The 233,439-nt window shown below is 39.6% G+C and overlaps 1 protein-coding gene and 1 non-coding gene across 3 annotated transcripts; one reads left to right on the top strand and one right to left on the bottom strand.

Annotated features, from left to right (window-relative positions):
* Nucleotides 1–2,798: 2,798 nt before the first annotated feature.
* Nucleotides 2,799–170,581, bottom strand: VPS41 (VPS41 subunit of HOPS complex). Of its 2 annotated transcripts, XM_038562670.1 has the most exons (29): nt 170,519–170,581; nt 159,823–159,861; nt 134,561–134,668; nt 128,313–128,390; nt 99,619–99,693; nt 92,255–92,317; nt 88,776–88,841; nt 70,598–70,717; nt 69,265–69,411; nt 64,767–64,833; nt 53,099–53,196; nt 49,195–49,324; nt 47,649–47,764; nt 46,029–46,085; nt 42,900–42,961; nt 41,417–41,498; nt 36,453–36,545; nt 31,296–31,423; nt 29,571–29,715; nt 27,672–27,713; nt 27,483–27,533; nt 25,235–25,372; nt 17,704–17,758; nt 15,268–15,408; nt 13,804–13,940; nt 5,874–5,973; nt 5,724–5,768; nt 4,222–4,301; nt 2,799–3,512 (listed from the first exon to the last, which is right to left on the bottom strand). In XM_038562670.1, exons 1-29 carry the CDS (start codon nt 170,537–170,539, stop codon nt 3,432–3,434), a joined length of 2,565 nt encoding a protein of 854 aa, XP_038418598.1. In that variant the 5' UTR covers nt 170,540–170,581; the 3' UTR covers nt 2,799–3,431. The 2 variants fall into 2 exon arrangements, with proteins under 2 accessions (XP_038418598.1, XP_038418599.1); XM_038562671.1 differs by lacking the exon at nt 27,672–27,713 and having other exon boundaries at nt 3,361–3,512.
* Nucleotides 170,582–180,750: 10,169 nt separating this feature from the next.
* LOC119864317 lies at nt 180,751–180,941 on the top strand. Its single transcript, XR_005373712.1, has one exon. It is a non-coding gene; the product is annotated as a U2 spliceosomal RNA (small nuclear RNA).
* Nucleotides 180,942–233,439: the final 52,498 nt, after the last annotated feature.

Raw genomic sequence — 233,439 nt, 5'->3', positions numbered from 1 at the left:
TCCGGGAACAGAGGCACCCCACTTTGTTTTCTTTGAGAGGCAGCAAGCCTTAGAAAGCAAATGCCTACCTGCTCCAACACCCCACCCCCCACCGTGACACACACACCACACACACTCTTGGGAATGGCAAGGAAGCTATGGAGAAAGACCAACTCGGTTGGCAAGACTGACTTTCCCAGGCAGCAGAGCCAGGAGGCTGACAGGTGCGGGGAACTGGCTGGGATGGGAGGGGGCGCTGCAGAGGCCTGGCGGTCAGGAGCAGCAGGGGCAGTCGGGGAGCCGAGGACCAGAGACTGGGAGGACTGCAGGCTCTAGGGGATGCCAGGGGAGAGGCAGGGCTGGAAGGCTGTGGGGGTGACAGCATTCTGGCCGATGCCAGCCGGTATGGACGGAGGTAGACTGACAGCACGATGCATCTCATAGACACTGGATGCAGTGAGGCCACCCCAGCTGCTACCCCAAAACTTAGAGGCAACCAGGAAAGAAGGGGTCCCTGAACTAACTCAGAAAAAGCCTGATTTCTCTGAGTCTGCCGGGAACTAAGATGAAATCTATGCCACTAGGAAGACTTACATGGTGTCCTGCCGCGGACCTGGGTCTGGGTGTAGACATGGCAGCTGTGCCATGTGGCAAAGGCAGACGGAGCCCCAGGCGCCCTCCTAGGACGGGTGGGTGGTCCGAGGCGGCCAGGGAAGCGAGGACTCACGAGCACAGTACCGTGGGCTGGGAGAGCAGAGTAAGGTAAAGGGAACCACGAGTTACTTGGTGATGGCCGGAGCCAGCCTGAAGTCCGGGGTGAAGGGCCGCAGAGGCCCATCTGAAAAGGCAAAGCCCCTCCCCCTGCAGGGCACTGGGAATCCTGAGGGTTCAAAGAGGAGGGACGGACGTGACCATGCGCACATTGAGAACCACCGTTCTGGGTGTAAAGGCAGGCCTGGCCTTGGCTAACTGGCTTCTGGGCTCCTGAGGCCGAGTCCTCCACTCTCTCTACTAACCACCCCCACCTGCGCTGCGGGAGCAAAGGCCTTTCTTTCCAGCTACCGGTCCAGGTCCAGGACGGAGAGGTGTCTGGGAAGTCAAAGTTCCTGTTTAGCATCCAAAGTGGTGGAGCTTCAGGAGCCCAAGACTTGGTCAGAGAAGCCAGAAGCAGCTGGTCTGAGGTTGAGCCCATAGCCATGTCTCCTACACACACAATAACACCGAATTTCCTTCGGTGTTACTGAGCAAACTTTGAGAGAAACTGAGACTGTATTTTTATTTACAGTTTCCTTACAAGTAGTGGTCTGCATGCTCTGTGCAGCCCGTCCTCTGACGAAGGTGGGCTGCGGGTGCCCCTGGCAGCCCGGTCCTGGGGGGCTTTGTGAGGTGTTCCTGGAAGCTCTTCCTGTTGACGGTCACCTCGGTCCTCTCAATGATTCTGTAAGCCATTGGCCAGTTTATAAGAAATCCCCTTCTGTGACGAGACTGGATTTTACTTTCTATATACTGACCACAACAGGTCAAATACATACTTAGCCACTATATATGTAATTTTTTTTTTTTTTTTTTTTAAGATCACCGATGCTGCAGGCCTCTTGCCTGCTACCTGACCTCAGACGGATGGCTTGGCCTTTACGTGCTCCAGCCTTTTCACCTGTAAAATGAGGAGAGTCAGGGCTCCAATCTCACAGGGTGGGGTAAGGACAAGTTCTTTATAATAGCGTCCGACACATAGGAACTACTCGAATGTTTGTTTTTAGAATGTGAAATATGTGGTTTAACACTGTAACAGCCAGATGAAAAATCTGTTAAGAACTTCTTCTTAAACTGGTATAAAACCCTTTTGGCTAAAAGCAAAAGAAAGCCACTCTCACAAAATAACTTTGAACTTGGCTATTTTGCACTCAAAGGCTTCCTGTAAGGAGGCGAGATGAAACATGCGCTTTACAACCGCCGCCTCTTCTCCAACCTAAGTGCAGTAGCTCGGCTTCTTACCTGTGTTTCAAACGGGCTTGTGAGGTTTCTTGGGAAGGAAGGATTTCTCTGGCTAGAACGAAAGGGAAAGAGAGCAGAAAGAGCACTAGTCTTGGAAGGAGGGGAGAAGATGCTGAGGGGGCGGAGAACTTTCCAGGACACTGAAGACCAGCGGGAAAAGCCTGTGGTCTGCCAGAGAGTATTCTTTGGGACTCCACTGGGGAGATGTGTCATGAATTTCTTCTGAATTCCCTCCTCCCACCCCGATTTCCTGAATAGAGCCCTGCTCTGGAGCTCACCCCCACCCCTGACTGTGATAGCATCTCTATGTTTCAGCGCTTGTCAGGAACCGAGGGGCATGGTATGCTCCCGGGGGTGCTGGGAGCACGAGAGGAGACGCTGCTCATGGGAGTGGCAGGGCCAGCATCAGTGGTCAGTATGTGCTCAGGACCTGCTGGCATCCCACCTTCTCCTCCCCCCCCCCCCAAAAAAAAAAAGCACAAAGTTGCATTTATTCCCATTTGTGGGGCTGAGAGTGGTGACAGCCCGGGGCCTTCCATACTTATACGCCCCTGGCAAGAGGATGGCAACATATCCCAAGGCGGATGAAGCCGGTAACTGTGTGCATCTGATGTTCTCTATGTTCCACGGGGGCCGACACGGCTCCAGAGAAGGCTCCAAGAAACTCTTGCCCACCCTCCATCACAGGACAGCCCCATTTCTCCTGAGAATCCCTCGGACTCTACGGTGTCCCTCCCTCCCTGCTGGCAAAACCAAACCACGACCCGTCACACCCCTCCACGCAGTATGCCAGGATTCCAGACTGAAGTTCAACCCACTAGCAGTGAGTGTTTCGTCACGGGAAAGAGCTAACATTTATTCAATCGACAGACGCTGCAAGTCGTCAGAACGCACAGAACACATGATCAGTCTCCGTAAGACAGCATGACGGCAGCCTGCTCCTGTCATTCCCAGATGCCTTTGAATAAGTGACAATTTACACAATGTTTCATTCAACACCTATTAAGAAAATAACTACATAATGTTGATGACATTAAAAAAATAGCCAAACCCAGAAGGTGAGGCCTAATGCCAGCAGAGCCTCTGGAAGCAGGTCCAAGTGGCAGCAAGCGCTGGCTGGGCAGCTACCCTGGCGATGCGCTTAGGCAGCGGGGACCCCTTGCAGTGGGCTGCTCAGTGGACAGTTTTACTAGGATCTAGAAATTCATTTCCAACTCCCAGACTGACTTTTCCATTCCCAAATAAAGATGGAGCCAGACATATGATGAAATACGGACTGTGAGCCCAACTTCATCAGCTGCACAGAGAAAGCTCGACAGGCGAAGATGGTGAAACTTTTTTTTGAGCGGAACATAAACATGTACAAATCTCTTAACAGCACTGGTGTCAACAGCTGCTGCTGGGGCTGCGACAACAGTCTTCAAGGGTGGTGAGGAAGATGAGGACAAACGAAGCGGCTACTTCTTCATCTCCAAAATGGCACTTCCTGGTCCGCGGTGCTTGGCACTGCAGATGCCGCAGAACTGCGCAGGGGAGCTCTAAAGGTGTAATTTGAAAGACACAGAATTTAAAAAAGCTCTTTCTACTCTCATATTCAGAAATATTTTACGGGAGCAGTAGTGGGGGTGAGGGGCTATGAAACAGCACTCCTTTCCCTGGAGATGCTGCTGGTTCACATAGGGTTCTGTCTATACCAGCTGTTACTGTGACTCAAAGGATACCCCGAAGCAAAACGACAGCAATGTGACCGGGGTGGGGGGGGGGGGGGACGGGAAGCAGGACACTAAAAACAGTAGTGTCGTGATACAGGAATCAGGCTGAGAAAGTTCTACAAACTGTAAAATTGTTCTGTGTGTCGTTTCGCCCTAGCTTGACAGTCCTCAATTTTCCCTAAAGGAATTCCCCCCGGTGAGTACGCCTGTGTGATGTTTTGCACAGTAATCCCCCTTTAACCTTGGGAGTATGCTCCAACCCCTCTGGTGGATGCCCGATGCCACAGACAGTACTCAGCCCTGAACGTACTGTTTTTTCTGTGTATACCTACCCACCGTGGTAACTGACACCACGGGTGAGGGGGGGCTACTGGATAGTACAGGATGCACTTGAGAAATCATTTTTCTTATGTGATAGAAAACAAATTCGGAGAAGCCACAAAGCTGCGGGCTAACGGGTATACTGCTGAGCGCACCCTCCCGCCTGCATCCGTTTTTGTTTTTTTAGTTGGTGGCTGCCAGGCAGCCAACTCACCATGCTGGGCACGGGCAGGCACTCCTTGTGGAACATGTGGCGGCAGTGGAAGACCACCACGCTGAAGGGCTTAGCTGCATCTAGGGGGCAGAGGGCAGCAAAGACATGGGAGAACTCAGTACACGAGCAGACCAGGAACTTGAACCCATCCTGAATGAAAGTCCAGCTGCAGTTTTAATTTTCCAGCCAGCAGTTGCCTTGGGAGGATTACATATTCACAGACACATCCCTGAGGGGTGGTCTCTGCGTCACAGCTCACCGGCCTGGACGCTGCATCAGTGAGGACTACGATCCAGGGACCAACGCACAGCAAATGGAACCACGCCTATTTTGAAAGTTAGGATCAGTGTGTATGTACATGCCATGCCCTCCTCCCCAGGAGCTGCACACCATCGACTGAAGTCCATTTGGGGCCTTAGGAAAATCCTGCTAGTTCACCTCCTGCCTTTGCCAAAGCCATTCAGTGCCGTCAGGGCATCATGGGCTTAGTTTCCCAGGCAGGGACCTCGCAGAGCTGCGTGTGCTCCAGCAGGACCTTGATCCTACGATGCGGTGTGCTCGTCTGCATTTCTGTTAAAACACTACCTGAAACCACCACATGAGCTCCCAGCTTTTCCTGTGCTCATTGCTGTCTTCACCATGGACACTATTTCCTCTAGGAAAGACCCCAATAGAACGAATTCTCATGTTTCTGTCCTATTACATAATCCCTTAAAGCAAAGTAAATCCTACAGGATTATAAATCCTATAAATAATCCTATTTATCCTACAGTAGGATAAATCCTACTTATCCTAAGTAAATCCTTAAATCCTAGCTCTTTAAGCACCTATGCTGAATTTATATTAAAAAAAAAAACACTTCTTGCACCCTGATAACTATGTTTTAATTTCTTTCAAATTACAGAATTTTCTCTTCTGTCCTCTCCTTCTGTGAGGTGCTCTGATTACATGTGACCTTATATAGATAGATAGATCTACCAACTATAAATACACACGTATATTCCAATTAGATGGCAAGTAGTAGGTTTCTCTCGAAACGTGGGAAAACTTAGAGGCCTAGGATCATACAGCAGAGAAAAAGTTTAAAGAAAACAGGAGGACTCTTATCTCATCTTTTCCCCAGATACGCGATTCTTCTACCTTGGAATTTAAATGTTGTTGATGGTAGTTTCCATTCTGTCTTACTCCAAAGCCCTGGTATCTCAAACAGTGCCCCCTGAAGCAGCATCCACATCACCTGGGAACGGGTCGGAACTGCCAATTCTGGGGACCGCACCTGTTGGGGTGGGGCTGGCAATCTGGGGTTTAACGAGCCTCCCGGGGAATGCAGACCCTGCTCCCCCCACTCCAGCATGAGCATCTCCGCGCTCAAGGGGTGGCGCTGGTGTACAACTGAGTAGGGCTGTGGGCTGAAGTTCTTCTCTAAACTGGATTCTCCCAAAAGTTATATAATTTAGTAATGAATTAACACCTGGGGATGTCCCCCCTCCCAACCGCCTTACCTGATGGGAGAATAGGAGAAAGGCACGATTCACAGATGTTCTCCTCTGCAAGGAAACACACACACTTGGATCATACAGTACTTCTACTTGCCCAGTCTCTTCTGAAAGCAAGGTATAGGGTTCTGATATGATCACTTCCATCTTACCCACCATCAACCAGAACGCCTTTCATTTGAGTTCGGTGCATTTTCTTCAGTAAGGACAAAGAGTCCGCTACGAGAATCTTCTTGCAACCTTCACGAAGTAGAATCTAATGCATACATTGTAAGAAAAAAAGGCATTTTTAAAAGACTCAAGTATGGGGGTGAACCCTCTCACTGCGGATTCAAAAATTGGTGTTTGAAATTGTCCAATGAGGCACTTACTGCTTGCCTGCCTTTGCTACGCTTTTCTCTCCAAACTGCTCAGACCAACCTTTCTAAGCCCCCATTCGGCCACAACTGCACATATGAATACACAGTAGTTTCTGTGGCACTTGTAAAATTAAATATAAGTTGCAGAGTCTGGCAAAGAAGGCTGCATTAACCAACCCTAACGTCATCTTACAGGGCTTCCTAATGTGGACTCTCTCCGGCAGTTTGGCCCCTATGTGACCTGCTCACTGCAACCTCCAGATCTTTGCCCAGAATGGATAACCTGCTATTCCTAAATCCTCTATTTGATAAATCCATCTATCGCACTCATCCATAACTGGGTCCCTGTCATATGAGAACAGGGCACACGGAAACTAAACAGATGTCATTTCTGTCCTAAATCCCGGCCCGGCTCCAATCCCTCTTTCTTTCCGATCCAAATTGTTGAGCGCAGTCCCAAGGATGTAATGTGTCCCTGTTAACCCTCAAATTTGGTGGCTCACAACTGAAAAATGACCACAGATATTAACACCCTGGTACAAAATTCATTTTCTTCATCCCAGCACTGTACTTTTTGTTTCTTTATGCATTTTTCCTGTTACTTGGTAGGCTTCATTACGTATTTTCTCCATCCCTGCCTGGAGGATTAGGAGCGGTAGGAACACTGTAGCAGTCTCAAGTTGGGACGCAGAGGGCAGGCTGCCGTTTCTGGCTGGCCCCACACTTTGTGTTTCAGACCCAGTAGGGATGGACACAAAGTCTCTCCACCTGCTTTTAGCAAGAGACCTAGAGGCAACCCACTCTACCTTCCACCCCACTCTGCTGGCCCCAGTGTTTCCAGGCTGCCTTGGGTTTTCCTAGGTGTCTTATTAGAAATTAGGAGAGGCTGTGTGAGGTGTGCTTAAGCCAGGTGCCTTTTTTTTTTTTTTTTTTTTTTAAACCAGAACTTGTTGCTTTTCTAAGAGGGAGGCATTCAAGGCCCGAAGGGCAGAGAGGCTCTGTATTGCACTGTCTGAGGCCCACCTTTCTGGCCTGATGGCTCTTCCTGCAGGATTTCCATGCAGTCAGCTATAACTGCCATGAGATTCACATGACAGCATCACCATGCCACTGCGGTCCAGCTCTGGGTCACAGTGAATGCTGCTCTCAGAGATGCATACTGCCTTTCTTCATACTGAGGTCACTCTCACCTCTAGAACTGTGGGTGTCCTGATGTCAAGTTTTTGATTCATGCCACTGAGAAGGGGAGTCAGGGAATACACCTGGAATGTGCTATTCCCAGGCATCTACACTAACACATGCTCTTCTCAAATCCCAGAAAGCATGGGTTGTGGGTGAATGTAGCCCAGGGGCCTTTTCCCCAGTCAAGGTGAATATTAAAAACAAAACAAAAACCCAGAGCTGACATCCAGATTCTGGAGATACTTTTATTGTAGCTTTATGTTCTGACTACTGATTTAATGACTATAGGTCTACTTGCTCTTTAAAGTTGGTAATTTGTATTTTCTTTGACAACTATTTGAGTGTTCAAATATGCCAAAATTGTAGCATTTACTTATTTTTTAAATCTTGTCTGCATCTCTAGTTATGTCCCCCTTGTTTGTTCCTGATATATATATTACATATATATATCTTCTATTTTCTTGATCAACTTTGTTTTCCTGTTAATCTTCTGATTCTCTTCTCCACAAGAAGTGGTTGAGGACATGTGCAGTCTAACCTCCATGTCTCTGTGAGCCACTCTTGTATCTTCTATCTCTTAATTACTCTGTGCTGCCTACTGAACAATTTCATCAGATCTTCCAGTTAATTCTTCCCTTCTGCTGCGTCCAATCTGCTACTGACCTTGCACTGAATTGACAGTTTAAGTGAATACACACATAGTTTCAAAGAGTTCTATTGGGTTACTTTTCGAATATTCTTATTTTCTGTTCATATTGTTCTACTTTTCCTTACAGGACCTATTTTTTTTCTTTCATGTCTGTGTTTTAAATGGACTTGTTAATAATGCCTTTGAGATTGATCTAGTGTTTTCCAGTTCTTGGAAATATTAAGATTGTCATATCATTTTTCATTCTTCTGTGTAATCTAAATCTCAAATTAGAATTTCTATCTCCTATTAGAATTTCACCAAGGTAAGTAAACCACTGGTCTTGTCTTTCCTCAACTTCATAATGGCATCAAGCCTTCATCTTAAAAAGTACTTGTGGGCATTGCAAGGCAAGTACAATATTATCTTTCAGAGGTTCATTTTTCTTATGGGACTTTTTAAAATTTTTTTCTTCTCACACATTCTTCTCAGCAACTCTTGTTTTCTTGTTATTACACTGTTTTCTCCATAGTTCAAGGCTTTTCAGCATTACCTTTATCCTCATTATTTTCAAGACAGCCACTAGGAGGGTCTATAAGCAATCTGTTATAAGCATACCTTGTTGTATCATAAATTTAAGTATCTATTTATAAAATAGCTGTTGAAAACCAACATGAGACTTTAGATTCTCCGTCTTTTTCCTTATTTCTTTGTAGTTCATCATCATTGATAATCATCCCAATGAAAAGGAAAAAGCACTGGACTCAGATATTCTATAGCGCAATAAAAGAACTGTACATCAGTGAAGTTACTATGGCTTATTAGAAACAGCTGCTGTGGGAAAAATGCCATAAAAATTACAGAGTTTTTGAATTTTTTATTTTAAAAGATTCTTTGAATGTTGAACTTCTTGCTGACATTGCCTTGTTCATACTGCAGTGCTTCTCATTAGAATTGCAAAATGACACATAGTTACCTGGGTTTACAAGCCCCAGTATGATACAAGAGGTAGCCTGGGAAACCATTTACCTCATTCCTCACCCAGCATATAGGCTATGATGCTATGGGATCTGAATTCTAATTGGAAAAACTTTTCTTTTTGTTGGGATTATCATCAAACATGATGAACTGCAGAGAAATAAGGAAAAGATAGGAAGGCTCAAAGGTCTCATGTTGAAGTTCAAAACCAATATTACAAATACAATCCTATCTGCAGATAACAACAGCACAAAGTATACATATGCCAGACTGATTAAAGAAGCCAGAGCTGGTTGTCACGGGCCACTTAGGTCACCTAAAAGCTGTTATGAGGCCAAATAAAAACAATCTGAAAGGAAAAAGTCCATTTTAAAAGTTTATCTCAGGGATCTATATACATTTAAAAATATCTCTTAGAAGAAATTAAGAGCTTATGTACTGTGAATGAAAAGAAACCCATGTGAGTCCCAAAATAGGTAGGTAAGAAAAAAGTCACTATTCCTCTTAATTTATCTCTGGATCTCAAAGTAGAGAGAGATGAGGAATAATACAAAACTGTGGCACAGCAGAAAGGCATAAGAACGTGAGACACAGAAGATACTTTAGAGATTACCAAATCTTGAGGTTCCTCAAGGTTGAATGTCAATGCACATACGTGTGCCAGGCTGAGCCTAAGAAATCTCAAGATGGTTGAAGGACATGACCCCCTAGTCCTCCCTCAGAGATTCTAATCCAGCAGATCTGGGGTGGCACCTGAAACTAAGTAATTTTTTAAAGAATTTAGATAATTCTGATGTGGAGCCACGCTTGACAAACACTCATTTAATCTAATGGGAAAACTGAGATCCAGGAAGATGAGGTGCCCTCCCAAAGGTCACCAGTCTTGTTGCTGGGAAAGCCAGGACTGGACTCCAGCTCTGCAAACACCGTGCCCACTGCTCTTCAAATAGACTGCTTGTTCAACCCCGTGTACTCGTCTGTTGTCATAACATGCCAGGACCATGAATGCATCTCCAGAGTGCCACGGAACAACTGGTGGTCTACCCAAGATGTAGTCAGAGGATGTGGGGTCAAGCCCAATTCATCACCATCCCACACTGGCAAAGTGTAAATAAAACCACTTTGAGACAGTCTTCCCATCTGGCAAACAGAGATGACAGGTCCTAGTGACTGCTCTGTGATGAAATGACAGTCAAAAAAGGCAGTGAGAACATAGATGTTGGAATTCCTGAGGAACATTAAAAAAAAAAAAAAAAAAAAAAGACATGAATGCTAACTTTATAAATAAAAATATTTTAAAAATATAAAGTATAAAAATAAGTTTACAGCATAAAAATAATTTGGAAACTGTTGTTAGCTTAATGTCAACATTGAAATATCATTTATGCCATACTGTTTTGCAAATAATTTCATATCAAAATAAAAGCTATTCTGTCCTTGAAATCCGGCCTAGAAACATTTCAAGTTTATAAAGGACAATAAGGGCTACTTTTATCTCACTGACTTCATGAAGCGTCTAACAGTTGCTGAGTAATTACACTAACAGTGTAACAAGGTATAAACACATATGACATATATCTATGACGAAGTAAACTGTAGAACTTCAACACTGCAATCGCGGCTGAGGATGTGTCTTCCTTCTTTTTAACGACATCACAGACCTCTAACACACCTCATACTGAACTTCAGTTGAAGAAAGTTGTTGCATTTTAGAAAACAAGATTTTAAAACAAGGAGTGATACTCATTTTAAAGTTTTTTCCCATTTTTCTTGCCTTCTGTTTCCAATTAGCTAGTGAGCGAGCTCCCGGACACATTCTCAGTGGCCCAAATAGGTTTCCCAGGGCAGAATGCTTCATTGTAAATCTGCTGAGATATCCCCAAGGCAGATGAGCAAGAGGTCCCAAGAAGCCCTTTCTTTCCCTGACACCTGACCTCAGATCCTCAGGTTTGCTGAAAGGTTTACAAGAGGCCCCGGGGCCCTTCCCCACTGCCCCATCCCAGCAGAGGAGGCTCCAGGTTCTTACAAATTCGTGAATCTCGAACGCCTGGGTGGCTCAACGTTGGGCACCTGCCTTTGGCTCAGGTCGTGATCCGGGGATCTGGGATTAAGTCCCGCATTAGCCTCCCTGCATGGAGCCTGCTTCTCCCTCTGCCTGTCTCTGCCTCTCCCTCTGTGTCTCTCATGAATAAATAAGTAAAATCTTAAACAAAACAAAACAAACAAAAAACTGTGAATCTCTAAAATTCCCCTCCCCCCAATTTTTGGGATTAACAGGGCTAGCCATTTTTATTCTGTGAGAATGTGTGCAAATAAACTATACTTTTATGGAACAAACAAAAGAAACTAGAGAGTCAAAAACAGGTATGTAAAACTTTTCTAGACACTTCAAAATGCTCTATAAATTATTTTTATGGCGATCTCTTAACAAGTGGCCCAGAGAAAGAAAATAAATGGTCATTAATGGGGATGCCTGGGTAGCTAGCGGTTGAGCAGTCCTGGAGTCCTGGGATCGAGTCCCACATCAGGCTTCCTGCATGGAGCCTGCTTCTCCCTCTGCCTCTTTCTCTGTGTCTTTTATGAATAAATAAATAAAATCTTAAAAAAAAAAAAAGTCATTAATGCAATAGTAGCCTTTTCCATAGAAAAAACTTCCAAACTCTTTCTTCATATGTAAGAAAGAAGCAGGAGCCCTTCCAACTTGATGTCTGAGCCACAGCGGAGATGGTGGTGCAGTTCTTACAGATTCAGCCACCTTCCCCAAGGGTCCCTCTCCTCGTCCCAGAAGCCATTCCCTGGTCAGTTATTGGGATCCACTGGCTAAGTCACTCCTAGTTCCTCCACACATCATACTTACTGCATACTTACACCTCCTAAGGAAAAGCTCTCAGTACATTTAAAAATATAACAAAGAGGATAAAATACTGGCTTAACAACTGTTTTGGTAGATGATTTTTTATACGGAATTCATTTTGCATCTAATAGTTTATTTTTATTCCCGGTTGACTCGGAACTATGCAAATTTATTCATGAAAAATGAATGAGCAGTAAAACCCAATGGTGCCCATGAGCTTGGTTCTCTGGATTAAGAGCCTCGTAAGAGGGATTTATTAGGTGTTTCTGAAGGCCTTGTAGAGGCTGGGGTAAAAATAAGGCATATTTTCAACCTCTAAGCTTGAGGCTAAGCTTCATGCACTGCTAAGCAGGAGGACAGAGGAGTGATCATTTTGTCACCTCCCCTGGTGAAGAGATGCTCAGAGACACTACCCCTAAATGACTTCTCAATACATCTGGATTTGAAACTCCATGCAAGTCCTGGCATACCCAGAGACAGGGCTTTAGGTCCAACATGGAAACCACTTTCCCCAACGCCCGGTTCCCACCTGGGAAATGGTGACATATTCCCCACCTGGACCACATTCCTGCAGCCCTCGGGCACTGTCCAAATTGCAAGGTCCCCCCTGCTGCTCCGCTTGTCTATTCACCCACTCCTCTCCTACTCTCTCCTCCCTCCCAGAATGTTTCCCTGGGCTGTCTGCAAACCTCCCAATTCCTCTGTAAAATAAACACCTGTATATCTTGAAGCTTTCTGCAGAACAGATTCTCTCCCAGGACCCCGACTCCCCATTAGCCTCCTGAGGAAGGCTCTTGTTCTCCTCCATCCTGCAGGCAGGAAAACCTCTCCTCCTCTAAGCTGAACTACCAGCAATACAGCCCCAGTGCTCATGTGTCTTGCCTCTTGGTTCATGGAGAATGCTGGAGCCCAGCTGCTGCCCTCCCGCCCCGTCCCTCGATGCCTGTGGGGATGATTCACTGCCCTCACAATTCCTGGACTGATTCCATGCCAATGACCCTGACCTTCACCCTGCTTCCTGAAAAAGTTCACAAGGAAATTTTAATGTAATAACATCCCACTCCCAGGCCTGACATTCTTATTCCCTCAGCTCTGTCATTTCTTTTCATCTCTTCCTTCTTTTTTTTTTTTTTTTTAATTTTTATTTTTTTTCTCTTCCTTCTCTTCTTAATGCCACCAATCTTCCTCAACTTCTGGTCCTGTTCCCCTGCCTCTTACCTGAGTCCCACCCCATGCTGCACCCTCACCGTGGCTGGGGGGCCCCACAAGCCCTCACCACGATGCTCCTCTCTCTACTGAACCTGCTAACCACTTCTCTCCCTACAATGTCATGTTCTGGCTCTACCTGCAAAATCTTTACGTTTCTAGGAAAGCAATTTGCCTCCTTATTATAATAAAAACTAATTTTCAAGTGAAGAAGAGAAAGAACAGTCCCAATTGTTAATGTGCCTTAAACAGTTTCAAGTTCTACAAAGCTACCAGCACCTTGAAAAATAGTAATTGTGAGGGTTCTTTTAAAGAAAAGATTAGGATGCTTTGAAATTAACATATTAATTGTTTATATGAAAATAATGGATTCCATTGCTTTTATCCCAAATTCTGATTTATTACAGATAACAAAGTTGTGCTAGTGTAGAAAACAGACAAAAAGTTAAATAAAATCATGTATTTAAACATGTTTCAGGCAATGGATTACTGAGTAGCTTCTAGGAAACTATCAAATTATTTGAAAACCTTTTTATTCCCCCCAATGGACACAATACTCATTCTACTTAAAAGTGGCTTGAGGGGTCTAGCAGCCACTCTAACTACCCCTTACCCTTCCCAAAACCATACCATATCTACCACATAAATGTAAAAATGCCTGCTCATCAAGGAGAGAAAATTTGGGGATGGTTAAACAATTGGATGGCTTCCTTAAAGGCTGAGATTTTCTCTACTTCATGAGCTTCCCAAATACCTGGGCCTACATAAAACGTATCTATCCAACTGAATTCTTTGTTATCTAAAATAACCCTAGATCCAAAAATCCAAAGTCAACTCAGCTCACTCCCCATGCTGACTTGTCCCAGAAAGGATACTTACTTGTAAATTGTAGTCTTGCAGAATCTTCACCAAGGAATCTCTCAAATTGGGAATCTCCATCCCTTCCTTAATACGGTGAATCAGTAGGATTGGGTCCACATGCGTGCCAATGTTGTTCAACAAGCCAGTAATAAATGCTGCAGAATACCAGCACAACAATTAGCATGTTGGCAAGGCACACAAGGCAGTTTTACGCCAAAAGGGATGCAAATAAAAAATTACTTTTTTTTTTTTAAGGTAAGTGTTAAAACCATTTGGATTTCTGAAGTCTCAAAAACTAACTTTCCTTTTACTTCATGATGTATAGGAGGAGCTCCATGAGTTACAAGGAGATGGAGAAGAGGTGATTACTGGAACACAGCTGGTAGTGGCAAAGGGATACAATTAACATTTCTAGAGAATTTACACTACGGCTCAGCGGTCACACACTTTTCTTCAATATTCTGCAAGGTACAAATGTTATTCGTCCCTTTTGCAGGTAAAGCAAATGGGGTGGTTAACTAATTCATTCAGGCCACAAAACTAGCAAGCTAAAAGCCCAAATTCACCAGCAGGGCAGACTGCAGGCCCAGGTCATATGTGTTCCATTTCGCTCACCCTGCTTCCTTGGACATCTGTGAGTTACAACTTTATCACGCTGACCTAGATTCTCAAAGATGCACATGCCTGTGACCATCTACATCTGAATTTGACTTGAATCACATTATCCTCTTGTATCTCTTATGAAAATACAAGCATAAGAGCAGTTTCTAAAACCTGAAAATCCTGAAACAGATAAGCCTTCTTACTAAAAAATGGTGGGAAGGGGGCCAACTTTAAATCACTACCACCAGTTTCTGAATCATTTCTAGATCTTCACAAAAGGGTCAGGTTACTGAGAGGTGCCTGTATATTTCTTTCCAAACCGGGAGACCTGATGGAGACAGTCACACAGAGGCACTGCACATGCGCACGCGCGCACACACACATACTCCTGGTGCTGCACTGAGGAAGTGGGGCAGGACAGGACAGAGACTAGGTACTGTCAGGGCAACAGATGTCCAAAGATGGTCAGTGTCTAGTGACAGTTCAAGGCTGCCCTAAAAAGAGACTGGTTAGGGCTTTATATTTTCAAAACAAATGCCCCTGTATTCAAACTGAAAAAAAAAAAAAAAATGAAGTCATATCACATTTATTCAATCCGGGTACAGTATGGAGGAACACGCTTCATAGGGACACAGTGAACAAATAACATCAGGCAAACTACCTGTTTGCTTACACATTCAGGTAATGCAGAGTGATGAGGCTCCAGGCTTCTCTGCACAGAAGGAGTACTAGACATCGTTATAATGTACCAAGCCTATTTTTATTATGGATACTTCACCATATTTTTCACCCAATGTGTCTTGAGATAGTTCTTACTCTAGACATAACTGAATGTACTGAGAGAAAACAGGTCTGATCACAGATGGCTTTTCTGCTTACGTGGTTTGTCGATGGAATATAAAATCAGATCTTCCCAGAGTTCTCCATCATCTTGCTCCTTGGCAAATTCAATTGCTTTATCAACATCATGTAATTCCTCCATGATCATCTTCAGGGCACTTCGGCTATTACCCATTCGGCCTAGCAAAGATGTGAGAAATACTTCATTTACAATGCTTTTTAATATTAAAATATTTTTTGTATGTATGTACGTATGTCTGTCTCTCTGTATGTATTTGAGAGAGATAGAGCACAGCAGGAGGAGCAGCAGAGGGAGAGGGAGAAGGAGACTCCTCACTGAGCAGGGAGCCTGATGCAGTTGTCAATCCATCATGATCTGAGCCAAAGGCAGATGCTCAACTGAGCCACCCCCAGGCACCCGACATTTAGGATGTTTTAATAAAACTTTTTTGAAGAATCAACATATCTCTTGTTTATGTATCTTCTTCTGTCTTGAAAGTTAAGACAAAAGCATATTTTAAAAAAAATTTTTTTTAGCATATTTTCTTATGTGACATTAGCATTTACTATTTTTAACATACGGAAACAATTACCTCCTATTTACTGGGTGTTTCCTTTGTGCTGTATATACTCATTTAAGTGCTTCACATAAATTACATCATTTAATAATTACTATAATCCAACAAGGTACGTTCTACTATTATTTCTACTTCATGGAAGAGGATACAGAAACATTAGTAACCTGCCAAGATCATACAGCTACTAACTGGCAGCTCTGGAATCTGAACCCAGGTCCCTCAGATTCCTACTTCCCTCTGTCAGATCGATACTTCTTTTGGACATCTTCATACCCAGATACAGTTAAGACTTATAGTTCAGACTTTTATTTTTTTTATTTTTAAAGATTTTATTTATTTATTCATGAGAGACAGAGAGAGAGGCAGAGACACAGACAGAGGGAGAAGCAGGCTCCATGCAGGGAGCCCAATGCAGGACTCGATCCCAGGACTCCAGGATCACACTCTGAGCTGAAGGCAGGCGCTCAACCACTGAGCCACCCAGGGATCCTAGTTCAGACTTTTAAAGGCCTTGGAGCCATCTGTCTCTTTAGGTAGCTCTGGATTTGGTCTTTTGATACACTTTGTGCCAAACACAAACTCAACTATCAGAGGGCTACCTCATTTCCTTCTCTTCCAGATTTGGGGGAAAGCCTTCCAATAACCCTTATAGTTGGGAAATGAAAGCATTTACCAACTATGCTTCTATTAGGTCAATAATCTCTATATGCTTTGCTTATTGACCTACTGGCATTTTAATGGCTTTAGCAGTTTCCAGGAGTTTTTAATACAGGATATGTAGAAAGCTTTACTCATAGGAGGGGCAGCAATTGAATCCTTCTCATTCTGAGCAGCCATTATCAATGATAACTGCTGGCCTGCAAATAAAATGATATCCAATTTGTTATACCTTCTATAACATTTTGTTTTTCCTTCAAATATTATTCCCATTTTTTAGGACTTAAAATTGGTTAATTTTTAAAATGTACATAGGATTTTAAAATTTTTACAACTTTAAAAAAGGAGATTGTCTCCTTTTATAAGTTCCCTACTTGCTTGTCTACAAAGACAATATGACATTATGACAAAAATGGACTCCACTGGCATATTTTCTGGGAAGTGATGCTGGAAAAACACCTAAAGTTTGAACTCCACGTTTATGCTACAAATATCTGCACAGAGCTTACTTATGAATTCTTCAGGCATCTACACTGCTTGTATGCAAGTGGTTCATTTTGGAGGAATGTGAAAGTAAGTCTGACATATATGGAGGCAGTGCCAGAGGCCTGGGAACAATGGAGAGCTGGATGATACTAAAAAGTTTTCCTCTCTCCAAAACTTTCATATTCATTGCATTTTCTCCATTTACTCAAGGTGTGATTACTGACAGTGAACATTATTTTCTACCAAGATGATGGTAAAAGAGGCTAAAAAAAAAAAAAAAAGAACAAATTAACCCTTCTACAATTCATTTTTGAGGTGTGAGCCGATACAGGCTTATTGTGCAATACTCAGGTGTTATGTAGATAGCGTTTCTTAAATAATGCTTCTTTCTCTACTGAGCTGTGAATCCTTTTGTATGAGTTAGATTATTTTTTTTTTTTTAAGATTTTATTATTTATTCATGAGAGGCAGAGAGAGAGAGAGAAGCAGAGACACAGGCAGAGGGAGAAGCAGGCTTCCTGCAGGGAGCCCAATGTGGGACTCAATCCCAGGACCCTGAGACCACGCCCTGAGTCAAAGGCAGACGCTCAACCACTGAGCCACCCAGACGTCCTTGTATGCATTAAATTTTTATAGAGACTAGCTCTACGCATTGTGTGACTTTGGTCTAAAATCCATGTCCACTCTTAGACAACGTACATGATGTTACCACAGTGTTTCTCAGCTTACAGGGACCAAAAGTAAAGCTACTTACTAAGAAGATAAACGGTCTCTTCTACGAAGTTTCTCTGTTGACAGATCTCAAGAGCCTTCAAATAAAGCAGGGTAAGAACATTACTGTGGGCTACCAGACAAGAATAAGTATTAATAGATTCACTTAGACATACAAGTTTAAAAGGATGTTTCCATTGCCTTGCTTTAAAAACAAAACAGAATAAGCAAACAAAACACAAATCCTAGGTTTTGCTGGTGATTGCCCTCATTCGCCTCTCAGATAAGTGCAGGACTGAGCACAATTTAACCAACAACATATATGAGGCAACTCAGAACACTACATGAGCAAAAGCAGAAAGCCAGGTGCTAAAGAAGGCCTTTCCCACCAAGTTTTCACTCAAGGCTCTTTTAGGTTTCTTCACAGCACTGCTCCGCACCTAATTCCCAGTCGCTGCTTCAAGCTCCCTGTTCCCCCCACTGGAGTGTAAGCTCCAGGAAGGCTTTGCTAGTCACCGCTGCATGTTTCCAGGACTCCACAGAGCACAGCTCTGATGGGTAAATACACAAAGACAGACCGAATATTTCTATTGCCAGCTCACAGGGTTTAGGAAAAAATTCTGCTCAATGATCCGTCAAAAGTTGGGGCAGGGGGGAACATATCTGACCATCAAGAAGGATCAGAAAGGAGAAGATCAAGTAAAGAAACGAGGGATTCCACAGGTGACTGTTTATTAATAACTGAGTAATTCCAAATGAACTGGTACACATTTACCATCCATTCTGCTGGACACTGGAGGGTCAGGTGGGATGGAGATGCAGAGATGACAGTATATAGATGACAGAGGAGAAGGGGTGGAGGGGAACATGTGGAAGCAGCATGCAGCCACCCAAGGGAGCACAGGCTCCAGGGAGGCTCACAGAGATGCAATACCACCCAATCCCATGACCAGGGGAAGCATGAATAGAGGACCCTGTGCTAAGACAGGGGAATGAGCCCCAGTGTGGCCCTCTTGTAAAAAGCTTCACAGAAGAGGTGGCATTTGAACTGGGTGTGGCATGACGAGTATGCAATCACCAAGAAACCTCATCTCCCACCCCAGCTATGTAACTGCTCCACCTTGGTGCTCTGCTCTGACAGCCGAGAATCTTCTCAGTGGCCTACGATATATCCATGACCTGCCCTGCCTTTTCGGGCAGCAACACCTCTCTCACACCCGGCTCATCCCTCCACTGTGGCCCTTCTGCCTGTAATGCAGTCCTCACTCCCCACCCTCCACCCTTGGGACCACATGACTCAAGCCCTGTGCCCCGCACAGTGCCTGGCTACTTGTGGTGTGCAATAAATATTTTCTTAAATAGATGGGCAGGCAGGAAAGGTTTCAGGAGGAAGATCACTGGGTTGTTTAAAAACAAGAACCAAAGGGGAAAAAAGAACAGCAGAAGCTCACCAGCTCTTTCAGTTCAATGACTTTTCTTGGGAAATAAAGGAGCTGGTTTGGACATTTAATTTTTGACTCAAAATTTCTATGTAGAATATATATATTTAAGTGTGTGTCTCTGGTTGGAGAGTAACAGCTAAAAGGGAGGAAAAAATGTTGGTCATAGAAATCAATGCTGGGGGCTCAGGGCATGGCGGGGTGGGGAGGACTCTGAACCAAACATAAAAATGGAAAGAACATCCTACTTTAGAATTACAGTGAAATGAGGGGAGTCTGAAATACACAAAGCATTTAAATGGGGAGGTAGGAAGACTGGAAGGTCACAATGAAGGGGAAACACTATTATGTGGCAGAGGTAGCCAAGCTGCCCCCCAATATCCTCTACCCATTGTAGAGGGTAGACAGTAATAAGATTTTAGGTGGGTTGTGTGACTGCCCAGAATTTATTATTTTTTTTATTTTTGTTTTATTTTATTTTTATTTATTTATGATAGTCGAGAGAGAGAAAGAGAGGCAGAGACACAGGCAGAGGGAGAAGCAGGCTCCATGCACCGGGAGCCCGACGTGGGATTCGATCCCCGGTCTCTAGGATCGCGCCCTGGGCCAAAGGCAGGCGCTAAACCGCTGCGCCACCCAGGGTTCCCACTGCCCAGAATTTAAACAACAATGTCCAAGCCTCCTCAGCCATGGGAGAGTCGTATGACTGATGTCCCCGCAGGGAGGAAACATAGCAGTTTCTGGCAATATTCTCTAAGAAGCAATGTGAATCAACTTTTGTTTTCTTATTTTTAGTCCTTTCACCCCATCTGCTCTTGGAAATATGGGTAATACTATCTTACAGCACCAGGTGAAGGTCATACAAGGTGAGGGAATGAGAGAAAAGAGCCAGGTCTCCGACTGTGTGGCACGCTGCCATCAGCAGGGCCATGCCACCAGGATATCCATGTGCCAGAGAACTAAACTGCTACTCTACTGAAGCCATTATTATTTTGGGATTTTTATGACTCATAGCTGAATCTAATCCTAACACTTAGAAAAATCTTCATTAGTTTTGATTAAAAATATGATTTGCCTTATCTCTATACTGTCATGCTCATAAATCAATGGAACTTTCTTACCAACTCCCTATCCTTCTGGAATGATACTAGGGCAGAGACAGGATACTCATGAGAGAAGTAGTGAAAGGAAACAGCAAAAAATAAGAAGTTCAGAGGACCTGGGACCATTCCAACAAAAAGTTGTTGAGAAACCAACCGAGTGCCCTGATTCACGTGAGGTGCTAGAGATACAGATGGACAGTTTATGGCTGAGTGAGACTGCGTGTGCACAGATAAACAAGAAAATGTAATACACGTGGATAGGTAGACTGTTCAGAGAAAGTGTGAATAAGGATGAGTATCTATAAACCAATTTTGTACTTGGAAATTTACTGACACCTTAAAGTACCATTCTGAAGTTTTCAACAAAACCATCCCCCCTTTTCTTGAACGTTTGTGAACATGCTTGTCTCAAGCCACATAGACTCTGTAGTCTACAGGCTCACCTGAGCTAAGACAGTAGGCATTTGCTATATGAGGCCATTTAAATTTAACGATTCAGTTCCTCACTAGACACTCTTTTTTTTTTTTTTTTTTTTTTTTTTACTAGACACTCTTCAACTATTTCATTGCCACATGTCAGCACATTTTCATCACTGCACAACATTCTAGGGGGTAGTGCTGCTGGAAGCTCTGTTAGATTATCATAAAAAATGACAAGTCCTGTGAGAAGAAATATTTAAAGGCAAATCTGAAGTCAAGGAGGGTCTGGAATGCAAGCAGATGTGTAATGCTAAGGTCAAAGATAATCTGAGTCCCTGAAACTTGAATTTCACAGATTTTTAAATGTTTTATGACTAGTTTCTAACAGTATCTGAAATTATTTTCTTATATATGAGAAAGCAGAGATTCTAGAAATCTCTAGAAATTTTGAGTAAAATGTAAAAAAAAAAAATTTCTGGTACATAGAATTTTTCTATTTTTGACACAAGTGAAGCATAAACTGTTTCCCCAAATTCTTGAATGTTCCTGGGCTACCGTGCTCCCTCTAGAGGAAAGAGTAGGGAAAGTAAGATTTTTAAAGCCAAGAGGAAGAAGACACAGACACACACATGGAAAGGGAGAATCATAGTAAAAGTAAAAATGAAAAGACAGAATAATGACATACACTGAGTAAAAAGCTATACAAAAGTAATATTTTAATATTCCTTTTCCTGATTCAGTATAAAGGCAAAGGGAAGAGTTAGAAATTTGGGGCTGACTAACCAGTACCTTATCAACTATAAATTAAATAAGGATTTCTACCCAGCCCTGACCAAGCCATCGTTTATCCAATCTTTATATGGCATTAATGGGAATCTGTAAACCTTCCATCTCCTGGCTTTATTCGTGCAAATTCATAAATACTGCCATGTTGTAAATGCCATTAGATATGAGGGAAATCATAAATTCAGGTATAAATTCTCAAAGCTGCAAAGCTGATATTCTGCTTTTAACTATTCTAGGCATAAGGCAAATGAGGCTCACAAATGTAAACTACCACCTGATGACCACACCTGGAAATTACTGGAGAAAGGGAGGGTTAACAGTTTAAAAACTGATGACTTTCATGATTCTTACAATACTAAGGAATATCTTTTTTTTTTTTTTTTTTTAAGATTTATTTATTTTGGAGAGAGAGAGAGAGGAAGAGAGAAGGAAAGTGTGTGTGCAAGAGCCGGCAATGGGGCAGAGGGAGGGAATCTCAAGTAGATTCCCTGGTGAGTGGGGAGCCAACAAGGGGCTTGATCTCATGACCCTGAGATCATGACCTGAACTCACACCAAGAGTCAGATACTTAACTGACTCTTTAATTAATTTTTAAAACTTGAGAAATGATTCCTCACAACCATGGAAAGAAGAGGGGACCTGACTTAAGGGATCCAGGTTCTAAGTCTCGGCTCTCTGACTTATTAGCTCTAGACTCTGGGTTGTTTCTTTCAATTCCTTAAGACTCAGCTTGTTGTGAATAAAATGACTTTATCCACCTACCTGCGCTTTTGTAGAGATTAAATAAAAAGAAGGTACATGAAAGCACAGCTCACGTTATAAAGCACAACAAAAACAAAGGACTTTTACTGTCTTTTTAAACTGCTGTCAGTGTTATAAATTCCTACCACCTCTGTATCTCCTTTAGAAGGAACAATTTCATAAAAGCTTATGGTTAATTTTGGGATTTATGAGTTGTGGTGATTTTCAATCCTGAACTCTGGTCTTTGATAAATACTGCCACCTTGGGAACATCACTTTCTTAAAGGCTTCTGATGTGATATCAGGGTCTCCACAAAGTTGTTGGCCAAATATTATGGATTGTGGGATTTCAATCAATACAAACTAAGTTTGACTGGGATTCTTGAAGATTTCAACCAGCTGTTACTTGAAGTCACCCCTCCTCTCAACAATTACCCAAATCCTCACAAAGGCAGACAATCAGAGGAAGACAGTACTGCTATGCTGCCCGAAGTGAATTATCAACAAGGGTGGTGGTGGTGGTGGTGCTCAACAGGCTCCGAATAATGAAACCCTAAACACTTCCCATTTAAAATAAAACAAACACCAAATTACCACCAAAACATCTATAGGACTCTATACACTCTTCTGAAATAAAGATTTTTTTTTTGGTGAGTGCATTAAAATTTTAAGCTCTTAACTTTACATTTAGTAGAAAACGATACCAAATTTTCTGAGTCTCTCTTTAGACAAAACAAAAACTGTACTCATGACTTTTATTCATTTATCATGCCTGCCATGCATTTAAGGGGGACAAATCTACTTTGCTTTTTATGAATTGTTAGCTTTTTCCAGAGTTTCAGTATGCATAAAGGAATTAACTCTAAGATGATTAAATGTATATAAAGTTCTTATTTCTAGGGAAAAGGAATGAGATCTTTTATGAGTTAATAAAGTCCAGAATATCTTCTTTAACATGGCTTTATGTCCCCAAGCAAGGATAATGATAGATATTTTTTTTTACAAACATAGAGATGGGTATACACAATGGATCCTGATGAGAGATAATCTCTTACAAAGATATCTCAACGATCTGTAACATGAAAGCTTGTCTAGAAAGTTCTAAGAAAGGTAGATTACTGACTTATTTTTAATGGCACGCTTCTACCATTACCAGCTCTAATTCATTTTATTCAAAATTCTCTTTCAGGGGAAAACATGAGATAACTTAAACTCTAATTGGTTTCACTATGCTTTTGTTGAGTTCTTTTACGTGTGAACTGGTTCTTCTCAGAAAAATTCTAAAAGGTCTCTACAATGCTCTAAGCAAGTTCTAGATACTAGGAATGCCACGTGTCAGTTGCGATTTTCTGATGCTCCCCTTTTAGGTAAAATAGAGTGTCTTCTGTTGAGCACTGTGAGACTGGAAAATGTAAAGCAGATGGATTGGAAGTGTGTGAGAAGCACAAACATTCTGGAATCTGGGTGGCACCTCTGCACCTGAGTTTAGTGAATGAGAAGGAGCCCTGGGTGGCTGCTGATCACGGGTGTGGGGCTCTGTTGGAGGAGTCAATCACAGACAGCTCTGGACTCTTGAAAACAAATGATATTTCCTCAAAGAGTGAGATATAAATGAAGGGGCATGGTTCAAAGAATGACATTCTCACATTGTCCCCCTAGATTATAGATTCTGTAGTGAGAAGAGGGAAACATTTGCTTTTATTTTTAGAACAAGATGATAAATTTCCAAATCTACTCTTGAGAAAATGTTTTAGGCTCCAAATTTAAAATGTTAAAGTTTTTCATAAATTATTATGGAGGTAAGATATTTTTTCATTAACTGAAGATTTTGAAAAGCCACTCAGCTAAAACTGGTTCATAATAAATCCAATTCATTTATCAACATGGCTGAAGAGGCAAATATAAAAGTTGTCAGTGCATATAAACAGCATGTTATCAACTTTTTAAAGATTTTATTTGAGAGAGAGCGTGCGGGAGAGCATGAGGGGGTAGTGGCAGAGGGGGAGAGACAGGGAGAGAGAACCTGAAGCAGAGTCTGCACTGAGCACAGAGCCCCACTGGGGTTCAATCCAACAACTACCAGAGCAGGACCTGAGCTGAAAGTGAGAATCAGATGCTCAACAGAGTGAGCCACCCAGGTGTCCCTCTATCAACTTAATGCCTATCTCTAATGGGTCAAATACATTTTTTTGTTTTGTTGATACATACAGCTGACTAAAAAGTACTTGTTATCTGGCCATCTGAATTTAGTAAGATACCCGCAGATGTTAGATAGCTTTCCAACCGTATGAAAAACCATGGTAAACAACACTGGTGGCTATATTGGCTAAATGGGTAGATTGCCCATTTCCTGGTATGTATGTGTGAAGTTTCAACTGTGTTCCAACAGCAGGCTCCTAAAACTGATTCATTCACTCACTCACTCACGATGCAACAAACATTTAATAAGTGTCTAATACAGTGCCATGGCTGCTGGGTTTACCAAAATGAGTGGGACAGACTTCTTGTCCCTTAAGAATATACAGGACAGTGGGAAAGAGACTAGTAACTTTTTACAATTATAACAAAACTTAGTACAATAGAGAAATGGAACATAGTGTGATAAAGAAATATAGAAATATATGATATGGATGTGGAGAGCAGATGGGGTGCAGGACCCTAAGTCACTGACCCTGAGTCTGGAGCAACCGCTTCTGGCTTGGGATAGCCTGGGTCACTCACTCAGCTTGATCTTAGGCCCCACTCTGACCCTGTTAAACTGACTCAGAGTCCTGACACTATTTTTGCTTGATGGTTGAATAAAATGACTTTATCCACCTCCCTGTGCTAGAATCTAGAGTTCTACACCCTGGATTAAACCTTTAATTAAACCTGACCCAGAAATGCTTTAGCTCCTCAACAAAATCTTAGCCAACAGTACCTCCAATTTTCATCGGAATGCCCCAGAAAAACCTACTGCCTTGACAGCAGCAGTCACTTCCCCTGAACAGGGATGGATGAGTGATAGGAAGACTAGAATGATCGACAGCTTACCAACAAGGACAACTTTTTCACTGGAAGTATGTGAGACAAGTCTGTGACTTACCTTTTCAAGTGGGCAATGGGTACTATCTCGGAGAAAGGGAAGTAAGTTTGGTCGATCATATTCAGCATAAAGGCTAATCTGTTTTTCATGGTAGCGCTGCCCCTTATGATGGTCTCTCTTGAAAAGCTTATGCAGATACTAAAAAGAACAAAGGAACAGACCATGAATATAAAAATATGAAAAGCAATACCTGTTTAACATTGCTGCGTTCAGTCCTACCAGCCTCCACGGAGAGCCAGGACAATCTGACACTCTCTCTAGAATGGCCTCGAGGGACCTGGCTCCACTACTTACCAGCCACCTGACCTGAACAAGTCACTAACCTTTTTGTGACTGAGTTTATCTTCCAAAATCTCACTGGGTCATTGTGAGGATTGGTTGCGTTGCCATTTGTAAAACTCTCAGATCTACATTGATACGCCTGGCATTTACTGAGCACCAGAGACATGTTAATGGTAGCTGCTAATATCCTCACCATCATCCACATCATTTCAGAAATAAATGCTTGATTAGTGGCCTTCCTGAATCCTAAAAATTCTCGCTTGTCTTTTACATAAAAGGGGTATAGTGAGACAAGAGCATGTTCTTAAAAACTCAAGCAGTAAGTGCTAAATTAATTTTCATACACTCTGCATCTGCTCTCTGTTAAGTCTCATTGAGCTCTGTGTCTGCAATGAAACGTTGCCTATACTGGGGACATCGAAGGTAAAAAATCAAGACGAATACAGGTGTTCTGAACCAATTTTCAAAACTGAGTCCTTTCCCTAGCTATCTGAAAAAGTCAATGGACCTCAAAGAAAGTGAGTCATTCACTTTCTACTCAGAGGCAAGATTAAGTCTTTCAATATATTATGCATCAGTTAGAAATCGATGTCCAATGTGTACTTAATGTTAAATGTAAACGAACACCCCATAAAGTACCAGAGGCAGAAAGACCTGAACACGCCAATCACGTAAAGTGAGGAAGAGAACACTATAGTGTGTCCCTGAAGCTGACGCTGTACACAGGTTTGCTGGAGTTTGACCTCCACTAATGAGTCAACCAGGCCATATGCACACAGATAAACAGCTCCTCAGATCAACTGGTCACGTCTCCCTGGGGCGAGGACAGGCAGAGAGTGGCCAGCACTTCCATGGCATCTGACGGAGGCCCTACCTATCCACTGGCACTGGGTCAGTGTGTGAGCCAGACACGTGGGGCCGCCTCCCAGAGGCACAAACAGGGTTGGGAAGGTGTCACATCGCCAAGGCAAATTTACAGAGCCATTCCGTTGCCTGACAGGGAAGATGAGCCATGTTAGTGGGAGCTGTGCCCTCATTTCAGCACTGTACTAATTACACTGTCACACAGACACCTGCCACCAGTCCTGTCTTATGCTTTCCACAGGCTAGAAATCACTGCTTCATCACTCAGTCCCCGGGGCGGGGCGGCACAGTGGCACCTTGCTTGGGTAAGGCCATCTCCTTCAGATTTCCCATCACAAATGGTATAGCAATGGCTTCTGCACAACCACTGACTAAAACAAAATGGAACAGAGTACCTCACACTTCGATCCTAGAGTCTTTAAAAGTTCTTGTGTAATACTGACTGATGAATAAAAACTCGATCCCGAGCCTCCTCCTTCTGCAGTGCAGAGGTGGGCAAAGGTACAAGATCCCCCATTGAACTGGATGCCCGTGGTCCTACTGGCACCTATTTTCCCTGAGACTTTCTCTTTTATCATTGTTAAAGGACACAGATAACATGTACTCCTGCTTTCTTCTCATGGTGACAGCAATGCAGGAATCAAACTAGCCTCCCAAGGGAGTCTAGAATGATAGGCCTTCACAGTACTACCTCCAAGACCAAATGAGAGAAGCGGGAGGGGTGAGGGGCAGAAAAACGAGGCTCTGGTCTTGGATCCTTCGGAGGTGTTGCAATTTATGGTGTAACTATATTTAGTGTTAAACACAGAAGCAAGGTACTTACTCCTAGGCACAGTTTGGTGGCACAAGCATGAATAGGATGAATTTTTTTTCAATCACAATCCAATGGTGAGTCCAAGTTAAAAATCTGATCTGTAATTAGTCCTTAGCCAGGGCCAGAGCACATGCCATATCTTACTAGTTATGGAATACTGTCGGTGGTCAAACTTGCAAGCTGAGGGGTGACCTGAGAGAGCTCACGCCACTTCTCCCACACCAGAACTGAAAGGTGGCTTGCCCCCACAGTGCAGTCAAAAGGGCAAATGAAGGTGGTTATGCTCACCACATGCTGCAACTCTGGTCTATCTTCCAGTTCTTCCACTACTTTTTTAATCTAAGGAGAAAAGAAGTTTGTAAACATTGATTTATGAGGACACAAACATAGCTGCAAGATTATCTGGCAAACAGTTCTCCTCTTTACGGCAAGGGTGTTCCCATCTAGTAACACGTATAAAAAACAAAAGACACTCACTGAAATTTTATCTTCATTGTCCAAAAGCATGTCAACAGCTTTCTGGAATAAAAAGAAAAAAAAAAAAAAAAAAAAAAACAGCCAGAGTCACTGACACCTGCTGTGTGAGAAGAGAGCGCACACACAATGAATTGCACATGCTGTCCCTTTTTTTTTTTTTTTTGTCCCTTTTTTCCATACATAAGGGTCCCTTTACTCTATAGTTGCCCTTAAGGGAGATACCTGTGAAGAATGTGTTTTGAGACGTGTCCCAGTCTGAGGCCTATGTTTTGCATGCCACTCAAACAGCATTCTGCTACCACTCCCCAAACAAAATACAGCTTGTCTATGCACAGTTTAACCTCCATGTTATCTGCAATATCTCCACAAGTACTCATATGACTCTCGCTAGTTATGGAGACCGTATTATTTCCTGGACCACAAAAATGAACTTTGCTTGCTGCCACCTGAACCTTCACTGAGTCCCTCTACAGATTTCACAGATGTCAGGAGCTGGTCTTCCATGGAGAGGAGGGTTAGAGCCAGAAAAAAAATAAGATACCTGAAGTTTCATAATGATATAAAGCTTATGGACTTGCAACACTTCCTTACTATGAACACTTCATAAAACACAAAGGAGACAGTGTCTGTAACAACAAGTGCTGGGTAGACAGCCCACCAGGCTGAGTGCCATCCTGGCTCTCCTGACTCTGCTCCTACCCAGCTATCCACTCTATTTTTTCCCTCTAAAACAGGAGGATGTTAAAAGAGATTATCCGTAAGGTATCTTTTAATTAGAAAACTATGATTCCTTAACTTTGGTTCATACTCTTGAACAGCAATCAGTTTCAGCTCATTCATCTTTTTTCTATAGCTACGTAAGCCAAACTAGGCTCTTGAGACACACGGCATGGAGGGGGGAGGTAGGCATAAGGCAAGAATGGATATGGGGAAATGTAATTAAATTTTATAGAAGCACTTCATCCTCTTAATCACCTTTTGCAAAGAAGCAGAACCTCTGCACCTGAACTTCTTCACAACTGCACTAATTCTTTTTAGATCAGTAGTCCTTAAGGACTTGAATCATTCACTATGAAAAAAAGGGCTAAAAGCATCTTTCAGGAAAAAGTAGTAGATTTAGCTCCTATTTATATTAAGTTTAACTTTATGAACACTAACCTACAGCACATCTATATATAGTATACATTTATACACATATACATAATATAGGGCATAATACCCTTAAATGCAATTAAATAGAACAAAAAAATCCAAGTAATCCCTCTGGAGTTTCACAGGTTCTACTCTTTAAACTTTCAATTTTCTGAAGAAGTACTGGGTTTTATGAACTTCTTTACTTCGATCACTGTCCTTTGTAAAAATGTACACACACACACACACACACCACTGTGAACTGTGGAGGCTGGGTGACCTCATTAGTCAAGCAATCCACTGTTCGAATTTGTCATACAATAAAATAACACATTCCACATGTCTGAGACCAATGAAAACACCACATGCTAAATCTATGAATGCTAATGAGTAAAAATTACAATAAATGGATCAAAATAGAAATCTACCTAAGATTTTAATCCTGGGACATACAATTAAGAGAGGTGAATGAGCCAAAGTGTATGGCCAGTTTCTTTGTTTCTATGAATTGTGTGAATTGTTTTACTAAAAAATTACTTCGCACACACAACTTTCAAAGTTCCACATCAAATTCTGATTGCTTTTACAGAATAACCACATCAAGTAAAGGATTCAAAACATCTAGTGAGGGTCAGCATTCTGAATATGATCAGCGTACAGCCCAACTATGTGATTTATTAACTACCCCAGCATTTGAATCGATGTCTAATTATTAAAAATTTGGAATAGTAAAAATAAAGGGTCAGTACTAAATAAGAAACACATTACCTCAGAATCAAAATCCATTAATAAAACAATTTTATCCTTGATAGAACTGAAAAGATTATGTTTGTGGATCAACTGGAAAACATCCTTGTGTCTTAATGTTAAGTATATTTCCAGAGCATTGCCATAGTTTTTGTCATAGGTGTACCTGGTAATACAAAATTTTTACATTCATCAACACATCTAATTAAAACACACATGTACGCATGTAAAAATCATTATTTTGCATTATGAAAAATTTTGTTTAAATAGAAAGTCAACTTTATTTGGAAAACTATTCCTTGGGATTTAACTGTATGTGACCAGTATGTACTTCTTTCTCACAGCCTTGCCTCTCACCTCACCAAAATTTCGGAAAATGGACAATGCTTAAGTAATAAACATTCTCTTTTATACAAATTTTCAAAATTTCTTCATAGAAATCCATATACCTAAGAAACTATGATCCAAAATGAAGGAAATTCTTATTCTAGTAAAAAAAATTCAGTTAAAATTTCTACAAGCACTGTTCAGCTGGCAAATGGATTATATCCCCAAAACTTATTTGTGAGGGGAATTTATAAAGCTGACATGTGTTTTTCTGTTGAAGCACTGTTTTTCACATTAATTCCTAAGCCAGCTCCCGAAAACCAACTGAACCTAAATTGTACTGTGAGTCCATTAGTAGTACTAAGAATTACGAGTAGTTAGTACTGCAGAACCCAAGGAACATCTAGAACAATGTTTCCAGAAGAAAATGGTCAGTGTTTCAACTCAGAGAGTAACAAACAGCCCTGAACTCTAGGCCGGTTGGGTGAAGCTTTCTTGGTCTTGGCAAAAGATAGAAGGAGATGGGGGAGGGGTGGCTTGAGGTGGTGGGAATGCCAACACAGGGCTGCAGCAAGAAGCACCTTCCTGAGATTTCCTGCAGTTATGGCTTCTCTTTTCACAAGCCCAGAGCTCCTCTAGGGCATGAGTGCATCCCAGGGATATAGAAGAAAGCCTGGGTTACCGAAAGTGCCCAAGAAATTTGAAAAATATTAACCAAGCTCCCATTTTCTGAGCTCTGCCTCAGTGCCAGGCACAGTGCTCAATTAGTTCTTACTTATGACCTCTCCTTTAAACCTTGATATCATCCCGTAAGGAATACATACAACTTACAGAGAAGGAAATCTGAGATTTGAAAGATTAATGGACATGCAGATCCAAGAATGACAATCCAGAGCCTCTCCGGGAAAACCAATGTTCTGGTGCAATCTAAGACCTGGCTCTCTTCCCTCCCTGACCCACTGCCCCTACGGACGTAGTCCGGCTGACAAGAGTTCCTCTCTGGGAAACAGACCACATTACAACCATACAGCCTCACATGTTTTCCTCACCTGCTAGCTGTTTACTGGAGGTTTCTTTTTTTCTTGTTTTATTAAAGATTTTATTTTTTATTCATGAGAGACAGTGAGAGGCAGAGATACAGGTAGAGGGAGAAGCAGGCTCCCTGCGGGGAGCCCAATGCGGAACTCGATCTCAGGACCACAGGATACGACCCTAGCCAAAGGCAGACTCTCAACCACTGATTCACCCAGGTGTCCCTCACTGGACATTTCTGAAGGGACTTTACCAAGAATGAATATAGGAAAATGGTATAAAAGGCTCCCTCCTCTGCGTCCTCCCCATGAAGAGTCTACTAGGTCTAAAATATGAAAAACTTTCATGTAGGTCAAACTGGAAAAAGAAGCACTAAATTATACTCACAGTTCAGCCAGGGTTTTGAGTAAGGTTCTATTCTGACTATCCTTCTTCAGGTGATCCCGAACTGCTTGCACAATTACTGAATTGTTGTACAGATCTCCAGGCCATTCTCGGATCAGAGTGGCAAAGCCCTAAAATCATGAGGGACAAACAGAAGAACACTCTTTATATAGGGTAGCAATGCAAATAGTTTAAACAATACCTAAAAGTATTAATGGAAACAGACAAAATAATTTTACGATTAAACCTTTGGTCCCTAAAGAACACATCACCCACTTTCAGACTCTGGGTTTGGAGGTGGCGAGGGAGGCAGAGAATTACTGCATGCTAATCTCCATTTACTGTTCCTGGTAGGTGGTGCCATCCACTTCTGCTCTTATTTGATGAAATGTGCAAGTTAGCAAGATGCCCTCCTGGTTCTTCAGTAAAGTAACACAGACTTTAGGTTTGATCTGCTCTAACCTCAGTCTGGACGAACTGTAACATTTGGTTGACATCTTGAATATCCTGAAGACAATGTCCAAGCTGGCTACTTTCCCCCAGCTTCTGTGCCCTTTGGGTCTGGCCTCCCATGTGCACTGGGCAGCAGATGTCACTGCACAGCCGGTATGACGGCAGAGGCTGGTTTCCACAGTGGAATCACTGGTACCCTGCCTTCAACAACCTATCATCTTTGTCCTCTTTCCATTTTTCCCCCACTTTCCATTCTTGCCTCTGAACCTAGTTTTATTTGGGATTTGGAACTTTGGCCCAAGTCTTCTCCCCTAACTGGATCTCAAATTTTGTCGTTCTGATAGAAAACCACAGATCCTCCAGTTGGATTCTATTTCTCTCCTGTGGTTAATTCTTGGCCAGCATCCTGGGCAGTCCCTACACTCCTGATTCCTGACTTTAGAACTCAAATTATGGCAGAGTAATTTACTTACTGATCCTTGACAGTTTGTAGAGAAAAACCTTAGATGTATTCAAGACAACAAATAGTACAAATCTTCATGTTATTGAAAAAACTATTATTAATATTAAATATCTTAACTAATACTTTAATAAGCTACTATGAATTTAGTTAAGTGACACTTAGAAATGAAAATAGTGCTGGAATGTGCATCTGTAAAGTATGACAATTTGGTAAAAAGAGAACCAAAAAGAATCAGGAATATAGTCTCCATTAAAGTCCTATCCAAGTAACCCTGGGAAAGATGGCTAAGAGAGCAGAATGACAGGCAACACGTTTTCCAGTCAAACTGCAACCTTTCCACAGAAGAACATGACTGCAGCTTGACTTGAAAGATTTGGGGAGAGGACGTCACTAAGTAAAGATGATCTATTTTCTAAAACCATTGAATCAGAACATTAAGATGTTCTTTGAACCAAAATGATACTTTGGATCAGGTTTCTGTTTAAGTCTCTGTGATGTATTAGATACAAACATCTGAAAAACTTCCCACCCAAACACTGGCAGCCCTCAGTAGCCCTGAGACCAGAAATAATACTGTTTGGGAAAGGAGGCGGCTTGGCTCCATTTCCTCTTTTCCCTAATTCATGTGCCAGCCTGGCAGTACTGCCGATTCCTAACACAAAATAAGACAAAAGGACCGGTCATACTGTGTGATAAAAACATGATGCCTTCAACATAAACTGACATAAACACTTAAACTCATTTCAGATCAGGCTCTTCTCTGCTAAATTGGCTCTGTGTAACCTCGAATAAATATGCTAAGAAATACGAATGCCATCAACCCTCTGGCCTTTATTATTCATCAGAGGACATGGTTATGAAGCTGTTATAATTGAGTGGGTGAAGTCAGAGAATACCTTGGTGCTCATCATAGTAAGTACAAAGTTAAAAGGTATTTACTGAATGAAATGCCATAGCAATTGTCCCACTTTTAATATGCTCATATATCTGCCATTAATATCATGAAATAAAGACTCATTAACTCTTTGTGGAGCTCCGATGGCGCCATCACTTGGTGCCTGGTACTTATAAAAGTAATTCTGCTAGGTTATAAATAAAAAGAGAAAGCTAAGGGCATCTGGATGGCTCAACAGTTAAGCATCTACCTTTAGCTCAGGTCATGGTCCTGGGGTCCTGGGACTGAGCCCGCTTTGGGTGGGGGAAGGTCCCTGCACAGCAGGGAGTCTGCTTCTCCCTCTCCCCCTGCTCATGCTCTCTCTCAAATAAATAAATAAAATATTTTTCTTTAAGACAAAGCTATATGCATTTCAGTAGAAACCCCACACAAACAAGGCATGAAACATCATTATCTCCAAGTAAATACTACTACTTTGTATCTTTTTTAGGAAGAAAACTGAGAAGTCAATATTCTAGAAAAGTACAGCTTTTTTTTTTTTTGCCTTTTTAAATCTAGCCTTTAGTGCTGTTAAGTAGTACAACATTTTCATCCACATAATATGTGCTATAAAATACTGCTCCTTGGTTAATCATGTGACAATTTAATTCAAAATTAAACATGAAATTAAAAACGATGGAAGCTAAATGATTTAGAAGAGCTTAGGACAGTAAACAACGAATTATTTATACCCTTCGTAACACTACTGGCCAGGTAGACACTCTGAAACATTCAGGAAAAAACATCTACAAGCTCTAAGCTTAAGTCATGCATATTTCTTTCTGTCTCAGTCAACAGTCTTCCAGACACGAATCAACAGGATAAGTTTAATGATACAGAATCTAAAATAGTTTCCTGAAAAAGAGTTGAATCATGTGAAAGAATTACAAAAGAATCATAAAAATAATAGAATTGCTTTCCCATGGTTAAATTACATTACTTTACAAAGAGGACAAGTATACCAAGCTTCAGTATTTCTCAATAAAATTCACAGTGTTCCCCATCATTTTCACAGAACACTCATAATTCTCTTTCTTTTGGGAAGATGTACAAAGACAGAATATTTATGACAGCCACTCTATATACTCAGAACATCCTGGAAAGAAATAGGAGATAGTCCATTACAAGTCTTTATTTACCAAAGAAACCTTTCCCAATAACTATGGCCAATAATAGACTCTCATCAGATCTTTTACAGAACATATCACTCTGCCTATGTCACTTATGTTTTAGTTGTTTAAAGCATATCAATATCATCATCCCTCTCAGCCTACACATCTACTGAAGACAGGACTGTGTTTTTAAAATTTCTCTTGGATCCAACTGAGTACTCAGCCCAGTTCTAGGCCATGGTAGGTTCTAAATAAAGCAATGCTGAATTGAACTGAATAGGGAATGAATAGGAAGTGGGTCTCTAGACTATATCAGCTGGTACCCAACACAAATGACACAACCTATTACCATGAACTCTTCTAGAAATCTATACCTACAGATCTAGAAAGAAACAGACCTACTCCGTTATGGCAGATCGGATTATAATATGCAGTATCAAGAGAAAATGAGAAAATATTGCCTCTTTTAGTATACACAATTATTAACAAAGTAATTTGTTCAAGTTTAATTCATGCTGAAGCACTTAATCCCTCTCTATGATGAGAACACAGAAGTAAAGGAACTGTAGATCACACATGCTTCAGGCTGCTTGAATCTTCCATATCCAGGAACACCTGGCTGACAGTAACTGATCCAACACCTGAGTTATCTGGGTATGGAATGGCTACCATAAAGGTCCCTATAGATCTTAGGATCTAAAATTCACCTCGAGTTAAAACGTAGTAGTGTTAGCCATATTACCTCTCCTTAGGTTGAATCCGTTACTGGTAAAAAGGATCCTAACAAGGCATTTAGTGCTCAATAGGCACTGAGAAGCTAAGGATTCCTTTCCTCATTCTCTCTCCTCCTCTACGTATTAATTTTTTTGCAAGTCCCCTCAAATTCTTTAAAACATAACACCAAATACAAAACAGTGATGACAAACTGCAGCATCCCATGAGGCCCTGAAAGTGAACACCTATCACTAGGTTAGGTTCCAGATGGTGCCACGTTGATGAACGATTATGAAGGCAGGGGTGGGAGAAGCTGAGGACAGCAGCCCAGGGTCCCAGATCTGGTTTGTGGAGCCTCCTGGCTCAGTCACAGCTATGGAAAAGAGCTGGCCTAAAATCTGCCCACCAGAAATCTTTTTCCTCTGGTCAGAGGGAAGGAGGCAGAGTCTTAACCACATACTTTATTGACAGCTTTACTAGAGCAACCAGTACATTATATAGTAATTTGTTTCTATCAGGGTTTCTCAACCTCAGTACTGTTGACATTTGAGGACAAATAATTCTTTGTCATGGAGAGGGCATTTCTCGTGCATCCCTGCTGGCCTCTATCCATTAACCTGGTGTCAGTAGCATGAATTACCTAGTCATGATAACCAAAAATGTCCCCAGACATGGCCAAATGTCCCCAGAGGGCCTATTTAAGAACCTGTTAAGAACCGCTGGTTTACACACTTGCGTGTGACTTGGACCATGAGCTACCGCTGAATGCATGCCATTTCACTCACACCTGCATACCTAAGTGCCTACCTCATGCCTGCAATATGGTAGATACTACACGAATATTTTCCGAATAAATGTGTGTTAAATTAACCAACTTTAAAAATTATAATCCATTTTGGGTGCATGCAAACACTTGAAGTTCAAATCCAGGCACACCTGTTTCTTAAATGTACGCCTGTGAACAAATTATTTAATTTCTTCAATCTTTAGTTTCCTCATCTGTAAAATTTGATATTACCATTTATAGTGCTGTAAGTCCTGCCTTTCTCCTTCATCAATAAGCTAATAGATCACGTCCAATCCCCTTCCCCCATTCCTGACGCCCCAGTTTCTCTTCAATCCTTCTCTGGCAAACTTAGATCCGAGTCTCAGGCTTCAAGCATCAATAGCAGCTGCTATTCTATGTATGAAATTACCAAACAGCACTTGTCCTTTTTATTTGGTTTTCTCAAGGAGCCAAATGAATTAGTTTTATAGGAAACTATAAAGGAATTAAGGAATTTTTCAAAATGTGCATGGATTAGAGGTTTTCACTGTCTACACAGACACGAGCTGTCATGAGAATGTCACCTCAGTTTCATCCATCACCTACAAACCGCAAATCTGCTTCCTTTTAACTGCTTGCTCCACTGTATGATTTTTCTACATTTCTTACCATTTTCCCATTGAGAGCAAGTAAACATGACCACATCTGAATGCCGTACCTCATAATCACTTTCCAAAAATTCATGCAGGATCATTTCATAGATGAGTGGTTTCAGAATTGGATCTCCTCTTGGCAAGTAAGGACTAATAGCCTAAGGAAGAAAAAGAAAAAAAAAAACATCATTTCAGAAGGGGCAAAACAAAACCATACCACAATTACGCAGAAACTATGAGAGCACAGATCCTCATCCTACCACAGGGTTACATTCTGAAAGACCCATCAGAAATATAAAATATTTTAAGTCAGAAATGCATTTAAAACCCCTGTCGTACTGAACAGCACAGCTTGGCCAAGCCTACCTTACACATGCTCATACCACTTAAGTTAGCCAATGGTTAGCCAAAATCATGTAACACATGGCCTATTTTAGAATAAAGTGTTGGATATCTGTTTAGTTTGTTGAATACTGTACTATAAATGAACAAGAGAATGGCTGTGTGGGTACAGAATGGTTGGGAGTGTATGGGCTGCTGACCTTGGTGCTGGCGTGGCTGAGCTGCCTGGGAGCTATGGCTCACTGCTCTGCCTGGCATCTCGACAGATCATTGTCCAGTGTATCACTAGCCCAGGAAAAGATCCAAAATCAAAGCACACACACACACACACACAAGACTCAAACACATCTCCAGACTGAACGTGAGGGGATGGAATAGGATTTAACATGCTGATGGACCCTAAAGGAAAGCTGGAGTAGCAATCTTTTCAACAAGAAGATCACCAATTATCAATATTTATGCTCCAAACTTGGGAGCAGTCAATTATACCAGCCAGTTAACAACCAAATTAAAGAAACACACTTATAATAATACAATAATAGTAGTGGACTTCAACGCCCCACTCACAACAATAGACAGATCACCTAAGCAGAAGGTCAAGGAAACAAGGTCCTTGAATGACACTCGACCATATGAATTCACAGATATATACAGAACATCCCATCCTAGAGCAACAAAATGCACCTTCTTGTCTAGAGCACGTGGAACCTTCTTCAGAACAGACCACATACTGGGTCACAAATCAGGTCTCAACCAATACCAAAAATTTGTGATTAGGCCAGTGTGTCTGTTTTGTGCCAGTATCATGTTGCTTTGAGGATTACATGTTTGTAATACAGCTTGAAGTCTGGTGTTAAAAAACAAAAACAAAAACAAAAAATCAAAGCATGATTCCTACTGAATTTGTATTGCCTTTGCACCACTCTAGAGTTGAAAAATCATTAGCTGAACTACTCTAAGTAGGAGACCATCCATTTTAACTTTTAAAATGTAAGGCAGCAGAGTACTTTGTAAAATTATTATGAAAAGAAAAATTCAAAGCAACTCTACCTTCTTATAACATTTGACAATATATTTTCAAAAGTACATTTGAGGTGTATATATGTATGAATGATGAATAAAAAGACTGCTTCAGTTAAGTTAAACTTTCTCTCTGTTCTTCCTGACAAATTAATGAATATCTAAATAGGAGGGAGAATGTCATAGAGATAAAAGCTACCGTAAGTAGTCAGGGAGTTACAGATCATCTATTCATATTTTTTTTCCTTAAAATAGAATATATCACTCTTTAAAAATTCATAATCATTGTTCAAAATGAAGGGGAAATACACACTTTCCATTCCTTAGCTGTCTCAGTGCTGTGTTAAGGGGTACATTTCCAAACAACGCTGAATAACTCTGAAGTGCACTATGTACTGACTGCTATACTTTGTTCTGAGGACGGAGAACTAGAGTCACCATCCCAAGGGGCTCAGGGCCTCAGGGGGACAGTGTGCAGACATCCAAACAGCCAACTGCAACACTGGCTGCTAAGTGTTACATAAGCAAGGGTTAACAAGGTGCCATGATGAGCAGGTAAGAAATGATGAATGCCAGGAGTCTATGAGGCAGAGAAAGATGGGGCCGGGGTACCCGGGCAGAAGAGCATGAGCGAGGGCATGGAGCCTTGAATGTATGCTCTGTGTTCAGGGAGATCAGAGCGGCTCTGAGCTGTGAGACGGCGGTCAGAGAAGTGAGATAAGGCTGGGGAGAAAGGCAAGGGTTTGCTGTGAAAACAATTTGGATTTTACACTTTGAGAAGAAGGGAAGAGCAGATTTATTTTTTTAAGCAGCTACCTCTGGGGTGAGGTTGTTCACAGATCTCTCAGAAGGCCTGCAACAGCACAGACAAGAGTTGAGGCCGTGGCCCCCGAGGTAGGGGCCCCACTGATGTCGACACGTTAAGACTGAGGAGAAGTGGAGATGAAACAGCATGAGGAGGTGAGTCAGATGTTCTCATCAGGTGGTGGCTTTGAGGAATGGGCACACCGTGATGTCCCAGATAGAGACTGAAATGATGAGGAACAAATTTGGGAAAGAAATGGATTCACAACGATCTGAGTGGTTGTTATCAGCAGTTCATACAAGGAAAAAGGCCATCACACACCTCTAGCACAGATACTGAATTAAAAAGAAAGGTCTAGGTTACAGAGCTATCAGTCTGACCCCAGCCACAGGACTGGATATAATCTTCCAGGAGCAGCCCAACAAACAAGACAAAAAGTGTCCATAGGGCAAAGCACTAGTCATAGGGCAGGCAACCTAACTGGGAATCTTTTTTTTCTAAGATTTTTATTTATTTATTTGAGAAAGAGAGAACACAGGTGGGGAGGAGGGACAGAGAGAGAGGGACAAGCAGACTCCTCGATGAGCAGGGAACCCAACATGGGGCTCGAACCCAGGACCCTGGGATTATGATCTCAGTCAAAGGCAGTCTCTTCACTGACTGAGCCGGCCGGGCTCAACTGGAAATTTTATTCATGACTCCAAGAGAAGACTGAACACTAAAGGCTTATAAATATTGAAAACATTTTAAATGTTTTAAACTAACAACAGGTATACTTAATTGTTTAGTTTGGATGTTGTACATTAAGTTGAAAGGTAAATTGTTTCCTTCAAAGGAAGCAATCAACAAAACTAAAGGCCATCCTTCAGAATGGGAGAAGATATTGCAAATGATATGTCTGATAAAGGACAGTATCTGAAATATATAAACAATTTATAAAACTGAACATGGGCAGTTAAAAAATGGGCAGAAGACCTGAATAGACATTTTTTTTTCAAAGAAGACACCCAGATGGCCAACAGACACATAAAAAGGTGCTCACCATCACTCATCATCAGGGACATATAAATCAAAACCACAATAAAGGACACCTGGGTGGCTCAGTGGTTGAGCGTCTGCCTTCAGCTCAGGGTATGATCTTGGAGTTCAAGGACGGAGTCCCGCATTGGCCTCCCTGCAGGGAGCCTCCTTCTCCCTCTGCAATGTCTCTGCCTCTATGTCTCTCATGAATAAAAAAACTTTTTAAATCTTAAAAACAAACAAACACCACCACAATGAGATGCCACTTCACAGCAATCAGAATGGCTAAAATTAACAACACAGGAAACAACAGGTGTCTGCAAGGACATGGAGAAAGGGATCCTTCTTACACTGTTGGTAATGCAAACTAGTTCAGCCCCTCTGGAGAACAGTATGGAGGTTCCTCAGAAAGTTAAAAATAGAACATCATATGACCGAGCAATTGCACTACCAGGCATTTCCCCAAAGAATACAAAAATACTGATTCAAAGGGATACATGCACTATGATGTTTATAGCAGCAGCATCAACAATAGCCAAATTATGGAAAGAGCCCAAATATTCACTGACTGAGGAATGGATAAAGAAGATGTGGTGTATTCTTACATACAATGGATTATTACTCAGCCATAAAAAAGAATGCAATTGTGCCATTCACAATGACATGGATAGAGCTACAAAGTATTCTGCTAAACAATGTAAGTCAACCAGAGAGAGATAAACACCATATGATTTCACTCATATGTGGCATTTAAGAAACAAAATATGCATGTAAAGGGGGAAAAGAAAAAGAGAGAGGCAAACCAGAAAACAGACTCTTAACTATACACAGAACAAACTGAGGGTGACTGGAGGGGAGGGAGGTGAAGGATAGATTAAATAGGTGATGGGGATTAAGGAGGGCACTAGTGGTGATGAGCACTGGGTGTTGTATGTAAGTGGTAAATCATGAATTCTACACCTGAATTAATATTACAGTGTATGTAACTAACCATAAATTTAATGAAAACTTGAAAAGGAATAAAAGGTAAAAACATGAAATATCAAATTATTTGTTATAGCTACATGGTCAAATTTTTCCATTTATCTTCCAGCAAATAAAACAGTATTTGAAAAATACATTAATTCTTCAATGCATTTGAAAAAAGCTTCATTTTAGGGATCCCTGGGTGGCGCAGCAGTTTAGCACCTGCCTTTGGCCCAGGGCACGATCCTGGAGACCCGGGATCGAATCTCACGTCGGGCTCCCGGTGCATGGAGCCTGCTTCTCCCTCTGCCTATGTCTCTGCCTCTCTCTCTCTCTCTCTATCATAAATAAATTAAAAAAAAAATTTAAAAGAAAAAGCTTCATTTTATAATCTACAGGATGAGACTATACCTGCTTTCCATATTCATTAAAAAGAACATAAAAACTTCAGAGGCACCTGGGTGGCTCAGTCATTAAACATCTGACTCCTGGTTTCAGCTCAGGTCATGATCTTGGGAGCTGTGGAATAGAGCCCTGTGTCGGGCTCTGCACTCAGCCAGGAGCCTGCTTGAGACTCTCCCTCTGCCACTACCCCTGTGCGCTCCTTCTCTCTCTCTCAAATAAGTAAGTCTTTAAAAAAACAAAAAACAAAAAAATATGAAAACTTTATCTAAACAGAATTGGAGGTATATAAGAAGGTAGAGTATATATGTGTATATTTTATACACATAAAAAATGAATCAGATTTATATTTTTTCTTCCTAGCTAACATGCTTCCTGGGATAGAACTGTTTACTATTGTCTTAATTTTATTTCCATCTCAATATTAATATACAATATACAAAAATTCAGAGTTCAAAATAAGGCTATGCTTACCTTAAGCTGCCCAATTTCTTTAAATTTATAAACTTCACATTCCCAGAGTGCCGTATTTTTCCCAAGAATTTTCTGGCATTTGCTGGCAGTAAAAACATCCCAGGGAGAAAGAAAGAAAAAAAAAAAAAAAGAGTAAATAGACATTTCCTCTATTGGTTTAGATAACTCTCTCATCCCAGAGTTTTGACAAATTTCTATGTCAAGTACCAATGAACGTAAAGGTATTACTAGATAACCACTTGATTGTATACACAAGGTTGATAGAAATCATGACAATTATTACAAAATACTTATAAATAAAGATGAATCCTTTCAGAAGACTGTGATTAGGGGCTTTCCCAAAGATTATCCTGTTCTGAGTCTTCTACTATCCAGATGAGCGCTGCTGGTTTTGGGACCTTTCTCGTCTTAAAGGAATGTCCATCATACCCCAAAGTACCAATTTAAACCACTTCTTAAATGGCTTTAAATAATGGACTACCAAAATCAGACTTAAGAAAAGTAGAGTCCTATCATAGTATATAATCTGGAGAAATATTTATATATGAATAAAAACTTAATTTACACATCAAAGAAACAGGTTTCCCTAAATCTCAAAAGATGCAAGGTAGGCGTGAAGGCTATGTTGCTAGGCTGTCCCCTAGTCCTGCAGGCAAGCATCATGAAGCTTCAGGGGGGACCAGTCACACACACACCACTGACGACCACTATGTAACATTTATGTTCTTGTCCACCATTTATGTTCTTGTCCATGCAGACCCCTGCAAACCTGAAGCCTGAAATCTGGTCACTTCCATGGATTTGCCACCCTCTTGCTGGGAGACAATTCTCTTTGAATTATAAGCAGTGGCACTGACTGCCTTCTCAAGGATGCTTGTGGAGGGAACAGCTCTGGAAATGAAAGACACAGATAGTGTTCCCCTCCAGAGCATAGGGCAGGTTTGTTTAGCATCCAGTATAGTAAATAGATTTCATTCCTCTGAAGTTAAAGGCAGGCAGGCTCACTGCCCATTATAAAAGAGTCAGATACCCAAAGCTCGGGGTCCCTCTCCTGGAACAGGAACCACTGCCCTCTATAGCATCACCCGGACAGCCCTCTATGTGGTGCTATGGGATCTGGTACAAATGCCAATACTCTGGCTACCACTGCTGAGTTAGGCCTGCATCTCTGACCCTGCATCTCTGAGTCTCCTGTCTTCTGCTAGTACCCATGTGCTACTCGTTAGCTTATAAAAAGGGTAAACTCTCAGACTCTTCATGATTTTTTACCTCTTTCTCATTAAATTGTCTCACTTTGGTCAAAATGAGGCAATAAGTGGATTAAGTAATAAATCCATTCTGTAGTTAAAGCCATTAATACTCAAAAATCACCCCTGAAAGAAAGATACAAAAAAATGTTGACCTCAGAGAATGGCTTATGTTACTGTTAACATTTCTCAATTCTATTTATACTAACAAATGATCATGAAAATGTCATTATTACCGAGCTGCTATGTCATAGTCTCCTTTTTCCACCAGGTGGTTTATATATGCCAGGCCAATATCCTAGGAAAATTAAATGAAGGAATTTCATAATTAACCAGAACAACTGAAAAGTTGAGCCTCAATTCCCGAGTAGGCCATAACACTGGGGTCCTACTGGCTAGAACCTGTTTTATACATCTGAGTGTGCTGTATGTAATTATGCTCATTTCCTTCCTAAGCAGATTTAAATGCACTTATATTTTTATTTCACAAATTTTAGAATTCACAAAAAAATTATATTCCTATGGCAAAGGCTCCTAACCTGCTCCCGATTAGGAGATTTTCTACAAAAGAAATCTGCAACATTAGAAACATGGTCCAACAATTTCATGCTGTCACAGATATAAAATTGCTTCTTGTGCTTTCATCTCTAAGCTCTGAGCTACTGGTCTCCTCTATATCAAGACTGAAAAAATGCTGTAGGAAATACACAATGACAGATCATATTAAAGGGAAATATTGAATCTTAAAGTTAACATTAATGTGAAAATGAGCTCCAAAAACATGATTCACACCCATGAGTTTACAGATGAAGAAATGGGTTCACAGCAGTGCAAGGGCTGGCTTCTGTGTAATATCCATTCGCTGACGCCACCTCCGCTCTGAAAGGATCAGGTGGACCGCGTTACACCAAAGACACGAGAGCTCTTGTTTGATCTCCCCAAGACTCCTCCTGTGAAATATTATTTCCAACTAAAAGCATCTTCATGAGAAGCTTAAATTTATCTTATGTAACAAAACTTGGATTTTACATTCTAGTTTATATACAAAAAAGGTGTGAGATTTCCTCCTGTACAGCGGAAATGGCAGGAGCCCATGTCTCTCTCTGCCTGGTAGGAAATTACACTGTGTTAGGAGGGGGAAAAAAAAAAAGTCTCTGTGTAACTTAATGTACAGGACTGCTGGCAATTTCAAGGCTGCAGGAAAATACTAATAGTTCATAGTTCGTTACATTTTTACTCTAATGACTATGTAGGAAATCCTATTTCAAATCTGTATAAACTAACGAGTAAAAAAAAGGGTGCCTAACTTTAGTTTTCTGCAAACAGACTACACATTACAGTATCTCTGAAGTCTCTCTGTCCAGGGTTAGAGAAGAGAACATCTCCTTTGCAGAGCCCATCTCCAACCTTTGTCCTCATGCCAGGCCCCCACCCCACTGTGGAACTTATTCCACCACTCATCCTCTTTCTCTGTCCTTCTTTCCTCAACCTTAGTTTTCTCTCTTCCCTTTGTGTAAGCATGTTCTGTGTCTCTCTCACACAAAATACTCCCCATCACCAAGGACCTCTTTATGACCACGTGGCTCCAGCCACAGTCTACTCTCTTTCACTTCACAGCCAGCCTGATGGTCAACATGCAACCCTACTTCATCATCCATCATCTCCTCACTTATCACTCCTTACAGCACATTGGGAATGAATAATACAGAGAAAATTCACTAGTCATTTCTGTATTACCAAACCCAACGGACAACCAACTAGCTGAGTTTATCTTACCTTTGGCCTGCTCACCTCAACTACTTCAGTTTGCTTACCCTGAAATGCTCTCCTCTCCCTGCTCCCCTTCCCCTGCCGTTCCAAAACTGTTTTGGACATGTCATTCCTCAAACGTGGGCATTTCCAATGGTTCCATTCAAGTTCTCTGTTTTCTGAGGCTAGATGCCTACTCTTGTGTGTGGATTGGTTCAAACTCATGCATTCCACCTGTTTGCGGACAAATCTCTGGAATCTTTCTGAGTCCAGATCTCTTCGCTGTGCTCCACTAGGATGTCCCAGAGTTGGCCCAAACCCAATGTATCAAAACCAGTATTAATCTACCCACATTCCTCCATCCCGTTCTCCCTGGCATGGTCTCTCTCTCTCTTTCTCTTAGGGAATGGCAAGACCATCCACCAGAAGCCCAAGACCAAAGACTGGAAGTCAGGCTAGATTTCTTGCTCTCATATGCATGAGGAGCCAACCACCATAATCTGCAGAGTCTGGTTGGATGTATCCTCCATTTGTCTTCACTTCTCCATTCTTACTGATCCTTTCACCTCCCTACCAAGAAGGAAGCCATTCTTGATTGATCTCCATTTCAGCTGGCTATCCTCTGGCCCCTTTCTCCATCAGAGAATCTTTCTAACAGGCACATTTGGTGAGGTACTGAAAGCATAAACTGTAGAGGTTTCAAGATGAAGCCAAGCTCCTAATTATATATGGCCCTTCAGAATCTGGCTCTTGCTACCCATATATACACTCTGTAAATGCCCCACATAACCAAGCAGGCCACATGGTGTCACTTCTCTGCACTGTCACGTATACTATTCTGTTGGGCAGAATGTCCTCTCCATTTCTAGACAATCCTTATTTACGCTCCACAATTTTGAATGGAGGGAAAAAAAGATGATCTGGTTCTCTCTCCTCCTTTGGGTTCCTGAGTTCTTTTATGTGTACACTCTCAAGGCATTAGGCTTTTACAAGGTGTTTGAGAGAAGCTTAAGGTGAGGAAAGTATAGGCAGAAGGAATTTGTGCTACAACCCCAAATAGCCATAAAAGAGTTTTCATCTCTCAACAAGGGTGCTGGACTCGCTGGTCCCTTCACACTCTCTCTGGCTTTCCATCTGCACATCCATTGTCACAGTTAGCAAAGAAATGGGCTTTTTCCAGAGTCCAAAATGTAATGAAAATGTATATGAGGTCCTAGATTAGTTTCCACAACACAAATGACTCTGTGACTATGCAGACACTGAAGCAATCTGGTTTTATGAAACTACTTTTGATAAATTTTGTAATAATGTGATTTTACCTATGACTTAAAGAGACTTCCCCACACATAACTGGAAAGCTTTGTAGTTAAAGTGCGTTTCACAATCCAGGTTCCAAATTACCTGAAACTGTCTCCTAGAAGGTGTTCAAGTCTCTTGTTTACAAGCAGAAATGGATTCAATAAAATGAGATATTTTGACCTGGCAGGTTAGAGAATTAGTCTGAAATAAAATCTCAAAAAGGTAGGAAAGAGCTGTTCTTCTCAAGTTACTTTCAGCCTCATTATAACTTATTGAAAGGTAAAATTATGCTTCAAATAGTAAAATTACATACTTACTAGAATCTTATGTCTTTTAATGTTCTTCTGGCTGATTTCGGCTGCCATCAAAGCTTCCTGTATTTACAGAAGCATGGTAAAAGGAGTCAGAAAAGAAGGGAGGGAAAATAAGAGAGAATGGGGAAGATATTGATGTTATAAACACTATATTTATTATGTTTTTAAGTTCTGGACTACATAAATAAAGCCCCATTTTCCCATGGCTTTTGCCTCAAGCACAGGCATTTTTAATGTTATGGTTGAATGAACCTCACTGCATTCAAACTCCAACAAAAGCAGTCAACCAAAATGAAGACTTCTCTTATTTCCATTTGAATGCATTTCCACATTAGGATATTGGAATCACATTTCAGGCACAAATCAAAACACAACAAAATTTCTTTGGTTCCAACTACAAAAAAAAAATTCATGTGTCATTCTAAATCTGCATGACATACATTGACAAAGGGGTACGTTTCTTCTATAAAATACAAAAATTAAGCTATATGTACTATATGCAAATACATTTAGGTGTATTTGCAACTAAGATTTTAAAAATCCCTGATTTTACTTTTATTTTGGAAAGTTCGTAATTATTACTTTAACAGAAATGTTTAAAACATAAAAGTTATTGGGGCACCTGGGTGACTCAGTTGGTTAAGTGTCTGATTCTTGGTTTTGGCTCAAGTCAGGACCTCAGGGTCATGAGGTCGAGCCTCCCATCAGGGCTCAGTGTAGAGTCTGCTTGTCCCTCTCCCTCCTCCCACCCTCAAATATATACATACATACATACATACATACATTAATACATAAAATCAATCTTAAAAACCATAAAGAATTATTTAAGGGACTACTGGATCTAAAGCAATATATGGTAATAATTGAAATATAAACTTTTTGTATCAATACCTAGACTCCAGTTTATATATGAAAAACATTTTTCCCCCAATCCTTTCAGGCAGTCACAAACTTAAAGCAACATATAAGTGGAGTATTTTTTGTTTGTTTTTAGCTCCACTTATATGTTGGAGTATTTTTTGTTTGTTTTTAGCTAATTAGCATATAAGCCGATCCAGAGAGTTTCTCTCACCAAATGGACATAATATTGCCTTTTCTTCTTTTAAAGTCAGGAAGGTTTTCGTTTTTAAAAAAGAAAAGCTCATCATGGGACATTTTTCTATTCAAATCAGTCTGATTTAAGACTCAACGAAGTGGACATTATTCCATCAGAAAAGTAGTCCAAACCATCCTCAGTGAATAATAATGTCACAGCTTAACTTTACATATGAAATTAGCACAAATGAATGGCACCACCAGAATATAGGAGACAATTCTGAAATACTAGCTCCACTTTATTTTCCTTGAGAAGCCACAAAATAAACACTTGGACAGGCTGGATCTAACCCACCCCACTCCTTCTACCACCACGTCTTCCTCCACTGAACAGTAAAGCCAGTTAACCTCCTTGTAATCTTTTCCCCTCTTAATTTCTGAAAAGAGTATTGGAAAGTTATTAGCCTACTACATATTTTTCGTTTAGAGCACTCTAATTCACCTACACAAAGACTTATTACAGAAACCTTTTATCCTCTCCATGTTACAGAAGTGTCAATACTTTTAGGAAAGGAAAATCAAAACCACCTCGTATTTCTTCTTTTCAAGGAGCCAGTCGATGTGGTCATCTTGGTCTCGTTCCTTGGCTACTACGATGTCTCTTGGACTCACGATGTAAAAGAGCGATTCCCCTTCAGAGTACTCTATAGGTGAGGGAAGAAAGGAACAGCATAAGCTGCAGAAACCCTGGCTATAGTTTCAGAGACTTGGTTAGGGAAGCCAACTCCAGAGGAAACAGGAAACTTGCCCACCTTTGGAGCAAGTATGTTTGGCTCTGGTTGAAGGTGTGAGTGCTTTAAAAAATATTTACAAGTAAAATTATTTGAAAGAAAAAAGGAAGGGAAGGAAGGAATACCATAAAAAAGTAAAAAAATTAATGTAGGTTTATAATTCTGTATTTAACACATTAACATTGTGACTTCGACTGAGAAGGTGATCAAGATTTTCTAAGTCTGCTGTGTATCAGAATTCATCTTCTGTATATACACTTAATTTATGGCCACTTACAGCACTGTTCTACTTTTACAGAACAATTACACTCCATAGTTGGCAATAAATGTTTCCTCCTCATCAAGGTCAAGGCCGTTTACAGCATAAATGACAGATGCCCCAAGCCTTGGGGACATAATCTATCATTTCGGCATGTTATGCACAATGCCGTTCGTGAGGGTTTCCTGCAGAATTCAATTATACAACCTGTTCTGAAGGGTTTCCAAGTGTGCAGCAGAGTTTGCTCTGAGCAAAAACCCTAGCTTGGATCCTTCCAGTTGTGGATCACATTTGCTTTTTGCCAAGTCCAGAATATACACTCGCATTCCTCAGTTGATTAGGGGCCATATAAAAGAAAGCTCCAACTCTATAGAATATTTCTTCATTGTCTTTGGCCAGATTGAGAACCGAAATATTCTGAAAATATGTCAATTGGTTTATGAAGTGGGAAAGAATTTCTTAAAAAAAAAAAAAGAAAAAAAAAAAAAAAAGCTTAGGCTCTTCCGCTTTGATCAATGTATTTTTAAAGGATATGAGGACACTAGCACAGATGCCCTGGCATGACTAAACATCAGTAGTTCATCCTTTATTTCTAAGCAGCGACCAGTGCATTCACTCACCCACTCTGCAAATATTCAGCGAACACCTAGTACTTACCAGGCTCCCTTCCAGGCTCTGGGGATTTGGTCCCAAATAGAAAGACGACTTCTCTGCCATCCCAGAGCACACTTTGCAGATCTATGAAGCTGGGAGTCATATGGCAACCACAGAACCATGCTGCCCAGCATCCATGTAAATGTCACACTAATTAGGACACCATACAAAATGTAAGAACAAAGACCACAGAGCCTACTCACCTGAGTCCTGGCCCCATGCCTACCCTACCCTTCTGCTGTGGGAACTCAAGCTAGTTCTGTAATATGTCTGGGCCTCATGCCCTCAGCTTTGACACAAGACATGTGCCCAGGTATTCTCTATGACCCTTGCAGAACCTCAACTTAAATTCCTGGTAATGCTAATTGCATAAAAGGGAAAAAAACCACAAGTATAAGAAATAATATGAGCCAGAGCTTTGGTCTCTCACCTAAATGATAATCTCTGCACTCATTCTCCTGAAAGCCTCTCACTGTCAGAGCGTCAGAAGAGATCTCTTCACAAGTTTCAGAGAGCGGCTGGATGATATCTAGTCGTGGCCTGGCACAGTATTCTCTTTCCTGGGTGGGAGGAAAGAGAAGGAACAGGCATGTTCTCATTACATTTCTAGAAACTGTACAAATTCATTCTAGTCAGTCATTAAATGCATTGGCTTCAGGATGCCTGGACGGCTCAGTGGTTGAGTGTCTGCCTTTGGCTCAGGGTGTGATCCCAGGGTCCCAGGAGCAAGTCCCACATTGGGCTCTCTGCATGGAGCCTGTTTCTCCCTCTGCCTATGTCTCTGCCTCTCGCTGTCTCTTGTAAGTGAATCAATGAATGAATGAATAAATAAATAAATAAGTGCATGCATACATGCATGCATTGGCTTCATAATTTTGGAAGATGTAAGCCCTTCTAACCTAACCTGCACAGACAGCCTCATCATAGCACGTTATTTCCTGACCTTTTTGTGTGACATCAACAGGACAGGTGCTGCTGTGTCCCTGCAGCTGTCCGCCACTCAGCTCCAATGGTATGGCCACCACCCACTTCCACAACCCGGCTTAAATCTCTTCCTCACCAACGTGAGAAAGAGGAAAAATGTTACAAACTGCTAAACCACTGCCACTACTGGTGAACTTACTGGTGATGCTGAAAAGCCACACAGACTGAAGAGCTTCATCTAGAACACAATCACGGGTGTTGCCCAGCGTGACAGGCAAGAGTCACTAGGGGTTAGAGCCACCAAGACCCCGAGTGTTTAATTTTATTTCATTTTCATTAATTAAAACTTAGATAGCCACATATGGTTAGTGACCATAGTGTTGAACAGTGCAGTTTTAGGTCGGGAAAGAAGGGGTAAAGAAGTCTTCCTAGGGCCAATGGAGTTCCATAACCCAGAAGGGGATAAGACGAGGACTGCTCTTGCCAAGCTTTTTTTTTTTTTTTTTTTTTTTAAATTTTTATTTATTTATGATAGTCACACAGAGAGAGAGAGGCAGAGACACAGGCAGAGGGAGAAGCAGGCTCCATGCACCAGGAGCCCGACGTGGGATTCGATCCCGGATCTCCAGGATCGCGCCCTGGGCCAAAGGCAGGCACTAAACTGCTGCACCACCCAGGGATCCCTCTTGCCAAGCTCTTAAATGACCCTTCAGTGAGTAGGACTGCTCCAAATCTCACATGTGAAGGATCCAGGGATCAAAAACTCAGCTGAGGTTGAAGTCACAGAAGTCAATAGTAAGGCTGCCACCTGTGGACTTACGTGAATCTGAGACTTGAAGTCAAGTTTGTTTTACTTTAAAAGTTTGTTTTTGAGCTTTCAACACACAGGTGTAAGATACACACTTGAGTGTTTTCCAAAGGAAGACTTGGGGCCATGTGACACGGGTGCTGAGAACCCAGATGATGAAGGGGTGCAGCGTGAGACAAGTTGGTGCTTCCCCAACACCCCAGGTTCCCTGAGGAACATGGTAGGCCTCAAAGAGTACCCAGATCCATTTTGTTAGGTCAACTGAGGGGTAACTACATTAGCTTTGCATCTCACACACGTTTCAAAACATTCCAAAAATAAAACAGCAACTATAAAAAAAAAAAAATCAACCAGTAGAAGGGGGAAAAATAGTGAATATACAGTATAATTTTTCCCATCTGTGGAAAAATGAAAAATGTCTCAATTTTGAAACAATGGGGAAAAATGGAAAGATTTGAATATTTTAAAAATGAACTGCTGTGGACAGTGACCAAAAATATAGCAAAATTGGAATAGCAAGAATAGAAAAGATATTTAAAGCAAATAATATTAAAAGAAAACCGCCTTGCTTGGGTCACATAAACCGCTCCTTGAAATGCATAAGAAAACTGTCAGTGATGTGAGTCATCTTATTACTTTACAACCTCTGCTCATTGGTCAAGCAGCCCTGCTAAGGGTGAGAATTTGGTCTTGCTGGGTCTCTAATCCCTAATGCTTAGCGTGACTCTGGATGCACATATGCTTTACCAATGAATCAAAGAGAAACAAACACTAGGGGACAGCTTAATAAATCTAGATGAAATAGTTCACAACCACTATAAATGATAATGATAGGAGAATACATAGCCACATGGAGAGAGAACAGAATAAGGTTCATAAAAATTGGGCAACACAGAGGAGTGTGTGACCGTGATAGCAACCATGCAGACACATGCACGTATGTGACAGGTCTAAGGGAGAATGTTCTGGGGGAGGAGAGGCATGATATAAAGACAGGTTTGGTTTAATGTTGTGGTTACACTGTCTCTTCTGTATGAAAAGAAAAAAAGAGGGGAGAGGTTTGAACCCGCTTTTGCTTTTCTCCTTTTGTCTTAATTTTATCAGTTTACTCCATGTTTAATAATCTAAGGTGTACTTTGGCATCAGAAAATAGCTGCATGTGTCAGCACACATATTCGTGAATCATCTCTGAGACCCTCCCACTTCTTCCTCTGAAAATACTCCATTTTCTTTTCTTCTCAATTCCATTTTCTAATGTGCTCTGTGAGGTTGGCCTTTCTTTGGTCTTTACTCCTTTGTGATAGTCTTGTTTATTATCAAAGGTTTCCCTGCTTCCTTTCTTTTTTGGTTCGGTTGCTTATGAGGCTTTCCCTTTTTTCATTTTATTGCTTCTTTCCTCTGTCTTTCAATCACAATCTCAATCTGCCCCACCTTCTTCATCAGAAAGCACTGTATTTACTCCCTCAGGAGCCACTGCTTTTCTTTCTTTTCAAAAAAATAAATAAAATAATAAAGTGATGTCCTGCAACAGGGCTAGAAGCCAGCCCTATTGATTTTAGTCACTGGGAGGATTCACTTAAAGTCGACAGCATCCCATTGCCTAGCAACATGGGCGCCCAGAGCTTCAGGTTACTATAGTGATGACTTCCCACTGCACGTGCTTGCTCAGAGAAATGCTTCAGAGCAGCTACCACTTCAAAACCGGGGCTCCCAGGGTTTCCCCCCTCCCATTTTATTCCAAGCCAATTGAAAAGGGGGAAAAAAGGAGAGGATACAGACAAGGAGAGCCTACTTACTGTAATGGCCTAGACAATCAATTTGCAATTTCTTTTATATACAGCATCTAAGAGAAAATCCTCTACAATAAGCTCTCCTTGGTTTATGCCTTGAAGCCACCCACTCCTGCCCCCCCTTCCCAACAGAACCCCTGGACTCTAATAGTGAAGCCAGGCTGAGAATGGGGCCCATCTAGGCTGCGAAGGAAGACCGAGTGTCTCCACTAGATCACACAGACAGGCTTCCCTCCAGAGTCACAGATAACGAGATCTGGATTCTCTCTGCTGCTTTCTATTGGCCATGCATTTCATACCCTCATTTCCATTGATAACTGAGACTTCACTGCAACCTATTTCAAAGCTAAAAAAATCAAGCTGCTCTAAATCAGTCGGCCATTGGGAAGTAAGCAAATCTGTCTGGACCACAGGAAATAATGAAGTGCCCTCTCCATAATTCCCTGTGACCACAGGGGCGCCTGTTGTTGCGGAAGATCAACTTTGCTGCTGTCATTTCTGCTAATGCACAGTGTCAGCTTAGTTTCTTCGCCCTTCAGCAAAAGAAATCCTTCATTCCTTTCGACGAAAATACCAAGAGGTGGAAAAAAGAGAGAAAAAAATGACTCCTCTGGGCTCGGCCAAAGGAACAAAGGCAGGCAACGAGTGGGGCTTCTGAAAGGTAAATACATAATCGTTGCTGACCTTATTTTATAGGTCAGAAGTTGTGCCTCGACTACAGCACATCCCTTTCATGGGCAACCTGATCTGGCTATCGTGCTAAATAATGAACCCACATTTCCCTCTGTATTGGGGCTACAAAAAAAAATTACCGTTTTTTCTGAAACCTCCTTCACATAGGAAAGAACAACCAGCTGGTCACAGAGAGGTGCAAGTCCACTAATGTAGAATTCAGTTTCAAACTGAGACACTGCAAACAGAAGGGACACAAGAGTAAGTGTTAACAGGAGCAAAAAGCAGCCCATCAAGGAAAGGACACATGGACTACAAATGCAGGGTGGATTTACTCTAGAAATCGAACGTAAAGGGGGCGTGGATAAACACACTTCTTTGACAATAATGAAAGGCCAGAAAAGGATATCTGGGAACTAGAAATTTTCTATCACCAACAAAAGCAAACCTGTCACAGTCAGACGTGACACTGTGACCAGCTAGTTTAAAAACGACACAGTTAAATCCCATGAAGACACTTTTAAATCCGTAAAATTCAATGTAATACTAATGACAATAATTAAAAAAAAAAATGCCTGAGTTTAGGTTTTTTATAATTAGGGCATTACAGTAGTCCAGAGTTCACAAGGAACGCTATTTGTAATTATGAAATATTATGCTTTTAAAAAATAATATTTAATTTGACGACTCAGAAGCAAAAAAAAAAAAAAAAAAGAAAAAAGTTGTGTTAATACAGATCACATTGTGATTAAAGACCACTATTTCCTAAGTGAAATAAAGATTAAAGAAAATAAGGAAATTCTTTCTTTTTTAAAGACATTTAAAATTTTAAACTAGGGCATCACTTAAGAAGTATATGGATTTAATTATAATAGAGTTCACAGACCCAATAGAAAGCTCAGTGGCAGAAGTACAAATATTGTTAATAGTATGATTCTAATAATTAGCTACTATAAAATATTTATAATAAATGATTTTTGCTTTAAGCAACTAAGTTTGGGGGTGGTTTACTATACAGCAAAGCTAGCTGATACAGTAGTGGTGGTGGCAGAGACTCTTCCAGGAGTCATGCACTGTACTTACAGATTTGGAAGCAGACTCTCATTTGGACCCACCACATTTTCTAAGAGTTGCCTGGCTCAGACATTCTCCACAGTTAGTGGTATTAGCTTCATCTTCAGCTTCAGTTGAGTTCTTTTCTCTCTTTTTTAAAGATTTAATTTATTTGAGAGCAAGCAAGCATGACTTGTGGGAGGAGCAAAGGTGGAAGGAGAGCCAGGTGAAAGAACCTCAAGCAGACTCTATGCTGAGTGTGGAGTCCAACATGGAGCTTGATCTCAGGACCCTGAGATCATGACCTGAGCCAAAATCAAGAGTTGGACGCCTAACCAACCGAGCCACTCAGGCATCCCAGATTCAGTTAAATTCTATGATGAAACCGCTCTTTTCTCCAAACCAGGGTACGTCACTGTAGCATAGCAGAAACAATATTACGTGGCTCAGTTGGCTGAGTGTTTGCCTTCAGCTCGGTCATGATCCCCGGGTCCTGGGGTCCAGTCCTGCACTGGGCTTCCTGCTGAGCTGGGAGTCTGCTTCTCCCTCTGCCTCTCCCACATCCCCACCCCAACCCCCAACTCATGCTCTTTCTCAAATAAATAAAATCTTAAAAAAAGAAAAGAAGAAACAATATTTAACATAGAGTCAGGAAGCCTGGATTATAATTTCCACTAAATCAAACTCAGGGAAGTCATTTATCTTCTGCAGGTATAACTTTTCCCATCTATAAAATAAAGGAATCAGAGTAGAAATAAAATCCCTAACACAGATGAAACGAGGGGCTACTGAATTTTTCTTCTGCATCTTCTCCACTTTCCCTGGAAATCCGTCACTTGTTTTTTTTAACATTTTTAACGTCAACTCTTTGTACAACTGTTCTCACAATTTAATTCTCTCACTGAAACGAAACTTAAGTTGAACGAAAAAATTACTAAATAGTAACATATATATTAAAAAGGTAATATGTATTATGCTTTGTCCTTGGTTAGATCACATAAGTGGTCACAGTGGCCTATGAAGAACCAAAGAATGGAACTCCAAAGGCAGGTGCTCTGGTCCCAGCTTAACTGGGACCAGTCCACTGTCACTAACACTTTTCCTCAATCTTTGTGGGCCTGAACTGAACATTTTTATCCGGGCACTTAAAAATACTTTTGGTAAAACATTAATGTGATAAATGTTCACAGGAAGTTGCATATGCAGAACACCACCTGCACCACAACCACACGTACAGATGAGCACATACAGTGTGGCCAGGCACTGAAGGCTCTAGAGAAGCTCCCATGGCTGTGTGTACACAGGGGGAGGGGGTAAGGTAGGGATGGGGAGGGGTGGAATGTCCAGATGCTACAGAACAGTATGGGGCCAGTGATCAAAGAGGTGGTGGCACTTTTACATTCTAGAAAGCATACAGGCACATTAACCAGAGGTTTTGACTGTCGTCACTCCTGAGGTGGTTAAACCCAGTTTGGTAGAAATGGTCTTGAGTTCTATTTCACTAAATAACATTTCATCATTGAAATGTTACACATACAGTTCAATCGATCGATCAACCAGTCAATCAACCAGAGATGCCACAGACTCATGGGAATTACAAGGAAGCTTTGATGTGCTTGTCTACTAGGCACCACAGGGAAAACATCATCTAGCCAGTGGTGGGTGAACAAGGCACTCTCCCCATTCAGGATGCCAAATATGCTGCCTGGGTTCACACTGACAAGGAGTAACAGTGTCTCTCCTACATGTAACCAAATACACATCAAGCCTTGGTTTTTATGAATGAGCTGAAAGAAACAGAACAATGAAGCTAGAAAATAATTCTTTCCAAATCTTCCCTGTTCTACATACTTATCTCCCAGTCCACAATAGCTTCCATTAATAAGACAGAAAATTTCCTGTTCTCTAATAAGAAAGATAGGAAATCTAATGTGCTCTTAAAGAAAACAAAGGAAAATGTGCAGAACCACACAGCTATTTTTCTGAATTCCAGATACTATAATAAATGTTTTTGTTAAGCACTAGATCTTACTAGACTTTATTGAGAATTAGTAATAATTTAGGGAGATAATGTGAAGTGGCTAAATTATAAACTAACTGGAAAGATGCTACTTATGAAGAAAAGATGTTCCATGTAAAACTAGTGTCAAGTTTAATGTCAAGAGAAGGAAATGTGGAATGGCAGTGTTTATTCTCCTGAAGGACATACATAAATGATGTAAAAGTTAATGGGATGATTTTTGTAATACTTGAAATACCTTCAAGTAATTACTGGGCTATTCCAAATTTTCAATGGACCAATGAAAGTTTTGGTTAACTTATTTTCCCCGAGATCCTATTCTTTTCCACATATCAATGATTTAATCATTTTAATGAAGATCACCTGTTTTTCCCTAAAGGAGAACTAGTTTAAATACAGATAATTTATACGTCTATTACCACAGCAGCTCATCTTTAAGCTGATTATCTGGAAACAATAAATCATAAGGAAAACAAAGACAAATTCAGTTGGAGAGCCCTAAAAAAAAAAAAAAAATACGATAAAAGCTAGAGAGGGATGTGTCCAGAGGGAACCCAAGACAGTAGCTATACTTCAGGATGAGATCTAGAGTGCAGTGATGGCTCTGGTCCTACGGAGGTGCTGTGCTCACTCTTGAGTAGGAAGGACCAGACAAGGGGGTGTTGGTCAGAACTCAGGCACCGCTTTCTGCCTCCACAGACGCAAGTGGTGCTGTGCTCTGGCTTATTCTGGGGGAGAAGCATTCCTTGAAATGCAAGAAGAAAAAAGAATTCAAGGAAAAAAGAAAGAGTCCAAGCATACTGAGAGAAAGTTTCAAAAAGACTATTCACAAGAAAATTCTATTCAGGGAGGTCCTTTTTTTTTTTTTTTAAGATTCTATTTATTTATTCATGATGAGAGAGAGAGAGAGAGAGAGAGAGAGAGAGAGAGAGAGAGAAGCCGGCTCCATGTAGGGAGCGCGACGTGGGACTCGACCCCAGGTCTCCAGGATCAGGCCCTGGGCTGAAGGCAGCGCTAAACCGCTGAGCCACCTGGGCGGCCGGGGAAGTCCTTTAGATGCAGAATGGGGACCCTGATGCAGAAGGGAGCTTAGAGTTCTAGATCTGCACTGTCCAACAGAGTATTACGCAAGCCAAAAAAGACAACTGGCGTATGCAATGTTAAATCTTCTACTAGCCACATTAAAGACTAAAAAGAGATAAACTTCTAAAAATTTATTTATTTAGTGCAACGTATCTAAAATGTTTCCATTCCAACATGTGACAACATAAATTAACAAGACAATTTACTTCTTATTTCCATACTAAGTCTTCAGAGTCCTGTGTGCAGCGCAGCTCCATCTGCACCTGCCACTTTTCAAGCACAACAAGTGGCTAGCGGCTACGGTAGTGGGCAGCGCAGATCGAGATGCCCAACAGAGTGTTTGTCTTGAAAGTCCAGTAATTTCACTCAAATATATCTTGATGGTGCTCATCATGGGCCACTCTTTTCAGATACACAGGGGTATGCTTTTGATTTATAGCTTTGAGTTTTGTTTCTTTATAGTTTCAGGAAATTTTTCTTGAATTACATTTTTTGGTATCTGCTCCATTCCTTTGCTTCGTTTTGTTCTTTTCTTTAGGGACTGGTACTTGTAGGTTGAATCATCTTTGCCAGTCTTCAGTATTTATCATTTCATTCCAAATCTTTTTTTCTTATTGCTTTGTGATTTTTTTTAAATTGTCCTATTACTTATAAATATTTGAGTTCTGTCATCAGAGATTTTTTTAGTTCTGAATGTCTTGCTCTTTTTTTTTTTTTTTTGTCTTGCTATTTCTTAAAAAAAAAATGTCTTACAGCTTGTTCTGGGTGTTTCTTTCTGGTTTCTTGCTTTCATTGCCAACAATGTTATTCTTCTCCTTATTTACTTTCACTTAAACCTCAGTATGGGATTTGACCTTGGTACTTTCCTGGTACCTTCCTGGTCCTGGTCCGTGGGTGACATCATGGTCCCTGAGCTCTTAGAAAGAGGTGGGGACTGGGACAGCTCTTCAAACTTAGCAGAGTTCCCTCTTACACTGTTTTCATTTAGTACTAAAAACCTGGCCTCTTGCTTTTTGAGACTTCTTGGCACTGCCCCTTCTCTTTTGTCTCTATAGTTCCTCTCCTATTCAGGTTTTATTCTCTTCCAGCCTCAACACACAGCACGAGGTACTCAACTGCTAAGAGTTCACAGAGGCTGCTGGGCTGAGCCCCCCACCTAAGTGCAGCCCCCCACCCACTGAGCAGCCGGTGGTCTTCTCCAGGGAACACCCATCTGCTGTTTGGGAGTTCTCATCTCAAATTCACCATATGCCTCCATGCTCCCCTCTATTGTCTCTCACACAGACACTGACACCACAGTGGGTCTTGTGGCTACTGGTGTTTTTTTCCACTCACTTGTATCTGAGGTTTTCAGGGCTACTCTGTCATTTACTTGTTTTGTAAATGCTGTCAGTGAGTCCCTGGTTGTATGATCTAGTTATTCCATTTTTAGGTGATGCATTGGGCAGACTGGAAAATTATGCTACCACTACCACCATCTTCTGAGAATCCTTCAAGCACAAAATGTTAACGTTATCAGTGAGACACACCAACTTTCCAGCAGCAGGGGCAATGTGGTCAGGTTTAGAGTCACAAACACATAGGTACCGTTGGGCTGTCCACTGCATACTCACTATCAATTTCAGAATGATTGCCAAAAGAAATTAACAAGAACTCTCTTATACCATGAGTCTTACATCTTTGAGGGTTATCAACTACTTAATATACTACTTAAGAATAGCTGAGTACTAATTGGGCATAAGACATTCTTTCAGAAGTATCAGAATGATAAAACCCTGTTTGACTAAAAGATTTTAAGTCTAGAAGCTAATAATAATAATTAAAATACCACAGGCTATGCAAAAACAGAAATGAAGCAAGACACAGTACCAAACCAGGATAATTTATTTTTAGGGGGATTGAGATAAGGATGAAAACAGCAATAATCATGACTGTAAGCTTCTCAAGGGTGGGTATGGTGTTTCTAATAATAAAACATTTCATTATATGTTCATTAAAATATTTTCATCTAAAAAAGTATCTTAAAACGTGTATTAAATTGTACAAGACAAAAATCAAGATTTTAGGTCTGAATACAAAGACCATTCTCCAAATAATTCACAAGCAGTTTATTTCACTTCTTATCAGCGTATTCGGATCCTTAAGTAATGATATTTAAATCAATATTCTTGATTACCACTTGCACTTGTATCATATAGGTTTACAGATACATTTTACTGAAAAATACAGTTATGAAATATATTAGTCTCCTCAGGATAACTCAATCGAAGCTTATTTATACCTTCCCCCCAATTCTCGTTCGGTTGATTTCACGTACGACAGTATTTTAGTCTTCTGACTGTTGTTAAACTAGTTTTTCTCTCTCACTGAGTAACTGACTACGATGGTAGTGTTAGTAACAGCTCTCATTAACCAACATTTCCTATGCGAGAGGGAGTATGTGGAATCCTGTGCATACCATAACAACCCTCTACTTCTTTCGGGGCGGGGCACTGAAGCTCAGAGAAGTTAGGTTACTTAACTAAAGTCACCAACATAGAAGGTAGCACAAGTGGGAATTTGAAGTCTTCCTTTTCCCAGACAGCAGTCACCCAGATATGCACAGGTGAGAAGTGTGCTACAGCCAGTGGGAATCAAGCTAAGGCTTTAACAATTGTGCAGTGGTTCTGCTGCAGCAGCCAGGGTGCCCGGCCCTTCTCTTAAATCTGCTGTGCTACAAGACCAAACAGCACTGAAGCCCGTAGAAGCCTGCACTGCTTCTTTAGTTCTGGCCCATTTTATCTTTGTTGGATTCAAAATGCCCATTAGATGTGACCCGGAGGATCTGGTCCCTTCACTAGAGCTAACTAAAATAATCTGCTATAGATTTGGGCCCCTAAGATTTGTAAAAAAGCAAATGAACAAGAATTTCTCAAGCACCTTGTAAATAGGACCAATTATGTATTCACTTAGGAGCAAGCGGTGAGGCCCATTTGTGATAGAGCCTTATTCTCCAGAGAATTGGACCCCTTGGTCACCAGATGTCAGTATTTCGCAATGGACTGGATAGAATATCCACAGACTTTTCAGTAAGTTTAGACACTCTGCCAGCCAGACCACTGATCTAAGAGAATGCATTTGGAAACCATAACATTCCAGCATCTTCAGGGCTGTGCTCTGAAGCAGATGTGTTACAGTAAAAGTGACTTTACCATGTTTTACATCAGGAAACTATGAAGACGACCTAATACACAGCAATAAAATACAAGAGAATGGTTAATACACAAAATAACAAAAATACTCAAGCCAGGAGCCCATAGTATACATAAGACAAAAACCATTTAAAGAAGTGTAGTCTGCAATTTAATTGCATCTTTTCTAATCAATATTCAGCACACTACGTGCTAAATGACAAAGCTAAGCTGATGTGATAAGCTCCTCTGCTCAATTTCAGCACTCAGAAAACAGCACAGATGAGGAGTGATTTTGTGAGCAGCTCACGACATACTGCTTGCACAACAGAAAAAGTGATACTGGTTAAGGACCTGCTGGATCAAAAGGGTCAAACCAAGTAGTTATACTTTAAGTTGTAAATAGGGTACGTCAAAAAATGAAAAGGCAAATGTTGGTGAGGATGTGGAGAAACTAGAACCCTTGTATAAGGCTGGTGGGAATGCAGAATGGTATGGTGCTATGAAAAACAGCATAGAGATTCTACAGAAAAATTAAAAATATAACTATTATATGATCTAACAAGCTTACTTCTGGGTATTCTTCAACCTGTTTACTTTTTTCATAATAAAATGTCAGGGAAAATACTGAACACAGAAGAATTAAGAGATTACAGAGAGTCTAACTGAATTATAACAGAATCCGTACAAAGCTAGATCCTTAAGCAAAAAGCACGGTGATTGATGCCAGAGCTGCCTCGATTCCTCCTGAGCCTCAGGCTAGGGGATGAGCTGCGTCACTCACATGCACGAGAACTGTCCCCTGCTGGAACCGGTGCATCTGGGTCAGCCCAGCCTAACAGGTGGATGGTGAGACACACTTAGGTCTAGGAAAGACATTTATCTCACAGCTCACCTCCACCACCATACAGATCTTTCCTTTCCAGGTCACTGTTTTCCTAATCAATTGGGAGGCTAAAAATAGAACAACGGGCTAAATGCTAAGAGCCATAGCATACAATCAACTGAAGATAAAAATACACAGAAGCTGCTTAATTAAAGTCAAAAAGATGTCCCTGCTCTTCTCCTCCCTCTCTTTCTTCCTGGCTTCTCTCATTTTATATAGATTCTCATATAGTTTTGTGTTTTTTTTTAAAACAAGCTTCCATATGAAATCAAGATGAGGACGCCAATCATGAATTCCTCGCATGTAAGTCATCTGTCCCTGGCAGTAGATACCCAGAAAATGACCCACGAATACTGGCTTCATTTCTCCACAGCTGTCCAAATGCTATTCCATGAAGCCCATGGAAGACTGGTGGAAAGTACCAAAGAGAGAGAGAGTCCTGTGATAATGCAAGAGATCCAAGTTCAAATAAGTATAGCAGGCTTGGACCACAAAAAAACTACTTTTAACAGTGTAATTTGGAAAAAGAAATGACAGCCAAAAAGTTTATGCACAGAGAATGTCTTCATGGGTTGCAATTGCCCAGTGAGCCTTATCTTTATTATTATTATTTTTCATTTATAAGAACAAATTAATATGTTTGAGAGTGAAATCTTTTGTGTTGTTCTTGAGATTCTGATTTATAAGTAAGAGTTAGAAACATCTAGCTTCTAAGAAATGTACAGCCACTGATAGGTCTTTAACCTTGATGCCATTTTCACCTCATTTACTAAAGAACAGTGGCTCACACCATTCAGGGCTAAAGCAAATCGTAATCCAGACCTCCTAATATTTCTCTTTTCCTCTATCCTCGTCAAGGACTCTTATTGAAACCACTTTGCGGGATCCCTGGGTGGCGCAGCGGTTTGGCGCCTGCCTTTGGCCCAGGGCGCGATCCTGGAGACCCGGGATCGAATCCCACATCAGGCTCCCGGTGCATGGAGCCTGCTTCTCCCTCTGCCTGTGTCTCTGCCTCTCTCTCTCTCTGTGACTATCATAAATAAATAAAAATTAAAAAAAAAAAAAAAAAAAAGAAACCACTTTGCCTCCTGCTATGGAAATGGTTTATATTCTTAAAGGTTTGCTCTTAAGAGGGGGAAAAATGGTACTTAACCACTAACTATAGTGGTAAAACGTCAGTAATGTAATACTGCCAGCACCCACACACGGTCTATTTCACGTAAATTGTAGTACAGATGAACTATACTTTAATAACGTGATCCCAGGGCTCTGGGGCCACCGCCAGAGACATTAACATTAACAGTTAACAGAGACTGACATTAACAGTCGCAGAGCTGGGCTGGAAGTCTGCATGGTAATAATCACCACCATGATTCAGTGAGCGCCTACTGTATGCCAAGCACGTGATAAAGATGTTACTTACGTCTCAGTCTCACAACAGATGGCAAAGGTAGGTCTTATCACCTCCATTTTACAGGGGCAGAAAGCCTGGCTGGGGAAGGCGAAGCAAGCTCATCAAGACTATACGGGAATTTGGCAAACTGCCCTGTATCCCCAGAAGCTGGTGGTGGTTCTACAGTTAGATTCTAACCATTTCTAATGGCACTGCAGTATGATCTGAGATAAGATATTTACATCCCTGAGCCCCCACTCTCTTCGTGGTTGAACTGAGAAGCCAACTGACTGCCCCTCGTGGGGCTGCCATGAGGAGGAAGTGAACCGAAGCAGGTGAAGCACAGAGAGCACCGGCCCATGCCTTGTGCGGAGCAATGGACATCAGCTGAGGAGAGAAGAGGATGCTTGCTACACTTTTATGCCTTCCTGGCAATTCTTCCAACCTTAAAAACTCCCAGAGTGTTTTTTTGTGGTTTTCTTTAGGGTTTTTTTTGTGTGTGTGTTTTTCACTCATTTGTATTTAAAATATTGTAATACTTTCTCTCACTATGCACTGACATGTTCAGAGGTTTTTGCTAGGAGGCAGGAAAGAAGGCAGAAGACACTGAAATAATGACCGTGACCTGGGAGTTTCCAGTCGTCTCTGGTTTCCTGTTCCTCTCAGTTCTTCTCAGGACCACTATATCCTGCAGATGCTTGTTCTGTCCACACTCAGAGCAATCCCAACTATGCACGGATTTCTCCCTCTAAGGCAAAAAATTATTAAAAAGTACAAAACATCCCAGATTGAAAAGCTGTGACCATATTAGCCATGGGAGTAATACACATATTTCTGGTTTTAGAAACACAGTCGTGTGCAAATGATTTAGCTTCACCCTGTTATAAGGACCCATCAAAGTGATATTGCCCACCCATCATCTGAAGAGGCAAATGAACTTTCCAGTTGACTTATAATACGGTAAAACTTTGCCACACAACTTTGTCTCCTCCTGCTTGGTTCTAAATAATCCAAAAATAGCTTTTACTATATCTGTTTAATTGGGAAAAGTCCTTCTGCTTTCATCCTTTCTGTCTGAATAACTTTCACACTAAGTTATGAAACTAAGATGTAAAAAGTAGTGATAGATCATCTTTCACATCTGTCTCCTAAATGTGTGTTTCCTTGAGTCCATTCAATACTCGGTATTATTCAGTATCTACAATGTGCCATGTCCCTGAGATACAAACACTGAGCAGAGACAGAATTGTCTGGTAGAAGGGACCAACCCACACTGAAATCACAGCAAGTGACATAGGTGTAAGAAGGGGAGTGACACGTATGCTTCAGAGGGGAAGGTCTGACCCAGGTGACAAGGTCCAGTGTGCTCTCCCGGTGGGCTTTCTCAAGCAATACTTGAGCTGAGGAATGATTAAGGGTCAATGAAGTATAAAAAGGCAAGAAGAGCCCTCTAGAGGGACCTGAAGAAGAAGCATGGATGGGTGGAAGGTGGCCAGTGTGGCTGCAGTGCAGAGACCAAGGAAGAGCTTTGTATGAGCTAACACTGTGGAGGCTGGGGAGGGGTGAGGGCAGCACAGATCCCTGCTCTCACGCCCAGAGTCTCATCTCCTTGATACATACAACGGGAATGGGCTGAAGGGTGGCGACATGATTTGATTTGTGTGCTGACTGCAGTGGGGAGACCAGATCGCCATAATTCACAGTGGCAGATGAACCAGTCAGGGGGCTGCTGTAGTGATCCAGAGAAAAGATTATGGCAGTTCGGACCAGACCAGTGATGATGAAAATTAGTATATTCAGAGAATACACATGATAGGACCAGGGGTCAGTACCTTGCTATGAGCTGCGCATGCATGAACTCTCCAAATTCCGAACAACCCAAGGGAAAGGTGTTCTTTCCCACATTTTATAGATGAGAATGCAGAGGCATGCAGAAATCTGCCCAAAGTCCAGGTGGGAAACAACAGAACCTGAACCCATGGTTATTCAACTTCAAAGCCAACTATCAAGTACTGCATGAAAATCAGAACTATATTTAGAAAGAAGGGTCTCCATAGCAAAGTTTCAAAACTTAAAAACAAAAGCTTCTTGACCTACTTCACTAAGGTCCCAAGTGATGAGCTCTGAAAAGGAACACGATTTTAAGGTTTCCCTTTATTGAAATGGACTCTCTTTTGTTGTCTTACACTCCTAGAAGGCTTACCTATTTCAACATATCGACTTGGCAAGTCCCGCATTTCACTGGCATGCCGTTCCTTCACTGAGCAGATCTAGAAAATAAATTCACAGGTTATTTTACTTATCTGATGGAAAAATCTTCATAACATTTCATTCAATATACTATAGTTTTGTTAAATTAGCCATGTAGCCCCAAGATGGAGCACACACAATCCACTTGATGACTTAAAATGATAGAAATTAATTTCAATGACACATAGGAACCATTGCTTATGTTCTCCAACATTATTCTTCAGTAAAGTCTTATTCAAGGACAAAGGAAGAAGGGAACCTATAATATCAGTTTAACATGTTTCCAATGACCCATTTCTGTACCTCCACTTAGGGCCTACTTCTACCATCGTCCAAATAGAGCTGTGGTAACCAAAACACCCAGTGACTAACCTGAGCAACATTCACTTTAGGCTTGTGTTCTCACTACATGTCAGTCATTTGCTTCACTGCTAAGTAATACTGTACATATAAGTGGTATCATGCTCCTCTTCTCTCATTTTAAAATTTAAAAAAAATCTTTTAAAATCAGTGTATAATATGATGTAATAATATATTATAATAACACAATATATAGTATTATATATATCATGATCCCAGAGTCCTGGGAATAATAGAAAGTAATCCATAAATAATATTAACCAATAGAAAGTAATCCATATATAATATTAACCAGCACTTTGAGCAACTACTGAGCACCAGCCCTGAGTTAAGGGTTTTGAGAAATAGACACAGTTCTCTTCTTAGAGTATGATGCAGTGAGGACGCCACAAAAAGAAGTCCTTTCACTCAAAGGTGAGGGGGGTACAGAAGTACAAAGCAGAGGCATCTCCTGGCAGGGGAGGAAGCCTCCTCCCAAAAAAGGAACTCATGCCAAGGCTGGACTGTTTCTCTGGCCATGCTACAACCTCTCTGAAGACCAGCACACTGGCGGTACTGACGGCTGGGCTCTCCTCTCCCCTCCTCAGTTCTGTGGTCTGAGCTCTATCCCAGTTTGTGCCTCAGAGCAGTAGCAGCAGGTGCAGGTAGGTGAGAGTGAAGCACTATCCTAACTTCCCATCCTGCATAACAACAGATCAATGATTTCAAGAGCCTCTGCACTGACAGGCAGGTTCTCACTCAGGAATGCTAATTTGCTCCATCCAACTGTCTCCTCCACTTCTCCACTTAGGTGTCTAACAGCATCTCAAGCGGACACACACAAAAACATCTCCCGACTTTCCCTCTCAACGTGTTCCATCAGCAGTCTCTCCCATGTCAGTAAAAGGTGGCTTCATTACATTCCTTTTCCCAGCTTCTCAGGTTAAAGGAGAGTCACCATTGACTTCTTTTTCTTATATCCCACATCAAACCATCAATACATCCTATGAAGGTCTACCCTTAAAATACATCCAGAATCTAGTCATTCCCATCAGCTCCACTAGGCTGATCTAACACACCAGGATTTTTACTGAGGTTCCTGCAGTACCCTTCTCCCCAGTCTCTCATCTTCACTGCCCCTTTGCTGTTTGGCTCCACATAGCAGAGTGATCCTTTCAAAATCCAAGTTAGATCATTTAACTAAGTCCATTGCTCAAAACCCCTCTGTTGGCTTCCCATCTCACTCACATTAAAAGCCAAAGATTACACAAAGGCCTGTGAGGCCCTACATGATCTGCCCCTACATAATGCACCCACCTCCCTCTCTCCCTCAGGTCTTCTATTCCTCTCCTCCACACCTGCTCCAGCCACCATGGTGAGAATGGCTTTATGTCCCATAAAGACACACCAATCACACTCCTGCCTCAAGGATTTACCCTGGCTGCTGTCCCTGCTGACACCTCTCTCCCCCGAGCTGCATGACCTCCTCCCTCCAGATCTCTGGCAAACAACACATTCTTTATGAGAGAGGTCTTCCCTGGACAGACATACATTAAATGCCACCCACCCTGACCCCTCTCCTCATTTCCCTAACTACTTCCCTCAGTATTTACCAATAACAACATGGTATAGTCACTTGTTTGTCCATCTTCCCCCTAGAACCTAAAGTTGCCCAGGAAAGAATTCATCTGTTCCTTTAAGTATCTGCAACACCCCAACACTGTTGCCTGGCACATCAGTAAGTAATTGATGGGTGAATGAAAACAGGAAATGGTTAGCTCTAACTGCACACTCTGCTACAATGTGTGGCTATTTCTCCCCAACAAGACTGCTCTCTGAGAGGAGAGATAATGTCCTTATCTTCCGCCTCGGCAGAACACGGGGGTGGGGGGGTTGGGGGGGTGGGATTCTCAACTGAGAGGCAGCACCCAATGTCCTGCTAATTGAGCTGGAATAAGAAGAATTCCCAATAAAAAGAAACATTTGATATGAAAACTTACATATATGAGTTGGATCATGATTTGGGCACAATGAAAGCATGGTAGTTTCCCATGGCTGCTCTAACAGACTACCACAAACTTGGTGGTTTAAAATAACAGAATGTGGGGCACCTGGGTGGCTCAGTCAGTTAAGCATCTGCCTTCAGCTCGGGTCGTGATCCTGGGGTCCTGGGATCAAACCCACATTGGGCTCCCTTCTCAGAGAGGAACCTGCTTCTCCCTCTCCCTCTGCTGCACCCCCTCTTGTGCTTTCTTGCTCTAACAAATAAATAAAATCTTAATTAAATAAAATAACAGAAATTTGTCCTTTCAAAGTTCTGAAGGCTAGAAGTCTAAAACCAGTTTCACTGAACCCAAATCAAGGTGTTGGCAGGGCTGCACACCCCCAAGAGGCTCTAGAGGAGAAGCTCTCTGTGACATGCTTCTTCTAGCTTCTGGCGGCTGTGGGCATTCCCTTGGATAGGGCTTTAAAGGGAGGGGTGTCAGCAAGGCAGTCCCCCTCTCCCCGCTTATGGTGCCTTCCACTTCTCTGTGGTGGTGCTCCTTCTGTAAGAATACCATAAGAATGTAAGACTGCATTTAGGGACCACCCAGATCAAGAAGGACAATCTTCCCATCTCAAGATCCTTAACTCATGGTAGGTCATGCCATACAGAGAAACATTTATGGGTTGTGGGGTTAGGACATGCTATTTCTGAGGGCCATTATTCAGCTGAAGAGAGACAGCTTTTCTGGTAGCAATCAGTAAACTTATGTGTCCCTATAGCCTAATTGTCCTTGTCTTTCCCCAAAAGAAAAGAAAATCACAACTTTAAACAACAAAAAGCCACTTGGTCATTTAAGGAATTAAAAAAAAAAAATCAAGAACATGAGTTTATTGGATGAGTAGCCACAAATACAGGGTAAGGAGACTAGAGAATCACTTTTAGTTTAGTTTTTTTTTTTTTTTAATCCTAGACTATTGGGCACACCTCTTCTGCTACTCTAAATATGAATCAGGCTATGTTCATTTCATGCATGATGATAAGAAAGAAAGAACTTGAATCATACAAACCTAAGGGTCACGAGGACCTTACTTCAAGTTAACAATCCTTGTTTTGCTTAATAAGAAGCACTGCACTAACAATTTTTATGCTTTCCTTTTCCAGAGAAGAGTACATTTCAAATAACCATGTCTCTTTCAAGAGTTTTCTAGAATTTCATGGAACAATGACAACTGAGGTTTATGAAGCCCTTGCAATATGTCAGATTCTATGCTCAGCTATTTGTACACATTACCTCATTTAATTCTCCCCAGAGCTCACACAGGTGTTCAATCAGTGCTCCATTTGTGGATGAGGAGAGTAAGGCTTAGGCTCACTCAGGAAGTATGTGAAGTTAGAACTGATCCCAAACCTGTCCAACTTTAAAGCCTGAGTAAGCTGGGATACATTCTTACACTATTCTTAGCTAATTTTTTGTTTATTTTGTTTAGATTAAATTATATATTTTTAAAGGGAAGCCAACAACTTTGGGTTTGAAATATGTAATACAAGGCAAACACTGGCACGCGAAAAATAAATGTGAATGAGCTTTGTAGAATGGCTAAATTTCATTTACCCAGGCACACAAAGGGCAGATAGTTGTATGCCAGAGAAAAGCCCCTAATTTTATCAATAATAAGTCTGGGCCTCTGCTCCATCCAATTATGACCAAGCAAGTGGGATGATTTAGCTTTAGAGTTCTTTTTCTACCATCAATGCTAATGAAGAAGCTAAGGGTAATGGAAAGAACAATAAAGAATGGAAAACCTGACAAACCAACGAAACCAACCACAGGTTCCATAAATAGCTAAGGCCAACGGGTGACAGGAAATTTAAAGATGATCACAAATGGCAGCACCATTGTGAACAAGGAAGAGTTCACAATTTGTTCTGCATGGCAAGGAAAAGAAAGACTATCTCCAAATTGATGCATATGAGAGGATCTGAGCATAAATGAATAGGACATGACGATAATATTCAGGGGAAAATATTTTGGTTCCAAGAAGCCATTCAAGAACTCATATTCTTCTGGACCATTCTCAGTGGATCTATAACAACACAGACTTATTATAAAGACAAGCAAAACCACCTTGACAGAAGTCCCCCAGCCAATAATCAGCGTCACGCTGTCCTTCCAGCAGAGGCTGCAGGGATACATATCTGGGCGAAGACTTATATCATCCCGGGGCACATTGGTGATTCTCTGCTTTGAGGTGATGTCAAAAATCTTCACACCCTGGAAAATACAATTGCATTAAGCGTCCTCTCCTCAGGAGAAGGAAAGGAAAGGAAAAATTTATTAACAGCCACTGCCATACACCACCAATAACTAGCACTGCAAAATATTGACAGTGTTTATTGAGCACGGCTGGGAGCCATGCAAAAAAAAAAAAAAAAAAAAAAAAAAGCTTCTACTCCACAAACCCTGTGAGAACCCACAACAAAAGAAAACCTCTACCCTTCTTCCTGGACAAAAGAGAGTTTATTAGCAGACAGCATCGGTGGCTCAAATACAACACAAATGTGAAATGGACAGATATCAAGCACCACATTTCCAAAATGACAGACAAGTAACACTTCTAATTGTATTGTTCCACTATAGAAATGTGGAGTTTTTTGTTTTGTTTTTTTTTTTAGAAAAGCTTTGAATCTGACAAACCTGCGTTTTCTTTATGTGTAAAGAAAACCATACCTGACATTTTAAAGCATTGAAATGGAAACATCAAGCAAGCAGCTAACTAAAAATAAACCAACAGGTCACAGGTTTGCTTACCTTTAACTGTGACCTGGGAGAAGTTTGAAAAGTCCTGAATAGCAAAGTAGGTTCTGGGAGAAGTCTACCACTTAAAACTGAACAGAACGAATTTACTAAATTATACCCTGAAATCCCAAAAGATATGCCAGATGTCAAAAGCTAATTTTTAAACTTTCTACTCACCCTATCTCATATTGAGTAAAAACCTTAAATAGGAGGCAACACCAAAAATTACAATCTACTTTTTAAAAAGCGGGCTTCTTTTTCACCTGTGATTGTACTGGGAGTAAAACAAGATTGGCTATTCCTGTTCTTGTTCCATAGTGGCTGTTACTTGCCCTTGGCTAACAGGCAAATGGTATTTTCAACACCACATTCCCAATGCAATCCTTCAATTATTAAGATGCCTTTTCATTTTCTTGGCTATTCTCCATGGCTCAGGTTTCTTACTCCAAAACAAAGCCCAGCATATGTTGGGAATTACTCTATTATGAAAGCCAAAGGCAATCTAATCTCTTTAACCTTCCAGGTACAAGGGTGTTTCCACTTGTATGTCTTAGAAAAGACCACCGCAGTCAGTGGCATCCTTCCCTTTGTCACAGCTCTCCCAAGGTGGCCACTTTTCTGGTTCTGAAGAAGAATCAGGAAGATGAAGATGTGCTTTTACCATATTATTGGCCCAAGCAATCAGATGGCCTCTCCACTTCACACTCCTTATGTTCCCTTCCCCTTCGTGCAAAACAGAAGACTTCCATCTGCTCATCCAAGATCGTTCAAATAGCAGCAACTAGGGACAAATATAAAAGATTTTTTAAAACTAAGAAGCATATATTAGATTTCTTTTTTCTTTTTCTTTTTCTTTTTTTTTTTTTGCCGTTCCACTGAATGATGTTACTACAACGTCAAGCCACAAGATGGCACCAAAATACCAAAATTCATGGAGAAAATACAGATTAGTCAGTTCGTGTCACAGAAAGTTCTTCAAGTGATTGCCCAGAAATTAATTTATTTTGTAACTTGGGAAATCAAAATCTCATAATTTTTTCCTTGAAAGTAAAATACTAGTCATGGTTTAAACTGCAATAGTCAGAGAGCAACCTGTTTTTCATTTAACCCACAAAAAATAATTTAACAATGATGCCTGAAGAGTAATTCATCTCATAAAATAAGACAAACTTGGGGATCCCTGGGTGGCGCAGCGGTTTAGTGCCTGCCTTTGGCCCAGGGCGCGATCCTGGAGACCCGGGATCGAATCCCACGTCGGGCTCCCGGTGCATGGAGCTTGCTTCTCCCTCTGCCTGTGTCTCTGCCCCTCTCTCTCTCTCTCTCACTGTGTGCCTATCATAAATAAATAAAAAATTAAAAAATATATTAAAAAAAATAAAATAAAAAAATAAAATAAGACAAACTTGCTTTAGGATTAAGCTTCTTTAAATAGTTTATAGTTAGCTAGGGTCTTTATTTTAAAAGAAAGAATCTATAATAAAAAATCTGCTGGGGGTCCACCTGGCTGGCTTAGTCAGTGGAGCATGAGACTCCTGACCTGGGGGTTGTAAGTTCTAGCCCCACACTGGATGTAAGAGATTGCTTAAAAATAAAATCTTAAAAAAAAAAAATTCTGCCAGATAAATTTTATTACTAAATTTAACTGGTTAAAATATCTAAGACTGGTGAAAATGTAGTTCTAGTATTTCATGCATTATTGACACAGTATTTTTTCTTGATATATCCAATTTAAATCCCTTAAGACATTTATACAATATAACATATATAATTTATATAATATATAATTTACAATATATAACTTCAGAATGCAATCCTGAAATATATGTTTACCTCTTAAAAGCAATGCTGATGATAGATTCCATCACAGATTTTTAAAAATTCCAATCTTTAGAGTAAATTTCAGTTTATCTTAAGCATAGTCTGTGTCCCTTCCCACCTCTAAAGGGGAAAGATCGGTAACAAGAGAAAGAGAATAAATTCATATTTAATTTATATTTCTTACAGATCTTTCTCAATACTTAGTCTCCTTCAGTCAAAAGGGGCACACACAGACAACACACCAAAACTGTAAAATGAAGTGTCCATCTTCACAAATGCACTGAGGATGGTCACTTTAAAATGACATAAATGTCTGAAGTTCTCTATTATCCATGTAAAAGAAAGGTGGCCTCACATAGTCCATAATGGAGAGGGCTTTTACTGACCATATAGGATCCTGTCTTCCCATCAAATACAAGATATCCTCTTTGCTCTCGAAGCTCTTCCCACCCGTCTCATCCTTTCTCAGTCCAGGTTCTAAGTAAGAAATCACTACTACCATGCCTCCCTGCTCCCAGTTCAAGACCCAGAAATCTGTCCTCTGTCTGTTGATTCTCCCTCTCCCTGGGCCATGATGCAAAAAACACAGTCAAGAAGGTCACTGAAGGTGTTTAGTATTTTGTGACTGGGTAAGTGAAATCTGAGGAAGGAGAAGAAAGCCTGAGAATATAGCCTCCTGCTGTACACATTCCACTAAAGATGGGTAACTAAAAACAATTATATTAAACATGAGGAATTGGTAAGATCATGTCTATCTTCCACCTGTGGTGGATCAGATGGGAAAGGATTTTAAGAAGTGGGCTGTGCCCCCAGAGTGCCCCATAATGACCTGCTAGAAGGAGTGACTGGCTGGATAGCAAGGAGCAAAGTGTGGTGTGGCACGGCATCAGATTCCTCTCCCTCTGATCCCACCTAGGGGTGACCGATGCTGCATGAAAGGGGGACAATCCACACCTGTGCAAGGAAAATTAAATATGACCCAAATTTTAAATTAAGACAACTACTGAACATGACCGAAAGAAAGCGTCAGTGAAGGCCAAGATTTAACTCCCTACAGGAAAAAGCCCATCTGGAAAGGAGCTGGTAGGGTAGGTACTAGCATGCCAAAACACCTTCTGCTCAGTGTAATGGGGTGGAGGTAGGGGAATCAGGGGGAAAACTGCGCTCAGGGACACACAGGCCATGGTCAGCATTGGTAGTGTCATGGGAGTAGCCACTCCTGCTGTCATTTGGCCACACAGCTTGGGAGAAGAAAACAAATGTGCTGGCAATGGGGTGGGGGCCCACCAGTGGCGGCTGTGCACCACAAGCGGTGGGCAGCATTCACACAAACTTTAAAGTGCCTCAGTGATTACAGAAAGCAGGCTTTTAACACGTACATCACTTTCCTGCTGCATCAATGATTATACTCTTTGGAAGCTGTTTCCCCAACAGACAATTGTGTTCCAATCCAGGCACGAAGGAGAACATAAAACTTCCTTCTATCATGTCCAGAATAAAAGATTTGGACAAGTTCTCACAAAATCTATGACACATTTGCAGCAACGACAACTGTGAATACTGAATATAGACTTCTCCCAGTAAATATGAACAAGAAAAGATACCAGCAATATGGAAAAACTCAGTATTTGAAAACAACAGTACTTATAAGAGACATCTCCCTTATTCCCTATCTCACTCCTAACTCCACATGAATGAGATCATCCATCAAGCGGACAAGAACTTTAAAAATAATTCTTCTGTTCTTAGGTGACAACAAAATCAAGCAAATTCACACCCAAAGGATAAGAAACACAAAGTAAAGTTGAAATTAAAATAATATATACTCTATATGGAGTAGGAAAGGAAATCATACTGTGACCAGAGCACTTTTGAAAACGAGAACACAAATGCTGCAAATCTAAACTTCAGGGGATGTGGTTGAAGTTGTAAACAAGGGAGTGAGTCTACAGCTCTAAAAGAAAAGGAACAAAAACAAATGTGCATGCACTAGCTACATGACAAAAACAAAAATACTTTATTGAGAGATGTAACAGGAGAGCTACAGAAATGTGAAGACATATTATCTTCCTGGATATTAAGACTCAAAATTCTCACTGAAGAGCCTTAGTTTTAGTAGTTAATCTGTGATTTTAATGGAAGTGCACTGAAAACCCCAAAGGAATTATTTATAGAACTTCCAAAATGTTATCAATTCATTCTGAAGATATGTGAGAATAATAGGAATTTTTTTTTAATTAAGCAATCTGTGGAAGGATGAGTGTTTGGTAAAATTAGCACATAAAACATAGCAGTGGTCCTAGAAATGAGACAAAGTAAAAAGAAAAGAAAGAACTGACAAAGTTGAATCAAAATGAAGAAGAATGAACTGGGGGTTGGGGCGGGGTGCATATGCTCAGAGAACCAGGTGCCCTTAACTCACTCCCTTTCTGGAAAATCCTTTAGCAGTGGGGGAATCAGTTTTGCAAATGACCCCAGAAGTCCACACCTAGATATTTATGCTCAGAAATGATCAGAAAAATGAGTAAAGAAGTATATAAAGTTATTTATAACAGCTGGGAAATGATCGAGTAAAATGTGGCAGAGCTACATCACCAAGGACTATGCATCCATGACTATACACATATGTTTATTAATGTAAAAAAGATGTTCAGGGCCCATTAAATAAAAAAGCAGATCGAAAAACAATATTAAATATGATGACCTTTAGGGATCCCTGGGTGGTGCAGCGGTTTAGCACCTGCCTTTGGCCCAGGGCGCAATCCTGGAGACCCGGGATCGAATCCGTCGGGCTCCCGGTGCACGGAGCCTGCTTCTCCCTCTGCCTATGTCTCTGCCTCTCTCTCTCTCTCTGTGACTATCATAAATTAAAAAAAAAAAAAAAAAGGATTCTCTCTCTCTCCCTCTGCCCCCCACCCCTTTAAAAAAAATAAATATGATGACCTTTAAACAAAATATGTGTACCCATATATAAAAATCTGATGGATACTTTACAAAGTAATCATAATTAAGTCTAGAAAGAGGTGATAGGAGACTTATTTTTATTTCACTAATTAGTCTGCATGGAACATGTGAATTATTTTTGTGTTAATACGTAGAGGGCTGAAAATCCATTCTCCGATTATGATAATCAGGATAATTTAAGGCAATAGTTGAAACAAAACAGTATCAACGATTCAATGAAACCTAGAGAAAGAAGGAATGTTTGAATCACAGTGAATATGTATTAGAATTTACTCACATAAACTGTAGCTACTTTTTAAATAAAACATTAACTTTAGAAAACTGTTAATGAAGTCTTGTTGCAATTCCAACCAATACCCAAACACATTCCAGTTGAGCCCTTCTGTTGCGGTCGGTGTGCTGTGGCTTACAGCAGGAAGCTGAGGCCGGCTGGACAGGCCTCCCTTTGTCTCCTGCTCCAGATCCGAGGAAAACCTCCAGCAGAGGGCAGGAAGAAAAGGAGGGAGAGAATTCTGAATTCAGCTGGTCTAATGGTTGAGTCTGACTTTCCAGAGTTCTCTTACAATAAATCTTATGTACCCTGCTCTGACATGGAATCAAAGAAACTTCTTCCATAATATTTTTATAGTACAGACGGTGCACGTCATTCTGTGCAACTGATGAGCGCTCAAGAAAAAGGTAGGGGGAGGCTAACATCCTCCTTTCTGTAAAGGAAAACAAATCTCAACTAATTTGCATCACAGTTTTAGACATGATTCATGTTATTATCTGATGTTTCTCAAATAGCAGTAGTTTCAATCAATTTTACCTTCATATTTTGTGGATGAAAAAAGAAGAAATGCTCTGTAAACAAATGGCCTCTAGGGAAGATCTTCGTTTAGAATTCTTTTATAAGTCCTCCTATTTTTTTGGCTCTGATATGTTTTAGGGTCATGCTGGTCCTATCATGGGATAAGGAATACTACAGTTTATATTGTTCAGTGGGAATCATGTATTTACTTTTCATCTCCCCCACACATGGCAAATGCATCAGGGAAAGAAACCACATCTACTTTGCTAGACGCACAGGGCGCAATAAACATTAGATACTGAGTAGGCTTCCCTGACCCTAGCAGTTTCATTCTTTCTCTTACCTTGTTTACTCACACAATTTGTTTGCTGCAGGATGAGCTGCATCACACCCCAAACCTTCCATTTACTCAGCCTTTCATTAGTGATGTCCCTAAGCAATTTTGGATACACTGGCATCTTAATGACGTGAGGCATCCTACACCTCAAATGTTGGTTCAGTTCCCTTTGCTCGGTGGCAGAGGATATAACTTGTACACAACCTATCACAAATTTGGGAAGGACTTCTAAGGTTCACCTCCCTCTATTCAGTTTAGCTGACTACAGTTCCTTCATTTCCGGGATGCCACCCGGCCTCTTGTTTGGTCTGAACGGTGTCTGTGCGACGCTCCACCATCACCACCATGCCCTCTTCTCCTGCTTGTCTAGCCCTGGCCTGCTTCTCTCTCTCTATGTCACCTCCCCTGGCCCCTGAAGCACTTATTTCTGCCTTCCCTCTCCACTACACTTTCTTCCTTACTCACGAGTCCTACTTTCCAATCCATACATAGCAGAAAACCTTAAATGGACCAGTAATCATGGAAGCATTCCCATGACTGTCCTTTGAGACTCTTTAAATTCGAGGAGGCAGCACAGGGGTGGGATTTGATTTACAGCATTCTGTGGGACCCATGGTTGTTTCACACAGGAAGGAAAAGGACCACAAAATCCACTCTCCATTTGCTTTTTTGATCCTAATCTATGGGAATTTCAAGCCGAAACACCCCGTCTGGCAGGAATGCCAAGGAAAGTTCTGCTTCAGTGACTTCAGAAAAGATAAGCTGCTTTTCTTACAAAGAGTCTACACTAATTTAACTATAGCAAAACTATCTGCCTGTATTTCACTGACATTTAATAAAATCTATTTCTTTCTTCTAGTCATAAAACTGCCTAGAGACCTACTGAGCATGAATGTTCTACAAAATATTTTAGAGGGTAACTCATTGCGTGAGCTACCTTTAAAAGCAGCTGGCTAATTTATTTGGTTCATCTTCCACATCCCATAATATTGAATTGTCATTATCACAATACTGAGAGCAATTTAAGCTCAATGGGAGCTAAGTACATAGAAAGGAAAAACTGTTTCCAAGAGGTCTATTTTTTGTTGGAGAAAGTATTCTAGGGCTTTATTTCCCATAAATCCACATTCTGGCAGTCAGCACTCTTGGTACTTATATTTCAATAGGAGCCCTCACATCCTCAGCAATATACTTTATTCTCCTATGCTTTGTGCTGATAAATCTATCTAGTACTTTGCTACACTGGAGTGGTAAGGATGCACATCCCAGAATCTCCCACACATGGGGCGTGATTCCTATCGTGCTGTAATAAAGCCACCGATTCTGGCAACATAACACCTGTCATTACCTATCGTCCACTCTTCCTTGATGGAGGAAAGGGAGTATGATCGGCCCCTTTTTAATCATCTTGTGATCTTTCAAGTATATAAATCACCTGAGTCCGTTAGGCTTCCTAAACACCAGCGGCATTGCTTGCTCTGAGGCAGACAAGGGTATAGGGAAGAGTGGGCAGTGGGGAAAGCCCATAGGCGTGTCCTGGAAAGCAGGTGCATTACTGCAGGAAGGACCGAGGGGCTTAGAGAAAACAGACTCCATAAAGATAAGACATCAGACTACAGAAGATGCTGGAGCTCAAGGGAAAAAGAGAAATACAGAAATAAAAGGAAAAACCCAGCAAGTTAGAACACGCCCAAGTAGACTTAGTAGAAATGGAGAAATGGCAAAATGATGCGCAGGACCTGTCCTGGAAGCATTTAAAAATCCAAAGTTGGAAAGGATTAGAAATGAAATTTAAAAAGTCAAGAAAGCAGGCAGCCTGGGTGGCTCAGCGGTTTAGCGCTGCCTTCAGCCCAGGGCGTGACCCCAGGGTCCTGGGATTGAGTCCCATGTCAGACTCCCTGCATGGAGCCTGCTTCTCCCTCTGCCTGTGTCTCTGCCTCTCTCTGTGTCTCTCATAAATAAATTAATTAAAAATCTTAAAAATAAATAAAAGTCAAGAAAACAAGAGAGACAAAATTAGCACAGAGAAGATCTGGGATGGGTTTGGCTGCTGACGACAGACAGGAGTCCTGGATATGAATAGAGGTCAGGGTGACCAAGAGTGGAACAACTGGTGCCTCTGTATTGCTTCCTGCTTTGGCCCAGGACCAGAGTTTTAAAACACACAGCTTTCCCAGACGCGATCAAGAAAGAACATAAAGCACGTAGGAAGAGAAAGAGCATTTCCCAGATAGAGTACTGCTTAAATTCAGGGATGATGTGCTGGACGAATTGTAATCCTTCAATCTCCTTTCCCTTAAAGTAATTTAACATGTTTAAAAGAGGTTAAATAACGGCCCCAAACTGCTATGACAGGAAATCTCTGTACACAGATTTCCAGAGCCTGACAGACCACTTGCTTCTGAGTGATGTTTGAGTAAACGCCATGCCAATGCAACACAGGTTTTGGACAAGCCCTTGAAGTTAACCAATCCCGTGAAAACTAGGTAGACAGAACACCACTTTGGAATTTAAAAAACACCCTACCAACACAAGGAATTTAAGAAACACCCTACCAAGCTACAGGTTCAATGAGAACAGAAGAAGCTAAATGCTAAAGGTACCACATAGGAGCAGTTTCCTTTACATTAACATACTGGTGATGACAGATAGACATAGATCTGTGTACCCATCTATATGGGTTTAGCATTAAATGTGGCCACATGTGCGGTAGGCTCCTATTTAAGCCAGCAATCTGCAATGTCTGCATATGCATACGCTCTTTAAGATTACATCTGCTGGGCTGGGTTTAAGGTTGGACCCCTTTAGCAGAAGCGAAAACACAAAAGTCATCCACTGGGTGATTAAACTTGAATTAATGGTCTGTGTGATGCACAACGATCTCTCACTTTAACTACGCATAATCTCAGTTACAGAATACTGGAGGGACATCTTCGCATGGTGGGGATTATGAAAGAGAAATAAAGAAACTGCCAAGTCTTGAGTAGCAGAAAAAGTCACCTCAACACACAGGTTTATGTATTTGAACAAGTATTTCACCCAATTCAAAGTAAAGCAGAAGAGGAAAATATAAAGATCAGGCCACCATCTACAGAAGAAACCAAGTCAACTGAACTTGCCTTTAACAGGGCACACTGGTCTGTCCTTGACAGCCTCTGTGCATGTGGCAGAGCTGATGGTTTGAGGGCAGACTCACATCTCTGTAGGAGCTTATATGTGTCCTGTTTTTACAGGCTTCAGTGTCTACTCTACAGTCTCATTACGACTTCTATATAATGCCTCCCTGGGAACAAGAATAATTATTCCAGATTTAGCCAAAATTGGAGAAAAGGCTGCAGGCTATTCAGTAAGCAGCAATAATTTGTGCTCAAACTGACAATAAATATCAAATGGACAGTCTTCATTGTCCTGGGTTCTATGGTAATATTAAAAGGTGCCCCAAGCAAAGAATACAGTCAGACAAATCACAAAGGAAGATATATAAGTGGCCAGTAAATTAAAATGTTCGAAATTGCTAATAATTTAAAGAAGTTACAAAATAGAACGGACTATCTTCTTTGTATATCAAATTTGGCAAAGAATATGTGGTGAACAGGTAGTTTCATACATGGCTGGTGTAAATTGGTATGTTTTCTCAAATGCAACTTAGGTGGTGGTATGCATCTAGAGCCTAAAAAATAATCATGATCTCTCCACTCAGTAATCCCAATCCTGAAAATTAGCTCTGGAAAAAAAATTAAAAAGCATAGTGCAAGTTCATGCCCAATGGTTTCTAGCTTCATGACACCATGATTTACAATAACTAAAACCTAGATACAACCTAATTGTCCAATAATATGAGAATGGTTAAGAAAAATTAAACAGATCAATAGGATGGAATACTACATAACCATTAAAGAATGTCTGAGTTAAGATTAGACTTCAACAATGCGGGGAATTCCATGTGATCTGCAATGTTAAGTTAAAAAGAGATCCAAAATAGTTGAGATTACTTTATACCTTCTTTTATTATTGCTTTTTCTTATTATAAAAGTAATGTATGTTTTTTTTAAGATTTATTCATTTATTTAATAGCGAGAAAGTGTATATAAGCACAAGCAGTGGAGAGGGGCAAAGGGAGAAGCAGACTCCCTGCTGAGCAGGGAACCTGGGGTGGGGCTTGATCCCAGGACCCTGGGATCATGACCCAAGCCAAAAGGCAGAGGCTTAACTGACTAGATACCCAGGTGCCCCAGTAATGTATGTTTTCTTTAATAAAAAAAAAAAAAAAAAAAAAAAGGCAGAAAAATGCCAATGAAGGCCAAAAAGAACACTCATAATCCTGCTCAAATATTATTAATATCACTAATAATTTCATAGGTGGCCTTATACAAATATTAATATATACATAATTTTATTTCTATAAAAAAATCAGACTATACATATATTTTTGTAACATATCTCAATAGAAGCAGTTTAGCAAATGTTGGGCATTTTATTTGTTGCAACTGAGAAAAAGAAAAGCAGACATCCAGGAGGTGGCCGAGCACTCACAGCTAGGCCCTGGTGCTCTCTGGGTGAACATAAACAATTTCACAGAACACCAACATCAGATAAGGCCTTGTGACCATGAAAGATCAGGACAAAAACAAGACCACTCCATAATCAGATCTGAACACAGCCAAAATACGAACATTTTCCAAGTCACATAAATGATCAAGTATCTCCCCACCCTGGCTAAAATGAGAGACCGTTGTGTTTTTGTTTTTGTTTTTTTTTACAAATTATATTTTTAAGCCTTGATTCTTTCCTTCTCCTAGATAAGATTTATTAACATACCCAATGGTAGAATTACTCCTGCTTCCAGAAAGCATCCAATCTAGAATGAAGCGCTGCTCCCTAAAGTCTCTCCCAATCACCTCTCACCAGCCCAAACCTGAGAATTCCTTATAACACTCCATAGTCTTATATCTGGTGGTCTTTGGCTGCAGGGCACTGACACGGCTAATTCACTATTGTTAGACCTTTAATTTATTCCAATTTTCACTGTTACAAGTATCAAAGAGGAATAGAGGCTGGAACTGAATAGAAAACGGAAAGGAAACAAACAATAGGGGAGAAAGTGCAAGGTGAAGGGGTGCAAAATTATCCCACCGTGATACACACATACATTTGACAATACAAACATAACATATGGACATATGTACACGTTCTTCCATCTCAAAGACTTGGAACACTCATTTTCCTACAAAATCACCATTCTGATTAATGGTCTAACAGACTAATTGCTTTCCACCAACAGCATTCCACTCATCTACTTTTGGAAATACATGGCACGCCCTTCCCAAAATCCAGGTACTATGTGTTCATGATTCCTAATGTGGACCTGACACAAAGTTGTGTTCAGGGAGGAGATGTGGGCCAAAGAGTCTCATGACATGACTATGATTCAGTTTGCACTGGTGATGCCAAACCTACAATAGTTGCAATTATGACTCTCTGCTTTAACAGCCTTATCTTAAAAAAAGAAAAAGCTCCAAATTTAACGATGGTACTGATACAGCTTTTATAAAGAGACAGAAAGACACCACCTCTCAGGGTTCAAGACAGTGAAGGTATTAAACCCCATAAGCAAACATGATGAGCAATCTGAACTAGGTAATTATTCTTACACAGTCATTAACTATTCAAAATACTTAAAAAAAAAAATCACAGCACTCTCAGCACGCAGAGGAAGATATTTTCAGTAAGGAGCAAAGGATGGTTTGATTGCTCCAGGAAGACAGATGGTAAGTTTTACATTGGAATTCAGGGGGAAGCTACAAACAATATGGAAATATCACATATGGAAAAGTGAGCTGAACTCATTAAAGAAAAAAGGCTTCTACTGTCAACAGCGTTTTGACAGATATGAAACAAGAGAGATCACGGAAGAAAATGAAACTGCCATGGATCCATCCCAAGGACTGTGGGAACCCTGCATGTTGACATCAAAAAAGCAATTAATATTTGAGACAAATGAACTTGATTTTGAAAGCAGTGAAGAATGCCTATTTTTGACATTGAAATGATTTCTACTTTAAGAATTGGATTTCTATTTTCAGCTTCAGCTGGTTCAGTATATACAGAAAACATGCCCAAGTATATGTTTACCACACAGCTATTTCATAACTTGGTTTTACATACCCCAAAACTGTTTGTGAAGGTTATACATGTGTTGTACTTCCTATTAACAGGTGGTTTTTAATCAATTTTGGGATGTTTAGAGCATTAAATAATTTCTCATAATGGGACCAATTTAAAACACAGTACTTGAAGAAATGAAGGTATTTTATGTATAAATGGTTCCACATGCAACCACCAGGATATAAATTTGGTAGTTGCCTGTGAAGTAATGTGTGACAAATGTTTGCACGTCTAAAGCTGCTATCTGACCACCTGTAGAAATACCATCCTTGAGATCCACTGGACAACAGACCAAGCAGGGTAACTGACAGTCGAATCCCTTTTAGGCCCAAGAACCCTGGCTCTGACCTCAGGAGAAGATAGCCAACATGAAAGGAAGACCTCTCCATGTCACATTTAGTGGTTCACTGGGCTGTCGGGATTCTAAAAAAGATCTGCATTAGTACAAAAAGCAGCTCTGTTAAATCCCCTTCCAGAAAAGATTCGGAACACAATCTAGACAAAAAGAAAAATGAATGTAATCTGAATCTGCAGATCACTGTTGGAAACTTACAGAAGCTAGCTGATGTTACACACCCGCCCTTCAGGTAAAACCTGCCACAAGCCTTCAGCGCTGAACAGTGAAATGCTTCTCATTTCATGCACACAGACCCTTTCCTTGTTTGCGAACTGACATTTTCTAGCTTACAAAGCAACCTGTCCCTGCGGCCAGGTCCCCTCATTCTATCCCACCACAATGCCAAACAGCTGACTATCTCGTTTCTAAAAATGAACTTGGCTGCAAACAGCACTGTGACAATTTAATAATTTGTCAGTCGTAGAACAAACTATTATGAAGTGTATTTCAGAGTTCAAAGGTAAAGGTCATAGGAAGCTAAAGTTTATCTGCTGACAGAGAAAGTTTAGCAATTAAAAAAAAAAAAAAACCTAGGTAAGATCTGCTTGACAGACTTATTTCTAAAATAGAAACCTCATTGCTATGCTCATGTATTAGAATTTTTGCTACACAAGAGGTTACACTTTTTTAAAAATCCATAGGTTCACGTGTCTGAAAGCTCTCTCCAATGGCACTTTTAAGAAATGTGCCTTTTCTTTCCTTTTTCTTTTCTCCCAACATGAAAACAAAACAGAATTTAGAATAAGCTTTTTATGCTCATGTGTCAAGCAGTGGAGACCATAAATCCAGCTATGGCATTCAACTACTGAGAAGTTACCTTGAAAACCTAAAATAAAAGTTTATGCCAAATAGAACTATAGCCTCCTCTTCCTACTCCCTGGTGTATAAGGAGCTATCTCTAAAGACCAAAACAGCCAGAACCTTAAAAGGGAAATATCAACAAATGTGTCAAACTACAGACTCAAGTTTTTTCTGCTATGTTGCTGTTTTGTGGGGTTATTCTGAACTGTTTGTTCCAATTACTTGAAAAAAATGTTTTTATAGGAATTATGATTTTAAATAAAATGAGAACAACTAAAATAGTAAATTAGGCATCGCTTTTAATTTTTCCTGTGAATATCCCACTGTAGGGCTTCCATTTTCCAAATTTTGTTTCTCTAGTCCCTGTGCTACTTTCACCAATGCTTACAGAAGTTGGCATATAATTCAAAGACTCATTTAGCTGTCAGTCTAAGGAAGATCGGTGTTCTTAAGGGTTAAGAATGCTTCTATTCCAGATTTCACCTTCATCTGGCTAGAATAATTTCTCTTTCAAAGGCAGAAGATCATAACCTCTCAGTTAATGCAATATTTGTCTTTACTCTCTTTTCTCTCTATAGGATCTGCCATCTGCCCTAATCAGAGAAGTCTCGAGATCTACGATATATGATTATCGCAGTCTTATCACCATTTGCTAAATGCTCGACTCTTCAAACTTGCTCTGCTTAGTTTACAGTGCTAGATGAAAATTGCAGTTGGAAAGATCAGAGTTACAACTGGGCCAATGTCATCTTGTGTTTCTTATTTTTCAAAGGTACAAAATGCCATAACTTTGTTATGAAGCAAGCAGATCTTCCTAAAAACCTGCCAACACTTTCAAGATGAAAATGATCATGTCACAGTAGTGACCCCCCTTTAATGTCACCTTCTCAAAGCTTTTTCATTTTTAAAATCAAGGATACATTCCTTAATGAAATCAGAAATATTCCCTGAAATATTTTCAAATAAATAAATGTGTTTTATAACAAAACACATTAATGCCAAAATCATGGAGCATAAGTGATCTTTAAAAGTGCATACCAGGGGCACCTGGGTGGCTTAGTTGGTTAAGTGTTTGCCTTTGGCTCAGGTCACGATCCTGGGGTTCTGGGTAGAGCCTTCCACCTGGGCATCCTGCTCAGCAGGGAGTCTGCTTCTCCCTCTCTCTCTGCCCCTCCTCTCTGGTTTTTTTCTCTCTCTCAAATAAATAAACAAAATCCTTTAACAAAAACAATTTTTTTTTAATAAAAGTACCATATACACACAGAAGCAAGAAATAGCTCCAGGGATTTCTGCAAACCATACCAAACTCATGCACATTTTGGAAACCTCTGGTTATTTAACTGCATACGGAGAGGTCATTACAGTTTATTGAACAAACACTACTTTTTTACTGCTTAATAAATACATATTTATATAAGCAACTTAATGGATCCAGGGAAATCAGTCGATAGTTTGTACAAGTCCCTAAATGGAAGACACATTTACATAGCAATGTTTCTTAAGCCTCTAACACACATAAGAGAAATTATAACAGCTTTTTAAAGAGCAGCTAATTTGTTAGTCATCACACAAATAATTACAGCAAAATTAGTGACTCTAAAACCTAAAAAGGGTATTGGCACAAGGATAAATATACATAGATCAAGAAAACTGAGAGACCAGAAAAAAATTCTAACATTTATGATTACGTGATTTTTGACAGAGGCCAAGACAATGGCAAAAAAAAAAAAAAAAAAAAAATCATCTTTTCAACAAACAAGGCTGGAACAAATAGATATCCATATGTAAAAGAATGAGCCTGGACTCTTCCTCACACCATACACAAAATTAACTCAAAGAAATTCTAGACCTAAATTTAAGAGTTAGAACTACAAGAGTCTTAGAAAAAAAACACAGGCATAAATCTTCATGACCTTAGATCAGGCAATGATTTTTTAGATACAACACCAAAAATATAAGTGTCCAAAAAAAAGGGCAGGGTGGGTTAATGGGACTTCATTGAAATCTAATATTTTGATACCTCACAGATACCATAAGTAAAGTGAAAAGACAGGTCACAGACTGGGAGAAAATATTTGCAAATCACGCACTGATAAAAGGCATGGATATACAATATATAAAAAAATTTTTTCACAGGTATATAATAAAAAAACAAAGAGCCCAATCCAAAAATGAGTAAAGAATCCAAAGAGACATTTCTCCAAAGAAGATATACAAATGGCCAATAAGCACATGAAAAGATGCTCAACATCATGGACAATGGAAATCACAACAATAATGAGATACTAGGGATGCCTGGGTGGCTTAATGGTTGAGCGTCTCCCTTCGGCTCAGGGCATGATCCTGGGGGTCCTGGTATCAAGTCCTGTATCAGGCTCCCCACAGGGAGCCTGCTTCTCCCTCAGCCTGTGTCTCTACCTCTCTGTGTCTCTCATGAATGAATAAATAAAATCTTTAAAAAATAATAATAATGAGATACCACTTCATACTCAGATGGCTATAATCAAAAAGACAGATAAAAATGAATGTTGGTGAGAGTATGGAGAAACTGAGGCCTTCATATATTGCTAATGAGTATGTACAATGGTGCAGCCACTTTGGAAAAGTGTGACAACTGAATAATATACTTTAAACTTTATGATATGCAAATTATATATCAATAAAGCTATTAAAAATCTTAAAAATTGATCTAGTATCACTTACAATGACATGTGTAATCATATGCTTCTTCACATCAAAATTCTTCACACATGTACTTTTATCAATCCCAATATACTGAGTCCTTTATATAATACATTAGCCCTTTTGTGTGTTTTTTGTTTTAAATTACTTTAATCCAAAAATTCTAATCAGGTCCATATGACCTGATTTGTTTTTATTTTACTTATCTTTCTTATGTACATATAATTAAACATCTTTTTGTGCTTGAGAAGAAATGTCTACAGATGCCTTTCTGGAGAAATGAATAGGAAAAAAGAATCAGAATGCTTTCTTGTAGAACAATATTGTCAGATACAGAACTAATTGTCAAGTAGTCAATGATAACCAGAGATGAACCAAACTCCTAATGTTCTTGTCCTTTAAGCATTTGGTAAATTTCACTTATACTGCCCATCACAATGTTCATCTTTGTATAAATTCCATTGTTTCCCATATTAGCTCACCCACAATGAAGACTGGACTATTCAGTTGTCTGCACAATGCTCCTATATCTACTCAATGAGCTCTGACCCAAATAGCCACGTTCACACAATCCTTCCTAGAGATGTCTATAAAGGATATCAAACGCTAAGTATAAGGATGAAGAATACACAATCGACACAGTTCACCCAGGCATCCTGCAAACTGACAAGCCATCCATGTAGTATTACTACTGTGGCAAACTTGATGAGACTCCTTGTATCCTCACAGTATAAAAGCAATTACCAGACTTCATGAATAACCGAGTTAAGAACTCAAATTAACACAGAAAAATTCCACCTTCAGATTCTGAGTACTATCACTCAGACACTGCCACTCATTTTATCTCTATGCTCTTCTATACCAATGCCTTCAAGAAATAGAGGTCAACTGTAAAACTTCTAACTCCTAAAATTAGAAACTGGAACACAAAACTGCATCCTATGCTAGAAAAACACTTAAACCAAAGTGATTTATCAATTTTAAGTATATGAGGGATTATTAGTAAGAAGGCAACTGAGGGTGCCTGGGTGGCTCAGTTAATTAAGCATCTCCCTTTAGCTCAGGTCATGATTCTGGTTCCTGGGACAGAACCCTGCATTGGGCTCCCTGCTCAGCGGGACTCTGCTACTCCCTCTCCCTCTGCTGCTCCCTCTCCCTCTCAAATAAATAAAATCTTTAAAAAGGGAAAAAAAAGAGAGAGAGAGAGAGAGAGAGAGAGAGAAGACAACTGAAGCAGGTTCTCCAGTCCCAGTCAAGCCTTCAGAGGACAGCATCCCCAGCCAAAAATGCAGACTGAAGCCTAGGGAGACTCAGAGGAAGCACTACAGAAGCAAACCACTCTGTAATTTCTCAACTGTGAGACAGTAAAAGTTTGTTGTTTTAAGCCACTTAAAAGAACAAACACACAAGAAAACACTACGTATTCTTTATCTCCACTCAGTTTTAAATAAAAATGCACTGGTTTAAATTATAGCTGAGTGAGTTTATGCTATAGCTCTCCTAAAATTTCTTAACTAGAAAAGCATGCAATAAAGAAATACTTTAATAAGAGGAATTTTAAAGCTATTCTTCCTGAGGTCAACAAAGACAAGTAAGATAGTTGTTTTGTTTTGTTTTTCCAAGAAGTGAATCAGCTGCAGATCTAAGCTAGAGAATGTTAGATTGAATGGGTAATTCCCACTGATTGATCCCACAGACATTTTTATGGGAGGCTGATGAAGTACAGCCTAAGGATAAGCATGAGCTGGGGGATGGGAAGCTGGCCGGCTCCCAACAAGAAATCAGAGCTGGTGCAAAGTTGGCTTCATGCTGTGGAGAGGAATCGGGATCTCCAGGACCTGCCATTCAACCATTACAATGAGCTAAAACCAGTGCTTGAAAAACACTAGGTAATGACCAGTATGCTTTCCTGCCCAATCAGTCTGATACAGCAAACCAAAGGAAAACAACAGATAACCACCATAAAACATTCAAATACCATTTGGCAGCTGAGCCTCAAGGTAGCCAGTCCGTAGGTATACAGTGCTACAGAAAGAACCACAGACCACCTCATTTTCACGGAGCGCTAAACTAGATATGAAATAATATTTGGCATTCCAGTACAGTGACAGCATTTTTGTTATAAAAATGGGTTTAAAAAATCACTGGCTAATAAAAATAGAAAAAAAAAAACAAAACAAAACTTGGACTTATTTTCCAGAAGCAGAAAGATTCTTTTAGAATTTATTGTATCTCTATACAAACGAGTAAATGTACAAAAGGAATACTTTATTCTCTCTCTCCTTTTTTTTTTTTTTAAGATTTTATTTATTTGAGAGAGAGCACAAGCAGGGGGAGTGGCAGAGGGAGAGGGAGAAGCAGGCTCCCAACTGCTGATACGAAGCTCGACCTCAGGACCTGGGATCATAGCCTGAGCCAAAGGCAGACACTTAACCAACTGAGCCTGAGCCCCTAGTGGGCACCCCCTACTCTCTTTTTTAAAAATAGCACTTCATTAAGATAATGAAATATGCCAGAAACAGGTCAGAAAAAAAAAAAGCCATAATCGTTCTAAAACTTTATGAAAGCCTGCAAGAAACTTCCACAACAGGTAAAAACATGAGTTTAATTGCTCTTTTGTTATTTTTAAATGCTACTTTTTTGTTTGTGGAAGGGACATTTCAAAGCACTAGATGACAGCTCTGTTTTTCTTGCCCTATATCTACTCCAAAGGATGATCAGTGAGAGGCACTGAGGTCCCATCTCCCCCAAGGGATAATGGTCTTACAATTTCACCACAATTGTCTTTCTCAAAATTTCTCCTAACGAATAGTTAGACATTAAAAATATTATGGATAAATAAAAAGCCCCAAGACTGCACATAATGGAAGACACAAAGCACTTACCTTCTTCCCTCCAGTCACAAACTGCTTGCAGCTGGATTTCACGAAATGGGGGTGCACAGCAATGATCTGCAAAGGAACAAGAACCCATCACTGATTTAGGAGTCACAGTGAGAGCACAGAATGAAACTCCTTTACACATTACAGGTAGCATGATCTAAAAATTATCCTGATAGCTAGGTAAGAAGAAATCTATGCAGGTAATAGCCTAAGACTGATGAAGTCTGAGTTTTGCTCTTTGGTAAAAAGACTTCTCCTGTGAAGCCAGGTCAAAGCTGAACGATGAGAGTGAATTAGCTCTAGTTTCTGGCTGAGTAAAGGACTCTGAGTGGGCACCTCTTCCTTAAGATCAATCAAGGCAACAAGATGTCACAAATGCTTGTAACTGAATATGATGCATGGGAGAAATCCAGAAAAAGCCAACTAATTCCTTGTCCCAGATGCCTTCCAATGATCTGAGGGCACCCACGTTGAACAGGTGGGGGAGTGTGACCTCCAATACACGTGGAGAGGAGGGGTCACTCGGAGGCCCTGGCAGTGGGAAAGCTAACAGAGCTGTAGGACCCCAGCGACAGAGCTGACCAAGCAGGACCTCCCCTTGGCCCTGCAGCCCAAGTGGTCCCCCCCCCACACCCATGCTCACTGGCTGTCCACTCAGCCAATCTCCTCCCAGCCCCTTTCAGGGGTTTCTCCACAGGCTGCTCCTCCCTCATCACTGTCTACTTCATTTACCCTGACTTTTCTGGAAGGTTTGGGGGCTCCCCTCAGCGCAAGCTCATCCTCGTGGCTCCTCCTTTGTGGTTGTGCGTCTGCATATACTCTTACCACCTTGTTCCAAAACCACTGTAATTGCTAATACATCTTGGTTTTTTTCTAACCTAACATAACAAGCACTTTTGGGCATTAAAAGAAAAGTCACACAACTGTACCTTCACAACTTTTAACTAGATGCCATTTTATATTCTTATTGACTAATACATTCCCATCCTCCAATGGAACTGATTCCACCTCCTACACTGTCATTGTTTGGGCTTTAGGCATATGCTGCCATCTTTCTCCAACCATTCCTGCCTCCCAGGCTAGCCCTGCTTCCCTCCAACACTGTCCTAATCCACCCTGGAAACGAACTGAGTCATTGACACATTCTTAACATCTCTCATGAGAGTCCTCTTACCTCCCTTATAATGCATAACTCTAGAGAGCAACTTATTCCAGATATCCCCTATGTTCCTTGACCACATTATGTCAGCCTTTTCTTCTCTTCAGCTGTAAGAAACCAAGGCCTCCTGGGTCACTGCTCTTAACAGCAGCTCCTACAGGGCCCAAGTGGGCGGTATGTAGGCTCGGTCTCACTAACAGAGGCAGGAGGACTCTTTCCTACCTAGGTCACTCTCCCTCCCTACGTGGTCGAATCCATTCCCCAGCACTGCCCAGCTAAGTATTCTTTGCTCTTTATTTGCAATCTTTACTCCTCTGCTGATTTTTTTTTTTTTTTTTTTTGCCATCAACTAAAGCATGACTGGCAGGAATCAGGCCAGGACAACGCCCTGCTCTCCTACTGGATGATCTCTCTTCTCCATCACCAAATTCTTCAGGAAAAAAAAGTTTACACTGGTTGTTTCTACTGCTTCATCTACAATTTCTCCCTTCCTTTCCTTCCTTCCTTTCCTTTCCTTCCTTCTTTCTTTTTTCCTTTCCTTTTTCCTTTCCTTTCCTTCTTTCAATTTTATGTATTAATCTGAGAGAGAGAGAGAGAGAGACCATAAGCTGGGGGAGGGGGAGAGGAAGAGGGAGAAGCAGCCTCCCCACTGAGAAGCCCAGGCAGGACTCGATCCCAGGACCCTGGGATCATGACCTATGCTGAAGGCAGAGGCTTAACTGACTCAGCCACCCAAGCGCAGCCTCCAATTTATTTCTTGATATATGGTGAGCTTTCATATGCTTTTGAAACTGTCCTCACTAAGGTCACCAGTGACTTCATAATTACCAGGTAAATGCCCTGTGTCAGTCCTCATCATGTCACTTCTACACTGATGCCCACTCCTTTCTTCTGGAATCTCTCACTCCTCTGGCTTGCCTGACACCATTCTTCTGGAGAGTCCTTGCTCCCCACCCCATATACACACTGCCTGAATCATTACATTGGAATGTTCCAGAATTTCACCATCAGTCTTCTCTGGTCACTCTTTAACTTCTACCTGGATGATATCTTTAAACAATGTTCATCCTACTCAACTGTGGTTATCAACTTTGCATTTTTAGGACCAATCTCTACCTGAGCTCCACATTCATGTTTTTAACCTCTAAACCATTTCCACCAGATATACTAGTCATTTGAACTCAGCACCAAATGAGCAACATCCCTTCTTGCAGCTGATGGCATCACCACATACCACTGCCAGAGCAAGAACCAGCTCCTCCCTCCTTCATCACCCCATCCAACCCATCACGATGGCTTGCAGCAAAGTCTACTTTCTAAAAGCTTTCTACGTTCACGCCTTCAACTCCACCTTGAATATTCCTGACCCTCCTGTTAATGAGGTCCTATGAAGCCCTGCCTCAAGTTCAGCATTAGCCTTCTAAATTGCCTTCTGTCTACAATCTCTCTCCTGCTTAAATCACCCTCCACTCTGGCAGAGTTGCCTTTCTAAAACACACATCAGATCCTATCTCTCCTTTACCTGTTGATCAATAAGTGTTTGAATAAACAAGTGAAAACAATGAATGACCTCTTCCTTCAACAGCTCTAATCATCACTTTAACGACCATAACTGTTATTTAAGACCGCTCTTCCTGCCACGCATCTATCAGCCCTCTAATCTATACTGTATATAGTCACCATATTAATTTTCCTTAAGCTTAGCTCAGTTTATGTCACTTCTCTGCTCTTAAACATTCAATAATTTCTCCTTATCTACCAGAGTTCCAAATTCTCTAGCCTGAAAATAAAACCAGCCCCAAACTGCCTGCACGGCTCTCCTGCCAAGTCAGTGTTTTGTGCACCATCTAAACTAGACTGTTTTTGCCACTTCCTGAACACAACTTGGAACTTTCTGGCCTCTCCATCTATATTATATTGTTCTTCCACATGGAGAGCCGGTTTGTCTGCCCTGTCCATTTATTAATGCCCACCCAAATATCACTCCTCCTGTGAAGCCCTCACCAACAAGGACAACTAGAAGTAAACTCTTGGCTTTGGACTCCTTGATACTGTTTTTACCTCTTTGATTCTTTAATCATAGGCTGTATGTGTCATCTCACTCACTACAACAAAAGATTCCTGGGGACGGACCGATGTCATAGTCATATAACACACATCCTGTGCTCTTTTACACCATCAGATGATATCTAGTACTTCCTAAGTATTGAGAAGATGCTTACTGACAAAATTAATGCAAGATGGGTAGCGCTCAAAGTACTGCAATCCTAATTGTCTTAGTTAAGAAAACCCTTAGAAAAATTAAAATTTACTGAATACTTACTTTAATGGGACAGTCAAAAGTCTCATGAAATTCTTCTCCAGAATACAGTCCAAACACCTGCACCTGAAAAGTAAAATGGATCCTGTGAGTTCACCATGACAGCAACAAAGAAGGCTGCTGAGTCGGTCAAAATACATACTATTGATTTTTTAAAAAGTAGAATATTTAATAATCCAAGACCCCTGTGATCTCTATTAAAGATCCAATGAAAACAATTCTATCAGGGTGAGAGTACTCCACTGCAATTAAGCTTTTATAAGCATCTCATGGATATAGTTCCCTTTACTTACCACAAATTTGTTTTATTAAATGGATACCAACTTTTAAAAATGAAATAGGTATGAATAGGTTATTAATATTCTTTTATGAACTTCCCATAGGCTAGCCCTAAAGGAATTATTTTTTCCTTCCCTTGAAGGAAAAAAAAGAGCTTCTTTTTTTTTTTTTTTGAGTCATATATACATAAATCAACCATGCAGATCAATGTAGCAAGAGATTAGGTGAACTGCACTTCATTTATAATCTTATGCTGAATCTACTGAGAGTGTATAAAAATAAGATTTAAGTTTCTACTTATTACTGCCTCCTTTAAATTTGTTCCAGACTACTTTATCCATAATCTGAGTGGTTTACTTAAAAACTGAATGATAGACATATTGCAAAAAGTACGAATCATAAATTTACAACTTGATAAATTTTTATGAAATTGCATAAACCTTGCAGACACCATCCAGATCAAGAAATAGAACCCAAGGAGTGCTTTTGTATTGCTTCGCATTCAGTAACACCCTCACAAATGAACCACTACTTTCAGGTCTATCACCACAGATGAATTGTGCTGGTGTTTGAATTTTATATAAATAGAATCATAAACTATTTCGCTGGCTTCTTTCACTTTACGTCTTCCTTAGAAGATTTATCCACACTGTCATGTATAGCAGTAGCAGGTTCTTTGCCTTTGCTGTATAGTATTTCAACGTATGAATACACCACAATTCACATATCCACCTTCTGTTGATCATTTGGGTTGTTTCCACATTGGGGCTATTACAAATAATGCTCCCATGAGCACTCTTTATAAATTTTTTGGTGCACTTAGATACACATTTGTGAAGAGTACGTAAGTGGGAATGGAACTGTCACAGGCTAGGCAACTGTTCACATTTAATAAACAGCCAAACCATTTCGCAAAGTGGTTTCCATCAATTTACACTCTTATCAGCAGAGCTTAAGATTCCAGGAGCTCTCAGACACTTGGAGCTAACTATTAGGGGCACTTAGAACTGTTTCCCAACACTTGGGATGTGTGCACTTTTTTTCTAGTCTCTAGAAGAGAGGTAGTACTCCTTCTTTAATTTTGTAAGAACTCACTAGTGAAGCCATCTAGGTCAGATGGCTCTATGTGAGGAATTTTTAAATTACAAGTTCAAATATTTAAGTAGTTATAAAACTATTCAGGCTTTTGATTTCTTCTCATTTTCATCCTAGTAATTTGTGAAAGGTTCATTTTTGCGAGTTCAAAGAGGAAAATTTACTCATGACACAATTTTTCGAGACAGAGTCATTCATTAAGAGGTAAAATCATGAGGACACCCTTTTTGGGGCTACTCCTTTCACATCCTGTGCCAAGTGTGTTACCTGGATTCCAACAACAGCACACAGTCCAATGGAACAAAGATGGAATGTGATTTACCCTGAGGTGGTCTGTTAGAAGGTATTCTTGACATATAAACACATGCATGTCCCACTACCATCTTGCTTCTCATTGTTTGGAGGAATTATCATTACTGCACAGATAAGATCCCTGGATACTAATGGCCAGGCCCCACCCTAGACAAACTAAACAGTTCCAGTGGGGTAGAATGGCATTTTAAAAGGTTCACATCTGCAAGTATGCAGTTAGCAATGAAAATCCTGCTCATTTGGTCCTTATAGGAACACCGCTAGGTATGACAGCAAACACTACCAGGCCTGTGGACCAGATGATTCTGCAGAAAAATGAATGACTTGCCCAAAGTCATTAAGAAGCAAGAATAATGTTCCAAACTCTATTCTCTTACACACTAACATTATATGACACAGCCTATAATATGGAAATAGATGTCTTTCTATGTTAAGTGTAGGCAAAGTGGGACAGGAAAAAAAACATTCAAAAGCCTCAAATATTTACCAAACGGAAATGAAGGTGAATGTCAGACTCTGAATTAGGCAACTCTGTGACAAAAGCTGAAACTAAATGAAGCCGACCATTCATTCCACTGGACAAGCTTTCTTCTGACTACAGCAGAGTAAAGGTGATATTCAGAACAAAAGTCAGGGGATTTTTATTGTGGGGAAAAGTATATGAGATGTAAATAAACAATGTATGAACCCACAGAAGAAGACTGAGGCATCAGTAAATGAGAAAATAAATATTAAGGAATGTGAATCTAAAGGTGAAATTAAATTATGAATCAACAGGGATAAATGTCCCTTAAAAAATTACGAACCCATATTAAAAAAACGTTATGAACCCATAGGAGACGTAATAGTAGAATAAGGGGGAATCAACAGGAAAGTGAACAGACCAGAGCTCTGGGCTATGTCTCTACTGCTACGTTTACTTCTTAATCACCTCTTCCTCAAATACTCCTATTTTCTCCTTCAATATGGAAAACACTGTAACTTCATGAGACAAGTCTCATAAATGTGAGCAGTACAAGCAGGGTAATTTGTAAAATCTTCTACATTTTGGTTCATTCCAGTAATGTGACAGGCCAAAGGAGTTGGTCACAAGTTATACTACTATAGCTAATTAAACCCAAAACAATTTTTATTCATTTCTTCTCTTTCTCCCTCTCTATTCACTTTGCCTTTTGTCAGTGGATATCATACTTGTTTGTGAAAGGCATTTGTTGAATGTCTGCCTAGAATTCTGGCTTTAAGGAAGATCACATTCCAGATAAGAACCTGTAATTACAGACTAAAGTAGAAGGGATCCTTTTGAAAATGGTCTCCTCTAACAATCTCCCCCAATTAATCACAAAAATATCTAATGAAGGAAAAGACAAAATTCAGAACAGTTGGCCTTATAGTCAATCTTCTGCAGTCCTGGACGATTTCTCATGAACTCTAGGCCCGAACCACGGAAAGTATGTGATATGTTTTATTGCTTAAAGTAAAGAAAACGTACCCTCACAAAGCAGTAAGAAAGGTGTGTATTCTTCTCCAATTGAGCATCGAGTTATATTATTTGCCAACCGGGAAACTGGGCGACAGCCCATCTGATATAGAGTAACCGTGCATGAGGTGGCCAGAGTGTCAAAACAACCCCCCAGGAAGGACTTCCCTTGAAATGGCTTCCAGCTTCCAAACAGCAATGGGTAGAGTAGGAAGAGGAATGAACATGAAAGTAGCCATTCCATTGAGGGTGGTCGCTGAAGAGACCCTCACAGAGGAGATTGCCAGTTTTCATTTCCTCCACCCATAAAGAGTGTCAGAGACTCAGGAGAGGTGACAGCAGAGGCTCCCACATCACTGGGGGTGCTGCCTTCACTGATTACCTCTGGGCAGAGGAATTCAAGCTCATTAGCAGGACCCCTGTGCGGAGCTGAGAAGGTGATTTCCACAACACCCAAAATGGTAACAGGCAGGGCCAAGAGCAATCAGACATAGAATGTGTTTGCTAGCCCAGATTCAGAAAGAGCCCTTCTCCTTGATCTGGAATGGATAAACAAGCAACAAAAAATGTATACAAGGTCTATAAAAAGGATACTGCAGAGCACAATTCTGATAACTTGGAGGGAGAAAAAGCATGCTTTTAAAAATGTTTACTGGTAAGCGGATAAGAAAGAAAACTAGAAAACTGTTCAGTGACTTCACTAAGATGACAAGACCTCCATGAGTCTGGAGCAGAAAGATAGCCTGATGATGCTAGTAAATACAATGTTTCTTTAGTTCCTCATACTATTCCAAACAATTTACAAATATTAATTCATTTACTTCTAATAATTAAGGAGGCAGACACTATCATTATCCCCATTCTATAGAAGAGGAAACCGACTGAGGCACACAGCGACAGGAATAATGAACCTGACATCATACAGCCAAAATGTGGCAGGACAATTCTACTCCTAATCTTGACACTGTACTGTCTGGCACTTTAAGACATACAGAAAGCTGTAAAACTTTAATTAAATATACTATCTGGCTAATATGCAAATAGAACTCGAGGGATGCCTGGGTGGCTTAGCAGTTAAGCATCTGCCTTTGGCTCAGGACATGATTCTGGGGTCCTTGGATCGAGTCCCACATCAGGTTCCCTACAGGGAGCCTGCTTCTCTCTCTCTCTGCCTCTGTCTCTGCCTCTCTCTCTCTCTCTGTGTCTCTCATGAATAAACAAATAAAATCTTTAAAAAAAAAAAAGAAAAGAAAAAAGAAAAGAAAGAAAAGAAAGAAAAGAAAAGAAAGAAAAGAAAAGAAAAGAAAAGAAAAGAAAAGAAAAAAGAAAAGAAAAGAAAAGAAAAGAAAAGAAAAGAAAGAAAAGAAAAAAGAAAAGCTCAGAGCAACAGAAAGACTTCAGGAAAATTACAAATCCAAGATGGAATAAAACTCTATTCCATAAGGCAAAACTGACATTGGGAGGAAAGCAAATCAGCAAAGGGAACAAACCAGAAACTCTCCGTGACTACATAGAAATGAGGAGGACAAAAACATTGAGAAAGAAAAACACATACGTGTGTGTTGGTGTGTGTGCTTGTCTGTGTGTCATGCACACAGTATGACCAATTTTCTTAACAATATACCTATTTTCAAAAATAGATAAGTACCATTCACCCTCTCGCCTTGAAAAGTTTAGGTACAATAATGCAGCTGGGAGAAAGGCCAGTCTGCAATGGGTTAAGAAGTGAATGGCTAGCTGGAAAAACAGTTAACATACACCCAGAGGGCTCACCATACACCCAACATCTGGCAACAGGCAGGCCCCCCCAGTGTGTCCGCTGCCCAGCAGCAGAGGCAGAGGCACTGGGAGGCCAAGGGGGAGCCCCCAGCCTAAGACAGGGGAGCGGAAATCCCGCCCAGGCAGGCGGAATACAGAGCCAGCTCTTAGCCTCTGCACTGGAACTGCCTCCAGCCTAAGTATTATTGGGTTTCTTTGAAGAAATGAAAATAAATGGAACTGAAGCAATAATCAAAATCAGAACTGAAGTAAACTTTCCCAAAATGAAAACAATACTTCAGTATATGGATCAAAAGGACTTACTGTGTTCCAGACAAAATTAATGAAAATAGACCCGAACAAGACATAACTTAGCAAACTGAACTACAAGGGCCGTATATTGTTGTTTTATTGTTGTTATTATTATTAGTCTAAGCTCCAAGGCAGGACAGAAAAAAAAAATTAAAAACGTTTTGTGAAGGAACAAAAGTATGCTAGCCTCAGACATGTCCGCAAAAATAAAGGTCAGACAAAAGGGAGCAACAGCTCCAAAGTTTTTAAGAGAAAATATCTCCACCCTGAACTCTACACTAAATTGATCCTACTTTATGTATGAAGGCGACATATTTTATCTAAGAAAAATCACAACAGCCACTTAAAGATGCATTGCGTCTAGATATCTAGGGGGGTTTATCTGTGTAATAATCTTTATGTTTTTAGCATTACTAACTACTTTGCCAGATCATTCTATACTAGATACTCAATTTCCTCAATAGTGGCTGGCTTACAGGCATACATACACATGCACATACATGCGCAATACCAGCTAGCTTACATAAATTATGTGCACCAAAAGATTTGTTTTCAGTTCTATCAATGCTACTAAAATATACGTGAAAACTATTTTTAAAAATGTATCATGGGTCTACACCAAATATGGCATTTATAAATCTATCTAAATTGGAAAACAGGTATTTGCCGAGAAGTATACCAGGTGATATCTTAAGGTCATTAACCACTAGCCACAGTAAAATATCCCACTTTGCCATATCAAATAATTATTCAACAATGAAAGCTTTGAGAATTCCTTGATGAAGTATTTTAGTAAAAATTCTTTTCCAATATGAAAAACAAATATTCTCTTTCAACAATTTAGTTCAACTAAATTGGTTGTCAGCCCAGAAGGAATTCCTTATCTTTAAGAAAACAAAATAAAGATGATCTTTCCTTTACAAATACATGACTAAAAAAACGTTTCATTTGTTTGGGTTAATTCTAAATTTCATTACATACCAACTCCTCCCTCAACTCCCTGACAGTCTGGTCCTCCTCAGAATTTTAGAAAGCACTATAAAACTTGACAGTGCTCTTTGGAAAACACAGTGTTCCAATGACCATTTCAAAGGACCTTTTGGGCCACATTAAGCTTAGATATATAAAATGTATTCTTGTGTTTCAAGAGGACTTTATTTTTCTTTTGCTGATAGATTAAAAGGGTATAAATCTTTTACATGGAGTACATTATTTTTCATTTACTCATCTTAATGACCCACTGAATTTAGATCATGTAAAAATGCAAAATTAGATTAGGAAATGTGCTCTATTCAGTCAGGAATATGTAAGATTGTGTAATGATTCTAAATGCACTTTCTTCTCAAGCTGTTATTTTAGAAAAGTAGCTTAAATACACTGTGCATTAGAATTTTATCATTGCAAACCAACATTAGAAAAGACTTCCATCGACTGGAAAACAAAAAAGACATTCTTATAAGTGGAAAATCAATCACCACAACCACTAAATGTCACAGCTCAACATCAGCAAGAAGCACTGATAATTGTTAGTTATACACTGCACAAATGATGTATGTCCTCGGTAGAGGAAGTGGGTGCCAGGTTTTTAGAAAACTGTACATATATTGATTTTACATTTATTTAATGTGGCCATTGTAAGACACTTTATTCTTCTGATAAACTATGATTGCTTATCAAAAGATTCTATAATTCAAGAGAAACATTCATAACTTGTGTGAAAATGAAAACCACCGGCCCACAGAAATCAGGCCCACAAAATCCAATTTTGTGGATTTATGGCAGAAAGGCATTAAACTACTGTCTTGCAGGAACTGCAGACTAGTCACTGAAGTATAAGTGGCACAGCAGTAATGATTAAGGTGACACGTCCCCCTGCCACAGCTGTTAATCAGCTTAATACTAGTAACATTATTGACATTCTTGTAATTACTTTTCCTAAGGCACATTTGTGCAAAATATATTTTACTTTAATTATGAGCAATCGGAAGCAAGTCCAATACCCAAAAAGAATAATCAAGATTCTCCTAGGGCAGGTATACAGTAAGCAGAGGTGTTTCCAAGCCCCTAGAGTGGGAGAATATTCCAGTCCTCAGAGCCAGACGGTGCTTTCCACCTGCCCCAGTCATTGCCATACCTTGCCATCCTCTGAACACACGCCCATGTGCTCTCCACTTTCATCCAGGCTAATCTGATTTATCTTCACAGGACTCTATTAAAATAAACAAATAAACATGTAAAACTTCAGGAAAATATATATCAACAACCAAATGCTTTGGCTCTTTGTAATATTTAAGTGATATAAACTGTCTATTAAGTTTAGATGTGTGAGTCCAAGACATACTTGGCATTTTGCAAATGCAAATGGTAAAGCACAGCTTTGTTCTCACATGTGTAATAAACCCAGAAACCTAGATTTCTCGAAATTACATATTTCATATGCTTCAAGTCCCAGCTAAAATGTTTTTTGTTACAGGTTATATGGCTTTTTATTAACTCTGTTCTATTTATTCCACATTCCTAAAATTCCTTCCCAACCAAATCCATTAAAAGAACATAACAAACACCAATGTAAAAATCATGATGTAAAGAGAAATTTTCACTGTTTATTAGCTTGTTATGTCAGCCACGCTATCTGTTCTTCTCTCTTAAATCACAAGTCAACTTTGTATTTGCACTTTATTCTTCGTACTTTCTGGGGGGAAATCCACAGGGTCTAGTTGATATTCACTAATTTGTTATCCCTATTCTTTTGAGTAATCTCAAATTTTAAAAATCTGTCAAGACCGAAATCAGGCATTCTATTTTGGATGTATTTTCCCAAGTATAAATACACAACAGAACTTTTACAACTGTTCATGGCTTTCTAGTTTTCTATGTAGTCAACTGTTTACTTACTTAAACATTCATATAGGTGGATTTTCCAATAGAAGTTAAAACTGGTAAATGTTGACATTAAGAAATGGCAACCTTTTTCCCCCTTCTTAAATAATGGCAGCTTCCTGCTATTTTACACAAACATGATTGAACAAACTAAGCATGGAAAGAAAAGTAAGCCTTTATCAGTTATGACATGAGTCTGCAAATTAGTTTCTTAAAGTTTCTAACCTTAAAGTAATCTGGCTTATTGATAAGAATAAATGAAAAAATAGAAAATGGAATGTTCCTTTCTCAGAGAAAGTATCTTAGAACTAATAAGCAAAGGTTAGAGCAGATCCAGACTCCCAGACCTTGGAAGGCCACTCAATGACTAATGCTGCTGAGACAAATTCCTCAATCGCAGGTTAAGACGGCTGGCCTCAGAATCCTTCCTCATGTTGATTCCCGCACAAGCAACATTCCTGAAATGCAGTCTATGAAAAGCAACCTATCTCCTTAAAAGTTCCTAGAATGTTAGGGTGCCTGGGTGGCTCAGTCGGTTATGTGTCTGCCTTTAGCTTGGCTCATGACACTGGGATCCTGGAATCAAGTCCTGCGTCAGGCTCCCTGCTCAATGGGAAGCCTGCTTTTCCCTCTGCCCCTCTTGTGCTCTCTCTCTCTCTCAAATAATTTTTTTTTAAAAGTTCCTAGAATGTTAAAAAGAGGAAAGGATCTTGTAGATAGATATTTGATCCCTTTTATAGAAAAATAAACCAAAGTCCACAGATGAGAATCACAATAAAGAACGAGGGATCTAAACCTGAGAGCACTGGACAGGCGTCCTGCACAGGGAGTGTTGTGATGAATGGCAAGGAATATGCAACACAAAATACATGCTGAACTGGGACACAGTGAGGCCAGCATGTCTGGACTTCTGGCTGACAAGCCTGACTCGGCACAGCTTCTACAGTCTTCTCTGGATAAATGCTTTCCTCATCAAATATCTTCTGTCACCACCCTCCCAATGCTCATCATTTTGCTCATCGCACATTTTAATACCCATTTACTCTCGGCAAATATAGACCTCACATACCCCTGACTGTAATTTAACCAGGATGTGATATAATCTATCTCAAATTATAATTTAATAGGTGCATGGAAGCCTGAACAATGTCGAGCTTTTCTCTCCTGTCCTGTCTAATTCGGTGGTATCCACACGTGACCATATAGGTTAAATTAGTAAAAACTAAACAAAATCACAAATTTCATTCCTCAATTGCACCAACATCTGCCAAGTGCTCAACCACCACACAGACCAGCAGCTATCGTATTAGTACACCAATCAGAATATTTTCCTCACTGCAGAAACTTCTACTGGACGGTGCTGTTCCAGGCCTACAAAACTGAGCCCTGACACGGACTGCGGTCCTTCTTTATAGGCCTTTCTTTACAACAACTCACAGTAAGAAGTGTATTTCCTTCCCATATGCATGTCACAATTTATGTGATCTTTTTTCTTGGGCTCTGGCATCTTGCCAGTATTCTCCAGGTCACACTGTATCATTTTCCAAAGACTCGGCATACACAGTAGCTGGTCCTCAGGATCTCAGGGGAAACAGTCGCCATAGGATGAGCATACGATGGGCATAGGATGGTCATCGCTACCTCACAATAAGGAAAAGGAAACTTCCAGACTTTCTCAGAGCTGTCTGGAACCACAGGACTTCTCACTGGCTAGTCATAAGAAAAGCAAACTTTTAATCACAATGTGTTTCATCCTGAGTAGAATATGTACTGGCATATTAGCAATCTAACAGGGAAAAGCACATCTACAAAATTTGAGAATCTTCTTTTCCTCACATCTCTGTTAGCAACAGAAATTTTTTTAACCTTATTTTTCTGCCAATGATCATTGATTTACTTCCCTACTTGTAAACAAGCATTTTTTTAAAGATTTTATTTATTTACTCATGAGAGGCGGGGGGGGGGGGGGGCGAGGGGCAGAGACACAGGCAGAAGGAGAAGTAGGCACCATGCCGGGAGCCCCATGCGGGACTTGATCCCGGGACTCCAGGATCACGCCCTGGGCTGAAGGCAGTGCTAAACCGCTGAGCCACTTGGGCTGCCCAACATAAGCATTCTTAAGTCTGTTGGCCAATTAATTTGCTCAAGCACTTGAGCTTGTTCACAGACAGCTTTTACTCATTTTTCTATGGATATGTGTGTTGCTATTTTTTTTAATTTCCTTTTTATTTTTAGGGTATGAGACCTTGGTACAATCTCTCACCCAGACGCTGTATGCAGTCTGTTTTTGTTTTTGTTTTTGCTTTTAATTGCAAGATGGTTATTACTTTTTTTCTAATGTTTACGTCTTCAATACTTTTGGGACTCATTTTTTTTCCAAAAGGATGTCCAGTTGGGGTAGCCCCATTTATTAAATAATCCATCCTTCTTCTGAAGAGAACTATGTCATATAATAAATATTCACATACACTCAGATAACCTTCTGGGTTTTTAGTTGTGGTCTCTTTGATCATTGCTATATCAATTCATCACTGACTTAATTACAATACACATAGTATGTTCTGCTATCTGGTAAAAAGGCAAGACCCAGCCACAATTCTCCATATTTTCCTTGGCTTTTCTCAAGGATTTTTATGCTTCTCCTGTGAAGTTTAAAATCAAATGACCCTCACTTTGCTAAACACAGTGGTCAGTGGTCAAGCCTAACTTACCTTAACTGATACGAGGATGCTAATAACTCTCTCCTTCTCTTTGCTTCCAGGATACTAAACTTATCTGGTTTTTCTTTTAAATTTCCAGCTTCCCTCTCTGTGTCTATGGCTAGATTCTCACAATCTTCTGATTTCTCTGTTTCATGGTTCAGTCCTTGTAGCTCTTCTCTCTGGCGTCTATATTTGCTCCTTTGGCTATTTTCTCCCAAGCCATGAACTGACTCTTCTATTTCATCTCTAGATTGGGCCTCTTCCTCTTTCAGACCAATACACAGAATTGCCTGTTTCACAGATGTACTTGGATGCCTCACAGGCATTCAACTGAAGTGTATCCCAGCCCAAGATCCTGATGCTCCCTTATGTAAGGGCCCTTTTTGGGGGGGGGGGGGGAGTTCAATTTGCCAACATATAGCATAACACCCAGTGCTCATCCCACCAAGTGCCCCGCTCATTGCCCATTACCCAGTCACCCCAACCCCCCGCCCTCCTCCCCTTCCACTACCCCTTGTTCATTTCCCAGATTAGGAGTCTCTCATGTTTTGTCACCCTCACTGATATTTTCACTCATTTTCTCTCCTTTCCCTTTATTCCTTTTCACTAATTTTTATATTCCCCAAATGAATGAGACCATATAATGTTTGTCCTTCTCCGATTGATTTATTTCACTCAGCATAATACCCTCCAGGTCCATCCACGTCGAAGCAAATAGTGAGTATTTGTCGTTTCTAATGGCTGAGTAATATTCCATTGTATACAGAGACCGCATCTTCTTTATCCATTCATCTTTCAATGGACACCGAGGATCCTCCCAGTTTCGCTATTGTGGACATTGCTGCTATAAACAGTGGGGTGCAGGTGTCCCGGCGTTTCACTGCATCTGTATCTTTGGGGTAAATCCCCAGCAGTGCAATTGCTGGGTCGTAGGGCAGATCTATTTTTAACTCTTTGAGGAACCTCCACATAGTTTTCCCTTTTGAATGTTTTCCTCATCCCAGTTAAGGACGACTACATTCTTCTGGCTGCTCAGGGAAAAAAAAAAACCTTTGAGCTATTCTTGACTTCTGTTTTTCTTTCACACTCTACTGTGTATCTGTCAGCAATTCTGATCATCTCATAAACCAAAGTTATCCAGGCTGTGACCACTTTCACCAGCCCTACAACAGCCATCATGCCATCATCATTCTTGTCTGGACCATCCTAATATTCTCTTAACTAGTGGACCTGCTTCTGCCATACTCTCCCAGAAGTCTGTTCTCAAAAAACCAGCAGAGAGATATTGTTAACAAGTTGATCAGATAATGTCATTCCTTTTAAATCCTCCAATGGCCTCCTATCTCAGGATAAAACCCAAAGTTTTTACTATGAGCTGAGAGTCCTCAACAGTCTGGTTCCAGTCCTCCCGCCAATCTCTCCCCTCACCTATTCTCTGCCTTGTTCTCTCTCCTCCAGCCACGACGACCTTCCTGCTGTCTTCCTGCCTTAGAGCCTCTGCACCTGTCTGCCCATGCCCAAAATGCGTTCTTGCCAGATCTTTACTGGTCACCTTCTCAGGGACGTGCTCTGGCTACTGATCTAAAATTTCAACATTCACCAAAACACTGCAACTGCTTCACTGCTTCATTTTCCCTTGTAGCACTTCTCACTACCTACCTTATTTTACTTATTTATCTATTCTCTGTCAAACTCACTCGCTATATTAAATTCACGAGAGACAGTTCAAAGAGTAAGAAATTCAAATTGCACAAAAATTCTTCCAGAGAAGAGAAAGGTTTCCCAAATCATTTTAGGAAGCCAGCATAACCTTATAATAACAAAATTCAACAAGGTTATTTTAAGAAAGAAAAGATACAAGTGAATCTCAGTCATGAACATAAATTGAAACATCCTAAAGAAAATATTAATAAAGTCGGCATATGTACAAAAGCCAAGTTTATTCCAGGAACACTAAGACTGGTACAATACAGGGAAATGAATGAATGTAGTATAATCTTCTGCATTAAGAAAATAAATGAAGACTATCAAAAGATCATTTCAGTAAATGCAGAGAGTGATCAAACTCAACACCCATTCATGGTAAAAACTCTTGGCATAGTGGGAGAGAAATTCCTCATTCTCACTTAATGGCAAAATGTTGAAAATTTTCCCTCTGATATATTTACAATATTAACTCTTCTAATCCATAAACCTGGAGCATTTCTCCATTTACTAGACAGTCTTTAATGTCTCTAAACAAAAAATTTGATATTTTTCTCCTTAGAGATCTTGCATTTTATTTTATTCTGGGAGTGGCAATGCCTGTAAGCACCCTTTTCTCATTCCTGGTATGTGTAATAGGATTGTTTACACAACATACAAAAATAGGCAAAATTCTATGACAGTGCACAGGGGGTACACATAGAGGGTATAAAATGAAAAAGAAAAACTAAGCATTTTCAATTACGAAGATCAGGGCAGTAGGGTCCCTCTAAGGGTACCGCAAGCAGGGCGAGAGAGCTGTCACATGGTCTATTCTCAACAGAGTGCTAGTTACATGATGTTTTGCTTTATAACTCTTGCTTTTCACTGCATATTTTATGTGCTTTGTCAAGTTGTATTTCACAAAGATAAACATTAAAATGTTAAAATAAAATTAAGGGATCCCTGGGTGGCGCAGCGGTTTGGCGCCTGCCTTTGGCCCAGGGCGTGATCCTGGAGACCCGGGATCGAATCCCACGTCAGGCTCCAGGTGCATGGAGCCTGCTTCTCCCTCTGCCTATGTCTATGCCTCTCTCTCTCCCTCTATATGACTATCATAAATAAATTTAAAAAAATAAATAAATAAAATAAAATTAAGAAGAACTTGCTCATGAAAATGTCTGTGGTCAATACCTTCATTGGCTTATTTCTTAAATCATCGTTTTGTTTTGTTTTTTGTTTTGTTTTGTTTCCCAATGACTGTCAAATAACTCAAATGTTCTCATTCTATTCTGGTCATTTGATTTTCCCAGAAAATACTGCATTTCATATCCTTAAGAGATGAAAATTTCTTTTTCTTCTTTTTTTTTTTTTAAAGATTTTATTTATTTACTCATGAGAGACAGAGAGAGAGAGAGGCAGAGACATAGGCAGAGGGAGAAGCAGGCCCCGTGCAGGGAGCCTGATGTGGGACTCGATCCCGGGACTCCAGAATCACACCCTGGGCCGAAGGCAGACGCTAAAACGCTGAGCCACCCAGGGATCCCCTCTTTTAATATTTTTAATATTAAAATAATACTTTTAATATTTTCTTCTTCTAATATTTTAATAATACTAATGATATTACTATACTACTACTATTACTACTACTACTACTACTACTACTACTACTACTACTGAGCTAACATGTCCTATTGTGGCTTATTGTGCACCAGTCTCTAAGAGTTTTACACATGTACCATTTGGTCCTCATGGCAACTCTAGGTGACAGGTACTATTATTTTTCCTATTTCCCATTTGCAAATATGAGAATGTAATTTTAACGTGTTTTATTTTATTAATTTCTAATTACATATTAATTTTCCCTTTTTTGCCTTTGGACATTTTGTTGACCTTACTGAACTTCCTGACATTAATATATTCCACGTTAGTTGTTAATGCTCATTTGTTAATCATAAAATAATCAAATGTCTGGCATTTGCCTTTGAGTATACCAACTGGCCACAAATCAGAGGCCAAAAAATAATGTGTAATTGCAATAATTATTTCCTCTTTGAGAAAAGTAACATTTTATTTTATTTTGTTTCATTTCTAAGGATGGTGACAGTATTAATTGGTTACTTACCTAGTTATTAATAAATTCTACTGTAACTACAACTGTGGTCAGAAATGTGGTTTGTGTAACATTTTTTTTTTTAAATCGTTGCTCTTTGAAACCTAAGATATTCATTTCAAACTAACACATATTCTCTGGTTCAAAATACATTTTTTTTAAAGATTTTATTTATTTTTTCATGAGAGACACAGAGAGAGGCAGAGACACAGGCAGAGGGAGAAGCAGGCTCCACGCAGGTAGCCCGATGTGGGACTCAATCCAGGGTCTCCAGGATCATGCCCTGGGCTGAAGGTAGCACTAAACCTCTGAGCCACCCAGGCTGCCCCAAATACATATATTTTTAATATATGTATATTTATATTATCTAATTTTTACATATCCTTATTTACTTTTTCTTCTTGATCTATTGAAGACTGATAAAAGCATGTTTCAAAAACTTCCCATCACAACTGCAGTTTTGTCCATTCTTGGTTTTGGCTCAAGGAAAAAAAAAAGATTACTTTGCAAAGCTGTGTTCTACAGCAGATTTCTTTTATAAGACACTAAGAAATGGAAATTATCTACATTTCTAAAAGCAAGGAATATAAATGATGAAAATTAAAAGAACAAATTAAGTCAAAAAATGTATATGTACATTAGGGTGACTTTAGGGTGTCTAAATGGCTTAGTTGGTTGGGCATCAACTTTAGGGTGACTTTAGGGTGTCTAAATGGCTTAGCTGGTTGGGCATCCAACTCTTGATGTCAGCTCAGGTCATGGTCTCAGGGTCATGGGATGGAGCCCTGAGTTGGGCTCCACATTCTGCAGGGAGTCTGCTTGAGATTCTTTTCCTGTCCTTCTGCCCCTCTCTCACTGTTCACATGTGTGCACCCTCCCTCCCTCTCTCTTTTAAATAAGTAAATAAACCTTTAAAAATACAAAAAGACTCTGACTTTATCCGAGAGACGTCAGGTCTTTGCCCTTGGTTTCCGGTAGATAACCTGTGTCATACCTACAGATCCGATAGGAATGTCTTTGTTAAAGGCAAAAGACCTCATAGTCTTTCAATGGGCCATGCCAGAAAGATTAACTTTGTGATTTTAGGTGAGGGCTTTGGATCACAGGGTATCAACCAACCCAGAAGCTGAATTCAACCATGTGGACAACCCATCAACCAATCATGCCTACATAATAAAATCCCAATAAAAATCCTGAACACCAAAGGGAGCTTCCCTGGTTGTCACACATCTATGCCCGGGGTAACATGTCCTGAGGACAATGGAATCTTGTATCCCAGGGTCTGCCCTATGAGACTCTTCTTTCAGCTGATTTTTTTGACTATATCCTTTCCTTATAATAAACTGTAATTGTGGGTATAGTAACTTTCAGTGAGTTCTGTGAGGCCTCTAACTAATTATCAATCATGAGAGTGCATCTGGGAACTTTCTACATCTTGTAGTTGGTGTCAGAAGTCTTCAGCAAATTCACTCATCTGGAAGACTGTGCCTTCAACTCTCACAATTCAGCTAACTCTGGGTAAAGATGATCCCGTGTTTATAAACACAACTGTATTTACAGGTATTTTCACATAGCATATGTGACTGGAAGTAGATACTCCAAAATATTAGCACTGGTTTTATCTAGGTGCTGAGATACTATTACTGTTTAGATTATCCTCTATTTTTTGCTAATTTCTAGGATATATATCTGATTGTAATACAAACATAAATATTTTTAAATGATTATGTAGTCAGTTCTCTAATTTAAAACCAAAAAGATAGCAAAATTTATCTTCGTTGTTAAAGCCGTCACTCTGAGGACCTGCAGCACCTATTTTTACCTAAAGCGACGACTGGGTATCATCACTATGCACATTGGTTTCTATTACTAGTTCCACAATATTTGATAGAGAACAAATAAATAACAGGATTTCAGCATTACAGCTGTCAATGGTACAGGTAGTGGGTCTGGCACCTATAATCATTCCTCACAGAAATAGGAACAAACACCTAACGCGTTTCTGCCATTTCTTCACACCTGAAGTAAACAGTGGGAAAAGGAGAAAAAGGGTACAGAAGGGAAAGTGGAGTGAAGAGTCTTTCTGCAATACTGCCTGTTTTACACACAGAATGTAGAGGGTATGTTTGCAAAGCTAGGACACTGGAGTAGATGTAAACAAGGAGAGGGACCCGAGGAAAAAAGACCAGAGAAAAATGGCCTCAGCTGTATTTTCCATTAGCTACAATTTTATTCCTAATGGAGACATGTTTGGAATTCTGGACAATATAAGTGAGTTTGTTCAAAAATCAATAATGTCAAGCTGACACTATAGAACATATAAAAATGTTTCCTTAATGGAACAAAAAGAGAGGCCTGAGTAAGCAGGAGGGGGTGAGGACTGGCACATACCTTCTAAGCCCAAGTCCACTACAGGTGGTCTCAGGTTCTTAAATTTAAAGAAAAGGCAAAATTACTAACATGTACACCTCATGTGATAATCAATTACCTAATGTAAAAATGCCTGAAATAAATACACTTAGTATGGATTATGTCAGCTCTTCAATTAGGAATAAATTCACGGTCATGGCAAAAGCTGCTCTTAATGGTGTTCTCTGTGGCAACTTCTTTTCCCTCGACACTCCTCATCATCCCACCTTAAGCTATCGGTCCCCCAACAGTGAACCTAAGAAATCAATCTGCTAATGTATAATTTGTAAGGCTCCTCTGACTAACAAATGGATAATTGATTCCTTCACAAATGCTGCATCCCCATGGACACAGAGTGGAATGAATAAGAAACAGAAGATGGATTTCATTTTCGTTCTCTGAGATCCACTAGTTAGCAATCCCAACATCCACATGGTTGCCCAGGCAGCTTCATGCTCTTTAGTCACACTTAGCAAGCAAGCCACACTTACATTACACGTGTGAAAAGCAAACGCCTGTTCTTTCATACTTGGGAAAAGCTCTTTTTACTGCTTATTTTACTCTCTCCTGATGATACACCCTGAGGTGAGCAAGACCTCCACCTGGATTTAAGAAGTCTCTGACAAATACACCTACTCATGAGTTTTCTACAAATCTACAAAACAAACATTTATTTTCTCACTGACTTAGTCTATGGGCAGAACAACCTAACCTTTAACTACAAACTCCCAAATTTTCTCTGTGGCTCTAAGTTCATCTCAGGTTTTTAATACTCAGTATCAGGCTTGAATAGCTGAAGAAGTGCCGATGGTTCACATCTGGCAAACAGTCCCCCATGATACCAACTAGAATCATTCCATCATTAAAATGAGTACGCAGGAAAAGTATTCTTGTGAAGTTTGGAAGATGATACTACCTCCCTAAGCCTTAACAACTATGTTAATTTGAAGTTTATGATGTGATAATCCAGCTTTTAACAGAAGCTGCTGTTTCTGCAGATGAAAGAAAAATGCTTTGTTAGTATCCATTCATTCCAACTTGAGAAATAATTAGTATATTTAAAAAGCTACAAGGTCATTATTTTCCACTATGAATAAAAGAAAAATAGTGGTGAAAGGAGGCACAACTACATAGCAGTTACGTTTCAAATTTTGCCTGATAATGTGGCTGAAATATTATTTATTCTACAAACAACTACTGAGCACCAATTACAAATTGATACTATCAAAAACAGTCCTTTCCACAGAAATAGAAAAAAAAATCCTAAAATGTATATAAAACCACAAGACTCCAAATAGCCAAAGTAATCTTAAGAAAGAAGACTGGCTGGTAGTCAAGCGTCTGCCTTTAGCTCAGGGCATGGTTCCCAAGTCCAGGGATTGAGTCCCACATTGGGCTCCCCTCAAGGAGCCTGCTTCTCCGCCTCTCTCTCTGTGTTTCATGAATAAATTTTAAAAATCTTAAGAAAAAAAAAAGAAAAGAAAAGAAAAAGCTAAGTCATCACACTTCCTGATTTCAAACTATATCACAAAACTATATTGATCAAAACAGCACAGTACTGACATAAACACACACAGAGCAATGGAACAGGATCTAGGGCCCAGGAGTAAACCCACGCATATATGATCACCTTGTATTTCAAGAATACTCATTGGTGAAAGGACAATCCCCTTAATAAGTGGTGGGTAAATTCGATATTCCTTGAAAATGATGGAACTGAACCTTATCTTCTACCAACTGCAAAAAGTAACTCAAAATGCATTAAGAACTTAAAAGTAAGATATGAAACCATAAAAACTCCTAGAAGAAATTATAGGGGGGGGAAAGCTCCCGGATTGTCTTGGTTTTCTGGATTTGACACCAAAAGTTCAAGTAAGAAGACCAAAAATCAACAAGTGGAACTACAGCAAACTGAAAAGCTCTGTACAGCAGACATAATCAACAAAATGAAAAGGCAGTCTACAGAATGGAAAGCAGTATGTGCAAACCATGTATCTGATGCAGGGTTAATATGTAAAATCGACAAGGAATTCATACAATTCAAAAGCAAGGAAACAATCTGATTTAAAAATGGGCAGAAGCCTTCAAATGACATTTCTCCAAAGACATACAAATGGCCAACAAGTACAGGAAAGGGGTTCTATATCACTAATCACCCTGGAAATGCAAATCAAAACCATGATGAGCTATCGTGCCATATCCTAAGAGGACAGCTATTATAACAGATAACAGATGCTGGCAAGGATACGGAGAAAAGGGAACCCTGGTGCACTGCTGGCGTGAATATAAGTTGGTACAGCTACTATGGAAAACAGTGTGAGGATTCCTCAAAAAATCAACACCAGAACTACCACATGATCCAGCAATCTCACTTCTGGGTATATATCCAAAGGAAATGATTCATGATCTCAAAGAGATCTATACTCCCCTGTGTTCACTAGCATTTTTCTTAATAGCCAAGACATGAACACAACTTTAGTGTCCACTGATAGAGGAGTGGATAAAGAAAATGTGGTTATGTATATTTATATAGAATATTCTTCAGCCATTTAGAAAAAAAAAAAACCTGCCATTTACAACACCACAGATGGACCGTGAGGGCGTGATGCTAAGTGAAATAAGTCAGACAGAGAAAGACAAATACTTTATGATCTCACTTATATGTAGAATCTGAATCCAATTCCCAGAACCTGAGTAAGATGGTGGTTTAGGGGTTAGGGAGTGAGGAAATAGGGAAATGCCGGTCAAAGACACAAAGTAATAAGATGAGGAAGGTCAGGGGATGACGTAAGGCACAGCCTAGTGACTGCAGTAAACAACACTGTATGCTATAACCTGAAAGTTAGCTATGAGGGAAGAGCTGTAAGGTTCTCACCATAACGCCATCACCACCAAATGGTAATTACAGGAGGTGAAAGTTAACCTCATTGTGGTAAACGTTTTGAAACAGACAAGTATCAGATCATAACACGGTATACCTTTAAGTTATATAACATTATATGTCAGTTATATTGCAACAATGCTTGAAAAAATAAAATTGCATATTCTAAAAAAGAAGTACTAACCTATTACATAAACAAAGCTGATTTCTAAGTGAAAAGTATTTAAAATAACTTATGTATTAGTTAAAACATTAAGCATAGTTATTTTAAAGTCGAACAATTACATGTCTGCTATTTGAGGTAATGGCCATTATATTCCTAATGCAAGAATTCCAAAATACCCTTCCCGCATCACAAGCTGCTGAACTACAGAGCATTCCCGTAATTCAAGTAGCTTTGTGGTTCACCAAAGCTTTCCACTGATGCTGCAAAACTGTGAGTAAATATAAAATGACTACCTGAAGATACAGAGTACACTGTCTCCATCTCCCAATAGCCTTAATATTCTATAACTTCCACAAAAAAAAAAAAGTTTGCCACTTAAATTTAACTTGCAGTTTAAAGATCAAAAACTGAAATTATCCTATTAGAAAATAAACGTCCCAAGAAAACGATTTAAACTCTAACTAGTGTCTTGAAAATAATCTAAAAGAAGTAAAAACCACTTGAGAACGAGAAGAGAGGAAAGAAGTTCTCCAGAAGAGTCACCTTGTTGGGAAAGAAAAGCATTTTGTCCATTCATTGCGTCATGGCTGTTTTAACACTTGAGCTTAAATTTCCTGCAGTTATAAGAACACTTCTAAATCAGTCTCTGCAAGCCGCTGAAACATTCCTAAGTACTTCAACCTTTCGAGAGTATCATCTAGGGGCGCCTGGGTGGCTCAGTAGGTTAAGCGAGGGACTCTTGGTTTTGGCTCAAGCCATGATCTCAGAGTCCTGGAATTGAGCCCTGCATCGGGCTCCCTGATGCAGAGTAGGCTTGTCCCTCTCCCTGTTTCTCCCCTACTCCCTTTCCCTCTCTCTCAACTCTCGCTCTCAAATAAATAGAGAGCATAGTGTGCCTTGGATGCTCTAAGCTGATGGCAGCACTTGGCCACTGCATCCGACTCATCAAAGCCGGGACAGGGGCCCCTCCCAGCATCGGAGGCCCCCAGTCCCTGGACACGGCTGGCCAGCTGGCCAGGGAGGAGGCCCCCAGTGAGGAGCTGAGGCCCCCACCCCGCTGCCGCTCCCATCAGGGTGAGTACAAGCTCCCAGAAGCAGGAGCGCCGAACGGCCTTCCAGCCTGCAGAAGACTTATTACATCAACATTCGTCCTCTAAATCCTAACCACCTTTAAAAGCACAGGGAGGATTTGAAGGGATTGCCTCTGAAGGAGCCGGCACGCTGCTGATTCCCAGAGCGGTTTTCCTTTCGTTCGACTGCATCTCCCGCCTCTGCCTGCCACATCCCCGCAGGCAGCAGGGGAGGCAGGCTTGCATACGACACGCACACAACACAATCCCTCGCAACCTGGGCACCGATTAAAACACTGCCTCAGTCAGAGGTGAAGTCAGGCTCCTGGTCTACTTTTATTTGTCTTTATTTGGTCCTCTTTCATTTACATGCTGGGGACTGTGCCGGCTGCCAGGTCAACACGGTAAATGTGGTCCTTGCCCTTAGGAGGCGTGCAGGCCACTGAAGCGCGCTGTTCACATTCAAGACCGTGACCTTCCAGGGACGCCACAGACCTGCAGCCATCCTCTGCAGGGAGATGGATGAATGGCAAATTGCAGTCAGAGCTCACTCTCCCCTGAGCGTGCAATGTCCGTTTGCCGAACAGAGCAGACATTCCAGAGAAGCCTCCCTACGACGCCTTGGATAGCTGTCTATAATACTAAATTTGGCAGCTGAGGGAGGAAAATGTTAATAGGAAATCAGTTCTGAGCAACAGCATAAGGAGCCAGCAAAGTTTCTCTTTCTCAGATCCACACCAGAAGAATTGCTGAGCCCAGGCCAGCTACCAGACACTGTACCCAGTCTGTGGTGCTGTTGTAAATCAATCAGCTTTCCTGGAAAACCACTCTTCAAAGCATAAACATTTTCTTATATACATAAATAACCTGTAAAGAAATACAATTGACAGTTTTCAAAATGGTGAAATATACTGTATGAAGTATGATAAAAATTATGTTCTCAAGCCGAGTTAGTATCTTCCTGACTTATACATGTATCCAGCAAAAACATAGAAGAAGGAGGGACAGAGAAAGGAAAGCAGAGCCACCAAAGAAACGCAGTCATCAGGGTATCGCGAGGGAACCGCATATTGGAAAATCTACCCATGAATGCATTTAACTAAAGAGCAACAAATATTACCAAAACCCCTCTCTGATAAAAGAGTATTAAATGAAAAGTGGACACACAGTGCCTGCTTTCAAGGTGTTTGTGTACACAGTCTGTGATTCCAGCACTTTGTGACACTTGTATTTTATAAGTTAACACATGAAACCACGGAGCATTTATATGACTAGTCCACAACCTATTTGACCTGAGAACAGGGGTTGTGTGTTATCATTCTTTATATCCTTTGCACATACTCAGAAATGTTTACTAAGGGAATAAGAAGCAATCAGTGAATGAATATGTGAAAAAGGCACTCTTTCATGTGGGGCCATCAAGAAAGTTGTCACAAAAGAGGTAGGACACTGAGCATTTCCACAGGCAAAGACAGGGGAGCACATTCCAGCAAGAGCCAAAGGACAAAGTCTGGATAGAGCATGGGCCACGATGAGGGAAAGAAATACTGTAGCAGAGACAGGGGAAGCCTGAGAGCTGCAGAGAGAAGCTCTGTTTTATTCCACAGGCATCAGGAGGCACCCAGGTGTTTTCAGGGAGGGGAGTAACAAAATCCCAGCGTTCCCCTGGGAAGACTGTCTGGACAGCTGTGCGAGGGATGGATTGGGGGCGGGGGGCACGAGGCAGGGAGATCGGCTGGGTTTCAGTGTAATAACCCAGGTGAGATTCAATAAAGACTTGACCAATAGTGGTGGCAATATAAAGAATGAGCAAAAGAAAGAACAAGCTCAGAGAAGAATCTAGGGGATATACAAGGTAATGGAGGCACATGATGGAGGATAAACGTCACATGGTTGGAAGTAAATCCCGAGGAGAAGACAGGGCCTTCTAAAGACATGATATCTAACGGGCCTGGAAAAGCCTTGTCTCTGCAGTAAAGCAAAGATGGGCTTTTTCTTGGCTATAGTATTTAGATTCGTAAAGAGACTATTATCTTGTCTAGCCCACTCGATCCTACTGATAAAGAAACAAGGACTTCCAAAAGATAGATGGTCTAATTCAAGGGCAGAACCTTGCTGGGGCCAGTGTAAGTGCTGTCAGGCCAGGGAGCCAGGCCTCAGCAGAGAAGGGGCAGAGCAGTCCCTTCTGTCCCTATGGTAATTCACAACACAGATGTCTCCATGCATGCACAACCCAAATTATCTAAATTATTTCAAATAGTACTTTAGCATAGAAATAAGTACTAGTGTTTTAACCCAAATATGCTTGGCTGAAAGGGGACATCATGAACAGAGTATCCTCTACAGGTGGCCATGGCCCTGAAGTTCCTAGCCTACAGGCTTCTAATGCTACAACTTCAGAAAATAAAATTCAGTTTCCCCCAGAGAACGTTGCCCTAGAGCATATAAGTTTTTTCTTTAAGAATTAATGCAACAGGGCAGCCCGGGTGGCTCAGCGGTTTAGTGCTGCCTTCAGCCCAGGGCGTGACCCTGGAGACCCAGGATTGAGTCTCACGTCAGGCTTCCCGCATGGAGCCTGCTTCTCCCTCTGCCTGTGTCTCTGCCTCTCTCTCTCTCGCTCTCTCCTCTCTGCCTGTGTTTCTCATGAATAAATAAAATCTTAAAAAAAAAAAAAAAAAAGAATTAAGGTAACAGAAATGGGATTGTCATCCCTGCAACCACATAACTAGAAAAGAAACAGGCACATTACTAGTCTTTAGAATTAAGGCTTGGAGGGCTACCCCCTAGACAGCCCAAGTCCTAAGCATCTGCTATGCCATACTTTGAAGGACAAACTTCATCACCAAAAGCAGGTCCAGAAAACCCAACAAAATGCAAATCCATGACGACTGCAGAGCTGATATGAACATCTCACCAGGGCCCACGGATAACCTTGTATAATTCTCGATATGTACATTAATGATAACATCAATGATTAAGAAAAATTCTCTTAGGAGTAAAGATGTTCTTACTTTCTCTTTCATTTATAACTGAATAATAACAGCAACAATGCTGTTGGACAATGCATTCTACTTACCTTAAAACAACATCTGAGAAAGTAAAGACTTTGTGTTTCCACAGGTTGAGGGAAAAAAAAAAAAAAAAACCCACTTCTCTAAAAAGGCCAGCACATATGGTTTAACTAACAGAGACCAAGTTATTAATCACATAGAAAATGCCTTATTTTTCAGACATAAGATAAAGAAGGACCGTTTAAAATTTCACCAATGCAGCTGTACTTTCATCATAGAAATTGTGATAACACTCTCTAGCACAAAAACTTTATCAATTCTCCATTAAGGCATTTCCCAAGTAGACTGTCATCTCTCAACAGTTCTCAAAAGAAGCACCCTGTAAACGAAGTTGCAATGCCTCTGCACTAAAAAGAAACTCTTAAAGTCAACTCACAAGACCTGCACTGGGGACATTTCACAGAGCATCATTATAGAAGTAAGCGTGCTCCTACACCACCATAGAAAATAAACCTACTGGTGACATGCTATAAAAGGGACCCACGCCCCAAATAAACAAAGGATCGGATGGAGCAGGCTGCAAAATCAGTAAAAAATGAGTGTGCTGTGGAAGTTTCTCTTTCTTCTCTCCTTTTTCCTATTTTTCCTTTCCTTCATCCCTCCCTCTTCTAACTTTGTATGCCCTAGATACAAGAAACAGCATTAAAGTGAATCACATAAATGAACTAAACAAATAACAGTTCTTTCAGCAAGCGTCATAAATGGCAGAAACCAGATGCTTGGCTTGATGTGGTTCCTCATGATAGGTAACACTGAGCCTTGCACTAATATTTGACATGTGTATCTTAAAAGATCCTCAAATTAATCACAAGCTCAGGGGTGGGATATGCTGCACGTTTCACACAGAAAGAGTGAAAGAGAGGTTTAAGTAGCCTGCCTGAACCAATGAACATGGGGAGACTGACCCCCAGCTCAGCTGGCCGCCACAGCACCACATTACCTAACCCCTGCCTTGGGACCACAATCTGCCAACTCCAGAACCTGGCCAGCCTCCCTTCTGCTGGGCATCACTGCCCTGTCAGCCTTCACCTCCAAAAATCCCATCAGCACTTCTCTTCCCACATCTGTTCCAGGGCAGCTGCGTTTCCCAATAATGCAACCGAGTCAAGGCCTAAAGGGAAAGAAAATGTGAAGCCAGCAGGTTCAGGGGGTGGCAAATTTTTGTGTAATTTTTCTTTTCCCTGGCAAAGCAAGAACTGCAGACTCCATCTTGATACCAAGGAATAAATCATCCTCCTCTTCACAGAAGTGAGGGTTTTTTTTTTCTTGAGGAAGAACGAAGAATTAAATGTAAAAAAGGAAAACTTTATACAGAGTATATCTTTATGACTTAGTAGGGGCAAAATAGTTTTCCCTCAGAAGACATAAAAAAGTACAAACTATAAATGAATTGATTAATATGTATTTATTGCATCCAAAGTTTCTGAACTGAAAACATCACAAATGTGGAATTAAAAGATAAACCAATGACTAGAAGGCATATGTCACTCATCTGACAAAATGTGTCCAGACTCTTTCATCTGCCACCTGAAGAGAGTGCCCAATTCCCTGGCCGCCACCACCATCTAGTGTCTGGTACTCATCAGACTTTTAAATGTTTGGTCATACTGATGAGTGTAAAATGGTATCTATTAGTTAAGAAAATTTCACATTTTCTCAACTATTCCATCAGTACTAGAGAAATTGGGCTCCTTTTCACATGGTTATTAGAGACATTTAGGGTTCTCCATCTGAGAACTTCCTGTTTATCTCTCTGCCCAGCTTCTTTCTGGGTTGTTTGTATTTTCCTTATTGATTAGAGTTCGTGGTAGAAGTAATATTTTAACAAAAATATGCAGTTAAAATTTGCTACAAACACCCTGTGATTACAGCTTTTACAGAACTTAAAAGTATCAAGACAAGTGTATGAACAAAAACAATAAAGTTCAGATTTAAAGTATTAATTTAGTGTGAAAATGGATGTTATCCTAAAAGCAAATCATCAGTGTTTCATTTAATAGAAAGATTTATCGGCAACTGTTAAATGTGACTTGCAGTGACTTCTGATTTTGAGCCTTCTTCACACAATCCACCCTGATCAATGTTGTTATTTTTCCTTGTAAACAGTGAACTTTTTAATTACAAATCAATTTAGAACTTTACACACATACCAATGAAGTATACAAACTAACAATTCTCAAAAGAGTAAACAGCCTCATTAGTAACAAGAAAAATACAAAGTAATCAATAAATTCCCATTTTCTAGAAATCTAAGTGGCAAAGAACTTTTGAATAACAGCTAATGCTGGTGACAAGATACAGTGAGGTACTCTCATGTGGGGCTGGTGGGAGTACAACTAGGTAAAATCTAAGTATATTGAAAGGCAGCAGCTGTAGCAAAACCTTATGAGCATTCACAGCATCTGAACCAGTGATTTTTTTTACCTCAAAGATGTGTTCAAAGGAAAGACTCAGTCACCAGATTCCTCAGCCCACCCAAGGACGTTCACCCTGGTATCACTTCTAGGTTGAGCATCATTCAGTTACTGTATAAGGCACTAGAAAGTTGGCTCCTGGAGAGTAACAGACCAGCTTTTTACTCTAAGAAATTCTATTAAAGTGGGGCTCCCTCCTTCCCACATCCAATACCTACTCCTAACTCAAGCCTGGCCAGAGTATCTTACTAAGCCACCTGTAGCCACTGCTTCAGGTACAAGCATAAACCCCATTAGGCCCATGAAAGCCCTTCCTGGTAGGTTTTTGCCAGTTACTGAAGAAGTCCTATGTCGCTTATGAGGATGACAGTGCTGTGACATCAGTGTTGGGCTGTGGGCCGACCATGGTGCCTGCTAGATAGTGAGCCTATTCCAGAGATGGATACTGTGAGACAGTGTTGAGCCTGGTATCCCCACTTCAACTTGATTTACAACAGAAGCCAGTATTTCCCACTGTTAAACCTGGCCAAGCTGGGTTTCCATCCCTGGGCAAACAAAGTGCCCTAATGTATTAATTTGTTTCCACTAATGTAAAACGGAATTAGATGATTAGACTACCTCACCACCCAATAGGGCATTTAATCCTGAGATAAAACTCTATTTTAAAAGTAGAAAAACTCTGGTAGACTTTCTGCCAAAAAGGTAGCTAGACCCCAACAAGATACTTAGCACAGAAGCTACTCATTCCATTATTTCAGACAAGCCCATTTTTACACCATCTGAGAGTACCCATGCTATGGAGAAATGGAAAACAAATACTCATTGATCCACTGACTGCACTCTCAGTCACTGTATCATTTCTATAAAAGGTCATTCTCCTCCCAAAAAGGGATATGCAATACAGAGCATATTACTTATGTAAAAAGAACCTAAACAGGAAAAATATATTGATATATTGGCAAAATTCTTCCACCTGTCACAGAAGCTAAAATTTTGGTATTTTCTCCAGCCATATATTTCATTGGTCAGAAACAAGGAAGTTATGCAAAAACTTATAGAAGACAATATTTTTCTTTTGACTCATAATTTAAAGAAAAGCCAAAGAAGAAGCCAGTAATTAGATAATCTAGATCCCATTCTGTATGGTGCTGTTTATAATGTCAGGCACTTTAAAGAATACCCACAATTTGGGCTTCCATAAATGGAAATAACAAATATTTTGATATATAAATGTCACCTCTTAAAACACATTATTCCATTTTTTCTGTAGCTTGTCTTTTCATAGTTATTAATTTTAACAGCTTTACTCAGATACAATTGAAACACAATAAACTGCCATATTTAAAGTGTAAATTTGAGAAGTCCTGACATACATATGGACTTGTGAAATCTTCCCCAAAATCAATATAATGAATATATCTATCAGCCCTGAAAGTTTCCTCATGCCACTTTATAAGCCCTCTGCCTCTCTCAATGCAATCACTTATCTGCTTTTTGTCACTATAGATTTGATTGCATTTTCCAGTGTTTTATATAAATGCAACCATACAGTAGGTAAGCTTTTCAGTCTGACTTCTTTCACTTAGCATGACAGATCTGAGATTCATGCATGTTGTAGCACGTTATCAGTAGCTCATTAATTAAATTTAATTAAAATAAATTTTAATTAAAAAAATAAATAAATTTTAATTAATAAAAATTAATCCTTTTTATTAATAAGTAGAATGCCACTGTATGGATATACCACATTTTGTTTATCCATTCCTCTGTAGACGGACATATCGATGGTTTCCACGCTGGGGGCTGTGACAAAATAAAACTGACATGAACATATATGTGCAAGCCATTGTACAAGCATATGCTTTCATTTCCTCAGGGTAAAAAGAAGAGAGCATAGGGTGGGTATTATGTTTAATGCTTCTGAAAACCACTAAACTGCTTTTCCAAAATCGTTCTACCACTTTTCATTTCCACAGCAGTGTATGCGAGTTCCAGTTTTTCCACATGCTTACGGACACCTAGTATGGTCAGTCTTTGTCACATTAGCCATTCTAAGAGGTTGTTGGTGGTATATATTCTTCCATTTTACTTAGTTTTTAATATGAATTTTTCCCTTGCTATCAATTTACACTAACAAAACCTAATTGGTACTCCCAGAAGTATTAAGTTCCTCCTTACTAGAAGTATAAAAAAAAAGGACTCATCAGGCAAATGACAAGAATGCTTTTCAAGAATTTCATGTCTTGGGTGGAGAGATGACAAAATACCCTGCAGATTCCCAATTATCATAACATATCATGATTCTATCAAATAAAAAATACTTGTGAATTTCAGCCAAATAATTTCTAGAGAAGGCTAATAAAGCAAAGCTATTCGAATGGAAAATGAGAGCTTGTTTAAGGAAAAAGTAATATACTACTAATTCAAGGTATAAATTATTTGTTATCAAGCTATACACAGACACTCATATGTTGCCCATATATAAAAACCCCTGCCTTCTGGGCCATGACGTATGATTTACCATCACACTTTAATGGTTTCATTTCACTTCTTAAACACTCCCAATCCCAAAGCCAGTCACCATGAAGACACTTCCCTTCTCTCTCCTTTGGCCCTTCTGCCAAACCTGCTGAAGTCTCTCATTACATCTCATCATTTTTTCCCTTTCCATTCCCCAACTCTCAAGCCACTAGTGGAAAAAACAAAATATATATATAGGTAAAAAGGCTGTGATAAATGTTCCCTGCCCTTTCAGATTCCCTGTTTCGTAAGAAGAATGCATCACCCTGTCCAGACTCACTCCAACAATCGAAAAATGCTCACTTGAAATTTTCAGCTTCTCCCACTTGCAAAGTTAATCACACCTCCTGAGCCTCCACACGGTTTATAATCCTTTCGATGTGCTCACTTTTTGATAGGCACCTGACTCCCAAGAAGCAGCACCAGAATGGAGGACCCACTCTACTACAGAATGGAATCCACAGGTTCTCTGCCAGGCCCCCAGTCGACTACCCAGTTCAGAGTCATATTCCAAAAAGTTAAAATCATTACAACTCTGACTTTGAAATGTGTGGAATTCCAGGATGATACCATTCAGTGAAGAAATACTTTAAATTTCAGCTATTTAAGGGGTATTTGCCCAAATGCAGTTACCACCAAAAAGTCCTATATTACAACATTTTGCAAGCATAACACTGTAAATGTTCTAAGTGAGAGAAGAATCCTTAAAGTTGAATATGTTTTCTTAGACCTCTGTGCATAGATGCTACCAAAGTTATCAAGCTACCTATAAAAAATCCACAAACTGGAGATGATTTAATACAAAAATGCATAAAATTGAAAATAAGATTTTCCTTGGCATCAGTTAGAATGATTTCCACTTAAGTAATTCTTAACTCATTTGACACATTTCTTATCTCTCAAAATACAGAGTCCAAATATAGAAGAAGTCCAAATATAGAAGGTGTTCTTTCAACACCTAAGACTCTGAGACCTGTCAATCAGCCTTAGACAGATATTACAGACACTAGCACATTTGAGTCAACAATGTACCACTTTGATAATATCAAAAGATACATGCCATGCTTCCCAAGTAATGATGCCACATCTGGCAGAGCATACTATAGATGGGATTTACTTCAGGTTGATAAGTAAGTGCCATGAGACCAAGAGGAGAGCAGAATTTCTTTGTTAAATGCTTACATTTTTAGATCTGCTCTAAGGGTTCTTTTAATGAAGAAGTCACCCCAATATTATTCTGACCCCATAAGGAGCCCAAAATAGATGGGCTCCTCAGGGCAATAACAAATGCATGGTATCTGTATTCACTCTCAAATAAATGGTCATGTCCATATGATTTCCCATAATGTAGACACAACAATCCAGATATGGCAAAGAAAGGTATAAAGCAGTCCAGGTATAAGGAAGTTTACAGATTTGAAATTATTAGAGCTCAGCCAACTTGTATCAATTCCTCATTATTTGTCAGTTTTTATGCTGAGCACCAAGGATGCAGAGATAAATTACTCACAGAAACTGCCCTCAGGAAGCTCACATTCTATGGGAAGAATGACAGATGCTAAATAATCTCAACAAAACTACCACATGATCGAGATGCGGCAATAACACAAAGGAGGAAGAGATCAAATCATGCTGAGGATAAAAGGTATTTGTGAATATTATAAATGCAGTCTAAGAAGCTTAAGAGAACACTAAGTTTTTCAGGATTACCTTAGCCAAGAGATAAAAGGGCAGATAAGCCCTTTTCCCTGAAACATGAAAAAAAGATGGATGATCCTACAAACAACATTTACGTCTCAGTGACACAGGAAAGAGGAGCTGATCTATATCAGAAATGAACTCCTCTAAGCCAAAGAAAGCAGAAGGGCAGGAGCGCAATCTGAAAGATGGCCAAGTTCCAAAGGCCAGAGATAGAAATGACACCATGGTCATTCACAGGCCAGGAACCAATCACACGAACACCCCTTCACACTCAGGTAGGGGAAATAACCTGATCAGAATGTCTAGGTATGTGAAGGAGGTCTCGAATACACAGGGCAAGCAGGCATGTAGAGAGCAACGGAATACAGACCGGAAGCAGCTCCAGTCCTATTTCCTTCAGGCTTCCGTACCTGGCATCTTTTATATCTAGAATGATCTAAGTCTCCTGAGCTTCTAAACTCTGATGACTTTCTGCATTATCCAGAGTGACTAGGAAAAATCTACACACATGTTAAACACTTAATAAATACTACTGAATAAAAGGGTTAATTTCCAAAAGTAGAAGTTTAGGTTCAAATCTCAGAAGAAAGAATGGAACTAACAGAAAGAAAGATGAAAGGCATTCCAGAAAGATGTGATGAAAAGCATGGAAGCAAACATGCATGTCTGAGGCAATACTCAGAAAATGGTGAGCGTATCAGAATGATTGGAGGACAAAGAAACTAAAAGGAAGATCACAAAGGTAGGTTTGGCCACTTGACCAACCAGGGTCCTGAGTGCTGAGCTAGATAGAGTAACAACTCCACCTGGGAAGTCACCCAGTGTTTTTGGAGACAGGAACTAGACTGATGGGGGCGAGAGCAGGGGATAAACAGAAACTAGGACCCTCTAGGAAAGGGATGTTAAGTTACTGTCCTGCAAATCTACTTTAAATTCTGCTAGAGATCAGAGATTTTATTAGCATATGAACATGAGGAAGTATGAAAGATTAGCAGTAAGAAATACAGTATGTTAGTTTAATCCTAAATTTAAAAAAAAAAATAAAACAACAGGAATAGAAACATCAATAGACTCTGCTATCTGTGGAGTTCAAGGAGAATCCTGAACCTACCTCTTAAGAGATTTAGTTAAAAAAAATTGGTATTTATCTTAATACAAAATGCCCAATAAGCCCCTGTTCTGTTTTATTTTGTTTTCTTATCCCTTTCCTTTTGTAACCATCCATTTTATAGGTATTTATCTGATATCTCCTGCCACGGCACCGAGACAGCAAAGCCGTATCATTTTCCATTTCAAGCAAAAGAAGAAAAACACATGAAGGTAAACAGCAAAAATTTATGTTTGGTCAGTGGAGTTCTCTGCTCTCCCTCTAGTGCACTTAAAAGAACAAAGATTTAAAACATATGGAATAATGCTCCAAAATAACTTGTTCATTGCTTCCAAGTAAGCACTCCTAATCAGTAAGCCATAAGTTAATATGCTTAGGAAAGTGGAAGGTATTTAAGAGAAAGTAACTACAATGATTTAATGGCATTATACGGGCACAAATACTATGTGGACATTTAAAAGATATTCGCAATCCCCTAAGAATTTTGAAGTCCTATGTTATACACCGTGTAAGCATTAAGACAGCCATTATTCGGGGGAATATGGCCTGATCTATATTAAAGGCAATTCTCTTAGCAACATGAGCACTTAATTTGAAAAGCTAGGCCTTTCATTTGACTCTGTGAGTTAAGGAGAAGTGAACTTTATCAATTAAGTCTGCATTAATATAAACTGATATCTAGCAATGACCTCTAAAAAAAATCCACCTCTGTCATTAAAACATTAACATATCTGGATATTTCTTTTAAGTATCCTGAAATATGACTATCGACATGCAAAAATAAGGCAACATTTCAGTGGTTTTCACTCTCAAGCAACAAAATAACAGTCAGAGATAGCTGGGTAACACAGAATCCTCTCTATCTATATTTTTAATGTAATTGTAGAAGAATATACAGGTGTAGGAATAATCTCAGTGACGTGATCCATTCATATAAAGATTCCTGTACAGGAGACCAACTTACCAATTTGCTCATATTTAGAAGTGAGGAGAAGAGTTGCTTCAACAGACAAAGGATAATTTGAATTCTGAATTTTGCTCAAGGTCAGATACATACAAGTGTACAGGTACTTCTGTGTATATATTATTGAGGCAAAATACAGACTAAAGAGCACAAATCTCTAATATACAGTTCAGTGAGTTTTACATATGTATATATAGGGGAAGCTATCACAATAGAAATTATTACCACCACTCCAGAAGATTCTCCTGTGCTCTCTCCCAGGTCAAATAATAATATCTGACTTCTACTGCTATAGTTTAGTGTCACCTTTTCCTGACCATCATATAAAAGGAAGCATTCAGCATGTACACATTTGTGTCTGGCTTCTTTGGTTGACCATTAAGTCTGTGAAATTCATCTGTGTCGTTACACGTACAATCTGTTCTTTTTAATTGCTCAGAATATACCACAATTTACTTATCCATTCTATGAATGATTAATATCCGAGTGGTTTCTAGTTTGGAGCTATTATGAATTAATCAATATAACACTCTTTTATATGTATGTTTTGTGTGTGAGTGTGTGTGTGTGTGCGTACATACACATTGCACTCATTTGTCTTGAATGTATACCTACAAGTGGAACTGCAGGCCACATAGTATTTCTCCTGAAATATTAATGAGAAAACAAATATCTTTCTTCAACATGCTGAATGATCTGTTTATTTCTTTTACCTCATATGTATTTAAAATAAAGTCAGACCGCCTCTAGTGCAATAATGATTCCATCTCAGCTCAAATAGCAGAATCCCTTGGGAACTTTGTTAGAGATTCCTGCACGCCCCCACCCTTGTGCCAAACAAAACTACCATGATCAAAACTATAAATGCAGTGACTGGGGTGAAGAGATATTGCGTGTGGGAATAAACATTATGCAAACATAAGGTATTATTATCTTATCTAATTTTCATTTGTTTCAATTATTCCCACTTAGAAGTGAAAACTAAAGTTGAAAGTGTTTATTCATTAATTTTTAAAAATATGTGTTCACTCTCACTGCATTTCTAATGAAGAATAAAGTTTTGGATTAAAATGGCAACCATTATATTCAAAGAAAAGCAGCAAATTCAAGTCATACTAGTATTTTTAGAATCGAAAGAATCCTTTTTTAAAAGGAGTGATACTGAGCCCCACAAAGCAATCAGATCATCAGATACAGGAAAATAATATAGTAAAAAAACTCGGAGATGAGAAGCTGTAGACTATGGTTTCTTTTCAACAGAGGGCAATATGAAACTTGTCACATGAAAGCCATAAGCCTACTATGGTAATAATGGTCATGAAGAAGCTAGGGTCTCATGGAAAACTTCTGTAGAAGACTATCAAATTCTTTGATAAGGTAAACATAATACCATCAAACCAACTTCCTCTCCTGCCAGGAAAAGAAAGGAAAGGAAAAAAAAAGGGGGGGGGGGCAGGTTGACAGGCAAGGTTCTAAAGAACTTCACTTTCAAGATGCCATACAGATAGACTGGAAAAAAAAAAGGGGGGGAAACAATGTGGGCAAATTTAGAGATGATACCATAAATTACCTAAAAGAGGATACAGGATATACTTGACATAAAATTGACATCAAAAAGGATAAGGGAAGGCTCACACTGAGTAGACACAAAGACTGAATGAATGAGTGAACAAACACAGGAATAAACTCCTCTAGCATTTTTCTTGGCCTCCCTTTTGGCAATGGACCCAGCAGGTATACCCATGAACCTCAACAATCAAGCACTGTAATTTCTACACAATATTTAAAGGACGTCTTTAGAAGCAGAGCATCACATAATCCTCTACCTAGAGCAGAAAGTTCAAGAGACCAGTTGGGTGAGATTTTTTTGGTTGTTCCTTTTTGCTTTTTGTTTGTGTTTGCTTTTATGGTGAGGAGATACAGATAACACCCCAAAAAAGAGTTCTTCCCAGCATCAGCTACACGTTCTTGAATGGATGGCGACTGAAAGAACAAACGTTTAAGTCACTAAGATGGGTGTCTAGGAGGTACAGGGAGGTTCCAACATTTATTCCTCTTGTCTGAAAGATGCTGAAGCAAAACAAGAACCCACAATTTGCCTAAGGTAGTAGTATGATTAGCGGGCCTGAGTCCCTTCCTGGACTATTATTCCCAAGATTCTGTCAACATTCAGTGGTTCAATTTCTTTTAAGGAAAATGAAGCAACCTATTCCTTTCATATACAATGTGCCAACTTCAGAAACTGTGGTCTCCTTTATAAACTGCACCAATGCCTTATAATAGATCAGTCTTTCAACAAGTGCTCATGCTGTCTTTGAAAAAGTATTGCCTGCCCCTCAAATGAGCACCCTGTTCACTCCGAATGTTCACACGCACACAACCACAGACGCTCTTGAAACTTTCAAGGTACATCTTAAACACCAGGGTCAAGCTTCAAATTCCACCTTTCCTTCATCCTCGATTATTCCAAATCACAATTAAAAAATTAAAAAGCCTAGCTCTTTAATCGATATAATCCCCTAAGTATCCAAGCACCAAAACATTCACATAAAATATTAGCCTTCTATATTTAGAAGAAATAAACTGAACCAGCAAGGTGATCAATCAATCTTCAATTACCTTTGGCATCTACAGAAGATGGTGAGACATGTACTGACAATTGACCAAATGAGGGGGCTTCACACTTTAAGGATTTCACAACTTCCCCTGTATATAAATTAGGGCCAGTATTCACTAATAAAAGCAGTTATTCTTCTTTTAATAACAATTCGCCTAGAGATTCCACACTGTTCTAATTTAAAAGAACACATATAGAAGCATTTTAATATTCCATTTAAGGCAAAATGACTACAATTAAAGAATTACAATTCAATGGATTTATAAAAATAAATTTTTAAATGGGGTTTACATAGAAAGATATGCAGTTAAAATATTAAATGTATAGACCTCTTTCACTTTTCGTTCACCTTTATAAATTTTTAGCATATACTATAAAATTCAGAGTTACTCTGATTCTAAGTACTCTGATTTAATTGACAAAGGCACTTTCTTTAGATTATTACCACAAACTGCTAAAACCAATACTGTAAAGCACAAATTTTCAGCACAAAGTCTAGTTCATACATTATTTCATACTGTATACTTACTACATCAAACTTCTGAGTGATGTTCCCCTGGACATCAAGTAAATACACCTTGCCATAATGTGTGCCCAGTGCCAAAAACTGCAAGAAGGACAGAGAGGTCAGTTTGTTAATGTGCCATTAGTATACATTTAGTAAATCAAACCATTTTCAAAGTCAAGACTCTGAATGTGTAAGTGATCTGCAATGCCTTGGAAGATATGCACTCCTTGGAGAAGGCTTGTTTCCAGCTGCAGGGAAATAACAGAACAGGGCCTATTTTATTGTGAGAGTGCAAGCTAGCTGTCAGAATGACTCATGAGGACCCTCATCCACTGACAACTAACAGTGTGTATGCAGTCTGTACACAATGCCTGATGGAGTGAGGCCACAAATTCCACTGCAGCCAGGAAAGCACAATCAGCCTACAGTTGAGCTCAGAGTCAGAAGGGAATGATCAAACCCCCCTTAATTTATAGCAAAAATGTAAATCTGTGCTAGCATTTAAGTTTAACAAATATATACACATGACAAAGTATGACTGTTTTTTAGAAAAGAAAATCTAAGTTATGCCGAGAGATAAAAAAGCTTGGAAGTATTTACATTATCATTTAGCATTTAGATACCTCTATAAAAGTTAATGTAGAATACAGAGTGTAAATGTTTACATTCTAATGCAAGAAAAAAAATCCTTTCCTGCCACAAAATAACCAATGAGCTACATATTCATTTTATGATAAGAAATAGTTGAAATAGTTTGTAACTTCCACTGTTCCTTTAATTCTTTGAACTAACCCTAAACAAGCACGAAGAAACTTTAGGACTACCTGAAATATGACATGAGATTTTTTTTCTTCTTTACTTCTTTCAGCATTACTCAAATGGTTCCAAATTCTATGTATTTCATTGCAAGTGAGCATGCTTCATTGCAACCTATAATGAAATGCTCAAATTTACAGGCGCTACTAAGCGTTTCAGTCAAGCAGCACAATCTTTATAAAAATAACCTTACAGAAAGTCCAGATTTAAAAGGATTTTATCAAAATGGAATTGCTTAAAATGAAATTTCAGTTCAGGCACTTAAAATATGAAGCTACATTAAAGAGAAGTCACTAGAAGGGAAAGAAGGGGTTCATTAGAAATTCATCCCCTGCAATGCCTTTCACTCCTGCAAGGTTGCCTTTTTTCAGGAAGAAAAAAGTCCCCAGGGGAAAAAAATCAATACTGGTTAATAAAACATCAGGTGTGCAGACATAACTAGGTATGACGATTCCACCACACAGGCCTGCCTGAATGCACCGGGTGCCATGCCGATTACTCATCCAGGGCAGACAGCAAGCCTGCTGGAAACAGGATGCCTGGGCCCAGCAAAGGAAGGGGCAAGAGGTAATTCTAGGGGGAAATTAGTCTGAATATTTAAACCAAACTGGGACATTGCCTTCAAAGTGAAGGAACATTCTAATCAGAAACAGAGGACTCAGATGGCTCAGATGGTTGTAATTTTTTCTCCACGGTGACTCTGACAATATTTGAATAATAATTTAAAAAAACCATGCATAATACTAACTAAAAACAAACATCTGCCTCTCTCCAAGGCTATGATAAAAAAAATGAACCTTAAAAGCTCACTGCACCCCAAATATTCAACAGTATTGATTCTTTTTTTTTTTTTTTTTTTTTTTTTTAACAGTATTGATTCTTCTCATAAAAAGAAAAGGGGCTTGGATCCTAAAAATGCTTCAGTACTGGGTGATTCTCTAATACCTCTGTGAAGGCCATTCTTGAACTTCCAATGATACTTACAATGATTCTATCAAAAGTTTTAAAAGTTCTATGCAGAGTACCCAAATATTATTAATTCCTTTCCTTTTTCCTTTTTTGAAATTACTAGCTTGATTCATTTAATATTTAAGATAGAAAACAAAGTAATTATTTCGATTTTATAGTTTCAATCTGAAACCATAATTACTGTACTTCTGAACAAAAATGCAGTTGTTTGGGGGTGCCTGGGTGGCTCAGTTGGTTAAGCATCCAACTCTTGATTTTGGCTCAGGTCACGATCTCAGAGTAGTGGGATCCATGCCTGGGGCATGGAGCCTGCTTAAGATCCTCTTTCCCTCTGCTCTTCCCCTCCCCATTGCTTTAGCTAAAAAAAAAAAAAAAATTAAAAAAAATTTTAAATGCAGTGGTTTCTACGACAAGCTACCTTTTGTTTACTAAAACATTTCATCATTTGGATTCAATAAATTATGGCTGCCTTTTAAAAATAAACAACTTTACTGCTTTTAAAGAAAAAACCCAAGTTTGATAAGATAACTGTATAGGTCTTAGAAAATGTATTCAGGTCCTGATATTACTGATGAGTCATACTTTCACTTACTAAGGCTTTTGATTATTCAAAAATATAACAAAAATGCAAAACTGGCCACAAATCACAAAAGTAAATTCAAATCCTTTCAATGTGACTCTTTCTAGGCATTAAAACCTTCATTGAGCTCTTGTAACTATTAGTAACTATTAATTTTTTTTTAACCTGAGAACACTTAAAATCCAGGATGGGCAAAGAATAAGCATAATTTAATTAGCTCCCTTCCCGTTTAAATACAGAATCTTGACTCCTTTTGTAAACTATCAGATGGACGTCCATTCTGACCCATCCCATTCACTAGCATAACTGCTTCTACTCTGAATGAGTGGACTTTGTGCAAAGTAAACAAGCAGAAGAAATGACAAGCAGTCATTTGGACACCATAAAGGAGCCCATTTCATATGTGATCAGCTGTATAGTATCATCTAAGTTCCCCACAGCAGTTAAAGTATTCAAAACATTAGAGCAGGGAGGGCTTTAACTACACAGGAGAACCTAAATCCTGGGAGCTGGTGTGACTTCCTGTAAACAGTCAATCGGGTGGCAGGGCTAGGGCCTGAATTAAGAGCCAAGATTCTCTCAATTGGATCAGAAGCCTCATAAATAGAAACATGGGCATCAGATTAAGAGTATGTGTTCTAAAAGTCAGCACTGATTACAGTTCCCACTGTCAGAAGACTCCTTGACCAAGCTGGTTCAATTATGGTGTTAACAAAGTTTGATCTCTGGGCAGGCAAACTGTGTTCTCCATTTCATCCATTCAGATTCAACCATATATGCTTAGGTAATAAGTAGGTGTAACCTAAAAGGGTCATAAAGGAGATAGATTAAAAAGATTGATGAACTGAATTTAAATTAAAGGGTACGCCTAAAATGGCAGCATCTCCAAAACCCTATGGAACATGGCAGGTATCAGATGCACTTAACTGAAGGAGGAGTTACACAGTAGAACCTGAGGCAGATGGAACAGGCTAGTGGAAAGAACATTTTAGGCAGAATGGATACAACTTGCTCAGAGGCATGGAGTCACATAAAAAGTAGAACAAAGTCAAGAAACTACAAGTGGTTATATATGGCAAGAGTATCCACTTTGTGCCCAGTGGAAGAGACTGGTGATAAGTCTGGAAAGGTTGGTTCATAGGAAGCACCTGAATATTTATGGAGATGAAAGCAGAAGAGGAAAGGAAAGGGTGTCGAAATCATGAAGACATCAGGAAACCAATACAGAATTCTAGGGAGGATTACATGATCAGATTCGAATTTCCGGAAGACTACTTTAGTGGAAAGGAGTGTTGTGGATGGACCAGAGTCAAAGCAAATCTGCAAGAAAGTAGACTGGCTAGCGGTGTGTGTGTGTGTGTGTGTGTGTGTGTGTGTGTTCTGGGAGAAATGACAGATGCCTAAAGTGAAAGACAAGGGCTCAGGATGGGAGTGGGCTCAAGCAGGTGGGATGGAGGAGAATCCAGGCAGAAGGGATGGAGTAAAAACAGCCAAGTGTTGCAACCAGACCACCACCCATATAGCAGAGAGTGGTAAGACATAAAGTCAGTTACAGAAGAAGGCAAGATCTCAGAGGGCCTTACTGCATTAAGAGCTGAGACTTTATGTAGCAGGTGGTGAAAATCACATGAGAGCTTTAAACCTCTATTTTCAACAGATCATCATGGCAACCAGGCAGCAGAGGGGTTTAGATAGGAAAGTGAGAAGTCTGATTCCAGGCGAGGGGAGGAGGGGCAGGGGGATCACCAGGACTTGGGGGGAGGGGGACTGCATAGAAGCAAGGGAGGAGTCAGCTTTGGCTTAGATGACGAAAGAGACTGTGATGCCGCCAAATAGGGCAAAGAACACAAAATAGATGTGAGATTACGGAGGGAAAAGAACATGAGTTTGTTATGGGTGTGCGAAAAGAACAAAAGGAAGAAGTCTTTAAGAGGCACCTGGATAAAGCAGCACACTACTCTGGGGAGGCGTCAGTGGATGGGTGGTCAGAGAAGTCTGGAAATTTAAAATCAAGAAAAGTACAAACTACAAAGAAATGTGGGCAGTGGACCAAATCCTAGCAAAACCAACATGTGAGGGAAAGGTGGAGGTAAGGAGAAAGTGAAAGAACCAGAAGGGAATCACAGAAGTGATCAAGAGAATAATAAAAGAATGGCTTAAGAAAGCTTCTCCCAAAGCTTTTGTATAGAAGAAAGGGGAGATCCACACTTTTAAAAGCAGCAAAAGATCTGTCAGCTGGTGAATGGACAGACAAAACGTGGTCTGTCTGCCCCATACAATGGAATACTGTTCAGCAGCAAAAAGGAGCAAAGGACTGATCCAGACTACATGGCAGGTGAACCTCAAAACTGTTACGCCAAGTCAAAGCCATATACACAAAAGTAAACAAGGTAGGAGTCCATCTCTAGGCAATACCCAAGACAGGAAAACCTACAGACCCTGAAAGAGGTTAGCAGTGACATGGGGCTAGGGTGAGCACCACTAAGAGGGAAGGGGGTATATGAAGTTCAGTGCAGAACAAGAGTGGGCAGGAAGCCTCCGAGGGGGAAGGATGGGCATGAATTCCATGGGCTGGGAAAGGGGTCAGGGGCTGAGGCACGTCAGGCCTGAGAGATTGGATTTTCTTACTTATGTAGAAATGGCATCATCAGAGACAAGGGACAGAGGCTGAGAAGACAGGCTGAGGACTAACAGGGCCAACGAAGAACAAATCCATAACAGGGTTTGCAGTGGCTTGAGGGGGGAGACAAAGGACGGGGCTGTAAAAGAACTGGAGACACTGGTAAAGCGAGAGGAGAGCTAACCATTTGGTAGAGGCAGGGAATTAAGCAAGGAATGGATTCAAGATCAGAGCTCCTGAAAGTCACAGAACAGGGTAGTCAGAAAATTAATACCAAAGCTTGAGGGATAAAAGGGGTCAAGAGTGAGGACATGGAAAGATCCTCAAGTTCCAGGCACAAGTGCCATCCACGTGGCCTTACTGGGAGGGAGAGATGAAGCGAGACGGAAGGAGAGGTTTACAAGAACTACAAGGCCAGTCTTCAGGGGATGAAACAAAGTGAAGAGGAATCTGGGACGTGGCCACAATGGGAAGGCCAAATGAGAGGTGCCCCAAACGAGGGCATTTCTGCTAAAGAGAGAACAAACATTCTATCAATGTGTTGAGTCCAGGAATCTGTTTAGCAGGATGGAGTAAAAAAAGAAGGGTAGGCACAGGCACTGCTGATAACACAGGGCAAAGCCAGGAGATGGATCACACTTGAGGAGTCTGCCTCACTCTTGGGGCCCATCAGGAAGAGGGCAATGGTTCGCACTGTGTGGCCTCCAGTACTCTTCTCACAACACATTTTGTTTTGGTCCAAGAACAGGCTAAGGGTGCTACACAGTACGGAAATTGGACTTGAACCTGATTTGTTACAACAAAGATTCAAATGTGGAATATTTTAATTCATTCATACGACATATGAGTAATCATTTGGGGTCTTTCTACTGATTCCTAACACCTTCAATGTAATCTCTTCTGCTCTTATGAAAGTACTGAGCGCTACACCATTTCCAATCTTAACACTTCTCAACTCTACTACTTAGGGTTTGAGGAATTTAAAGTGATAGAGTTGCCAAGAACTACTTGCTATAAATCTTTCATATCTAAATTCTACTTTATACACTCTTGCAATGTGGTGCGTGCGTGTGTGTATGTGTGTGTGTGTGTACACAAATACATACTACAATGTCTTTGGTTGTTGTTTTCATTTTTTTGTTGGAGAGGACGAAGAAAGGAAGAGAGGGCGGAAGACACAATTACTGGAAAAAGCCACCACCAAGAGCATCAAGACTCCAAAGTATAAACAAACTTGCAAGAGAAACAACTTAACAGAAGAATCCTCTAGAAGGGCTACCTTACCTTGTCATGGACTGTCATGCAGCTAGCTGCATCCTTCTGAAGGATTTCAGTTACCCCATTGGAAAGCCTTTCATACTTCAGTTTGGGTTCCTCTTCACTTTCTTCTTCCTGCACAAAAAGCAGAGAAAATGACAGCCATCACAGATTCATTTGAAATAGTCAGACTCAAAACATATTTCTTAAGGGGGACCCAGAGATGGCTTCCTCACTGATTGTCAATAACTACAACTACAGCTCAAGGGTAAGATCTTCATGTTTCCTTTTTCCAACTGGGTGTATCAACTGCTACAACTTCACCAGCAGAAAACATTCAAAAGTTGAAAACAGGAGTATACATACCTAGTGCCGACAGTATTCAACTTTGGCATCTAAGGGTAAATACAAAACTATGTGGCCACATATGCCAATAAAAGATGTGTGGGCAAAAATACTTGTCAATTTGACCTCGTGGATCTAAAATGCTCACAGCAGCTGAGACAGTAATACAATAAACCTCCAAAGACTTTGTGTTTCAAGATTAAATATTTTTTGTCAGATTTGAGAATATTTCATTTTAGTTAGAATAATATAATTACAAAAAATCAAAGAAAGGAAACTAGAAATTTTATATCCAACAAAATATATTTATACCCTCAGATAAAAATATTTTGATATTTTTAAAAACTGCTACTCCATGATCATTCCTGTTTGTGAGAAAACATATTGTTTACCTTCAGCTGAATAAATTTAATGTTAAAAAAATTTTCTTAAATGCATTAAAATGTCTTAACCATTTTGTATGCATTATTACTAACTATATGTTTAACCTCACTATTGATACAGCGTATCTTAGGATATCTTTAATCCGCACAGTTATGGAGTAAAGTTAGGAACCTATATTGACTATGATGGCTCTGAATTAAATCAAGGATAATAATAAAAATTATTACAATGATTCAGAAAAAGATGTTATTTTGCTGTATCAATTCATAATGAGAAACTATAAAATGTGCATGTACCAACAACTGTGACAGGATAAAGCTCACCAAAACAGAAGTTCATAAAAATAATCTACTCACGGACATTCCCTTCAAAATTATTGTAGCATCTTCACTTCCCAGCTAACATTTGAATAGAGAGAGGCATGCCAATGCTCCCACCCAGCAACTAGAAAGCCTTAATGAAATATATAGCAACAGTTGAGGCGTCAGTGAAAAGGGCTGCTGAAGCTACCTGAGCTAGAAGGGCCAAGATTCCAGGATGGTGGAAAAACTGGAGAAAGCATGGGGGAGGGGAGTTGCCATGCACCAGTCATTCTCCCTGGAAGTAAAGACCAATTCGGGGTGCAGGACAAGAGGCTGAGAACCCAAGCTCTGCCTCAGAAGAAGACACTGCTAAGGGAAGGAAAAGCAGCAAACCTTTCCAGTACTTGTTGGGCTTGAGTAACGAAACTGGAGGCTTGAGGAGCTAAGATTCTAGTGAAGGAGAAAGGCAAAGAAGGGAGCTTGTTACACAGCCACTTTTCCCAAAGGAATACGGGGCATGAGGCTAGAAACACTAAACAGAAAGCCTGAAAAATGCAAACCAACTGCCTTGATGTGCTCGAAGAGACAAAAAACAGAGTTCAGGAATTACCAACAAATGAGGTCCTGATGAATACTACAGGCTAACTAGAACTCCTGGTCTCCAGGGGATACAAAAAAAAAAAAAAGTGCTTCCTAAAACTTCAATCTGTCTTTGACTCAGTTCAAACCCCGACTGGATTAAGGTAGTATGTATATAACCCCCAACCTACCTGTCCAGTAAAAGGGTGACTCCTGGGAGAAAGAAAATTATTTGGAGTATGAAAACTACTGGGGCCTCTAACCTTTTCACTTACAATACTGAGAATAAAAAATAATAAAATCAATTTTAAAAAATCACCCGGTATGCCATAGGACAGGACCAACTAACTAAAAATCAAGGAGAAAAAAAAGACCATAAAAACAGACCCATGGGTGACCTGGAGTTAGCAAAAACTCCTTGACATACTATGATTCACATGTTCAAAGAAACAATGGAGGAAACGGAGAAAATAGACGAAAAGATAGAAATTTTCAACAAGGAACTGTAATCCACAAAAAAGAAAAAAATGGAAATTTTAAGAGTGAGAAATGTCACTGAAACTAAGAACACAACAGATGGCTTGGCAGAAGACAGGATTAGTGAAGTGTAAAACAGGTCAAAAAATATCCCAAAGAAAGCCAGAGTAGAAAAATGAACAAAAAATGCAGAAAAGAATAGGAAATATGTGGAACACAGGGAAATGGGCTAACAATTATGGTCCCAGAAAAATAAGGAAAATGGAGAGGAAAGGCAAGATCAACAGTTAAAGAGGGTAAGAATGGAGAATTCCCTAAAACTGACATACCTCAACCCACGAATTCAAGAAGCTCTAATCCCAAGCAGGATAAATATGAAGAAAATCACACTGAGGCATGTCAGAGTAAAAAAAAAATAAAAAAATAAGTAACAAAAAAAAAATGACCCGTAGAGTAGGCCTAGTTCACATGATGACTGGCAGGACATACCAGGCAGAAATGCAAACTCAAATGCCACAAGAAATCTTTACCTCTGGGGCACAGAACCACATCATCACATAGAAAGGATGATATTCATCAAACATCATGAAACAGACTTAACATCAGACACCTCATTCTCTTGACTTAAAAAAATAAATCCTGGAATTATATGTAATATAACATTTTATAGATGTTCGGTACACAGAAATGAGTGGAAATTTTAATTTCATAAAGAACATACACAAAGCCGAAATTCAAATTGTTATGAATACTCTACAGTATAACACACTACCCAAATGCCTAGGAAAATGATGTTAAAATCACAAACAGAAACCTCCACAATTTCTATGCCTACAAGTAACTATGAACGATGCGATCAATAGGAAATGTTTAAAAATGTATTTAGCAGGTGCATTAGTTATCTATTTCTGCATACCATATTATGCCAAAGTTTACTAACTTAAAACAATAAAGGTGTATTATTTTAAGTATTTAAAGATGAACTTAATAGTTTTGTGGCTAAGTAATACAGGACTGGCATAGCTAGGTGGTTCAGACTTAAGGTCTCTCACAGGGTTGCAAGCAAGATGTCCACTGAGGCTGCAACCATCTGAAGGCTTGACTGGGGTTAGGGTATGCTTCCACAATGGCTCACTCAAATAATGGGCAAGTTGGTGTTGGTTGTTGGTAGGAGGCTTCAGTTCCTCACTTCACAGACCTCTTCCCCCTTAGGGTTACCAGGGAGTCCTCAGGACATGGAAAGTGACTTCCCCCACAGTGAGTGATCCAAGAGAAAGCAAAGTCATATATGACCTAGCCTAAGAGATCACACGTCTGCAGTATCCTATTGATCATACAGGTCAGCCACCATTCAGTGTGGGAGGGGAGGTCACAAGATCAGGAATAACAGGAGAGGATGACTGGGGGCCATTGTGCAGGCTAGCTATAAAAGTAATACAATTTTAAGAGCAATAAATCTGATTTTAAAAAATTGGTAGGGGCTCCTGGGTGGCTCAGTTGGTTAACCATCTTCCTTCAGCTCAGGTTATGATCCCAGGACCCTGGGATTAAGCATGGCTTCAGATTCCCTGCTCAGCTGAGGGTCTGCTTCTTCTTCCCCCTCACTCCCTGTTCATGCTTCCTCACTTTCTTGCTTTCTCAATCTCTTGCTCAATAAAATCTTCTTTAAAAGTCAATATTCCATGTTTCTGATGAGGTGTCAAATTTTCTTTCCCCAGTATATACAAGCTATTAATTATTTAGTAAGAGTATTAAAAATCAAAGATGATATATACCCACTACTAACCTTCCAAAAATAACTTTAAGAATAGTGGCAAAAGTATAATAAGCATGGTTATCTATAAAGCCTAAAAAATAAAATACCTATACTTCTTTAAAAAAAATAAATGACCATAGTCAATCCAAGAAGCCATATGTCAAAAATGACTTGCTCTTAAAATAGCTAATTAACCAAGTGTAAAAAACCTATATAAAGGAAAATTGCAAAAAGCAACAAATAAACACTTCTACTTATGTACCTACAAGCAAGAAATCGAAATCCTTACAAAGTTAACATTAAATGTGGCAAAGATGACACGTGCCTTCTGAAGTAAATGTGTTAAATACAAATTGAATCCTGAATGCTAGTCTTTATAATAAGATGCCACATGTTGCTCAAGTTTAGACATCAAATGTGCATCCAATGTGAAAAGTTAATTCTAGCCTCTTGACTGTTTTGCATAAAAGCACTCATCCACGGACCATTAGATAAAGTTACTGTAAATAAGGTTTGCCGGTCTTATTTATAAGTGAAAACTAAATAATTTCTCTCGCATAAATATACAAAAATAAATACTTTCACAACACAGCTCACTGAAGCATTCGTGCTAGGCTTCAAAAATCATAAATAAAATGAAAACTCCAATATTAGGCACTTGATGTAGCATTTCATGCTTTTCTGACAGGTATCTTTTATGTTAAGTTAGAAAGCAGTCTAAAGGTGAAATTTTTAAGGTTTTTTTTTTTCTGCTTGCTGTAAACAAAGAAAATGGAAAATGATTCAAAAATACAATTCATGGAGGTTATTCTACTGCGGTAGACTATCACATTTTAAATAAAAACTTAAAAAAAAATCAAGCAGATTTAATATAGTTTCACCTTTAAAGAAATTTAAGCAGAAAAAAAGGGTTTTGTGCAGTTTTAATTTCCATGGAAAACAACTCAGTGTTAATAAAAGGCAAATCAATAATTTTTGTTAAATTTTAATAATCTTGCAAACCTACAAATAAAACCATCAACAGTCTGAGTCGAGATGACAGTTAACTGCGTTTCTATGACAACCTAGCAGAATAGTACAAGTCTTGACTTGCATCTAAGCGAAGATATGAACAGAGTGACATTTACCCATACAAGAAAAATTTGCAGCTTTCCTTTAAAAAGAATCAATCCTTCAACTAACATGGATTTTCACTAAGTGTAGAGCACTTTTAATTAAAGACAAGTCCTTTAAGCCATCCTATGTAGGATTCTAGGACACTATCTGAAAATAAATTTCATATCAGTCATTCCCACAGAGTTCCAACTTAAAAGCAAAAAAAAAAAAAAAAGTTACTTTTGTGGATAACAAATTAAGGCAATTAAAGACTTCTGCCTGAAAAACTATTTAGTAATTTGTTACTAACACCACAGGATAAATTTTCACGGCAGAAGTCCTATCACCTAATTTAGATGTATATACCCATAAGAATATTGCACTTTTCACCTGATAATTTAAAATTCATGTATAAGAAAAACTTTTTTGGCATTTATAACCAATTTTTCATCCTCTTTTAAATTTCTCCATATCTTTCACACATCAGTACATTTTATATACTGCTGTTACAGTCCAAAACAGGACTTGAATTTTACTTTTAAAAATATGTGTCACGGGATCCCTGGGTGGCACAGCGGTTTGGCACCTGCCCTTGGCCCAGGGCGTGATCCCGGAGACCTGGGATCGAATCCCACATCGGGCTCCCGGTGCATGGAGCCTGCTTCTCCCTCTGCCTGTGTCTCTGCCTCCCCTCCCCCCCCTGTAACTATCATAAATAAATAAAAATTAAAAAAAAAAAAAGAAAAGCAGGCATCCAAAAAAAAAAAATGTGTCACATGTATTCAGGGAGTTAACAGAAAGACTGTTACATTTTTTATATTGTTACTCTTAATACAGAACTTAAAATGTTATTTCTAGAAACTACTTTATTAAAATGCATTTTTTTTCTGTTTCTTTTTACTTCCAAAATAAAATACCAGAAATACTGAAAGGGAGAGGTGAGATATTTTCTAAGACACAAATTAAGCCAGTGGAAAATACCCCCAGGTGAGCACTCCTTGACGAATCACAACCTCACTCTACAGAGATGGCCTTTATCCCATCCAGTTTCAACAATGAGAAAGACCTCACTTGAACATTCAGAAATTATAAGATGAACGGTTTACCTGGCCACATGTCACCATTGCATCTGGTGAGGGGTAAATCTTTTTAATAAATACCCAAAATGCTTTAAAGCCGGATACAAGAACACTACCATCAAAAAAAAAAAAAAAAAGAAAAAAAAAATCACTGTTTAAAACAAAAATGCAAAGAGAGAGAGAGATAGGGAATCCCAAGCAGGCTCCACAACCAGCACAGAGCCCAATATGGAGCTTGATCTCAAAGCCCTGAGATCATGACCCGAGCCACAATCAAGACTGACTGTACCAACAGGTGCCTCCAAATAATTCACTTTGAAAGAAGTCTCATGTAATACTGAAATCTTTAGGATCACTATTTAATAAAGAAGACAGAGGGAGAACAGAATAATAAAACAGCTGAGCCAAATACAAATAATCTTTTAAAAAGCATAATTCACACTATTCTGTAAGTCAATCAAACAACAAATTTTTAAGAAAGAGACCTATTCACTACAATAGGGTATTATCAACAAAGTCAAGAACTATACATTTTATTGTATCAATACAGCTATTAGAAATTACAATGTTGGGATCCCTGGGTGGCGCAGCGGTTTAGCGCCTGCCTTTGGCCCAGGGCGCGATCCTGGAGACCCGGGATCGAATCCCACGTCGGGCTCCTGGTGCATGGAGCCTGCTTCTCCCTCTGCCTGTGTCTCTGCCTCTCTCTCTCTCTCTCTCTCTCTGTGACTACCATAAATAAATAAAAAATATTAAAAAAAAAGTTTAAAAAAAAAAAGAAATTACAATGTTATCAGTAAACATACATGCATATGCATGCACATTACAGGATATTTCCAAACACAGCATGTCAATCTTGAACTTTTTGGGAAAGAATAAAAGAGATCTACTCTTTGAGACTGCATAAAGGTCCTCAACATAAGATTCATAATTAATCAAGGACTAATGATTCCAATTAACCCTGTTTTGCCTACCAACCCATCCCCACAAATGAATGCTACCTCTCTAAAAGGGCAAGTGCAACCATTAATTATTGTAGATTAGAGTTCTATTACAGAAAATAATTTTCTTTACACATAAAGATGGCTGGTAGGAAAGACGGCTTTATATATCCTTCCAAAATGTCAAAACATATCAAGAAAACTACATAAACAAGCTGAAAGAGTAACTTCCAGTTTCCATTAATAACACAAGGTATTATAGCTGCCTCAATGACCAAACTTTTTAAGAAAGTGACATGGAGATAATGGAATTCATCCACAATAAAACAACTGTGGTCAAAGCTCCCAGGATGCCTTTCCATCAGACTGGTGACAGATAAGCAATTACAGTCTTATATGAATGCAAATAATGTTGCTAAATTTTGACTTTCAAGCAATATTGCTATTACAGAAAACATATTAACCAAAGAAAGTAGCTGAAATTAGAGCTGATAAATGTAATCTAGATGACATGGATCTATTTTTTCATATAGATAATTCACAATGAGTCTATTCATATCCATATTTTTTTTTGAAAGGTAAATAGGAAGAGAGAAAAGTGTGGCAGGGAGAGGGAGAGAGAATCACAGACATGCTCCACACCCAGTGCAGAGCCTGACACAGGGCTCGATCTCACGACCCTGAGATCATGACCTGAGTCAAAAATCAAAACTTGGACGCTTAACCAATTGAGCCACCCAGGTACCCCATATCCATATTAAAACCATTAAGTATATATGGTTAAATAAGGGATTCTCAAACCAAGGGTAATTTTATCCCCACAAGACATTTATTTGGCAATGTCTGGAGACATTATTGTCATCACAACTGAGTGGGAGGAGAAAGTGCTGCTGGCATCTGTTAGTGGCCAGAGATGATGTTAAACATGCTACAATGCACAGGACAAATCTCTCAGGATAAAAAATTATCCCGCCAAAATTGCCAACAGTTCCAAGGTTAAAAAACTCTGAGTTAAATGAATTTCATAAAATTAAATGTTATGCAGACATTAAAATCTGTTTTCAAAAAAACAAAAACACAAAAACAAAAATGTTTTCAAAAACTTTTTAATAACAGGGATCCCTGGGTGGCGCAGCGGTTTGGCGCCTGCCTTTGGCCCAGGGCGCGATCCTGGAGATCCAGGATCGAATCCCACGTCAGGCTCCCGGTGCATGGAGCCTGCTTCTCCCTCTGCCTGTGTCTCTGCCTCTCTCTCTCTCACTGTGTGCATATCATGAATAAATAAAAATTTAAAAAAAAAAAAAACTTTTTAATAACAAAGGTGTTCTTAAAATGTCTTATTAGTTGAAAAAGTAGGTCATAAAACCTGCTTTTGCATGCTCCAAATTTTAGTTTATGTAGGGGGAAAAAAATCAGAAGAATAAGCACCAAACACCTGTTTTTCAAATGGGAGAATGACAGCAGGACCCATATCACAGGGTTGCTGGGGCCATTACAGAAAATAGTAATCACTATTGTGAGCTATTACCAGTATTTTCTATACTAAGATAAACATGTATTACATTTATTAAAGAAATAAATGCTGCTTCTAAAGCTATTGTTCAACATCCTCTTCAAAACTCTACTAACCTAAGATTCTTATCTCTTAAAGCTGCTTTCCTTACCGTAACACTTTGAGTAGAAAAGTGAGAAAAAGTTGAGCCTCTAATAATTGAAGAGCTCTACTTAAGATTCACAAGCTATGCAGTCTTCATAAACCCTGGTCTCTCCTCTGCCCTGTAGCATCAGAATTTCATGTTCAATTCAAGGAGGAGAAAAATAAGGTGAAGGTTCCCATGCCCTGAGCCACATGCCATAAACAGGATCAACTCCCATCATTTATTTTATATTGGGAAAGCGATAAGAATATATAGAGGAGGGGGAAAAAAAACGAAAAAAGCAAATAAGCTTTTCATTTCCTTCTAGCCATATAGAATAACCCCCCAATCTTCAAGGTATGCCATTCAGGTGGACAATTTCCGCCACTAAAGCCAACATAACCCTTTTTTCCTTTCTTCCCAATATCCCTTGGTGATCACAAGATCCTGAGAAGTAGGGTTTATGCCTTTTCATTGTTCTGAACTCACCTAACAAAACTGTGGGTACCTAATAAAGACCAGTGAAAACACAAGTATGTGGTACGAGCAGACCGAGGTTAGTAAGAAGCTTTTCTAAGACATTCTCATTTAGATTTCCACACAGGAAAATCCAAATCATAAGCTATCAGCCAAAAGGAACTGCAGAGATCACCTCAACTATGTGTTATTTTATAGCCGGGGGATGGGGGGTAAGGGGAGGCTGAGAGGTGGAGGCACTAAACACAGGAAAACGAGTAGCTATTCTGAAACAGCAAATTAAAGATAAATTTACAGAAATGAAGCTCTACCACCAAACCACAATAGCAGATAGAGACCTTACCAAATCCATTTTCATGAAAAACTTACATCTACAATTTATATGTCTATTGTTGTATGGACAAGGAAAATGCTCCAGTTCCTGAGATTGTATTATGTTTTAGAGGACATTAAATACTTCTCAAATGTCTTTCAATTGCACACTCCATATTGTAGATGCAAAGAAGCACCTTGCTGGCCACCCCCACCAAAGTCTCTGACAGCTTCTCAAAGATTTCCAGGAAGAAACAGATAAAGATGAAAAACCTAAAATAGCAATAACCATTAAGAGAAAGTGTTAACCAGAATCGAGGAGAAAATGATACGTATGCTGAATATGAATGTGAGTTTACGACCCACCTTGATTTGCTTCATGAGAATACAATCTGAACAAAAGTAGGAAGATGGTTTAGCTCACCCACTAAACTCCCAGAGCCTGTCCTGCTCAACCAAACAGATGCTTCACCCACCCCTTAGGGACGGTTTTCTCCAGAAGGAGGTGACTGTCGGCAACCTCTGCCCAGTATTTCTCCATGCCTGCAATTTCAGTCCTGGCCACTGTCTCCATCTTTCTCCTACCAGCAGAGACCAAGAGCTGCTAACATGTGGCAGGGCATTATTGATGGTCTGAGAGCCCCAGCCGTTAAGTACTGCAGGACCAAGAGAAAGCTGCTAGCAGGAAAGGGGGACACTGCAGGGAACCAGAGAATGCTCAAAAAGGTAAAAGAATGCATTAGTAAACCAGGAAACTGAATCATTAATAAGTCCAAGGGCTGGGACTTTTAAAAGGCAAATAGAATATGATAACCACATCATAAACCGAGAAAGTAAGTCATCCCAGTTCTACCCATCTTCTGCAGAACAGCATCTGGCCTAGACTGTTTTTACATGTTCTATTAAGAACCCTCAAACAGAAAGTCCCTAAGTTTTTTAAACTGTCCCAACATAGGGAAATAATAAAAACTTCACAATTCATTTCAAAAAGATGGCAGGGGCACCTGGGTGGTTCAGTCAGTTAAGCATCTGACCCTTGATTTCAGCTCAGGTCATGATCTCAGGTTCACAAGATCAAGCCCCAAGCCCTGCATCGGGTTGTGTAGTACAGTAAAGAGTCAGCTCGAGGATTCTCTCTCTCCCCCTCTCACTCTACCCCTCCACCCCGCTCGAATGCATGTGCATGCTCTCTCTAGTAAATAAATAAAATCTTTAAAAAAAAAAAAAAGTGGCATAATCCTCATACCAAAACTTCCAAACACCACAGTGGGAGAAAACACAGTTCTGTCATCTCATGTTAGAATTTAAATATAAAAATTTGAACTATCACAAATTAAACCCCAACATATATATACATATATATTTTTTAAATATTTTATTTATTCATGAGAGAGGCAGAGACACAGAGGGAGGAGCAGGTTCCCCAGAGGGAGTCCAATGCGGGACTCAACCCTGAGATCATGCCCTGAACCGAAGGCAGACACTCAACACTGAGCCACCCAGGTATCCTGAAACCCCAGGATATATTAATAGAAAACTTTTTAGATAAAATATTGCAGAAATACAAAGACTGGATATTAACAAATCCAATTTCATCATTTGATAGGCCAAAGAAGAAAAACTGTAGGACCACACTTATAAATACTGAAATAGTAATTATAAAGTTCAGCCCTCATTTCTGATTCTAAACAACTTTCAGTAAATAAAAAGGCTTCTCTCTTGAAAAGCTGAGAATGAACATTTGAAATCAAAAGCCAACATGACACTCAACAATAAAGAGAAGCAACAGGAAACTCAGAGGTGTCTATTATCATTTTATTTTTCAAAACTGATTTATAAGTTTTAGTCAAGGTAAAAGACAAGAAAATGGAAAACAATAAATAAATCATTGTTGATGGTCTTAATTAAAGATTATATGACCATAGGAAAAGAACAAAACTCTTAAGGCTTGTGATGATTAATTTTATGTCAACCTGACCGGATCATGGAATGCCCAGATATTTGATCAATCATTATTCTGAGTGTTTCTATAAGAGTCGTTTTGGATGACATTCACATTTAAATTGGTAAAGCAGATTGTCCTTCCCAATATAGGTGGGGCTCATCCAATCAGTTGAAGGCCTGGACAGAACAAAGACAGACCCTCTAGAACAGTAAAGTTCTTTCTGCCTAACTGCTTTCAAACTGGGCAGCTTTTTTCCCCTATATTTGAATCTGAACTGAAACATTGGCTCTTTCTTGGTGTTGAGTCTGTGAAATCCCTGGCTCTCCTAGGTCTCCAGCATGCTGACTCACCCCACAGATCTGAGGACTTGCCAGCTCCATAATCACACAAACCAGTTCTTTATAATAAATCTCTTTCTCTCCCTCTCTTTCAGATCCCATTGATCTCTCTCAGATTTTCTCTCTTTCAGAACCTATTGGTTCTGTTTCTCTATAGAATGCTGACTACTACCCAGCTCCTGCCAAGACAGAGAGCTTGTCTGGGCTGCTGGCCTCTTCCCCCAAATCAGCCCTGAAGACACTATAAAAGGAAAGAGGGATTCCTGAACTTAACATCCCCAAGTGAGAAACTCTGGAGGCAACTGGAGTCATCCAGAAGTGGGAGTTATTTTGACCCAGCACTCACCTCTCCCCAAATTTGCCTCTGGGATTTTGCTACTCCATTCACTAGAGAAATGGACAGCAATAGCTCCACCCTTGCGGGGGTAAGGATGGACCACTCCATACCATCTACACAAAAATTTATTCAAACTGATGGAGTAATCAGGCAGACAGAAAAATGATCCAGGGCACTGCATTCCTATTCTCTGCCCCTATTCTCCACCAAGCCTGGACCTCAACCCACAGTTTTTATATAGCAAGGGGCATGGTGGTGAGATCACAGGGTAGTTATCTAAAGTGGCGCCACCTGTGTGCCAGAGGCTCTGTACCAGTTATCTAGAGTGACACCAACTGTGTGCCAGAGGGGGAAACAAGATGGAGTCAAGGCTGTCAGTACTCCTATGCCATCATGAACCAAATACATCAAAGGTGCCCAATAACCGATGGAAATGATGACAACAGACTAAAATCTAAAACTAAAGATAAAACTAAATCAAAGGTTTCCCCCTCTCTCATCCCTTCTGATACTATTTTGAAAGATTTATTTCATTCACTGGGTTTTTTGGAGAAAGCAACCACATTCTAAGGGAAAGAGTGATGGTAGCACAGATGCCTGCCTTTATACTTAAAATAGTTGCACTAAAACTCAAGTAACTCATGGATGAAAAGAAATCTGTAGATTTTAGAAATTAGATTTGTTACAGCATTTCTTGAGTCTTCAGAGAAAAGGAATGTTTTCAACTCCTGACAGAGTAGAACCAGACTCTAATTGTCAAGTGCAATCATTATTTAAACAACATTCTTGGACATATATTAGAAAAGAGAGACACACGTTTTTATAAATATAGCTCCCAAAAGTATTAGCAGTTTCATTACAAGTGTATTATGTGCTGAATGAAAAGTGCTAAGGGAATAAGATCATCCAATCACATTACTTACTGTATTCATTTCCTATGGATGCTGTAACAAATTGTCACACTCAGTGGCTTGGAACAACTCAAATTTGTTGTCTTACAGTCCAATACAGATACCAGTGGGCAAAAATCAAGATGCCAGAAGGACTGCATTCCTCTGGAGGCTTTAGTGGAGTGTTTCCTCATCTTTTCCAGCTTCTAGAGGCCACCTGCTATCCGTGGCTGTAGGTACCCTCCTTCCTGTACTAGCAAAGCCAGCAAAAGTGGGTTAAGTCTTTCCCACATCATATCACTCTGACCACCTCTACCTTTTCTCATCCACTTGTAGAGACTCTTGTGATTACACTGGTCCTGCTTGGATCATCCAGAACAATCTCCCTATTTTATAGTCAGTTGATTAGCAATCTTAATTTCTCTTGCCATAACATATTCATAGGTTCCAGAGATTAGGACACAGACATCTTTGGGGGACCATTATTTTGCCTACCATGATTCTGCCTGTGACTGAGAGAGGATAAAAATAACAGTGGGTATGGAGCTGGATGCCCCCAAGCCAAAGTTAAAAGACAGTTCTCACTTGCTTGTCCTTAAATGAAATCACAATCCTTCTGAGGACACAGCATGTGATAAACAGTTCTCAGCCTGAGTCAGGAGGTCCTTGATATCTGTTTTTGACTAAAGGACCTCTCAAAGTTCTGGTTTGAGAACCAGATCATCTCCAAAATAAGAACAAAATGCCAGTTTCATATAGCTGTTGTAAGGATTTGTGCAATCAATTCATTTATTCATTCACAAGGAGCTCTGCTAAGTGAGACCCCAGGAATAGGGGCCCAGCCCTCATGAGAGTCCCCGGCACAGAAGTGGATAAAAATAACAAAGTAGCAGCAGCAGCATGTTTAATGAATACTTCATGACAGGCCAAGTGCTAAATACACATTATCTCCCTTAACACCCACTCAACAAACATATCCTTCATAAGCATCTAGATATTACCATTTTGAGACAGACAGGACAAGAACTTCTGAGGGCATCAAAGACATTCTGCCAACCGATCTCTTGAGCCCATTCCAGTTGGGCCCCTCACCATCACCACTGCCATGAGGCACCGCAAGTGCTTCTATGCGGATGGCCAGTGGCCTCACCTTTGCAGACTCAAGGGGGAGTCCCTACAGTTCCTTTTACTACTCCTCTCTATGGGCATTTGGCACAGCTGGTCATGCCCTTCTTCCTGAGATGCATTCCCCCCTTGGTCCTCGGATACCACTCTCATGTGGCTTGCTTTCTACCTCACTGGCTACTCCTTCTCAATGCACTGGCTGATTTCTCATCATCTACCAGAGCTCAAAAATACTATAGTACCCCTCAGGTCCAGGCATCAGGCTTCTCATTTATCTGACCTCAGGCCCTAGGTGATCTCATCCAGTTCCATGGTTTTAAATACCATCTAAAAGCTGAGTCAAAAGTTCTTATCTCATGGGGCACCGAGGTGGTCTGCCTTCTGCTCAGGTCATGATCTCAGGGTTCTAGGATCAAGCCCAGTCAGCTTCTCCCTCTGCCCCTCCCCTCTTTAAAATAATTTTTAGGGGGATCCCTGGGTGGCCCAGCGGTCTGGCGCCTGCCTTTGGCCCAGGGTGCGATCCTGGAGACCCGGGATCAAATCCCACGTCGGGCTCCCGGTGCATGGAGCCTGCTTCTCCCTCTGCCTATGTCTCTGCCTCTCTCTCTCTCTGTGACTATCATAAATAAATAAATAAATAAATAAATAAATAAATAAATAAATAATTAAATAATAATAATAATAATAATAATAATAATAATAATAATAATAATTTTTATCTCCAGCCCAGACCTGCATTAGTCTTATCCAACTATCTACTTGACATTTCCACTTGGATGCCTAATTGACATCTCCAACTTAAAAGAGCCAAAATGGAACTTCTGGTTTACCTCACCACCATCACCTTACCCTGAACACCAAACCAGTGCTAGCTAGAGTCATCCTATCTCAGTTCACAGCTCCACCTTTCTAGTTGCTCACTTTCATTTACATCTCCATGTCCTAGTCAAGAGGTTTACTGGCTCTACTACAAAAACTACCCTAAATCCTTCAACACCTCTAGCTAGAGCTCTGCCAAAGCCTCCTAACTGGTCTTGCTGCTTCCTAGTTGCTGTCTCCAAGACTTTTTCAAACAGCATCCAGAAAACTCTCACTAAAGCAGTGCCTTCCAATGGTTTCCCATCTTATTCAAGTAAAAACCAAGTCCATAAACTGGTTTATAAGCTCTTTGTTCTGGCCACTGACTACCTCCACTTCCTAACACTCAGCCCCACTGGCATCCTCAAGGACATCTAGTGCAACCCTACTCAAAGGTATTGTGTTTGTTCTTCATTTTAGCCACAAGACCTTTCTCCCATATACTTATCAAATGTCACCTTCTTAGAGAGGCTCTCCCTGACCACCCAGGATAAAACAGCACCTCAGTCCACTCCAAAGTCCCTTAATCCAATGTTATTTTTATATCCACACATTTATTATATCACCAAATATGTAAGTTTTTGCTGTCTGCCTCCTTCATAAATACTGATGTAAGCCTAGAGCCCAGAAGATAAAAGTACTCAATAAAAATCTGCTGAATAAAAAAAAAATAATCAGCCCATCTTGGCCTGCCTAAAATGATTTTTCTCCCAGGTAATGAAATTATAAATTCTGTTCAAAGAAGTATCAAACCAGAGTCATGTTCATCTTTTCAATCTCTAACAAATGATAGAAATACAGGTTCACAAATCTGAATTTGCATCTGGCAGGTTTCTACTAAGTTTCCAAACATATAATTTTTATAATATATGCTTCAGAGGGAATGTTTATCCATGCCTGAGTGATACAATAATCAGCAAAACCTGTTAATATTAATAGCTCATTAAATGAAAGAGCAAATTTTTGATGCAAAGGCTATTTGAAAGGATGTATTATAACCCCATGCTCCATTTTTCTCAGCAATCAATCTCATAACAAGGTACATTACCATCTTAGTTACTAGTTGCTCTAAATTTGTTTATTAAAATTAATACATGTAAAGAATCAATTTAAGTTTCAATAAATGATTCACAATGTCCTACCCATGAGGTAAGATAAATAAATTATTTTTGTGTGATGCATTTTCTGATTTAAAAAAGCTATCCCCTGATTTCTCACAATGACTGGTTTTCATTTGAACAAAATTGAAAAAGAATAATCCTGGTGGCTGATGCATCTAGAAGCTGCATTTTAATACTCATTTCTCATTCACATAAAATTGCATGTAGGTTTATTTTAAATAGGTTGAGCTATTTGTCAATCCACTTGGTTTATTAAAATTAATATATCTAACATATTCAAGACATTCTGATCATAGTATCTGCAAGATCTGAGCCAGATTCAAACAGGCATCTCTCTAGGAGGCACGTTTATTAATAATGGTAGCAAAAATAAAGACAGTGATGACACTAATTAACCCTCTGTTACTATAGGCCAGGCCCAAGCCCAGGCCCAGGGTAAGGTTATTTCCATGCAGTCTTCACCTCAAAAGAACATACCATAGGCAGAATAAGCTTTAGTTTAGCTACGGAGTTGCATGGCTAGAACCCTCACATGGTACAAAGCCGACCCACTATACTATATATGTTTCATTAGGTGCTCTTTTCTCTCCTTGCCACCCCTCCTTAGCCTGATGGTTTCCCTTGTCATTTTTCTCTTTGCTGTGCAACTTTTATCTTGAAATGTTAGGCTAACAATTTGATGCTTCTACTGCAAATTTCTTTGTATAGCACACTAAACTCTTTGAAGAAAAGGTCGAATATGCTTTTAAATAAATAATACACCAAGAACCTGTCTGAAGAAAGTCCAGGTTTAGGAAAATACGTCTCTCCACAAAGCAGAGCTGCTTCAGTTTCCAGCTCTATGGCCAAGCTACTCCACAGTGCATTGTGTCTGGTCTATTAACAGGAAAGACCCTATGGAAAATGATGACATTTCTCTATTGCTGATGCCACAGTTTCCTCTCCCTGCACCACTGATTCTACTCAGAAATAAATGTGTTGTGTTAAACTGTTAAGAGTTTCAGAATTGTTTATTATTGCAGCATAGCCAACCTCTCCTGCCTACTACAGTACCTGTTAGGATTGGTTCATATTAAATGAAATAATCCATGCAAAGCACTCAGCACAACACATGGCACATAGTAAATGGACCTGAAAAAAATTAAATCAATGATTCTTCATGATTTAAATACTGTCTTCGTTAAAATACACTTTATATGAAATGAATCAGATGTTAGAATTATCTGGCAAGGATTTTAAACCAGCATCATAAAAGTGCTTCAACAAACAATTACTAAATTCTCTTGAGACAAAAGAAATACTAGGATATCTCAGCAAAGAAATAGAAGTTAAGAAACAAAACAAAACATGTAAACTTTAGAACTGGCAAGTAAAATAACCAAAAGAAAGAATTTAGTGGATGAGCTAAACAGTAAAGTGGATATGAGAGAGAACATAACCAATGAACTTGAGAACAAATCCACAGAATTTACCCAATTTGAACAAGACAGAAAACTGACTGAAAAACATGAACGGAGTCTCAGGGACCTGTGGAACAATAACAAAAGGACCAACATTCAAATTACTCAACTCCCAGAAGGAGAAAAGAGTGTGGAACTGAAAAAGTAATTAAGGAAATAATGCTGAAAACTTTCCAAATTTGGTGAAGGACATAACCCTACAGATTTAAGAAGCTGAGCAAATTCCAGCTAAGATAAATTAAAGAAATCCACACCAAGAGACACACCTTAATCAAACTGAACTACTGGAAACTAAGGCACCACCACCAAAAAAATCTTGAAAGCAGCCAGAGAAACAGGACACGGTACTTATGGGGAAGCATCAGTGAAACACATCTGTCAATTGAAATGACAGAGGCCAGAGGAAAGTGGCAGAGCATTTTTCAAGCTCTGAAAGAAGAGAACTGTCAAACACAAATGCTATATTTAGTGAAAATATCCCTCAAAAATGAATGGGAAATAAAGACATTCTCAGATAAAGAAACACAAGAGAATTTGCAGCTTGCAAACTTACCCCTAAAGAATGGCTGAAGTAGTAGTTTCTAAACAGAAAGTACCAAAAAACAGATAACAGAAGGCTTGAAACATTAAAATGAACATAGGAATGGGTGAAAATAGGGGTAAATATAGTAAATTATGAGTTTTTAATATTTGATAGTTGAAGCAAAGAGTTTAATACCAAGTCTGCTGTGGTGCTCAATGAATGTAAATATTTAGACAACTGTGCTTAAAAAGTGAGAACAGGGATCCCTGGGTGGCGCAGCGGTTTGGCGCCTGCCTTTGGCCCAGGGCGCGATCCCGGAGACCCGGGATCGAATCCCACATCGGGTTCCCGGTGCATGGAGCCTGCTTCTCCCTCTGCCTGTGTCTCTGCCTCTCTCTCTCTCTCTGTGACTATCATAAATAAATAAAAATTAAAAAAAAAAAAAAAAAAAAACACATCCCAACTAGGGGTTGTCCTTTAAAAAAAAAAAAAAAAAAAAAAAAAAAAAAAAAAAAAAAAAAAAAAGTGAGAACAATAGGGGCATCTGGGTGGCTGCTCAGTGGTTGAGTGTCTGCCTTTGGCTCAGTGATCCCAGGGTTCTGGGATGGAGTCCTACATCAGGCTCCCCAAAGGGAGCCTGCTTCTTCCCCTGCCTGTGTCTCTGCCCCTCTCTCTGTGTGTCTCTCATGAATTAAAAAAAAAAAAAAAAAAAAAAAAAAAGTGGGAACAACAGAGGAACATAAATGGAAGTAAGGCTTTTATACTTGACCAGAAGTGGTAAAATATCATGGATACCAGTAGACTGACATGTTACATATGCATATTTTTTTTTTAATTTTTATTTATTTATGATAGTCACACACACAGAGAGAGAGAGAGAGAGAGAGGCAGAGACACAGGCAGAGGGAGAAACAGGCTCCATGCACCGGGAGCCCGATGTGGGATTCGATCCCGGGTCTCCAGGATCGCGCCCTGGGCCAAAGACAGGCGCTAAACCGCTGCGCCACCCAGGGATCCCACATATGCATATTTTAATGCTTAGAGCAACATTAAGAAAACCATACAAAGTAATACATTAAAATCAATCAATCAATAACTTTAAAGATAGAACTTTAAAAAAAAAAAAAAACTAAAACAAAAATAAAAAAAAAAAAACTTCACTCACAGAATGGAATGAGAAACAAGAGAAATGAAAATCAGAGAAATAGAAAACAAAAAATGGCAGACTTAAGCCCTAACGCCAATAATTACCTTAAACGTGAATGATCTAACACACCAATTAAAAGACAAATTGGCAGAGTGGAAAAAGTCAATTTGACAAAATCACATATTGTACGGTTCGGTTCATATAACGTGCTTGAAATGACAAAATTACGGCGAGAGAGGAGATGGTGGTGCCAGGAGCGAGCTGGAGAGGGAGTGGCTGTGATGATACAAAAGAACCTAGTGGTGAACAGTTCTGCATTTTGATGGCAGTCATGGTCACATCATTCTTCACATGTGACAGAAAAGCATAGAGCCAACACATGGACACACATATGCACAAATGAATCAGGTCTCTGGATTGTGAAATCTGCATCAGGTCTCTGGGTTATCAATATTGACTTCCTGGAGATGATGTTGCACCAGAATTATGCAAGATGTTAGCCTTTGGGAACTGGGTGAAGGGTATAGAAAGTGTTACTTCTTACAACTGCATGTGAAATATCTCAAAATTTAAAAGTTTAAAAAAACATCTTAAGAAAAAAATGTATACTAGAGTCAAAAACAATTTTTATGTAAAATCTTGGATGAGATGAAAAGAATAAACCAAACCTTTTCCCTAACTCTCTCATTTGAGTTTGAGGTAAGGAAGGAAGGACATGTAGTTTCATTTTGAATCCTATTACTTTGCAACCCAAAAATTCTGTTACACACAGAAAACTACAAGAATTTGACACAAGAAACTACAAGAATACGTATAAAAAAATACGTTAAAAAATTGTATTGTTTTGCTAAGTATATAAGTAATGCATTTTAAAAACTTTGAAAATGATAGCAGATAATGATAGTAAATAAAATAAGAATCACATGACCCAGTGATACCATGTTCCTGTGGTCTTTTTTTCTATGATTTCATGTGGATTTTGGAGTGGAAAAAAACTGGATTATTCTCAGAATCAGGTATCAGTAAACTACAACCAGCCCATCTAGCTAGATGCCTGTTTTTATACAGCTTTCAAGCAGGTTTTTACATTTTTAGATGGTTACATACCTATATAATATCCTCAATACTGTCTTTTTGTCTGCAAAGCTTTAAATATTTACAATCTAGACCTTCACAGAAAAAGCTTGCCAGCCTGTGATCTAAATGATATTTTTGTAAAATGCTTTTATCAATTATAAAGGCAATAAAATTCCTTTCTGGATAGTTAGCCAAATTTTTCTATTATAAACAAAGTTACAATGAACACTCTTGCAGCTAAATTTCAGCACACAAAGATGGGTGTGCTTTTTGACGTTGAGAATGGGGTGTATTTAAACTTGCCATGCACAGTCAGGCGCTATACTCTGCAGCTGTTAGGGTGTGAGGATGCTGGGGGCCAAGCCTGGTGTACAGAGGTAGTTCCAGATGCGTAGACGGGGAACAGCCAAGGGGTCACAGGCTCTACCCTTGTGCTATCCCTGTAATTCTGTGATCCAAACCTAATAAATTATTTTTAAAGAAAAAAAAAAAAACCTACATAACTAACATTTACTTTATAAATATTTTATAAATATTTATAATTCTTTTCTAAATAAGTAACATTATTTTATGATAAAACATGAGTTTCTATAATTATTAATGTTATGTATAAATTAGCAAGCCAATTCTCTATCCTCCAGAGAAGGAGACAAAGTTCAGAGATTCTGAAATTGATAATTTCCTACCAGTTGAATAAGCCAAAATCTGTAACATCAACCAAAATATCATTTTATACACAGGCAGGAGTTCCAAGGGAGATTTTTTTTTTAAATCATGTCCAATTCTACAAAGGTACCAGAGGAAGAGCTAGAATAAGATTAGAGAGGTCACAGGGAAGTCGGAATCAGTGTAACTACAGAGTACAACGCCAGGATTCAGAGTCAGACTGCAGGATTCAAATCCATTTACCAGCGGGTGACCCTGGGCAGTTACCTAAACCCTGTAAGTGTTTCTTCATCTATAAAATAGAAGCAATAATCATGGCTAAAACTTGGGCTAGTGAATATATCCAAAGATCTTACCAGAGTGCCAACTGCTATGTCCTACACTAAATGTGTTTTTGTAATAATCTTCATCATCAAAATAGATTCTGAACACTGCTCATTCCACTTACACCATCTTTGCTCCAAGAGAGCTCAGAACCTTCCTCTAAGCAGTAACTTGAAGGATTTTAAAAATAAAAACCCAGATATTAGCTTGCTCACTTACTTTTTTTTTACAAACATATTTAATATGAAAGGATATTATTTGTTTCAGCCTGAACAAAACAATGATAAGTTTTGGAGTCACCAATGGATGAGAAAAGTACCACTTCAGAGAAAAAAAACTGAATGTAAGTTATTAACTCCAGGTTTAAAACATCTTTTTCCTTCAACTGCTTAACAATGGAGTTTTCTCTATTTCTTACAACACAGCTGAGCTAGATGCTTTGGAACCTTCTTGACTCCCCACCGAGTTGTCTCCCACATACTATCCCACATTTGCTCTTGACTGAACTTGAGAAACATTTCCACTTTGTCTTCTGCTCCTGCCTAACCCATACCCATACATCCCTATTACCTCTTCTGGGGCTTATACTAATAGAACTCCCTGCCACAGGTCTCTCCTTCCAGTTCATCTGTCACACCTACCCCTATCCTCATCCCCTACAATCGGGCTTTGGCTGGCTCCCCAGTTTCCAACAGATCAAGCCCAGACTGTCTGGTTTGACATATTGGCAGCTCTACAACTTCACCCTAGTTTCCGTGTCCAGCCTCATTTCCCTAACTTCCTCCACCTTCTAGCCACACGGAATTGCCTCACAGCTGACTGGCTGAACATGCAAGTGCTTTCAACACTCAGTATCTCCCCAAAGACCTGCCCAGCCTCTGCCTAGATTCATCTTCCATATTTAACTCTTAAAGACTCCAAATGAAGAAGCCATTCCCTACTGATCATCCACTATTCTGCGTCCTTGTAGCACCATGCCACCACCCATACCACAGCAATTGTTCCTAAGGATTGACAAGAGCTTAGAGCTTCAAAATGGGAATGAAGTTCTTCTGAACACATACTTCACAGCTAGGCACCATACAAGGTGCTTCACAAACAGCAATCATATCTAATCCTCACGGCAACCACACAGGAACCACATGAGGGGACTGAGGAAAAGATGAGCTGAGTGCTATGCCCAAGACCACACAGCAGGTACAAAGTATAGTTGAGAAATGAATCCAAGGCCTGACTCGGTGGTCCCTCAGTCCCGGTGGATGTAGAAGACACCAGAGCTAGAAGGTAAAAATGACAGAAAGAGCCCAGATCTGAGTTTGAACTCATTTCTCCCCTGCACCAGCTATATGACATTAGACAGGTTACCTTTTAGGTCTTGGTTTCTTCAACTTTAATGGAATGACCTTTCCTTCCATTTCTTTGCTGAGTGTTCAACCTTATTCCCTTCTTTCCTAGTTTTTGTCCATTTCTATTCTGAGTTTTAAAGTTTCTGGTTTAAGATAGTTTTGCATATCTGCAAATGCTTGTTTAAAGACATGATGGGGATCCCTGGGTGGCGCAGCGGTTTGGCGCCTGCCTTTGGCCCAGGGCGCGATCCTGGAGACCCGGGATCGAATCCCACATCGGTCTCCCGGTGCATGGAGCCTGCTTCTCCCTCTGCCTGTGTCTCTGCCTCATTCTCTCTCTCTCTCTCTCTCTCTCTGTGACTATCGCAAAAAAAAAAAAAAAAAAAAGACATGATGGAGTGTTATTCTACTGCTTGTTTTGGCTGAACACTTTTGACTCTCATTTGATTTTCTTAATATAGTTATATAGATAGATAGATATTTTTTGGAGGGGGGGGTGGGGAGTATGGATGCTCCCTGCCATTTCAGTTCACTTTTACAAGTCTTAGATTGCCAGGACAGCAACAATACGTGTTCCTATGGAGGGAATGAGATATTTGAATGGTTTATTAGGTCTCTTAGTTACACTGGTAATCAAAGTGCATTTTCTTTAATAAGGGGCACTTTTTTTTTTGGTACTGGGGATAGGGGAGTAGGTAAGTATCCTGATTTTCTACTGTTTATAGGTACCCTTAGTCCCCACCCCTTTTCCTTTAATATCACCACCAAGCTTCCAAGGGACATGCCCCCTTCTCTCCAAGAGCAGCCTTAACCCAACACTGTCCCCCCAGTCCCACACAGCGCCATTTAAATTCCTCAACACCCAGCACTGGGATCCAGCGGGTGTCAGATCTGTTCTCAGGACTGGCCCACTCAGGGTGGGACACTCTCCCTCGAGGGAGTGACTTTTGTGTGTACATCAACCCCGCTGGGGCTCAGCTACACTCTGTTTATCTCCAACTGGCCTCCATTGGACTCAGCTCCAGACTCCATCCACAGCTGGCTCTGCTGGTTTTGGATATGTGTTTCTCCACTTATACTGAAGTTTATAGCATACCCTGTTTCCTGATTATGTTGGAGGCATGAGTTGTGTGTGTGTGTGTGTGTGTGTGTGTGTGTGTGTGTGTTGTTTGCTCTCCTTGTGGATATGTTTAGTATCTGAGGGATACTAAATAAAAGATTTATTTAGGAAGCTGCCAACATCCTCCTCACCTCTGAAATGAAATTCTTGGACAGGACTCTAACACTGCAGAATTCTATACCAGTGAGTCTTGAGAACATGGCAACCAGAGGTCTCCAAAAATGAAAATGGTAACCTAAATTGCTTTTCAGTATTTTATTAAAAACCAACAAGTATTATACCATACCTATAAGCAAACTCTGTAAAGCCTTATCAGGAGCCCCAAAGAGAGTATCAGGAGATCCTTAGTAGTACAAATATTAGGAACCATGCCTCTACAGCCAAACTGCAAATGTATAACAGCATAATATATAAGATGTTCTCTAGATTAAAATGTTTAAGCCCACCTTTTCCCTGAAAAAGCAAACAAAATCCATATAAAATTATATGCAAAGCAACCTATATTTACAGACTATACTGGCTACAGTCACATTGGTGTGAATTTCCAGCAGGTTATCATAGATATTTTTCATTCCTCTAAGCTAAAAGAAATAGTTATAGGATATAATATAATAATTATTAGTAATCCATCCATAAAATTGGTTAAGTTCACTAATTTGTGTTATGCTTAAACTTTTATGCACAGACTTGAAAAGAAAATTTGGGGGGGGGGGGCATCTGGGTGGCTCAGTGGTTGAGCGTCTGTCTTTGGCTTAGGTCATGATCCCAGGATCCTAGGATCAAGTCTCTCATCAGGCTCCCCACGGAGAGCATGCTTCTCTCCCTGCCTATGTCTCTGCCTCTCTGTGTCTCTCATGAACAAATAAAATCTTAAAAAAATAAAAATAAAAATATAATTTTTTTAAAAGCCCACACTTAAATATTACTTTATTCTCCTTAAAATACAATCTTTAACACAATTTAGCTCCTTAACAGTTTTACATGTAGGTACTTTCTTTTTTATTTTATGAGAAGAACTATAATTTGAATGACTCAGGAATTACAGCAATAAGCATGTCATATTCACTGAACGAATGAGAAAAGAATATTGCAGAACCTATATTGGTTGTTTTAAAATTTATTTATTTATCTTTGAGAGAGAGAGAGAGAGAGAGAGTGCCTGAGAGTGGGGGTGGAAGGGGCAGAGAGAGGGAGGGAGAGAAATCTTAAGCGGACTCCGCACCCAGTGCAGAGCCCAGCATGGGGCTTGATCTCACAACCCTGAGATTGTGAGCCAATCAAGAGTCGGATGCTTAACCAACTGAGCCACTCACAGGCCCCTAAAACACAGATTTTTTTAAAGTATCAATATTAACCTGCAAAACTTTGCATCAAATTTCCCACTACCAACACACTTCAGGTTAAACTACTCTTCACGATCAGGAGAAAGTGTTCCTTTTCCTGTTTATTTAAGTCAATCCATTTAATATTTTTAAAGACAATGGGCATGTTCTCCCCCAAGGCCCAATCAGCTGCGGCCCTACTTTACTACCCCAGTCCCCAGAACGTCGCACTTAACAAGGTAGAACAAGCTCAAGATAACATGGTGAGCAAGAAATCCTCAGGCTCCTGTACCACCGCCACCTTACCTCAGACTCATCTGTAGATTCTTCGAGAGACTCGGTTTCCTACAAAGCACAGAGGGAGAAAATGGTCAGAGGAGATGACACAAGAATAAAATAAGGGAGAAGAGTCATCGCATCCCCACCACCACCACCCACCTGCCGTTTCTGGGAAGAAATCTACAACTACAGTAGAAAGGACTCCACATGGTGTGACTCTCACAAGCCTCCACAACTTCCCACATCTAGCAGGACTGAGATGGTTACTCTGGGGTCACTCAGACCCGTGGCTCCTGCTGACCTCCCTCGAGTGGTCAGCAGGCAGATGAACAGCCCCAGGAGCTGTCACATGAGTACACAGAAGGCTCTTTCCTTCGCTAAAAATGCAAATGGGTCTGGCAAAGCAGCCCTACTGATCTTGGAAGGAAAGAGGAAACTGCCATCCTCAAGGTATCTCTACGCCAATTTTAATACTGAAAAGCCCTTGTGCTATTAATTATTATGCTATGAATCTGGTGAAGTCAAAGCGATTGTCTTGCTTTTAAACAGCTTTTTACAAAAGAATTCCCCTAGAGTGGTACCTATCAGACAAGAGCAAACAAGCTCTATAATTTACATCTACTCTTTAAACCATTAACTGGAAGACAAATTCTGCCATTTAACACAGTTTCCCTCTTGCTCGACAATGAATCTTGCTGCTCTGGAGAAAACAAAGCAAAAAGGGAAAAATTGACTTGATCCTGCTAATCTCTCACCTGTCCACTGAAAGAGAGAATCTGCTGATGCCACGCATCCTCAAAGAGGTCAGCAAAATGAAGATTTACTTAACGTACTTATAGATATCAATAGCAATAAAAGGTTACAACTAATATGCTGACACTGAATGTAAGCATTTTACAACAATCCATGAGATAAAGAAAGATCAAAAAAATGGGGCAAGGACATTTTAGATATAACTAATATTTTTCAAGAAAAAAAATAAACATTTTAAAGAAAGTTAGATGTAGATATTACTCAGGGCAGGTTGTATAGCAGGATATACACAAATCTGGCATTTGAAAACATTTTAATTTCACTTGGCAGGATGTGGAGCAGCCTTGTGAATAATACAGTTTCTGCTCTGAAAGGCCATCTGTAAAATGGGGACGAATGTGACTTGTAATTAAGAATTTTACTGCAGTTGTATCATTACCCACAATGAACATGAGTCTCCTCTAAATCTCAATGCAGCCTATTTAGTTTTCAAGTTCTTCTACATTAGAAAATTCTTATTGCTTTGGAGCTACAATCCCTCTGCAGTAACTTTTTGTACTGAGCACCAATAAGATACATAAAAAATCCAATTCTTCTACTACTTGACAGTTCTCCAGAAAGTTAATGACACGTATCATGCCTGCCCTTCTAAATTGTTTTTCCTCTGTGCTAACCATCCCCAGATCCTGGTTCTCGTCCACTTACCATCCTGATCCTTCTCTTCTGGACATACTCCATTTATTATTAACAGTCACTTTTCTGACATCTTTACTGAACATCTATTATATATATCCGCACAATGCTAAATGCTTTGCACCTAGCATCTCAGAATTTCCTAATGACCCTTGAGGTAAGAACATCCAGGCTCAAAGGCTAAACGTAAGGACTTCTGACACTCTTTCTGCCCCTGTCTATTCCTGAATATTAAGTTACTAACGTTAGCAAAACAAGGCTATGACCACCATGACAATGACCTGTACCTGGATACCTATTCCCCAACCCAAGAACTCTAAACTCTAAAAGGATACTGGATTCAGAATTCAGAAAAATTCCATTAAGCCTAAGGAAATTTTTTTTCTGATTTGAAATCCATTCAAATAGGCACATGGGGTAAAAGGGCAAATCTCTCATTTATGTTCTTCGTTAAAACAAAAGCATTTAAGTCCCCACCCAGCAATTTCAACCAAAAACTCAAAAATCAAATTATACTCTTGCTCTGAACCAAAAAGCATGCAGTGCCAGAATCTGACACCACGAGGCGTGTAGCTCTCAGAAACTGAGTCTTCAGGGAAAACCAGGCTCTCAGAGAAACTTCCTGAGGCCACTGGTATCAATGAGAACATTTGCTCCAGTACAGTCTCGAACTGACCCCCAGCACCAGCACAGACCTCCCAAAGGTAGCTGTGGCTTCAAAAAAAAAAAAATAAAAAAAAAAAAAAACCACACTTTTATCCACAACCCCACCAAAGCAATGTGTGAGTGACTTCAGGAATCATCCTGCCTGCTATTTCTTATCTTCATCCAAGCCCCTGTACTGAATACTCTAGAGACCAGGGGCAAACCAGAAGACAGGAGGTCAATGTCCCAGTGAAGGATCCAAGAAGCTAGGCTGAAAGGTGAGAAAGGTTACAATTCTTAAAGAGTCAGTGGTTTTCAAAACTGTTTTTAACTTCACACTCTAACTTTTAAAGAACTCCAAATCTGAAAACATAAGTCACAAAACTGTGCTGTTCTCTAGGTGAAATAAACTAGATATGTACTGTTCAATTCCACTTATATGAGGTGGCAAGTAGAACAGACTAGAGGAGAGGCGATGGGGGGTTGGTGTTGGTGGGTACAGAGTTCCAGTCTGTGATGACGAAAAGTTCTAGAGATGGATGGTAGTAATGGCTGCACAGCAATGCAAATGTATACTCAATGCTCTAATCATACGCTTAAAAATGGTTAAAGTGGTAAATACTATGTATATTTTACCACAATTTTTAAAAATTGTGTTGTTTGAAGCAAAAATAATGAGCTAGAAGGTGCAGAGTGATGCAAATGTAGAGCTGGACAAAAATATGGGCAACAGGAGAAGGTTACCCTCAACAACTGCTCCACCTTATCTTTCTTTTGCAAACCAATCCCTTAAACTCAATCACTTACCCAAACCTAACAATCGTTGTGCCTTGACATGAGACCTCTTGAATCTATACACATTGATGGGGGAGGGAGAGGGGAGGGGTACAGAATCTGGGGGAGAAACGGAGGCCGGAGCCTGAGGAAGGCCAGCTCCAACATCTGCAGGAGGAAGAAACAGAGCAGAAAAAAAAAAAAAAAAAAAAAAAAGAAACAGAGCAGAGATCAGGCCCCAGGAAATCAGCCTGGCTTAAGGATAGACTTGAGACACTCAACGCTGCACTGCCACCTTCTCTCCTTCCCAACAGACTGTGTGACACAGCTAAACTTAATGGAAGACAGGGTGTGAGAGATCCCAATGTTGGATGTGGGCCAAGGCTAGAGGATCTATTTGCGCGATGTGTATCTATTTGTGTGATATTCCTGTATCATCAAAGCGCCAGTTTCTAAAAGTTCAAAGGAGCTGTGGCCAGTTTGGAGCACTCAAGCATTAATTAGGCTGGTTGAATAGCAAAGATGAAGGAGTATCTGGGAAGTGGGCACTATGGGCAGACTCAGGGTACCAACCCCACTGAGCCCAAAGGCTCAGCTACTGGCACCCATCATAGTCTGCAAAGGAGGGAAAACCTGGATGTCTGCCCAGCATAGACAAAGAGACCAGAGGTGACATAGTGACCCAGTCCCAAATCTAACTGCATTACAATCACATCAATTCAATTTGGGGAAACTGGCTAACACTCATGCAAACACTCCATCTTCAGATTCTGATTCAGGGAGTCTAAATACGAGCCTAGAATCACAAGCATTTGATAAAAACGACGACAACAACAACAAACACTGAGGAGGACCAAGTTCCCAGAAGAAACAAAGGCAAGGGTGACTGAACGGCAGAAAACAGGGAGCTGTATGAAACACAGAACCCCAGACTCAATGAGTGCTCCCTCTCCAAGGTGGTAATGTAGGTAGTCAGCGAGACCACTAATAATCAGCTGCTGACAGTGGCCTTCAGCCAGCCAGTCCAGACAAAGATGAGAGGAAAATCTTTTAAGGCAATAAGCATGTCCAGCTAAGCTAATTTTTGTGACTACATTTTAGTTATATGATGGTAAAGAGTGGATCCTCTAAAAATTTCTCTGACCCTGTGTTTTAGCAAACTCTTATTTGGGGCTTTGGGTTTCTTTCTTTAGTTATTAGTGAAGTTGCTTTTAAAAGATCTTGATCAAACTGTAAAAAAAGAGAGAGAGACAGAATTGTGCATATTTGAGCAAAGCCCAAGTTTGGACAATAAACTGTTGTCCTACACATAAGACGCTTCAATCTGAGTTAGGGACAAATGGGGCTAGGCAGGGAGAGGTAGGGGGCCAGGGAAACAGGCTCACAAGAATCCCCAAAATGCTGAAGTGTAAGAAAACCAGAGATAAGGAAACAAGCCAGACCACCCTGCCCTAGGTGTGGGTGGGAAGGATGTCTTTTTTTATGATAGTCATCTGTAACCAACAAAGAATAACCAGACCCCAAGAAGTAAACCATATAGGAATGTTATCACTAGTCCTTGTTTTTGTGGACTGTTCCACTGAACTTCTTCTTAAAGGGGAATTTTAAGAGGCCCCCTTAAAATTTCTTGCAGAGCTGGTTTGGAGGTCACATATTCTTTTAGTTGCTGCCTGTCTTGGAAGCTCTTTATCTCTCCTTCCATTTTGAATGAGAGCCTTGCTGGATAAAGTATTCTTGGTTGCATGTTCTTCTCATTTAGGACCCTGAATATATCCTGCCAGCCCTTTCTGGCCTGCCAGGTCTCTGTGGAGAGGTCTGCTGTTACCCTAATACTCCTCCCCATAAAAGTCAGGGATTTCTTGTCTCTTGCTCACCTCACACCAGTGAGAATGGGGAAAATTAACAAGGCAGGAAACAACAAATGTTGGAGAGGATGCGGAGAAAAGGGAACCCTCTTACACTGTTGGTGGGAATGTGAACTGGTGCAGCCACTCTGGAAAACTGTGTGGAGGTTCCTCAAAGAGTTAAAAATATACCTGCCCTACGACCCAGCAATTGCACTGTTGGGGATTTACCCCAAAGATACAAATGCAATGAAACGCCGGGACACCTGCACCCCGATGTTTCTAGCAGCAATGGCCACGATAGCCAAACTGTGGAAGGAGCCTCGGTGTCCAACGAAAGATGAATGGATAAAGAAGATGTGGTTTATGTATACAATGGAATATTACTCAGCTATTAGAAATGACAAATACCCACCATTTGCTTCAACGTGGATGGAACTGGAGGGTATTATGCTGAGTGAAGTAAGTCAGTCGGAGAAGGACAAACATTATATGTTCTCATTCATTTGGGGAATATAAATAATAGTGAAAGGGAAAATAAGGGAAGGGAGAAGAAATGTGTGGGAAATATCAGAAAGGGAGACAGAACGTAAAGACTGCTAACTCTGGGAAACGAACTAGGGGTGGTAGAAGGGGAGGAGGGCGGGGGGTGGGAGTGAATGGGTGACGGGCACTGGGTGTTATTCTGTATGTTAGTAAATTGAACACCAATAAAAAAAATAATAATAAATAAAAAAAATAAAATAAAATAAAAAAATATATATAAACACACACAAAAAAAAAATAAAAAAATAAAAATAAATAAAAAAAATAAACTTCTATCGCTTTACTTCCTCTCCTTTGTCTGGGACTTCGATTCCAACCCAGCTCTCTCCCGTATCAAACCTGGCTCACATACTTTATCCCATTTCATACTCACAAGAGTTCTAGAGAGTACATGCCCCAGTTTACAGTCAAGAAAACTGAGGCAGTCAAATATTTGTACTCACATGGGAGAACACATGCTCATGAACTGCCATCTAATAATCAGTAACTGCTCTACAATAAGGATAAAATTCCCCCAAGTTTTAAAATGTAGAGGGAAAATTAAAAAAAAGAAAGAAAGAAAGAAACTCTACTCTTTTGTAGGAATAGGTGGTCTGACTGATCAAATATTTTAATAGACTAGGTTCCCTGATGGTTGGTTGGAAAGATGAAAGGGGACCAGAGGGAGAGGAATGTAGAAAATGTAATCTACCAATATATTTGAATTAATAACTTTCAAAAGTTTCAAGTTAAGATAAAACAACACAAATTCTACTGCATCTAACTTACAAGTTGCCATTTTTAATTCAAAAAGCTAGTCTCTCCCTAATGAATTCATTTCAACATTTTATTAAGCACCTAGTACCTGTAAAGCACTACCCTTTGAGAGATACAGACATGAGTAAGCTCTGTCCTCATTCTTGAGGACTCAGCAATCTGCAGTAGAGAGAAGATAAATACACAAACAACCAGACTTCAAGCAGAATGTTATCCATAAAAGAGGTATGAACAAATACTGTTAGGCATCTGAGATAATGAAGGTCAACTATAAATCATTTTAGAGCTAAGTAAAACTGCTGGTTAGAAGATTTCCAGTCCTTTCTGTGACCTATATAATATATATGTAGTTACTTCTGCAAACTACCTTCACCATACTGAGCATAAACAAAGATTTCCCAATGACTTAAAAAAATGTTCAATCATATCCAAAAAAAGTGATTTTTGAGTTTGAGAGCTTATGAACTACTTTACATTATGTTAATTCAGTACAGATCTTACTGTTTGGGATCTTTCTAAAATTAAAGAGGAAAACACTGCAATCACCAAAGAATACAATGCTCAGAAAAGTTAAGAGGAGAGATTTAGTTTTGTCTTGTTCATCATAAAGGGTTGTTTGCCTTTATAGTGCATGATGCCAAGGGGAAAAAAAGCTTTCTTTGCCCTAACCTGTCATCAGGTAATAGCTAATTTTAATACACATCTCAGTTCTTAAAGCATTCTAGGGTGAAAAATTATGTCAAGATTTTCTAAAAGGTTCAAAGTAGCAGAACAGAACAATTAGCAAATTTTTTTAACTCCACTTTTGTGCCCTTTAAGTGTTCAAAAAACTGTATACAAAAGGCCAGGGCAGGCGGGGTGGCTCGGCGGTGTAGCGCCGCCTTCAGCCCAGGGCCTGATCCTGGAGCCACAAGATCGAGTCCCGCATCAGGCTCCCTGCATGGAGCCTGCTTCTCCCTCTGCCTGTGTCTCTGCCCCTCTTTGTGTGTCTCTCGTGAATAAAAAAATAAAATCTTAAAAAAAAAAAAAAAAAAAAAGCCAGATTTTAATGGCTTCTCTACTGTGAAATGCACAAATGAAGCAGGGTGAGAAAATTCTAACCATTTTTAATCTACAAAAGACTACTAACAAAATATTATTTATTAACTTTAATTTAGTAGCATTATTTATTAGTTTTAAAAAAATAACAATTTGTGAATGTCTGCTTCCTTCTGCAATTAACAAAATGCTGGACTTTTTGTGAGTGACACTGGTGGGGGGATGAATGTCCACTCTAACCGTATGCAAGCTATTCAAGTGTCAAAGGTGAAATTATGACTTGAAGGACATTTATTAAGGTGCTAAGGGCCCATTCTGCTTCATAAAAAAAAATATTTAAATACAAAAACAAAACAAAACAAAAAACAGACTTAGGGGATCCCTGGGTGGCTCAGTGGTTTGGCGCCTGCCTTTGGCCCAGGGCGCGATCCTGGAGTCCCGGGATCAAGTCCCACGTCAGGCTCCTGGCATGGAGCCTGCTTCTCCCTCTGCCTGTGTCTCTGCCTCTCTCTCTATGTCTATCATGAATAAATAAATAAATAAATCTTAAAAAAAAAAACAGAATTAGGTGTCTAAGTATTTTTTTAAAAGGTGGGGTATTCAAGTGAAAAATTGTGAGCCTTGGAGACTGACGACTGGAGGTTTAAAGCCTAAGTTACTTTAGTTGTCTGAATTTCCATTTGCTTATGTATAAAACTCCATCATTTAACACATATTGCGGGCACTAGGTGTCAAGCAAACAGCAGTGAACAAATCCTTACTATCATGAAGCTTACATTCTAATGGGGAGAATATACAGAAATGAACACAGAAACGTACAGAACAAATCAACAAATTTTAAAACACGCTGTGTTAGATGGTGATGAGTGTCAAGGAGGAAAATAATGCAAGAAAGAGGTTTCAAAGAATGATCAAAGAAAGTCTCACTGAAAAAGATAACACTTGGACAAAGACATAAAGGAACTGGGGCAGCGGGTTAGAAGGGCCTGTAGATATCTGGGGTAAAAAAGGGAGCAGTGTCGAGCAAAGGCCCTGATGTAGAAACACATCCGCCTATTGAAGGAACAGTAAGAAAACCAAGCATAGCTGATGCCGAGTGACAAAAGGGGAACAGAGAAAAGCAGTGGAAAATGAGGTCAGAAAAAGGAGAAGGAGATTCTGGGGCAAGTCCCACATGGCAACCTGTGTATCCTAAAGGCCCCTGGCTTTTCCTCCGAGTGCAATGAGAAGCCATTAGGTGTAAGACATAGAAGGTCCTCGTCCTGACATTTAACAGAATAAACGTTTACCACGCGAAAGTCTTTGGTGAGGACCAAATGTGACATTGTAGGGTTTGCACTGGAAAGTGCTATAAAAATCCAAAGCATTTGTATTATATCCCTAACTTTCTATGCGTGCTTTTTTACATCAGACGGCTTTGCCAAACGTCTCTGCCACACAAAACACTAGTAAATAGGAAGGGCAACTTTCTCCATTTCTACTACCTTTATATCTAAGATCTTGGCTTTCTGCCTTTAAGCCTAACTACAATATTTCAACCTGAAAGACCAACAGTGTGAAAAGCAATCTCACCACTACCATCAAACCTAGCAATGACTCATGAAATTACACGTGCTTAACGAGCATTTTTCCTTCGAAGTGACTGGATGGGAAAAGGCGGCTTCAGTGCTTGGTAGCAACACCCCTGTTGTCACAATGACCCCGCAAACCCAGTTTCTACCTTATTTCTTAATTACTGATATATATCAAATGTACCTAAGGCAAATTTTCATCATGCGAATGAAGTACGTTACAAACGGTACAAATTATCAACCTGTTAAAACTTCCCTTTGTTACAGTACAGCTCATCAAAATCACTTTTTTGAGGCAATCAGGGAAACTGATGACCGTGTTAATTTGTAAGGAAAAACACTGCCAACCTGGAAGGGCCCTGGAAATGGAAAAGTAAGTTATTTCCCCCACTTTCTGACCTTTTGTCTGCGCTTTTTTTGTCTTCTTGATATTACTCCGTCATTTCAGCTAACATCTGGCTACCACCATTGCCTGCATGAAAGTGACTCTACTGGGATCCCTGGGTGGCTCAGTGGTTTGGCGCCTGCCTTTGGCCCAGGGTGCCATCCTGAGGTCCCGGGATCGAGTCCTGCGTCAGGCTCCCGGTGCATGGAGTCTGTTTCTCCCTCCTCCTGTGTCTCTGCCTCTCTCTCTATCATGAATAAATAAATAAATAAAATTAAAAAAAAGAAAGTGACTCTACTGCCATCCCTAACTACTACTTTAAAATCTTCTCTCTCTCTCTCTGCCATGAATAAATAAATAAAATATTTTAAAAAGGGGGTTGGGGGATCCCTGGGTGGCTCAGTGGTTTAGCACCTGTCTTCAGCCCAAGGCCTGATCCTGGAGTCCCGAAATCGAATCCCACATCCGGCTCCCTGCGTGGAGCCTGCTTCTCTCTCTTTCTCTCTCTGCCGCGAAAAAATAAATAAAATCTTTAAAAAAAAATAAAATAAAATCCAGTGCCACGTTGCCAAGTGTGGACTGGCATTGCCATCTGATGTCCACACAGCAACAAATCTCATGTAACTTTCACTGAGCCCAACTTTCACGAAGTACTTTAACTTGGTACTATTTTTTTTTAAAGATTTTATTTATTTACTCATGAGACACACACACACACACACACACACACACACAGAGGGGAGAGGGGGAGAGGGGGAGGGAGGGAGGGGAGAGAGAGAGAGAGAGAGAGAGAGAGAGAGAGAGAGAAAGGCAGAGACACAGGCGGAGGGAGAAGCAGGCCCCATGCAGGGAGCCCGACATGAGACTCGATCCCGGGACCCCGGGGTCATGCCCTGGGCCGAAGGCAGGCACTAAACCGCTGAGCCCCCCAGGAATTCCCTAATTTTTAAATTAAAGATTTTATATATTTATTTACTCATGAGAGACACACAGAGACAGAGAGAGGCCGAGACCCAGGCGGAGGGAGAAGCAGGCCCCACGCGATGTGGGGAACCTGATGTGGGGGCTCGATCCCGGGCCCCGGGGTCACGCCGCGGGCGGAAGGCGGCGCTAACCCGCTGAGCCCCCGGCCGCCCCCGTGCTACTATCTTACTCTATCCTGAACCACCCTCAGAGAACGTTACCCCTCTATCTCCATTGTATATTTAAGGTTGAATAACCAGCCCCGGAGCGCCGGCGTTCCTGCCCCTGACGGCAGGCGCCCAAGCACCGCTGCACGCCGCGGCTGGCCTGGCAGGTGCGAGGCCACAGCCCCTCCGCTCTGCCCCGCAGAGGCAGCTCTGCTCTCACCGGGATGCAAAGGCCGTGGAGGCCACTGCGAACCCAGGCCGCGTCTTACGCCCCCAAGGGCAGCAGGCCCCCGGGCCAGCCGCGCTGCCTTCAGGCCACGATCCCACGGAGGGCAGCCCACAGGGCACGGCGAGCGAGGCCGCCCCGCGGGGGTGTGTCCGCCAGCCTTGCCCGCCGCCCGCCAGCAGCGGCCGCCCACCTGCCTCCCCGCCCCCCGACACGCACCTTCCCGCGGCGCGCCCCGCGGTCGGCCTGCCGCGCCCGCCGGCAGCCCCGCACGCCCGCCCGCCCGCTCCGCTCCGCTCCAAGCCCCGACCGCCGGTCGCCCTCGCCTCTCACTCGCTCGCCTTAGCAGCTACAGCCCTCACCTGCTCCTCTGCTTCCGCCATGGTGCCGCCGGGGAGTCACATGACAGACCCGGAAATGAGAGAAACCGAGGCGCGAGGGCCCGGGGGCTGCTGGGAAATGTAGTTTCAGCCGCGTGTCGCCGCGGAGCCTTTTCCAGCTGGGGAGGCTCTTGGGCTTCATCCGTGCTTTGACTCTCCAAGCTCCGCGTGCCTGTGCTATGTAGAATCTGAACGGAACCGTCGTTAGTTCCATGACTTATTTTCTTGTTGTTCTTACTGGTCCGCTGATTATGATATTATCTATTGATACTTAATGTATATCAGGACCTAGGGTTATAGTTTTGCATGAATTTTCTTATTGAATTCTTCCAGCCGCCCCTACTGTTTTCATTTATAGAGGAGAACACCGTGGCTCAGAGGTCACACCGCTTGTGAGAAGCAGAACTACGATTAGAATTTGGACTTGTCTAATGCCAAAGACTCTGTGATTAGAAAATGCTGCTTAGTCTACAAGTGTTCTTGTCCTTTTTGAAAAACATATTAAGTGAATATGAGGCATAAGTCACTCTTTGCAGTGGAGAACCACATAAAAAGTTATACTTCAAAAAATATTGGGATAGCTTGTACTGCTTGCCCAGAGCCCCACGTTTTCTCATGTGAAATGAGAGTTTTTGGCTCCCTTGTCTAAGAGATCTTCTCACCCCCTGCTGCTGAAAGGGTGGTCCACAGACCAGTAGCATCAATATCACCTGGGAACTTGTTAGAAATGAGTTTACCGCCTCGCCAAACATCTAGAGCTGGGCTTTAATAATATCCTTAGGCAATATATATGTACATTAGAGCCTGAGAAGTGCTCAGTGCAACAGTCTTTCACACTATAGCAAGACACCTGCTTTTTCTTGTCCATCATCCATTCACAGTCCCACCTTTAAGCTATGGAGGTAGAGGTAAGAGTAAACACTTTCTCAAACTCACATGGAAAGTTCACCAAGATAGACCATATTCTTGTCATAAGACACCTTCACAAATTCAAAAGAATAGAAATCATAAAACCTCCTCACAGACAACAATGTAAACCAGAAATCAATAACAGAAAGATAACTGGAAAATCATAAATACATAGAGCTTAAATAACACACTTCCAAATAGCACATGGGTTAAAAAATAAGTCTTGAGAAATATTTTTAAATGTTTCAAAGTAAATAAAGATGAAAACACAATTTATCAAAATTTGTGGCATGCAGTAAAAGCAGTGTTTAGAGGGGAATTTATAGCACTAAATGCATACATTAGAAAAAAAGAGAGAGCTAAAATCAGCAGCCTAAGTTTCCACATTGGGAAAACAGCAAAAGATAAGCAAATTAAATCCAAAGTAACCAGAAGAAAAATAACAAGAATTAGAGCAGATCGATGAAATTGAAAACAAAAAAATCAATTGAGAAAGTCAACAAAACCAAAAGCCGATTCTATGATAAGATCAGTAAAATCAGTAAGGCAGGGTAACTAAGAAAGAGAGAGGACACATATTACTAATTCCTGAAATGAAAGAGGGAACATCAATACAGTTTCTGTGGACTTTAAAAGGATAATAAGGAATACTGTGAGTCACTTTATGCCCACAAATTTAATAATCTAGATGAAATCGACCAATTCCTTGAAAGACACAATCTACCAAAAGCACCCAAGAGGAAATACCTAACATTATATCTATACCTATTAAAAAAATCAAATCAGGGGCACCTGGGTGACTCAGTCAGTTAAATATCAGACTCTTGATTTCAGGTCAGGTCATGTCAGGATCAGGGGATTGAGCCCCTCACTGGGCTGTGCACTGGGTATGGAGCCTGCTTGGGATTCTCTCTCTCTCTCCTTCTCCCTCTGCCCCTTCCTTCTTTATCTCTATAAAAAATCAAATCAATAATTAATAACCTTTCAAAAGGCCAGATATTTTCACTAGTGAATTATGCCAAAAGTTTACAGGAGAAGTTGTGCCAATTCTCTGCAGTCTCTTTCAGAGGATAGAAGCAGAAGGAATACTTCCTAGCTCATTCTATGAGGCCAGCATTGTTCTAACACCAAATCAGATGAAAACATTACAAGAAAAACTACAGACCAATATCTCTCATGGCCACAAATTTCAAAATACTTCACAAAATAGTAACAAATGGAATTAAAAATGTATAAAAACATTATAGACCATGATCAAGTGGGATTTATCTCAGGTATGCAAGACTGGTTAACATTAAAAAATCAATTAATGTAATCCATCAAATCAACGAAAAAAATCACATAATCATATCAATAGATACAGAAACACCCATTCATGACGAAAAGTCTTGGTAAGCTAGAAATACAAGGGAAACTTCTCAGGTTGATAAAGACTATCTACAAAATACTTGCAGCTAACATAATACTTAAAAATGAGAAACTCAAAGTTTTCTAAGGTCAAGTACAAGGCAAGGATGTCCCCTTTCAATACTTTGATTCAACGACATTTTGGAAGTTCTTGCTAATGTAACAAGGCAAAAAAGGGGGTAGGGTAGTACAAGTATACAGACTGGGAAGGAAAACATAAAACTTTGTTTACAGTTGACAAGATTATCTATGTAGAAAATTTGAAAGACTTGAACAAACCTTCTGGAACTAATAAGCGATTATGGAAAGTTTGCAGGACACAGTTAGTATACATAAGCTGATTGCTTCCCTATATGCCAGCAATGAACAAGTAGAATTTGACATTAAAAATACAATACAGTTTACATTAGCATCCCTCAAATTGAAATACTTTTCTATAAATCTAACAAAATATGTAAAAGATCTATATGAGGAAACTATAAAATACTGATGAATAAAATAAAAAAGAACCAAATAAATGAAGAGACATTCCATGCACATAAGTTGGGAAACTCAATGTTGTCAAGGTGTCACTTCTTCCCAACTTAGTCTATATCTGCCATGCAATCTCAATCAAAATTCCAGCTAGTTATTTTATAGATATCCAATTCTAAAGTTTATAGGGGAGGAAAAACACCCAGAATAGCAAATATAAGATTGAAGGAAAAGAGCAAAGTTGGAAAACTGATGGTACTCAACTTCAAGACCTGTTATAAAACTATAGTAATCAACAATGTGGTATTGGTGAAAATGTAGACAAATAGATCAATGGAAGAAATAGAGAGCCCAGAAATAGACACACATCAATACAGCCAACCAATCTTTGACAAAGGAGCACAGGCAATACAATGGAGCAAAGATGGTCTCTTCAACAAATGGTACTGGAACCACTACACAGATATTTACATGCAAAGAAAAAAATCTAGACACAAACTTTACACACTTCAGAAAAATTAACTCAAAATGGATCATAGACCTAAATGTAAAATGAAAAAATATAAAACTCCTAGAAGATAATATAGAAGAAAACCTGAATGACTTTGGGTATGGTAATGCCTTTTTAATACAACACCAAAGACATGATCCATGAAAGAAATTGATGATAAGTTAGATTTTATTCAAATGTAACACTTGTGCTCTCAAAAAGACAACAACAAGAGAATGAGAAGACAAAACACAGACCGGGAGAAAATATTTGCAAAAGACTTATCTGAAAAAGGACTGTTACCCAAAATATTCAAAGAACTCATAAAACTCAACAATAAGAAAACAAAACAACAACAACAAAAAAAAACAAAACAAAAATAAAATCAATTAAAATATGGGCCAAAGACCTCAACAAACACCTGAACAAAAAAGATATACAGATAGCAGATGAAAAGATGCTCCACATCACAAGTCATTGGGGAAATGCAAATTAAAACAACAATGATAGGGACGCCTGGGTGGCTCAGGAGTTAAGCGTCTGCCTTGGGCTCAGGGCGTGATCATGGAATTCCAGGATCAAGTCTCACATCGGGTTCCCTTCATGGAGCCTGCTTCTCCCTCTGCCTATGTCTCTGCTTCTCTCTTTCTGTGTCTCTCATGAATAAATAAATAAAATCTTTTAAAATAAATAAATAAATAAATAAATAAATAAATAAATAAATAAATAAATAATAAAACCACAATGGCATACACCATTACACACCTACTAGAATGTCCAAACTCTGGAACACCCATAGTACCAAATGCAGGCAAGGATGTGCCATATATTGCTGCTAGTAATGCTAAATGGTACAGCCACTTTAGAATTTTTGTTAGGTTTTTTTTTTTTTTTTTTACAAAAGTAAACATACTCTTACTATACAACCTAGATATCATGCTCCTTGGTATTTATCCAAAAAAGTTGAAAACACATGTCCACACAAAAACCTGCATACAGACGTATTTCTGGCAGCTTTATTTATAATTGGCAAAACCTGGAAGCAAACCAGATGTCTTTCAGTAGACAAATAAGTAAATAAACTGCATGCCCAGTTTATTTACTGTATATAAATAAATTGTATGTCTGGGCAATGGGATATTATTCAGCACTGAAGGGAAATGAGCTATCAATAAATGAAAAGACATGGAACAAACCGAAGTATCTATTACTAAGTGAAAGAAGCCAATCTGAAAAGTTTACATACTATAGGATTCCAACTGTATAACATTCTGGAAAAGGCAAAACTATGGAGACAGTAAACTGATCAGTGGTTGTCAGGGGTAAGGAGCTAGGGGGTGGCCAAGAGGGGGACTTAGAATAAATAGAAGGAGCAATGAAAATACTCTGATGGTATCATAATGATGAATGTATGTCATTATACATTTGTCCAATCCAAAGAATGACCATCAAGAGTGAACTGTAATGTAAACTCTGGACTTTGGGTAACAATGATGTGTCACTGTAGGCTCATCAGTTGTTGCAGATGGACCACTCTGGTGGGAGAGGAGTTGATAGTTGGGGAGGTTATGCATGTAGAGGAGGCAGGGGATATATGGGAAATCTCTGTACCTTTTTCTCAGCTTTATTGTGAACCTAAAACTGCTTTTTTAAAAAAGTCTTTTGGTGGGTGTGGGGCACCTGGATGGCTCAGTCAGTTAAGTGCAACTCTTGATTTTGGCTCAGGTCATGATCTCAGGGTCATGAGATTGAGCTCTGCATCAGGCTCTGTGCTCAGGGGGACATCTACTTGAGGATTCTCTCTCTTTCTCTGCTCTTCCCCTGTTCAAGCACTTTCTATCACTAAAATAAGTAAACAAATCTTTTTTAAAAGTCTTTTTTTAAAGAAAATGTCATTTTTCTGTACAATTATACAGAACATAGAGTAGTATCTCACCCATTGTGAGGGTGGAAATACCTAGTGGTTACTCTTTCCATGATAATTTCCCATAAATGATCACCGTGTTATGTATGTTAATACTTTACATTTACAGATTACTAAAGGGAATGGTGAAGATTAATTTGTTTGTAAAAAGAAAAAGGTAATATGTAAGTGATCTGTCAAATATAACTCAGTAATGAATAAAAGAGAGAAGAGACTCTAGAAGGATTTTTTTTCTTATGTCCATTGCAATACTTTTGGGGAATATTTTTCCAGATTTTCTACATAAGAACACCTATATTTGAATTTTAAACATAACTTCAATTGTACTCTACAGTTCTGTGGCACATTTTTAAATTCTATTAGTATGTCAAAAACATAATTCCACATAAATAAATATATAGCTACAGAATTGTCAACACTTAGTCTTCTATTGAGTTGATTATTATAATTTATGTAGCTAACCCCTCACTTTTGAATATTTAGATTGCCTTCAATTTTCACTATTATATATAATATTGTGATAAACATTGTTTCTTTGAGCACTTGTCCACTTTATAAACATTTCCTTAGAAAACTGTGTAAAAAATGGAATGGCTTGGTCAAAAGTCTCTTGAAGTTGTTGTAAAAGTTCTTTGGAAATAACAAGAAATGCCTAAAAAACAATTTTTGAATACTCTAATGTGGTAATTTGAATAATTTATGAAGTCCTTTATTCACCCTTCGATTTCTTATTTTATGTCTTACTAAGAAATATTTCAAAGACCATCTGTTTGTATTTTCCCCAGACATAGACTGCTTATGTGCAATCCACTTACTGAACTTCTTTCATATTTTTGACAGAAAAGCACAAAACTAATTTTTTAACTTAAAGCATGAATTCAATCTGTTCAGAATCCAGGTGTTTAGCTGTGCCAAGGAAATGTATTATTTTATAGAGAATCTTTCGTTTTCAATCAAAATTTTGAAACAAAATACTTAAACACATCCTGCCATTGGATCCAAATATCATTTGTGAAACAAGGTCCATTTTTCAGCAAGAATCCAATTTCAAGGTATGTTTGTGGAGCAAGACCCTTTCTCTTCCATATATCTTGCATCCTTCAAACACAAGAGACACTAAAAATTGAAAAAGAAGAGGAAGATGAGAAAAAATGAGAAGGAGGAAGGTTTTATTGTCCTAGGTAAAAGTAATGGTTGTCCTCGACCACATTCCAAAATTTAACATAACTGGCATATTAATTTATTGGAGCTTAACAATCATTTTTAGTTTAAATAGTAATGTGTTTCTTGGCTAGAAAACACTACCGTTAAAGTCCCAGTGATTAAATTTAAAGAACCCTCTTTTTGGTTTTATAGTTTTGTATTTAGTTTGGTTTTGTAGTTTTGTATTTACTTTGAACATTGGTTCGTGAGGAAAACCAAATTTAACCACCCTAGGGGTTTGTTTTTGTTTACCACATTGAGTTTCTACAGTACTCTGGTCATTTATTGGAATATGATAACCAAGTAGTTTATCCACCACTTCCAGCATTGTTATTACAAGATGGCACAAGCCTTAGCTACAAGCCCCTGAAATAGAGGAACCCCACCAACAACAACCCCAACTCCCTACCAACTGCCTCCTGAGGCCATCTGCAGTGCTCCCCCTTCATGCCTGTCCCTTACTCTGGTTCCTGCAGATCCTACTTCAAACTGGGATGTTTTATTCCTGCTATTCCCATAAACCAGTTCCTACCCCTTTCACTTATCCCATGCTACAGATCCTGCCCCCTCTTCTTTCCATTGTGCTTCAATGTCTGTTGATGGTGCAGGTAATGGAAATGAGGGAAGGGAAAAGTCTTTATGATAGGATTGGCCATGGAGAAGAAAACCCTGCCCTACCATCAGTTGATACAGATGATGGGACTCTCTCTACCAAGTCTCGCCCTGGTTTTCTCCTATCTTGGGTTTGTTTCTTGCAATTGAGAAATCCTAATGACAGAAAAAGCCTGTTTTAAGTATTAATAATATGTGCAGTAGACATTGATTGGATTGGGACGTCTGGGTGGCTCACTGGTTGGGCACCTACCTTCCGCCCAGGTTGTGATCCTGGAGTCCTGGGATCGAGTCCCACATCGGGCTCCCTGCATGGAGCCTGCTTCTGTGTGTGTGTGTGTGTGTGTGTGTGTGTGTGTGCCTCTGTGTGTGTCTCTCATTAAAAAATACATAAAATCTTTTTTAAAAAGACATTTGTTGGATTATCTGTCCAGCGCCCTTTCCTAGGATTGGTCTCCCTACCAACCCATGCCCCTGGCCCATGGGTGCCTACGAAGTCCTTATACTTATTAGATTCAGTTTATCAATCTTTATCCCTTCCCTGGGATTTTTAGAATTAAGATTGAAATAGGCCAAACTATTGCCTGATTCTGTGAAGTATCCCAGTAATTTGTTGTTGTTGAAACAGGTTCAAATTCATGTTCTGATGTTTATTTACAGCCCAAAGAGCTCTAACTGATATGTACACACACACACACACACACACACACACACACGAGGAGGGCTTTCTCCTCTAAGCAAACTCTATAGCGTATCTTCTTTTGCTCTAGTAAGAGGGCTTTGGTAACCAGGGAACCAGTCTTGATTCTCAGCCCTAAGGGATTAAGGGAGAGAATCAGAACAGAGACAGGACCAAATTCCCCTCTCTTTGAATGGTAAATGCAATTGCCACTCCCACTTCTTCTTGATATATTCCCTCATTTGCAAGAAGGACTATGCTGCTGTTCTAAGCTAGCTGAATTTCACCCAGTAACTGATTTTTACCATGCCTTCTTAGCTAGATTTCAGATGAGTAATCGCACATAAATATGGATATCAGGCTAGGAGCCACATTGAAAGGCAGTTTCAAGTTCAATAGAAACTGTAATATGAGCCCCTCAAAAATACTGGCTCAATTATCTGGTTCAGGAACTAGACCAGTAGGGTATTAGTCTTATGTGTCCATTCTTGGTTGATCTAGAGGTGGGATGCCTATGAAGAAGAGAATGTTCAGGAAAATCTTGAGGATACCAGGCAGCTGGCCCAAAACCTACCTGCAATTGCCACAAGAGTATTCTTACTGTGATAGGCATATTTGGAATTCAAAATAACACACCTCCTCTTGCAGAAGTGGCAGGTGGTTGGCCAGAAGGTTCCCTCTTGTTGATAGAAAGAAAAAAAGTACTTACTAAACAACCAAGACTTGAATGTGCCTTTTTGCAATAAAACCCTTCCTAAATAATAGTATACAGTCTACTCTTGGAGCACTGAATTTCCACCTTTTTTGAGTTCCCATCTTGTAATGCTTGGAAATCTTCCCTCTTCCACAAACAAGCTAAACTTAATTAACAAGTTTTTCTCTTTCTAATAATCTCAAGAATTGCTAAGTTTGCACCTGGTCCACAATTTGTAAATAAAATATTATCTAAGAAACTTCTTTTATGCCAAACTGCAGAATGGAAGAAAATATTCAAAGTATAATAATTTGCAAGCATGGTGTAATTTCTTTTCCTTTTTAAGATTTTATTTATTTATTTGACAGAGAGAGAGAGCAAGAGCATGAGTAGGGGGAGAAACAGAGGGAGAAGCAGACTCCCCCTAAACAGGGAGCCTGAAGTAGGGATCAATCCCAGGATCCTGAGATCATGACCTGAGCTGAAGGTAGATGCTTAACTGAGCCACCCAGAGGCCCCTAAACATGGTGTAATTTCAGTGTAATTTCATACCTGGAAAAGGATTCACTGGTGATAGTTATATGCTGTGCTCCAAGCACCACAGTGCTGCAAATGTCCAGAGGATCATTGGGTTTAGTGCATCTATAAACCCAAAGAATAATTTTTTTCCCACAATGGTGGCTCTTTTCTGTGTTTGCATTCCACAAATTGGGCTGGCCTTATTGAAACTCTTAGAAATCATTCCAGGGTGACTCCCAGATCTATGTAAGATCTATACTACCTTCTGGGGCAACAGGCATTTCAATCAGAAAACTTAACAGGATGAGGATTCTTGCAAGGCAAAGGGTCATTGGTTCCTCCCTTGGCACCACTCTCACTTTTGGTATAGGAAAGCTATTCATCACTCCATGCACCAGGTATTGGCATTTACAATATTCTAAATTGGGTGACATGTAGTTAATATTGTCAGAATAAAGTGTGCTTAAATGCTTCTTACATTGTTTATTGCAGGAAGGTATCTGGGAGGATTTTTATTCAGCCTATTCATAGGATTATATGGGGAAGTAGCTTGTTCTGGAGCTTCTAGGAGTTTGTTCTTAACTCATTTACCAGATCCTTTCATCCATGAAATGTGTCTAAGATCCCTATTTCCCTTTCAGAAATATTAATAGTATAATATCACTCTGTAACTTGTTTTGAAGCTTGAGCAAAAGGCGTGGTTTTCACCACTCATTTTACACAGATGACATCCATTCATTCAACAATTAGCATGTATTAAGGGCAGACACATGAACTCAAAGATTAGGGGACAGACACCGAAGAGTCACTAACAGTAGAGTTAAATTTACTAAATAAATAAATAAATAAATAAATAAATAAATAAATAAATAAATTTACAGAGACTCAGATACAGTTATTTCCTAAGTTGTTCTCTTTTCCTGTCCTCTTTTTGAGGATATACCCTAATTCGTCGCCTGCTCTCTACCACCACCTCCTCCTCACAGGTCTTTTCTCGATGATTGGCATCATTCTACATGCACTTGCCCCATCATAGAGCGAGATATCTTCCCTGGTGCATCTCCCTCACTGACAGTGCCCGACTCCAACCAAGTTCTGTTAATTTATACTGTTAACATCTCTCTCTCTACTTAACATCCCTTCTCCCCATCCCCAGTTTGTCTTTTCTAGTTTAAGTCACCATCAACCTTCCCCTAGATGAGTATAACACCTCCTCCACTAGTCTCTTAGCCTCTTTTCTTCTCAGTCTATGTCCTTGTACTCACTGCCACTACAGTGATACTTTAGAAAGAAGACAGGGTGGATCGTTTCTCGGCCTTTTGGCTAGGATCAAGGGTAGTACCTGTTCTTATCAGTGTAATATCTGATACGTTCTCTATCTGAGGACAATATATTAAATGGAGTTTTGGAATTAGAAAATGGAATAGGAGCTCGCTCCATCCACTCCACACATTGACCTGGTATTGCAGTACTTCCAGGAACGGTGCACCCCCCTCAGGGGAAATAAAGGTTGCTTAAAAATAGAAAGAAAGAAGGAAAGAAAGAAAGAAAGAAAGAAAGAAAGAAAGAAAGAAAGAAAGAAAGAAAGAAAGAAAGACAGACATGGTGGGACAGTTGCTCTGCTTCAAATCCTTCATGGGCTCTCCAGTTCTCTTGGGATAAAATCCAGTGGCCTTGTACTCACCACCTCTTCAGCCTCATATGCCTCTCCTCTTTCACGCTCTTCTCTGGAATCACTTGCAGTGCCTTATGTGTCCCACTGCCTCCAATTTCTGGGCCTTCGGATGGGCCGTTCTTTTTTTAGAAGAATCTCCCTGTCCCCTGTCCCCTGACCCCACTTCCGTACTTGACCACTAAGGCCTCTGGTTTCAAAACTCATTGCTATTGCCCTAACAACAGCAAGAAAAACTATTAATAGTCTTTTCTCCAGGAAATATGCTTTCTATTTCTAGGTTGTACTTGCAGCACTTTTCCTAGAATTTTAGGCAGCTCTGTCTGCCTGTTTATCTGCGCCTGGCTCTCATGAAGTTCTAACATCTTTTGCAGGGAAAGAGTGTGCTTTTATCCTAAGCAAGTGAATTAGGGACCCTTGCAAACTAGTGCTCTTTCAAGCCACTAGGCTATTATTCCATAAACATATGACTATGTATTTTGACTCTGAGTTGAGTAAGTTTTCTTCAGTGTCTAATGTTGCCTACAATAACTTTTCCCACCCTTCCAGGCTATTACCTGATGATGAAAACAACTTGATATTTTACTTTGTATCTTCCACCCACTAAGCTATACAATGACTTCTAGAATAACTTAGCTTTCAAAACAACTTCTGACTCTTGGGACCTTAGCTTAGTTTTCTTGAATCTTTGCAGACTATTGTCCTGGCTCTATTTGTTGAGTGTAGAATATCAAGTCTGGAACATTCAAACCATGGACACTTATTACTAGGCTGATAGGAATGGTTTTGCTTTATCACTTTCATGGACCAAGCCTTTAGAAACATACTGGCATAAAGTGGGGCACCTGGGTGGCTCAGTCGGTTAAGCCTTGGGCTCAGGTCATGATCCCAGAGTCCAGGGATTGAGCCCGCATCGGTTCCCTGCTCGCCACTGAAGGAAAATCTGCTCCTCCCTCCCTCTCTGCCTGCCACTCTCCCTGCATGTGCATGCGCTCTCTCTCTGTCAAATAAATAAATAAAATCATAAAAAAGAAACATATTAGCATAATGTCATTAAATATGGAAGACAGATTTTGTTTCTTAATGGGAGAATTTAATCTTTACAAATGCTGAGCACAGTTAATTTTCATCTTCTAAAGAGTTAATTGTGTGCCTGAAAGTCTCACTGCTAGGTGGATTCATTCAGTGTATCTTAAACGTTTTAGTTTATTTGGGGTTTTATTTGTTTTGTTTGACCTACTGCAACTCGCAGTGAGAAACTCATCTTACATATATGTCAAGAGAAGAGAATACACACACACACACACACACCACACACACATACACACACTCAACTGAAACAAAATTTCCATGAATAATATTTATCCTTGGTATATGTGGTTCACACTGACATCATTGATATTTTTCTATTCTATCCAACCCTATGCTATCCTACAGTACTCTGTTTACTATCCATTAAGTTGATTTCATTATGCAATGGAAAAGTACTGCCTTATAATTTTTGACAAGAAGAAAACAAGGCAAGTAAGGTGGACTGGAATAACTCTAGTTTTTTACTCTCCGGAACATTTCCCTATCCTTTTGTCCTTCCATGTTTAGGTGATCTGGGTGGAGCTCAAGCACTGTGGCTTCTTCACATTTTTAGCCTTTGAGATGAGCATGTGATTAAATTGGGTCCGTTATATTTTTTTAAAGATTTTATTTATTTATTCATGAGAAACACAGAGAGAGAGAGGCAGAACAACAGGCAGAGGGAGAAGCAGGCTCCTTGCAGTGAGCTCCATGTGTGACTCAGTCTTGGGACTCCAGGATCACACCCTGGGCTAAAGGCAGATGCTCAACCACTGAGCCACCCAGGCATCCCAGTTGGGTATATTATAACACATTTCCTCCTGGACACAAAACCTTTCCATGTAAGGATGTTTAACCCCATGTACACTGATCAAAACTTCTCTGCTAGAACGAGAGTGGAAGATGGCCTCTCTCTTCCGGGGCTGCTAAGCTGTGAAGAGGTGGGTGTAGACTGTCAGCAGCCATCTTTATCTTGCTTGTTTGGAGAAAGCCTGATTGAATAGTACAGCCAAGCTCTGCTGAGGGATGGAGAGAGAGAGAGAGAGAGAGAGAGACCAAGAGAGAGTGCCCTGGAAGCAATCTGTGAGGGACTGGATCAAGCTGTGAAGAATTCTAAATTTATCTTATATTTCCCAGGTATATGAGAAAATATTGTTTCCTTTTTCTTAAAGCTGTTTTGAATTGAGTTTTCTCACTTGCTGGGTGGAAGAGTCTTGATCATTTGGTTAAGCAGATGGATACGGAGGACTTAATATTTGTGATATGAATGCAAAGACCACAGACCCGTGTCCATATTGGAAATATTCATAAAAGATCCCCTCTACCTCCCTTCTACATCCATCGAGAAATGGGCTGTTTGGTGACTTACGCAGCAGGATGATATATTTTAAGAATAGTTTCAATATTAACTCACATGTCCTTGCCTGCTCTGTCCCCAGCTCTTCTTTTTTTTAAATTTTTTTTTGTATATTTTTTCTTGGAGTTTGATTTGCCACCATATAGCATAACACCTAGTGCTTATCCCGTCAAGTGCTCCCCTCAGTGTCCATCACCCAGTCACCCCATCCCCTCGCCCACTTCCCCTTCACTACCCCTTGTTCATTTCCCAGAGTTAGGAAGGAGTCTCTCATGTTCCATCACCCTCTCTGATATTTCCCACTCATTTTCTCTCCTTTCCCCTTTATTTCCTTTCACTATTTTTTATATTCCCCAAATGAACGAGACCATATAATGTTTGTCCTTCTCCAATTGACTTACTTCACTTAGTATAATAGCCTCCAGTTCCATCCACGTTGAAGAAAATGGTCAACAGCAAAGAAACAAACAATCCAATAATTAAATGGGCAAAAGACATGAACAGAAATTTCACAGAGGAAGACATAGACATGGCCAACAAGCACATGAGAAAATGTTCCCATCACTGGCCATCAGGGAAATACAAATCAAAACCACAATGAGATACCACCTCATACCAGTGAGAATGGGGAAAATTAACAAGATAGGAAACCACAAATGTTGGAGAGGATGTGGAGAAAGGGAAACCCTCTGCACTGTTGGTGGGAATGTGAACTGGTGCAGCCACTCTGGAAAACTGTGTGGAGGTTCCTTAAAGAGTTAAAAATAGACCTGTCCTATGACCCAGCAATGTCCCCAGCTCTTCTAGCCCTCGCCTTTTCCCCTCATTCAGCCAGCTTGGCATTCTTTATTCATTTCCTCAGAAAAAGGATGGCAACCCAGAAACACGAAGTCTGGGATTTTCACTTTCAAACTTTGGCTTCAGGAGAACATTAAAGAGGTGTGATGAATAAGACAAAGAGTTTTCTAGTTATAAAACCAGAAAGGAATTTCCAGGCTGAGATGAGTGACAAATGAAAGGCATATAATGTGCAAGAAAGCTGGGAGAGGCCCTAGGGAAAGCCACCCAGTTCTGCTCCAGCATGTGGTCCCATGAACAGCAGCCAACACCAATCACTGGGGGACTTGTTGGCTCCATTAAGGTGTGGACTACACAGTCCCTGTGCTGAGGAGTTTTGTTAGTTGTTCTTGCATGGAGGCTTCATGAGAATCTGTCTTCCACAGCAGTTACTATAAGGCCTGCTGGGCGTCAGGTAGGAAAATCGCCTTTCTCTGTCCCTATGTACCAATCCCACTAATGTGGTGTAGACAATCCCCACCTAGATACACAAAAGCTCCCTGAAATGGAGATTGGCCCTGGACACAGAGAGGTATTTGAGAAGAAAAGAAGACCCGTTGCACACGAACATGGATGAAGCGATTTCTTACCAACCTGAAATCTCTGTAGAGCTAGGAAGTAATAAAAAAGACAAATCTGACCTGACCCCCAAGCCTCCCACCTCCCAACACACACCATTACCACTCTACCACCATCACACTTGAATATTTCATGTTGTGCCGAACAGGAATACAGTCAATCAGTACTAAACTATTTTACACGTTTTTGTTGCATGGCTTCTTGTGAATGTGGACAAATGTTAATTAAGCCCAGAGCTAGGCACTGATAATATAAAGATGAATAATATAGAATTCCCTATCCTCATGTTGCTCACAGGGTGGGGGAGTGGGGGAGTGCAGAAATATATGTAACTGATCCCATCAAAAGGACTGATGGAGAGGGGATCCTCCTGAGTGGCCTCCCAAGGCCTCTTCCATTCTACCGTTTGGTCACCTTTCTTTCTTTCTTTCTTTCTTTCTTTCTTTCTTTCTTTCTTCTTTCATTCATTCTTTCTCCTTTCTTTCTTTCTTTCTTTCTTTCTCCTTTCTTTCTTTCTTTCTTTCTTTCTTTCTCTTTCTTTCTTTCTTTCTTTCTCTTTCTTTCTTTCTTTCTTTCTTTCTTTCCTTTATTTCTTCTTTCTTTCTTCTTTCTTTCTTTCTTTCTTTCTTTCTTTCTTTCTTTCTTTCTTTCTTTCTTTTCTTTCTTTCTTTCTTCTTTCTTCTTGTCAAAAACTCCCCTACACTGGGACTCCTGGGTGCCTCAGTGGTTGAGCATCTGCCTTTGGCTCAGAGCATGATCCCAGGGTCCCAGGATCAAGTCCCACATCAGGCTCCCTGCAGGGAGCCTGCTTCTCCTTCTGCCCATGTCTCTACCTCTCTCTGTGTGTCTCTCATGAATAAATAAATAAAATCTTTAAAGACAAAACCAAAAACTACTTTACATAGTCATACTTTTCTTTTATTTTTTAAAATAAAATAAAATAATTTAAAATTATTTTTTTATAGTCATACTTTTCATTTCGGTTTAGCCATCAACATTCAACCTGTGAAGTTCAATAAAGGAGTTTTCCTGTATCTCCCGAGGGGAGAAATTTGACATTAATTAGAGTTTAAAAAGCCCAGAATAAACACGCATGCAACAGCCTCTGAGAGATCACGTTCCCTACCTGTATTGATAAACTCTGACCAAAGCATGTGGTGCCAGTACCACGTGCGACAAGTGCTTTCCATGGGGTCTGGCTCCTAATTATAGCCTTGTCAGTGGATGGCCTCCTCCTGGACTAGTTTCACTCAGCACTGCCTCACTTTTCTCCTCTTCATACAAATAGCCTGCCCTTCCTATTTCCTCTCTTCCTCCCCAGACTCCAATAATTGACGCCAACCCAGCACCCGGAGGCCCGGATGCCAACCCTTGGGCAGCATTTGATTAAGAAGCCACCGAGCTCCCACGTCTGAATCCTGATCTCTGTGCTCCTCTCCATGCCATTAAGTGGTGCTTGAAAGAAACTGCTTAAGTCCATGGCTTTGTGATGGTTTTCTTCCCCGCCTCTGCTTCTTATCAGTGAGGCTTACTGAAGAGAGACATTTTGAGCTAAGAGCCTCTTCCAGGGTGGAGAGTCTATCTTCAGGTTTCAAGAAATTAAAAACAAGCCACCCCCCTGCCACAATGGTAGAAATGGAGCCCAAAGGCTCCCCTGAAGGATGGGGCTGCCCCTCAGGAGGAAGTGAACCACCTTTCTAACACATGAGGAAAAGGAATTTTTCAGAAATGGAAGACATACAATTTCGAAAAGGCTATGTGGCATCCCAAATACCCACAACTTTAAGTAGAGCATTCTAATTGAGTGGCTGCATTACAGAATAATTTAATAAGAAGAGACCACATCTGAGGAACAGGCCAAGCATTTCCCTGAACAATAGTTTTTCTACATTCTTTTCATTCCATAGGCTCAGAGAAGGTATTTTGATGGATCATAAGCCTCTCATGAACCCATGCCCCGGATTTAGAAAAGCTGGAGTCCCTGCATGCCAACCTTTCAAAATAAGCACAGTTCACCTCCTCCTGGCTCCCAAAATGAACTTTAAAGGAAAAAAAAATCAGAAGTCAGGAACTACCTGCACTAGGAATTACAGCCAAAGTTTTTAACCTGACCCTGTCACATTTTGGCAATAAATTAGATGTCATATTAGATGTGACATATTCCTACTTATTGTCAAGGATGAGATATTGAACATAAGTGCCAGTGTTGGTTTCTATTTGCATTAAAGCAACACCAGAATGGGTGTCTCTCTTTAAGAAAACAGAATTAGCTGGATTCATGCTCTTCCCATATGTGGCAGCAAGTTCATCACATCAATATGTTCCAAGGTTGGCATTAGAGAGACAACTTTCAGATGGGAAGGAGTGGCTGCCCAGGCCTGGCTGCCTCCTTGGCAGAGGCCATTTTTTCCCCACATCAATGTGCACATTATTCTCAAGTTTTTCTCAGAATTCAAACCGAAGGACAAAATGACTGGAGACGGGAAGTGTTTGCCTTTGGCCACTCATTAAGGCTCAGTTCCCAATTTCTAATTTCCTGTCTGGGAATATGCTTTCCATTATGACTTAAACTTAGAAAGTTTCCTCCTCTGGGAGAAAATATCTATCAACTATAGGGGAGAGGGCTTACTTTATCCTTATAGGATATCATGTTAGCATCCTGGGACCCTGGGTGACTTAGGGGTTGAGTGTCTGCCTTCAGCTCAGGGCATGATCCCGGGATCCTGGAATCGAGTCCCACATCGGGCTCGCCACAGGGAGCCTGATTCTCCCTCTACCTGTGTCTCTGCCTCTCTCTCTCTGTGTGTCTCTCATGCATAAATAAATTTAAAAAATTGTTTTAAAAGAATACCATTTAGCACCCATAGTAACCAACATCAGGATAAGAGAATGTGTGGGTATTTTCTGTACAGGATCACCTATAATAAATAGAATCATGATTACACAAATGTATTCCATTCATATATAGATGCTCCTTAAATTTTCTCAACATCCTGGTGAATATATCGTGATCGTGATTTACTCCTGACTCAAAATATTCCACAAACTTTCCTTTATGACAATATAGAGTCTAAACTCTTTAGCATGACATTCAGGGCCCTTCAAGTAGTAGAATGAAAAATAAAGGAGCAAAGTTTCAGAGCACTACAGTGTTTTAGTCGTGACCAATTCCGTTCTAGACTGTGGTTCCTCCAGGGCATGATTGCATTATAATTCCGTCTCTGCCATTTCCATGTGACTTTGAAGACACAATTCAACGTGCCCATATAAAGACACTCAGTTTCAGATACATTACCTATTTTCTCCAAGGCTATTTGGATGGAAGATGGCAGAGGTGAGATTGGGAATAAGTCCGTTTAGTTCTAGAGCTGAGCTCCTATGAGTTCCTGTAAGTCAAGTCAGTGATGGTTATAGTGATTGGGACGCAGCAGAAGCTCTATACGCAACTCTAAGTCCCTTGCCCATGTGGCATCCAGAGTTAAGCACCTGACAATATCTCTGGTAATTGGCTTCTCATGTGTTTTGAGTTACTGATCAGATTAATGACTTCCATTTCTCAAATTAGGAAATTTAAACTCAGGAAGGTTAAACAGCCAGCACAGTTCTGGGGATAGAAAGTGGCAAAGTCAGGCTCTTTGATTCTTCATCTAATGTTTTTGCCAAGCCACTCACTAATCATATATTTAAAATATATAATTAGAGAGAAATGTAATTGACAATAAAAGAAGGAATATTTAAACTTCCTAAAAGAAGAGATTTTTTTTTTTTTGGAGAAAAATTCATGCTACTCTATCGGCAAGATTGTCAAAATACCTATTGTTTAAAAGTAACCCATTATTGTTCTTTTGAAACAGAATTTTAAAGAAAATCTATGCTCTTCTGTAGATGAATAAAATCAGATTTTAGGAAGGAAGCTTGAAGGGGCTAGAAGCATATTTATGATAAATAGAAAGGAAATCTATTTTTATTGACTCAGTCCTTAGGACATCAGAATGAAAATATATGTATATGCTTAGGTATTATTCTTCTAAACATTTTTCCTCTCTTCAACTCCCGCATCGTCCTGCTTGAAAATACGAGGGAAATCTAGGATTTACGGTAGATTTCTTAGCCCTTGATGTACCTGGAATAGAGGAAAGCAGAACCTAAAAAGCCAGACGTGGCCTGAGCAAAAACAAATACATTTGTTAGGTTTTCTGCTCATTGTTCTTTTCAGAAACGCACTCATCTAACAGTGAAAGTGAATATAGATTTAAGCTTAAAAAAAAGAAAAGAGAATTTTTCCCTTCCTAACGTTGAAACACCTTATTAAAAGCTTGAGAATAAAACTTCCTTCCCTGTCAATGTTTTCCTTTTCTATTAAGCAAATAGTGATTTCCCTTCCCCCGCTTTTGATACAAGAGTTGAAATGACCATGGCCCTTTTGGTCTGCTTCCTTTGTGCATTGACGACCAGGAGGCAGTGTTTGTAACCGGCCTGCTGCTAGGCAGCCAACAGGGGGTGCTCAGTGCATATTTGGATGAAGGGGGAAAAAAAAAGATTTGATTCCAAACAATCTTCAGTTTTATTTTTCTCTACTTTCAGTGCAAAAGTAAAGACTATAATTCTCACACACACAAAGGTTTTGCAAATACATTGAGAAGCAACGGGAGGGAATGCATAGGTTAGTGAAGGGGACCTTGGGGAGAGGCAGTATTTATACATGAGGCAGGATTGAGGTTTGGGGGATTGGGTCCCTGAAGGATCTAGGTCATTGATCTATCAATTACACCTGAATTTTCTCGGCTATAATGACAAAATTTATTGGATAATTTATCAACTGCTTACTTTGTGTATATAGAAACAGAGTGAGTGGTGGAGAAGATACATTCTAATTTTGCTTTTCCTTGTTACTCTTTAGCACATAACTAAGAATTCTGACTTGGCTCCCCCATGAATGGAATCAGACGTTCCCACTGACAGTTTCTGTCACGAATAAACTTCTTGGCGTTCAAATGGCGAATGGAAATAATAAAGACATTTTGGTATATAAAATTTGGAGGACAGCCATACATTATAAGATTAAGGGGGAAAAAACGGAGAGGTGTTAAGATTCGAAGTAGCTCTCACCTACTTAGATTCAGATTCAGCTCAAATTTATAAAACCCCTAAAAATAAAAGTACATGTGACATATTCAAATATTGTCTGATCGTAATGTTTAAAAGATCAAGCTTAAACTGGGAAGGAAATTAAAAAGAAGTTGCCTGAATACCGGACAAATGCTGATAGAAACAAGTTATTTTGAATCATTTGCCTCTGAAGACAGATGAAAAAGATCAGAAGTCAAAAGCTCTTATTAGAAGAAAATATAGTGTGTGGCAAGCTGTGTAAAATTTATCTGGCTATCTCATCAAGAAATACCAAAAGTCACAGGTACATATTGAAATATTTTAAAAATAATTAATACTGCTTCCTTTTTATCCAACTAGTAAATAAGGTTTCCTGTAGAATCATTAAAGCCTTTATTTTGATTTACACGGCAAAGACTTCAAAAAGACTGATGGCCTTGCTCATTATTCAACAAAAACCACAAGGAAAAATGTACATCTTAGAAACATACTTTGTTTTCTCTTTCTGGAGCCCAAACAACTTCTAGCTAAAAGACATATTTTGATTAAGATAATATTTTTCCCTAATCAATATTTTTTACCTCTGGGTTATTACTTCCTTGAAGGCTTCTCTGCCTCTTTTTTTTTTCTTTCTAAATTAGTCCATGTAGTTTATGAGAAATCATCAGCACTGCCATATGCTGCCGGTTACATTAAATCTTTCCCCTAGTATTTACTGCTGGGGTGGCAAGGCTTGTCTCTAGCCTTTATGGTTTGGCATCAAATCTTGAAATGTGTATTTTATATTTAATTGGAATGGGGATAGGAGCACTGGAGCAGAATTAACCATTAACAAAATAAGACTCCTCTCGACCAACATTCTCCAGTTTCCAACTTGGTTGGTAAAATGCTTGAACATTCCTTGGTGTGAAACCATGTCAATTGTGGTACAGATCCTTTGTCCCTGTGCCTAGAATTATGTGCTGCTGAGTAAGGGACAGCGGAGGCTAGGTAGGGGGTTACATGACTAGGGTCACTCAGGGGGCTACAAACCAGGCTCACAGAAATCCCAATATGGAGAAATAGACATGGTATCTACAAGATACCTTGTTTGTCCTTATTATAGCTACTAGTCCACCATGTTTGTTCTAAATATAGACATGATATTCACAAATCCATCATGATGTTGACAAGAAATTTACCAGGTTCCCTAGTCAGTTTCTTATAAAAGATGAACCATAAGAGCCCTCAGTGGCAAGGGGTCTGGACCCTCTCATTCTAGAGAGCCTCTTTTCTTTCCTTTCTTTTCTCTTTCTTTTCTCACTTTCACTTAATAAACTTTCACTTCACTTGATCCTTTTGTGTGGTAGATTCATTCTTCAACTCCCTGACACAAGACAAGAACGGAGCATCCCTGCAACTGTTAGACTTGTGTCAAATTGCCATCAAAGTGTTTAAATACTTACTCTGGATTTTTGTACCTATCTCAATTGCAGATGGGTGGCAAATGGTTTACAGACCAGCTCCAGTCTGTGGACCACAGTTTGAGGAGCATTGGTCTGAGGATGAGGAGGAAAAGGACACATATGTTCCCTCTGTTTTTGTTGGCTCCTTCTCTCCAGTGTCTTCCTTACCCCAACACTCTCCACTCCCAACCTCACTCCCAACACATGTGCACCCGCACATATATACACGCACACACAGTGGTTGAAGGCCTCAAATTAAGGCTCAGTGTAATGTGCTGCCTTGATATCTGGTAAAATTTGGGGGGCCTTAAATGATCACTTGGCTCCTGTGGATAAAGACCTTACCTAAATAACTTTCCTTATCAAAGGGCCAAGCACAGTTCCTGCTTATTCCTTAATTCCCTGTTAGCACGGGGAATTATGCAAATGAACCAATCACATGTTCCCATAGGCACCTCATCCTCTTGATACTACAAAGACAGCCTCTCACAGTTCAGCCTGTTCCTAAGCACAAACCCCATGTGGCACAGCGTGGCACCTGTGGTATTCCCTTCTCTGGAGTGTGAGTATATGTAAATAATAAACTGCTGTCTCTTCCATCCAATGTTGGTATCAGGTTCAACCACCCTCCAACCTCAGGGTTGGAGAGTCCCCCCTCACCAATGGGCAAATAAGAAGCAGATAAAAGATATACACATGCAAACACACACATGCACAAACACACTCATGCACACACACAGCTCCTGAGGAAAGAAAGGTTTACACTAAGCCTGTCCTCTCTAAGGGCAATGTTTAAAATTATATTCCTGCCCCTGTACTATTGCTCTAAAATACAGTTTGCTCTATAAAATAAGCAGGGAGGAATAGGAAGAGGACGATGTGGATCTCCAGGTTTGGAATCAGAAGATCTCAGGTGGAAAGGAATAGCATCAAAATGTCCTGGCATACAGTAAGCTTTAAAAAGAAATATGCATTATTTCCCACTCCTTCTACAGGAGCATTGTGTGGTCCAGTGTGATACCAGACATGAGTATTTTGTAATATGTCATACGTGTATTTTTTAAAAGAGAGATCTTAAAATGGTGGCTAGCTAACAGCTACTCATTCTGTCCCATTTTCCCCGAAGTATCCTGGAAAGGTAGCTTTGCAGCTGCACTAGACTTGGAGAAAGCTGGTGTCCTCTTAGGAAGAGAGGTTTTTGGTGATTGAAATCAGGCAATTCTCCTCTGTCCCCCATTCTCTCCACCCCTATTTGCCTTCCATATATCCAACTAAATTTTTTTTTAATTATGGTAAAAAACACATAACACAAAATGTACCATTCAACCATTCTTAAGGGTGTAGTTGAGCAGTAGTAGGTAGTTCACAGTGTTGTTCAGTCAATCTCATGAATTCTTTTCATCTTGCAAAACTGAAACTTTGTACCCATTAAACAACAACTTCCCATTTCTCCCTTTCTTAGCTCATGGCAACCATCTTTCTACTTTCTATGTCTATGAATTTTACTTCTCGAGGTACTTTATGTAAGTGGGATTATGCAGTATTTTTCTTTCTTGTGACTGGCTTATTTCACTTAGTGTAATGTCCTCAAAGTTCGTCTATTTTGTTGTGTGTGTCAGAATTTCTTTCCTTTTGAAGGCTGAACAATACTCCATTGTACATACATGCCACATTTTGTTTATCCTTCTACCTTTTGGCTATTGTGAATAATGCTGCTGCAAACATGGCTGTATAAATATCTCTTTGAGACCTTGCTTTCAGTTCTGTTGAATATATACCCAGGAGTGGAATTGCTGAATCACATGGTAATTCTATTTTTTATTTTCTGAGGAACCTCCATACTGTTTTCCATTGTGGCTGCACATTTTTACATTCTCACCAAGAGTGTATTTTCTTTTCTCCTCATCCTCATCAATGTTTGTTATTTTTCTGTTTTTTTTTTTTGATAGTAGCCAGCCTGATGGGTGTGAGGTGCTATATCTTTATGATTTTGATTGGTATTTACCTAACTATTAATGATGCTTAGCATCTTCTCCTGTGCTTATTGGCCGTGTGTATGTCTTCTTTTGAGGAATGTCTATTCAAGCCCTTTGCTCCTTTTTTAAATAAGGTTTTTAAAATTGTTGCTGAATTCTAGGAGTTCTTCATATATTCTGGATATTAACCCCTTATCAGAAATATAATTTACAAATTTATCTCTCTCTTTTCTTTTGTTGCCTATGTTTTTGGTGCCATTTACAAGAAATTGCCAAATCCAAAGTCATAAAGTTTTTCTTCCAATATTTTTTACTTAAAATTTGTATTGTTTTAGCTCTTATATTTGGCTATTTAATCCATTTTGAGTTGATTTTTGTATATTATACCAGGTAAGAATATAACTTATTCCTTTGCATGTGGGTATCCAGTTTTCCCAACACCATTTGTTGAAACATTGATCTATTTTAAAATTTATTTATTTATTTATTTATTTATTTATTTATTTATTTAGATCTTGGAACAAGTGTGCTTCCTTGTTTGTATGCTCAAAGGTACAAGCCTAGCAGAAAGAATGAAAGCAGGGGAATAGAAGAATGTGGCTGAGCTTAATGGCTGGAAGGGTTGTTTTGACCTTTAAGAAAGATTTGGGGAGCTGAAATGGAAGGAGATGTATTTGTGAAATGCCCTGTGTGACTATGGATCTTTTTAAGTTATTTCCTGTAAGGGTACCTGGGTGGCTCAGTGGTTGAGCATCTCTGCCTTTGGCTAAGGTCATGATCGCGGCGTCCTGGGATCAAGTCTGGCATCTGACTCTCTGCTCAGTGGGAAGCCTGCTTCTCCCTCAGCCTATGTCTCTACCTCTCTGTGTCTCTCATGAATAATTAGATACTCTCTTTTTTTTAAAGGTATGTCCTTTAGTGTAACAAATTACCACGAAACTTGGTGGCTTAAAACAATGAGTGTTTATTATATGGTCAAGAATCTGGTTTTCATGTGCCCCTGACTCAATGTCTCTCATAAGATTGTAGTCCCAGTGTCAGCCTGAGCTGTGGTCTTATCTTTGGGTTTGACCAGGGAAGGCTCCCTACCAAACTGGTAGTTCACAGGATTTAGGTCCTTGTGGGCTTCAGTTTAATGCTGACTATTAGCTTGGGGCTTCCCTCAGTTGGATAAAACATATGTGTACATGGTTGTGCACCATTAGAAAGAAAAATTTTACTAAGAATTATATGCTTTTTTTGAGCCCAAATTAGTTTGCCCAAGAGACATTCTGTGAGTGAAGAATCTTATAATATCCATCTTGCCTGATAGAATCATCCATTGTGACTTTCAGGGCAAATTGATAGAGATCTACAGGAACCCAGTAAGACCGGGTAGCTCCATCAGAACCACTTTCTAGTTCATTGTTGGCTGTAAAATTCAGCATGGCCAGAAGAAAAAGGGCTGTACTTAAAGGCTTACTTATTCACCCCCATCTCATTCTCCTCTCCCTGCAGGTACCCATGAGCATTATACATCCACACCTCCTTGCCACATGGAGAGACTTATGCCTGTAAGCAGAAGTGACATGAGCGTGTTTAGTTATCAGTGTGATCACACTCGCCCACCATGGAGTTCACTATGGAGAAGGTCTTGGGTTGAGAGGAAAGTGAAGGAAGACTAAGGCAGCCTGGATCCCCTTCACATAGAGGACAGTTGTCCTCTTAGTAGACAGGAGACGTGGATGAGCAAGAAATGGATTCACATAGTGTGAAGCCTCTGAGTTTTGGGGTCATTTATTACTGCAGCACACCTTGGCCTGCCCTGACTAGGTCACTAAGTTTCCTCCTTTACTGTTGACCTTGGAGGCAGCAATGTGGGGTTATGGAGGGCTTCTTCACTCAAGTAACTCTCGAGGTGGCTCAGACCAGCTAGTGTGAACACATTAATGGGGGTGGGACCTCTGTGGAGCTGCCTGGAACCAAAAGCTACAGTCTGGTCTTCAGAGATGCCACTAGGTTCTCGCTCTGTCTGAAGGTGTAAAGGAAGACTATACTAATTCAGTCAGACTCCCAATGGTCTTCATTTTTTATTCTTCTAATGCTGAATTTGAGAAAAAATTGAGTAAACATCTGCAGGATCTGAGGGAGAAAAGATGTGACTCTAGAATTTTACAACCACCCATATTTCCTTTGTATGGACAACAGAAATATGTAATTAAATAAATAACAAAATACAATTCTCTAGTCAGAACAAAGCAAAGGAATAAAACCCTAAATTCAGCATGGATTAGAATAACCATTAGCAAATGCTGAATAATAAAAATTGAAAAGTGTTTTATTTTATATATATTCATATATGTATGCATATATATTACTATATATTATTAACATATAACAAAGTTACAACAACTAAAACTGTGTAAATACATATTAGTGAAGTGGAATAAAGGGCCTAAAATAAATTCTACTTATTATTTGATGAAAAAAGTCACCACAGCTATATGGTTAGGATGAAATATTCAACAAATGGTGTCCAAGATGTTAGCTATTTGAAAAGACAATAATAGCACCTTTACCTCACATCTAATACACCAAAATAAATGGCAAGTGAAAGTAAGTGAAATACCTAACATTTAAAAAATAAAATACCACACAGGTGAATATATTTAACTAATCTTAGCATGGAGAAAGCCTTCCTGATTAGAAACACAATGAAAAAAAATTGAAAGAGAAACGATAAATTTCATAAAAATTGTGTGCGTCCAAAACATTTTAAAAGGAAACAACAAATCTATCAGGAAGCGTTAAATGTTAGAGCTCGCATATCAATTGGTAAGAAACAGTTCCAGAAAAAAAGAGGGAAAAGACCATCAATCCACCAAAGAGACATCGAAAATGCTGATAAGCGCATAAGAAATTAACATGTTTTGTGTCTAAAAATGCAGGATTAAAATAAAAATGAAATACTCATATTTTGTTTGACAGATAGAAAGCAGACTTTAAGAAAATGTTAACACTCAACACTGGAGAGAATCCAAGGAAACTCTTGGGAATGGCTGAGAGTTAAACATTGCTCAGAGTTTGCCCATACTCGCAGGAGAGAAGCCCAGTGGTAGAGGTGCGTTTCAAGTGAGGGAGCAGGGGACAGCTGAGGGGTGCAGTTGCAGTGACGTCACGGCGTGGTGCAGGGGAGTAGCTAAGCACAATGTTAGGCCACACGCGCACACACACACTGCCTGTGAGGGGTCTCAAAGCAGAAGATGACTAGCTCCTCATTATAAAACAGATTTACTTATCTCAAACGTGTCAATCAATACACGTTTCTTTCTTAGACTTAATACATTCCTTTCTTAGACTATAATTATATGAATACCTGTCCATATGAAAAATGTGGGGTGGTGCTGAAAAAAGGGATCATTCTTTTATCACGGAATGAGACTACAGGTGATTTTATAGTTGTCAACCCCAAATGCAAGGAATTCTCTTTGTGAAATGGCTTGCATAGCACCAGATTTGATTAGATGATAAAATAGGCTTTTTAATCGTGAAAAGAAAATTAATGAGTCTCCTTACCAAAAACACTGGACTAGAACGTACACTCAAAGTTTTTTGAAAACTCTTGCATTATGGCAATTTCTGCATTTTATACCACCCGCTTTAGGAAGAAAATGTAATATCTCATGTCTTTTGAAGTCCATTTAAGATCAGTGGAACAATTTGGTACAATCTCAAAATAAAAGTCACAAACTTTTCTGTTCAGAGGCTAACAATGGTTAAAACAATACTGGAATGCCAGACACACCAAGCCTCTAATCACCAAATCTCCTGTTTCCATGACATAAGTGAGATTCGGCCCACTTGCTTGTAATTAAGATTTACTGTTGGCATCTTCCTGCCTCCCTGCATGGGCATGCATGAGTATAACAGACATGGGCTATTTAGGATTTGTATAGATTGAGTTTGTAAGAACTTTGTAAGTCCATCAAAGCTCATTTGCATTGTCTTCGCAGAAGTCTGTCAGAATGGTTTGGTTTTGGGATAGATATTTCTCGAGGTTTTGGGACAGGCATTTCCCTATATCTCAACAATGTAGGGAATGGACAACATTATACAAGTTTTCCAGAACTAAGCAGACTTGTAAGACAATCAGAACTTGTCAATGAAGAGCTGTCAAGCATGTGATTTGTTGGTTGATTTACTTAACACCCATGTTCACCTGGTAACTTTCTTATTTTGACTTGTCTTTCTATTGAAGTCTTAAATGGGACTTTTCTCTGTCATCTCGATCCCAGACATTTAGCCCACACGACCTTTATTTCTCATTTTGAATCAACAAACTGGTAGTTCTGGTGCTCACCTTAGTTTTTCAAACAATTTAGTTTTGTAAAAGTTTCTTGGGCTTGATCACTCTTTCATAGTGACAGGTGTCTAATTCAGATATTTCTTGGGAGGCCCTCCTATTCTAGTCAGCCTGTCTGATTTCACCTCTATCACATTCATATTCACATTTCTCCATGATATGCCAAAACGACAAAGTGAGGCAATGTAATCCCTTCTCCTCTGCATTCTTATCTCCTGAGAGATTTATGGTATACCCTTGCTATTCATTCATACAACACATATTGAGAAAATGTCACATGTCCTACCCTGTGCAGTGTGCTGTGGGAGCAGATATTCACCCTGGCGCAGTGAAACTGTGGTTTTGAACCCACCTGAGTCAGTTGGGCACGCATAGCTATTTGGTTCTTTCTGGTAGATATTAGTAGCTACTAATATCGATACTCGAATAGTTAACTAATCTCTCACAATCTGGTTTTAAAGGAAAACAAGGTCACAGGACACACTCTGCCACACATGCAAACATTTATTAGATAAACAGTTTTAGTAAGCAGGCCCAGAAACCATCAAACAACTCATTCTGTGAGTTCAATGGAGACCTACCTCTCTGTACTTTAGGTGATCTGCAAACACCTTGAATGGAAGGTTCACTTGAAGCAATTGTAGCCACAATCCAGAGGTGTAGTTTACCTGATAATTGGCAGCAATCATGAGCTTTTGAAATTGAGCCTGGAATCTTATCCCAGATGCCATCTTGAGGACTTGCTGGCATGTATAAGGTAAGAGCATGCCTAATTTACTGAATTTTCATATCTCAAATGCCACTTGTTTAACTAATTTAAACAATTCTAACATTTTTTTATGCTAAGGATCAAGCCAGTAATGTGACCAACACAAATCCATTTCAATCCTCAGTATGTAAATTAGCAAAGTGTCTAGTTTTGATTGAAGATTAAGATAGCTGTGGTCTCTGCATAGCTGTGGCCTTTCTGATTAAATGCTAGCTGACCCCCCTTTGAGTGTAAATTCCTGATTAGGATAAGTGACAGCCCCTAGGGTATAAGTTAAAGTTAACACGCAACATCCCTTTACATCATGCTGTCTGTACTGAAGCATTTTTAAGCAAATTATAGACATTATAAAGCAGGGTTTTAAGATATATACAGTTTTAATACCATTTCAGTTTCTTCCAAATAGCATTAAAGCATGGAAAGAAGGGACTTTTGGCCCCTTCCCTGGCAATAATTTGTATTAAATATAATCCTTGATGACAACTTTACCTAGGAAAGGAAAAATGCTATTTTAAATGTATCTATCTATCTAAATATCTATCTACCTATCTCCTTACTTTACAGCTTAAGCTGGCTGACCTAGGATAAATGGAGAATTCTTCTTAAGGTAAAAACTTCCCTTTTGTAGGGTAAAATCATCTATTTGACACTAAAACCCTGTAGGGCATAGCCCAGAAAGTTAAGATGGAGGCCAATAAATCCTGAATTTAGAACTGATAAATGAATTCAATAAAGTCTCAGGATACAAAATCAACATACAGAAATCTGTTGCATTTCTATACACTAATAATGAAACAGCAAAAAGTGAAAGTAAGAAAACAATCTCTATGCACCAAAAATAATAAAATATCCAGGAATAAACTTAACTAAGGAGATGAAAGACCTGTACTTTGAAAACTATTGAACACTGATGAAAGATATCAAGACAATGCAAATAAATGGAAGAACATTCCATGTTCATGGGTTGGAAAAACAAATATTAAAATCTCTATGCTACCCAAGGCAATCTGCAGATTTAATGCACTCTCTGTCAAAATGCCAACAGCATTTTTCACAAAACTGGAACAAACAATTCTAAAATTTGTATGGAACTACAAAAGATCCCTTGAAAAAGAAAAGAAAAACTAGAGATATCATAATCCCAGATTTCAAGTTATGTTACAAAATGGTAGTAATTAGAACAGTATGGTATTGGCATAAAAATAGACGCATAGATCAGTGGAAAAGAACAGAAAACCCAGAAACAAACCCACAATTCAGTTAATTTTCAACAAAGGAACAATGAATTATACAATGGGAAAAAAACAGTTTTCAACAGATGGAGTTGGGAAAACTAGTCAGCAACATGCAAAAGAATGGAACTGGACCAGTTTCTTTTGCCATACACAAAAATAAACTCAAAATGGATTAAAGATCTAAATGTGAGACCAGAAACCATAAAAATCCTAGAAGAAAGCACCAGCAGTAATTTCTCTGACATTTGCCGTAGAAACATTTTTCTAGATTTGTCTCCTGAGACAAGGGAAATAAAATAAAAAACAAACAGTTGGGACTGCATCAAAATAAAAAGTTTTTGCACAGCAAAGGAAACAATCAACAAAACTAAAAGACAACCTACTGAGTGAGAAGATATTTGCAAATGACATATCTGATAAAGGGATAGTGTATAAAATATATAAAGAGCTGACACAACTCAACATCCGAAAAAAAAAGAAAAACCAATTTAAAAATGGGCAGAGACATGAAAAGACATTTCTCCAAAGACATCCAGATAGCAAACAGACACATGAAAATATGCTCAACATCACTCATCATCAGGGAAGTGCAAATCAAAACTGTAATGAGGTATCACCTCACATCTGTCAGAACGGCTAAAATCAAAAACACAGGAAACAACAGGTATTGACTTGATGAGGATGTGGAGAAAAAGGAGCCCTCTTATACTGTTGGTGGGAATGCAAACTGAAGCAGACACTGTTGAAAACAGTACAGAAGTTCTTTAAAAAATTAAAAATAGAACTACCCTACAATCCAGTAATTGCACCACTGGATACTAAACTCCCAAAATGCAAGAATACTAATTCAAAGAGATACATGAATCCCTGTTTGTTGAGGCATTATTTACAATAGCCAAATTATGGAAGCAGCCGAAACATCCACTGATAGATGAATGGGTAAAGAAGATGTGATATATATATACACACACAATGGAATATTACTCAGCCATAAAAGGAATGAAATCTTGCCATTTGCACAACATGGATAGAGCTAGAGAGTATTATGCTAAGCAAATAAGTCAATCAGAGAAAGACAAATGTCGTATGATCTCACTCATGTGTGGAATTTAAGAAACAAAAGGAATGAGCAAAAGGGAAAAAAGAGAGACAAACCAAGAAACAGTCTCTTAACTATCGAGAACAAACTGATGGTTACCAGAGGGGGGGTGGGTAGGGGATGAGTGAAACAGGTGATGGAGATTACCATGATGAAAAAAATAATAAAATAAAATAAAGAATTAAGCCTGGTGTAGTAGGGCACTTGCAGTTCCCTGAATTTGAGTCCTCCTGATTGATGAATGCCATGGTCATTGCCTGTGATGTACATGAATGGTTAAACACAGTCTCGCCCTGTAAGCAGCAAAAACCTCAAAAAATTTATTGAGTTAAATTTTAATGTAACAACAACAAAAGAACTGAATGACTCTGCATGACAAGGTAACTGGAGTTTTTTCCCTCTTGGATGAAGGGAGTCTTTAGGAGGCTCCCAGCTTGAGTGGGAAAGGATCAGAGAAGCAAAGATGCAGAAGACATGTGATAGCTGAGGGAAAGGAATCAAGTGGAGTCTGGAGAAGAGGAAGGACTCAGAAAATAATATCTGCAGTAAAGATCACCCCCAGATCTTAGCACGGTGACGTCTAATACCCAATTTTATGCTGTGGCCAATTCTAACCTATCTGTATGTAATTCATTTCTGATAGCCTAAGCCTTCAATAAAATGTCTGCTACACAGAACAGTTGTGGTTATTGGTCCTTTGAGAGAATGATGGAAGAGAGGTGGGGTAGAGCATGGACTACAGGGGTTCAGAGAGAAGACGGCAGCCCAGGCATTAACCAATGAATATTGGTCTCTCTCTGAACTCAGCTGACTAATTGAGAATTCAGGAAGATTACACATTAGAGCAGGGGGTGACCATGAACTTGTAAGGTCCTCCTGGGAATCCTCTAAAATCTTGGGGAAGGTTTGAACTTCCCTCAATACATGTAGCAAAGGTTGGGGCCATACTATTTCAGATATAAAGTTAAGGATAGTCTCAGGAGATTACAGACACCTAGACCTAGAAGCTGGTATACAACAAAAGATCTAAATCTAGAATGCATCCCTTGATATTTATTTGACCCATTTGCTGCATTTTGTCTTAGATAACCAAGTAAGTTGAACTTGAAGGAGAATAATGAGAAAAGCTTCATCCAATATTGACTGTCTCCAGATGAACAGAGGTTTCAAGACATTTTTACTCATGTAACTGAGAAAATGAATTGTTTTCTTACATAGGAATATTTTTTAGGGGCAATATTCTTTCTATGATTAAAAATACGTTCTCATTCAAAAAATTTTTTGATGCCAGAATGGTTTGGTGTTTAAAGCAAGATCATGTCATAAATCTTAGCTGCTGTGCCCATAGATTGTTCCCAGTACCATGGGTCTGGCATGGGACTAAGCGTTGGAGAGATACAGAGAAAAAGAAGTTTGCGGCCATATTCAAGCTCCTGCTGGCGGAAAGATAGATACGATTGACTTTAACAAAATGAGCTTACTCTTTATTCACCCTGAGCAGCCTTCCAAACTTAACATGACGACTTCAGGATCATAAAATAGACATTCCTCTAAAATGTTTCCCATTGAGCTTCTTAGAGCTGTGGATATTGTGGGAAGGCTCAACTTTAGACTCTAATTCTGAAGAGGCCACATTTGCCTTTTAGACTACAATTTATTCATAAATAATTTCTTTGCATCTTCCCCATTCGCCATCCAAGCTGTTGTGATGATTCTCAAGGTCACTGATCATTTAGAGCTTTCCATTGACCTGATTTGGATTTTAACATGTCTAAAAACCATTAGGCTCCATTTGTTTGTTTGGAAAATCTGTTTTTATTTTATAGGTACACTCACAGATTGTTACTACACAGTTGGCATCCAGGCAACATTAAAAAAGAGGCTTATTTGGCTTTCTGAGGTGGGAGTGATATAATCCACAGAATGCCAGGGGAGTCTGTGGTGTTGGGCATACTGAGTGGGATGGGTATTACTTGCAACATAGAGGAAGGTTTAATATACTAAATCTGAGTGGTTAGAGTTGTGATCTTTATTTTTTTTAAGATTTTATTTATTTATTCATGAAGGCAGAGAGAGAGAGAGAGAGAGGCAGAGACACAGGCAGAGGGAGAAGCAGGCTCCATGGAGGGAGCCCAACCTGGGACTCGATCCTGGGTCTCCAGGATCACGCCTGGGGCTGAAGGCGGTGCTAAACCGCTGAGCCACCCGGGCTGCTGAGTTGTGATCTTTAGAAAGAAAATGGAAAGACGTGAAATAACCAGAGGAAGGAAAAAGGTTTACAGTTGGATATACAAGGGGGTGTGTTGGGGCATAGGGTGCAGGTGAGGAGGCTGCTAAGATGATTCACGTTCTGGCCCATCACCTAAGGTTCTGTGTGTAGACCAACTTTGATGGCTTCTTTCCTTCCCACACCAGCTGGCCACCCTGGATGGGCACCCCGGCTATTAATAATGGTTCAGGAATCAGGTTTCAAACACAGGATTCCCTACTACCTATGTATAAACCTTCGTCAAAACATTACCCCTTTTAGCATCAGTTTCTCCTTAGTAAAATTAGTATGATAATATCAAATGGAAGATTTTGGTTGGAATTACTATATTTCATGGAATCTCACTGATTGTGAGACATAATTATTTTATGTACAATTAAGGGAAAAGATGCCAATCGAACTATAGCACCATCAACTACAAGATGGACTCTGGGGGTGCCCAGGGCCCAGTGGGGTCAGTCAGTTAAGTGTCTGACTTCAACTGAGGTCATGATCTCAGGGTCCTGGGATCAAGTCCCACGCTCAGTGGAGAGTCTGCTTCTCCCTCTCCATCTGCCCCTCCCTCAGCTTGTGCTCTCTCTCTCTCAAAAAAAAAAAAAAAAAAAAAAAGAAAGATACACTCTCATGTTGGAAATTGGAAATGCTGAAATGTGAAATCTTGGAATCAAAGAGATACCACACAAATGAAATATTTAATGTTAAGGCGTATTGCAAAACGTAAAGTACTACACAAATATTATTTATTATTGTTCTTATATTGAAATATATAATGACATGAACCTGACGGATACACAAAAATGATTAACTTCCATCAAGTCCTGGCACAAGAGAATGAGGAGCCAGCCCTTGAAACTTGAGAAGGCAGAGACTTTGTGAAATATTACATTGAGGTTTGCATCATAAACATAGAAACAGATTCCAAAGATAATCATATTCTCACAGAGCCATTATGTGCCACAAGTGAAAATTATATATGTGTTAGAACATAAATATCTGAGGTCTATTACATATGAAATCATGTCATTCTTTCGTAGCTCTCCCCAAAAGGAAATTCAAGAGGTCAGATTTGGAACACCAGCTCCTGTTACCTTCATCTTTAAAGTTCACCTTAACAATGGATGGTGCAATTAGTAAACGAACAATCTTTGGGAGGTGTTGGCAAAATTCTAGGTTATTTTTCAGGTCGCAGACCATTGACACAGCTTCACATGGGAAATATTCTGTAACTTTTCTCTTGCTAGGGAAAGGGAAAACAAACTTGGGCAATGAAACTAGGAAATCTAAGTGGCAGGTGGCTTTGGGGCATGGGAGAGCCCTATTTTTAGTGATGATTACCGTTTAAGGACTTGCTGTAGTCAAACCAGAGAGGAAATTTTTTTAAAAGAGGTATTTGGAGGACAGAAGACTCACTGAACAGTTCCCCAATTCCCTAAATTTATAATTGTGTATTTATTTTTTGAGCATTGGCGAGAATGGATTCTAGTTTTCTTGGGGATCCCTGGGTGGCTCAGTGGTTTAGCACCTGCCTTTGGCCCAGGGCATGGTCCTGGAGTCCCGGGGTCAGTCCCTCATCAGGCTCCCTGCATGGAGCCTGCTTCTCCCTCTGCCTGTGTCTCTGCCTCTCTCTCTGTCTCTCTCTGTCTCTGTGTCTCTCATGAGTAAATAAATAAAATCTTAAAAAAGAGAGAGAGAGAGACAATGGATTCCATTTCTAGAATATCCAAATCTAGATGACCTCTACTGACAGAGTACAAAAGAACCATGGCACAAAGTGATTTTTATTTATGCATTAGTTTTTAAAAATGGAAGTGTAGTTGACACGCAATGTTACATTAATTTCAGGTGTACAACACCATGATTCCACAACTCTGTATGTTATGCTGTGCTCCTACCCACTATAAGAACTACCATCTGTCACTACACAACACAGTTGCTGTACCATTGGCTAATATTCTAATATTCCTTGTGTTGTACCTTTTGTCTTTCTACTTGCTCATTTCAGAACTAGTAGCCTGTACCTCTCACTCCCCTTCTCTCATTCTGTCCATCTTCTATCAGGACCTCTGGCAACCACCAGTTTGTTCTCTGTATTTATGGGTTTCTGTTTCTGTTTTTTTGTTTGTTTCTTTTGATTTGTAGAGCTCACAGATAAGTGAAACCACATGAGATTTGTATTTCCCTCTCTGATTTACAACAGCATAATAACTTCTAGGTCCATCCATGTTATTGCAAATGGCAAGATCTCATTCTTTTTTATGGGTAAGTAATAGTCCATTACATGTATGTACCACCTGCTTTTTATCCATTCACCCACCAGTGGACATATACATTGCTTCTATATCTTGGCTACTATAAATAATGCTGCAATAAACATGGGGGGGGGCGCGGGGCTGGATGGCTCAGTGGTTGAGCATCTGCCTTTGGCTCAGGTCATGATCTCCGCCATGATTATCTGAAAAAAATGAAAACCCATAAACTCAGAAAAATATGCATCTCTATGTTTATTTTATTTATTTATTTATTTATTTATTTATTTATTTATTTATTTATTTTAAAAGATTTTGTTTATTCACGAGACACACACACAGAGGTAGAGGGAGAAGCAGGCTCCCTGTTCCTGATGTGGGACTCAGTCCCAGGACCCCCAGGATCATTACCTGAGCCGAAGACAGATGCTCAACCATTGAGCCACTCAGGTGCCCCAAGATATAACAGATTTGAACACTACTATCAACCAATGTAACCTAATTGTCAAAGAACATGACATTCAACAATTGCAAAATCCTTATTACTTTTCAGCACATGTGGAATGCTCATTATGACGGACTATATGCTGGGCCATAAAATAAGTCTGAGCACATTAAAGAATTGAAATCATACAAGGAATGTTTTTTTAACTACAACCAAATTAAATTAGAACTGGGAGAAAAAGATACCTGGGAAAATCTTCAAATGCTTGGAAGTTAAGCAACCCAGTCCAAACAGTGCATGGGTCAAGGAAGAAATAAAAGAGGAATTAGAAAATATTTTTAATGAATATGAAAACATAACATGTAAAATTTTGTGAGATGTACCTAATGCAGTTAGAAATTTTATATCTGTAAATTCTATATTCGAATAAAAGGAATAGAGCAGCTTGGGTGGCTCGGCGGTTTAGCACTGCCTTCAGCCCAGGGCCTGATTCTGGAGACCCAGGATTGAGTCCCATGTCGGGCTCCCTGCATGGAGCCTGCTTTTCCCTCCGCCTGTGTCTCTGCCCCTCTCTGTCTCTCTGTTTCTCATGAGTCAATAAATAAAATCTTAAAAAAGAAAAAAAGGAAGATTAAAGTCAATGATCTAAGCTGGCATTTTAAAAAATTCAAGAAGAAGAGCAAATTAACCCCAAAAATAAGCAGAAAAAGGGAATTAAAGATAATTAGATAAATTTCCATTAAGTGGAAGGTACACTAAAAAAAAAAAATCAGTGAAACCAAAATGTTAAAGGATCAAAACCAGATCAATTTCTAAATAGACTGATAAAGAATGAAGACAGAAAAGACAAATGATCAGTATCAGGAATGAAAGAGGGATGTGACTACAGATCCTACAGATATAAAAAGAATAATCAGGAAATAGTGTGAATAGGCCAGAAATTGAAAAAGAATAATCAGGAAATAGTGTGAATAGGCCAGAAATTTGATAACCTAGATGAAATGGACAAAATCCTTTAGAGATACAAATACCAAAACTGACACAAGGTAAATGCCAATACATTTGATCACATGAAAGACATAGTGTACGTAATATGATACCTTTACTTATGATTCAAAATAGCTTACCTATTCCATCAGAGAGGTCTTTTTGCTTCCATATTTCAATTTAAAATATTGAGTAGATAAAACATTTATCAGTGTGTTGATAGTTGTATTGGTCTGCCCGGGCTGCCATTGCAAAATGCCACAAGACCATGTGGCTCAGACAACAGATGTTTATTTCCTTACTGTCCTGGAGGCTAGAGGTCCATGATTAAGTGCCAGCAAATTGGATTTCCAGTGAGGAGTCCCTTCCTGACTTGTAGAGTGCCACCTTCTTGTTGTGTTCTCATGTGGCCTTGCCTCTGTGCATGTGCCGAGAGAGAGGGAGCGCCCTCCTTCCTCTTTTTACCAAGACACCAGCTCTGAGCTAGTGGCCTCATTTAACCTTAATTATCTCTGTAAATGTCTTATCTCCAAATACAGTCGCACTGGGGGTTGGTACTTCAACATCTTGATATTGGGGGACATACTTCAGCCCATAACAATAGGGGGTAAAGAAAAAAAATATAAAGAACACTAGCTATGTCCGCCAAGTTTAAGAGGGAAATCATTACCTACCTTAACGGTGAGAACCCCTCCTTACCCTTTTACAACCCCAACCCTTCTTATCCTCATGCAGGGCTCACCATTATCTTGACTTCTGAGCCTATCATTGTCTTGCTTTTATTAATAATATTATCACCTGTTTGTGTACCTGAGCAATAAGGCGCTGCACTAAAATTTATGTAAACAGAAGCATATCACATGTATTTTTTCTACGACTTGCTTCTTTTACTCAACATTAAGCTTCTGATAATCAGCCTGCTGTTGTGTGAGACTACAGCTAACTCATGACTTTGTGTTGCATGAAATTTATTTTGGTGGACATCTGCATTTCTTCTAGTTTCTTGCTGCTAAAATTTGTGCTGCTCTAAATATCCTTATAGATATCTTTTAGTGGACAAATGCAAGAATTCTCTAGGTCAGGGGTTGGCAAGCTTTTCTGTTAAGGGCTGAAGAGTAAATATTTTAGATTTTGAGGGCCACATGCTCTGTGTCTTGACCATTCAACTCTGCCCATATATTGTGAAAGCAGTCGTAGACAGTATGTAAACACACGGACATGTTTGTATTACAATAAAATTTTACTTACAAAAACAGGAGTTGGGCTGGATTCGGCCACCAGGGCATGGTTTCCCGACCCCTGCTCCTGGTTATTAAGTAGGAGTGAAACTGCTGAGTCATAGTAGATATTTACTTTTAACCTGGCTTAATAATGCCAAGTTGTTTTCCAGAGTGATTGTATCAATTTACATTCCCACCAGCTTTTTAGATTTCCAGGAACTTTACAGCCTTGCCAAGACTTGAAAAGATCAGATTTTGTTTTTCTTTTTGCTAATTTGAGGGGAATGAAATGACATCTAACCGTGATTTAAAATGCATGTTTTTTTATTACTAATGTGAAGGAACATCTTCTCCTGCGTTTTGTCTTTAATAAATTATTTGTTGAAATGATATCCCCATTTCCTATGGAAGGGTTTGTCTCGTCATTGATTTGAAGAAGTTATTTATATGTTACAAATTCTAATTCTTTTCCAGTTGTAGTCTTGAAAATATCTTTTTCTGTTTTGTGGCTTGTCACCTCACTCTTTTATTTTTTAAAGATTTATTTATTTATTTATTTATTTATTTATTTATTTATTTATGATAGACATAGGGAGAGAGAGAGGCAGAGACACAGGAGGAGGGAGAAGCAGGCTCCATGCTGGGAGCCTGATGTGGGACTTGATCCAGGGACTCCAGGATGGCGCCCTGGGCCAAAGGCAGGGGCTAAACCGCTAAGCCACCCAGGGATCCCCCACCTCACTCTTTTAGTGGTGAATTTTGAGAAATGGAAGGTCGCAATTCTGATGTTATAAAATGTGCCAGTTGTAAAAGATTGGTTTTACTCTTTGTGTTTAAACTATGTTTAGTCTGGTGCTAATGTGGACACATCAGTTTTCTTTTGATTATAATTTGCATGGATTATCTTTGTTTTTATTTTGAAGCTTATGTTTCTTATAGATAACACAGAGCTGGATTTTGGTCTTTGTAGCCAATCTGACAATGTTTCCCACTTTCTTGGATTATGTGGTCTGTTTTACCTTGAGGATGGTTACTTACACATACAGATACAGGTCTATCATCTTATTTTTAGCCGATGTTTTTCTAAATAGCATGGCCATGCAGAGCAGTTTGGGGAATTGTTGCAGAAAAGATCTCAGTCATTAAAGAAAAGGCCAATAGGATTGCAGATTAATAAGCAAGAGGGAGGATTGCAAGGGAGATTTTAACACTTGGCAGGGTAAGTTTTTGAGTACGGAACTGTTACAGGCTGAATTGTTTCCCTCCCAAAGTTCACATGTTGAAGTATTAACTCCTTGTAGGGAATATGATTTATATTTAAAGACAGGGCTTGAAAGGGTAGTAATTAAGGTAAATGAGATCACGTGGGTAGGGTCCCAATCTGCCATGAGTGGTATTTTTATCAGAAGAGGAGATTAGGACCCAGACACATACAGGGGAAGACCAAGTGAAGACACAAGGACAAGGCAGCCTGTCGGCAAGCTGCAGGGAGAGGTCTTAAAAGAAACCAGCCCCACTGATGCTTTGATCTTGGACTTCTGGCCTCTGGAGCTGTGAGAAAAATAGATTTCTGTTGTTTAAATCATCCAGTGTGTGTTACTTTGTTAGGGCAGCCCTAACAAACTTGGGCAGGGACTGGCATTAAATGTTGGTTGCTTTCAGGTAGTCATGCCGATATTTATGTGTGTGTCAAGCAAACCTTCAGGATTTATCATGTAGAGGAACTACTGGCAGATAGTCCATAGTTGGCTTTTTAATACGCAACCACTACATACCACATGAAAATATTTCTCTCTGCTGTTTAGAATGGCTGAGATTGGTAAGAAAAATATGCATCCGTGGCATTTAATTGCTTATGCCCTGGGCTATTTATTTCAAGTATATTCTATGAAACAGTCCATGGTTGGAGAAGTTACAGGATCAGGTATTCTACTGGGTAGCTAAGTTCTAGTTGATATCTGTGGGTCGGTTTCAGCCTAAGGTACTGGCTGGCTACCATCCTTAAAAAGACATCCTTAGATCACACCTGACTTTGGGAAGAGTTAGGCTGGGTGGTCTTTCCAATTTCATTTCTTTCTAATTTAATATTATTTAGTATTATTTAATATTTTCTGAGGATTTTCAATCTTCTCTATTTACCATGCCTAACGTGAAGGCTGCAGGATACTCGAAGGTGCGTGTATTTTCTTAGGCAGGAAATATTAACCTTCAGATACTCATACACAGTGGAGCCTGCCTAAGATTCTCTCTCCCTTTCTTTCTGCCCCTCCCTGCATGCCCTCCCCCACCTTGCAGATATGCTTTCTCTAAAAAAAAAAAAAAAAAAAAAAAAAAAGAAGAAGAAGAAAAGAAAAAGAATAAAATGGGGAGCTTGGATGACTTCATATATTGAAGACATCAATGATTTGCAAATTAATGCAATTCTAATAGCTACATTTGTGATATATATCTGGTGATTTATATTCCCTTGGTTATGCTTTCCTGGAGATGCTAAATTTTATTTAAAAGAGTGTTGTTTTGGGATCCCTGGGTGGCGCAGCGGTTTGGCGCCTGCCTTTGGCCCAGGGCGCGATCCTGGAGACCCGGGATCGAATCCCACATCAGGCTCCCGGTGCATGGAGCCTGCTTCTCCCTCTGCCTATGTCTCTGTGCCTCTCTCTCTCTCTCTGTGACTATCATAAATAAATAAAAATTAAAAAAAAAAAAGGAAAAAAAGAGTGTTGTTTTAATCAGGAAAATAAAGTATTAAAATTATACTCTGTTCATAATTACAGTAAAATTGTCTTTCCTTGAGATAGACAAGTTTCCTTGGCCACTGTACTGTGCCAGTCTGAGAGTACCATTCTCATCATGGTCTATGTGAATAACACTCTCTGGAATTGTACAGTCCACAGCCTGAGCTATTGTACAGGATGACCTGACCCTGCACACTGAGTGATTTTTGTTCTTGCTTTTTCCCTAACTCCAAGGAAAGTCTTCTATTCTCTTTAAAACAAAAACAAAACACCCTGCTTATTTTAAATGTATTTTTAAAGATTTATTTATTTATTCATGATATATAGAGAGAGACAGAGAGAGAGAGAGAGACACAGGAGGAGGGAGAAGCAGGCTCCATGCTGGGAGCTCAATGTGGGACTCGATCCCCGGGACTCCAGGATCGCCCCTGGGCCAAAGGCAGGCACTAAACCGCTGAGCCACCCAGGGATCCCCCACCCTGCTTATTTTTAATAGATAATTGACCATACCTGAGAAGTCACATCACTACGTTATAGAAATTTCACCAGACTAAAAACAGGACTGTAGTAAAGTTCTGAAGTTATTTGAAATCTTTCCATTGTTTTAATGAAAAAGCAGCACATCTCATCAAGAACTTTCTGAACCCTAGCCAGACAGAACTCTTCATCTGGAGGGAATTTAAGTGCTGGTGTGTTGGAAAGCCCATCATTAGCTGCCCATCATTTAGCCGACTGGTAGCAGCAACGATGCCAACATTGATTACAGATGGTGCTGTATAGAAAGGATGGATTTTGGTTTTAGGAAACCCACTGAATGACGAACTTTTGTGAGTGAGTATGTAATTCCATAATTCTTTGCAAAATCTAAATATCCATCAAAGTGTATTTTTTTTGTTTTTCTCTTAAGTTTTAAACAATGTTTGTTTCGTGGGTCCTTCAAACAGCAACGATGAATCTACTGTCCACATTGCACATGCCACCTAGATTTCACAGAGACTGCAGGTACTTTCTGTGATAAGATCAGAGCTTTAATTTAATGGACATACTGTTTCCTTAAAAATTCAATAAGGAAACAGACATAGCCCAGAAAGCATGTGTTACACAACAATGGATTTAAGTAATGTCATCAGCAGAAAAAAGAAAGATTAAGTAAAATGTTGCAATAAATAAAGCTGACCAAAAAAACTGATAGGAAAAGAGAGAGAAAGAGATTTTAATTTCCCAAATTTTTCTGCCGAACGTTTAGATTTGAAGACAAGGATGAGATTAATTTTGAAAATGAGATGTTTTTATTTTGTTTTAATTTAATGATGAAAATGAATAGTTTTTCAAATTAATTTCAATTTTAATCACAGTAATATAGGTTCATAGTTAACAAGTCAAATAGTAATAAAAGGAAAAAAATAAAAATGGAAAACAGCCGTGCCTTTCTAGTCTTGTCCCTGGAAGCAACAGGTTTCAAACTTAGTTTTCTTTTTTGCTGTATAGCTGGGGATCCCTTTCTCTTCTTTTCCTAAAATAGTTGCAAACCATAATTGCTGGCATCGTCTGTTATCAGACCTTTATTATTATGACTATATCAGTTAGGGTCCATCAGAAGAGTACCCAGTTGGAATGGCCATGCGCACTGCTATAGGCACAGCTATAGAATCTTCTCTGTTAAGGGCTCTATTCTTAATGAGTGACTTTTCAGATTCCCTGGTTAAGGGGTCAAAGCATAGCACCTTAAAATCAGTATCTAACATTGAAAGAATCCCATACAGTTTTCTGACTCTTCTTATGGGTAGGAGATGAAAGTTGCATGATTTGTTGCTAACATTGGGAGAAGTATCCTGACAAGTCCCAAAACACTTGAACCCTCAGAAACATCAGAGGACAGAGTCCTGAGACTCTGAGATTTACCCACATCTTTCAGTATGTTGATGTGTCACCAAGGTATCTAGGGTTCCTGATTTTTCTAGCTCTCCACACTATCACCAGGATGTCATTACAACAGTGGACAAGTCTGATGTCTTGTCTTGTGGGAATAAACTTGAGTTTCTATATTAATGCAGAGCATGAAATAGTACCTATTGGCTTCGGAGGATGTGCTTAGTGTGTTTTGCTTTCTCTCTTTTCCCAAGCCCACATTTTTGGGGGAGAATAAGCAAAGGTTTTTAGATCCACCTTATGCTTATTTATTATGTAATCTATCTCTTTTTAAAAAGATTCTACTTATTTATTCATGAGAGACAGAGATATAGGGAGAGGGAGAAGCAGGCTCCATGCAGGAGCCCAATGTGGGACTTGATCCTGGAACCCCGAGGTCACACCCTTGAGCCGAAGGCAGACAGACACTCAACCACTGAGCCACCCAGGTGTCCCTCACTCAAAGAATAATAATATTATTAACTGTGTACTTTGCTGCATTATATAGATCGTCACTCACCACGCTTGCAACTCTGTGAGGTGGGACCAATCGTCCCCATTGTACAAGTGAGAAACTGTAGAGAAAGACTCAGTAAATTGACCTGAGATACACATTTTATAATTATATTTACTTGCTATCTCGGCATGCTTACTAAGACATGGTTGTAAACAAAAGTATCTACTTTAGGAGAAGTCTAGCATTAGCTGGTAAAATATGACTATTTACTCACCCGCCATGTACTTAGCCAATACTTCACATTCTACAGGTTTCATCGTTCTCTGTCTCTTCCTTTGGATCTCTTAGTGCCAATACTTGAATTCCTTACCTTGGTTACTTTTACTGATTAAAAATATTTATTTAGGTCACTTAGTGGTGTGTGTAAGACTTAATTTTTTAGAGCAGTTCAAAGTTCAAAGCAAAACTGAGAGGAAGGGAGGTACAGAGACTTCTTATATACCTTCTGCCCCCACCCATGCTTAGCAACCCCACTATCAACAAGCCCCACCAGAGGGGGTACATTTGTAACAATTGATGAACCTATACTGACATGTCATTATCACCCAGAGTCCATAGTTCACTTTGGGGTTCACTCTTGGGGGTACATTCTCTGGGTTTAGACAAATGTAAAATGACATGTACTCATCATTATTTTATCATACAGAATATTTTCACTGCCCCCAAAATGCTCTGTGTTCCATCTATTCATTCCCATATCCCACTCCCTCCCTGATCCTGGCAACCACTGATCTTTTTCTGTCTCCATAGCTTTGCCTTTTCGAGAATGTCACGCATTTGGAATCATACAATATGTAGCTTTTCCAGATTGGCTTCTTTCACTGAACTAGATGCATTTAAGTTTCTTCCATGTCTTCTTATAAATTCATAGCTCTTTTTTTTTGTAGTGGGTGTGGGTACTAAACAATATTTCACTGTCTGGATAAACATGGTTATCCATTCATCTACTGAAGGACATCTTGGTTGTTTCCAAGTTTTGGCAATTATGAAAAAACAGCTGTGTGCAGGGCTTTGTGTGGACATGTTTTCAACTACATTGAGTAAATACCGAGGAGAAAGATCACCAGATCATATGGGAAGAGCATGCTTGCTTTTGAAAGAAACCACCAAGCTGTCTTTCAAAGTAGCTGTTCCATTTTGGATTCCCACCAGCAATACATGAGAATTCCTGTGGCTACACATCCACACCAGCATTTGCTGATGGCAGCGTTCTGGATTTTGGTCATTGTCATAGGTGTGCGGTAGTGTGTCATTGTTCTTTTAATTTGCATTTTCCTAATCATAAATGATGTGGAGTATCTTTTCATATGCTTATTTGCCAGCTGTATATTTTCTTTGGTGAAGTGTCTGTTGAGGTCTTCCCACCATTTTAAAATCTGGTTTGTTTGATTTTTATTGTTTTTTGGGGGGGTAACTTTTTGATCAAGAGTATAGTAATAAAATAGATCCTAAAATTTTATATTCCTGAGAATATCTCTCTGCTTCTCCCACAGAAAAACCATACATTGGCTGAATGTGGAAATGCCGTAGACATTACTTTAATAGGATCCCTTCATTTTGGATAAAAGTCTGACGACAATCTGAATTCAAAATACCTTCAAATATCACTACTAACAAAGAGATGGGAAGATGAGTGAGAAATCAGATACGATGAATTAATCAAGGCATTGCACTGTCTTCCAGAAGAAAATAAAGCAAACTGATAAGAAGGAAAATGTATTAGACTTATATAAGAAAGATTTTAGATTTGAAAGACCCAAGATAGAAGATTAAGCACACTAACCATGTGCCAAAAAAAATTAACTGTGAAAGAATAAGAAACATCCAGCTTGGAGACTATTTTCTACCGAACAGTGGGACGATTCTGAGAGGCCACATGCTATTTTTATTTTCAATTACTTGATGAACTTCCTAAGGGAGTGGTAGCCGACAGAAGAACTGGAATTGGAAAGGAAACAGGAAGCTCACAGCCAATTTTATAGCTACTGAAAATTATCTATTGAGGAAAGAAAATAATGCATTAAAGAGAGAGCTAAAATGCAGTGAAACAGATATTCCACACAGGAGATTTAGAATAAAAAGGGAATAATGTTTCTGGGTGATGGATGTTCATTGTCCCAACTCTCTCCCCACAGACCCAAAAGTACCCAAGTGGTTAAACAAAGGAACCCAAACTGTCAACATCCAGCTCCCACACCACTCATTTTTAAAGGGAAAGATTCAATCAGTGTACAAATATACAAAAATATGAGTCAAGAAGGACTTAGCCATTACTATTCTTGACAAAAGCATGGATGTGGATGGCAGGGCCTCTTTCCAACATAAGGAAACAAAAACTAAAGCTAAATTAACATAGAACCCACATAGAAACGCAAGAAATAAATAAGAAAAATGTAGACTGCCAACCACAGATTAAGGGTACTTTTTTGAGGAATTAGAAAAGATCATTTTTATACTGTAATAGTAACTTAAGAAAATTTCTAAGAACATGAGTGCTGTGAAAGCATCAAAGAATATGTGATAGAGTAAGAAGTGAAAATGGAACCATTAGAGCTATAAAAAATTGAAGAGAGAAATAAAATTCATTGCATTTTTGTTTCAAATATCTTTTACAGTAAAAGAAGTATAACAGGATAAATACAGCTAAAACTAACTCCCTTTTCTTTCTAATCCTTCCATCCCCAAACATAATCACACTCTAATTTGGTCTGTTTCCTTTATACCTTTACTATGAATATATGTGATCATAATAAATAAGGAATAACGTTATTTTATGCTTTTGGAATTCACACAACCCATATCATTATATATATATTACATATTACTATTGTAATCTGTAAGCTGTATTTCTAAATACTACATTTAAAAAGTTTTTTTTCCCGTTGCTCTGTTTCAGTCAAATATTTGTCTAGCATTTCATTGCATGAATAAACCTCAGCTTATGTGTTCTCCTATTGATTTTAGGATTTTCTTTAATTACCTTTTGTTATTACAAATAGCTCTGAAATAAACATCCCTTTATGTCTCCTTAAGCTCATATAGATGCAAAATCTCATCTAGTGTAGATTCCTAAAAGAGGATCAAAACTATGTACAACTTTGACTTGATGAGGTATTGTCAGTTTTTTTTCTAAATTATGTTTCTTATCAGAATGTAAATAGTTCTAATTTCCTCCTGTCCTTGCCAAACACTTGATAATTTATAGCATGAAATGGTAACTCAGAGTGATTTTAATTTGCAGTCACTGATTGCTACGTAGTTGAACAAATTTTCTTAGGTTTCATAGCCCATCATGAGTCCACTTATATGAAGTGTTCATATATTTTAAAATTGGGTTAATTGGCTTTTTCTTATTGATTTATAAGAGTTCTTTATGTATTCTGGATATCAATCCTTCATGGGCGAAAGGCATTGCAAATATTTTCTTGAAAAGAATGACTTTTCTTTTAATGTTTAACATGGTTTATATTGTTAGAGAGAAATTTATAATTTTAAAATGCATTAATTTTACCATTTGTGATTTGTGGTTTTGTGTCTAGAGATGCTGTTTTTTCCCTTGTGTAATAAAATAATCTCATACGTCTTCTTCTAAAAGTTTAAACTTTTTCCTTTTCATATTTAGATCTGAGAATTTTTTTGAAAAAAATTCATAAATGGTTGTTAAATTTTATCAAATGCCATTTCTATACCTATTGAGATGTTCAAATGGTTTTTCTGTTAATCTGCCTATATAATTCAATACATTAATAGATTTTCCAACGTATTGGGAATGCAAGCCTTCTTTGCATTTCACAAAAAACACTATGATATTTTGATTACTAGTACTAATACCATAAGAAAAAGAGATAAGCCCCAGATGATCTGTATTCCCAAATACCAACCCAAGTGAATGGGACAATCTAGATGGAGACTTTGAAGTTAAGGAGCTGTCCTAGCAAAAGTTATTTTGTAAACAAGATAAAATTAACTGTACAATACAATGTACAGTAAATCACCTCATATTTCTCCAATGCACTGACGGATTTGGTTCCTAATATATTATTAGAACTTTGTTACTTTGGTTAAGTGAGACTGACTCATCATTTTCCTTTATTGTAAGTCCCTGTAAAGGCTTGTCATCAAGATTGTAACATGTTATAAGTGAGTTATAATAATTACATTTTATTCATTCCTTGAATATTTGTTAGGAGCGTAAAACTGCCTGGGTCTGATACCTACTTATGTTGGGTAGATATTAAACTATTGATTTTTAAGAGTTTAAATTTTTTTGATAACTTAAGATTTTTACACTATATTGTTCATTTCAATTATTTTCAAAAGCATTGGCATGAAGTGTTATAAATTATCATTGTAGGGTTGCAGGGTTTTTCTCTTGTGGGGTCAAAGAATGAATTTCAATGACACAAAAGGGTGAAGTGAAGTGAAAGTTTATTATGGGAAGGTGAGAATAGAAAGGAAAAAAGCTTTCTAGAGTGAGAGGGGTTCTGCATGGGTTGCCACTGATGGCTTTTACAGTCAGTCTTTTATAGAAAGCTGACCAGGGAACTTGGTAAATATCTTGTCCATAACATTTAAGACAAACAAGGTGGATTGGTAAATATCTCATCTATATTTAGAACAAACATGGTGGATTTGTTCTGTTCCCTTCTCTCTGGTTAATGTCTAGTCTATAACATTTCTCCACACTTGGGATTTCTGTGAGCCTGCTTACATAGCTCCCCCCACCTGTCTCTCCCTACCCAGCCTCACCTGTCCGTTACTCATTATGATTCTAAAATCTGTCTTGCATCTCTAATAATCTTCACATTTTTTCACCCTAAGATTATTCACTTGTGTATTTTCATTTTTGAGATAATCATTATGGTCCAAATATTGTTCATTTTATTAGTTTTGTCAAGACAACAAAAGAGCTCCTTGTGGAAGGAAAGGGGCATCTCTTCCTTAGAGAAGATTTTCGACTAACAAATGAAGGGGTGATAAAACAGACCATCACCATTCAGTAAGCACCACAGTAATAAACTTGCAGGCAAGAATCACTAGTAGATGCTAAAATTAATAGGTCAAAGTTTGATTCAAAAAATGGGATATTTGTGAAGCTTAAAGTATCTCCCCACAAGATATGTGTTAATTATAGACTTGTGAAAATCACACAGGGTTTCCATATATTCTTTACCCAATTGGCCTAATGTTAACAATTTACGTAACCATAGGAAAATTATTGAAACCGGGATGCCTGGGTGGTTCAGTGGTGGAGCATCTGCCTTTGGCTCAGGTCATGATCCTGATGATCCTTGGGGTCCTGGGATCAAGTGCTGCATTGGGCTCCCCGCATGGAGCCTGCTTCTCCCTCTGCCTGTGTCTCTGCCTCTCTCTGTGTCTCTCATGAATAAATAAAAATTTTTTAAAAACCCAACAAAACAAAACAAAGAGGAAAAAAATGGAGCCTTCCATTGAAGAAACCTAGCAGATACTGCCTTAACCAGGTGGTCAAAATTAACATCATCAGTAATGAACAATACCGGTATCATGCACCTTCTGTCATAATGAAGGCAGCATATTTTGTTTCTTTCTGTGGACCTTTTGCCAAAACATGCGTAACTTATATTTAAATATAAGGGACATCAGGTAAATCCAAATTGGAAGACGTTCTACAATATAGCTCTTCAAAATTCTCAAGTTTATGAAAAACAAAGAAAGAATACCAGCTTTCCCAGATGAGACATACTCAGGGAGAAAAAGAACTGAATGCAACCCAGAACCTGGATTGAATCCTGAGCTTGATAAGGAGCAAGAAAAGACAGCCTGCAGATTAGTTAATGGTATCATATTAATTGTGTTAATTTCTTGGTTTCAATAATTTTTTTAAAGATTATTTATTTGACAGCGAGAGGAAGCACAAGTAGGCAGAGTGGCAGGCGGAGGGAGAGGGAAAAGCAGACTCCCCACTGAACAGGGAGCCAGACATGAGACTCAATCCCAGGACCCTGAGATCATGACCTGAGCCAAAAGCAGATGCTTAAATGACTGAGCCACACAGGCGTCCCAGTTTCAATAATTTTACTATGGTTATGTAAGTTGTTAACATTAGGCCAATTGGGTAAAGGATATATGGAAACCCTGTGATATTTTTGTGACTTTCTTGAGTCTGAAATTACATTACATACAAAGTGAAAAACAAACAGTAAAACTGCAGCTATTGGATTTTGTTGCTTCTCCCTAATGTCCGTGATAACTTTTATTTTTTCCTTCCTTTAATTAATTTATTTTTTTGCTCTCTCTTTTTTCCTTTTTTCGTTTTTATCTTCTTCATTTGGATGCTTAGCTTGTAGTGTTTCTTTGTCACATCCTGCAAGTGTTTCTGTGTCAGTTATGTGGTTTCTGCATAAAAAATGATCCCCAAAGTTGGTAGTTTAAGACAACAATCTATAGGAGCTTCACAAGCACAGTGGATCAGGGATCTGGGCTCAGCTTAGCCAGTTCCTTAGGCTCTGCAGCTTTCCAGAGGCTTCAGGGAACGTGCCAGGTGGGACTGCGGTCAACTCGAGGGTTGAGTGGGGAAGGATCTACTTCCAAGCTCACCCAAGTGGTTGTTTGCAGATTTTATTTCACTTGCTGTTGCACCAAAGGGCTCAGTTCCTTGCTGGCTCTTGGTTGGAGGCTGCCCCAATTTCTTACTACATGGGCCTCTTCACATGGCAGCTCACCACACCACATGGCAGCTTCAACAGGGAACAAGGGAGAAGAGCTAGCAGAGCAAGCAAGATAGAAGTAACCATCTCCTACATTTCTGTTCATTGAAAACAAGTCTTAGGTCCAGCTCTCTATCAACTGGAGGGGTTACAAAAGGGTCAAAATACCAGGATATAGGAATTAAGAGGAACCATTTAGAAGCTGCTAACCACAGTATTCAAGGCTATCCATTTTGCATTCTTATTACATTTCATACATTGATGTCATTGTGAGTGATCTCACTGTTAACTCTAAATATTTTATAATTTCCAATATAATCATATCTTTGATCCACAATTATTTTGTAAAAAAACTTTCCAATCTACATTTATTTCTACCATCAAATGTTTTGCCTTATGCTCACAATGTATTCCTTTCATATTTTTTTTCTGTTCTTGCCTTCCATTAAGTGGATTATACTTTATTTACTTTTATCTCTCTATTGGCTAAGAAGTCATATTACTATTTATTAGGGATCGCCCATAAAAATTTAACATGCATATGAGATATCCAGAGATGATCAATATTTATACCTTTCTTCTGAATAATAAAAGACCTTTCAATATTTTAACTCCAATTTCCATTTCTCCCATTTTATAAATTGCTGTTATTTAGTACTCTAATTCCACTTTATTTTTATATCTAATCCACCATTAATGATATCTTACTCTTTCCCTCACAGTCTTTGCTTATTTATTCATCCATGGTCTTGTTTTAGATTGTTTTAAAAATTGTGGTTGTTGTTTGTTTTCGGGACCTTTTGAGGGTTTATCATTAATTCTTGGATCCTTCTATCTGAGTCCAGTTTTCTTTTTCCTAAAATATAATTCTTTCAGCCACACTTCTCACATGTTGGACATATGTTGAACCCCTTTTGGCTCCCATTTCTTAAGCCCTCTCGCTTAATTGTCATCTTGTGTTTGAGCTCACTCCTCACTTCACTGTCTGCACTTACATTCTGCTATTTAGCTCATCCCTCAAGCTTTGAGTGAAGTTTTTCATTACTAGAAGATCTGATTCTGTGACCCTCTTCTTTTCCATTGGATTTCTTCGTTCTTTGAGATCTAGTACCTTCTTTCATTTAGTGATTACAATCATACCCATTTAATCGTTTGTTTGTTTTTTTTTTTTTTATAGAAAGAGATGGGGAGGGGCAGAAGAAGGAAGATCTTAAGCAGACTTCACACTATGTGTGGAGCCTGATACAGGGCTTGATCTTATGGCCCTGAAATCACAACCTGAGCCAAAATCAAGAGCCGGTCGCTTAACAAACTGAACCATCCAGGCATACCCCCCACACACACACCATTTAATCATTTTTTAATCTAAAGAATGCGACCTGTTTATTCTCCTGTTTGTTGTTTCTGATTTTTTCTGTTGGTGTGTTGTTTGCTCATATATTTTTATTTTTTTTTAAGTTAGAAGGTCAATATTAAGGGTTTTTTTCCCCAGTGGGATTTCTATATGCAAAAAAAAAATTATGATAGCATCTTCTAGAATAGTTTTGCATTTGTTTTTATTGGATAACCCAGGTAAATCACAAAGCTTTGGATGAATTTTCATTATAATATAATGTAAACGAGCGGGAAAAGTAAATTCATGCTTCAAACTAGTTCTAGTTGCTACTAGCTTTGGGTTTCAACCAACTTGGAAAAATGAACTACATAAAAGGGCTTGATTCCATTTTCATATCTATCATTACCCAGAGGGCTCAATACCTGTCCTTAAGGGGCAATAAAATCTCAGTCCCTCTACATTACCAGATAGAAAAAAACTCATTCCTTTAAAAAACAAAACAAAACAAAACAAAACAAAAAACAAAGAACATGGGGGACAAAAAGAGAGGGGAAGAGAAAGAAACCGAGAAACAGACTTTTAACTATAGAGAAGAAACTAATGATACCAGAGAAGTCGGGGGGTAGGGGGTTTGGACAGGTGATGGGGATTAAGGAGAACACTTGTGATGACTGGGTGTTGTATGGAAGTGATGAATCACTAAATTCTACATCTGAAACTAATGTTGCACTGTATGTTAACTAAACTGGGATTTAAATAAAAACTTGAGAAAAACCCTCTCATTCTTGGTTTTGTCTTGTCAACCTGATTGCTTAGTCTGATTTTCTACTTTCTTTTTATTTGTGTCTCAAACACTTCCCTTCCTTCTGATCAGACCAGCTTTCTAAAAATGTATTGTTATAGGATATTGTAACGTGTGACTGTGCTTCCTTCTATAGTTTGAAGTGGGCCCAGCAAGGACAGATCCCCACAAGTTGGCATCGGCTAGCGTGTTCCCAATGGGAGACATTGCATTCAAACCCAAACTCTCATGTGGATGGGGACTCCCAGCTTTTCCAGGTACTCATACCCAAATGCAGACTGTTTGGCACTAAAGCAGCTTGTTTATCCTCAAATCTGACAAGACCACTCCTACTGACACGAACAGTAACCATGACAACAGGAAGGGGGCTCTCTCCGGAAACAAGGCCCTGTGTTGTCCACGTGGGCCTCACCCAGCCCTGCAGAAAATCATAGAAATGGAAAGGACTAATAGATTTAAGTGATTACACTTAAAACTTAAAAATGCTAAATACGTATAACAGAGAAAGAAGGTTCAAATGTCATACATAATTGGTAATAAATAGAGCAAAAAAATACTCACTTCCTATAAATGAAAGACTGAGTATGTTCATAAAAATGGCTTGTTTCTGAAACATAAATCAATAGACATATAGATAGACATAAAATGACCAAGAATAAGTTTTATTTTATAAGTTTCATTTCAACTATTTTACTTATATTCTAGAGTAAAATAAGCACATAATTACATTAATATTATCTTGAACCAAAATATTTATTATAAAAGCAAACAACAGATGAACGTATAAACTAAGTTATGACAAATCTCTAATATTAAATTTTGAATTAGAAATATCAGTGTGAACTCAGGATTTTTCTCCCTTAGAACATTTTTTTTTCTAGTTTTGACCTCTGAAACAATGTATAATCAGTCCTTCTGCATACTATTCTTTTCTAAACAGAACCTAGAGCTGCTGTAGGAAATGTACAGGAATATTCTGGAACATCTTGGCACAAAAAACAAAAAACAAAAAACCAAGGAGCCTACCAAAGGCTAATGGATCGTGTCAAAAGTACATACAGCCAGCTTGACGGGCTCTTCACGGCAAAAGATGTGACAATTTGAGCATCAATGAGAATAATGATTGCAATTGTTTAAAACTCACTAAAAATATAAAATTCTATGAGTTATTAGGGGTATTAAAAAAAGAATAAAAAAAGAAAGTATAACTCATTGCACAATATCGGAGGTTACTAGGGCACAAAATCATTTTGAAAATTGATAACAAAAGGAAAAGAACAGCATATATCCTGCCTTTGCAGTATGAACTGTGTTTCAGAGGAATCAAATATCTTCAGTGGATGGGGGCATGCTTTGGGCTGTACAAAAATTGCTAATAAGTGCAGATGGAGTTCCAGAATTCAAAAAAAATGAACATTTTACAGTTTCTAAAAAAATAACAACTTCAGCCAATTTTCATTAATGGGCTGTAAAACTGCTAGATGAGATGTCAGTGGACATTTTAATAATGGAGGAAATGAGGTTTTGGCACCTGAACCCCTGAACCCAAGTAACTCTTAAAAGTAAGACAAACAGACTTGAAATGCCTTCTAATAAGATGCAGTGTGAAACTCTAGCACCATCCATGATGAAATTTGAACCTGAATATCAGTAACCTTCCAGATCCAACTCCCAGTCTATAGGAAATACAGGAGAGGGGCACCTGGGGGGCTCAGTGGTTGAGCATCTGCCTTTGGCTCAGGTCATGATCCCCGGGGTCCTGGGATCGAGTCCTGCATCAGGCTCCCTGCACAGAGCCTGCTTCTCCCCCTGCCTATATCTCTGCCTCTGTGTCTCTCATGAATAAATAAATAAAACCTTAAAAAAGAAAAGGAAATATGGGAGAAACAAGTTAAATCATATCAGGATAGAATAGTCAGCAAAATTCAGAACATGGAACAGACTCACTTTTTTCAACATTTAAAGCAAAAAAAAAAGAAAGAAAATTTTAAAACAAAGTGTTTTATAATAAAAAATGAGAAACTTAGAGATATAAGAAAATACAAATATTATGACTCTTATTTGAACCAAACCAATAGTAAAAAGACATTTTTGGACAATATGTCAATTTTGAAAGTTTGAATATAGACTGAATATCCTAATATTGAATATTAGATAATATTAAACATTAAGTAATTAAATGAAGTGGGAATATAACTGGTTTTTATAATGTAATAAAATGGCCTATATTTTTTTTAAATTCACATTGAAATGTTTAGGGGTAAAAGAACATGACATGGATTTCCTTTAGAATATTTTCCCCAAGAAAGCAAAGAGCAGGTAACAAAACAAGTCTGGCTGTTGAGGCCAGATGGTAGTTATAGATCGTACTCTTTCGTGTATTCTGGAAGCTTTTTAAATAAAACTAACAAAAGAGAATGATGATGTCTCTTAGCAAAGCACTAAATTTGAAGAATAAAAACTAAAAATTTTCTAGTAGTTATGCATATGAAGCTGGTCACCTAGAACATTTTTCTTCCTCTGATAAATTAAACAGCAGGAAATCATGGAGAAATGTCTCTAAGGTTACAGATGATTTAATGTAACCTGAGAACACTTTATCCAACCAGGAATTTATTTACAATTAAGGCAACAGAGAATAATACTTTTAAATATGCACTAGTTCAGAATTGCAATAGCCTGAAAATCCTGTTTGGAAAAATAATCCAGTCTACTTCAAGATTAATCAAAGTCTGGAATCTATGAATGGGAAATTTGTGTTATGGAAGAACCTGTGAAAGCATGGAGTTCAATCAATCATGAGGTCATTCGAAATAATAGTGCTAATTATGTTTATACAACATGATGGAGTTTTGAAAATTAATCATAGAAGAGGCCAATATTCTTTAATATCCCCTTGTCTGTTTTACTTTATAGTACTTATCATAATTATTTATATGTTTATTTCATTAAGATCTGATTCCAATCATGTGTCTGTAAACGGGTTAAGGGTGGGGGCCACTTTTTAAAAGTGTGTTTAATTTTTATCACAGTGGGCTCCCACCATCTAACATAATGCCCCCTATATTATAGGAATTTAGGAATGTTTTGAATAGTTAAATAAATCCCCAAAGGTGACTATAACATCTTAGAGTTGGGGAAGTTTTACTTTTTTAACAGCCATATGGAGGTATAATAGAAACACAACAAACTGCCATATTTAAACTGTACACTTTGGTACAGTTTGACATATGAAACATGATTCACGGAACAACGGAACACGGAACAATCACAATCAAGGTGAACATATCCGTCATCCCCAAACGTTCCCTGGCGATCCTTTTAATTCCTCCTTGCTCTTCCTCATTCTGTTCCCTGCTCCATGTACAGGTCAAAAGTTAAGGAGCACATTTTATATATGGAAGTTTGTTGTGTATCAATTATACCCTTATCTACTCTCTGTTGCTATAGATTAGTTTGCATTTTCTGGAACTTTATATAAATGGAATCATACAATATGATTTTTTGTACTCTTTCTTGGGGAAGTTCTGGCATCTTCTACTCATGATGATTATCCTGAGAATCATTCATGTTGTCATGTGTATCAAAAGTTTAATTCTTTTTTTTATTGCTGCCTAGCCTTCCATTGTATGGATATACACAATTTGTCCGTTCATCTATTGATGAACATTTGGATCATTTTCAGTTTGGGGTTACTACAAATAAAGGGGCTATGAACATTTGTGTACAAGTCATAGAATGGACATATGCTTTCATTTTCTCATGAAAAAACACCCAGGAGTGGAAAGGCTGCACCATGTGATAGATCTGCTTTTAACTCTTTAGGATATCCAAACTTTTATCAAGGGGTTGTTGCATTTGACATTCCTGCCAGCAGTGTAGGGGAGTTCCAGTTCCTCTCCACATCTTAGCCCTTCTTGGTATGGTTCTAGCCATTCTAGTTAGGAGTATAGCAGTATCTTATTGTGCCTTCAAGTTGTATTTCCCTAGCGAACAATGGACATCTTTCCATGCCTCTATTTACCATCTGTAGAATTCTTTGGTGGAGTGTCTGGTCAAATCTTTTGCCCTTTATATTATTGAGTTTTATTGAGTTCCGAGAGTGATTCATATATTCTGGATGCAAGTGCTTTATCAGATGTATGACTTGTTGATATTTTATTCCATTCTGTTGTCTTTTCATTCTCAGTGTCTTTTGAAAAGTAACCTTTTTAATTTTGATGAAGTCAGGCTTCTCATTTGGAACTTTTTTTTTTTTGATCTGTGTTTTTGGCATCCTATTAAGACATCTTTGCCTAACCCGCAATCACAGCGGTTTTTCTTCTATTTCTCCAGGGGGTTTTATGTTTCTGGTCTAACATTAGGTCTCTGATCCACTTTGAGTCACATTTTGCATATTGTGTGAGGCATGGCCCAAAATGCATTTTTTTAAAACATGGGGCTGTCCAGTTGTTTTAGCACCATTTGTTGAGATTACCCTCTGAATTGTTTTGCATTTTAAAAAAGATTTTGTTTATTCATGAGAGACACAGAGAGGCAGAGACATAGGCAGAAGGAGAAGCAGGCTCCATGGGGAAGTCTAATTGTGGGACTTGATCCCAGGACCCTAGGGTCATGACCTGAACCGAAGGCAGACGCTCAACCACTGAGCCACCAGGTGTCCCACTTTTGCATTTTAATAAAAACTCAGTTGTTTATGTATATGCCAGTCTATGTCTGGTCTGTCTAATCTGTTCCATTCATCTATTTGCCTGTCCTCCAACATTTTCTTCTCTTTCAAAATGACTTTGGCTATTCCAGATTTTTTGCCATTCATACCAGTCTTATAATCAGCTTGCTAGTTGCCACAGGAAAGTCTGCTATGGTTTTGGTTGTCATTACATTGACTCTATAGATCAATTTTGGCAGAACAGATACCTTTAAGAATATTGAGTCTTCCAAACTATAAACATAATAAATCTCTCATTCATTTAGGTCTTTAACTTCTCTCAAGCAACATTTGATAGTCCTCAGGGTATAAGTCTTTCACATCTTTTGTCATATTTATCCCTAAAAATGTTCCTATTTTTTAAAAAAGATTTTATTTATTTATTCATGAGAAACACAGAAAGGCAGAGACATAGGCAGAGGGAGAAGCAGGTTCCCTGCGGGGAGCCTGATGCGGGACTCGATCCCAGGACCCCAGGATCACACCCTGAGCCAAAGGCAGACAGATGCTCAACCACTGAGCATCCCAAGAATTTCCTATTTTAATGCTATTGTTTCTTCATTTCAATTTCTGGTGGCTTCTTGCTAGTATTTAGCATTGCAACTGATTCTTGGATATTGCTCTTGAATCTAGCAACCTTTCTAATCTCACCAGCTCTAGGAGCTTTATTGGGGTAGATTTCATTAGCTTTTCTACATCAAGTTTTAAAAGGATAGCTTTCATACGGTAGTAGTATAATTTCCCTTATCTTTAATGGGAATGGGAGGAGATAGGACTAGAGACAACTATTCTGAACTCTTTTTCTATAAACAAAGCAGGGAAATGAAGGTGATACCTGAAAGAGATTCTGGGGGCAGGTGCTTTAAGAGATGATCTAGTATGTTCTTTATGCTAATGGGAATAATCTTCCGGAGAGAGGAGTTTTATTGATGCAGGAGAGAGAAGAGAAAACTGTGAGGATCATTGAGAGGGAATGAGATCTTGTCCACAAGCAGCAGGGTTCTTACTCAGAAGCAAGGACACATCAACCATTGCAGCATGGTGGAAGGGAGAGCATTTGGTAGAAACACACACAGATTGGCTGTTTGGGTTGCAGCAGTGGATGGATGTTCCCTGCTTCCATGACTTTGGTGAAAGCAGAAGGAAGGGGACACCTGGGTGGCTCAGCGGTTGAGCGTCTGCCTTTGGCTCAGGGAGTGATCCAGGAGTGCCAGGGTCGAGTCCCACATCGGGCTTCCTGCATGGAGCCTGCTTCTTCCTCTGCCTGTGTCTCTGCCTCTCTCTCTCAGTCTCTGTCTCAAATAAAAAAAATAAATAAAAATAAAAATCTTTAAAAAAAAAAAGAAAGAAAGAAAGCAAAAGGAAGGTAGTCACGTAGAGGAAGACGGGGCCCAGAATTGCTGCAGGTTTAAGGAGGGAGGAGGAAATGTGGAATTGTCGCTTGGAAAGTGAAAAAAAACTTGACCAGGAAAATGGAATTGAACTGCATGCAGCACCAAAGGCCCCTGTAAGATAAATGAGTGTGAAGTTAGACTAGTGGGCATGATTCTGTGTCTTACAGCTATACTCTTCTGCGTGTGTGCAAGATGAGAGTACAGCAAGCATTGTATTTAACGTGGGCTGGGTTCTGTTGTTGGCGTGACTGGTGAAGGGGAGGCGAGATTGCACTCATTGCCATGGCCTCTCTGCTCACCAGCAGTGGGACTCGGGTTCAGATGGTCAGTCAAAGCCATGAAACACAATAGGCTTCACTTGGATTTAAGAAAGAACGAGTGCTGGGCAACACAACATGCAGAGTGACAGCACAGAAGACGTGTGTGACTCCTCTATGAGCACCATGATTTCCCAGTCATCCTGTACTTGGGAGGGACCTAGTCATCAGATGGCATCAGCTCAGTGAAGCCCGTGCCCGGGATCTCTCCTGTTTTTATACCTAGCTGGCCATGAAGCCCCCTCAGGAGCAAGTTTCCAGTTTATAGCTCCCAAGATCATAGTCCTTTGCCTAGTCATCAACCAGACTTTCATTCTTCCATCTGATATAAGGTGAACTCCTAACAATGCCTTGTTTTAAAGTCACAAGTAGATTCAACTACTAGTCAAATTCTCTGTCCCTGAGGCTAGAGAACACTTAGAACTCAGGACTAACACTCAGTTAGTCCTTTCCTTCCAAGAAGAAAATGATGGTAATTATGAACCAGGAAATTTAAACTTTTTTTTTTGAAATTTAAACTTTTTAAGGAGAAAATGATGTCAAGGACAATAAAGGTCAGTGGCTTGGGGTCCCTGTGGGATTAAAGGAATGATAGAACCAAAGAATTCTGCAGATGAGCAGCTCAAGGGATAAGTGCTAGGAGGGTCATCTACTGGTGGGTAAACAATACAGATGAAAGTAGATCAAAATGCTACTTTTTTGACTACTTGGGTTTTGCTGATGCTTCTAGAAACAACTCAAGAAAATGGCCAATTCAATGAGTATTTGATAAGACCTATCAATTTGTTTTGTTGCCTTCAGAATAATCTGCCCCTTTCAGTGTGATTTTTGTGTTTTAAGCTACAGTCTCATCTTATTGCCGGATCAACTTTCTTCTTCACACTAGGCCCAGCCAAAGGCTAACCTTCGTTGGACTGTTTCTTGCTACCAGCATCCCTTCTTCTAGTAGATCCCACCATTGCTGGCTCCGTCGTGTCTCCACCAACAGCATCTGCAAATGTGAATTCATTCACTAATGGGATGTGTGAAATGAAACAAGCACTTTGCAATGTTTTATTGATGTGCTTCTCATTTCTATTTATGTCCTCAAATTTCTGCATGTGGCAATAAACACAACTACCTTCCTTCTTCGTTATGCCAAGATGACCACCCATCCTTTTTATGTTGTTTTATGGCCTACAAGTGTTCTTTCTCATTTAGGAACAGTGTTTCCAAAAATCAATGCTGTCACCAAAAGTCCAAGGCATATGCATTATATTCTGTAGGAGGAAAGAAGAAAGAAAGTGTAAATGGAAATTACAATTTGCAAGTTGTAAGAGCATCCCATTATTCCAGGCACTGGGACAGACATTTATGAATTAAAACTCTATACAACCAGGGTGCCTGGGTGGGTCATTCGGTTAAGGGGGGTGCTCTTGATTTCAGCTCAGGTTGTGATCGCACCAGCCTGGGGTCAAGCCCCTTGTTGGGCTCCATGCTCACCATCAATTTTGTCTGTCTCTGCCACTGTGTGTGGTGTGCTCTTTCTCTCAAATAAATAAGTCTTGGAAAAAAAATAAAACTCCATACAACCATCAGGTCAGCTGATGTCAGCCTGTCCTTTGCCATGTAGACAAAACGGATGCAAACCTCCTTTATCATGCATTTCTCAGGGATTCATGAAATAGCTGTGAATTTTCAGGGGCTGCTGTAGTAGACTTTTTTGTTTTGCCCCTCTTTCTATCCAGCACTAATTCTCTTTTTCCTACAACTCTTAATTGGTGTTTATAGATTCATCTGTGTTCAGGGCCACTGATTCTGTCTCCAGTGGAAGATCACCACAGTGGGTCATATCTTGTAGGCTAAGCCAGGCAGTGTGTTTTGCCATGGAGGGTTGGGTGTGTAACCTAGTCTGGTCTAATCATGGAGAATCTCTGGTCTTTTGTTTGGGTATCTGAAGCAAATGACCTCTCTCCTGTTCCAGATGATATGGCTAACGGTGCAGTGTGAGGGCTGGAGCTGTTAGAGCCATTTGTCCTCCTGAAGCCAGTGTGAGCCAAACCAACGCTCAGATTGAAATGGGGGTCAAGAGACTTAATGGAAAGATGTAGCTCTATCAACATTATAAACCATTCGATCAAGCCAGATCTGAAGCTGACCCCCTTTGTACTTTCCAGGTTTGTGAGCCAGCAAATTCCTTTTGTTATTCAAGCAAGTTGGAGTCTAGTTCTGCATTTCTGACATGAAAATAGATAGTGGCTTACAGTCAGTCACTCATTCAGGCTCCACCTGAACTCATTGTGTCTCACATCTCTAATGTCTGCTTGTTGCTACTGACTCAGATGTGGCATTAAGCTCTTCCTTCTCCCGATAAAAACTCTCTCATGCAGGAGTTTGTATGTGTGTGGCAGGGTTTGCTGCAGGTTTGGGAGTCAGAGTATAGGCAGCACAGGGAAAAACAAGAGTGGCAACGACATACTTAAAACTATTGAACAAAAAAAACTATTGGGTGTTAGCTGTTCTTATTTGCAAGAGGCTCTGATGCACCTCATGGGGTTTGGTGGGGAGTTTCTCACCCACTCCCATGCTCTCAGGCTCTTCATCCTTCCTTTCTGTTCTTCCTGATATCTAATTTAACTTTATTTAGCTATGTCTTTGTCCCATGGTCTTCTTCTACTTTGCCCTTAGACATTCCTGGCTAAGCGGTTAATCAAATATTCCCCGGAAATGAAATTCCCTCCCTAAAAGGATAATGCTTTTAGGATTTGGAATAGTGTGGCCAGATCATTATGCAATTAGACACGTTAGGCTCTGTTTCATGAGTGTCACTTTTCTTCTTTTTTTTTTGGTCCAGTACTTCATTCAACTATAGCATATAATCAAATGGGATGTCTAAGAATCATAGACTGTATTTTTTATGTTCTACGTGGATTTGTCTCTTTGACTTGGGGATTTGGCAGATACAAAATGTTGTCACTGGAAACGGTGTTAAAAGTCCAACACCTTTGTTCAGGCACAATGTCCTAAAGGTGCTAGTGTCAGAGATGGCAGAGGAACCAGATGGTTTGGCTCTTTTGGGCTGTACTTTGGAGCATGTGGCGGTCACTTAGGGACACTCTTGAATTACTGATCATAAGTTTGAAACTGATCGCACATTCGATTCGGTATAAAACTTCTAAAGACTCTACTGATTTTTATGACACTCCCATCCAGGAGGTATTGCATATCTCAGTTTACCCATATATAAAAAGATTGTTTGGGGTGGGCTCATCTCTTTGCATTCAAAAAAGTCAAGATACTGCAATTTGTCCTCATTTGTAAAATCAAGATTAAAAAAAATCTGCCTCCTGGGGCCTATGCAAAGATGAGATGTAGACATATAGATATAGATGTATATATGTATGTATATGTGTATATGAAATGCTTAGGATATTAGGTGGCATGTAGTAAACAGTATGTCTGCAATTCTCAAACTTCTTGGCCTTAGGATCTCTTTACACAATTATAAAATTATTTAGCACCCCGAAATGCTTTTGTGTTGTGGGTTAAACTTATCAATACTTACTACATAGAAATTAAAACCAAGAAAATTTAATAATATTTATGAAGTCATTTAAAGTAATTACATAATAATAATTTTTTAAAATTTTTATTTATTTATGATAGTCACAGAGAGAGAGAGAGAGAGAGAGAGAGAGGCAGAGACACAGGCAGAGGGAGAAGCAGGCTCCATGCACCGGGAGCCCGATGTGGGATTCGATCCCGGGTCTCCAGGATCGCGCCCTGGGCCAAAGACAGGTGCTAAACTGCTGCGCCACCCAGGGATCCCCATAATAATAATTTTTAAATGAAAAATAACCATATTTTCCCCAAAACAAAATAATTAATTAGAAAAATGACATTGTTTTACATTTTTTTGCAAATCTTGGTAGTGTCTGACTTACTAGAAGATACTTGGAACCAGACCTGCTTATGCATCCAATCTGCTTTGAAATCACATTGTTAGGAAGCTTTAGGAAAGTCTATTGTACTCTCCATAGAAACTGAGAGTGGAAAAAAGGAAAATCTCATTTTAACATTATTTTGAACAAGTTCTGACCTCATGGACCCCCTAAAGGGGTCTCAGGGACCATTAGGAGTCCTCAAATTCAACTAAACCTTGAGAACCACACCTATATTTTCAGTTATTATTGTTAGGATTATTGATGATAATGATGAGGACAGGAAAAAACAAGGAGAGGAATTAATGTTCCAAAGTTGGAGCTTTGAGTTGTGACGTTCTCTTCATTAAGAGAACCTGGTTTGTTGCAGACACTCATTAAGAAATGCTTGTCTTTAAAAGACTGGAACACATTTAGGTGGAAGTGCTGTCAACCTATTGATATGAAGAGTAAAAAGACAGTGGTATTTAGCTTTTTCAGGCATGTAGAGCTATTGCCATGAAATAAAGAGGGAAAAGTCTCCCCAGTGTACAGTAAGGAGACAGAGGATGGGTTTGTACCACCGTGGAGAATTTTCATGAGAAGTTATGTGTTAGCATTTGGGCTGGAGCACCAGCACTGAGGCTAGTACAGTGAAACCCAGGAGCATTTCAAAGCCCTTTTCCATGGATGTGCAGACAGAAGAAATACATTCTGGAAGAACAAAATGTATCACCATCACCAAAGCACTTCATGAAAGGAGCAAATGGAAATGAAGGGAGAATTGGCTACTTAGGCTGGCTTTTTCTGTTTCCAGTCTCCTGGTAGAAAAGATGTCGAAGTCTGAGGTCTGATAATGCAGGAGTATGTTCACAGGCTGTCCTTGGCCCAAGTCAACAGGTTCTTGGACTCTCAGTCATTTGAAAGGTGAAATACTCTCCCTGTCTCTCAGGGGGAAAGCAGCGCTCCCAATTCTCATGGTAGATGAAAACTACGGAACAGGTGCACACGGTCAGTAACACCGGCTGG

This window comes from Canis lupus, chromosome 18 (genome assembly GCF_011100685.1).
Source record: "Canis lupus familiaris isolate Mischka breed German Shepherd chromosome 18, alternate assembly UU_Cfam_GSD_1.0, whole genome shotgun sequence".
In the NCBI taxonomy this organism is placed as follows: domain Eukaryota; kingdom Metazoa; phylum Chordata; class Mammalia; order Carnivora; family Canidae; genus Canis; species Canis lupus.
This window is presented reverse-complemented; position numbering and strand designations above follow the sequence as displayed.

Coding starts and splice junctions, on each gene's coding strand:
- VPS41 (XM_038562670.1), bottom strand. CDS start 170,539: ATGGCGGAAGCAGAGGAGCAG. Junction 88,842..92,254: donor CTTTTGACTGTCCCATTAAA/GTAAGTATTCAG, acceptor GTTCCTTTGCAG/ATCATTGCTGTGCACCCCCA. Junction 64,834..69,264: donor GCTGGGGGACTTCTGTCAAG/GTGGTTTTGCTT, acceptor TTTATTTTCTAG/ATCTGCTCAGTGAAGGAACG.